Below are 280545 nucleotides of genomic sequence, written 5' to 3'. Positions count from 1 at the left end.
AGATACATACCTGTCCCTGGCACCTACAACTTCTTGACCAGGATTTCTTGACTTGGCTCTGCTTTGCCATCTGTCTGTAGGAAGGCAGAAACATGAGCAGCAGATCTTCTGGATTCAATACAGCAAGCAGCAGCTTTCAAAGATCAATGTTGCCAGGTCATGTATTTATTTTTAGCCTGAGGCTGTCCTTCAGGATTGCATAAAGATCTGCTTATAGACTTCCTGACAGTCTCTCCTGTGAAAGGGGTTTTCCAAGCTGAGTAGGATTTAAGGGGAGGCAAAGGGAGGGACTTGGAACCCTGGCTAATAACAACCACATAATTTTCTGCCAAGCTCTTCTACTTCAAAAATCTTTAGTAGACCACTTTGTCCCAACCTCTCAGAATATGGATAGGTCCTGTTGGTTTTAACAGCCAGATTTGGCAAGTTTGTTCATTTTTCCTTGTGTTGATTACTTCTGCCTTCAGATACGACATGCCAGGAGGGGAAAAAAAACAAAAAAGAGGCATTTCTCAAGCTTTTTTTAGCCTTCTCTTGCAGAAGAATGATGTAGGGTAGCCTTCCAATTCTCATGTCCCTGAAGACAACTAAAGTGTGTCCTCAAGATAACATTATCCATGAATAGAAAATTCTGAAGAAGTTCGTGTCATCAGTTTACTCATGGCAGAGCTATGCTAGTGGCAGAGTCCCTCAGTGGAAGCTAAACTAGCTACTGGCGCAGATACTAACTGAAATTCTGGACTAGCAGGACTGTGATTTGACTGTTTCTCATAATTTTCCATAAAAATAACTGACAATTCAACATTTAAGACCGAAGCTAAGCAATAACCTGTTAGTGAGAATCTCTTTTCTGTAGACATCCCTCTGTCTTGTTACCAGGAGTAAGAGAGGCAAAGGAACAAACTTGGTGCTCATGCCCTTCCCCATTCCAGTGGAAGTTTAATGCTGAAAGTCTCAGTAGCAAGAGTCAGAGTCACTAAACATTTCCAGCTCCCACAGCAGATGCAGCATGACAACTGGAGCCAGTGGCTGCATGACATCCCTGCAAATGTGGCACCTAGCAGTTTCTGAAGAACCATGAAGATACTAAATAACAGAGGAGTTTATTCATTAGTTTTATACTAGTTAACACAATTTTTTAGAAGTTTGGGGAGTGATTAGCTGGTGAAAAACTTGCTTACCTGCTGAAAAGCTATTATTCATGCTGATTTATTCTTTTAGGCCATTTCGGGCATGCATCAAGAGCATGTCACTGTGACAGCAAGTGGCAAAATGCTGTGGCTTGGACTGTTGTTTCCTTCCTGAGGAAGAAACTGAATAAAAGGCTTGGGCATTTCCCTCTTGAGAATCCTTTGGAATAATAGCAGTTGCAGATAAACAATACTTATTGTCTTCTGATTGTTTCAAATGAAGCAGTGTCATTTCTCAACAAACTGCATTGTTTTCTGGTAGTGCTGCTGCTTTAGAGGAAGCTCTGCTGTAGTAGGAAAAGCTTTGTGATGTAGGTATGTGCAGATATTTTTCAGTAGCTGGGCTAAGCTGTTTAGTACTTCCTGCTTCATATATTTAGAGTTCGTAATTAACATTCTGCTGCTGAAACCACTTTTTGGTTTAATTTAAAGCTTCTCAGCATTAAAACCCTGTTTTCATCATAAATGTTGTAAAGCTGTAGACATAAGACCATTGATAGGGGACCCAAGCTTCAGCTCCTGAATGGTTTACCTTTCATTTTGTGTTTCACTGAGTAGACACAGGTAGAATCATAGAATGGTTTTGATTGGGAGGGACCTTAAAGATCATCTAGTTCCAGCTATCCTGCTCTGGGTAGGGACTTCCACTAGACCAGGGTGCTCAGGGCCCCATCCAACATGGTCTTGAACACTCTAAGAATGGGGCACCCACAGCTTCTCTGGATGACCTGTTCCAGTGCTTCACTATCCTCATAATGAAGGGTTTATTCCTAATAGCTAATCTAAAACTGCCCTCTTTCAGTTTGAAGCCATTCCCCCTTGTCCTGTCACTACATGCCCTTGTAAAAAGTCTCTCTCCATCTTTCTTGTAGGCTTCCTACTTGTAGGATACTGAAGGGCCACAGTTAGGTCAGCCCAAAGCTGGTTTTTTTTCCAGATTGAACTAGAAAACCTTCACATTACAGTAAAAAAGTGAAATGACCATAGATGATCACTGCCTATAAATTGAAGATCTTGAGATGTATGGCTGACTGTATGTAAACAAGCCTCCAGCTGTATTTTGAAATTTTGAAATTGAGCATTTTCTAATTAGAAATTTCTAATTAGAAATGCTCAGCCCTCCTTGAACTTCAAGGAAGTACAGAGCCAAATCTCAACTTCATAGAAGCACACATCACTCAAAATGCCCAAAAGTAAAAACAGTTCTTGAAATTCCCTGTCTTTGTAATGTGTCTATCCTTCAGCAAAGCTTCAGCTGCCAAGAACAAACTGGAAAACATCCTCCTCTCACAGATGACAGCCACTCACACAACAACCAGTCATTAAGTAGTTTGCTGCCATGGGCCTGCTGCCCATTCTTCCTGCCTGGTAGAGCCTTCCAGAGCCAGTGTAATTGCCAGAGGAAGTCAAATGAGGAGGAGGGGTACCAAATTTACAAAATTGCTTCCAGCTAATGAGTTAGACAGTTACTGAGAACATTTCATTGGAAATTTTGGATTGCTTTCATTATTTTTGATACTTGTTCCCTGTTAAGATCCAATTAGTGGGAGATGCCTCTCCTGAATTAAGGTTCAAGAAAGAAGTCTGATGTTAATCATTTTTGCCTGATTTCCATGGTAAAATTCAGAGGTTGTTACCTCAAGCTGTGCTAGGGGAGATTCAAATTGGACATCAGAAAGAATTTCTTCACAGGAAGGGTTGTTAAGCATTGGAATGGACTGCCCAGGGGAGTGTTGGAGTCACCATCCCTGGAGGTGTTCAAGAAACAACTGGACTCAGTGCTATGGTATAGTTGACAAGCTGGTGATTGGCCAAAGGTTGGAGGTCTTTTCCAACCTAGGTGGATCTGGGTTCTTGATTCTGTGACCTTGGTCTTGGCTGTGGAGAAAAATGGGCTTACATAGGAACTCAGGAAATAAATTTGAAATTTGAAATCTGTAGGAGCTCCTGCCCTGGCTCAGAAGAGGGCCTGAAAGCTGCCAATTTACAGAGGCTACCTTTCTCTTCTTTTAAACATTTTCACTCAAAGCTATCTTTTTTCCAAGTTTATTAGCCTGCTCATCTCATTTGTGGGTTTTCTCCACTGCTCAGGATGACAGCAGACATCTAGGGAAGCTAATTACTCTTCTGTCAAGCCCTCAAAGGCTGCACGAGCCTTTTGGGAGAACATGTCATCTTTATCTCCAGCACAGATTTTGATGAAAATACCAGTTTAGCTCAGAAGCCAGCTTCCCAGGGGTCTTCCTCCCTGCAACAGAAGCAGGAAGCTGATCTCCCTGGCTTGCCAATCTGGGACCCATGCAGACCTATAGATAAGGGAGATGCCACAAGCAAGGAGACCCCTTGGACCAGCAATATTAGCCAAGGCAAGGAAAGCTGGGGACCCCAGTTCCTACATGGTTTACCAAAATTCTACCACTGGCTCATTTGTTTCAACTGTCCTTCTGCCCTGTAAAGCATGAAGCTGGCAGGAAACTAAGCCTGGCCTGTCATTCCGTGCAGAGGAGAAGTCAGGACTTTGGCACAGCAGAGACCTCCAGCTACCAAGAGAGATTTCTGACCTGCATGAGAGATATTTCTGGAGGGAAGCAATGAACTAACAGCGTTTTCTGAATGACAGCTTTAGACCTAAAAACCTAAAGTCTATCTGACATAGATCCTACTATTGGCTCTGAACCCATATCTTAAAGCAACAGCTTTGTCCTTCTCATTCTCCCATCCCATTCTCTCTACACTGTTTTGCACATTAAAGAAATACCTAATTTTCTTTACCTTTGAGCTCCAAAAAGTATTCTCATTTTTCCAAATCACATTACACCTGATCATTTTTAATTCTTTGACCTTTTTGCTATTTAACTTTGTCTACTCTTTGAATTACCCAGAGCTTCAGCATGTAAGAATGTCTACAATGCTTAGGCAAAATGAACAAGCTGCAGGCAAACACACACATGCATATGCAGAGAGACCTTTCCTTGGGGTTTTGCTTCATTTTCTCTCTTCTTTGTTCCAGATCACTTGTTAGAAATTCAGAAATCCCTTGAGCCAGTTTCTGAAGACTAGCTGTTCTCCTTGGGTGACATATGGCTGCCACATACGTGGCCCTCCTAAGGACTATTGCACTCAAATCTTAGTTCTGGGATGCAACAGGAACTGTGACAGCGTGCTTATTGTCCACAGATGACTGAATCTCTCCCATCAGGAATGTTTGGTACTAGCATTACAATTCCCGTTTTGCCCTCTGGTTGTAATCCCTGCTTTCACTCTGCTTTCACCATCTGTTGCAAACTCCAGCTGTTGCCTTTTAAAGAAACACTTTTGGAACATTAGTTGTGGCTCTGAAAAACCTTCTCTCCAGTTTTTTTTCTGTAAGAATTTGATGTCTTTAGTTAACAAACAAGTAATGCCCAAGACAAACTGCTGCTCTGAACTTCCTCCTGGTCTGTTTAATCAGCTTCTCTAGCTGGAACTAGCTGTGGTTTAGCTTCTGTTGTTTTTTCCTTTCCCTCATTATTTCACCAGGGAAAGCTGTCCTCACAGACTGCTGCCACTTCCTGTGCATCTCCTCCATCTCATTCCTTGAAACTGCTAATGAAAAAATGTTACCTGTGTATGCTTTCCACACTCTCAGAGCTTTCAGCCCTGATGGTGATCTCACCTCTTCAGCAGCCACTTGTCCAGTGGTTATCTCAGAGACACAGGCACCCCAAGACAATGTGGGCTTTTCCTGCAAACTCCATGCTGTTGTCATTACAGCATCTCCTGCAGACACACAAATGTCTGGCACTGCATTTCCCTGTTCTCATTTCAGGAAAACACAGCCAGCAAGGTCTAAATCAAACACAATCCAACAGAACGGAGGAGTCTGGGGATTCCTCAAAGTAAAACACCATCCCCTCAGCACAAGGTTTTCAGTACTGGAAGCTGAAAAATGACTGGCAGCAGAAGGCAGTTCTCATCCAAAGCACAACAATCCTTGTGTATCTTCCCATTTTGGCAATGAACTTTCAGATCAGACCCAAAAACAGCAGGGAAATTTTCACAGTAGTGTAATTGTGAAGTTGCAGCATAGATGGTAGTAAAGAGCCCTCAAATACCTGTTGAGGTATTTCAGTATGCCTCACTAAGGTAGTTCTGCCACTGCTAATTTTGTGCCTATATTTAACTGAGTCCTTGAACAGTCTGGGAGCTGCAGGTCATTAATTATCACAGCCACCCTCAGTGACAGGGTGGGTGAGAACACATGTCAGGGACAAGGCAAAGGGATGAGGCCAGGGAGCTGTGCCCTATCCCCAGGAAGGTCCCCACCTGGCTCCAAGCCAGCAGTTCACCCTAGGGAGCCCTGCAGGCATTCCTAATAGCATCTCCCTGCCAGCCATGCTCCAGGAGGAGGCTCAGCATCAGAAAAGTGGCAGACTGAGACTGTGCTGCACCTGCTCAGTTCAAGTCCTGGCAAGTCTGAACCTTACCACAAAAGTGTGGACAATCCCCTCTGAACTGGAGCAAATCACTTTTATTTACAATTTACTGTTGAAATATAAAGGAAAAAACCTCCAAACATCATGGTTCTCAAATCTCCATGACACATCCTGAAGATTGATCACACTGGAAAGGTGGTGGGAGAAAAGTGAGGAAATGTGACACCCCACCACTGCTGGGATTTTTCAACCAAGGGAATGCATTTCTGCCCTCAGTTCGTGTGTGTCTTCATCCCCTGTGATGACCTGAGGTGGCTTTGCTGGCCTGTAGGAAGATTGAGCAGCACAGTGTTTGGAAAGAGAGAAACAGGTAAAAATGTTCAGAGATGGTTTTATGCAAAGGACTATGTATGTGCCTGTTCATCACTACTTGGATTCATGCAAGGGTATCAAGGAGTTTCCTGAGTTTCTTGCTTTCTGATTAAAACAAAACTAAGCTTCTGGTGTCAGCTCAGGTGGTCAAGCTGGCTTGACAACTGACAATTAACCTGATTTCCTTTCACTCTTTTTTCCTTCTCTCTTCTAGCTTAACTGACTGCTGTAGATAGTGACATTGATGCCAGTGGTCTCTGCCTTTTCACTTCCATCTTACACCTCTGCTATTTGTGGAAAATGTGGTTTTCAGTTTTCTGGTCAAACTCATATATAATGGTTCAATGTCTTGCTGTTTGGTTTTTTCCCTCACTGAAATGCATGTCCTAAAATTCATATTTAATTGCAGAAAAAATGTCATTTGTCCAGAAAAAAAAAAAATAAAAAAAAAAAAAAAAAAAAAAAAAGATTAAGTACATCTATCACAAAAGGGAGAAAATTTGAAAATGAAATTACTTGATTTTGCCAACATTTTGTGAGACTCTTTTTTCCAACACTTCACTGAATGTGTCATGAACACATCACTGTGTTGTCCTAAAATATGATAATCCTACATTACCATAAGACTCCCATGCTTTTTCTAAAGCATTTATATGCCTGTGAGAGATTTTTGGTGTGGTTCCACCTTTACCTTTATAAGGTTTCTTCAAAGAACAGGTGAGCTGCTTCTCCTCTGTTTTTTTTCTTTCAGATTGTTGCTGAAAACATATAAGCTCTCAACAGGGGCTAGAGCACAATAGCATTAATCAGTGCCTCCTGCCAAATTCCTGCCAGTTCAAAACAGCACTTGGGGGATTATTTCTCAACCTCCATTCATAATCAGTGACCTCTTGCTTATTATTTTAACTGCAGGGACAGATTTGCTGGCTCAAGAGACTTCCCTATGTGTCCTCTGATTTGTAGCAGTTACATTTTAGTATTCCTGAATTCATATTTGGGTGCAGGGTTTTGCCCCACTCTAAGTCTCATCTTCTAATAGTTCTGCCCAGTGAATGAATGGTCCTTCTTTTTTCCCCTTTCTTTGCTTTGGTCTCCCTTTTTCTTACAGCCTCAGACAGAGGTAGCAGGGAAAAATCAGATCTTCGAGGACAAGCCTGAAACAGTAGTAGAAATTGAAATTAATCTCATAGACACATCTTCAGAGGGAAATGGAAAAATATCTTTTACTTTCCCAGCTGAAAAAAAAAAGTTAAGATTAACGGCTGTTGCCAGCTCTGTTAACAATGGCTTTTGCAGATTTGTCCAATCTTGGTATTATTTTCATGCACAGTGAATTATTAGCTATTGTCTCTGTCAAAAGCAAAAAAATTCCATTTCTTTAGCAATGTATTAAAACCTGAAAAAGAAAAATTGTGTTTCATAATTCCTGACAAGATTCCATTATGCTGAAAGGAAGAAGTTTTCTTCAATTTTACATACTCAAAAAATGATGTCTTAAAGGCTGTGATGCCTCTGTTACACAAAGAGTATTTTTCCATATTGGTACAGTTACTCTTGGACCACACATCCATTACTGCCCTCCAAGTCTTTATTTCATCAAATATGGGAGTGTGTTCTATGAAAGACATATGATGACTTCCATATCACATTAGAATTAATCAAAATATTACCATTTTTTTCTCAAAATCTTTAATCAATTCTGAACAGAAATCTGTGATTTATAATGAACAGATAAATCAACCATCTGAATGAACTACACAGTACTGTTTCATCATGTAAGTTTGCAACTCTTGGGTTTTACAGCAAAGATAGCTGGAGAAACCCATGACAACTGAAGATGAAATGGCAAAATCCTTCCCTAATAAAAATTCTTCTAATTTGATTAAAATGTAAAATGTAATTCAGCTAGCAAGTGTGTGTGCTTTATAGTTCTGTGAAAAAATTTTAAAAATACACATCTTTAAAAGATCTCTAGAAAAGTAACCTGTTCAGTCTGGCATTGTCCTTGTGTCAGATGAGCCCAAGTGTGATTGCTGAGAAGTGCCTGATCAATGGTGTGTCACTAGCAGAGCAGTTCAGTTGCCCACACACGTCTGGTGGCACTTGAGATGTTCCCGAGCATTGCCTCAGCCTCCAGGGGCTCTCAAAGGGGACAGGCTTCCCAGGCCTTGGGAGGTGTTGTGAGAGATCACAGACAGCCCTTGGGTATCTCAAACTGAACAACCTTCTTAAACTGGGACCATAATGGGAGCCTTACCTAAGCTCATATAAGTGCACTATATGTCCACAACATGTAAGGCTGATACACTTCTGAATGAAGGTCTTGAGTCACCCAAGAATTAGCCACCCTTCTAAAATAACTTAGTTATTTTTACCTACTCATAACTTTACAATCCAAGTGTTTTAAGTATGTTCTGGTACTACATGCTGCCACAAATTTATAGTCACTTGGCTTCAAAAGAGAAACTGTCCAGCAACTACAAATATAAATACAGTCTTTATTAGGTAGCATTTTGTTATTTTCAAATGTTTTTTCTCCTGAGATGACAGTGAATTAAAGTGGAATACTGACTAACTCTTTTCAAGGGCAAGGTCTCAGCATCTGAAGCTTTGTAGGGCAAAGCTTTCTGGTTCCTGGTGTGAGTGTGGACTTCATGGTGGCTTATGAGTTACTTCAAAGATTGGCAGCTCATTTCAGCTATTCAGATGCTGCCTCTGCTATGAGAGTTTATTTCATATGCCCATTTTTCAGTACAAGCCATCTATTAATGCTTTGAAGACCTGACAACTGAAGTTGCTGTTTATTGGCTTCCAAGTGATAACAGGCTTGAGTTTTTGAACTCCTGTTTTCTTCATTCATCTGTTGAATCAGAAGTAGACATCTCATCCTACACCTGCTTAAAAGTCTTATGTACTCCACACCTGCTTTGATGTGCCCCAGAGATCCACAAAAGGCATTTGGGCACCAAGCTTTGTCTATGCAGACCCTCCAGGTGCAATGCTTAGATAGACTGGAAATCTTTGCTTGGATTATTTCCAATTCTATCATAGAAGCATCTAGATTTAAAGGCTCAAACTCCTTAAATGTCATCTTTTGGACATGCAAATGCAGGTTCTGAGTTTAGCCCATACCTAAACTGCTGTGTCTTACAAGCCTGACACACAAACCATTGCATGAAAACACACCTGGGATGTGGTACCAGAGCAGACACCTGCCCTGTCCCAGGTGTAACATGAGTGAAACCAGCTTCCCAGGCAGCATGCCAGGTTTGCCAGCATGGTATATACAGCAGTGATCCCAAAGAAGGCTTTCTGACTGTTTTCAAAGAGATTGTCATTAGACAAAGAGGAGTCATTAGTCTATTTAATAAATAGTGCAAAGTGCATGTAGTCTACACAGGAAAAAACCCAACAAGCTAAAATATAAACAATTTTGTCTATATCTCCTATTCCAAATTTCTGTAATTTCTTATCTGATTTAATTTCGTTCTAGTATTTTTCTCAGAGAACTGATATCTTTGCTTTAGGACTTCATTTGCTCTCAGTAGTCATAATTTAGAAGCTAATAACCCTCTTCATGACATACACACTCACTGAAACCCATTATGCCAAGGACAAAGTATTACAGTCTCAGGCGTGGGGAGTAGGAATAACAAATGAGAGACAGCAACAGATGTAAATTAACTGCTAAAACCAAAGAATTGTATTGTACCCTTCCACAGGAAAACTCTGGGAGGAAGGCAAACAGCCCAGCAGGGCTTTCTGTACCCTAGGGATGCTTTCTAAAATCCCTCACCCATCGTTAGCAGCAAACGAATTGATCAGACTGAAGCCTCGCCTTCTCAAAGGAAATGTAGTGGGCTAACAAATGGCAGCTAAAACACAACGTTAAACACAGCCTAGCATTTAGTCTAACCAACTCATGGTCAGCCTTTGGTTGCTTTTAGTTCTAAGTAAAAGCATGGCTTTACTCCAATTCATAGTGTTATCTGTTTTCCTGCACAGCTTGAAATCATGCTCAGTAGTATTTACACAATTGTATTTTCTTGGATAATTTCTTAAGGATAGGTAGCACTGTGCACTGAGCTGGGCAGGAGTGCTAAAAATGATCAGGACATTTTGATAACTCCCAGGCTGATTCAGTGTCATGTTTAATGGTTTTGGCCAAAGGAATCCCACCTTTATTGAAAAACTGAATGCTTTTAATAGCATTACTATTACTAATAGTACTACAGTTGAGTGGTGGAAACAAGTTCAGGGACCACAGTGGCCACAAACATGGCTTTTATTCAAATAAGGGATTCCTCATGAGTGGTCACACCAGGTATAGATGGGAAAGGAAAGCAAATTGGAAGGGTGCAACACCAGGCTCAAATGTAAAGGGTCAAATAGCATTTGTCTTTTCACTGAAGGTTTCTGTTTCCAAATTTCAGATCAGGAATCACTTTTCCTAGGCAAAAAAAAAAAAAAAAAAAACAAAAAAAAAACCCTACAAAATAGTTCTGGTTTTTCAACATTTAAAGCTGCTGATTTCAACACAAAACCAGAAAGATTCTTAAGGTGGTTCCTTGTCTCCAGAAGTGGCTGCAAATGACTCACAGCATCCTCAGAAAAGTTCTTCCATGGGTTTGTCCTGAGTACATGCAAACTTTGGACATCCATGTCTGTGAGCAGGAGCTCACAGGGGAGACACCATGAGTGTGCTGTCAGCTGAACCTGTTTCCTACTACTTCCATCTGCCAGTTCCCCATTCCTCTAGCAGGAGTGTTCTGTCGATCTTCTCTTTCAATGCTTTTCATGCTTTCATTAACTTCTGTGCTGGCTCCCTTCTGTGCTATTTCATTGCCTCTTTTTCTGTTTTGCTCCCTTCCTCTTGTTGTTCCTCATACAGAAGCAGTTTCATACTTTTGATCATCCTTATCACCCTTTTCTGAAATTTTTCAGTGTCTCTACACCTTTTTGAGGAAGAAAGACCAGAACTGCATGCAGAACAGAAGAAATAAGAAATCATGGACATACGAAGTGCCATGATGATGTCCAGTTTTCTCTTTCCTTCTTTCCTGGCAGTTGTTAATACTTGCTTTTCCTCAGACTGCATACTGATAACAAGCATGAATGGTTTTCATGGCAATATCTGTCATAGCCCAGAGCTTTTTGCTGTTGAGGGAAGCAGTCAACCCATCTTTTTATACATGAAAACATGATTGGCTTTCCCCCACCTTCATAATTGTCTATATCAAATTTCATGTCATTTTATTGCCCTCTCAATCTAGCAGACTCCTTCTGCAAGTCTGCATAATAATTTATGCTGTCCAGAATAAATTATTAACTTCATATTCTCAGCAAATTTCACTCCTCACCCTGCTTCCATGTCCTGTATGACAGTGTTGAAAAGCACAAGTTCCAGTAAGAATTTCTTGCAGGACTCCCCTTACAATCTCACTTCACCATGAAGAATGACCATTTTCTCTCACCCTTTGGTTTGTTTCTTCTAATAAATGATTTATCCACAAATGAACTTTCCCTTTTGCCCCACAGCTGCTTTGCTTCCTTAAAAGCTTCTGGTGAAAGACCTTGCTGAAAGCCTTTTGGAAATTACAGTAGACAACACAGCCAGCTTTTTCTTATTCAATTGTTGCTGACATTTTCAAAGAACTGAAGGTCTGAGAAGGTGATGTTCTTCTATAAAAGCTATAACAATTATTCTCTAGCAAAAGGCAGTGCTGTTATTCGAGCCAAGAAAATTTCCTTGGTGAAATGACAATGCAGGGAATCTATCACTGAGGAAAGTAATGATTTTCCGTATGACTTATTATCCAGAACTCATTTCCAGAGGAAATCACCCACATCAAGAAGTCAGCAAGATTCCAAAGAAGGTTTGGCAACCACAACTGGAGTTCTTTTGCTTGTTTTCTACTAGTATAGGAAGGGATATTAACACTCATGGATGCAGTATCGGTATAAAAGATCAGGATGAAATCTAATCTGGTAGGTGATGCCATTAGTTCTGGATACTCTTCCTTTGAGCCTCATCTGACCAAGAGGAGCACAAAGCTCTCAGGGTGTGTTAGCAGGAGAATTGGCTGCTTCCTGGGCATGGAGCTGCAGGCTGTGGAGCTGAACAGAGGAATTGCTTCCTGCTGATCCCCTGGCTGCAGCACTGCTGGCTGGGCCTGCACACGAGGGTAAAGACTGACACTAGATTATCTGCAAATGTTTTCAACTGCTTATTGATCTTTGTTTTCATGCTGATGCTTGGGTTATAATGTAAGCTATCTGAGTGTCAAAATCTTCATTTAAATGACAAAATATCCAGTTTATAATCCTTGTAAAATTACTTGCAGCTCTCTAAATTCAGCCTCATGTTTGTGCTTTGCATGTTTTTCACATTAGTTTGCTCTTCCCTTCCTTTCTCTTCCCTTCCTAGCAATTTGCAGCAGGATGAGATTCTCACACTGTTCAAGTTGAATCTTGTGTTATTCAGTGTATTACAGTTAGTGCTACAGTTTTGTTTAATGATAAACACGAGCTGATCAGCACACTGGGAAATATTATGGAGTTCTGCAGCCATTTCAGTCTCTTGAGGTGGTTTCTTAGTTTATTGTTGCTTTATTCCACAGACCATTTGGTAAAATGTAGTATAGCAAATTGTGTTTCAGCTTCTTATCTTTTCCTGTGCAATGCTTTGTAACCAATGCAAATAACAAACAAACAAACAAAGTAAAATATTAACCCCCTAGATTCCATCTTGTTTCTTTTGTTTCTTGAAAACTTCTGGACATGATTTGTAGTGCATCTATGTGCCTGCAGGACTAAGCAAGCACAGACAGCTCTGGGTTAACTTTGCTCTAATCCAGGTAAATCTACTTTACAGCTGTTAGACAGAAATACCATAGCACAGTAAATTAGCATGCTCAGAGGGCTGTGATTTGAAAATTAATTTGGATAAATCTCCAATACGTATTCTGTCCACACATTTACTTCAGAAAGTAAAGCTCTGAAGTACAAAAAAAAAAAAAAAAGAATAGCACAGTATTTTTTCTTTATTCCCCTTTGATTTCCACATGCAGCCAGATACTCTTACAGATATAATTTTTGGTGCATATAATAAGCACAAAAGCAGTGCAGTAGCATTTATTAATTTTATGTGTGCAGTGATACACATCCTGTTGGTATTATGGCAGCAGGCAATCGATTAGTAAGGAGAATGACCTTCCTAAATTTCCAGCCTTCAGGAACACAATTCAGTTCCCATTTTCATAAATACTTCTGAACAGCTTCATTTTTGAGAGCAACCCCAATGAAGTTGCATTTTAGCCTGTATGTCTGCAATTATATCTGTCTGTGTTACTCTTTTGGCTGAATGTATTTAGCTAAAGCATACACTGCAAATTGTAAAGATAACACCAGAAAAGACTGAAGAAAAAAATTTCTCAGTTGCTATAAATAAGTGCAGGAAAACATGTCTGACAACAGATCATGAAAAGAGTAATTGAGATCCTCTTTTAAAGTAATTAAGCAACAAGGAGAGTTAACTCAATTGAAAGACAATATCCTTATTAAGGGAGAGCAAGATAAAGGAATATGTTGAAGTGGATGACACTTTCCAGAAAGAATAAGCTATTAAGTCCCAAAATTGAATTTCAATTGTTATCCATTTTCTTATCTAAGCCTGTGTATGTGTGCCTGGTATAAGTGCCTATATTTTGAACTCCATCCTCCCTTAATGTATACATTTCACCCCCACTGGGCTGTCTCCATAATATATTTGTACAGCAAATACACAGACAGCAGAGGTGCTCATTGAGAACAGCAGCACCTTCGTGTTTGGGGAAAAGAAGTACTCACTAATTGACCTACCAGCACTCACTAATTTTCATATCCTGTTGCACTTGTACCTTCCTGCTGCTTTCCACGGCACAGAAATCTGCTTCTGTAGTCACAACAGAGATCATTAACCCAGCAATTGATTCTTCTCTGGCTGTTTCCCGTGGTCAGTCTGGTCCTGCATATGGGCAAAGTCTGGGCAAGCATCTGGAGCTGGGAAGGAGGCAGTGATCTGTGGCAATGATCCAGGAGCCAGATGTTCTCTGGTGCCACAGAAGCCCTGGGTGAGTTTTTCTGAGCAAAGAGAAGCTGTCTTGATGCCACACTACACAGACAACGGGCTGGCTCCCCAGTGCTTGTATCTTTTTTCATCTGTACCTGAATGAATGAAGAAGGCACAAGCAAATTCCCGTGTCAGGAAGCTGGTCACAGATGCTGCTTCAGGCTAACGAGCCCGGGTAGCCAGGCACTTCCTGGCAGTACCAGGGAAAAACAGATTTTGCCAAAGATAGCTCTTGCAAGGGCTTCTCTGACCAAGCAAACTGGGGAGATGGTACCAAGTCAGGGTGTGGCAGCAGGAGGAGATTGCTGCTACCCTGTATTCAGCACCTCTCTCCTCCCTCTCATGGCCCCATACACAGCATCAAGGCACAGACAGGATAACTCCAGCAGACTGCAAGGATAGAGCCTTTACTGGGCTTTTTCTTCCCTCCCTCCCTCCGCTGCTGCAGGCCTGGGAGGCACAGTGTCCTGCCAGCCCATGGTGACAGCCTGCCTTGTCCAGGCTGGCAGGCTGCAGGACCTCACTGCTGAAAGGGACAAGCTCAGTGCAAGCAGGACATGGCTCTGCCCCTGTGACTGTCAACAGTAGGACCTACCCCAAATCCTTCCTCATCCAGAGCTGCCCCTAAACTCCCCTGAACTCAGCAAAGCCTCCTTTTCCATAAGGGGTTTAGAGAGGGGTCATCCAGAGGGCTACTAACTAAATTCAGTGAGATGCATGTGCAGGATTGAATCGAGAAAGAGGAATGTTAATAGGTGAAGGAAATTGTGTTCTTCTTTCCTGTGTTTTTTTCTTTTAAATGTCATTTTCCCTACATGTAATTGTTGCACTTTGAAGAAAAAGAGCACCATCAAATGCAGTCAGCTGTGGTTCAGGCACTCTGCCTTTCTTTGTAATCCAAAGCATTTACAAAATACTCACATACGAAAAACCTTCACTTTCTTCTGTAAGTTACTGATTTTGTTTTGCTACAGTCTATGTACAAGGTAACTCTGAACATTTTTTTACTAAAATTTCACTTGTATCAAATGTTTTTAATACAGAGAGTACATAAAAGATGGATTATTTATGTCTGGATATTCTTCAAATTGGCCCAATTGTATTTTGTTTTTTCTTTTAAATTTCACCAATTTTAGCTAAAGCATATACCTTGAAAAGCATTGCACCCCACAACCACATGGGGTATACTCCTAGTTAATACCACTCTTCCTCATTTCCTGTCATTGTAAATTGGTCATTTTGCATTATGCAAGGCAGACTGTGCTAAATGAATTCTCCAGTGCTTCTTTCTTTCCATGTAATTGCAGATGTTGACTTACTAGATTAAAGTAACCTGCTTACTAACATCTAAGGAGTTGGGTATAAGAAACAACATTATTAATTATCTTCACTGACATGCAGCCCATCAGTGCCAAGGACAGCTGGCAGTCAAGGATTTCCATGTGACTTGTGCTAGGAAGCCAAAGAGGAATACCTAAGCTCAGAAGTGGCTTATTTAAATTCAGTACAAAAGCATTTTTCTCTGCCCATGACCACTTTCATTAAATGAATCCTAATCTTTCAACAATGATGTGAATGCCATTATGCAAATAAGCAACTGCTTTTCAGCCTTGCAGAACGATGTCACTCACCTACACAAAGGTTTCTGAGGCTCTTTCATAGTGGCAGTCGCTGAACTTCACAAATACCAATTTGTAAGTATTGCATTCCATGATAATGATTTTTTCTGACTGCCCACTTCTAAAGCTGTATCTTGAAGCTGAGAACTAATGAAATGTTTAATAATCTGGAATAATTCACCTCTGTGCATCAGAATGTTGTAAAAAGGCTCCCATCTGATGACGCCTGCAGCTGGCACGGTATGCTCTGTATTTATCACAGTGCTCCAGATAATATTAGTATTTAATGACTGTGCACTGATAAGCTGAAACTGGATGAATAGATTGTCTTTCATCTCATTCTGGTTAAGGTGACATGAACTTTCATTTATGTCACAGCCACTTGCAGCTGTTCAGATGTACTCTAAAGACACTGAAAGGAATACTCTATCAATCCACAACTAAATGAATGACCATAAGAATGAGTCTGTTGTCTTACTGTCGTTGGATTGCTTTAATAAAAGCATTTGTATTCCAGGAAGGAGGCAAGAATATAATTAATCATTGACACAACTGAGTAGTCACATTGTGTAAGTGATTCATTAGGAAGCAATTTCAAGAATATTTATTTTGATGATATACATTTTATAATTCATTAGAAACATAATGAAGTGAATGCTCACTTCCTATTTTTATACCTTTGAATTAAATATAACTGTATCCTTGCTATCTGTGGATCTCTGCAAAGCTTTGTGTTTGAAGCAGAAAGTAAGGACAGTGACCATGATGGAGAGAGTTAATCACATGGGGAACCTGTTTACAGGCTTGGATTGTATTTGTACAAATGATTTGTATTGATGATCATGACTCATAGAACCATTGGAATACTCAGGTTGGAAAAGACCTTTAAGATTATTGAGTTCAGCCGTTCAGACCAGAAGTATGGAATTTGTGATGGAATTCATCCCCACATATCAGTATTACTGATAGTTACTTGGCAGGTAAAGTAACTAAACCAATGCAAGCACATGCAAGAACAGATATTTGCAATTTTTCCATACTCCAGCTTCACTTCAATGGGTCCAGATACAGGCAGAATTCTCCTTGTGCCATGTTCATTCTTTTGTACCTACATGGAACTTGGTATGCCACATGATTTTTCTCTCTTTGAATACTTCAAGATGGAAAGTTTTGTTTGAAGAGGAAGCTTTTTGATAAATATTTGGCAGCATTTCTTAAATTTTATAAGCATTCATGACAAGCCTGCCCACTGGGGCTCAGCTTGGTTCAGTGTGCTGCTAGGGCTCAGTGATGGATGTTACCCAGACTTTCCACCTGCAATTAATCTAACACATTTCTGTAGATGCACCCTCGTAACACAGTGCTACAATGGATGAACCAAGAGGTAAATGACATTGTATGTGTGTCAGCTTTTTCAATTGGTGCAACTCTAAGCTAGTCCACACTTGGTTTTAACAAGAACACAGGCTCCCCCAGGCAAACAGATCTCTTGCATTAGCACATCTGGCCATCTGGATCTTTCAAAATAAAGATAATAATTTATTTAAAAGATCTTTATCTATTGTTAATGACAGTGCTCGTGAAAGTAGCCTGACTGGTAAGGACTGAGGCAGTAGGCTTCTGGGAACAGATAAAGGAGGAGCCAGAAGAAGGTGAAAAAGCAAAATGAGCAGTGAGAGTATAGAGTTAAAAATAAAAGGTGTAGATCTAACAACCATTGAAAACTTTATGTAACTACTGAAATACTTGACAGGCAAGCTTAGGCTGGGAATTAAAGGTTTCCTTCCTTTTTCCAGCAACATCTAGTAGGAGGCTGATGACAGCTCAGAACTTCAGCAAGAGGGAGTATCAGATATTGCTAATAGAAATAATCTCTGCTCCTGAAGTCTTTAAATATTTGTGATGGAAAGCACCTGCTTTATTTGCCTGACTATAATATAACTTTTTCACAGTTGATATCTTCCACAGTTACATAATGCTTTGAACAGCTTTTAGGTTTACACTGTGTATTTTTAACTTTGCATTCTCACTTCTGAGCAGACACCTTACTCGGGGGATGAACTAAACTACAGCTCTGCAGTGGTGCCAACAAACATCAGCCCAGTGAAGCAGCTCATCTCACAGAGCCATGGTTCAGCCACATCCCCAACAGGCCCATGGTTAGAGCACCCATCCAAGCAGCTGGAAGTCTAGAACAATTCAAATCTAAATCCCTTTTCTACCATACAAGCACTTACTGTGCTCTATTTGCCAGCTCCTGAAGGCTCTACCCCTGCCCTGGACATTCCCAGGGTCTGTGGGGTGTGTCTGAATGAGGCAGCAATGCCATGGGACACTGGCTTTGGTACACAGTCCAGCCTCACTGGTAGCTTCCAGATTTGATTCTGTAACTTGGCATTTAACTATATTAGCTGCAAAGTGGAAACAATCTTTAAAAATTCCCACACTGAGTACTCTGAACACTGGGATTTCAACACATCCTTAGTTTTTGCACCTTTCTTTTTGTCCCCTGGAATTCTTAGGAATTCTTGTTCCTGTGTTTGCCACCAGATGAAATTTTTGCAGGGCTCTAGTTTCTGAGGGTGAGAGAAGCAGGCTCTGAGCCTGACCCTGGTTCTGCTGTGGTCCAGCCTAGCAAGGGCTGTGGGAAGTGCCCTGAGCAGAGTGACTCTGGCCACACACAGAAATCAGAGAGGACCTTTTACAAACATAAACCCAGAAAAGCACTCACTGATTGAATTTGAACATCTCCTCCAACAGCAGCCACTGACTGTGATTTATGTCTTTCTGTTACAGTACAGGGACTTCTTTCACCTCTTACAGCTTGTGGTGTTTGAAATGAGCCCAGGGTGGGAAAAGCCAGTTTCCAGAAGGAGAAATGTCTGTGGTCAGACTGTTTCAAGGCACGAGGCCACTTGGACAGCAAGCTATGTCTCCCACACCCTTCCTTATGGAAAACTGGGTGAAGAAGCAGCTAAGGCACTCCACCTTAACTCCACCTGAGGGTACAGAGACATTCAAGTCCAAGTCCATTATCTGAGACCCTTTACATGTGGAAAGATAAAAACTTACATGTACTATTTAGCATTTTATTTTACTGCTGTCTAAAAAAAGAAGAAAAAAAAAAAAAAAAAAAAAAAAAAAAAAAAAAAAAAAAAAAAGCCTTTTCCCTAAATTGAAAGTATATATTTATAAATTAAAACTTTTTTATCTTTACCTGGCAGGGAATGCTGTTAGTTGAATGACATTTTAAAAAAGGTTTTCAGTTTGAATTTTCTCAGTTCTGCAGGCTGGATATGATACAAATTACAGTACTACATGGTGTTATGACACGACTTGATGATGTCTTGCTTGTAAGTGTTAGCAACAAAAACTAGTTCACTATAAAAATGCAAATTTGATTCTATTTACTTTATTACTCACAAATAAAGGGAGGAGGAGTTTCATTAGACCTCAACTATACATAAGTCTGCTAAAACCTTTTCAAAGTACACAGAAAGTTTAATTCTCTTTCCAAAATAACTAAGAGCTCCTACAGAAGAGCCCTGTTATGACTACCTGGGAAGAACATTACATCCACAGTGGAAAAGAACATCGCTTCTTAAAGAGGTAATTCATCATGCCACCTGCTACCATGTCCTCATGCTTCATAACTTATTTTTATTGACCAAGGACAATGCAGGAAAAGAAAAATGCAGTAGGGCTGTATTAAACATTTTAAAAGTCTAAGAAAATAGAAAAAAATCTTCCCATTAAACAGTTATTGATAACTTCTCCTCTTAGAGGACAGCATGATGTAGGGAACACCATTACTTTCCTTCAGAGATAATGCAGAAGGCAGCCACCTGATGCTGTAAGTCAGTCCCTCCTTAAGCACTTGCTGAGGAAATGGATGGGCCTGTTTTCCAGACAGTGAAATCATAGACTGAGCTTTCTTTCTCCTCTCTCTGGGGGAAGCTGCCAGCATGCCCAAGGGAAGGTCTGGTGCCAGCTCTATGGGGACACTTTTTGATGCCTGCTTGGCTAATCCTGCCTTGGCTGCAACAACACTGCAAGAGACATCTGGAGACAGAGGAGAAGCCAACAGCAAGGCTTTCTGCATGTTTTATAGAGCTGCCAGGCTTCTCATAGGATGAATCATGTCCAGATATAGGTGTGTCTAAGGTCCAGAACTGCAATAGCAGGTGTGAGCAGAGGGAGATGTTTACAGCCAGAAGCTCATGATGCCCAGTTTCATGGCCAAGCAGTGGGACTGGCCCAAAGATGTCTGTTCAAGTGTTCAGGTTCCCATCCAGCCCAGCTGGACCTTGCCTTTCTGCTCTGGGTTCCAGCTGGCCCTTGAGGCCCCTTGGCCAGCTGCCTTCCCACTCTCTGTGCAGAGCACTGACCACAGCTGAGCCTCTCTCTTCATCCAGGGCCACAAAGTCTCCTACAGCTTCTTAAGTCCAATACTGGATTTCTGAGTCTTATCACAGGCTCCCTTGTGAGTCTACCTTTATATGACCTTTTTATTTTGCCATACTTCTGCAAAGAATAATATTGGTTATAAATTGGCTTTGCATTTACTAGATTGTCTGACCTTTTAGAAATAAACCTTTTATATAAATACAACCAGCAGATTAAAAAACATCAGGGTAGTCAAGTGGTTGGTCCAAAGCACACTGGGCAGAGCTACTCTCTTTGTAACATATGGCAGCTTTGCCATCTTATTGCCTCCCTTGGGTCTCTCATCCAGGTTTGATTTCCAAGGCTAAATTGAGAAGGTCATTTGAAGCCTCAGTCTTACAGCACTAGATAATATTGATGTGGAGATTGATTTAAAATCAAGAATATGATAGTGGTTCTTGTTTCTTGGTGATCCATATACCTCTGGAGGATTAGAATGGCCATTGCTGCCAGCTAAGTACAACTCAAAAAGTATCTTACAGATATGCCATCAGTATTTTCTTGCTTCTTTTATGGTGATTACAGGGAGCATATTTTAACTGGTCTTAGAGTGGTTTACTGGAATAATGTAATCTCAGTAGATATATAGATCAAACAAAACACTTTAGGATTCTTCTTTTATTATGTATTTCCTCATCCCTTTGTTATCATTCCAGTGAAGAGTAAATATAATGGGTGAATTTATCCCTAATGCAACTGGGTATAAATCTGAGTATGTGCTTTCAACTCCACCCAAGTATAAAGAATAAAATGGGAAAAAACAATGAATCAGTAGTGCCTCAGTTTTGCCAGTAGAGAAGTCTCTCAACTTATACTGCTAAAATTAAACTAGCTGTGAAATAGCATAAACTAGTTGTGAAAAAGGATGCCTGAAAGGTAAATATTGGAGCTGCACTGCAAACCTCTTTAAATGTTTCATTAACTACAAGAATCTTAATACATACTCTAAAAGATATATAAAAATACTCTTTTCCCTCAAAAATAATAAATATAAAATCAAGTTCTGCAATCAGATGATGAAGATTTGAATATATGTAACTCAGGACAGCTTAAAGTGCTCTGGCTTGTTGCTTTCCCAAGTTTTAAGAGAATAAATTACTCCAAAAATGTATGCATCTTCTTTAGCAAACGTGGGGCTTAAAATAAAAAATCTTTGAAAATGAATCTCCTCAGGAATGCACGTTCTCAGAAGTGTTGATCCCTTTCCCTAGAGCAGGAGAGGATGCTCTGTCCTTTACCTTCGAAAAGGGGCGGTCAGTGCCTTGCCGTGGGAACTCAGGGCTGGCCACCGGCACAACACATAGAGACTTCTCCACTCTTACTGCTCAGAACATGTTAGTGCTTTTGCTCCAGTGACTGACAAACAGCTTCTGTAGTAACAGGAGATGCACAGGCTGTGGTTTTCCTATCTTAACAATTTGTAAATCTGCCTCCTCCTCCCCCGTCAATAAACTCTCTCTCCCCGAGACACAAAGTGGTGTCCAGAGCAAGTGCGTAGCTGGCACACGGCAAGGCTCATGCACCTCTGTGTTCCTGGGGAGGCGTTCGCTCCTTCCCAAACGAACCGACTGAAAACCGCGCATCAATGGCGCGCCAGCCCTGCGATGGAGGCGCGCATCCCCCTTCGAAAGAAACACCTTGCTGGGGTGAGTAGGTGAAAGAGAAGATAACTGCAATTCCATTTATCCCAAAGCAGCAGCTGCAGACAGTTTAACCCCACTCAGCCGTGCCAGGAGCGGCAGGTTTTGCGTGCCCGTCCAGCCCGGCACCAGCCGCGGGAGGGGCTCTGGGGGGCGGGCGGCGGCTCTCCCGGGGATCCGCTGGATCTCTCCCGGGGATCCGCTGGATCTCTCCCGGGGCTCCCCCGGGGCTCCCCCGTCGCTGCCCCGCTCCCGGCCCGGTGCCGGCGGAGGCGCCTGCGCGCTGCGGCCGCTCGCTGCCGGCCCCGCTGGCGCCGCCCGCAGCTCCCGCGGCTCCTCTGCCTATTTTAGTCACGGCCGCGGCTCCGTGCCCGCCACGGGACCGCCAGCGGCGGAGAGCGGCAGCTCCAGCCCGTCCCGTCCGGGCGGCCGGGAAACTTTCCCGGGGCGCGGGGCAGGTAAGGGGCGCGGGCAGGGCGGGGGCCGAGCCGAACCGAGCCGGGGCGGGCAGAAGCCCGGGCGCTGCCTCCGCCCGCCCCCCGCCGGCGCTGTCCAGCCCGGCAGCGTTCGGAGCGCCGCCCGCTCCGCCCGGGCAGGGGGCGAGCGGAGCCTGCGGCACCCCGCGCTCCGGGACACCCGCCCGGGCCGGGGAGCGCTGCTCGCCCCGAGGGCTCGGCGCCGTGCTGAGCGCGGGTTACGAGGGGTCGCTGTCCCGGGAGGGAAGCCCTCCCTCCCTGCGTGCCCGGCAGGGGTAACCGGAGCTCCCGAGTCAGCCCGTTGGAAGTTGGAGAGCCGCCGTGTCCCCTCTAGAGAGGAGCCCGACGCGCTGCCCAGCGCTTCTCCCCGCCAGGGCTCTGCTGAAGTGGGAGCCTTGGTTGTGTGTCTCGGGTTAGGGTTTGTCCCTTCGGACAGCGGGGTTTCTGGTTCAGCCCGGTTGCTGCCGCTCACTGACAGAAGAGCTGGCTCGGGGAGTATCTCTGCTGTCACAAAACCACCTCGGGATCCGGGGATTTCTTCCTCCGGCTGGGGATTTGCCTCGTAGGCTGGCAGTGTTTGATTCTTCTCCCTCTCCATCAACTCATGGTAAGAGCAGATGAACCCTGAAATTGCATTTGCAGTTGCTCCTTTCCAAAGATAGAACGAGCAACACCAAGCACTTTTCTTCCCCAAACTACTTTTTTTTTTTTTTTTTGCCCAACACATTCTTCCAGATTCTAATATTTTATTGCATTTTCTTCATGTGTTCTATTAATCTTTGCGTGCCTTTAGACTGTCAATCATTTTATGTAGCAGATCTCTTATAACACTGAAACACGGAGTATGCACACTGACAGTGTTACAGAGATGTCATCGATGATACCTGGGTTCCAGAACTAGGGCTTCTTGCTAACTTTGTTGTTCAATGGGAATACGATTGTATACATACAAGTTAAAATGTCTTCGCTGACAGCAAAACAAGGGATGTTCTCCACTTCTGCAGAACTGGTCCTGTTTAGGCTTTCCACAAAGTTATGTGTGGTGCTAAATAACAAAGTAGCTTAAACTGTCGAGTTTTAAAGAAATGCCTTGTTTGCAAAACAGCAAGTACACTGCAAGTCCTCTAGTGAAACAAGAAAAAGGTAACTGTTCTCACTTGTGGTTCCTGACACACACTTTGCTTTCACAGATGTCTTAAAGCTTTTATGATAAAAGTTAAGAACAGACAGTTTATTATGGATTTAATAAAAGTGTTGTTAACTGAAGCTACATTTGATCTTTCTATTAAGTGTGTGGGTTCTTCAGAGAGGAGATTTTATTTTGTCATTTTAGGGTGTTGCCCTACTTTGCAAAGAAGAGCTCTGGTCAGTGTCTCCAGATGATGATAGGCAGCCTGTGTCTCTTTTTTGGGAAATAAAGTTCATGTCAGGTGGTTGATTTCATGGGAATACATTCCTATTGAAAGGCACTACTGTACCATACAAACTCATTTAAGTGGAATTCTGCAGAGTTCAGCTGTAGTTCATTGACCCACTCTTAAAGCACTTGTGAAATGTGCCTTGTGGTTGCTTTCTCCACTATTAATTTAAAAGTTGAACTGGAGAGAAACTCGAACTTGTACTTCTTTCAAGTTTTATTCCAAAACACAATAACACAGACTCAGAGTTGTTTTTTGGTAATGCTATTCAATTTTTAAGACCCTTGATCAAATCTATCCAAGTGCTGGCGATCTTAAAAAAAAAGTCTGACTGCCATTACATATTCATGTTTCTAGGAGCAAAAGAACTTAAAAAAAGAGAGGATTATACTTCTTAACTTGGTGGGAATAGTTCATTAATTCTGATTCAAATTGAAATGAATATGTATTTCTTTTTCATTTCAGATGCTGTCTAGGTGATATAATAGACAGCATCTTCAACATTGGCTTTGCAACCACAGAGGGTTGCATTGTATATTTTACAGTGATACATGAGGAATTGTTGAAGTACTGGAAGTTGTTTATAGTTAGCTGGTCTTTAAATAATTAAAGACTAAATAATACCAGCTTCACTGAATACAGGGCTCTTAATGAGCCTTAAACTGTTCTTTCTGTACTATTGTGGCGTTACTTTTTCTCCTTCCTAAAAATATTAGTAGAAATTTAAGCAAATTGTAGGCAAAATCAGGCTTTCCCAGCTGCACCCAAAGAAGTTCAATGAGTGGAAAGTCCCATGAAACATTGGGGTGTCTCCAGGCTTGGGCAGCAGCTGGCTGAAGGGGCTGCTTGGTTAAACAAACTTAAGCATGGTAGCCTAAATTCTGCCTGACCAGAGCAGGGAGGAAAGTCCTGCTTGGCTGGTGGTCGTGTCTCAGAGCTGTCCTGAAGGCAGTGAAGCACCACTGGTGGCTGGGCACGCCCCAGCTGCCTATTTGCAGCTCTGAGTGTTCCCAGAAGGATTGCTGTCTGGGGAGGTATCACATCACATGGGTGATCTCAGTGTGGTGGGTCCCATTTGGGAATTACAGCCCAGGCAGGTACTAGAAGGACTGGGAAGAGTGAGACACTTGACCTTCCATGTGCCTCTGCTCAGAGCACTGATCCAGGGGTGAGACAGTGATGAGACATGAATGGGACATGGGATGTCTGCCTCAACCCAAGGGATGCTAATCCATCTTCTCTTCTCCCATGAGTGTGCTCCCAGTGACTCATTTTGACTCCTGTGGGTGGGTCACTTGCTGCCCTTCTTGTTGCAGCTGTGATGTTGTGCAGAAGGGGCACAGAACTGCACTGCAATCCCTCCTCATTCTGCCATGAGGATGCTCACCCAGGGAGTGGGATCCTGAGGCTTGGTTGCCCAGGTTGCAGGCAGGCTCCATGATAAAGCACTCACATCCCTTTCTTTGAGAGCCATTCACAGGAAGGGATGCTGGCTCCACATGGATGATTTCGTCTATAATGTCTACAGAAGGAATAATTTTGGAGATATACCTGTTTTCCGTGTTTCCTGTTGTCTAAAGTAGTTCTTAGCTGGAATCTGGGGTAGGCCTCTGGATTTCTCTGGGAAGACCAACTCCAAAACTTTCTAAGTATAACAACGTTTTTATGTCAAGTAACTTAAGAAAAAAGTCCAGGAAACGTTGTGATCATCTAATATGATTTCCTGTAGCATGAAAAATAGAATTGTAGTAAATAACTTTTTGAATAATAGTATACCCAGATTTATTTTAGGGACCAGACAGCATCTTAACTTCTTTAATTCCTAGGAAAGGAAATCTCTAAAGCCATCCTACTAATTAATTACCTTTGCTCTGTATGCTTGTGTGTCTTTGAAATCTGAATATATCTAGTTTGATAGTGACTGATTATCTTGATGCTCTTGTCCTTTAGATTGGTCAGTCCTTTTCTTCCTCATCTTCCTCCCACCTTCCTGCAGGCTGTGTTTTGTTGGGGAAACCTTGTGTTTTCCAGTATTATAATTGCATCTTTCTCTAGGGTATAGTCTCAAGAAGTTTTAGGCAATGTAGCTCGTGTTGTTAGTTACTGTCCGTATTGCTGCATGCACGTTCCCAGCCTGAAGTGGGTCCAGGGAGAGTTTATCCCTGAAAACAGCTGGTTTACCTGCCCATACTTGCCTGGAGGCACGTGGCCATGGCTCTCTGTAGGTGCAAAGCTCCTGTGTGCCTGAGTTAGACACTGCTTTGCAATTAGGAGTTTGGTTCTCTTGGTCCCTGTGGGTATCCAGCCCCCCTGCAGAAGGAAAGTAGCTTGGGAAAGGTATAGAACTTAAACAGGGAGTGGGAGAGATAAGTGTCAGTGGGGGCCAGAGGGGATTCTAAAGATGCAGGGGCAGTGGAAGGAAGGGGTGTCTCAATTGATATTACATGTAAGTGCCTTTACATTGCATGTGAAACTACTCGATGAAATTAAGGAGCAGTTTCTTTTTACAATCTAAATTATTGCTAGTCCAGATGTAGTTTGTGAGCCTAGAGGAGGTGCTTGGAGCTCATTCCTCTGGAAGTGGGGGCTGTCTAGGCCAGGAGGACCCTCTCTGGCTGGAGGGACTGCCTTGCCCCTGATGTTGAGCCAGCCTGTCACTCCTAGCTCATGTACAAACATACACACTGTGCTAAGTCCATCATGATCTCATCTTGTGCAAAGAAGTGTATATGCTGTGAAGGAAAACCCTTCCTTTTGCTTCCAAACCTGTAGCAAACAATTCACCCAGGCTGCTTACAGGATTAGCATGTACAGCTCTGTAGCCTGTCAGCATGTACAGTGTGAAAGTGCTCAGGGCTTTCTTTCAGAGTACTTGGGATAAGGAAACTAAAGAATGGACTATTCAAATTCTGAATAGCTTCACTTTTGACTTAATTAAAAAAGAGCAAAGAGAGAACTGCTGTTGGCCTCAGGGCTTTTAGGGTTGCTTTTCTTTTTGCAGGAATTATTGTGATCCAGACACAGTCACTAACACTCAGAGCTTCTCAGAGTTGAATTTGAATAATCAGTGACAAAAATGGGGTAAAGTATATGGTTATTGAGGCAAATTAAAAATGTACATAATAGGCAATTCTTTGTGTGAACACTGCAAGGTGGGGGAAACACCCATTTGAGGAGGGGGAAAGTTGTAATGTGCATTTGTACAATGCAAATTCTTTCAGTTTTGACTGGTTTAATGTACTGTTTATATGAAATTTTAAGTTGCCAGCAGGTGTTTATTTGGTAGCATATAAGTGGAATACTCTGTTTTCTGCTTTGAAACTCCAGCAAACTCTGATTTTAACACTTTCTGATAACAACTTAATCTTCTCAGCACTGCTGTTCATTTTAAAGAAGTCCATGCCACCATATATTGCTCACATCTCTAGCCTGGGCTGATTTTTTGCATCACTTCATCAGCCCCTGCTGGAGAAGGTGGGATGTGATGTAGGGCAAGACACTCTGAAGCAGGTCTGTAATTCAGCCTGTGTTGGCAGGGCACATCTTCCCGAGCTGGGAGGACTCATCTTTCATGAAGCTCTGGTTTTGGCAGCCTGCAGATGCCAATGTGTGTCATTCTGATTGCAGCAGCCCCATGGCAGGGAGTGTGCTGTGCATGGTGCTCCTGCTCCATAGGCAGGGGATGGAGTAGAAAGTACTCAGTGTTTGCTTGGGAAGACACAGTTCTTCAGCTTTGTCAGCCAAGATGTGTTTTAAATGCCATTTCCTGCTTGCTGCATCACCACTATCAGATGAACTCTGGCAGTAACTGTTCACCACAGCCAGGGTGATGGAGCAGGACATCAAACAGAGCAGAATGCCAAAGCACCTCAGTGACAGGATGGTGTCCCCTCCAGGTGCTTACAGATGGTAATGTTGTGCTGCTATGGAGAATGACTCAGTTGGTATCACAGCTGTTTGGTTTTTTTTGGTTTGGGGGATTTTTTTCTCATCTCCCCCACCTTGCTTGCAGTAGATGAATGGCCTAATTAGAATGACTGTTCCAAAGCCCTCGAGAGTTTAAATTTTGGACTTGTAGGAACTATAAAGAAAACTGTCAAACTTTTCTAGCACTAAATACCTTTCAAAACTGGAAATCTTACTATACTTAGACTCATACCTATTATTGTCTCTGCTCTATTTACAATTGTCAACCATTTTTAGCTCCTAAATATTAGAAAAGTTTTTGTTACTTGAGAAGAGCTGCATCCTCCCTTTCTGCCTGTAGTTTGCTGGCAGCAAGTGTGCCTGCTCTTCACCATAACCCTGATAAACCAGTCCAATTTAGGAGTAGGTTTTGTCAGTATTTCCAGAGGATTTGGGTTTGCCTGCACACCTTGTGTAGCTCAGGAGAGTGTTGTGTTGGTAAGGCTGTGCTCTGGCCTCCCTCCTTTGCCCTTCCCCTTGCCTGGAAGGAGAGAGCCCCTCTCCAGTCTGGGAGATGCTGCAGCACAGTAAAAGTTCTCATTGTGTAGAACTAATGGAATAAGTGGGAGTTTTCCACACAGTGGTTTTGGAAGACAGGTCCCATTCTGAAAATGAACAACCACAAATGCAGAACAGTTCTCTCAGGACTTTGTTTTTGTGCATGGTGACCCTGTGTCTGTTTCCTAGTGGTGTGCTGTTCTTTCCAAGTTATTTTGGCCCATCTTGTCATGAATAGATGCCTTACAGAAACACCATGAGCTGTAGTGTTGCAGACTGAGAATGCAACAAGTAAATTAAAAATTGTACATACATTCTGTGAAATTGCTATTATGTCATGTCAAATTACTGCAATGTGTGACCTTGTATGAGGATAAGATGTTGGTCATGTAAATTACTGATCCACTGTGGTTTTGTTTGTGGCATGTAGTTTCCAGTGTATCTCCTCAGTCATGGTTCCCTTCAAAACACTGATTTTTATTATTTTCACTTAAAAATTAGGGTCTTCAGTAAAACTACATAGAGCAAAATGTTGGCAGGAGAGTAGAAGTATTAACAATAATCCAAAAACACTGTTATCAGTGATTCTGTTTTAAACAAACAATCAGTTTAACAAAAAGCTTCTGCCACTGATTTCTGACTGTGTAATGGAAATACTGACTGGATTCAGAGCACAAGGTCTGGCAACTGCATGCTCCAGTTTCATTTTCTTTAGATTCAAAAATCGTAAACCCCTTGATCACAGAAGTATCACCTAAAATTCCTCATGATCTTACCATACCTAGGTAATTTCTTTATAGCTGATGCAGTTTCCATCTCCCAGTCTCCACGGGATAAATCCTGCATCTGAGGGAAATCCTGTATCAGAGGAGAGTATTTGGATAAAGAAACAAACTGAAATGTTTATGGTTGTAAACTCCCTTATTTTGTAATAAGGTTGTTACACTGCAGGAGGATGTTGAGCATTGTAATTTGGAGAGATTTTGTGCTCCTTAGCTGTGGTATTTTTATGAGCCAATGACTTTACTACCACCACTCCCAGAGAGCAAGAGTCTCCTCCTAACTTCTTCTGAGCTCTGCCGCTCAGTTGTTTGGGATTTTATGTCTTTATTTAGCACCGGTGTTATTCAATCATAGAATTAATGTTGGGGTTTGAATAAACTTTAAAGAAGTAATGCTGCGGTGGCAAAGAAATATGATGCAAATTTTCTTTATTAATTTCTTAGACCTGTCACTGTAAAAGAAGCACCACTGAAAGCCCTGATGAATGATGTTGGATGCTTCACTGCAACAGCAATGCTTTTAAAGTATTGACTTCTGTGGCTCTTGTGAGGGGAAATAAAACCAAACTACTTTGATATTCTAGAGAATCTGATAATTTTGATAACAAGATAGTTCTTAGCTTCCTTGCTGTTTCACCAGGAAAATAACAAGACAGGCTTTGGAAGGTTTAAATTCTGATTACAGCACTAATTATTCTGGCTTTGCAATTTCTGCCATGTATCATCTCACATTCAAGTATTTATTTTTATTTTAAAAGACAGATGTGGAAAGCTGGTTTTGATTTTTTGTTTTTAGGTTTATTTTGGACTTTGTTTCATGCTTCTTGGTTCTGTGTTTTCCTTTAAAAACTCCTAGGAATACATGACCAAATTAAAATGAATAGCATGTTTCACATTTTACAGTGTTGTACAATAAAATTATGTGGTCCACAGCATGAAACTCTATGATGTAGAACTTTGAATGTTATAAAATTGCTCTGTAAATGTCCCTTGAGTCGTATTTTGCAGGACTACTTACTTCATGTTCTAATAACATAATCTCTGTCAAGATGCCTTTAAGCTTTGTAGTCTTCCTTATATATGACAGGAGGTTTTTTTTGCCTGTTATCCTTGGAGTAGAAAAGACCATCCCCTGTGACACTTGGGTTTCCCTTGTTGTGGTGTTTGGGGATGGAGTTTGTTGTCTCCAGGAACAGAGAGCAGCTTTGCTGAACCCATTAATGATTTGACCAAAATCCAGAGATATGGAGGAGGTGAACAAGGAAGAAGAGTTCACTGTCTCATCTTGTTAAAGAGCTGGGTAGAACATGTAAAAAGGCTCTCGGGGAGCAGGGTCTGGACCAACAAAGCCAACTGCCTTCTCAACAGTGAGGCTGTACAAAGGCTTGTCACAGGACACTGTGAGTGCAGCACCCAGCTCTACATGGATTCAGTGGCAGTTCCCTGGTTGCTACAGGGACCACAGATACAGAAAACGTGATCTTCAGCTGGATGAATATTAAAGTTTGATCCTGGAATCACAGAACTGCAAGGGTAATTGGATCATAATGCAGTCTGTGGTTTTAGGCAATAAAACTTTGATAAAATGTATTGATGAAAATAATGTTGTAAGTAATTCATCTTTTCTTCACTTGTCTAGATCAGATGAAGTTACAGATGACATGACCAAAGTCAAAACAATGGATGAACTGATGAGGAACAGCACTGAGAATGTTAGCTGCTTATTTGCTGGAAATCCTAAGTGCAACTTCACTACCAAGAGACCCTGATGTTATGTGATCATTCAGCAGAGTTTGCAATAATGGAAAACCAAAGGAAAACCAAAACTAGCTGCATCTCATAAACAAAAGTTTTCAAGGTTCAGGTGAATCAAAAAATTATTCCAGCCATGGGAGAAAATGCAAGTTTTTGGGAAAGTCTGATATTTGCACATCCTACGTGTACTACCTGGAAGCAAGAGGCAGAGGGATCTATCTACCATCTAGCCAGTATTTTCTTTGTTGTGGGCTTCATGGGTGGAAGTGGATTCTTTGGGCTCCTCTATGTCTTCAGCTTGCTTGGACTGGGCTTTCTCTGCTCTTCTGTTTGGGCTTGGCTGGATGTGTGTGCTGCTGATATATTCTCCTGGAATTTTGTGCTGTTCGCTATATGCTTCGTCCAGTTCGTTTATGTCACCTACCAAGTCCGGAGTGTTGCCTTTGACAGAGAATTCCAGGAACTCTACAGTGCTCTCTTCCAGCCTCTGGGAATTTCCTTGACTGTGTACAGGAAGATTGTCTTGTGCTGTGAAGCAGAAGTGATTACCCTGGAGAAGGAACATTGCTATGCCATGCAGGGCAAAACGCCCATTGACAAACTGTCCCTGCTTGTGTCAGGCAGGTTTGTATTGATTTGTTCAGGTTTTCTGCAAATATCTTTATTGTCCTCTCCTTATTGAAAATGAAAAGAAGAAAAATCCTGATTTTTGTATTGTTTGCTTATTTTCCAGTACAATAGATTAAATATTAATGCAAGTAATATAAATATTAATAGGTTAAATATATTTCTCTAGGATCGCACTAGCATAAAAACACTAAGCAGAGAATCTGTAATAGCATAAAAAAAAAAAGAAATTGAAGTCATTTTTTTCCAGGCTACTGTATCATAGCATTTATTAGCTTAGACAGACAAAGGGAATAAATGTGGATTTTCAGTGTTCAGGTTATGACTTGCCTAGCTGATGAGCATCTGCCCTGTTTCTCTTTACTAGTATAATCTGAAATGGGACAAAAAGTTAGTTACAAAACCAAATATACTGAGATAAACTCTGTTTAATAGAGATCTTGACTTTGATACAGATTGCATTTGGTTGCTTTTAAGGGGGTGGGAGAAAGGTATTGGTAAGAAAAAGACTTAAAAGCACCTTTCATTACAAGAGGATGTAGTTGAGCCTTATCAAGACTTGCAGAACTGGGTCTACAGTTACTCTATGCTGTGGCCCTGTGTCAGACCCTGGGGCAGTAAATCCACCTGCTTGTACTCTCTGCTTCCAGGAGAGCCTTCTGGCAGCTTTGCTGATGCTTTCCTGGAGGGAAGCACTGGTTTTTGTGCTGTATGCAAAGCAGGGTGCAGTCCCAGACCACTAGTGACACCCAGGGATGATGGACATGGACTGCCCTTGATGGGACACTTGGAGAGTGCTTTTTGAAACCTGCTGCATAGATAGATGGAACTTGTAGACAGCTGATTTAGGGCTACTTGCAATGAGCAATATGGGTTGTGGGCAGTTTCCCTTAGTTCAGAGCCTTCTTGGGAGCTCTCTAGGAAGTACCTCATGAAAGTTGCTTTTGGTCTTACCAAAGGAAGGGTGTCCATCCTTCTACATGCCAAGCCAGTCAGTGATCACCCAGAGTTCCTGCTACCCTTCACCATGTGGTACAGGGCTGCTTGTGTGCCTTCAAATTTATTTGTTAGTTAAAAATATTTTTTTTTAATAAAATTTAAATTTTATTTTTTAAATTTGTTATTTAAAAAGTAGCAAGGGAAGGAAATTTTTCTTTGGCATCTTCAGAAGGCCACAGCATTGACACAGAGATCCCATACCTCCAGGCTGTTCTTCTGGCTCCAGACATAATCTTGTGACCACGTAATTCCTGTTAAACATGGAGAGAGGGCTACCTGCCACATGCAGTGGGGCACTCCTGCTCCCACTCCCAGTTTTTGCAACTTTGTTCCCTCTAAAATGTGTACTTGCCAAAACCAGAAGTAAATCTGATGGTTTTCAAGGGAAGCAGGTCAATGCTGTTTTGGGCATTGGCCTTTCACCTCTCCAATGCATGATGTCCTTTTAATAGCAAAGCTTGTGCATCACTGCACAGACCTACCACAGAGAGAATAAGGCCTGGAAATATTTCCCTTTCAGTTGCATGATTGTCTGGTATTCTCTCTCAGCTGGCCTGAGCAAGTTGGGTTCAAAATTTGATCAGGATAATGTTGGCCATTGATTGCTTTTTCATGCTTTTAAAGCTATATTTAAATTCTTCAGATAGTAGAAATAGCACATTCTTGTAGTAGGCATTGCTGGTGTACAGCTAGTGCTAACAAATTAACACATCTTGTCTTGGTAGGATCAGAGTGACAGTTGATGGGGAATTTCTGCATTATATTTTCCCTCTTCAATTTCTGGACTCTCCTGAATGGGATTCACTGAGGCCCACAGAAGAGGGAATTTTCCAGGTAAAAGTTAAGGGGAGTTGCTTTTTTCTTTTTCTTTTTTTTTTTTCTAAGTGCTACAGGAAATTGTTCAAGTACTGTTTGTTTTGGAAATAAATTTATTCAGTTGTGGGTTCAGTTTGTGATACTGTACAAACAAGTGGCATCCCAGTAGTTTGAGAAGTCCTCTTTATCTGTTGTAGTGGTTTTGCTGTTTGTGTCTTGTTACTAGTCTGGGAGGCAGGCTGTTTGCATGCTTGGGCTGTGGATATTCAGCCTGAGAAGCCAGGTTTCCTCAGGCTGGGAAGAGGCTGGTGCTGAGGAGGTTTCCCAGTGGGAGGTGAGCCAGGGGAGGATGTGACACAGCTTGGCACAGGTTACAGCATGGGACACGGTGTCAGCCGGGGCTGCCCTGCGCTCTGAGAGCTCTGCTGTCACTTGACTGACACGCTGGCTGCTGTCTGTGCTGGATCTGATGTCTGCTGTCACGGGGACAAATGGCATTTGTTGGGAGCTTTCTTTAGACCTGCCTTTTCAGCTGGGGCTGCCAAGAGTGGAGCAGGGCTGAGGCAGGGCATCCGTGTGGCACCGAACCAGGCACGCCATATGGGCACGGGCACAGTGCCATTGAGGCTGACTAGCTGTGATGGCTCAGTCCATACCCAGTCACCTTTCTCGCTGTCTTTTGCCCGCAGTAACTCCCCAGAGCTCTCCGGCTCCGAGAAAAGGCTCTAATTGCAGTAGGCAGGTTCTGCTGGGAGAAGGGGTGCCTTCTGAGCAAGGGCAGCAGCAGCACCTTGTCCCCCGGCTGTTCAATCCTGTCTTCCCCAGGTCACACTCACAGCAGAGACAGATTGCCGCTACGTGGCCTGGAGGAGGAAGAAGCTGTACCTGCTGTTCGCTAAGCACCGCTTCATCTCCCGCCTGTTCTCCATTTTAATCGGCAGCGACATCGCCGAGAAACTGTACGCCCTGAACGACAGGGTGCACGTGGGGCAAGGCTTCAGGTACGACATCCGCCTGCCCAACTTCTACCACGTGGCGCTGCCCGAGAGCGGCCCGGCCCCGCCGCGCCAGCGCCCGGCCCGCCTGCAGCGCGGCTCGCCCCGCCGCCAGCCCCCGCATAGCGACCCTGCCGCGACACCCCAAGCGCACGGCGCGGCTCAGAGCCGAGACACGAAGCCAAATCTGACAGACAAGTGCCGCTTGTGTCAGCTGGAGTAGGCTGAAGTCTCTGTCTCAAGCCAGCGGATTGGCTTCTGCGTTTTCACCGTCTGGGAAATATGTTTACTTTCAGTTGACACTCCTGTTGATCTTCATCTCTTTCGTTTTGGAGGAGAGCAAATCATAAGGCTGAGGTCTTATTGTGATGGTCTCTGTGGTGATGTGTTGTTTTGTTATTGTTTTTATTTTAAAGCAAGCCCACTACATTTCCCCAAAAAAATTTTGCCACAATGAAGTATGGTCAGAATAGTCAATGAAAACAAGTAAGTGGTCTTGAAAATATAGCAACTTGCTTATAATGTTCTTTTTTGTGCCATGTGAACATTCTCTCAATTTACATGAATAATGTTGCAGAAAAAAGGCTAAGGAGCAATCGCATTGTGTTTGTTTCTTAAAGAAATGAAAGATTTTGAAATGCGCAGCAAGATTGTTAAAAACCCAAACAAAACAACAAATTCTGTCCCATGACTAATTGGTTTCTCTCTGACTGTCCTTAAGAGGTATTGAGTGAAAACAAACATAAGTGCCATTCATTGCTGGCATTAGAAAAATAAAAGAGCTGTAACTGCTGCAAATACAGCTTAGGGAAATGATTGTATAGCAATTCTGATAGAACGTGTTGCTATAGGACCTAGGCTTCTGCAGTGCCAGCACCCTTTGTGACATGTACAAGAAATAATATTAGTCAATCTACTGCCAAGCCATTGGAGTTCGTTGTATAATATTCTTTTTAGCTATGTTTGTTGGGAAGAGACTAAAACAGCTGCAGCAATAAATACAATTTTTAACTGGCACATTCTTGTTTAGCTTCCAGAGTCACTTTTCTGTGCCTATGAAATTCTTGATTTCAAAGACATTCTCTCCCTGGTTCTGTGGTGTTTTAATGGCGAGCCTCAGATTGTACTTCAGTAGGAGGGAGTTGGTTTCGACCCTCAGGGTCACTGTGCCTTTGAAGAGAAGTGTCTGAATGTCTGTGCTAACTCACCTTCCTGCTGCTCTGCCTGATGCCTGCCAGTAATCAAACAGTAAGAAGCATTACTATTTTATGAGAATGGATTGCTGCTTGATATGACTGGAAGTAGATATATTTTTAATATTTTAAAGTTGCTGGCTAGTTTGGTAGGATGACCCTTGTATGCTTCTCTGTCTGTGGGTATACACGTATACATGTAAGTTTAGATGTTGTGACTTGTTTCTGGAGGACTTGAAATGATGATACAATCTTACACTTGAATGACAATTATGCAGTATGTATAAAAAAGCTATTAGGAGTCATGTGAAACACTACTTGTCTGAAGGACATTTAGTGTAGAGCAGATAATATTGTACAAGTTTTGCTTTTAGCTTTATGTTGGTTCCTCAGAGAGGAAAACCAGCCAAACATAAATTACCCCAACGTGCAATGGGATAATCCCCAAATCATTCTCATTACCCTTTCAGGCAATGTATTCTGTATGTACTGCTTAGTGCATGAAGTCCCTGAGTCACAGAGCTACTTTGTCTTGGCCAAAAGAGAATTGGAAAAAAATGAAAACAGTTCACTGATGGCTTTTAAAGATCTGTTCAGATGATAGCTAAGGCACAAAATTAGAGGCTGGCAGCTTGTGACAGTCTACAAACATTAAAATATTTTAAATACATGAAAGAGATCTTATTCTAGATATGGGTGTAATATAAATAATTTATTAATGTTCTCCTTGGTTTTCTTGAATATTTGGATTTGGCCTATTTATTCAAGAAAACTTGTCTTTACTAAATTCTGCTCCTGCTAAAGTTAATTAGCTGCATCATCTTCACCTTCAAATAAGACCAAGGAGTCTTACTCACCCAATTTTTATATCCAGCTTTAAGCTATAGCATACTTAGAAAGATACTGGGGAATGATGGGTGCTTCATGACATACTTTGGTAATTTTTTTCTTTTTTTTGGTGACTGTTGTATTTGGTTTCTGTCACACACTTTCCAAACACAATCCTATGTGATGTTTTTCTCTGCTGGAATTGGTTGCTGTCAGAAATCTCTACCAGGACATGTCTGAGTCAATATCTGAACATACTCTTAGCTAATCTTGTTTAGGTGTTGCTACTGTGCTTTCTGGGCTTTGAGTCATTTTTTTTTTAATTGTTTCTAGTTTTCCAGCATCTGTTTGAGACGTGACTAGCAGAATATTTCAGCTGTAAAATTCAGCTGTAAATATCTAATATGGGTACACACAAAAGGGCTGGAAGCAAGACAGAAGTTCTCTCAACCTCTGTTTTTATTTTAATCTGGACAGTACTTCTAAAATATACAGTGAAATACACTCTACTCTCCAACTCATAAACCAGTGCTTTGGGAGGGCTGTATAATCTGCCTAAATGAAGACATACTCAGAATAATGTCAGTGAAATTAGACAAGTTTGTGAGATCATAAACACCCAGTCAACAGAGAGTTGGGGTCGCTCAGCCTGGAGAAGAGAAGGCTCCAGGTGACATTATATTGCAGCTTTTCACTACTTAAAAGGGGCCTGCACGAAAGATGAAGACAGACTTTTTATAGCAGGGCTTCTTGTGGTAGGAGAAGGGATAATGGTTTTAAATTCAAGGGTACATTTAGATATAATGAGAAATTTTATTATTATGAGCATGATGAAGCACTGAAACAGGCTGGCCAGAGAGATGGTGGATGCCTGGTCCCTTGGGAACATTCAAATTGGATGAAGCTCTGGGCAACTTGATCCATTTGAGGAGATCCTCACTTATTGAGGGGGGCTGGGCTAGATGGCCTTTAAAGGTCCCTTCCAACCCAGACCATCCTATGACTCCCTGATTATTTATAGGTTAATAAACATTTGGAGCTGGATGAAGTTCCATTGAGCACCATCCAATTTATGCCTGTGTAACTACTCAGAAATAACTGTTAGTGAGGTGATCAGATTCCTTCATAATTGGTTTAAACAAGTGGATACTTGATGCTATCAATGCATCCTTTTCTTGACCCTGCAGTGCTTCCCCTTTACTCACATTTTACATTTTTACCAGTTCCATAACCTTCTGTGGAATTATGTCTACATTTATGTGCAACTACAGGTGAGAGTGGCAGAATCTGTGCACATGATGATGTGCACATTCATCAGTTGATTTTCCTAAGTTTCTATAATTATGTGGACATCAGGTTGGAATTATTCTTGCAACCTGCAGAAGGGTTCAAATTTTGTACATAAGGTAAGAAACTGTATGGCTTATGACAGTTCAAGACAGAGGAGGAGGAGTAGAGGAAGAGAGAACTAAATACAAATTTTATCCAAGAGAGGTTTATTTGAAATTGAACTTTTGGCAAATTAATTTGTTGGGTGCAGCAATATGTAGTTAGAGTTTCAAAGCAAGTCTTGCCTACTTGGGAGCATGGGACTGACCCTGCAATTCTTTCATTATGTAGTATTTTTTTAACTAACAATAATGTAAGTAATCATGCAGTTCCACTCAAAACTACAGAAACTATGGAATAACCAGAGAGGATGCATCCCAATATACTGTTGTAACTAATACACTATGCAAGGCAAATTTTAAGCACTTAAAGAAAGAGCTTATTTTTTGCAACATAGTAAATTATACATATAGAGATATGGTCTCTCCTAGTATTAAACTGGGGAAGCTGAATACATACTAGGGTGATATTGCACAGATTTGCCATACCACAAAAAGGACATATGTTTGTAGTAATAAAATAGTATGTTGATGCTACATTTTCAGGAAAAAAGTGCTCTACAGATTTTGCTTGTTGTGAATAATAAATATAAGACATATTTGGTCTCAATGTACATGAAAAAGTAAAACAAAATATTGAGTTGCTCATATGAACAGATATTGCAAACCATGTGTTAAAAGTGAAACAAATCTGCAGCTCCTTATATATAAAAAAACTATTTAAATAGGAAAGTAAAAAATAATATCTATTTGTTGAATTCAAACATGACCAGATTAATATTTTTCTTTTTATTCTTGTAATAATTGAATGCATATTTTTCCTCCCTAGCTGTTACTGCATAAAAGATTTTTTTACTATACAACAAAATAAATACCATATTAAATTGATTTGTTAATCCCTCTTGAAAATGCATATTTACATTAATATGCATTAAAATATAATAGGCTCAGGGTTCCTAAGGAAAAACACCCTTTCTGTTTGTCTAATTCAGATTAGCTTTCCTTTCTTGTGGGTTTTTATCCTTTCCGTTTCTACTTGCTGTAATTCTGCTTCTGTGGGAATCAAAAGATGTATTGAACTTGACATGTAAATCAGGCCACCTCATGCTGATGAATCAAACCATGTAGGTGGAGCCTCATCAGCAGGAGTGTGTAGGAGAAAGGCAGCACAAGCATGTCATCACTCAGCTCTAGATTTGGGGTCATGTCCCATAGATGGGATATGGAGGGTCACTTGGTAGAGGGTTCTGCCAGCAAAGGGTTTGGACCCAAACCATCTTTCTGCAAGCTACCAACATTATTAAACCTTGCCCTGGAGTGGGAAAATTAAAAAAAAAAAATTAAAAATGAGATTTTCCCAAAACTTTGTGAGAGCAAGGATTTTGTAGCAGTTATTCTTCTGTTATGGATTCACAGGCAGTATTTTTAAGTTGCGAGTTGAACTGCAGGTCCTAATTTGAGGAATTGGTGGTGTATTGTAGAGACAGGACTATTTGATTACCTGAGTGGGGTTTTGAAGATAAATGGTGATAAAATATAGATGACCAAGAAATAAGAGATCAAAGTCATGTAAATAAAACAACTGCAATAATATAATTGTGATAAATAACTATTTCAGCAGTGAATCCCATACTTTTCATTGTATCCACTAGTTGAACCTGTCTAAATCTGGGAGATATAGTAATAATCTGACAGTAAAAGGGATATTAGGCCAAGAAAGATACTGTAGCAAAAAATCCCATTTAGTTAATTGAATTAATGAAATTAATTTTAAAATAAAAATAAAAATTAAATTAAATTAAATTTGATTGATTAATCAATTAATTAAATGTTCTAACCATGTAATTATATAGAAGTGGGCAGCACCATCCCCTTCTATAGGAACTGCACATCACAGGCAAGCAGCAAAGCATCTCAGATGTGTGAAAGGAGGTGAGCAGGTTCCTGTCCCCTGGCAGGGATTCTGTGGGGTGATCCCAAGCAGCCTGCGGGAGTCTGGGCTCAGTGGGGATGAAGCACACATATCTCTGTTACATTTCCCATGGGTTTTAGGAAGAGTGCAGGACAATCTAGACACCTAATGTTGGGCTTGGACTTCCCATGCCCAACTGTAGGACATGGGTACAAGGGTGAGATACTGAAGGTAAGGTTTGGGATGAGTTTAAAAGGGTATGACCCTGTATCTTCCCATATGTGTTCTCTTACACTGGGTAAATGAAAAACAACTCAATCCATAACAAAAGTGAGGCAAGCAGTTCACATCTGCCAGGATACCCAAGGGTGGGTATCAGCAGTTCCTATAAAACAGCTGTTGTGCTGGAATTCCTTGCTGTGCTTTGTTCATTTCTCTCACATTAAAATCTTCAAAGATTTATGGAATCCAGCTGGTGTAGCTATTCTATTTTACTATGAGATAAAATGTCTTGAATACTTACTTTAAATATGAAACAAAGTATGTCATCTCTTCATTTACAGAAAAGTTGAGTCTTCTCAAATGATACTTTTCAAGCAGATCTCACTAGTGAGGGGAATGAAGTGCTTTTTAAAAACAGTCAGATATCCAGCAATGTGGCCTATTTATCACTGGGTCTCCATTTTATTGTTTGGTTTTCAAAAATATAGTGTTCTTACAGGAAACACGTTCATTATTTAAAGAATTAATCAGTAAGTATTTGTAGGAAAAAATACCAGAAATACTGATATATAAAACATTTTTACATTGGTTTTGATTTTACAAACTATTAGTTTCTTTTTGTTAACTATATTGGTTGCCATTTTAGTTATGCAAGTGCTTTTTGCAGTGGTCTGTGTACTTCAGATACATGCAAAAGCAATAATCACATATATATGTATGTTCATTGGAGTCCCTATCCCTGCTTTTAACCCTATATAATAGGGGTTTGTTAGCTGCTTTTTTTTCTTTACAGAACAAAAAAAAATGTATAATAAAATAATTCAGAAGACTGGTCTTATTTATTCATTGAAATTAATTTTTTTTTAAGTCTCAGTTTGCCTTTACTCTTAAAGATCAGGGTAGCAAGGAGCAGCACACATTTTGACAGTCCTTTACAATATGCACAGTTTATTACATTTTTTAAAACTCTCTCCATTTCAAAGTTCTTCTGAGCTAATCTATTTACCTTTTCTTTCCCCTCACTGTGGACTATTTTCACTATCAAATCATGTATTCTTTCTCCGTCACTTGTCAAAAAAATTCCTTAGATTCATGTTCAGACTCCCTCTACTTCTTTTTTTGTCCTTGTTCCTCAAGTTTTTAAGTCAGATTTTTGATTTTTTTTTTCACTTCTGTCTGGAGATATTTAACACTTATTATTTAGTTCATTTTCATATCTTTGCATAAAATTCTAAATCCTTATCAATAACTTTTAAAATTCCTAGAAAGTGGTTGATAATGATGCAAATATACAATGTCCTGATGGTTTGATCCTGGCCTTTGCTTTTCAGTAAATATCAACATGCACTGCTAAAAATGGATTAATACTGCAGCAAAACATTGATTGTCACTGTCACCAACACCCAAAAGTAGTACATGCATTTGTACTCTGACAGTATCTGTGATTCTTTTGGTCTATACAGTCACACAGGCTCACACAAATTGGTGGGGATCTCTGCAGAGAGCACGTTGAGAGCTGCAGCTGAAATGCATTTACTTCAGGATTAGCACAGACATCTCTCCATGACCATTTTGAACTTGATTTGTGCGTGGAGGTAGTCCAAAAATGGAACAGAAAAAACACAGCCAGTTCACCCACTGCTGCCAAGTCTGCTGTAGTGGGGACCCCTAAAAATGGGCTGTCACCCGGGGAGGGGACAGATGCAATGCAAAAGCATGGCTCTATTACTTGTCTTCCAATTTTGTGTGCAGTAAGAGCTGCCTCACGTTAACAGAGAGCAATGTGTTGATAACTATTTGAGTTCCAGTCAGGCAATGCAGCCAGATTCCATATCTGGTATTCCTCTGCTTGCAGAAAGAAGCAAACCCCCTGGGACAGGTTCCCACTATTCCCCAATGCTGTTACTGAGCTGCCCTGGCAGGGCAGTGACAAAGCCTGCCATGGCTCTGCTTTAGGAAATCCAACCTGTTTTATATCTGCTCTACTGTTTTTGGGGGGGAATCATGTGATTTAGGTAGAGCAAGCACAGCAGGTCCTTCTATCAAGTCCCAGAAAAATCACTTGCAAGCAGTTCATAGAAATTGTTCACTGAGCAATTTCAAATAATGAACATACAAAATAAAGTGTCAGCAGGGAACTGCTCATGCATAATTTGGGAGCAGGGATAATTGCTCAGTGTGATTGAATAAATTGTTTACTGCATACGGTTTAGATAACTTTAATGGCAAACAATTTTACTCTGTTCTTATACCTCAGGATCATGTACCCTTTTGATAAACATCTACGTCAACCATCTGTTAAACTTTGAATACTTTGATTATTTTAGAAAAAAGTTGGCTCCTGGCTCTAAGCTGGCAACAATCTGTTACTATACTATTAGTCAGATACCTAGAAGCCCTGGTATGTGGTATTTTATATCTTGGACTCAAACAAAAAGATGGCCCTCCTTGCATTAACAGGAGACACCCTTCCTGCAGGTCTTGCATTGTAAGAATTGCCTGAAAGTGTCTGTCAGAGGGCCAAAGGTAAACATGCACTGGAATGCACAACTCCTGTTAAATAAACCTCCAGAATACTAAAGAGCTGAGAGGCGGTCATTCACAATCTCTTCCATGCAAACTTCCTTCCAATAAAGCATAATTCTTCAGGATGCTTTCAGGCAAAACCCATATAAATAAATTTTCTGTGGAAAATGGGTGTGATTTTTCAGTTATATGGCACAGAATTTCAGCAAGGGGAATGGGATTTGCTAGTGTACTTTGTCCCACTCCAGACAGTTGTCAAATACACACAGGACAAATTACTTTCCAAAGGAACCCACTTACAGAGCCTATGGAGGGAATTTAAAAGATCAGTTTAGAGTAGATGCTGAGTACGCTTCCTGAAACTATAAATGGAAACATTTCATAGATCTTGCCATTGTCTGAAAATAGCCCTGTGAGCCTGGCACATCTGGGATCCTGAATACAAAGCATTTGTTCTCTTTAGTGAAAACTTTGCCTAAAAAAGGCTGTGACACTGGGCTCTCATTTGGAAGAGGCAGAGTGCTTGCAGTTTCATGAAAAGTTTCTTCCTCATTTGCTTAATGAAGTTTTCCAGTGCCTGGCTGGGATAAACTGAGAAACAGAAGAGAGAGGGTCAGGTCTCATCTGTGCCTCTGAACGCCTGCCTGTCCTTTTCTGAAGTCCAACACTTTCCCATGTTATCAGCAGGATGACATTTTCCCTGGAATCCAGAAGAACAGACAGACACCAAGAGGTTAAGGTACACTGTTGAGGATCCTAAAGCTGGTTGCTGGAGATAAGGAACAAGGCTAAGCAATTTGCAACATCCATGTGACATTTTCTACTGTGGACTATTACTGGAAAAATAACTATATAATTGGAGAAAGGACTTAAGCTATCAAGAATCTAATAGCAGAAGAAAGAGAAGAAGCTTGCATCAATGAACAGCTGCAACAGCATTAGGCCTGTCTCTGCTAATGAAATGCATCAATTCAACACAAATCTCCAAAAATTGATCTGTCTGTCCAAAACCAATTCCTCATTCTGTGGAAATGCAAAGTTTTTCTTTCTTGCCTCTGTCAGATTAATTTATATTAGCAGACTTCAAAGAACTTGCAGCTTATTGACAAAGATCGGTTAAAGCAGTCTTTATAGTGATTTAACAGTAGGACATTAATTTAATTAAACCAGCCCATTCTTCTACAGTACACGAGACCATATTTTAAGGGGATAAATTCTACTTAGTACTTTTTACTTAGAGGATGTTTGTTATCTATATAAGTAATGTTATCTAGTGTTATCTGTAAAACTAAAGGCTAAATCTAAAGCTATTATATAAAATCAATGTCAGTGATTTTATTAGAGAATTTTTTTCTTCTATGCACAGGTGCACATCACAGCACAAGACTAGAGTCCATCAGAGCCATGTCTATGTGCTCCACCTGCTTATGGTCTTCCTGGAGACTCAGGATATAGGGGAATCTCTCAGATCCTCTCTCGTTTCCCTCTTCCTACTGACAGCTGCACTGGTAGATACCACCACCTCCTTGTAGTCTTGCTGCAGATGGGAAATGGCATTTAATCATGAATATCCTGAAATATGAAGATCCCAAGAGAGTAGCTACAATCAGGACAAAGCTCTACACTCTCACATGTCTGTAAATAGTTTTAGTTTGTTGCCAACCTTTCCTAAGAAATATTTTTTTTTCTTTTTATTTTTTTGCATTGGACTAAGCACACACTGTTTACCACCAAGGTTTCCCCCAAAATTAGAGAAGACCTACAGGGCAATGAGAGAGTACAAAGACTTTATAGAAGACATAACCAGTAGAACAAACTGTGTTTCTCCAAAGCATAACGTTCAGTAACATGCTAGAAAACGCTTGCACGTCAGTTTGGATTGGGATAGGAACTCTCTGACGGGTTGCTTTGTGCCGCTTTTGGAAGCTACTTGGCTTTGCTCCAGCAAGCGTTGCTGAATTCTATCAATCTCAAACACATGCTAGATGCTAGCACTCATGACCATTCCTGCAGCCATGCTATCCTGACTCCTTCCTACCCTTTTTCCAGCTCATTTACTCTGCGTATCTCGGGAGAGAGAAGGTACATCCATAAAAATGTCTGTCCAGTTGGAAGAAACATAGTGCCAAATCTAGTCCTTCATAATTATTTCGTAATATATTTGTGAAAATCAGAACTTATACGAGGGAGCAGGATTCATAAAATCCCCGTTCACATGGCACACATTGCTGAAGCGATCCTGATCTCTTGTCCAAGGTGCAAAACCAGGAATTACTGTGACAAAGGCAGAGTCTCCTCAGACGGATGTGTACATATATAAACTGTTGCTTCAAAACCAAGTTTGGATTCTGTATTCTTACAAAAAATATTTAAGAGTAATGCTGACCATATGCTCTCAGCTGCTGAAAACCTCACTTTGCAGCTAGCTCATCAGAATGTATTGAAAGGCTTTTCTGCCTTGGCAGTCCTCATTTATCACTGACAGTCAGGTTTTGAGATGGGCGGGAATGTCTTTCATCACTGAACGCTATTCGTCTGCCTCCTGGGGATGGAAGCGCTCTCGGTGACTGCTTCACCTGTCCTGTGAGACTGCCGGTGCCGGCGGAGGCTCGACAGCACACGGGCAGAGCCGATGGGGACATGCGGGGACAGGAGCGTCCCGCTTTGGAAGCGCGCTGTTCCTGGGAGCTGTCGAGCTGCCGCACGAGCAAACTTGGTGGCATCTCTTCGAACATCACGCTAGTGACCAAGCAACCACAGCAGGTGCCGAGTTGAGAGGAGCAGTTTTACAGAGGCACAGCATGTAGGGGCAATACTGCTGGCCACAGGTTTAGGGGAGAATTCGGCTCCTCTAATTTTAACCCCCCAACAGCTGGGCGAGCTCGGGGCTCTGGCTGCACCTCTGCGCGGTGGCTGTCCCCGGTGTGCTGGGCGCCTCGGCTGAGCGCTGCGGGGCGGCCCGGAGCCCGGGCGGGGCGGCGGTGGCGGGGCGATGCTCGGAGGGGCTCGGGGAGATCCGGAGCAGGGCTCAGCTCCCGCCCCTCCCGGCCCGGTGCCGGCGGAGGCGCCTGCGCGCTGCGGCCGCTCGCTGCCGGCCCCGCTGGCGCCGCCCGCAGCTCCCGCGGCTCCTCTGCCTATTTTAGTCACGGCCGCGGCTCCGTGCCCGCCACGGGACCGCCAGCGGCGGAGAGCGCTAGCCCCGGGCCTCGGCCGTCCTGTCGGGAAACTTTTCGGCGGGCGCGGGGCAGGTGAGGAGCGCTCCTCCCGCGGCACCGCGGGTGGGGGAGCGGCGGGAGCCGCCTCTGCCGGGTCCCTGGGTCCCTCCGCCGCCGGTCCCGCAGCCCCCGGGCCGGCGCTGCCGCTCCACCGGCGGCGGCAGGAGGGGAGGGCGCCGGGCTCCGCCGTGGAGCTGCCGGGCCAGCGGGGAGAACGCGCGGTCCCGTCCCCTTCTCCCGCTCCCTTCGGTCGCTCCCCGTGCTTGGGTGCGGGCGCAGCCGGGACCCGGTCTGTGCCCTGCCCGCGGGGAGGAGAGGCGGGTTGCGGCTTTCGGAGTGGTCCTTTTGGGGGAAAAGGGAGCCGCTGCTCGATTCTTTCCAGTATTTAAGGATTATGCTCCGGGTGGTTTTGTGCAAAGGGTGGGTTTGGCTCGCCCGTTGCGGGTTCTGGTGACCCCGGGCGCGCCCCGCGGGTCCTGCGCTGGGCGCTGCGCCGGGAGCTTTCCTCACCGTGTGGGTACTGTGTTGACTATGGAGAATGAACGTGTTGTTAAACTTTCTCTTGGTTGAAATGGCTAAGGAGAGTAGCAATTTTCTGTAGTTACTGTCGCATTTAATTGAATGAGACTTGCTGCATGGATCATATTGAAATACTTATTTTCTTAAACCATTTTCCTGTTGTTCCTACTGCATTGTGAAAGAGGAAATTGGTAACTTAAACTGTAATTAACTCAGCCATACTACCTCTAGTAGTTTGTCTTCAGCTCACAAAAGAATTATTGCCTAAAATCTCTATGCAACTTCTGTGATCTCAGAATGTAGAAAAGTAGTTTAAAGTTCTGCAGGTATAATTATTAATTTTTTTAATTGCACTGACTGTAAAGTTATAGAAACACACTCAAGTAAAGATTTAAGAAGATCTCTTGAACAATATTGACCAGTAAAGCTCTGGGATGTGAATAATCTCAATAAAGTGGGTAATTGCACTCCTGGGACACTCAGCACTGTCCCATATGAGCTTGGCTGACTGCTTCTCATAGTAGAACCAAATGCTTTACAATTTTCTGCTGTGTCTGTCTTCTGTGAGTGTTGTTTAGGTATCCATAAAATTCACAATTATTTCAAAGTCATCTTTGTGTCTGAATATTTGTAGACTAAATCTTTTGGGAATGCCTTTCAGAAGTTTGGTCTCTTGTATAAAGCTGTTGCTGAGTACAGCAAAATCCTAGAGAAAGATCACCTCGTTTGTATTCTGAGAATTAGTATTTTCTGACCTAAGACTACCATATATTACCTTAACTTTCTATTAAGGTCATGAGCAAAAAAAAATGTTAATAGCTTGTTTTTTGTTTTTTTTTTCTTTTAACTACGCTAATTTCTATTTGGTTCAATAATAGAGAGTCAGTAAGTTTTTCTTTTTTATATATATATCTTTTTCCCCTCCTGTTTGAACAACAAATCGACTTGAGTTCTCAGTCATCTGAGTTTTCAAGTTCTTCCTTTGGTAAATATAAATCCATATGGTGGATATATAATGAATATTAAAAAAATGCTCTTTTAATGATTTGTCTTATGCCCCATAAGGTTTTCATTTCAGTGGATGCTATTTTACCCCAACTTTCTAAAATTGTTTGACCGTGTTAGTTGTTTTCTTTAACTCCTTATATTATTAATACAGGTCTTTGCATTTAAGACTTAAGCATATGACTATATAGTCTGGTGATATATTGATCCTTAGTAGACATAAAGTTTTAAAGGCCTGAATCTGTACTTTCAAAATTAATTTTTGGCTTCCTAAGGTCACAGCAGGTAAAAAATGAAAATTGCTTGTTCTTTTGTGGAACTGCAGACTTTTCCCTCATTTTTCAGTATTATTTGGCAACAGTAGATGCTAGGACTAAAAAATTGGTCTGAAACTTACAGTGATGATGTTTTTTGCCATTTTGGATATTTGTCTTTCTGGTGTTACCTGTAAGCACACATTTAGGTCATGGCTTGTAGCTCTGCCTGTCTACCTTTCCTCCTGATCCTCAAAGCAGTCTCCTTAGTTGAAATTCAGAGCCCATGTCTAAGTCTGTCCTTATGTCATTTTGCAGATAGCATCAATCTATTTTTGTCAGCTTTTAAATACCAAAATGATGGAGAAGCTCTAGTTTCTGCTGTTTCCAGTATGTTAGGGGAGCTGTGATTATTGTTTGTGAGTAGTAAGTGAAGTTCAAATATATTCCTGTAAAGACAAAGCTGATAAAAAACTGGAGGTGGGCTGATTTAGGTTCCTCTAGTAGGTAAGCCTGACCTTCAAAAGTGTTGAACATCCTCTTACAACTTTGGATGCTTTAAATTGCTTGATCAACATTTGGAGAAACTCCTTCCCATTATTTCAGTTTATGGCTGATGATTTGTTGCATCAGTGTCTGTGAAGAGCAAGGGGAGCAGTGTTTTGGCTGGGCTGTGAGGAGAGTAAGATTGTCAGGTGTTGTGTATTTAATTTGGTTCATTGGCTTTCCAGTTTTCTATGTATGATGCTTTAGGGCTGAGTTGAAAGGGTAAGGTAACCTCTATTCCCACAGTGGAGCAGTACAAAATTTTGCTAATAAAAAATATCAAGCATCTGAAAGGCTGCTTTGATCTGTGTTCAGATGCAGCTGAAATTACTTCTTGCAGCCTCTTTTGATGTTAAATTGAAGGATTTATGGCTGGTTGTGTATCTGTGTGTGAGATTGGCTGTCTTTACTTGTTCTGGTGGCATTTTAAGTGGTGCCTCTATTGGCACATGACTGGGCAGTGAAAGGCTGAATATAGGTAGAAACTCAGCTGGTTTGTTTTTGTTTTGTTTTAACGATCTAGAGATGCCGCTGTTCCAGTGTAAAGAGTTTATATTGTTTGGAAACAACAGGAGCAGTGGATGAGCTGTGTGTAAGATGAGCACAGACATAGTTATCCAGTTAGCAATTCCCTCCTGTTTTATGAGCGTGTTAAAATGCCAGTCCTGCAGCCTCCACGGGCTCAGGCTTTGGCTCACTGTGTGAGTGGCTTTGTCAGGACAGTGAAAGTGCTCTAATGACTCTCTTGATGAACTCATGTCAAAGAGGTGAAAGAAAGTAGGAGTGTGTTTGGATAGGCCTGATGTTTGCTAACAGTTAAGTGTAGAGTTTGACAAACCCCCACATTTTAAATAATATTTGTGAGTAACTAATCTAAGAATGAAAAGAGGAAAGTGATATCTTAAGAAGTAAGTGAATTGTGTAATTTGGGTTAGATTAGATGATTAGGATTAGACTTTTTTTTCCTTGAAAATAATTTAAATCCAGATATAGATATACTACATCTGTGCTAGTGTTTGATCCTGCAGAATGCCTGCACATTCCATAGCATGCCTTAGCTGTGACAGGGCATAGGAGATGAACCTAAGAGAGGGTTGAGGATTTATTTTTTCCCACTGCTTTCAGAAGGGGTCTAAAACACTGATTAATTTTGAAAACTGTCCAGTTTGCTTATGCCCTGTTCACAGGTTGATCATGAGAGAATAACGAAAGGAAGGGATGAAGGAACTCAAATTTATTTCACAGGCCAAGAAACACTCTCAATTAGCAGAGTTGCTTCAGAGTATATTCAAGTCTGCAGGAAACAGAGTGTATTAACTGTGACCCAAAATTGTCTGCTGAGCAGATGAATTACATGGCATTTAGTGATGACACACATCAGGGACTTGAACTGTCTCCACAGAATTTAATTGAATGTAAATCCCACTGCACTGTATGTTGTGGAGCTTGTTTGCTGAGTGATGAAGTACATTAGTTCATTAAGGAGACTCAAGCCCATCTCCATATAGTTTTTACTGCTGTGGCAGGGAGAGACCATACCTGCCTTGCTGGAAGCAGGGTTCTCTTGTGTTTGACAGCAGACATGTCTAGGAGCAGTCGTGCTCCTTCAGCTGAGACCTGCTGTGGGTTAAGACCTTCTGTAGAGGTTGTGGCACTGGCTGTAGTTACCCAGAGAGAAAAGCTTTTAATATTCTAAACATAGTGTCTTGAATTCTTCCAGTTTTTCCCTGTAGTTTGTTTTAAAGAGTAATTTCTTTTTGTTTTGTATTGGGATTTGCCCACTGATTTTTTTTTTTTTTTTCCATTTAATTGAGGCAAAAGATATATGTGTTATACTTATTATTACAACAGTGAAAACATCCTATGTATATTTAGATTAGAAATGGTCTTTAGCTATCTCATTTTCTCCAGTAGTTCCACACACAGATAAGGGTCTTGCAATCTTGTTCAACTGTGTAGATAAAGTTTCCCTAATAGACTGGCAGCAGACTTAGCAGCCTCTCTGTTTTGGTAGCTGTGATTTAGGTGAAAGAGATGGCAAAGCACTATTGAACTATAAACCTAATTTACCCTTTTTTTTTTTTTTTCATGAATAATAATGGAAAATATATCCTGAGAAGAGAGAAAACTACCCGAAAATCCATGTGCATGTCTGCTAGGTTTCAGTTTAATGCATAGTGAATTTTTTTTCCTCTTTCCTTGCAGGAGTGTCCAAGATGAATGCTACAGCAATGAGCCCACTCACTGTTGCTCCACTGGATTTTGTTCCAGACTTAAAAAATTCCACCCCTGATCCTCTCAATGAGACTGCATGTGAAAACTGGAAGGAGATTCATCATCTTGTTTTCCACGTGGCAAACATTTGCTTTGCAGTTGGACTGGTTATTCCAACTACTTTGAATCTTCATATGATTCTTCTGCGAGGCCTGCTCACCATAGGTAGGATAATTATTCTGGACACAGAAATGTGGCTGAAATGGCTGGGTTTGACCATTATGGAGCTGGCCCCTGTGGCTTATGGTGAAATTACTGCCTCTGTTAATGGCCATTGTGCTCTAATGAAGGTGATTTTATTCTAAGACAGGATCTGTTATGACCTTGATGTACTAGAAAGATTATATAGCCCTTGGCTCTTAAAACTTCCTAGAACTGTAATTTGCAATTTCAGACCTATGAAGATGTCAGCTTGAAAACAAGAGGACATAATTTATGTCAGATGTAACTGGATGTTTAAAATCCACTTATTTCAAATCAGTTATGCCTGGCCATTAAGACCTTTATTTCAGATTTCAAGTACTGGGGCTGTGTATTGGCAGGTGCACTGGCTTAGTCTGTCTGAGGTTGGTGAGGTTTTCCTTGCTTGAAGTTTGCTGTGAGCCTGGGTTCTTTTAGTGTGGTTTCAAACATGTGGCATTTGTGGGTCACCAGCATTATTTTAGTTACTGATTTAGAAATTCAGCCTCTTGATGGTGAGTGTATTCTGCGTTCTGATATCAGTCGTGTTTCTTCTACCACTGTAGGAATCTTGTGACACCAGAGTCTGACTTGAGAGGAAAACCTAAATTTGGCATGCTAGAGACCGAGCAAATATGATTTGATTTATAACATTGCAGTCCCACAGCTATTTCAAAGCCTCTGTACCTTGTGTGGGACAAGATCCTTGTGATCAAAGAAGGAATAGTGACTCATTGCAATGTAAGAAGGATAAATCAAATCCAACAAGAGCATGCTGAAGTGTTTTTGAGTGAGTTCTTATTGGCATTATAGTGTGGGTCAATTTAATGATAGAACTGTTTGAATTTACAATGCTCTTGCATTTTCTATTTCATAGCTGCTATAGGGTAACTTCTTAAAACAGACTGCACGGGTGACCAAGGGTCTGAGCATTGCAAGACCTTTTATCTTGGTTTTAGAAGCAAAAGGTGCTCTGCACTTGCTGAGCTTGCCATTTTCATCTGTAGGTCTTGTAGTATTTTGGGCAGATAGGCAATCAGTTTTTCAAGCTGAGGTGGCAGCAGGAAGTTGATTTACTCAGGGGGCAGAATGAGTAATGAGGGCTGGTTCCTAGGGACCTGCTCCCTTTGCTTTGACCCTTCCCCACCTCTGTGCTGCACTTCAATACATCCAGACATTGTATCCTCCTGTGTCTTGCAGTCTAACTAATAAGCAGCTCTAGAGTCACTATATTTTGATTTTCCTAATCCATATGTAAGTGCTGCCTCATCAGTTAACAACCCAGACAGAATAGATAGTACCAAGCTCATTAAGTCAATGTCATCTTCAGGGGGAAAAGGGGTAAGAACACTCATTTAGCATTGTCTCCTTTTTGTCTTTGCAGGAAACTTAAGGGAAAAAATACCTGTTACCTCTCCAGCCATCTCTTTTAGATGATAGGCTCACAGCTATCTGGGAGAGGCTCACTAATACATAATCCATCATTTGATAAATACTGTCTCTGTAGGCTGAAAATGGAATCCCTAATAATACACAATGCCTTATCTGTAAAAGAAAGTGTCATTATTCAAAGTAAGGCAACTGAAAAAGGAGTAAGCATTTAGAAATTTTGTCTTTGATATAACACAGGAGAATTCAGGTTCCTGATATGACCTTGTCACATCAGCAATAATAGTTTCTTTTAATTTTCAAAAATATCTGCGTATGACTTTAGGAAGTTTTTGTACCACTCTTCCTTGCTAATTAGATGTGAATGTTCATTTCAAGGCCTTTTTTTGCCTAATTAATGCAGCACAAATTTTTGTGAGCTATGTAATTTTCCCCCATCTCTTTTCTACTTCATTTCAGTAACAAATCATCATGGGCTGTAACTTTCTGCTTGCCCCATCCTGGTCTGAATTACTGTCATTTCAGTATTGAAGTCCCATGTAATAGGACTGCAGATTGTCATCCTGCCCCCAGTTCCTGTGGGCAGCATTGCAGTGATTAGCTGTTGTTGCTTGCCTTCATCCAGAGAGCTTAACTGTATCAAAGTTTGTAGAATATATTGCTATTCAGGGTAATTATACAAAGTGGACATATTCTTGATGATTTTCTAGGAATGTGTATTTGGTGAAATTTAACTTCCTTCTTTTTTTTTTTTTTAATTTATTTTTACAGGATGTGCATTATTCATCATTTGGGCTACACTCTATCGTTGTGCCTTGGACATAATGATCTGGAATTCTGTGTTTTTGGTTGTCAACCTTTTGCATTTCATATACCTAGTGTATAAAAGAAGACCGGTATGTATTACAGCTAAATTTCACAAGCACTCTAGTAAGAAGCAAGGAAAAGGAAGTTTTGCCCATGTTTGCTGAGCAAACCAATGGATTAGTAGACATCTTCAGCAAAATACTTTTGTGTTTGGTCCAAAATCACACTCTGGACATACTTTGGAAGTGTGTAACAATTTGTTTGCAAGAAAAAAAAAGAAAACAAGACCTAACTGGAAATAAGCTCTTCACCAATTCAACACAGTGCAAGAAAGCAGCTAAGAAATGAGCTGGCAAGGCAGCATAAAGCTTGACTTCTGTCTTGCCTGGAAAGCAGCTTAAAACTAATTAGGCTGATCTGTCACTACGCATTTGCAGATGTGTAGTAAATATTTGTAGTTCAAATTGCTCTTGAAGAGTCTACTCTTAAGGAGTTTACTACTTAAAGGGTAACTTCCTTTTAGTTAGTACTGCTCTTTTTTCAGCCTATTAAATCCATTTGTGTCACCACTGAGATGCAGCACATGATGAAACTGCATTGTATTTCTGCCAGGTAGCCATGGCCACCCTGCCCAGCACACACACAAAACAGCAGCTGTGATAAAGGAGAGGCACAGACACCAGACTCTACCTACTCTGTAGGTGTCCACAGTTAAATATCCCATACAGGTACTCTGGTTTCTAACATGGGATGAACTCATTTGCAGTCTTTTGCCTCAATCAAATTAGCATGCTCTGCTTCTCTTCAACCCTCCCACCAATTAAGCCTTTTTAAGAAATCTTGAGGCTTTTAATCTTCTGTCAGATGAGACAGGAGTGGCTGCCAAAGTCAGAAATTATGGCAAAAGGCAGGAGTGCTCAGCTGATAGAAACCCATTTCCCTGAGACAACAAGCCTTTAAACTTAGCTGTATTTTAAAAGTGAATTGTGGCATGCTTAAACATAGGTAGTGGTCCTTGAGTATGTACCCATCTAACCCTTTTCAAAAATATAAATGAAAGGTTATTGGTGAGTGAAAAGCACCCTGGGAGGATGATGTGCTGGTTTGAGCTTGAGTAAAAAAAAAACCAAACAAAAAATCACCCTGCAATGTGTAAATCAATACTGAATGAAGAAAGAAATAAATTATTTTGTAATTACCGTTGTCTAGTAAAAGCTATATTGGCATAGATTGGGGTGCTTTGTGCATTGTGGTATAGATTTCATCCTATTGAAGAGGCAGCTATTTTCACTAAATCCTCTAGTAAATTTTTTAGCAGTATTATTTGTAGGAGTTAGGTTAAGTGGTAGAAGTGATTGAAGTATTCTGTAGGTGGATACAAAAAGAAGGAATTGTGTAAGAACATGGAACTCAACTGATAAATTCAGTCACCAAAGTTGGTAAAAAATTGCTTCTAAGAGGGAGGCCTGGAGCACCTGCCTTTAACTTTGCTTTCTCTTTCTGTGGCCCTTGCCCACTGTCAGTGTAACCAGAGCAGAAATGAGGTGCTTGGCACTCCCATAAGCTCTGCACTGCTCACACTCTGGCAGGCAACCACAGCATATAAAAGGAGCCTAGAGGTTAAATTGCATCTGTCTACAAGAAGTTGATAAATTGAGCACATGTGTTAAAAAAGGAAGAGGCTCTACCTACAGCAGTGTTCCTCCAATATGGAACACAGATTCACCCAAAGATTGCTGTCAACTGTGCTGTGTGACCTGAGCTACTTAAAAGCTTAGGCAAAAATTAGATCTGATGGAACAGCCAGGTAGTGCTGTTTCTTTGCATATTAAGGCTTAATTTCAATAGTCTTCTTTCCATTGAGAAAGTGCTGTTTTTATGAGCATTACATGGAAAATGTTATTTTCATTGTTGTAATGCATAATATTTTCAGAAATTATTAAAAAAATATATGAATCTTTGTTACAAACTATGATCAATAAGCATATTTAAAGTGGTGCCTGATAGTCATGCATATCTTTATAGCTGTCTAAGATGTTTATTGTGAACCCCAAGGCAGTTTTAAGTGTTTTTCTTACAGGAGGACAAAGAATAGGGAAAAAATTAAAACTCGCACTAACTAATTTTTAAATGAGATTTTCTCTCTGCAGCTACTATATTGCCCATCTCAATCAGTTTTGATAATTCTCACAAATGGTCTTTCCAATAAAAGAAAGGAATGGAAGAATAATTACAAGTTAGTCATATTACAAAATGAAAAATTGATATTTTCAGTTGTTAAATATTTATTTTATTAAATGGAGCATGCAAAATCACAGTGAGTTTCTTTTCTGACCAGAAGATTATTTCAGTGGTTTTGATTCCTTGGAGCTTTACAAATTTGGCTTTTTTAGTCAGAGTGGAATCAGAGTCTAATCAGTCTGACTCCAGGTTCTGGCAGCATCCCAGAATATTTCAACCCCTGCTGAACAAAACATTACACCTACCCATATGGCTTGTTTGGAATATGACCCAGGAGCATGACTGGAGGAGCAGTCAGCTGTGCCTGGGTAGGGGGAGTGGTTATGAGCCTTCTAAAGCACAGCTACAGCCTGCAATCTGATCGCTCTTTAAGAAAGTGGCTGCACCTGCTTTCCCCTCAAAGTATTACACACTAGAGGAAGATCATGAAACATGAGCCATGTGCTAGTTAAGGGATTGGATTAGCACTCCAGGGCCAAAATTTGCCCTCATGTCTGTGTGCCTGGTTTTGGGTTCAGGAGTCTTGAGAGCTATGTAAATTCCTTTTTCAGATAAATTTTTATTTCATTAAGTTGCAGCAGTCACGTATAGAAAGAGGTGCAAATGAAATTGGTACAGCTGTTAAAATGAAAGAGTTCCTGGAGAAGAACCTAGAAGAACCTAGTAAAACATTCATCTAGCTTTGTGGGTGTATGGAACATATTTTGAAATCAAACATCTCAGGACAATCCTTAACATAATACAATTTCTCTTGCTTGTTTGTTTTGTCTGTGTAGATGTCCTCTGAGGGATTAAAGATTGTGGCATAAGGAACATACAGGAAATTCAAAATCTGGATTTCATATGAGTGTAGTAGCTTGTGGAATATTTAACTAGTAATTAATTCAGTGTGAAACCAGTGTAACTTTAACTCAGGTGATGCACTGGACATAGTAAGTCCACAAGCCACAAGAGCTGATGTCGCTGCAAGACCATTTCTGATAGTCATGGAATAATGGTGGTGACTGAGAGAAGTGAGTGAGGAACAGAGGAAGCAGATGCCACTCCTTTTTTCAAAAGGGGTAAGAAGGAGAACCCAGACAGCTGCAGCCTGGTCAGCCTCAACCTGATCTCTGAAAAGAAGGAATAGATAATCCTGGAAAACATTTCTATGCCCCAAAAGGTAATCAGGAGTGGTCAGCAAGGATTTACCAAGGGGAACTTGCTTAACCAGCCTGGTAATAGGTAGATAAGAAACTGATTGAGTGGTCAGCTCCAGAGGGTCAAAGGTTCAGAGTCCTGATGGACATCAGTGACAAGTGATGTCCCTTTTGGGTCTGTATTGTGACCAGTGCTATTTACTGCCTTCATTAATGACATAGCCAAAGAGATTGAGTGCACCCTCAACAAGTTTGCAGATGGCACCAAGCTGAGTTGTTTGACACACCTGGAAAATGGAATACCATCCAGAGGGACTTGGATGAGCATGAAAAGTGGGCCAATGGAAATTAAATGCAACATGACCAAGTGCAAGGTGCTGCACCTGGGTTGGGGCAACCCTCAATACCAACACAGTCTGAGTGATGGACAGAAAGAGAGCAGCCCTACAGTGAAGGACTTGGGTGTGGATGAGAGGCTGGACTTGGCAATATGCACTCACAGCCACAGAAATCCAGTTTAGCCTGAGCTGCATCAAAGGCAGCGTGGCCAGCAGGGTGAGGGAAGTGACTGCTCTGTTGAGATCCCACCTGGAGTGTTCTGGGGTTCTGAGCACAGAGACAGAAAAGGGGCTGTAGGAGAAAAGGCTGAGAGAATTGGGATTGTTCAGCCTGGAAAAAAAAAGATTTTGGGGTGCCCTTCCAGTACTGGAAACTGCAAGAAGGGCAGAGAGGGACATTTTAGAAGGGCATGTAGTAACAGGATAAGGGGGAATGGTTTCAAACCGAGAGTAGGTTTAGATTAAATATTAGGAAGAAATTCTTTACTGTGAGGGGGCTGAGGCACTGGAACAGGTTGGCCAGAGAAGCTGTACATGCACAATCCCTAGAAGGGTTCAAGCTCAAGTTGAAGCTCTGATGCTACCTGGTCTTGTGGAAGATGCCCCTGCCCATGGCAGAGGGATTGGAGCTGGGTGATCTTTAAGGTCCTTTCCAACTCAAGCCATTCTATGATAACCTTCCACAATTAAATGGCTGGCCAGTTAGTTGAGAATGTCTTCAACCTTAATTTCAGTACTTTTCAGTGTTTTCAAAACTATATTGTATACAATCCTGGTAGAGAATCTGTTAAGTGTGGCCTGGATCCTCACACAGTGGGATGGATTGAAAGCTGGCTGAATGGCAGGGCAGAGGTTAGAAGTCTAGTTGGAGCTGTGTACTGCACGTACACTAATGTGTGGTGTGTAACCTCAGGGCCAGTGCTAGTCCCAGTGCTGTTTGACATCTTCATTTGTTATCTGGCTGGTGGGGCAGATGTGAACCCTGATGGCACAAAGCTGTGAGGAGTGGCTGATAAGCCAGAAGGTTGGGAAACCATCTGGAGGGGCCTCAGCAGGCTGGAGAAATGGACCAGCAGGAACCTCATGGAGTTCAACAGAAAGTGTGGAGTACTGCACTAGGGGAGGAATAACCCCATGCATCAGCACATGCCACTGACTGACAAGATGGAAAACAGCTTTGTAGAAAAGGACCTGCAGGTCCTGGAGGAAGAGTCAAACATGAGTCTCAAACTTGCCTCTTTCTCTTTTCTGCTGTTCTTTTTTGATTGTTTTTCCTTATTCTCTGTTCCATGTAGTTTTCTTTTTCATTATCTGATGCTTATTGTTCTAATTTGTCTTCCTCATGGCAAATATGAAGGCTTTATTCAGGCTGCCTCTGCTTTCAGGAAGGCTGTAATATTGTCTCAGCCCCTGCTCTCTTCATTCAGGGAAGACTTCCAGGCTTAGGATCTCAGCCAACATCCTTTCCCTCATTGCTGCTGCCTGAGTTTGGGTGGGCTCTTAGATGTGGGATGTTCAGCTGGCAATGTTTTTGGGTTTTTTTCCTCCCTCATCACATGTGGTTTCTATATAATTGGTTTGTTTTTCAGGACTTGATTTTCTACTGCAAGTAAGCCAAGAAGCTCAGGGATGAGAGGGGCTCCCAGGAGAGCCTGAGAGACAGCCAGCCTCAGTGATGTGTGCATGCAGTGTGAAAGACAACCTCATTTTTTTCTCTCTATAATTCTTCCCCATATCCTATTCACTGTTGCATCAACAGACATCTCAAGAGGCTCCTTGAGTGTGATTTAAAGTGCCACTAGGATGGAGCAGCATTCTAAAGCACCAGTGTGCCTTCCTGACTAATTTTAGATAAGGTTTTGGTCACCCTGCAATAGGTAGTGTTTGTGGATAGACATCACACATTTACCACTTCTTTCCTTGCTTAAGCACAATGAAGCCAAATATGTCCCTCAAGCTAAAGCATGTGTGCAGTCTTGCCCATTTTTAACCAATGCACCTCTGTTTATTGATATCTCTTGATTTTCCAATGTAGATCAAGATAGAGAAGGAGCTTAGCAGCCTCTACAAGAGAATGTTTGAACCTCTCCATGTGCCTCCAGAGCTCTTCCAAAGACTAACTGGACAATTCTGCAACATTCAGACTTTGAAGACAGGTCAAGCCTATGCAGCAGAAGATAAAACATCAGTTGATGATAGGCTAAGCATCCTGCTGAAGGGGAAGTAAGTTCTATAAAAGCTTGGGGACAGTGTGCTTTTTGTCATGGCTGAATAAATTAGAAAATTATTGATATTACAACTATTTGTGGTATGTTACAGTCTATAGTCAAATAGTCTACACTTATAGACTATTTTGTGACACCATTTTCAGGTGATAGTGATGTCTCTTATTGGGACCATATTGTGTATCCACTTCTGTGTGCAGCTGCATGGATTTTAGTGGGAATTATATTTGTATAATACCAAAGGCAGTAAAATACTGCTTAAAAACAAGCAAGAGATTTGTTTGAGTCTTAGATATCCTAGTTGTTTCCTCAGTCCACGTTCAGCTTTTAAGGTTAAAAAATATGGTGCATGAGGGAAGAAGTATCTCTGCACTAGGATTTAGAATAACAGGCCTTTGGAATTGCATCATTGCACTTGTAGAAGGGGCAGGTGCACTGCCCAGAGGCAGACAGAATCCAGGTGAGAAAGCATAAAATATATCCCCATGGCCAAGCTGTAATATTAAAACTCATACTAAATTCTGGCCGTTATTTTAATAAAGTTTCTGTTGACAGCAATAGTGATGTCAGGCTTCATTGGTTTTCTTACTCATTACCATGAAGCTCCTTATCTAAGGGAAGCCTGACTCTGATCTGGCTGTGTAACACGACCTTTCTCATATTGAATAAGTGTTTTGTGGATACATGCCATGTTCGTCAATTCTCTGTTTGTCTGGCAGCCTGTTCTGCTTGGAATCAGTTATGCAGAAAACAGGGTAGCTCTGGGAGTGATATTCCAGAAGATGAACATATTTATTCCTGTTACCTACTGCTTTACCATTGTCAGTAGTGCTACTCAATTTTTGATTAAATTAATCAGCCTCCATGATTTTAAAATGTTGTTTCATACATTTTTATTTCCAGAATGAAGGTGTCTTATCGAGGGCATTTTCTGCATAATATTTACCCCTGTGCCTTTATAGATTCCCCTGAATTTCGATCAACACAGATGAACCGGGGTGAGAAATTCCAGGTACACTTTGTTTTAAATGTCACTGGATATGAGCTGGTGAGACCATTAAAAATAGAATACAAATCTGATCAACAGTGAGCTATTTGACCTGCATCATTTTGCTGTCTTTCTAGTTTAAGTGTTTGAAAATGGACCATACCAAGAATAACTTTTAAATGCTGCAAAACAGTATTATAATGGTATATACTGAGCAGTCTGGCTTTTGCTGTTCTGTTCTTTTGTTATTCTGTTCTCTTTTACTGTTTCCAAGTTTATTTTGTGTTAAGACATTGTTCAGGGCAAATAATTTAAGAGGGAGTTTTGATGAAAAAAGATGATATGAACAGGTCTCATCACTGATTCAAAAAAAGAAAGGGGAAAAAGAACTACTGTAATAATGAAAGTCTAGAAGTTTAAGCAAGCACTAGTAATTCAAAATTGGTATTTAAAAAAGTGTATTAATACTCCTGTTTGCAATTTGTTAAAGCAACATAAGCTGAAAATTGTCTCAGTATTTGGAATGAAAGTATTCATATGGGGAACAATAAGGGTATATTTCTCTGGCCGTGTAATTATGCTGGTATATTAAATATATTATAGTTGGGGGTGGAATATTTTTAGAGAAGGGTGTTCTTTCTTACAGAAATGGCTGTTTTTCTGTCTCTTACTTGATGCTTTTTAGCTAGTTCTGTGTAATGATGACTGGACTGTGACTGACTGGTACATCCAGTGGCAGAAGGGGAGGGAGGCAGAGGGGAGCAGACTCTAAAATCAGGGATTGATGTCATATGTTCCAGTCAAACATCGGGCTTAGTGCCAAGGGAAGAAGAGACTTCTCCAGATGCATTCACTTCACAGCCTGGCTGCCCTCTTGGCATAGCCCCTTTCTCTTGGAAGCCACTAGATAGGAATTGGTCATTCTCAGGGGAAAAAGGTCATGCCTCAGCTGCTGGCTGCTGTGGGAGTTATTGTAATCTGGAGCAGTGTGCATCCTGTGTTCGTGGGCTCTGCTCGCTCTTTCGGGAGCGCAGGGATTCAGTCTTAAGGACCCCCCTGCTGGCAGTGCTGGCGAATTCCTCCTCAGCCTCTGGGCTTACATTACAGCCTGTGCAGTTAAAAATCCATGCATACATGACAGTTCTCCATTGTTTCTAGGACTTTGCGAGTTTTTAGGGTTTTTTTTCAGGATGTCATGTTATCTTGTAAACCTGATTTTGATTTATTCATAGCTGCCTGCCTCCCCCTTGCAGAACCTGTCCCTGGGTATGGCCGGTGTGGGTTTTGGTGTGGCATTGCCCTCTGCTGGCACAGGGGATGAACCTGGCAGGTCCATCCTCACATGAGAGAGGGCAAGCTCCCCTGTAACTACCCATAACTGGATCATCATAACTGAGCAAACAGAGCCTTGGCTCAGCTGCTACTAGACTGTACTTGGGGGATCAGCAGGGCTGGCAGTTACGAGAGGAAGACGGAAATTTTTTTTTTTTAATCACCAAAATCTCTTTGATGGAGCCCTTTGAGTGATACCAGTTATTCCTGTTTGGTGTCAGTGATGTAAAATAAGACCAAACTACACATAGGCCTACTGCAAGTACTTGTCATCATTATGGGACTGACTTCATACATAAATTTCCTCTTACATAAATGCTTTTATGATTTGGGAACTCATGAGAGATTTCCCCCCTGTTACAGTCTCCCAGGTTTTCTGTAAAACAAACTGGCTACACATATCAGTTAAAAATACAATGATATTAAATAGCTGAGAATTTTTACATTTGTAAATATCACATTCATAACAAATGGATACCAAAAAGCTTTATAGCTTTAAGAGTTATTTTAACTCTTAAATAGACTTACAAATAAATCACAAATAAAATAACGTGATCACAAATAAAATGCTATCACTTCTTTTAAAGCATGTGTAAGTGTGCTCACCTTAAAACATTTCTAAATGTGCTAATTCTGTATATTTTTTTTGAGGTCACTATTATTGCAGATGATAACTGCAAGTTCCTGTGCTGGTCCAGGGAACGGCTGACTTACTTTCTGGAGTCTGAGCCATTTCTGTATGAGATCTTTAAGTACCTTATTGGCAAAGATATTACAAATAAACTTTATTCATTGAATGATCCAACCTTAAATGACAAGGTAAGCAGCTTTAAGTTTTGTTTGGGATTTTTCCTCCCACCCACAAATGTGTTTTTACTTCAATTTTAAATGCTCTTAATGTAACTTATTTTAACCTGTTGCCATCAGCTGCGTAATGCACACTTGTGGCCTTTTATTGCCAGGGTGTGAGTCAGTGCAACATTTCTGTCAGAAGTAGTATTTGTTAAAGTTAGTACAGTAATGTACAAGAAAGAGGAGTAACTGAGTTTCAGGACTGATCACCTTGTGGAAACATTTCTAGCTAACTATTAGACATGATGGCCAGTAGCTAAAAAGATGCTTCTCACTAGTAAATGCCTTTGTAAAAAGAAGCTTCAGAGTTTTTTTCTTAAAACAAATTTCTTGCTGAGGGCAAACAATTTTGGAAAACTGATTGCTAGGAAGGATAATTTCAAAATGTCTTTGAGGGTTAAAAATGAAAAAACAAAACAAAAAAACCCCAAACAAAAACAAAACAAAAAACCAAACAAAAACAAACAAACAAACAAACAAAAAACAACAAAACCCCCCCCAAACATTATGTTGATATGATGCAATCATTAAATACATATAAAACATAAATAAATATAATTACATCTAAAACATTATGTGGTCTGAATATAACTCATTCTTTGCCTGTAGAGGGAGTGGTTTTTAGGTGCTCTGGTAAGTGGTCTGGGTGTACTCATAGATACATGAACTGTCTTGGTTTAGTTTCATTTTGTCTCCTTATTCTTATCATAATTTCAAAGAATTTAAAATCTCACAGATGTTGCCCCTCCTTTGACTTAACATCTGCACACTTTTACTTCAGTTTGTACTGTGTCTTTGTTTTTAGTTGCAATAGTCACATAAATTAAAGATCATTATAGCTGGCTTATTATAGTAAGTCTTGAAAATGTATATTGTAAACATTTAGTGAGCATTTGATAAATTTGTAGCATCTTTTCATTCTTCCTAAAATAAAAATTCTGTTTCATGAGCTCTTCCTACCTAACTTGGGTTGAGAACTGTCAAATAAATTCTTGATTTTCCCATTGCCAGCACACTATGTACGTACCACCTCTCACAAGCTTCACTTTCAAATATAAATATTATGGGTGTCTTTGTCTTTTAACGGGTGTCATTTAATCAGAAAATGTTGTGGCTGACTTTTGTATGTAGGGGACTATGGAAATAAATTGAGTATTGATTATTAATACTCAAGATGGTAGTAAGAAGGTAAAACTATCAAATAATTTTTTGTTGGAAACCAGAAAAGCAGTAGTTTATTTTGTAACAGAACTTGGGATTTTTTCCTACCTGAGACTTTCACTGGTGTTGGGAAACTTTCTGCATGAAATAGGACACTAGTTCCTGACTTTTAAAACTCAGTGAAGTGGAGTTATCCATTGTAGTCTTGTCATTGATTGCTGCCTTTCACATATACCTAAAATAGCATTCTGACTTGCAGTAATACCTAACAAGGTACAATGTATGGCTTCATGTAAGTGCTCTAGTATAAAGGCTTCTCAAGAAGGCTACTCAAAGCAAAATGGGAGCTCCTCAGACCATTTGATAGGGAGAGGATAATGTTCATTTGATGCATTTAGTCTGCAGTAGAATGAAGAGCGAAATGGTCATCTGCTGGGAAGGAGTGACATTCACCACTTCTCTAACATGATGAAATGAAAAGCCAGGAAAATGAACATGTTTCTGTTAAGGGATAAATTGGCTCTATATATAGCATGCTGTTTTGTTTAGCAAGGAGGAGCAGCCTCATCATAAAGACTACATTTAATTGCAAAGCATCATATTTAAATAATGAATTACCAGATAATAAACCCCAAGTTTTCTGTAAGAAAATAAATGAAAATTTCAGTACAGAAACAATTTGAAATTGAATAATTAATGTGCAATTTCATAATTGTTGATGTTCCAATTCCAGTATATTACTGGCATTTTCTATTGTCATTTAAATTTATTTACACTGCATAGAATCTTCTCCTATAGCAATTTTCTCATATAATCATGGCTGAGACCAGAGCATCTATTACAAGGGAAGAAGCAATTTTCCATTTTTATTTTAATTTGCTTGGTATCTTTTTTTTTAAAGAATATTTTATTTTCTTTTTCAGGCTTCGAAGAAGATTGATCGCCAGCCCAGCCTTTGCTCTCAGCTCTCGGTGATGCAGATGAGGAACAGCATGGCCAGTACCAGTGACAGTGAGGATGGCTTGCAGATGTTTCTTCGTGGGACTTCCTCTGCCTCCTCTCTTCGTGAGTGCTCAGCACAGTTTGAGCCAGTCTTGAACAAGGCTCAGGCTGACCATTAGAGACTATTGCAGAATTCCTGTTGCCCTCTGTGGGAGCAGACTGCAGCTTTTTGGGTGCTGCTGTACCAGCTAAATGAAGGGACCTAACTATAGGGCAGTCATTAGATGCATGAGGCTTCGAGTTCTAAATGAAGATACCTCATGTACATGCTGGAAAAAAAAATCAACAGGTGTAGTAAAGATCTTTGGCATAAAATTTATATTTAGACATAGTATGGAATGTTTAGGGCAATGGAACAAAACTGCAGGTACAGTGCACGTCACAGTAGTATGTCCTTTGGTCTGTCACTGATGCTTGTAGAAATTGAAATCCCAAACAAAACATTTTCCCTCAGCAACTTGGTGTTCTATTTTTCCTCCTGAGATAGTTTATATTGGCAGGATCTGGGGGAATATGGTATGCAACCAATATTTTGATGTTACCTGGATGATCTCCAAGTATCCTGTCAGGCTCTCCTCTGCTGTGCTTTGTATGACAGTAGTAGTAGAGAGCAGAGGAAGTGAGAGAAGAAACCATGTCTGACCTTTTTACTTCTATTTTTTAAATTTATTTCTTTATGAAAGCATTCTAAATTATTCTTTCTAGGTTTTTGCTGTCATTTGTTTTTAGTTCATCTGAATCTAAATGTCAATATTAGCCTGAATTCTGAAAGCAGTGTTTGAATAAAAAAGCCCCAGAGGGTGCTCAATTTTTGCATTTGGTATAAGTTGTTAGTTTAACAGCATTTAGAAGGATTATATAGGATTATTTATTTTGATTTTGGAGATATTATTTTTTAGTGATTAGAATTCAAATATATGAGGAAAAAGCCACTGCCAGTTATTTGTTATGGTTGAAGGCTCTGCCAAGAAGAGGAAATGTTTTGTAATATTTGCTTCTTTCTGTTTAATTATCTCTTTTCCATTGTGTTCCTCACAGTCCTTATCCAGTAAGACCTTCAGACTTGAAGGGCCTATCTGGTTTTACTCGTTAACACTGATGTAGTCTGCATGCCTAGATAGATGGAAGGAAAAGCCCTGCTAGTGCTTCACCCTGCTAGAACATCAACGGTGACACCTGGGATATAGTTTGATGAGAATTCCAGTATTGTTTTCTTTTTCTCCTCTGTTCTCTGTAAGGACATTCAGAATCACAGTACCTCTGAGGTAGCAGGAGACCTCTGGACATTATCAGATCCAGCCTCATGTGCAAAGCAAGGTCAGCTGGAGCAGGGCCATGTCCAGTCAAGCTCAGAATATTTCCAAGCTGGAAGATTTTCCAGCCTCCTTGGGCAACCTGGTCCAGGGACCTACCACCCTCACGGTGAAAAAATTTCCCTGATTGCAACTCATGCTTGTTTAGTGCATGCCCCTGAGAAGAGTCTGGCTCTCTCTGCTATGTTGCCTTCCATTAGGTAGCCAAAGACAGGAGTCAGATCCCCTGGGAGCCTGCTGTTCCTGAGGCTGAGCACACCCTCAGCCTCTCATCCCTGCTCCAGCCTCTGGCCATCTGGGCTGTGCTCCACTGCTCTCACTCCAGTATGCCCATGTCTTTCTTGTACAGGGAGGCACAAAACTGGATGCAGCACTCCAGATCCTGGCTCACAATTTCCAGATAGAGGGGATAGATCTCTTTCATTGACCTGCTGGCTATGCTCTTGCTTCTATGGCTCAATATATGCTGCTAATGTGGCCCAATGTATGGATGGCACACTTCACTGCAGGGGCACTCTGCTGATTCGTGTTCTATGAACTTTTAGTTTTTGTCATCTCTTCTCTCTTTTTCCAGTGGCCTGTCCAGACTCACTGCTCTATCCTTTGGCCTGTCAGCAGTTTCCCTCACTACCCGGCTCTTGTCTGGGAACTTGGCAGGAGTGCATTCCATCCCATCAACCAGGTCATTCATATCTTGAATATTATAGGCTTTGGTACTGGCCCTTGAGAACACTGCTGGTAACTGAACTACCTGACAGCTGGATTTTGTACTGCTGTTCATTGCCCTGTGAACTTGGCAGTGCAGCAAATTTTCCACTGAAGCTGTAGTCCATCTATCCAGTCTGCTTCTCACTCATTTGTCTGGAAGGACTCAGTGGCAGACTGTGGAGGGCCGTGCTACCTTCCATGTAAGCAACATCCACTGTACTCCATTCATACAAAGATCCCGTCATCGCACCACCAAAGGTGGAAGGTACCCAATGGTCAGATGCAATCAGCATCTGTGATGGCTTTCCCAGTCACCTTCCCATCCCTTGTGTGCTTGGACATGGCTTCCAGGAAACAAGCTCCATAATCTTCCTGGGAAATTAATTTAGCCTGCAAGGCCAGTAGCTCCCTGGGTGCTCCGTCTTCCCCTTCATTTCAACAGCTGTGATGTTGGCATTTCATTTGTCTCCCCTGACTGCAATCACCTTTCCAAGATGATAGAGGGGGCCTTGCAATTGTATCAGCCAGTGCTTGGCACCCTTGGATGCAGCCCATGTGGTTCCACAATTTTGTGTTCACCCTGTTGACTTAGCTTGTTCCTAACTCAGTCCAGGTTTTCTTCAGTCAAGCATCACTCTCTGTCTCTACCACTGGATGCAGAGCCATAGCAAGCCTCAGTATCTCAGATTTTTTCATGTTCCTGTGTCTTGTGCATCACTGAGCTCTGGCCTCACAGTTACTCTGGTCTTTCTTTTGTTGCTAATTTATTTGTAGATGCCTTTATTGTTGCCCTTCACTAGATCCAGGTCTAGCTGAGGTTTGGCTTCCCTCATTTCATCACCACATGCTTGGGCCATGGATCTGTATTTCCTCCAAGGAGCTCATTCCCACTTACACTTTGTGTGTGTCTGCTTGAGATCTGTCAGAACTTTCCTGTTCATCTATGCCAATGTGCTACCACACTTGCTCAGCTTTTCATGCACTGGAATGGGCTGACCTTGTGTTTTGAGGAAGGTGTCCTGGAAGATAACCATCTGTCCTTAGGCTCATTTGCAGGACATGTCCCACGAGCAAGCCAAGTCCCCTGTCCTGTAAGGTTATGACTCTACTTTTTGTCTTGCACACCACTCAGTATTTTAAACTCCACCATCTCCTGGGCACTGCAGCCAAGATTACCAGCAGCCTTCAGCTCCCTGATGAGTTCTTCCTTGTTCACCAGTGACAGGTCCAGCAGAGTGCCTTCCCTAGCTGACTCACCGACCACTCGCACGAAGAAATTGTCTGCTACGTTCCAGAAATCTCCTGGACTGCCTGCTCCCAGCCCTGTTGCCTTCCCACCAGATACTGGGGTGGTTAAAACTGCCCACCAGCACCAAGGCCAGTTGTTGAAAGAAGGCTTCCTTCTTTGATCTTCTTGATCAGGCAGCAGCCTGTAGCAGATTCCTGCCACCTGTGTTGGTCTGTCCTCTGGTCTTTACCTTGAAACCCTCGAGTGCTTTTCACCTGTTCCACACACAGCAAACTTCCATGAAATTGAAGCCACTCCTTTGCTTAGAGAGCCTTGGGGTGAATTTGCACTCTCGGAAAGAAATTGTAAAACTGTGTTTGTGTGATTAGTTGGAATTAAAATGTCTCTATCAGGCTTAACAGCAAAACTCTTACACCAGTATTTCAGCTTTGGGAGAAAGTAATTGAAATGCATGACAAGTTCAGTTGTAATTACATAAATCCCCAAGATGCATTTGTGCTTAGCACATGCTTGATAAATACACTTTTCTCTGTTGTACTTTTCCTTGGTTTGTGTACCCTTTTTTTGGTATACAGGGTGTGCTTTCCCCAAAAGAGGGGGGTTTATGTGTCTTTTATGTTCTGAAATACCTCAGCCCAGCTGAGGCAGTAGCCTCCCAAGTCCAATACTTCCCCTTACTTTTGGGGAGGCAGCGGGATTGCTCCTACACCAGTGCAACGCACACCTCAGGAACTATTGTTATTTATTTCTTCTTTGTATTTGGATTGTGAAATTTCTGACTTCTGTAAAAGGTTTGTTCATCTCCTTGAACTGTAATGCTTCCATCTTTGTTTTTGCCAAAAGAGCTTGTTAGTTATTCCTGGGTGCTCTCATTGCCAATGATGGGGCTACTATCAAGGTGAGCTCTGCTTAAAGATTTGTATTCAGTGTGGATTGTGGCCATGTATGCACTTTTTTTCAGATCACAGGGAAAACTGAAAAAAAAAAAAAATCTGCCATTTAAGTTGCCACTGCTGTGTTTTCAAAAATCTTCTGCTGGATGCTCTCAGTGTAACAGTTGGGGTATTTTTGAGTCTGTTTTTTTAAGATTTAATGCACATGCTGAGGGTTACAGTTCCAGTGGTTTTCCCTGGATCCTCCTTCTACAAGCATACATTTGTTTATTTAGAACAAACAAACACAATCCAAAATCCTCAAAAGATTTTGTGAGAAACATATGGAAATGATAAACTTTTTTTTTTTTTAATTAGAATAAAAAATTAATTAAAAGAACTTACTTGTACAGGAATTCTACACTAATATTATTTTGTCTTCGCTAGGTCATTGTGTGGACAAAAGCCTTTCACTACAACGATAATTTTTGACTACTTTAATGCAAATAGGTTTTCTACGTCTAATTTCTATATTCTTGAAAAAATGTATTTGTATTTGTATTTTTGTACAATCTCATCTAAAAAAAATTATCCTTTTATCAGTGCTATAAAGGATAAATTTTGACTAATTTTCTCAAAAAATTAATATTAATCCTCTTTCAAAGTGTTCAGTAATAAAAGGGTTAAGTTTACTAATTAGTAGGTCCCAAATTACAATTGCTAACAAAATAATGTTTTTAATTTAATTAATTAAGAAACCAAACTAACTGTTTGCTTTTATATTAAGGAAATAACCAACAAGAGTTCTATAATGCTTACGGAGTGAGTCGTTTGCAGCATGATGTTTTCTGTTGATAACATCACATTAACTCAGCAGGCATCCTCTAAAAGGTATTGAAGTGGGGTTTGTTTGTAATGTGACACTTGTGTTTGACATCCATGGTCCATCTATATGTAATTCATTAGTAAGTGAAATAGAGGTATCGCTTTTTCCAAAATTTGAGTTAAGCAAAAAACAGTTCAACCTGATCACAAGCCTATTTTCACCTGAATTTCAGTCCTTTAAATAATATTTTTATATTAGTTTCCATTCTGTAATTCTACTGCTTGACAGCTATTCACATACATTAGAGACACAGTCTCTTTTTCTGTGGTACTTATCTTAGATATCTCAGATTTGCTGGTCTATGCATCTGTATTTCTTAACTTCTAAGATGAGCAAGAATGCAAAGAGGTTTTGGTTTGGTGAGGTTTTTAGTGGTATTATCAAATTATATGCTCCTCACTTGTGGTTAAAGGCAGGATTGGATTTCACAGGAATTTTAATATGTATTTTGGTTTAGGCCCTCAAGAAAGGGAAACAAAATGCAGTGAAAGGAAGGTTTGACTCAGTCACTTGAACATCTGTCTAACACTGGGTAATGGCATCAGTAGACAAAATCTGTATAAGAGCATGTCTTTGAAACAAGCAAGCTGAGATAATTAGACCCTATATTGGATCCTTTTGTACAAACTTCTGGCTACTTCTGTTTTCTAGAGAGAATTAAGTGGTTTTAAACAGAAGAAAACCATTTAAAAAACAACAACAAACTACACTAAAACAAAGATCTAAAAAAAACCCACATACAAACTGGAACTGTAACTCAGCATTTTCAGGCACCCTTCAACGTTTGGCTGTCTCCCAGAAAAGGCCATTTTATATCCAAATGTACCCACAGACTTTGGGTGGGGCACATTAGCCAATTAATTGATCTAGTTAAACTTTGTTTAGGCCATAAAACACATCTGAGTGGGAAGAAATGTTTAACAATTTTGATATCTAAAGATGTGTTTGATTAACCCTGTATTGTGGCAGTTTAAGTAGGTTTTGAATCTCAAAAGAAAATACTAACACATTTTTAACATAAAAAGTTCTGAAAAGCCAATTCCAAACAGAGTCTTTGTGAATGTGACTTAAAAATGCAGTAGTATTGTAACTTGCCTGTGACTGTATGTTATTGTCTGTGTGTAACACATACAGTGCAAATGGGTCTTTCCTCATAACTGGGCTTCCTTAACACAGCACTTTACACTTATCAGTATATCTGATAAACTTTTTTTAAAAATAAGAATGTGTTGCGGCTATCAGTATTTTTTTCAAGAATATTTGAATCTTTAGCTTTTATGCAAAAATTCTGTTATGTCCTGCTGTTTTCTTCTCAAATGGGATTGAGAAGATTTCCATAATCTTTATGGTCATCATATACTAGCTGTTCAGAACCTCATACTGTTGGGGTGGTTTAACTCTAGAGAAGGTACAAGAGAAATACATGTGCATGTGTAGATTCGATTTCAGAATGAGCAATGGAAAATAGAACTGATAAGCTGATGTCAAAGGAGTTCTCTGGTTTGACCCTCATACTGAAAATTTAACTGCAATAGAGGTCATTTGCAGTGGTGACTTGCACAGAAACTCCATTTAATGTCTTGACATGATTGCTGTGGTGTGAGCTCTGCTCTGGCAGACAAGTTGCTGCCTTTCTAAAAGGTAGTATTGTTGCAGTGAAATCACTGTCAGTCAAAAGTTCTGTGGCCTTTGCCTGTAAATCTTGTTTTCTCTGTGGTTGTTTGGGGGTATAAATCTTGTGTAAGTTTTGCATTATCATGCTATGTAAAACTTACAAAGATGTGTCAGAGGAGGTTTAGGTCAGCCATTAGGATAAGGCTCTTCACCCAGGGGGAGGTTGGGTAGGCTCCCCAGGGAAGGGGCCACAGCACCAAGCTTGGCAGAGTTCAAGTGCTGTGTCTGGACAATGCTCTCAGGCACACAGTGTGACCCTTGGTGTCCTGTGCAGGGCCAGGAGCTGGACTCAATCCTGATTAATCCCTTCCAACTCAGCACATTCTATTCCTTTATGCTTTAAAGCCAGTTGTGGCTTTGATGATGTGCCCATCCAAAGTTTGCCCAGTGCACTTTCCTTTGCACCTTCCCCACAGCCAGGCAAGTGTGCTGGTGTGCACATCTTCTGTACTTGGGGCAGCCACTCATGTTGCTGTAATTGAATGGAGACAAGTCAGTGGGTAAGTGTAATGGTGAGAAATTGATCTCCAGGGAACAAGCAGTGGGCACCTCATGCAGTCAGAGCTTGGGGAGAATGCTGGGTCTGTGGTTAGCAACAGGCACTGCTGGTTCATAGCATGTGGCTGTTCCATGTCTGGAATTTCCTGGTGCCTGTGGCCAAATAACAAAGAAACCTTCACTTAGAAATCCTCTCATGGAGCAGCAAGGCCAGGATCATCAGATTGTGTCCACAAATAGGTCTATGTAGCAGGTAGATTGTTAATTGTTAAATTAACTGGTGATTTCTTTGTACCTGTGGCAGGCCCAGGCCGGACATCTCCTTACCTGAGAACTTCAGCAAAGATGAAGCCAATAGAAGAAAGTGTTGAAGATGATGTCTTTGAAGCACCCTCTGCTGATAAGCTTGAACTCCAGCGGCTGCCTTAAACTGCTGTGTCCTCAGGTGTGCCAGAGCTTGCACAAAGCTCCAGTGCAAAAAGAAGGAGCTAAATTTACGAGGAATCTGAAAGCTGAGCCCACCTCTCCATGTTTGAATTTACTGCAGCATATACAGTGGCTTCTAGATGTCATGTTTTATTTTACTTCTAAATAAAATTAAATAAATAAAAACTTGTTTGGGTTTTTTGTTGCTTTTTTTTGGTTGTTTTATTTCTACTTTTACTTTTGCCATTATAAATTTAGTATTGTGTTCCTGACTACCCAGAAATTTCTCGGCTTACTTGGTGAAGAAAATCCCTTAAAATAAAATTTCATTTACCTATGTTTCTTCAAAGTCTGTATCTTAGTTTTCAGTGGGAGTTTTTTAAACACTGTTTCCAAAGCTGTGTTGCTGTTACCAACCATAGTTGTGACAGTCTCTGTGAAAAACACACACAGTCTTCTGCTGTAATTTTTTTTTTTTTAAGGTATTTGCCTTTAGTGTTTTCCAATCTCACCACTTGACTCCACAATTGTAGTAATGGCTTCTGTTTTAGGTTTTCTTGGCCAAAGATTTAATGCTACCTTTCAATCTTAACTTTTTCTTCTTTAGGCAATTATGTTACACTGAGCTTCATTCATATACTGGGCCTTAGCCGTGGACTGACTGAGCTGTTCTAACCTTCCCCCAAAGAGACACACAAATGACACTTGATGTAGGAAATTCTGTTCAAACCCAATAACTGGGTAGCTGCAAGTTTAGTGAAGCCCAGTCTCATAAAAGGAGACATTGGGAAGCTTTTGTAAGAAGCACTTGTAGCAGTCCTGCCTGTGATATGTGGAGACATCTGGATGGTAGCTGTACTACTTAGCTTTGACAACTCCTGAAAATCATGGAACAAACAGTATTTTAGCTAAATATAACAGGAAACAGAAGTTAAAACAGACTGTAAACTGATTTTCCATATTGAATGAGGTACCCCTTTTTATTGCTGTTGCAGAAGGTGAGGAAAAGCATCGTGATCATTCAGATTTATAGGAGTGCTTATATACAGGGGTAGAAGATGTGCTGTAAACACATAGTTCACTCATTTCGAGGTAATACTAATTTCAATTAGTAAGTCAAACATAAAACACATATATTTTAAAATCAGAACATCATGTTCTGTTGGTCATAATGGTTACTAAGTAGTAGGTGTGAATTATAATAGCAAATTGTTGGCTTTACTAACCAGAATGAGGAAAAAATGAAAGGTACTTCATCTTTCTTTTTTTTTTCTTTTCTTTTTTTTTTTTTTTTTTTTTTTGGATAGTTCTGTGATTTCAATGAATTTGTATATATAAAAATGCATCTTGAGTACCACATATGTCAGGGAGACTGAACTAAAATATATCAGTTGGCTTTATCAAGGGTTGACATAGAGATACACTTTAGGCTCTGTCCCGTTCTCATAGCAAAGCACCATTTGTCTCAAATTTTGTGGAATGAGCTTCACGTGGAGCTGACTGAGCCTTAATTCTCATGCACAGGAGCCTGTGTGCTCTGACCCCAGGAGGTAAATCTGCTTTGGAGAAACTGGCCAAAGCTGGAAAAAATTAATTTGAGCATTTAGAGATTCTGAAAATCACCTGTAGCCCAGCACTCAGGAAGTCAGGTGTGTAGTGGCAGAACTGGTGAACCACTAGACCTCAATTCATATAAAGAAACATGGTAGCCATGATCCAAATGATGTTTTTAGAGGCTGAAAAACAGCTCTGTTTCTAGTCTGTGATGAATATTTCAGTAAATGGCAAGTGTAGAAAAGATTAATTCAACAACCAAAAGCCTTTCAATAATATGAATGTACTTTAGGTAACCCTTGTTTTGAAACAGTCATTTTACAGACAAGCCCAATGTATTGAAATTCAAAAAATTTGAACTGATATGCAAATTCTAAATGTCTTCTTTTTTTCCTCATACTATTTCCCTTCAAGAAATGAGGACAACAGAATTATAATCTCCTTATGGAAAATGGGCTACTTTACTTGATATATGCAGTAGTAAGCAAAACAAAGATCTAACAAAAGAAGTGATTTAGTTAAAATAAAATAGCACTACTGATATAATTAAAAGACAAGGGCTTGGCTCTTCAGTAAATTTTTTGCATCTAGGTAGAGCCTAATTGCAAAAGTACAGACTTGGAAAATACCTTTTCACATGGAAGGCAGCAATTTTTAAAGCAACATTGTGCATGACAGGCTAGTCACAGATTGTTTGGATGCCGTTTTGGGAAGTCAAATTGTAAAGACACATTTTAACCTTATTACTGGAATTACAACAACAGTTACTTTAATTATTCTCTCAGAAATGTTGTAGCAAGTGCTTCTCAGTAAAATGCTGGCTCTGCATCTCTGATGCCATGTTGGTCACAGCTGCTCCTGCTCAAAGGGGAATGGGTTTTCAGTACTTAGGGGATTAATAAGGGAAGACAAACCATCCTAGTTAATTAGCCCTGACATGTAAACTTCCTGAGAGCATGCTGATGATAATATGAAAGTCATTAGAGGGTGCAGAGATGCAATACAAAGCAAAAGTTGCGGGATCATTTGGTATTGATTGCAATATGCTCTCTGCACTGTTTTTTTAGTAAGGAGAGCAATATGGAGTGGCTCAACAACACTGCTAAGGTTGATGGGCTCTTTTTGGGCTATTGAACAGAACAAAATTTCAGTTTTCAGTTGATAAAGTTATTATGACTACAGGTAAAACAAAGCATTTTCAGTGTGCTTAAATATTAGCTGGATTTTAGTTAAGAAGAGTATTTACTTAATGTTTAATGCACATAAAATAAGTTACACATTTAAGTTTCAGTGCTGCCATGCCATGCCTGTTTGTTTGTTAAATACTTCTAGAAACCTTGAGAGCTTTTTTTCCCAGAGAACTCTTTAAGACCCCTAAGCCAGAGATAAAGTAGATATCAGGACTTTGCAGAGGGGTGAGTGCAAGTATTACTATAACCTCCAGTATTACACCTACTGTAGCTGAATACTGTTCAGTCACTGCAATTTACCGTGCTTGAATTATTCCTTAGCTTTCTCCTGGGGGATTAATATCTGTTACAGCCACATCCTGATTTCCTGTGCAAAGTGCTTTTGGGATAACAACTCCCTGTCATCCTTCATAGCAAAGAACAGATCAAAGGCAGTGCCTCTTGACATGTATCCACTTGTATGCTATTCCATCAACACTCTAGCATTCGCTGTCACTCAGTGCTCCATCCTGTTCCAGAAAACTAAGGAATTTAATAATAGTATAGACATTGTCTGCCAAAACACTGTGAAGAAATATGAATCTTCTAAGCTTTTAAATGCCTGTTCTCCTGCAGTTTTGTTTTTTTTAATAATTTCCCTGATCACACCACCTTCTGGAGTTTTACTTTGTAAATTTTTTAATCTTTCAGTGTACTTGGGCTTCTCTCCAAATATTTATGAAATTATTTTTCTGTAAAAATTTTTGTGGCCAAAAATTTCCAGGGTTTCATCATTCATGTCTGCAAGTACTTTGCTAGGCTTTCAGAGACACTTTATTAGGATTACAACTTACTTAGAAAAGCAAACAGCCATCTGTGTTTTTCTCTCTACTTCCCTGTTGTTTATTTTTTCAAAAGCTGCCGTGGGTCCATGAAGAGACAAGAGAAGAAGGAATCCTTTTCAAAAGGCTGCACATTTCATCTTCCAGTCAGGTCCACACCCTGGTTCCTCAGGCTCCTTCTCTGTGAGGTGTGCTTGGGAAAGCTGGCAGTGACACTGTTCTTTGGCTGGGTTGCTGGCTTCAGTCCTAAAAACAGCAGGTAACACACTTGCTCCTGGCTAAACTGGACTTTTCCTGACCTCTAAGGGCTTTGGGATGAGTGTGGAGCATGAGGCATGCAGTCACTTTCAGGGGAGAGAGACAGAATCTGGCTCAGAGGCAGGACTTCAGAGGCACCTTTTAAAATATTTTTTAATATTAAGGTCACAGCATAGCTGCTTTGTGGACATGTTCCCATCAGACCTCCACCACTTCCCTTTTCTGGAGCACACCCTGGGCTGTGCCAAAACACAGTCAGGACTGAGCTCTGAGGATTGGGGAAACAGGCTTCTATCTCAGCATTGGGATTTTGCTAGGACCAGTGGCAGCAGGGAAACCCAGTTGGAGACAGCTGGTTCATTTGGCTGGGTGTGAGAAAACAGGAGTGAGAGTCAGCAGGATAAAATCAGCATACAGATGTGTAAGAGATAATCTCTGCTTTCTTGGAGTCGAGTGAGATTGTTCTCTGTGGTTGGGAAAATCCAATGAATTTCTGGGATGTGCTTAAGCTGCTGCAGTGGTGCATGTGGGCTCATCTGCCAGCTGAGGAGAGGTAAGGGGTCTTGAGTGCAGGGCTGAGTCTGCACCTTACACCTCCACAGGGGTTTGTTCTTCTGAAAATTAAGGCAGGTTTAGTCTTGTGTTCCAGCTGGTGTTTCACCCCTGTGAAAATATGGAGGAATGACACAATTTTGTCCAGAATACAAAGGTGCTTGTGGCGAGGATGCAAAATAGGAATTGCTTTTCTGGAAATCCCATAGAGAAATGAGGCTCATACAAGAATTGTGGGGATTATTTGACTCCCTATGTCCTTCCTGCTGCCTTCCTTATTTCCTTCTTTGAACACATTTGGCAGTAGAGACAGTTATCAAAGGAAACTTCATTATGTTCATCTGTAGCTTTTATGTGCTCACCACTAAACTATACAATTAGCCACAAGGAAAAGACACTTGTACTGGCATAAATTATATTTTGAGTGCCTAATATATATAAGTGCCTAACAGATTACTGCTTCTTTGATTTAGAGTATTGAATAGAAAATGCTTTTTTATGTGCATGGGTTCTGCTGTAAAGCATCCTACAGAATGTGAAAGTTTAAATACAATTCCTTACTTAAATGTTAAAGGGAAAATTATAGTACTTATATAGAAAAGGAAACACAAGTAGAGTTTGTTAAAAAGTTGTAGATTTGCTTTGGAGGAAAGAAGATTCCTTTCCTGGTGTGCCTTGAATATTCTTTAATTGCTTCAACCTAGTACTATGAGATGTAGTTTGAAGAGAGTGGGACAAGTAAAAGGCCAAGAAAATACACTTTTAATGTGTGATTCCTGGAGAAATTTGAATTCTTAACACTGCAGCAAATGTTTGCTCCCTCTGCTGCTTTTCCCTGAAAAAGGGGATCTGAAATTTTGCAGGTGAAAAAACAAGAGCCAAATAAAAGCCCCTAAAATAACCAGTGATATAAAATCTGTAACAAAATTAATCATATTTGGTTCTGTGTTTTGTTTTAGTGGGCTGGGAACCGTGATTTTCTTTGCAGAACAAACAATATTTTGTGTTCATTTTACTTAGATACAAGCATTTTAGTTTTTATCCTAAATGGCACATGAACACTCAGGTGGTATCTATCCGTGGGTTATTACTATAGAATTTTTCTGTGACATTCATTTAAATCAGACTGTTGGAGCTAATTACAGTCTGTCCACAAGTTGCTTTCATTGCATTCAGCTCATACCAGCTTCTTTGTACATTGACTATCTTAATGGATGGAGCCTGCTTTTAAATTGTATCTCCACTCATCACAAACCTCTCAGAAAACTAATTGCTTTCTGAATGTTGCCTTAAAATCGGAAGCAGCAAAGAGAGCTGGATTGGTACCTTTTCTCTGCTGCAGTTACCTTGTCAGGGTCAGGGAAGGTGAAGTTGGGAGGCTGCATTGTGACCAAGCCTGTCCCTGAACTGCTTCTAGAGTGCACTCAGCCAGCACAAGGGTTTCTTCATAGCATGAGCACAGATGAGCTCTGATTGACTGTGAAATTTGCTTTGTGCAAGAGCACCCTGGAATTTGCGTTGTTTTGCTTATCAGAGGAGGAATCTTAAAAATTGCTCATGTTGGAAGATGAGAATGCGGACAAACAGCAGCCTCTGCTGGGGAGAAACTTTCTGTGCTTTTTGTAAATGCTGTCACTATCAGTGGGGAAGCCAAAAGGAAAAAAACCAAAAAAACCCAAACTCCACTTAATTGGAAAGACATGGATTTGTCAGAGACTGTGGTAGTGTATGCAAGCTTCAGGCTTGGGGATGAGCCAGATGAGCTTAGAGTATGTGTTCTGGTGCCAAAGTAAGCAATGGAGGCCACATTGCTTGAGGCTGGGCTGCTTAAGTATAGCTGTGATCACACACTTTTTTTAAGGTGAATAGAATTGTGCTGATATGTGGCAGATCTGTGAGCTGCCCCTGCACAACTTTCCCAGACAGATTTTCCTATTGTAATCCTTGTCTTCCTCTTGGAGATGCTTTCTCTGCCTCTCTGAGATAGGTGCAGTAGAGCCTACTGAGGAAAGACAAGGAGAAAAACAATCAATTGTGCACTAGCATAATCATGTCATGGAAAGAATGATCACTCAGCTGTTTGTGTCTTGAAGTGGCTGATCTGAGTTCTGCTCTTGTCCAGCACCATATTTATCATGCTACACAGTGCATTTACAAGAACTAAAAAGTGCTGACTGCTGAAATTGATGTAAATCCCCAATAGAGACAATCAGAATGAAAGGAAGATGCTGTATATAAATATTATGGGAAATATTTTAATGGGTTCTGCAGCGAGGAAAAAATTATTCTTCTTTTCCAAAGGGGGAAATGTTTTGGGAGAATATGCACTGTCATCTGGCACTTCCAAGCACTTCAGTTTGAAAAATCAAAGCCTCTTATGTGCTTTCTTATTCTCCTTTTGTTCTGCTTACCAGTTCTGTTGACTGAACGATATGTACCTCAGCTGTAATGCTGTAATATTCAAACCCAGCTCTGGGCTGTACTGTGAAAAGAAAATGTTAACATCTACTGAGCTGCTCTTAGAGAAAATTTTGACATCTGCAGTATAGCTCTTGCAGAGTGAATGGTACCCTCATGGCCAGGTAAATGGGGTATTTATCATCAAAATCTGCCTCATTAGGATTTTGTACATGGTGCAGTATAGCAGGAAGGAAGCAGATTCTGTTTTTGCAGCTGCTGCTGTGGCAGTCCTAAGGCATTTAGGATTCCAGTTAGCTCTTCTCTTCCCTGACAGCCCCTACCCTTTCAGAATGGGATAGGGAGAGATAAACCCCTTCTCCTGGTCTTGTCTGGCACAACCCAGGGTTCCCCTTTTGTAAGGTCAGAGAGGTGTATGTTCAGTGCTCACCTACTCCTGACCTGTTTAAAAGTGTTGTTAAAGGAAACTGGGTTTAGTGTTTTGGGCTCTTTTCCCTCTCCTTTGGACTTGGGGAACTGTTTGTTAATCCCTTTGAGCCCACCTTCCCTGTAAAAGGAAACTGCTAAAAGAGAGACATTTTCTTCTTTCAGCCTACCCCCACAGCTGTATTTTTTTACATTTATTGCTTGTATGAGAAGTTGTCACCTTATGGTGTGTAGTACCCTCAACTAGAGAAAGCGGCTCCATCTGGGTCCTTGGCCAGAACAGAGAAAATTCCTCCAGTTTTTGTTTTATGATGTTTTGATGTGTATCTTTTTAAACAAACAAAGAGTCACATGGCAATCACATTTTTTTCTCTAAGGCCTGGAAGATTTTACCTGTACAATTCATATGAGAGCTAGTACTTGGTATGCACAGAGCTGCCTAACAGCCCCTCTAACAACAGCAAAATTATACATTGAATTAAAAATAAATATACAAACAAGGCAGCTGAGCAGATCTGAAAATTCACAAGGCAAATACCTTGCTATGTAATCTGGAGAAACAGACCAGTGCACTATAAAGAGACTTGGGGTATGTTAAGTGTTTTCCTGAGAACCTGAGCAAACCAAGTGACAACCAGAGAATGAAGAGCAGGAGCAGGGATTTCCAGACCTGTGATCTCCTCACTCTTTGCAGGTGTGGTTCACCAAGCCCACTTTTTCAGAAGGGATTGGCACATTCTGGAAGCTGCTGAAGCTGCACTTAAGACATTTCAATCCTTTTCAGGGAAGCAGAGGCTTGTCCTCCGTGCTGACCTGTGCCCTGGCTGCCGGGGCCTTGCTGAGAGCCAGAGAATAGCAGACAGGGATGAGATGGAGTAATTACAGTGCGTGAATGGGGAAAAGAAAGATGGACCCCTTTCCTCTTTCATCTCAAACAGAGGAGCTAATTTAGGGAGCCTTTCTAACAAAAGCTCACGGTGACCCGAACCCTTCCCCCTCTGCCTCAGCGGGACAAAGGCAGGCTCGGGGCGCTGGGCCCAGCCGGGCTCGGGTGACACTGCAGCGCTTGGGACTGCCAGAGCCTCGGGCAGCCACGGGAAACCGGCCGAAAGGGACTCTCGACCTTCTTCATGCTTCCACCAGCCCTTTCTTCTTGGGTCCTGTCACTGCACTCGGGCTTTGTGCCGGTAGCGTTCCAGGAAATGGATGGTTTTGTTTGGATTTTGAGTGAGTGGAGCGTGTCCCTGTGTGACTCATGGGGGTTGCAAGGTTTTTATGGTAACTGCTTGTAGCTCTTAGCTGCAAGCTAATAAATAACCTTGTGCTACTTAGGGGCTCAAGATCTCTGCTGATGGGTGTATTTTCTTCCATTACATTCACTGCTCCTGTTGTGTCTGTGTCTCGCCACAGTGCTTCAAATCCATGTGGAAAGAAGCAGATGGGTTGTTTTCACTGAAAAAAATTCACCTGGAAATCAGTCCTAATTCCTGTCAGTGCTGTTGATTTGAAAAATTTCTTGATTTTTGAGAAAAATACTTGCTTTAAGCCTCAGAGATAGATCAGCATATTGTCATTCCCAGTCTCAAAAACCTACCAGTTGCCAGAGCACTCAGAAAATGTTTATCTTGCAGAAAAATTGTGAAGAGCCCTAGGTCCACCCTTGCCACTTAGTCAAGCTGAAGAGCAGGAAACCATGAGCAGACAAAATAAGGGAGGTTTTACACCACTGCCTGCAGAGATGATGCTGTCTGGTCAAACAGCTGGAACTTCAACCCCTCCCTTGCTGTTTCTGGGAAGCTGTGTGAGGTTTCTAGGAGCAGGTTCTTACCTTCCTCTTTGTGGTCCATGGCCTTTATCCAGCAGGACTGTGGTGACACTCATGCAGAGTGCTGCACCCAGAGGAAGGATGCTCTGCAGAGCTGCCTGTTTCTCAGTAGTACTGGCTCAAGGTGAAATACTCTCAGCCTCTCTTGACTTTGAGCAGTGTGGTCTGACCCAGCTAGATACCAGATGCCCACCAAAACTGCTCTATTACTCCCTCTTCAGCTGGACAGGGGAGAGAAAATGTAATGAAAGATTCATAGGTCGAGATAAGGACAGGGAGAGATTAATCTCTAGTCACTGTCATGGGCAAAACAGACTCGACTTGGGGAAATTGGTAATAAAATGGTAATTTATTACAAATCAAATCAGAGTATGGTAATGAGAAATCTAAAAACTTTCTTCCCTCCCCCCACCCCTTCTTTCTGGGCTTAGTTTTGTTCCCAAAATCTCTATCTCCTTCCTGCCAGCAGCACAGGGGAACAGGGAATGGGTGTGGTGGGTTCACCACAGGTTCTCTCTGCTCCTCAGGGAGAGGACTCCTCATACTCTTTCCCTGCTCCAGAGTGGTGTCCCTTTCATGGAAGACAGTCCTTCATAAACTTCTCAGTCCTTCCCATGGGCTGCAGTTGTTCATGAACTGCTCCAGAGTGGGGTCCCTTCCATAGGGTGCAGACCAGGAACAGAGTGCTCCAGTGTGGGTCCTCCATGGGCCACAAGTTCTGACAGCAAACCTGCTCCAGCATGGGCTTCTCATGGGGTCACAGCCTCCTCTGGGCATCCACCTGCTCCCCTATGAACTTCCATGGGCTGGAGGGGCACAGCTGCTTCACCATGGTCTGCACCAAGGGCCCCAGGAGGATCTCTGCTCCAGACCTGGAGAACCTCCCCCTCCTTCTACACTGATCCTGGTGTCTACTGAGCTCTTTCACAAGTTCTCACTTCTTTCTCCAACAGCAGTTGTGAAGAATATTTTCCTGTTCTTAAATCTGTTATCCCAGAGGTAACACCACCATCACTGCTGGGCTCAGCCCTGGCCAGCAGCAGATCTGCCTTGGAGCTGGCTGGCATTGTCTCTGTCAGACATGGGGGGAGCTTACAGCAGCTACTCACAGAAGACACCCCTGTAACCCCCCACTGCCCCCCACACCCCCAAACCCTGCCAGCAAACCCAATATGGGCAGAGGAACAGGCTGTAGCCTTTAGTATTCAGGCCAATTCAGAGCCATCACTTCTTCATGAGCCATCAGGAGAAACAACCCCAATCACTGATCTGAAAATGGAGCATTACTGAAACAGATGGAAGGGCACCTGAGCCTATTGCTGCTCTTTGAAGTCCCCTGATAGGCTGTCCCCAAACTCCTGGAGCTGCCACTAATCCTATTTTTTCCAGATTCTTTGGTCAGAGGAACTAGCAAACCTTGCCCTCTTTTTTTCCTTTTCTTTACTTTTTTTTTTTTTTTTTTTTTTTTTTTAATCACCTGGTGCTGAAACCATATGTCTGCTCCTGCAGTTCTTTTGCTTTAATTCCCCTTGGCTTTTGCTGACAGACAAACAGATCCTAGGGCTCAGGGACTGCAGGCATGGTGCTTGTGCCTGTCCCCTTCACCCTCCCACACCGCAGCAGCCGAGCAGAGGGTCTCTGTGGGGGCAGCCTCTGCTCCTCTCTGCACAGCTTTGTGCAAGACAGCTGCTTTTCAGAAACTCTCAGGCTTGAAACTCCGGAGAAGTTACGGTTCAGCAGGCTTGACTGTGACTTTTTGTCACAGCTGTCAGTGTAGGTCAAGGAGAGATGAAAGAAATGGGGGCTGAATGGAAACTTGCTGTTCTTCAAGCCCCCACCCTTGCTGTGCTGCCTTGGGGGAGAAATGGCATTGCTGCTTTCATAGGCAACTCCCAAAATACTTCCAAATGTAACTTATTTTACGTTATTCTAGTAACTTTCAGCCAGTATTTCCTGAAATATCTGATTGCCTCAAATATTTTGGATGCTCCAACTGAAGTGGGTTTGGTTGTTCATTGGGGGGTTTTTTATTATTTTTTTTAAATTTAGTTTTGGTGGGGCACTTCTAGCTAATTGCTTTAAAGAACCCAGTGCATGATAATCCAGCAGATTTCTAAAAGGGAAAGAAGACAAAAGAATCAGTTTTCTAGGACACTGAAGACCAACACTGGCAGCTCAACTCGGCTGATTTTAAAGCCACAGCTGCTAGGCTACCCCAGCATAGAAGTTAAAGGATTCTGAATGAGGCAAGTAGCAGGTTTCTCAAAATCATGATAAAGGAGGAGGCAAGTCTACATAAAAAAAAAAAAAAAAAAAAAAAAAAAAAGGAAAAAATACGGGATCTTGTCTGTCATTTCAAAAACTAAAAAAAGAGGGTTGAATGTCCTTATTGGTGCACATAGGACTCTTAACTATAGTGGACAAAGAGCTGGAAGTTGAAGCCAGTGGAACTGGAAATGAGGCACTACTTATTAGCAGCAGGTGATTAAAACAAGCTGTCATGGAGCAGAGCATCTCTTCTTTTTTTTTCTCAGAAGCATTCAGGCCTCATCTGAAGCCCAATTATGCTTGGAGCACCCAAGCAAACATGGCTCCAGTTAAAGCCAACTGCTAAAATTCAATGCTGTAGTAACTGCCCTGAATTTAACAGCCTGTGCAGTCCAGCAAGTCAAACTAGATAAACAACTGGTACTTCCTGGCCTGGAAGTCTGGATTATTTGGAAGTAAATGGGTTGTAGGAATCTAAACCTAGATTGATACCTATGCTCAGTGCTTGTCATTTCACTTTCTGTTTGGTTCACCTTCTCCTGGCTGGCCCAATATTAAGAACACCCCCAGTCCACCACTGTTGGTTTATGAACTGTTTGGCTGCTCCTGGATATCTAGGCTAAGAGCTGTGCAGCAAGTAATGCCCAGGGCCAAATATTGAACAGCCAGCAAACAAAAATTGACCATGCTGAGCATCAGCAGCCTGAAAAAGTGCCTGGGGCTCGATGGTAGCTACTCTGCAATCATGCAGTGGCCAATGACTGCAAAAAAATAATAACTGGTGCAGAGTAACTGCTCATTCTAGAGGTCAACAGCATTGCAGGCAGCAGACAACACTGGAAACAGCACAGCACTTTGCCAAAATGGTGCTTACATTAATTAATTGGACATCACCCAAATTATACTAATACTGGGAGGACGACATCCACAGAATGAATTCCCTCCTGTCCCCCACAGAGTGTCTTCCTGTGCAAGTATCCAGGAAGTGTGAGGGCTAGTTATGTTAACAGCTTGAAAGTACGTGAAATTACTTGCATCTGGGATATTTTTGTTATTGGGGAAAAGTTGACTGGTGTTGAAGGAAGGAGATAGGTATGCTGAGTCTACCATAAATTATGAGTAGTTTTGAAATGAATGGCTTGTGTAAACAGCTCTTGCTGCCAGCAGATTGTAAGAAAAATGCAATTCTTTCCAAAATGGCTACATTTGTTTTGGCACTTAGGGTTACATAAAGGCTGGAGATAGCTGGAATCATGTGTCCCAGGACCCAGAGAACAGGGAAGAAAATAAACAATCTACTTTTATCGTTATTTCAAAAGGCTTCTGTGATTTTGATGTTACTCTATTGACTAATTTAGAAGTTTCAACCCAGAGATTTCTTCTTGTTGGCACAGAGCAATGTTGCTGTTCAGGCTGTGTGGCAGTGATCACTTCTCTGCAAGGTTAGGATTGGGGCCTTGGCTTGCAGCAGTGGATTTAGGGACTGCTGATGATCTGTTAATGAGGGAATCTGTTAATGAGGTGAGGGGAAGTAAATGGAAGTTTTCTATGACTAGAAGAGTAGTAGATACTCACCCTTTCATGCAGGTGTTTGTACAAAGAGGAAAATAAATTTGCCTTGTATTAGCAGAAGTTGTTAAATTTTGCTATTGATCACCTGCATACATCACCTGTATTAAAACAGGCACTGGAGCTGACATATACAAGTCCTCAAATATTTCAATACAGAATGATGAACTAATGCTATCCAAGTCACTAATAACACTTTATGTAATTTAGGGAAGAAATTTAGAGGTAATGAAAAATCACAGCACTTTCTAAAAAGAAACCCTTCTTCAGTTTAAATTAGCATAAAATAGATAAATGCAAGCTTACAGATTATGGAAGAAGTAATAAAGATGGGATGAGGCTTAAATATCAGAAGCCTTTCAGCCCAGAGAATAACCTAAGTGTCTAAATGTCTGACAGCTTTAATGTCCAGTGTACTCTCACAGAGAGTAAGAACTAAAAGCTATAATCCTGCAGTTTAATTTCAAGAGCCAAATAGGTTTTTGGGGTACAATTTCTACAGCACCTCAAGTATGATTCAGGTATGAATTAATAATTTATTTCTCCCTCCCTCCTCCCAACAATGGCTTACATAACAATTTTTTTTCTGAAGGTAATATCCCAAAACTAAGCGAGCATTGGTGCAAAAGAAAATTCCTCAGTGATTTACAGTGTGTTTTTACCATGCAAATAAAGCAAATCTCAAAGCTTCACTGTAAATGTCAATGTTATATGTTTTATTTTTAATCAAGTAATTCTTTTAAACCTCACAATATCCATGACTGACAGGAAAAAAAGACATTAGGCATGAAATGCGAATATAAAATACACGATATGTAGAAAGGCAATCAGTGCTTTAGTCCCTCAAGACAGTAAACAGGTGAAATGACCTTCAAAACTTCAACTCAAGGCTTTTTTCTTACAACATAAAATTCAAGTGAATTTTCTTTTATTTCACCTTGTAAACAACATACAAGTCAAAATGGACAATGAGGTAATCTATACTACAGAAGATAATTTAAAAACACTAGATAAGACACAGTATTAAAGACATATAGAAATCAGTGTTCACTTTGGTCTCTAGTATGGTTATTGTTATTATTATCACAAGCAACACATACTAGTTAAAGCCAGCCTGGTGATATTTGTCAGACAGTTGTTGCTTAACTTAGTAATCCAAGAGGTAGTCAAAACCATTGTCCTTTGTAAAGATGTTCATACATTTGGTTCAATGACAATGGTAGCAAATACCTTGCTATTTTTCAACATTCTCAGAGAAATACTGCCACAGCTGCTGATACACAGCTCTGGTTTATTAAAAAAAAAAAAAAAAAAAAAAAAAAGAAGCATGTGTTCATAGATCAACCTCTTGTTATCAGTCAACGGTTGTAACAGGGGTAACACAACCACTGGATCTTAAAGAGGCTGTTGATAAACTAAGCAAAATAAGATCAATGCATTTAACAAGGCTCTCCTTGTTTCTAAAACAGTACTCAAATCTCATTAAGACTTCTAGGAAATTAAAATCAGTGCATCTGCACATGTACATATCTTCCCAATTACTTTTATATCTAGCACAGGGGAATACATATATATTTTTTTATGATAAACATTTCTTACAGATAAATTAATTAAATTAAATTTAAGACTCGATGCAAATTCCCATGTTCTTTTATAATTCTTCTTACAAAGAATGGTACAAGATCTATAAGCACTTTTTGTTAATGGGGTTCTATTAACAAAACTAAGTTAGCAGGAACCAAGCAGGAACTCCAAGATAACACTGGTGCAGAATAAAATGGCTGAAAAAGGTGGCCTGCAATGGGAAGAGGTAGGATCCAAATGTGGTGTTTGGCACTCCCTGAAAGCTGGCTAAAGGCGAAATATTGCAAATTGTATTACAATGCCAGATCTACCATTAACTGCAACAAAAAAGTTATTTGGCTCTTCCTCCAAATACAAGTCTTCCTCGTGGCCTATCTTTTGTAGCGTGTAATTAAATATCGTGACCTCTCCTTGGGGAAGAGTAAAAAATATCTCACAATGTCCCTTACAATTAAATCACATTGACTATTTTGGGATGGGGGAAGGGGAGGGAGAGAGACTCTTGCTTCAGGTTTAACCTTATCTCCACTATTGTTGGGAGAAAAATACATCTGTCTGAGCAGATATTTGAACCATTTCTACTCAAACGAGTTTTATTGTGGAGCGCTCTGGCAAGGACAGGCTGGTGAATAGGGGGAAATCTAGCCTGAGCGAATGCTGACGAATATTAATTTTGTCCTTAGACACAGAGGAAGAATCCCAAACTCACTCTGTGCTTCCTCCTTTGAAAGGTTCTTTGCATACTTGGAGCAGCCAACTGGAGGAGTATAACCAGATTATTTTTTTCCCTACTGCAGCCCAGTGTTAAGCAGTTCTCTGCTGCAGCTTACGCTGCTATATGTTTAACTTAGGCATGTACATTTTTGTCTTTTCTGAAGCTGTATTTATTCCCATGAACAGTGCCCATAATCCTTTGGACAGAAAAATAAAAACTTTCAAAGAAATGTTTGAAAAGGTCTCATCATTTCAAATGGATGTTTCATCTTAAACAAGTATTTACCATAATGTCTTCAGTGGTGAACTAACAGTTACATATTTAGTACAGGTAAAAAGTATGTACCATAGATCAACAGCCACCTTTAAGGCCACAGCAGCACAAAGGTGTGTTCATGCAGTAGATATGAGGTAGCCTTTTGCTGTAAACAGAATAATAATTTTATTGTCACCTATGTAAACAAAGTGGGCTTGATGCTTTTGTGTTTTTATTCTTCCCCCTACACCCCCATCCCCCATCCCTCCCCTCCTAGAAAAGCTAAGCACCAGTAACTCCGACCGGCAGTCAGTGGGAGCTGTGGTTGCCCAGCATCTCTGAAAACTCAGACCCTGTGAATGCAAAGACACAAATGCTCACATAAGCAACCAGTACAGAATACCACTTCATCATTTCACAGGAACTTATACAAAACGCTGAGATCTGATTATCAGAAACGTAGGTCTACGTCAACTCAGAGGTAGTTACTAATATCAGTACATAATACTTATATAGAGATAAAAAGGTCTAAGACTATTTGGTTTGTTCTGAGTAAGCAGGTCTGTAGACTATTCTGTAAAGAAAAAACATTACATGGTATATTCCCTGAGCAAAGTTCTTTGTCCTGAGTATGTTATGTAACAGTGATAACATTCTAATATATAAAAATAAAACCTTAAGCTTTCAACAATAACATAGGGTTTGGTATGTGCTCTTAGCAGTTCAGTCTGACTTTGGTGCACACGGTGATTTCAAACAGCACCAATAAAAATCCACACGTTGAAAACATTTCCTTATCTCAGCTCTGAACTTCTTACATATAAACAGGGAATGACCAGTTTTCCAATCCACAGTTGCCTATTTCTATAAGGAACTTTGGTTTAAATTTTCAAAGTGACCTAAGTTTTGCATCTTTGCCGTTTAACCTGGTTTTTACACCGACTAGAAGGTTAAGCAACGCCACTTTGATTTGTCTACATAATTTAAATAAGTTTACTATCCTTACGTAAGGCAAGGAAGTTCTCTATAGATATATCACATTCAATATCGTCAAAGGTAAGCTTTGCATTAGCATACTGAGAACTTCAGTACAAACCTTGAGATTCTTGCAAACACTGGCAAGGAATTCACACAAAATAATTCTCTCGGAATTGTGCCCTTCACTGAGGAGTTCGATGACCACCTGTTCACTGAAGCAGCAGCAGCAGCACCAGGAAAAGTCTCATGTGGCAGGACAAGTGGGAAGGGGAAGGCCAGGCACCGAGCCAGCTGCATACCTGCTGTACCCACCGGCTGCAGAGGAGCTGCCACGGTGAGACTCTGGCTCGCTGCAGCCTTTCGTGCAGGCTGGTTCCTTAGTTTGATTATCCGAGCTTAAACCTACCCGACACTTTCAAGCTTTAACAGCCTGTGTTTATTGCCAATGTTAAGGATTATACAGGTTTCTCTAATTAACTTACATCCACAATGGGATTTGTCAGAGTACGTTATCTTACGTATGACTTGGTAATTCAAAAGTTACAAATGGAAAGCGACTCGAAGTTTTGATAGGCTCCAACTCTATTAACCCCGAGCAAGGCCTGCAGCCCAGGGAGTCTCACTCTGAGGCCACCAATCTTTCTCCTCTTTCACACAGAAGTGTGTGGTCCTAGGGCACTCTGGACCAAGGCTGGTCAGCTGCAGCCCCCAGTTCACAAGTAGATGATGCCCAGGGCTTCTGGCAAATGTGCAGAAGTCCCTTCACTCAGGCTGGTCTGCACCCATGCTGTATCATCATCGAGGGAGGCTAGCTGAGCAACCCCAAGTACCCATCAACTTTCAGTCTTTAGAAACTACTTAGCCCAGGATCTCATTTGCTTTGCATTTTGTTTTCTTCAAAACCCAAACAGACAACAACAATAAAAATCCCTGGGGAGTTCTCTCCACGGTATTTCAACAGGAAGTAAGGGGGAAGACCCTTCAAACTGAGGGACACTACTTGGGACCAAGAGAAATTGCTGCTGCTGCGGCTACTACTGCCACCAAGGTACCCTAAATGTTCACAGTATACAAATGGCTAACCAGGGTGGCATCCTGACACCACTCAAAGGGGTCTGTTTGGTAACAACTTATACATTCTCCCCTACACAACAGACATCTAAATCACAGTAACAATCACATTAATTTAACAAAACGCTTTGAGAAACCATCACAGAAACTACACATTCATTGTCTTTTTCTGGAGCTTTACACTCCTCACCAACAAAGAAAGGGTGGTGGCAATGAGAGTTGTCTTGAGTCATGAAACTGCCCTGCACCAGCATGGGGAGGGGTTTTGGTACTTTGTGGAGATGAAAAAGGAAGTAATTCAAACTGATGGTACGGGGGATGTCTTAGTATCTTTAGTACCATATGGCAGCTTTAAAACATGAAAGTATCCTTTGGTTCACAAGAGAAGTAACAGTCTTGATCTCAGTTCTTTGTGTGGTTTATCAGGTTTGGTTTGTTTCGGAGTGAAATTTTAGAAAATTGGGTTTTCTTGTTTGCTATTTGAACACGTTTGGAAACAGGTTGTAGGAATGAGTTCAGAAACATTGGGTTACTGTGACTTTTGCTTCACAGTAATGTCTGGTGGGATCTGGAGAACGGTCTGATGGAAAAATATATATTTATAGATATGTACACATACACACACGCGCATGCACACCCATACATACACACAGAAAGTAAAACATAATGCACCCTGCTCAAATGTATTTCGTTTGGAGTGATTTGTCTATCAAAGGAAAAAAAAAACCCAAAAAACAAAAAACCAAAAAAAAACATTCACAGTTCCTCAACAGTAGTTAAAATTCCAGGTCAGCTACTGATAATGAATTATTTCCCCTGTACTTGCATGAGGTAGACATCCCGAGAGGGTAAAGAAAACGGAACATTATGAGAAATGCATTAAGTTTTTTTCCTTTTCTGGACAGAAGGCCCCTTTCTGTTTGGTTCTTCAGGCGACACAGACAACTTACTGGCCGCAGCCTCCTGCGGCGACCTGCCCGGGCGCTCGGCGGTGTCCGGCCTGCCTTCCTGAGGGTGCGACGGCGACGAGAAGCCGTGCGTGCCTCCCCCTTCCCTCGGGAAGGCAGAAGTGGAAGGCTGCGGCTCGGCTTCGTGTCTTCCCTGAGAGCCGGCGGGCTGCTGCTGCTGCTGCTGCGAGACAGTTTTATGGGGGCAGTTCGCCACCATGTGCGTGATGCTCTGACAGTAATGGCACTTCTTTGGCTGCGGAGGTAGGCTGCACTCCTTAGCGTGGTGGTCCAGGCCACCGCAGTTGTAGCATCTGAAAGCGAGCAGAGGCACAGATGGAGTTAGGGGATTAGCGGCGCACGGCTCCTGCTGCCGCTAGAGCGCAGCAGATCTCCAGCCACGGCCGGTCCCTGCCCGCCCCGGGAGATTCCCGGCGGGACACGGCCCGGGAACGGCGCCCACGGGCTCCCGACAAACTCACTGCAGCCCCGGCAGCAGTCACCGTGTGCTCCCTCTCCAAACTCCCAACCCGCGGGCACGTGGTTGTGACCGGGCGCCACTTCCCATGGGATGCCACTTCTACCCATGGGATGCCTCTTCCCATGGGATGCGCTGCCAGGAGCCACAGTGGGCAGAGAGCTCGCCAGCCGCACGGACGGGGCTTCTCCCACACTTCCCAGAAGTGGCCAGAAACCTCCTCTATTTAACCTTGTTGGCCAGGGGAGTCCTGAAGAACTCTCCAGCAATTCCTTAGCGAATCCTTTGTAACACACTCCAGGAACACCAGCTATTGGATTACATTATTCTAACATACGATACAAAGAAATAATTACACGCCCTTGGCATGGTGACCTTATGTGCACCACTGAGTTTTCTATTTTGGCTGCTTTTGTATGGTTTCTGTTTCTTTACTTTATAAAACTTGCACTGAATGCACAGACATTACATTTATAATAATCTAACTGTTACTGAAATAATCTAATGTTACTGGAAAGAATTGCACTGGGTTTTTTTGTTTGTTTGTTGTTTCCTTTTTCTCCCCCTTTCCCTTAACCACTTAACCACTTAAAAAAGAAAGAAAATAAAAAATCACAAATACTTAGGTCTGTGGAGTCAACTTAAAGACTAAAAAAAGCTTGCAATTATAACTATGTACAAAATACTGAGAAGTGTTCTGGATCAAGCCCACAAAAAGATATTTTACATTTTCAGATTCCTGGAAAGTAACAAAGTACCATTTGATTATTTCAGCTAGTATTCAGTAGTCCCCAGTAGTTTTTACAATATCCAGAAGTTTAGTCCATTCAAAGCTTATGTACAACTGGAATCTCACTTACTAAATTTGCTTTACCTTGCGAAGTAATGCTATTGATAAAAACTGTGTCATTTTTTAAAAAAGACTGCAAATACCAACATTTGTAATTCCACTCCAGGAAACAATCCCTGGCCCCTCCCACTTCACATCTCTTCATCAGAAAGATACCAACCATACTTTCACTTCCACAGACAAATGAATGAACAGCGTAAGTTGCTCATGGGATACTGCATGCTATCATGTCCTACAAGACTGGCCAATAACTTAAAGAAGTTAAATAATGAACAGAACTTCATTAACCTTTCAGAAATTATTGTGATTTATTGTTGTATCTTTCCTAAAAGTGAGTAAGAAGAAACCAAGCCCGGTACCATGAACTCTGCACTTCTACAATAATCGCAATAACATATTTTAGGTGAACTGGTTCTATTTTGATGTCACCACTGCACTGAAGTTTGATGTGATTTTTCAGTGGAATTTGAAGGCTATGCCAACACTACTCTGTCTGCATATACTACAGACAAAGCTTCCCTTGAATCACAAAGAAAATAACATGTACCAGCCCCATTATCACTTAGTATTGATTTCCCTAGCACAGGAAGGGAAATGACATACTAAGTACATTGTAAAATCTAAACATCCTGATCTAAGACCAAAACATCAAGCTTTTTTCTCCTATAGTTAAAAAAGTAACTTTCAAGTTATCAAACAGTATCCCTCTGACTACTTTTTGCCAAATCATTGCAGGTATTTCCAGATTAGCAACCCCCATTTGACAGTATGTTCAGCATTCAGTCTTCCTAACTGGCATTCAGCTATGTTTCCACCACAAGCTTTCTAAACACCCTCTGGAAAAAGTGATAAGGAAATAAGCCTTGCAATTAGAGAAATGAAACTACAGCAGAAAGTAAAAATCTAAGTGTTTTAATTTCTCTCTTTCCAATAAACACATCCAAGAATTCAGAGATATGGTACTGATTGCAATTTAAGTTATATTAGAGAACAGTGTTTATTATTACCTTTGTCATTGGTTTCTAGCAATGTACTTGTTCCTGGGATAAATGCATTGTAACACAGTATAGCATAGGAGAGTGCAGACATTCTGGAAATTACGGTTTTTATCTTAATTCAGAATATGGAATTTTATGGCTGTGAATGCATCAGCACATATCTCCCTTAATATCACATCTGTTTAGAATGGCTAAAAAAAGGGCAAAGTTTGAAAACAGAGTGAAGGGCTTCAGTAGCAGTGTAGGCAGTAGCCATGGACAAATCAATTCAATCAGTCACTATGGTATGCTCTGTGTTATTTAACTCAGTGGATCGTTTCACCTCACCAATTGGCAAAGAACCTGCTGTCAGGGCCCCTGCTTCCACTCCAGCAGCCTCTGTCACCCTTTGCATATATACTCAGGCAATACATCCTGTTTGCAAAATACTGTAACTCCTTGCATTTATTTAAATTGTCACTGAAATAGCAGTGTAAAAGAAAAACTCTATCAGAAGCAGTTGTGATAGAACTCTGACTTGGCTTTTTGGGGATGCTTTTTGTTACCAATCAATTCAAGCATCTGGGTAATTATCTATATATCTCTATATATATATATACACACACACATATATATGCCAGACCTACAGAGGAGGGTGGTATTTATTCAGTTCTTTTAACTATTTATTCATTCTTTGTCAATCACTCTTAACAGGAGAAGAGATCACACCTTGCTCTGCAGTGCCTTCCCTTTCCAAGGGATTTATCCCAAAATGGGAGTGATCAGCCACCTCAGAGCTCACAAATGATGCATGGCAGCATCCCCAAGCATTAAGGCATGGCATTAACCGTTTTGTCCTGAGTGCTTCAGCCCTTTGCTCCTCTCTGCTGCCTGTCCTTGTGTTACAACACCATGGAAGCAGACAGCAGGATGTGCACACGGGAGCTCACACATGCACATCTCTACCTACACACAGAGAGAACAATGCCCAAGCTGACTCCTGCCATGAAAACTGAACAATTCTCACTCGATTCTGCTCTCAGAAACCCTACATTAGTGCAACCATAGCAAGCTTCACTTCTGAAGCACCACGGAAAGAATGTATGTTAGTTTAAATACAAGTTTATGTGGAAATTCTACCACAAGATGAATAAAACACAAAAAGCCCTTAAACGTGCAATTATAATAGAATCAGCACTTACAAAGAACAAAAGTAAGAAGGATTTGTTAAAAAAGGATTGTCTTTCTCACAGTAGGCTTCCATGATTTGCTAGCTAGTTTCAGGCTCAAAAATATAAAGAGAGGGCAATTATCCTAACGGGAAATTCTCTCTTCTCTACAGCAGTGACAGGACAGTGAATCATGGTGATTTTTTTTTATATAAAAAAGATGAACATATTAATAGAGGAACACCTTGAGGAACTTGTCTAGCATTATATTTCAATAGTCTCACAAAAACTGTAACATTAATACCCACTAATGAAGAAAGAAGAGAGCATGTAGCAAGGTTAAAAAACCTCCTAAATTCTCATTCATTATGGATTTGTGTTTGCATAAAACTATACATATTAAAGGAAACATGAAGAATCAGAAGTGTACAGATTTGAACATAAACTATGCTGCATTCATTGCAAGAAGGTGATGACTGAAATTGATTAGAAGTACTCAATTTCACAACCAAATAATACCATCTAGTCTCCATCCAGCTTTTCTCCAGTCTTTAGCTTTTTTTCTTTGTTCCAGCAATCCAGCAACTCCTACTCATGAAGCATATACCTGAAATCCGAACTTTTTAAAACAAAACCCCTTGGCTTGCAAATATATTATCCACAGTAACAACTCAGATGGGTTAAGCAGCACTAGGTAAACACAACTTCTTGTTTCTTTAAGATGTTTTATAATATAATTTAGATGATAATCCAATACATATGACAAGCAGAGAATAACATGTAACCCCAGACTGTTATCTGTTGAGTGAAAAAACTGTAAAATTACCCTAGTGACTGGGGGGAGGGGGAGCAGGGAATAATGGGTTAACATCTAACAGGGATACGAAAGGGAGGGAAAGGGGTACAGTCAGAGGAAGACTAAAATAATTCACCAGGATATACCCCACACCAATTCCTCTTCTGTTCTTCCTTTCTGAATGCTATCAGACTACAAAAAAAAAAAAAAAAAAAAAATCTTAGTTAACAATACTCCATCTTGTTGCAACATTAATGCCTTGAAAAACAGCATGGAATTCAGCAGCATGTGCACGTGAGATGCTGTTACAATCATACCTAAATGTGCTGTCCTTTTCAACCATCACTTTCACAACATACCTAAAGAAGGGCAGACAGAACAGGTGGGAGATCAGCTGTTCTATTTTGTAAATGACTGTAAAGGGAAGTTAAACTACCCACATTCTAACAGAAAAATGGGTCTTAGACTAAGATGTTCACTGTTTAATGCTTCAGCGACTTGTCTTGAAAATAAGGCCATAGAACACTGCAAAGGGATGCTTCTCACTATCTAGATGTGACACAAAAGCTCAGGGTGGAGTGCTCAGGCACCACCTGGAACAAGTGACAAAGACCTCCAACACCTCAGCAGGACTGAAAGGATCTCCTGGACTATCGAGGATCTGCTAATTTCAAGTTTTCTTTGCTGCAGCTTGAAAAGCCAAGTTGGATGGGGCTCTGAGCAACCTGGTCTAGTGGAAGGTGTCCCTACCTATGGGAGGTTGAAACTGGATGGTCTTCAAGGCTCCTTTCAACCCAAAATGTTTTGGTGAGCTAACAAGACACGCTGAAGATGAGTGGAATGTACACTCTGCTCGTGCCCTCTGACAGACAAATGGATGGGATGTTTCTGCTCACATGTGCATTGCTGGGGTTTACACCATTCTGGTTATCAACCTTTAATTCTTAAGCCCTAGCTGAATGCAGGAAAGAATACAGCTAACTTTGAAAACTCTAAAAAGGTATTAGAATTTAAAGTAGTGAATACTGAAATACTACTGAAATAATAATAAGGTCAAGTGAATTTATCTTGCAAAATAAACTAGAGAAAAGAATATATACCATCTTCATCAGAGCATTTATGGTTTGTCCATCGAGCAGGCTTACAATGAGGCAGGAAACCTCACTAGCATCCTCATTTACCAATCCATGGGAAAAAAAAATCAGTTTAATTTTAAAACTGTAAGTATTTTTAATCAAGAATGTTGTAAAACAGCATATTACCAATGCAGAAAATGGCACACTGGTGCCACATTTAGGTTTGTGCTGGTCCTGTGAGTATTTGCTACCCTGAACTCCTCGTTCATGCAAAGCACTGTGCAGAGGCGACATGCTGAGAAAGTTAATTGCAGGCTGGCATTCTTCACTGAAATTCAGTTAGAAAATTTCCTGTGCTTTACTAGCTTTTTGAGATACATAACAGAAATATAATTAAAAAAATATATAGCCTCTTAAAGAAAAAAAAGATGAAATACAATAAAAATGCTCACCCATCTATCTGTCCTGTGAATCCTATGACTCATGATAATGTACCAGAGATCCAAGACTTTCAATTTTGTGAGAAAAACAAGGTCCCTCCATTTTTTTAAGCTTGCCTTCTTTCATCTTACAGATAGCCCCAGCACGCTGACACAAACCCACGCTGTCTGAGAGGCTTCCAATAACACAGGGTGGAATATTGATGATGTTTACTCTTGTTACAAATAAATAAATAAAAATGCTCTGTTGTAAACTCATCAGATCGACTAGTTTTCTGTGGTTAGTCCTAAATCAATCTATTTTCCCCAGTGTATCACAGAAGTAATATCAATAGGTTACCGTCTTTTGTTGCTCGGGTTTCCCCTCCCCCTTCCCCCCAACAAAGAAGCTGACAAAATACGTGGGGCATTTGCCTGATAAATCAGGCCTGTCAGAATGCAATTTAGCTTAAGTTCATGAGGAAATAAAATTGTTAAAAATCTCCTAATACAGTTTTACTGGAAGGTGATGAGGTTTGTTTTTTTTTCTTTTACAACCAAAAACGACAATGAAACAGAAGGGTGGTTCAAAATGCATCTTTTTCTCCACAAAAATGGAAAGGACTATAGAGACAGCAGATCTTAAAAAATAACTTCAATGATGTCGTTTCCATTCTTCCTTTCCATGGAACCTTATCTCTACTATCCACTCAGCCCCATTTAAAGGCATGGAGGAAAATCATTGTTCACACAATCACACAAAAAAATCCTTAGGAAATGCATTCTCATGGAGGAATGATTTGGATGCATTTTCATTTATTACAACAAAAGGATTTTCTTTATATTAGGAGCTAAAAAGTCCTGAAATAACAATTTACAAAGTGAAGTCTTTTTTCTAAATAACATGAAAGATGGTTTTACCCCTATAGTATCAATATAGGATGGAAAGAATGTGTATATTTTAATGGCTTTAACCCACGCAGATAAAGCAGATACAAAATCAGCGATGGCTTAAGGAAGTTATGTTTTAAACAGTCATATATCACACATTTCAAACATGAAATGTTATACCATGATTTCAAGTAAGTCTACTACTGTTAATCTTTTTGCACTATGAAACCACGCAGACAAACACTCTGAACCACAATTTTCCCTTGTAACCTTTAATTTCTGTGGGAATAATAAAAGAAACAGGTTTTTCAACAGGAACAGCTCGGTATGCAGCAATTTTTAAAAAATCAAGTATTTTCCAGAGCTCGTGCTGGTGGGAAGGCTGCCAGGCTCTGCTCTGGGCATTGCTGCTGTGTGTACCCCCATCTGCAGCCCTGTGGCAGAGCAGGGGTGGGCAGAGCTGAGCAGACCTCGTGTGCCTGTGTCTGAAAGGCTGCTCCGTGCCCCTGTTTGCAGAAGCTGAGCTCGGTAACACTAGAAGCCTTTCACAGTGGTGCCTTGAGCCTCCTGGCCATGTGGATAAGGATGCACGCTGCATAAAACCGGCTCAACTCTTTCTGGGTCAGTGAGGTGCTGGTCATGAGCTAAGAGGCCTGCCTGACCTTATCTGCCTCTCAGCAGAGCTGGTTCCAGGGTTTCCACATCCACTGATCAGTTAATCCACAGATGACATAAAAAGGCAGTAGGTAACTGGGAATCGGTTGTTAAAAATTGCCTTTTCCATTTTGCTCCGTATTTCATCCCTAACATTAGCAGCAAATACAGCAAATACAAGTGACACCAACTAACACCAGCAGGAAACAGCAAATGGCATCCTGGCAGTAGGCTGGAACACTGAAGCAAGCTGCAGTACAGAAAGAGGAGGAAGAAGGTTGCTCTGGAAGTAGTTCATAACCTACTCCTCCTCTTCCCCAAACAGCAGTTTAGACTTCAGGTACCTCATATAAATCATGCACAAAATTTCAGAAAGATCTGGTGACTGGAGTATGGACTGATTTAGCTCCTAGCCTTGAAAAGGATTCTCCTATTACATACACTGAATTTGATGACTTGCATGAATATAGGCTTCATGAATGTTGAGGACTGCAGGATTTGACCAGCAAAGAGATGGTTACTGTCTGACACACCCTCTATGAGGAGACCACCCCAGCTATCTCTACAGGGGATCTTTCCAGAGCTCATGGCACTGATAAGGTCATGTCACATGAATTACATGGAGGGCTTCCTATCCCAAATGTGGAACAAAAGGGCATCAAATAAGATGCTTGGTTTTGCTTGAAACAGCACCTGTAAATTCACACATTCAATACCCACAAGGACAATGAAATAGTTCAGATGCTCTATAGCCACACTTCAATAGTAAGGAAAATCTGCATCACTCTGACTGGACTGAGTGAGAAAGGAAGTAGTCACCCTATTCACTTTTCTGAATTTGCATCTTAAGATGTCTAAAATGGACTAGGCTTTGTACATTGACACTATTACTAAATGGCTAGACTGAGCATTTTCTGTAACACAGTCTTAAGAGGCTTTTAGTATCTTAAAGAAAAAAAATTATTTTGCAACTTTTCACATTAAAATGCGGAAGCAACACTAAAGCGTGAAAAGAGGATTTCGGCTGCGACAGGATTAAGCCTTATATGTTAAAGCTTTTAATTCCCACCTGAGGCAGGTATTCTTGTCCCACACTGCCTGATCCCTGAGTATTAAAAGAGAAATAATGCCATTTTCTACTATTCTGCCCTATATCAGCACCAGATTTATCCTCATTGTTAATTCTCGCTATTAATTGTGTACATAGGAATAAAAAGCGCATTTATGCATATAAAAATTATTGTTAATTCAGAATTTGGTGTTTCCTTTTCTTTGTTTGGCCTCAGGATGGCAAAATCTCATGAACACGTTTAATACTTATTTCTCTGAATTTTGTTAATTCTGTATCCAGTCAAAAATAATGGAAGATAAATAGTTTCTCTACATTACTTTACCCCTCTTGGTTGGGATTATGTAGATATCACTGCAGTAAAATTGTAACAATGAAGTTAATAAGTTTTCTTAAATGTTGCTAGTTTCCAGAACAAGAGCATCTTAATGGTCTTAGTGCTGATTTCAGCCACAAGGGTGTTGATCCAGAGCAATTTTGATGACTTCATTGAGCTTATTTTCTGTTATCTTTAATAATGTAACACAGAAAATTTCCCAGTGTGTATGAATTCTGAAAAGTTGCACTGCAGTAGCCAAGGCTGGTTGCAGAGGTCAGGTTGGTACAAGCTGTGAGGCCACGGAGCAATGCAGGCTGAAGCTCCTTCGTTCCACCTGTAAATCTGTGTTTGCTGATTGATGTAAAATTTGAAAGCAGAACACAGTATAAATCACAGAGTTTAAAAATGAAAACCAAAGAATTATGGGAAGAGTAGAGGAATGATGTGTCTTCTGCCCATTTTTGCTCAGCCTTTTAGCCTAAGAAAGAATGAATGATTTCAAAATTAAGGATGTTTCAAAATTAAGGCCAAGGATCAGTTTTTCTGGCAAGACTGATGAACTCTGTTTGAATTAGGAGATTTGATAAAGCAGGAACCCTAAACTTAAATATGTTTGAAAGCAAAGAACAATTCAGTTAAGAGTACCCCAGCTGTGATCATGGCAGGGGAAGAACAGATTAAAAGTTGGACATCGAGTAAACCTGCCACAGGAAAACATGATGGATATGCTCACTGAACACAGCACAACCACCTTCCTGTAGTTTTGATCAGAAATTCTTACTCAAGCCACAGCTTCAATTATGGAAGCCCTGAACTTACAATTTTGAAAGCAGCCACAAACGAGAGGAATGATTAATGCCAGCATCATGTCTGTGTCTTAACAATTCATTTATACTCTGAACCAAACAGCCCTTCAGTTATCCAGTAGCACTCACTGTGCAAGGCAGGAACACTGCACATTAAGGGTGGAAGTGCATGGAGGCAGAAAGGGCAACATGTTTTAATGCAAGCCCACAAGTTGCTAGTGATAAATCAAGACCTCTGGTTGGGGTGGAAGAAGGCAAGTGTGTCTCTTAGTGAAGTGTGCAAAGGCCACAGGAAGGGATTGGGGAATGGTTACAAGTTCTTCCAGTTTGGAAGGAAAATCCTGACTTCCAGTAAAATAAAGGATTACTCAGTTATGCTGGTAGCCTGTCTGCTCTCCTCAGATCCCAGGCTCTGGGGCACATTAGAAGACACAGAAAGGTGACTGTGACATACTGCAGGGGCTAGGAATGGAACATATAACATGTCAAATCCATAGGACTTCATTAGTCCTGACTGAAACTCAGTTTCTTCCTGCTTTAATGATTATTTACCATACTGCTACAAAGTTATGGAGACAATTCTTACTATTCACTGAGCAGTTAATTATTCTAGTGACAAATCTTCCACAGGAAAAATTAAGAGTATCCTTCAGCCACAAGACCTTAAAATATCACAGCTGGGGCAGAGGATTTGAACTCACAGCTAGACAGCAAACTGAATTTATTCTTTTCATTCTGGGTAGACACTCAGTGCTAGAGGGAGGAGGGAGTTCACTGGCAGGCAGTGTGAGAGAGCACAGCTTCTCGGTATCAGGCTGGAACAGGGTCCCTCCTATCCAGCCACTGTCCTTTTGCACAGATGCTCCTCAGGGCTGGTACATGGGTGCCACAATCCTTAGTGTGCATGATAATAAATTGTACTGGGTGTTGGTGTTGAATATCTGTATCACTGCACCATCATAAAAACCAAAGCACCCATCTCAGGAGCTGCTTTGTAGCTGAACTCTTCAGTCTCTGCACCTGATGGAACCCCAGAGCCTCCATCACTGCCTGTCCTCATCAGGTACAGTCCCCACAAATCCTTGTGCTGCTTCCATCACTGCTGTGATGCTCTTGCAACTGGTCACTGACCCTGGTTCCTCAGAGAGTGAAGATGAGAAACCCAGGTGTCTTACCTACAATCTAGTAATCGTCCTTCAAAAAGGTGAACACCCATCTGAAGATTACATCAGCCTCCTGATGGAGGGAAGATTTGCATCCAAACTTGTCTTTCACACTGGGGGAGGTACCTGGTGAACTCAGGGACCTTTTGAGTAGAAGTGTGCTTGCTGGCTTGGGCCATACAAGTGAAAAGGAGAACTCAGAAGCCAACCTGGTATTTCTTGAGGGACTCAGCTGCAAAAGCTAGAGCACAGAGTTGCTGCTGTCCAGTAAAAAACCCAGTTGACACAAGAAAGACAGCAAGTTAAATTTGGCATTTGAGTCTTTTGACAGCACCTAAACATCAAATCTAGGAACCAAATGCCTTTTCTGAGGTTGGAAATAGTCACACCTGAACAGTGTTAGCCATAGAAGACAAGGGACCAGACCTTTAGAAATCTGTCTCTTCCTACAATACTCCAGGATACTTCCAGGAACAAATCAATTGTTCATTAAACCAACCTCACTCTTGAAAATCTAAAAGGACAGAAAGCTTTCTTTCTAAATGAAGATCCCCTCAACTTTCCTCCTTACAAACCTTCTATTCAAAATACTCACAATTCCTGGAAATACACAATTCCACATAACCACAAAATGAAAGGAGACTGTAACTGCAATCCAGGACTCTAGATTTTAAGCACAGCCACAAACTTCCCTTATGAAAAGTCTCATCCTTCCCAGGCTTAGAAGCCAGTGGTAGAAACTTCTTTCTCTGTCACAGGCAGCCTGTGCAACACGGTTAGGTATAATCAAACATTTACAGGTATTTAAATGCCTAAGTCCCACTGACTTCAGAGGTAAGCAAGGTCCTCATAGCTTAGAAGATCTGAGCCTGTGCCCCTCAGGATTATATCTGGTACACCAAGGAAAGTAATGGTACAACAAAGTGCAACCATATGGTGATCAGGTCACAAACTAGCACAAGAATCAAGCACATCCTGAACAATGCATAAAATACCTGATTTTGAAAATGTTCTCTTTGTTACAGCTATTCCACCACATCCAACTATTACAATAAAAAGTCATAGACAAGTTGTGAAAAATAATTTCAATTACATTGGAAACATTACACAGAAAATGAGGGCTATCACGAGCTTAATTAGACTTCACATAAATGCTGAAATCCCCTCCACAAGTTTTTTACATTCCCTGCTGGCAGGCAGCACAAATTTGAGAATCAGATGAAGAAAGCACACATGTTCTAAATGATGAAAGAATCTGAAGTAGAATGTCCTCAATAAACTACTGTGCTTAGATTTCATTCCAGCTTCCTGCAAAGCTTTGCACAGCGAGTGCCACTGCTGCTTGCTGTCTTGGCAGCATCAGGAGCAGTTCCCAGGGTGCCCTTCTGTTTTCATACTCTGCACTGCAAAACAAGCCAGCAACAGTCTGCTGTGCCAGGCAGAATGCAGGGAGTGTCAGCGATCTCACTCCAAAGCTGCAAACCATCCAGAGCCACCAGCAAGAGACCAGGACTCCAGCTCAACTATTTTGTACAGCTTTTCCTTGGGTAATGTAAAAATATATGAAAGATAATTACTGAGTAAACAGCACAGCGCCCTTTCCAAGAAGAATGCTTCCAAAGGCATATGATCTGCTTTCAAAAATGCTAAGGATGAACCCTGTGATGATCCATGCAGTTACTAAAATGCTAGCCAGTTCTCAAAGGAAAAAATTTCAGTTAATTCACTTTTTTTTTCTCGATTTGTAGTGTTTATTTAGCTTGCTTCACATCACACCTCCAGTTTTGAGACAAAACCATAAATCATTGCATTGGCACAAGTGTGGATGTGATAAACACTGTCAGGAGGTGGGAGGGAGTAGATTAAGCAATGAAATTCCCCTTGTCCTCAAACACTCTTGCAGAGGAACTACAATGTGGAACGGGCACCCTGCCTGGGATTTACCCCTGGCCACAGTACAAACACGGCTGTCATACAAATCTTTACTGGATTTCTATCTGGATTCATGAATTTGTCATAATATTCCATCTGATCCCCACCAGTGGGTGTGTGTATGTGAATAGTGGATGAACGAACCACATACTCCAAGTCCAGGCAGAAGATTCAGATGTTCATTTCAGTTTTGTGTGGCTGCGGCTTAATTTCCTTTGAGTTAGAGACAATGAGCTGAAAATGAACTTAACTGACAAAAAATAGCTGAGCTGTGTGCTTTGAGTTAAATACACTCTAAATATAGCACAGAGAGATGCATAATACCCCTCCTATAAAGAAATAGGTTTTTACACCATTCTTTTATATATTCCCCATAAATCAACCAGCCCTGTTTCAGGCTAACTAATGCTTATTTTCTAATGAACTCCTCCTCCACTCATGCAGAGCATAGCTGGGGCATTTCCCATTTTGTGCTCAAGCAAGCTGCAGCTGGACATAAGCTTTTACTTGCAGCCAGACTATTTTCCTTCGACCCCTTCACAGGTTCTGCCTTGCTGTGTTATTATTCTTTCTTCATTTTCCTACCACTGCAAGGCTTCATGAGGAAGCATTGCACCTGTCACAGCTCAGCAAGAATAGTTCTTTATTTTCTTTTTGAGGCTATTGTTAAGGTAGGGCTTGAGTCAAAAGCTGTTGCTCATGGACAGACCAGCAGCAAAAAAGGGAGAGGAGAAGGGAATGTCAATGGTTTGTCACCAATTAGATGAGATGACTTCTCAGCTCAATTTATTTTGCCTGTAGTTACCTCAAATGCAGTGGGCAGGAAACCTTTGAGAGGATCTTGGCAACTTTGACATGCCTGTCAAATTTACAGTATTGCAAATTTGTAAAATTACTGCATTTTACAATAATCATGGTTATGATTACAGGACTAATGCATATAGTCAGAAACTCAAGTGTCATATTCACAGACATTTCTATCTTTGCAGGAGAGGTGAAAAGGTAGCACAGAGGGCCCATGTGAGAAATGGGTATGTGAGAAAGCTGAACAACAGAGTAAGTGGGATAAACAAGAAGAGGGTCATCCACACCAAGCCCCTTTTTAAAGGCATGGGAGGCTATTCATCAATGGCACTGTCTCACCTGCTGGAAAAGCCTGGAAGGCACAAAGCAACTGTTCAACCCTGGTGAGGCTGATGCCAACCTTTCAGCAGCATGCTCAAGAGAAAGTGCGTCCTGTCACAGCAGTACTGCACAGCTCACCAAGGAGGAAGCTCAGCATGAAGAGCTAAAGGCCTTCCTACGTGAGACTGCTGACACTGCCAGGGTAACTGCAAGCCAACAGTGTCCGCTGGTTTTATGGTATGCAAGTCTAATTGTTTAACTTCAGGAGCAGTATTAAGTTCTGTCCACTGCTGAATTAATGATCAAAGGCAGCCAAGATGGCCAGGTTTCTTGTAGTGTGCTCATTTGTCATCCAGGGCAACACTCGCTCCATTCTGCAGAATGCCTTGAACACTTCTGCAGCAGCCATAGATGTATCCTCACTCTGTAAATTACCTTAGGTCTTTACCACAGGTTTAACTGCTCAAATACTTGTCCTACAGGCAAAACAGCTTTGAAATTAAATTATCAACTTTGATACTCATCCAATAACAACTGATTTTTATTCAAGAATGGGCACCATAGAGGATGCTTGGGCTCCCTTAAACATGTCAAAGCTGAGACAAAGAACCTGATTTCCTCAAAATGCTGGGATAATTCCCATGCCTTATTATAGAAGTTAACAAGCCAATATACCCTGTTGACATACCACTGCCTCTCTAGAGCAGAAGTTTTTTGAAGTTTATTATCTGCCATAGTAAACTATGCTATCATCTAAGTACTTTGGTGGTTATGAAAGCAGAATGCTTTGCAACAAAATACATTTGTATGTATCAATATCTCTTTTAGCTTCAAAGTGTATTGAAGTTTTGAGGTTTTCATACCAGAAATGCTGGTGGCAACATTTCTAGGGCCTCTAATGATTTCTGCTGTTACTGAATCCAGCCTCTAATATCACCACGTCTGTAAATTACTTGGAGTAAACAATGTTTGACACAATTCTAGTTTGTTGATAGGATTTTTAAAAAATTATTTAGGAAAAAAATCACCACTTGGAAATAGTACTTAAAAACTATCCAAATGCTACCATTCTGTATCTCTGAAAGAGCATCAATACCAAATGTGCTTACCACCCATCTCAGGCAACTCTTGCCACGTGGGTTTAGAGTGGTGCTCCCTTCAGTCTGGCTCCAAAGTTAAAGCATCTGAAGTGTAAATTGTGTGTGACACAGCCAAGGAAACCCACTTTACTTTAACCTTGTTAATGGTGAGCCAGATGGAACTGCTGAGGCCACCCATTGTTCGGGTTTGCATTTTTGTGTAATGCCATGGTGTAGGTCCATAGGGCCTCATGAATTCCCCTCCTCTGAATATATACTGTGCTGTTAAAGGCACTGAAAGGATCAAGCTCTGCTCTGAGAGCAGCTGGCTTTGTATTTTTTAATGGTTGTTAGCAGCAGCAGCAGGTCCATTCTACTCCCCTATTCTTCCTCTGCCCTTCTTAAAATCCTGATCTGTCGGTTCTTGAGGGAAACCAAACCCTAACTCTGACCTATATAGCACATCATACATTACCTCAGGGTCATTACCCCAAATATTCATCAAAAGTCTCAGATTCTCCCTCCCTTGCAGCCTCAGACCCTGCCCCAGCAGTTCTTAATCACATAAGTAATCATCACTGACATCATCAACAGTCAGATTGTAATTTCTTTCCTACCAAACCCAGGTAACCTATGACTGCATCATTTTTGGTAATGACCATTGCCTTCTGAAAATGCGGTCAAATTTCCCTGTCTTGATCTCTTTTGTGCCTTTAAGATGAAAAAGGAATTAAGAGGAGTTTGAGCAAAGACAGCCCACACCCTGAGAAATAAGGGGATGTTTGCAAATTGTTGCACAGCAAGACCCGTTTGTGCAGCATTTGTGATGTGAAGATGATACCTCGCAGTGCCTGTGCAATGATGCAGAATTGTCAAACATTTGCTGATGAAAAGCTGCAACACATGACTTAACAGAGGTAATAGAAAACCCACAAGACTACAGCTGGCTGCCTAGCAGGTTTCCAGTTGCTGTGCAGGATAACATAATTTTGGGAGAGGGGAGTACTGTTCTCCCGGCCTACTCCAGCTGTGGCACATGCTGTTCTGCACAGGATGAGAAAAACACAAAGCCATCTCTCCAGCCCTTCCTCCCCAATGGGCCTGCCATCAGGAAAGCAAGCTGCATCTCAGGGAAAGGAGGCAGCAGCCAGGAATTACTGAATTGCACCACTGAGCACCAGACAATGCGTGTCCCTCTCTGCAGAGGACTTCAACAGTGCAGTTAGCACAACCTGTGAATGGCACTGGAGGGATGCTGCAAACAATTACCTGCTCTTACAGAAACTTGACAAAGGCTTTGGCAACAATGAGGCTGATCAGGCTATTAAAAGAGCTGAGAAACTATAATCAATACTTTAGAGCAAATTCCCTGATCTGTTCAAAGTGACTTGCTTTTGCACTACACTGGCAGAGTAAGGAAGGGAAGGAAATCCTACTACCTGATTCCCAGGTCAGTGACTCTTCTGGTATAGGAGACATGCTACTCATGGCAATATATTGTACCCCTGCCATTCCCAGTGAGTGTGTGTGCCTTTAGAAAAGGGAGCCAGGAGGCACCTGAAGCTCAGCAGAGCTTAGCCTGCTCTAGGCATGAACTGGAGTAAAGAATCAAGGACCTGATAGTTTATCTTCTTTTCCAAACTGCTCCAGATGCTGTCAAAAGAGCCGCTTCCACTGTTCTACATGCTCCCCAAAACCAGCAAAATTCCAGCCAACCTCTTTCCTAGGGCTCCTGTAACCTGACACAAAAACTTTGGGGAAGCCATGGCTGGCAGCCAAAAGGGAAGACCAATCTACCCCAAAGTTCCCCAGTGACCAAGGACAACCACAGGAGACACACCAGCAGGAAAGGCAGGACAGGCAGGACATGGTAACTTTTGCTTTCCCTCACAAATGTCAAGTTGAAATTCTGTCTCTTACCACTTTATCTTTTACATAAACAGTAGGGTGCAACTTAGGAAAGTTATTTTTAACTTGAATATTTCTTTAATATGGTTGTCCTTAAAGGCAATCTATACATGGTGGTGCTGGCATCAGTGGGAGATGCTGTACAAGGCAAAGAACTTTTATAATCACTGTGTTGTTAAAACAATTTCTAACTCTAAATAATAAATTATAGGGGAGCACAGGAGGTTCAAAGCCAAGTAAAGCTCAGTAAACTATTTTTCATCCATTTCAGAGTCCATGAATTGGACTTTCTTTTAACTGATAAATTTCCTTTGCACATTGTAACAGATTGTTTTTGAAAGCCAGGCTACCTTTAATACATTTCCATTATCTAGGAAAATTATCTAGGTAAGAGAATACAAACACCATATAAAGCAAATAAAAATAAGGCACAATTTGGAACTGATAAGCTAACATTACACTTCAACCACTTTTGCTAATTTTCCCATGTCTTCTCTATTAGCAGGATGCAAAGCTGTCATAAATATTTTGAGATTGGAGATGATTGATTGCCATTGCCTGCAGTCCTTATGTCCTTTTTTCATGAACATTCTTTAGTCCTAAGTCCATATCTCAAAGCAAAAGCTGCTAATAACCCTGGACTGATGTGATGCTCAGTACTTTAGCACCCTAGGATGGAGATTATGTGCCCCCCTTGATTTCAGCATGTTAAGCTTCCTTGAAGCTTTGTTTCCTTCAGAAGCAGCTGTCTGCATTTCCATACCTTACCCTGCCTCTTGCCACCAGAGCTTAAATCACATGCATATCAGCTAGAAAAAAGAGCTGCAGAATTATTTTTCCTATGAAGTCTTGCAGAATTAATTAGTTCAGCTGGTAACTTCCCTCTGTTGATGATGATGACAAGATGAAAACCATAAGCTGTCTTACAGAAAGGAAGTCATCAATAAATCAGGACTTTAGTTGCCAGTGCCACACTATTTGTAAAAAAGGAACTGTGAATAACATTAATATCACTCTAGAGCTTTACCATAAATTACTTCTTTTTTAATTAACTATTTGCTTGTTTGGAGCTTTTTAAAGACACCTGTTCAACTTTCTTAGTAACTGAGGGTGATTGAAAGATTCACAACAATGTTAGTTTAGCACCCCAACTTTGCAAATTAGCATTTTATAACTTACTTTTATACTTGAGCAGCATTTATGAATCCTTTGAAAACTCACTGATTCCTAGCAAAGACTAGGAAAATACTCATATCTGAAAATAGCAGGGAATATATATTTCCCTTATTTTGGAAGCCTGGAAAACACAACATCGAGTGAATGGTAGACTGAGTTTCAAAAAGTTACTGACACTTAGGTCTGCCTTTCAGCATTACAGTACTACAAACTTTAAATGCCTATTCTATATAATCTTTCCCATTTGGTGAGAAAACCTCCTCTGAGGATCTGTCATTAAGAAACCTGAAACATTAACTTCTTCTGTATGACAAACACTCTGTAATTGGTCCATGTGGTAAATCAGACTGAAAGAATATAGTTTCTGTTACTCTGTGTGAAATTTATGTTATTTTTCTCCTTGTCATGAAGAAGGCGGGCTATAATTTTAGTTCATTTAAGTTCCCCAGTGAAACTCTGAAACTGTAACACCCTTCGGAGAATATGATTGATGTGAAATAGCAGAACACTACAACAGGAAATGTTTGGTACATATCTCCAAATGTCTTCACATTGTTCACAGCACTTCAAACTAATGCAACAGAAGCAGAAAAAAACCTAAACAGATTGTTTAGGGGAAGTTGGCAGGGAAGGAAGAGCCATGATGATACCACACACTGGCTCCTCCAAACTGCTTGTGTTTTGCAAGTTTTGAGGAGCAGCTGCTAAAAGGCAGGAATGGAACTGAGAAATGACCACTGCATATGTACTGAAACCCCAGACTAGAAGTTAACAGTGAATTAAGTGAGCACTGCCGCTTTTAAAGGCTCTCTCCAGCCCCACAGGGATGTCAGGCACAGAGCTGAGGAATGCCGCTTACCTTCCCAGCCAGCTGCCAACTTCTGGCACTGTACAATTTCAGAGACGAGCTAATGGTGCAGTGGCACCAAAGCATCTAAAATAGGTAGGACTGCTTTTTGCATCCTCTTTTCATTCCCTGGCCAGGAAAACCACAAGCTGCATCCTGCTAAAAAGCATAGACCATTGCTCTTGTGGGGAGCCCTGTGCTGCAGGATCCACTGGCAGTCTGGCAGAGGAAGCTCAAACAGAAAAGACCTCGCCTGGGACACTCCCCAAACCCTCCGCGAGGTCTTGCTGATGCCTAATTATACCTCTGGCCTTTTGGAGGCCAAACCCAACTCCCTGCTGGGTTTTGTGTTCCTGACACTTTCCTCCCATGAACCCCGCTGGCTCTTAAATCACCACCTGCCACCAGTGAGGGCAGATTTCCTATCGCTCCTACTACAGAGGCCAAAAAGCTGCTGCCAGCAGGGAACGTCTCCTCTCCACGTTGAGCAGAGAGCACGTTTCATACAGAGCTGCCCGTAGGGTTTCCCACTCCACAGAAACCCACCGAGCGCGGAGCTGATACCGAGAGGCGTCCCCCCCTCTGCCACCTCTCCATCCCTTTGCTGCCTGGTGCCCTCTATTTCTGCAGGATTAGTTTTGTCTCAGTTATGCCCCTCGAAGTGGCTCCCTGAGGAATCAGATCAGCATGGGTGACCCTGCAGACAGAGGAGCACAAGGCTGGCTCTGGGTGCAGGGGGGCCACGGCAGCTGCCCCACCACGGTAATTTGAAACTGCACCCTGGCAGAGACCTGGCTTCAGAGTCAGGGGCAGCATCCCTCTCTTTTAAAGTCACAGTTCTCCTTCAGGGAAAAATAGTAAATAGGGATTCAATCTGTTAGCACAGTCCAGAACCTTGGAGATTCCAACTACTTCAGGTTGTATAGCGCAGTGCGGAAGAATCAGCAACAGTTAAAGAAACTTATATGTTTTATACTTAAAGAATCATTGCTTTCTGAAATTTACACTATTTTCAACTTAATGGTGTCCCTCTAGCAGTTCTGGCTGAAGAATTTTGCTGCAATTGTTGAGGAGAGTTTTGGCAAACTTAGATCAGACATAACTAAACACCAGCTGTGTGTCCCCAAGGAATGTCAAGATGTGATGAGGAGAGTCCCAAAACCCAGCTATGTATTAATGAACACAGGCATAAGATACAGAACCACTGGATGAAAGTTTACACTCTAGATATTCCATATATGTGATTTACAAGTACATGTAGTTGAAAAGAAACATCTCAGGATGTGCAGTGCCTACACTGACAATGACCTAGATATACTCAATCTACTGCACATTTAAGAACACTTACTGATGCAAGAAATTTTAAGTTAACTCCAACATCTGAAGGAATGTCTTGAATACCTCTGAAAAAGGGTATGGCCTAGAGTTGGGCCAAGGTCACCTGTGTAGCTTCCTCATTTTCATCTTTCTTTCTTTCTTTTCCCTTGTGGAAAGAGACTGTGTCATAATGCAGAATTATCTTACTGGCACATTTTGCCAAACGGGTTTCTAGGGCTGTGTCCATTACAGCATCCTCAGGAGAACTCTCCTGGCCACATTGCTTGACCATCTCAGCAGTCTCAACTTGTGTTTGAAGTGTCATGAGTGCTGTTTGTCTGCAAACCAAGAGGGGAAATTTTACAGTGTTTTGTCACAGAGAGCCCAGTGCAGCCCATCCCTTCCCAGGAGGGAGCACCCTGGGACTCCAGTCACTGCACACCCACGGGGAGCCTGGTTCTCATTGCCTCACCAGATTTCAGTGCAGCCACATACTTTCATTTGAGCTGGTTTTCAGCTACTGTATATCCCCATGCACAGAGTGTCTGGGGCTCCTGGGTGGCTGCGAGGGGGTGAGCCCCAGCCTGCCCCAGTTCTTCACACCCCCACCTTCACTTCCATCCTGATTCTGCTCCTAATAAGCACATTTAGCTTTTGGGATGAACCATTCCAGAGGGCATGGCTGGCTATTTCAAGGAAATAAGGTTTTTTAAACTGAAAAACTTGAACTATTAGTTTAACAAAGCAGTGTTTTTTAAAAACAGATTTGTTTCCATTAATTAATAATAACAATAATAGTAATAAAAAAACATAAACCTGCCCCTGTGTAACCCTTTTTTTTCCTTTGACTAAATGAGAATCTGCTTGAAGAAAGCATTTCCAAGCTAAATGAAAACAGATTTATGTGCCATACACAAACTGTAGTACTTCACAATATAACAAAATATGTAAGTTTAAGCAAATTTACCACCTGCTACCACATTAAGGGAACATGGTGGAATCCTGTTCACAACACAGCATCTCATTATTGCAGCCAGATGTTTCACTACAGTGTGCATAGAGTGTCACAATTCATTTCCAGTACTAATACCACCTTCATAGTTTTTCACTTACAGTCTCAACCAGAATCTGTAATTCAAGGATTTTTTGCAGGTTTGTGGAAACCCTCAGGTGACTCTCTTACATAGGCAAGACTGTAGATGATAAAAGGGCATGTGACATTTTTACTTCTGTTGTTACCTGGCCTAATGAGAGAAAGCTAACACAGCTACATTATTATAGTGTCATTCTGTCTGATACATTATAACTTATCTATATGTCATCTTTCTTTTGTCACCCACTTTCTTGAACGCAACTGAGGCAACCTTTCATAAGTCTACTGCATATCCTATATATGTGTGTACAACGTGTATACAACAGATTTAATAATTATTTTTTCCTCTCGACAATTAAAGTCAATCTTCTATAAAATTACTCTTACCATTACACTGATGTAAAGACTTATTCTGAAAAATTCAAAAATTTTCACATTTGACTAATTTGTATTTTATGCAAGAATTAAGCAAGAAATGTGGGTCATGAAGAAGATTTATTTATAACATCTTAGATTTATTACTATATACATCCAAAGATTTTATGGATAGCTATCACCTAAAGCATCTCATAGACATTCATGTTGTCCTGGCAGTTGGAAACAACTTCAGCCACTACTTAGAAACAAAATCAACATGCTTTCTTTTTGCTTTTTTGTCATTCAAATCAGCACCTAGAAAAAGGTGAAGAACACAAACCTCAATAGTCCTTTGAAAGAAAAGGCCACCAATAGCCCAGCTTTCTGAAATCCTCTGAACTCAACTGCATTTCTACAAAAGGTGTTTTCTGATGAGTTCTTGTTTTGAAAAGGAGGGGGGCAGTGCAGGCTAAACCCTAGAAAGCAAAGCAGAAGGAATAATCTCTTCATGGCAGTTCATGGCAAGGAAGTGACTCAGCTGAGGAAAATTACAGAGTCCATTTGGAGACACTGATTCCAAGAGCACTGGGGTCTGCAGTCAGGAATCTGGCACAGCTGCACTGCCAGAAATTTCCACCTTCACAAACACATAAACCTGAAAAATACTATTTGCAGTAATCCCAAACAGTTTTGTCTACCTCTACAGCATTTTTCGTTGTGAAAAGAAGATGTAAGAGAACTGAGAACATATTCTCCAGCTATTTCTCAGAAAGACCAAACAAAAACAAAGCAGAGTTTCATTATAAATAAGTCAAATTAATTTAAGTCATTCAAAAACTGTATTATAACTTCTTTGATTTTTGAATTACCCTTCCACAAACTCAGCAAGAAGTCTACTCTGCCCCAAAAACTATTGCATATCAAACTTGGAGGCAGGTCTTAGCACATTTAGAACTAATGCCACAATTACTAAGGGATAAAAAATCTGCACCACCTTGAGAGTGTGCAACAGAGTAGATTTCCATCTGCAAATCTCAGATATCTACAGATTACTTTTAAAGAGTAAGCAAAAGATAATAAGAAAAGCAAGCTTGCATTCAGGGTGCTTGAATCATCAAATGTCATGAAACAAGAAGCTACATACATCCAGCAAAAATCCTGAGGAGCAGGCCTTCCTGGTCCAAAAATGTGTATCAATGCTCACTAATAATTCAAATAGCCAAGAATAACAATTACTATTGTACTAAAAAACTACAGTGAATATATGGACTAAGATGGCATTGAAGAGTTCACTGGTAAACATACAGAACAGAAGGAAGGTACAGAAATGGCTTGGGCAAACAAAAAGTTATCTTAAGTCATGTCAGGCACACTATCTTTGTAGTTATCATTTTTTCTTTACTAATTAACAAATCCTCTGTTCCTGCACAAGGATTCATGAGTTCTCATAAGTGGATAACCAAAACCATTCTGCAAAACAGAATTAGCTCTCCAGCAATCAATTATTTAATCATTGCTGCCAAGCAAGAATCCCAAAATGCCTGATCAGAAGCTACCCCATTTTATCCCAAGAATTCAAACAGGGAACAGGTCTCAGAGATACAACATCCTTTAGGGTTGGTTCTGCTTCCCAAAGCCTGTGGCACTCCTAGGGATGCAGGCCAGAGCAGTGAGGATGCAGGAACATCCAGGAGCAGCAGCAGCTCCAGCCCTGGCCACCCCTGCAGCTGGCAGGGCTTCTCCAGCCAAGCCAGGGCAATGGCAGGAAGGAAACTGAGCAGTGCCTGCATCCCTGAGAGCAGTCCATGGGCTGCTGCAGTCCACAACAGCTCCTCCTGCTTTCTCTTCTTTTCCTGCCATGGAAGAACTAGAAATTATGGTAATAATTTTGTTCAATTTCCCCTCAGGTGCAAATCAGGGCTAAAAGCTGCAAAAAGAAGGTTTTCACAGTTAGAGGAAGACTTTGTTAACGTGCAAAGGGGTTTAAATCTTCTATCCTTCACTATCCAAAGAACAACAAAAACGTGGAGGTTTACAGATGGCTGTCTGCTTGAGTTTAACTGTATTATTGTACTTTAATTTAATTAGCAGCCACACCTGTAAGAGAAGTACCACAAAAGATATGCTGTTAGTCAGAGCCTGAGCTGAGAGGTAGCTGGAACTTTTGTTTTCTTTCCTGCTAGGTGGGTTTATTTGCTAGTCTGGCTTTTGCCTATGATACTGAAACCACTTTCATTTGCACTTTAAACAAGCAAGAAGAAAATGTGATTGCTTACACAAATCCTTGAACTTGCATAATTGTTCAGATGTGGGAAGGTGTCTTCTTCTAGATAATAACATTTTTGAAATCAATGCAGAGATGAAAGATGAAGTTGTCACTCTTCTAAAAACACACACTAATGAATTTTGAACTATGTCAGACAAGAACAAAGAGACAATGGTGTCTTTTCTTGTAAGTCAATTTATAATCTATAAAAGAACATGTCTTGGTCACAAATTTGTATGGGAAAGGAATTCACATTTCCAAAACTGAAGCAAGGAGAGATGCTTACAAACGACTTTAAGCATTGGAGTTAGAAAAAAATTAAGTATGGGAATAATTTTTCCTTTCTACTGAGAGCACCTGTATTCTCCAACAGCATCCAGGGGTCTTCAGCTGACTATAAGCAAGTTTCAGGTTCCACAACACTTACTATTGTTGTTTGTAAGCCATACTGCTAATTAAATGCACACAGAGTGTATGAGCAGATCCTGAATTATTATCTAAAAATGTTGCACGAAAGCATTTAGAATACAAAATACCTAGTGCATTTATACCAAAGAGGCATTATGTTTCTCCAATTAAAAAAAAAATAATTTTTTCAGTGTTAATGTTCTCAAATAATATAAATTGCTTGCATCAACAAACACAGTACAATTAGCTTGTTACCCTTAAACTGAGTTTAAAATAAGCAAATTGTTTGATGACTTTGATGTTTTCCACCCAAAATGTGCTGGCTAATTTTTCCATTCCAGTTCCCATTCCAATCTTTTAACTGCCTTAATCTCCTGCCCTCAGATGTTGACCTCCTAAGAACAGAGGTCATAGGTTAGCACAGACAGACCTCAAAAGATCTGGACTATCAATTTATGCCTGAAAGATTTCTCTTCCACAAAAGAACTACTAAAAAAGCAAATTCCAAAATCCAACTCCACAGGCTGCATAAAATGTAAACTTGTTGATAAGTTGCAATCATAAATATTCTAAAAAGATTGGATCTAAACAGTCCGAATTAATTTCTGTGGGATACAAAAATAAACCAATGGCATAGACATGGATAAATGACTGAACTTCAAAGATAAAAAAGGAAACCTCTAGACAGGGGAGAATTAAGAGGCGGCATCTTGAACCACAGATATGTGTGTTTTAAATGTTTCTAATCTCTACATTTGAAAGTATCATTTTTCCACACCAGCCATTTCTAAACACGATTTGTTTTCTTGTAAGGGTGAAAGTAGGAGATTAGCTGACTCAGAAAATGAAACAGCACCAGTTAATACAAATTTTAGTGATTATTAGTGAGACTACTACCTCATTTTCTTGCAATAATCAACCATACAACAGATTCCTTGCTGCTTGTTTGGTCAATGAGCGTACAGATCTCATTTAAAAAAAGCCAGATGTTTCTTTTCTAAGTGTAAGAAAAATGTATAAAATTGTAAGGAGAAAGATAACTTCAGGAGGCTCCAGGGAGTTAGAAATACAGAGATAATAAGAAAGAACCACTTGATAAAATTATTTCTGGGATCCAAGTAAAATTTACATGTTACACAATGAACATAAAGACAAATTCTAGAATTCCTCACTAGTGAAGTGACATTTAATAACACAAAATCACATTGAATTATTTACCAAGTAAATTAAATCCACTCTGAGGATTATTTTTTGACTTAGAAAACTAAAGTGCTTACACATTTAAAGTAATTATTACAAGGTAGTGTAGGCACATATTTCTAACAAGTATTATTTGACCAGCTAACCACAATTCTTCAAAAAAACCATATCAAAACACAAGAACTTGAAAAAATTAGTCTGATAAACAGGAAAGATTTTTCATTTACTTACTAGAAAGAAGTGATTTATAAAAACTAGGGAAAAAGAATGTAAATAAAACAAAACCTTTAAAAAGGCTAATTAATAGGCTTACATCTGAGCTACATACAATTGCCAATCCTATTGCAACTATTGATGGCTCCTTCTCATTGATGGAAGAAGCAAGACTGCATAATTCTGTAGTACAACTCATCTCAGGCAGACACACACTCTCTATTGTTTCATTTTACAATGTTAGTTTAGCCTAACAAAAAGGGAAAGATGCTAATTTGAAACACCAGCAAATCAGAAATTGAATTTGAAACATGGAACTATTTCAGCTTTTTATACTAGTGAGAATATATTAATTTATCATTAAAAGAAATCAAAGCATTCTGGTTAAACTTTGGTGCAAAGGCTGTTGCAACATTAATCGAGCAGCCTGTAGTTTACTGTTGTTTGCAGAGCTGTCTAAAGTAAATTAAATGTTTAGCATTTAAACTGTCCAACAGCTAAAAGGGTAAAATTCCAAGTGACTTCTAGTGTAGAGGCAGTCATTCAACACATGACCAGTACAATTTAAAGCAATTTTTGTACTTTCAGCTATTCATTGTAAAAGTTCTAGTGCCAGGAGACTCAACATTGTAAGATTATAAATTAATGGAGATCAAAGAAAAGGATTGTTTAGCTCACTCCCATATTTCATAGTGAACTTTCACAAGTCTCCTCCTTGAACATTCTGCTGTTACTGAGCAAACCCAGCTCCCTCTCCCCAATCAATAATGCCAAACTTAGCTCGCTGTTCCTCCAGCTTGGCCACAGCACCTTTTTTCTCTTGTGCAGTGCTCCACCTCCCCCCTGAAACTCTCTCCATCCTTGTCCTACAGTGCAAACCAAAACTAGACCAAATTCCCAAACCAGTGAGAGGAGTATGCAGGCTAATTTCTACAAATCCCATTATCTACCAACTCAGTATTTGAAAGAGAAGGAAACCATTTGCACTGCAGTAACAGCCTGTGAACCCACATGTGAGTTCTCTCCTATATGGCCTTTTCTCATTAGCTGCATGAAATACAAGTTACGGCATTCTTCCTCCTTAGCCTACTGAATTCAATGCTTGAATTCATCACTAAATCCAGCTAAATCACAAACACAAAAATACTGATTTTGAGGCTCTCACTAAGATCTCCCCATGCATTACAAACATTAATTACTTTGTAATGTCTCTACAAAATTGTGTGATTTATTCTGTCTCAGAGAAATGCACAAGATTCTGGAGCACAAGAAAAAAAAAAACCAAAATAATTTTTCAGAGGAGCATTATTCTAAGTGTCCAATTTGAAATACCAGTGCTCATGGAGCATGTACTGCTTAACAGCACCTGATGCATTCAAGGCAAAGCTCAAACTGAGCAACTGTGAGGGCTGCATTTGGTGGTTCTGCAAAACAGACTCCAGATGTGTTATGTTTTTCACCTGGTAAACAAGGAACACACAATAAGCAGAATATTGTAGAAAGTCCCATTTCAGGACAACCCTCCCAGACCCACTGGAATCACCATAGCTGTTGCAAGGCTGCAGAGCAGGAGCTCATATACCACCTATGCTCTTGACTTGCAGCAATCCTTCAAAATGGAGGAAAATTCAGTTGAATCCCTGATTGTGTCTGTGGGGAGATTGAGAGGTTTTTCTGTAGTCCCTGAAGAGCAGCAGAACTATCAGAAGTGAGGTAAGCATTTGGAGTTTGGAAAAGATCTGGGCTTCTCACATTGGCACTATTTTCAATGGTCTGTTCTCCCTTCCCTAAGTCCTTTCTCATTCCCCTCTTTCCTCATCTTCCCTGTGTTTGTTTTCCTATTTCTGCTCCTTCCTAACCTTCACCCTACCTTTTATCCTTGAAATATCTTCCTATGACCCTGCCTGAGGAATCATGGACATCATAGGAGAATTCTATTTGAGCTCCACTGTCTCTTCACTGAGCAGCTTGTCATAACCAGAACAAGCAACTGCAAAGTCCCACTCAGTCCTGCTACTTCTGGATGGAGGATGCCACACTGCTCTGCAGGGGTGGCTTCAACTGGAATGTTTTTCCCGAAATAAGCCTGCCTTTCCTTATGTAAATATGCCCTTAGAGGCTCATGCCTTCTTTCAGGACACAGCCTGTGTGCCATTACCTGCTTGATAAATGCTCTGGCACAGGTGCACTTTTGGAAGGGGGGGGATGCACAGTGGGGAGAGAAGCACTGTGCCTGCACCACCACTATAGAGATGACTACCTCTGTGACACATTCCTCTTACATAATGAGCTGCTGAGCTTCTTGGCAAAATAAGATATTGAAGTAAATTCACATTTTAAATTATTCATATTTAAGTAGGTTTGATCTTTAAGTGTCAAGGACAGAAACATGAAGCCACAGCTAATAAAAGAAACAGCTGTAGTCATTTGGAATTACATTACCGCAGAGTCTTTATTAATTTGAAGCTAAAGGGCTCCAGAACTTTTATTCCTTCTAAGGAGTGTCAGATTAATCCACAGTGATAAATCAGAGGCAATGTTTTGGAGATATCTGATTTAGCAGATCTGCTATAATTCATTTCTCTCAAGCTTTCAAGTTCTTGGTACCTTTTTCAACAGGCCAAACTATATGACAATTATTTCCATCATCTGGAATCACCATTATAATCTGTCCTTAGTGTTGTATACTTATTACATGTTTTGAGTATGTTTGCTAGGTGATGGTGGAGTGCAACATATATTAAAAAAAAAAAAAAAAAAAAAAAAAAAAAAAAAAGCAAAGAAATGCCATTGTTTTCCTAAAATAAAAGATTTTGGATTAAATTATTTGATTACACTGAATATTTTTTGTCATAAAATACAGCACAGGCAGTCTGCACCTTTTTAAAAGGTATCTTATCCTGTGAGCAGGTCTGTTCCCAGTTCATTGACAGCTACAGCATGTCACATGAGCAGAAAGCAGCACAGTCTGTAGTCACGATCAGATTCAACTTAAAACAGAAATTGTTACCATTGGGAAAGTATCGACAAATAATGCTCTGTTCCCTGCCACTTTCAAAGCACAAGATTAAGTATTTACTGGTTTGGCCCCTGAAAATGTATGCACTTTTTTTTTTATTATTATTTTTGTCTACTTGAAAATAGTGTAATAGTAAGAAATTAAACACTGAGAAACAAATTTGAATTGAAGAAGATGCCAGTTATATCAGGAAGATTTTTTAGAAACAAAATGATTGTTTGAAAATGATTTACTGACATATTTTTAACATATACTCTATTGGATTTATGCATAATGTCTGCTAAATTGAGCAAAGTTCTCAATTCTTTTGTGCTTCTAAATTCCTTCTGGTATGTGTAATCATTAGCACAGGTAAGAATGCAGTGGGATCATTAGGTGCAGGTAAAGGCCTGAATATATGCTAAGAGTTTACTGTAAGTAATAGAGAGCTCACCCCTTGATGAAAGGGAGTGGAATAGTCAGAAAACATGAGGCCTTGAGAAGACATCCGATTAAAGAAAAATATTCTGCATTCCAAAAACAGTGTATGTACTTAACAAACCCATCTGCTGTGCAGGGACAGCTTTACTCCACATGAGGCTGCATAAAAATGACACCTTCCTACTCACTTCATCTGTTCCTGGTACGTTTTCAGAATTAAATCTACTTACTTTAGCATCAAATTTGGATTTCTTATTATAAACACTGTGAAAAATTTGGAGCCTCGCTCTTCTTAACTGTACATGCATACAAACAGATACCAAAAAACTTTTTTCCAGGCTCTACTCTGTTCTTAATACAAGCTTCCAATGATGAAAATCACACTTGGATATTACTTGGTGGTATCATGGCTACCAGGTTTTAGGCTCTTCCCTTGGCACAGATATTTCCATTTACTTGAAGCACATGAAAAGCCCCACCAGAAGACACATGATGGAAAGGCAGCACGTATTGTTGCATGTTTTGATGATTTGTAGGCCTAAGTGCAAAGCCCAATTCCTGCTTGCACCCAAGTGAGCAGGCTGAAATACTGCACAGTCATGCACGTTCACCAGCAATGGTGGATTTGAAAAGAGATCTTACTTTAAGTGGCATTGTGATTAATTTGGTAGTTAAATTGTCTGAAACTGGAAAGTGGCCTTTCAAATGAATGAGGAGCTGCTTCTGTAACTACTCTGCACATTACAGTGTGCCAGGGTAACCCAAAATACCTAACTGACCTTGGATCAAATTAAGCTTTGTAGCCCTACCTATGGGCACTTAGCTTTGCAAATCTAACCATATTCTCTCAATTAAAATTTTTGAATGGGATTTCTTCCATGTCTTCTGAAAGAGAAAACCTTATATTCAAATATTATACATTCTGTTATGCACAACTGTAACCATTTCTACACTTTGCTCCAACACACAACAACTGATCTTTCAGATCTGCATCCTGGCTCCTGACTGAGCCACAGAATCATGGAAGAGAAATCCAGTATCTTCTGAGAAAGGCAGCTCCCAGTGCTGTATGATGGATCTGGGGGTAGAAGCTAGCCTAGCCATGGCTTGCTATCTTCCAAGAAGTGAGGTTTTCCTGCTTATGCTCTCACCCTGGAACACCTTCTCAGAGTTCTACACCAGCCATTTCAGGAAGACTGGTTTAATTACACCCTGTGCCAGAGAAGAAAACGCAACACACAGTGTGTGGTCCATAGGTATTGGGAGCTACACACACCAGGCAGTAGCAGTTGTTTCTCTTTTCTACCTTAAGCCACTTTCTTTTCATTTTTTTCATGCCAAAAATATTTGTTCTTGAAGATCTGATTCTGTTCTAATCAGACTGGACAGACCAAGTCCTGGAAGCACAGTGTGTGTTTGTTATTCAGGGGGGCTGTGACTGCTGAGCTCCCTTTAAACACAGATGGATGATGTAGATTTTAACAAGAGCTGTCTAATGAATATATGCAGTAACACTTTTCAGAGGCTTCTGACTTAAGACTTGGATGGGTCTGCACAAAGACGAGCAAAGATTAACCTCCTGCCCTAGAGATCCATTTCCAAGCCAGCTTTCAAGCCTCCAATCCACAGCACCAAGTGGCAGCTGTTTCTAAAAAGTTACCTATTTTTTAACCCTACCAACAAGGCCCTCTGCTTTTCTGGTTTTATCTCACTCCTGGAAAATCCAAAATGTTGCTAAAACTTCCAAAGAGTTGTCAGCCTGAGAAAAAGAGCAAGGATGAAAAACGTTGTCCCTAATGTTTGTTGCCCTGTGAAGATAAAACCTTCTTAAAGTACCCAGAGTATGGCAAAGCTCTAAAGGTGTTTTTTGTTGTTTTTGTTTGTTTGCTTTTTGTTTTTGTTTCATTTTAATTCAGCATTCTGCTGCTCCTGTTACAAGCAGTTCAAGGCAAGTTAGTGGCTTCTTATGGTACAGTCAGCAAATATCAATCCTAAAATTATGTAAGGAAACAAAACTCAGAGTGGTGTTTATCCCCATTCTAGCCTATTGTCTAAATATGTAAATTGTTAACTCTATAAAATTCTGCACAAAGAATATCAAGCTTAATTTGAGAATCCAAAAGGAAGCTACATCCAGCAAATTCAGGTGCTTAACACTTCATCTAATTCTCATTTGCAGATTAGTTGTCAATACTGAAGGAATGCTTAAGCCACTACTGCCAGAGATAGAAAGCTATACCTCCCTATTTTTTACAGTCTCCCCTTAAATATGTGCCCTTGTTGTAAAGATGAGAGTAGGCCAAAGGGACCTCATTTCACAAGGTAATTTTTACTTAAGAGCACAAAATGATGACTGAATTTCCATTCTAAGTTTAAAAGGTTGTCTCAGACATCACTGGAAAAAGCAATTAAACACCCAAAAAAATTATTATGAGGCAGGGGAAGAGCAAACAGTCAAGAAAATGCCCTATGCTTGAAAAATGGGAAAAGCAAGAATGAAAATTGGGATGAAGAGATTCTTGCCATCTAATACCTGGTGAAAGAGAGTCAGGGAGAAAGTGTTCATGTTCTAATTGCTGAAATATTGCCCTCAAATAAGGTCCTTTTGCAATGTCTTATTTCTAAGAAATGGGTGTAAACCACACAATTCTCGTGTTACTTGTGTGTCAACTTCCTCTTCAGAAAATGGCAGGACTGTGAATCCACACTGAAGAGGAGTAGGAAAATTTCACGTTTGACAGTAACATGCTGACACCACTTTGTGTCAAGGGCTACAGCTCCCTGAATTGTGATCCATTTCCCTGGCTGGATGACTCAGTTTGCCTGCTCCCCATTTCACCCCAGTGCTGTTCAACACCTGCCCACAGCAGGTCCCTGGGGCTGGACAAGTGGATGTATCCCCTTTGTCACAGCTGTGTGCAGTGACACCCAGCCTGTCCTTGCTTACCCTCAGGAGAAGGGGCTGACAGGCTCTCCCCACCCATCTGGTGAGCATGGGTTTTACATGCTTCTCCCACGTTGGTACTAGCTCAGGACTCTCCTGCCCATTCCATTCCCACTACTCATATCTTCTTCACAAAAATCTGCTCCATTCAAGCTGTAGGAGGCTTTTCTATGAGTTACATTATACACTTCAATCAGTAGAGATGGATATAATATCAAGTTTGAAATAACTTAGTATTATGTAACTTTGTTGTCCTAAACTAGCTTTCCTAGTCCAGTTAACTTTAATTCAAATGTTCTCCATGGCATGCCACCATGTGTCATCCCTGCCTGTATCACACCAGCTTAGTGGCTGTTTGTGCAGATCACGAGCTTTTAAAGAAGACCTTTAAGGTTTTCTTAATATAGTCTGACTTCAGATCATCCACAGAATGTCTTCAGATATTAAAACCATTTTCTGTCTGACTCAGACACAAAGTAGTTTTAAGTGACAGTTCATCAGGGGAGAAATATATTATTTAATTACAACCCTCCCTTCCCTAAGTGGCTGCATTTCCACCCTGTGGGTGATTTAGAATTATGTTTTTCTTTTTTGAAAATTATGGTTTTGGTCACAGTCAAGAGCTACTGGTGAACACCACTTATCACACCTTAACACAAAAATAGTTCTTTTCTAATTGTTCCTCCTTCATATTAATCTACATTGGAAGAAAAAAAATTTTCTAAGTGTTACATCCATGCTGCAGTACTCATTACTGTTTAGGCAACTGACTTACAATAGACAGCTGTTTCACCAGCCATATCCCAGGGTGTAATTTGGCATCAGCATTTATGCAGTGGCAATGGCTCCTTGAGATCCATCATTTTAAGCAGCTCCCAAATCCCTTCCTCACCATTTAGTTGCAGGACTGCACTATAAACCAAGCTAGTGAAATGTTTCATGTCAACCTCCAATCTCACAATGCAGTGCTTATCTATTACATGTTTAAACCTAAATCACTTACTGACACAGGTCACTGTACTAGAAAGTTTCCCTGCCATAAGTGTGATGTTAGCAAAAGGATTCAGAGGACTGAAATGATAAACTAGAACTGGGAGATGGAGTTATACCCTTAACGATTTCTTCCTTGTTCCTTTCTTCTTGCTTAATTTTATTGCTTCCATTTTGGTATAAAGACTTCAAAACCAAAAAACGAAAAAAAAAAAAAAAAATCCAAAGCTGTCAACCTCCCCATCTCCCCCAAAACACTCCACGCAAAGAAAGTGCCAAGCTTAGCAAATACAGCATAACAGACACTGCTGAAAAAGTATCCAAGTCTGAGCTCCTAGCAGGAATAATTAAAAACACTGGGTAATACCTCTAGGTCCCAAAGATAACTCTAGCTTCTAGTCCTGGAAGCATCATGCACCTTTATTAATAATGTCTCAAAGGCAGGTCTGTGTGTCAAATTATTTAAATGTACACTGCACTAAAGAATATTTTCCCATCTCTATAAATAATTGCAACTCATAAAATAGTTCCTTATAAGGTTTAATTTTAGGTGACATAGAAACACTGGGAGGGCTTGTCCAAAAAATATTAAAAGAAAGTAGCATAATTTTTTACTTCTTCCCTTTTTCCTCTCAACTTTACTCTGAGATGGCGGGTTAAGTTCTGATTTCATTTGTTTTACTCTAAATCACAGACTTGTCTACATATTATTAAGTACTTGATTAAGTGTGATTTCAGAGTACATTATCTTTTCTGCATCAGATCCCCACGGTCATTCCTAGAGAGCAGCATAGCATACTTTTGTGTCAGCTCACTGCCAAAACTGAGCAAAGCACACTGCTTGGTGTGTTACAATGCTACTCTCACAAATGCATCCCCTGGTTTAGCCAGGTGGGAAGAGAGCAGCCCCTCCACAGTGCCATAAAACATCACTTCTGAACCCAGAACTTGCCAGATGGAAATCCCAGCTGAGCTTAACTTAGAAACCTCCCCTTTAGCCCAGATTTCTCTAAATACTGTGAAAAAGTACATATACATATTATAATAGATAAAAGTCAGGTCTGAGAACCTGCAGGCTGCTCAGTCACAGCTTCATCCCACATGGACCACACATTTTCCCTCCCTCACACACGCATGTGCCAACATGCTGACTGAGAAAGAATGACCAAGTGGCCACTACCACTGGTGACAATTGCAAACAATTCCCACTTATGGTAGAACACTAATGTGGCCCACAGTAATGCTGAAGGGGAAATATTATCATAGCAAGGTCCACACAGCAACAATATTGCAAATTACAGGGACCCTGAGTCTATCACAGAAACCTCACAAAATCCACCAACATTGGTAGCCTCAGTGTCATGACTTTTTTCCTTCCTGTCTGCACATACTGCTGTTTTTCCCTTCCCCCCATCTCTGCTATCTCTAACTCCCCTCAGTAATTAGAGTAACAGAATCCATTCATATGGGATCCAGACAAAAAGATGCACTGAGGCTGGGCTCTCACACTCTTACATAGGTAACATAAAAAGAGATGAACACATGCAGTTGGAATTAGCTTTTGTAAATGGAGGCACTTCTCACCCACAGTACAACAACAATCTTCAAGAAACTTTTCACTAGATCACTAGACATGTTGGAGGTGCACCTTTTTCTTGTCTAGGCATTCAAAACTAATTTTCCTTCAAGCAAAGACACTGCTTTTCACTGAGTGATAATGTCAATGCTACTTCAAACATTTCAAATTTCAGCCTTTTTTGGTGTCTTATGACTTAAGTGTAAGAATTCTGAGACAGAAGTGGGTAGATGTTTTTGCCCACATTTTCACATTCAAATTAATTCAAATTAATTTTGAATTTTCCCTTTTTTTAAAGGCAGCTGAACATTAGAGAGTACGCTGTCTCATAGATCAGCCCCCCCCCCCCGCACTGTTTTTCAAGGTCTATCTGTTCAATTTTTTCAATGCTTCAGCTATGAAAAAACATGATTGAAAGCAGAATTAATCTCACTTCATTTCAGAGACTTGTAGGGAAGCATCTACAGGACTGGAGCTAGGATCCCTGGAAGAGGAGCAGCAGTAAGGCAAGATTCAGCCCCAACATTTTAGAAGCTCCTCTAGGATGAGATGAATTGCACCTGTAAAGTTCTGCTGCCCCCTGCATCTGCTACACTGTGCACCATAGGTTGTTCAAATCCCTGCCTCTTTCAATATGTAGTGCTCCCTGACTGCTTACAACCATTCCACCTAAATTTCAAGGTTTTTCAAGCAAGGGCTGTCTTCCTTCATATACATGTGCAACAAATAGGTCAACAGGATCTCACCAGCATGACTGTGGCCTTTTATTTGCTACTAAAGTATGAAACATCAAGAACAGTGGCAATGCTAATACCCTAAACAGATTAGCAATTACAATTAATGAAAAAAACCAATTATTTAAATAAGTGTAATACTGAAAGCCTATAGTGAAATAAAAAATTAAATAAAATAAAAACCCAAAAAAACAGAAAACCAAGCAACAAAAAAAACCCCAGCCATAGCATGCAACACGACTAAAAGGTGAGATACAGAGGGCAATCAAAAAGAAAGCCTTGTCCAGCTTACAAAATCTCTCCTTGTTGTGGTTGTGCACTCTGATCTGTTACAGCAGCAATAAATTTTGTTTATGGCCTTTAGCTTTTACAAAGAAGGGGAAAAAGGGACAAATATCATGTTGCCTCCAGTCCTTAAATTAAAAAAAAAAAAATTAAAAAGAGAAGGGGGGGACAAAAAAAGGGCCTTTTAACAGAGGTGAGAACAAGTGGAGTTCATCTGTAGCTAGTAAAGGTTTCTGATCCCAAAGTTCTCAAACCTGGGCTACCTTTCCAGGTGACCCTGTCTTTCCTAAGCTAGTGTTTGCAATGGAAGAGAGCCATCAACTCTCAGTCATGTCCTACTTTAAACACTGCAGGCAAAATTTGGCTGTTTGGATGTTCTTACTAGGATCCTCACAAAGTATGTAATCCCCCTGGCCTCGGTCATTACAGCTACTGGGCTGGGCAATAGCATGAGGAAAAAAGGGTGAATCCATCTAAATAAATCAATCAATCAATAAGCCTTTGAACAGGAATGCTGTCTTTGGTGAACTAGGCACAGGTGGCTTTGTAGTGAAGAGGATTTGGAATTTCTTCAAGCCATCAGAAGCAGAAAATAAAGTGCACCAGTGCAGTGCGAGTCCGACTGCTGCACATGTGTGGAGAGAAGTGTAGCAATCAAAATTAACCTGAAATTTGTAAAATACTATTAGAATAGTCCCTCAGACCACCAGAAAACAGGAAACCTTTGGAAACATCTTATACTTTGCTCACTAAGTAAAATTATAATTAACCAAGTGATATACATCTCAACCCCTACTGCAGCACCTACATTTTTTCCTATATGAAATTACTGATGCAGTTTAAAACTACACTGCACATGACAGTCTGTTTAGCATGCACAATTCTCACCTAAACATGACATTATTTCCCCTGCATTCAGACTGACCTCTCTCTTCAGTCTAATAGCAGTATCTTCAAAATAATATTATATTCTTCTGCAGGCTCCCTCTAATTTAATAAAACCTTCTCAAGTAAAACTAATCAGTGAGTGATTGATGCACTTGTATAGAAACAGCTTTAATTAAATTACTAAGTTACATGTAAAAGCCAAATTTGCATAGAAGGGTTTCCTTTCACAAACAAACAAATGCTGAAAACATAATTTCAAGAAAAATTTGCAAAGAAAAAAATAAAAGGGGGAATAGCAAAGTAAGGTAATTACCTATCTCCCTTTGGTTTTCTTTTTTGTATTGTCTTCCCTTTGGGTCGTCTTTCACTTCCTAAACAGGGGCTCCCACCAGGGCCTGTTACCCGTATTGATTCAAGGCCTTTGGAAGATTTCTTAAAAGTAAATTCCACAGGTTCTCCTTCTTTTAGGCTTCTAAATCCTTCCATGTAAAGCTTGCTCTGTAAATAGGAAAAATATTCTTGGTTACCATTGCCTTAAAAACAGTATTTACATTTATAATCAACAGGACAAATTATCCAGTCTACCCTCCTAGAACACATACAAGTTGAGTAACAGTTTCCTCTGTGTGAGCTGTAACAGATGACACTACAAATTATAGTCCTGGATACACTGAAAACCCCATTCAACACTAAACAAGTGAAAAGAACTTAGTTTCAGTATCAGCAAAACTGAAATAACATTTTCCTTTTCTGTGATGAATGCTATAGATGAAGCAGGAGAAATGCAGTAATCATAAAACCCTTAATTCTTAACAGGTCTCTGGAAGTGAAAAGATATGGAAGGAGAGCAAATGTTCACTTCAGAGCAAATTAATTTATGATCAAAGTTTTAATAATTTGCATTCTTTATATCTGACACATGGGTCTGCTACTCTGAAAATCAGAGATACAGCAAGCATGAGAAAGATGAGGAAGGCACTCTGAATAGTCTGCTGACATAGGCAATTCAAACATCCCTAATGAGGTTCTGAATTCTGTTGACTGCACCAAAAATCTTCTCTACCTGGCATGATTTATGTATGGGCTTGTATTTTCATTCACAGAAAAGGAAATTTTCATCATCAGGACAAGTAAAATAAATATTGATAAATACTTTAATATTACACTGCAATAGAAAAGTCTTGGACAAGCTGAAGTTAACAAGAGCTTACTGCTGATTCTGATACAATGAAAATTTTCATTACAATGCCAAACAAATTATGTGCAATAGTAAGCAAGCATTTCAGGACAAATCTGATTAATGAAACTCTTAAAATTATCAGTGAGTTACATGACAGTTAAATGAGTTAAATTTTGGAGGTGGTGGTGATGAAATGGCTGCAATACACTTTTATCTTAGAAATTACATGGTACATGAATGAAGTCAGTTGGACTCCCAGAGAATATTACAAAACACCTCAATTTACACATATTTAGAGGTCTTTCAGCAGAGTTGTAACACATATTTTTTTTCTTTGCTCAGAGGAAAGAGAAAAAAATTGTATCCTGACTGATTCTTAATTCATTCTCTAGCATACACTTGGCTGAACCACGGACTCAAGAAGGAGATCTTCACTGCAGGTGCCATCCCAAATCAGTCACATGTCAAAAAAAAGGCAAGTGACACACAGCTTACATCTGTTACTCGACAAATGCAAGCAGGAACATGCACAAATCAGATGGCAATCCCTGACATGGGCTCCCTGTAACCACTCATGGGAGGTCTGCAGCACCAAGACACTGTTTTAGCCCACACAGTTCACAGCACACAAAGATGCACAGAGAACAGGACCAAGAGTAAGAACAGTTCCCCCTGAGCTGCTACAGAGCAAACCAGTTTCAGACACAAGGAGAGACTGCTCAGTATAAAAAGAATTAAACAGAGAAGCCCAAAGTAATAGTTCCCCTTGCTGGAAATAGTTAAGGCTCATCTTACCAGGGCACTGAATAACCTAATCCAAGGCCCTGCTTTCAGCAAGATGTTCAACCAAAAGAAATCAAGAGGAGGCTTCCAACCTAGGCTTTCCTGTGATTCTGATATCCTAGCCCAGTGCTGGTGAGCCTGGAGAGCAGGATTACTGTTCCTGGTTCTGCAGCAGAGCTATCTTGAGGGACCTGTGTCACTAAACTTTTCCCTGTTCTTCTGAAGAGGGGTGCCACTGTAAAATCTATTTTTCACAGCACTAATAGACTAAATTATAAATTACAAAATAATTTATATTTGAATACTCATTTTAATGAATCCTGTGAAAGCACACAGGCCTCAGCTTCCTGAAACCCCAAGTTCTCAGTGTACCCAGCACAAGACAACCACTGCTGGTCTGACTGACTGGCTCAGGTGCTTATAATTTTTCCAGCAGACAAAAGTAACCAAGAACACAGCTTCACTCATTAGGACAAAGGCTGGTTTTTCTTAACCATTTGTGCAGTTCTGGTAGACTTGGCTACAGTAACAATGATGTAACAGTGTGAAACACAAGACAAATTGCTGATGTTGTAGGCTAGAGGTTGAGCACTTATTTAAAAGGTGGAAGGACTAGTATGGGAAAGCTGTGGGACACATGAAAGAAATATATAATATCTGTTCCCTGAATCATTACCTTGGCTTTTTTAAAAAGGGAAAATTTAGGCATTAAAAAAAAATGCAAATATTCCTACTAATGCAACTGGAGGACAATAATTATACACAAAGCAATGAAACAAACCACCCAGGAAGGCAGTATTATTTCAAGCAGGTTCTCCACGTTGAAATGTCTGTATAGCAATAAGAGGATCTTTGCCACAAAGAAGAAACATCCAAGTTCAGAATATGCCAAAAGAAGACACCACCACTCCTCCAGTGAAGCAACAGACCCTGCCTGTGGCATGAGTCCATCCACAACTCTTCAGTCTTCAGTGGCCACCAGGGAAATCTTGATGAAAGAACTGAACAATGTGTGCTCCACCCCAAAATAAGCACACAGTTGAATGTTCCAAAACTAGACAATCAGTACAACACAGATGGGTGCTAATCACAAGGGAACTTCAAAGGCATAAGCCCTTATTTTCCTGCAATACTGAACACAGCATGGATGCTTGTCTACTTGTTTAATTACAGCTTAATGAAGACACAGTTGAGTCTCAGTAAGAGTTACAATTTTTTTCTGAATTTCACCATTATTAAAAAATGCCTAAAGGTTAATAATGATACACATAACATTGTCTTCTACTTTACCTCAAAATAAATACTTGCTTAAAATGTAACAAAGCAGGGCATTATTAGTATTCTAGAATGCTTTTATTTTTCTCATTTCACTGTTAGCAACAGAACTTGATTTCTAAACAAAGCACTCTATTTACAAGAGTATTTAAAAGCCTACATACAGCAACAATCATACTTTCATCAATCACATGTTATGCAGGTGTACATTTTTTGCATGTTTTTTTCAAGCACTTTTAACAACAAAAAATGTTGAAGAAAACCACTTCAAATTACTTACACAGTTCTCTCCTTGAATAGATTTCAGCAGCTTTTCAATGTTAGAGATGGATTTGGTGCTGTCTTGACTTAGTGTGCAAATGTATAGCTCATGGTGAGATTCTCTAAGGGTGCAGTAACAATTCAAAGCCATTGTGAAAAAATGGCATTTGAAAACCTGAATCCCTCTTAACTTGTCTAAAGAGTTGGACAAAAAAATGTCTGTGAAGTTGATAATTTAATGTTGAGAGACCTAGCTCAGTATTTTCCTCACATTACTTAAACAAATAAAACTGACACAATTAAAAGCAGCCAGTTTCAAGTCAGTGAACTATTTCTAGAGCCCTGAATGGGGTGTATGGGCACACTGCCAACAAACAAAGAGAAAAACTTAAAAGCAACATGCTTTTCCCTGTTTCTCTCTTTCAGCTGTCAGAGACTTTACTGTTATTTTTACCAGCAGTCAATACAGTGGTTTCAGACTGGAGCTTTTTTTTCTCTTTTAAAATTTGACAGGACCATTTATGGTGGGTTTTTTTGTCTTTTGGGGGTTTTTGGTTTTTTTGGTGTTTTGTTTGTTTGTTTTTAAAAGACATCCTAATGTAAAATCTCACACATCACTGTTACAAGTAAGGGCTTGGTCCAAAATGCTGGCAATCTTGTAGTAATATTAGCAACAACAAATATCAATGGAAAACTCTATGACCACAAGTTTGTGGAAAGCATTTGCTACAAAACAAAAATCAAAACTTAAAAAGTACAAACTGTATTAGCAAAATGGTCCCCAAAGAAACACACCCATTCCTGGGCAGTGTCAGGGAGTGCTTACAGCTTTCACAAGGCTCTACAAAAGAAAGGAAGTTTGGAATTAAGGATCATTACAGGGGCCCAATCGCCTCAGATACGTGTGCATTACTTTTTGTAAGTGTGGGGAGTAAGTGCCTCATCATAACTTTGCCATTTCTAGTCAGGGCTGTGAACAACTGCTGTTGCAGACATTAAACCCTTTAGAGGGATGAGGGGGAAAAGGTATTTGGTGGCATTCTGCTTACTTCATTTATTTTCTGTATCTCTCATTTCTGCCTCTTTTTATCTAGTGATTGAGTGATTGCTTATTACAATGACCAGACACCACCAGTATGCTGAGTTTCCCAAAGTTAGAAAACTGTTTTCCCTCCAAAATTATCTACAATTAAATCCAGACATGAAGGAAAGCATATTCTAAATCCCAACCACTATAAAGATTGCAAGAAAATCTCTCCAAAACAAGCTCGTACAGTTTCATCAAGAGCCATCAACCTTTGAGTAAAGCAAGAGTACACAGTGAGAGGACCCAGAAGTAAAACAATTTACACTGAATGCATACTAGAGCTCTTCTCTGCATTAGGTCAAAACCCATGCAGAAAAGTTGCATGATACAAGTCCTGGTACAAAGACTCTTGCTGTTGACCAAAAGTTCATTATTGGAGGTTTGTGAAGACCATGCATTTTTGCAGGCAGAACACTAAAGCAAACACAAAATTAACTACTCTGAACAACAGCCCCTCCAAGGACAATGTGCAGCTCTGCTGCACTAACACAGGATTTGAAGACTGGGCACTCACAAAACACCTCAACTCTGCTCCTGCTGACCCTCAAGGGCTTGTTCCTGCTCCTAGAGGCTTATCTTGCACCAAATCTGGCACTTCTTTTGGTCCTCCCCATAAGTCAATTTAACTCACTAATCTGACAGGAAACAAACTCAGTTTAAAAAGAAGGGGGGAGGATGAGAGGAAGAGGAAACAGATAGATTTTTGTTTTTCCAGTGAGCTAAATCTATTCACAGAAAATTTCAACGAGCTCCAGGGTATACACAGTGGAAACAGCAACTTTTTGAGACGAGAATGTTCTCTTTAATATTTTATGTAAAAAAGCAAATTCTACAGCATTACAGTTTTTTGGTTTTTTGTTTTGTTTTTTTTTTAAAGCCCAACATAACACAAAGTAACTTCTAAAAAGCTACAAAGCTACTACACTATTTCTCAAAGATTTGCAATTCAGCTGAAAGACAAGGAAGAGCCATATACAAACGATTTATGAGAAAGGTTGAGCTATTGAAAGTAATTTTACAGCAGGGAAAGAACTGGTAGGCAGGCAGTTACCACATGCAGCTGGTACACTGCAATTTCACACCTTTATTTACTTGGAATTTGTTTCTGTCTTGAATTTCCACCATGACCGTAGTCATGTTCATAACCTTGTTTCCATTCATCATCCTGTCGCTGTCCCAAACTGTTGTTTTTCTTACTGAGAAGTGTGCAAAGGTATTTATTTAACTTTTGAACAAAAGGCTCTCTCTAATTCTAAACCACCCTCCCTATACAACAGAAGTATTTTTTCTTTCTCAATTTATGTATCTAAAGAAAATTCTATTAACTGCTTTAACTTTCAAGAAGTTTAAATGAATTCAACTCAGCTTAATACTTTCAGTTCTTGTTCTATCACAACTTCCAAGAAGTGATTTCTTTTGAAAATCTATTTCTTTATTGCACTACACCTTTTCTCAACCCAATATCCTTCCCAAGAAAAGGGTCTCTAGGGTCTGCTAGAATGATTAGGTAATTTGCCACAATTCTCCTTTTCCTTTACTTGGGATTCAACTTGAACCATTGCTCTATTTCTCTCCAGTACTTCAGCTCACCTGTGTTTACTAAACAGTTCTCTTAAATTTAACACATGTTCATCTTAAAAAAATTACCAACTTTTTGTCATCTCATTTAACTTAAACCAAGCAAGCACAATTCATGTTTTATCTTCATTTTTTAAACAGTCATGTCTTCTGTAGAGTTAGCAATTAATTTAAAGCCCAAAATAACACAATTTCTATTCTGAATTACTCTTTCAGTAAGAAAACTATTGATGGTTGTGTACAGAAAAAACACATCATTATATAATGATACTAGGCATGTTGGCAGTATATAAACCCAAGCTAGAGATCTACATGTCTCTCATAATTCCTTCACAAAGTTGTTTTGGCCAAATAGATTCTACTCTGTCCATGCTACTCTCTGTTTCCAAGGTGCCAACTTCACTGACGAAGCCTTACCAACTTTCTGCCTAATTGTAGGTATTTGTGTTCCAGCCATGAATACCATTTGACCATGTTCTCACTGTCTCTGTATTTGGTTACACATCCAGCAGCACCTGCTCTGATTCTGTATACTAATAAAAAGAGCCTGGATAATAAACATATCTTTTGCTTCTCCTCCCTGACCTGACTCTCTTTTCTTGCTATACAGTAAGTGCATTATTTGTTAGTGTAGCATCTATGTAACTCGTGTTCTGCTAGTAATTTTCACCCTTTTCTACTTTGCATAGACCATTTATGTTACTGCATATGCAATATTTACCCAATTTTCCTTGTTCAGTGCTTTAATACCAGGCATGAAAATCAAACCAGTCTCTTCTCTCATTTCTTAGTGTAAGTATTTTCTCATCAGTCACACTAGGCTCAAGAGAGAATTGAGTCACTTCAGTCACTTTCAAAAGGGAAGCTCCTCTTTCCCCACCAAAGTCTCACATTGACTCAGGAAGAAAACTATTTAGCTCTTCTTGGTAATGCCAGATTTCTGCTTTGTTTCTGCTCCCAAAATCACTTCTATACAGTCAAAAACTCACCAGCACACCTCAAAAGAAGCCTTGTGAATGTGCAGCCATGGCAGGTAAGGCTGTCCAGTGCAGCACCTTACTTACACTTACCAACACTTACAATTGCCTCAGCAATCTCCTGACACCATACTATTAATCTCAGATAGTTTAATCTCACACTAGAAATCCCAGGCCCTCAAAAGTTCTCCCACTGGGAAGCATCTTCTTCTCTTGATGATCTCCCAAATGGTCAAATACCTCCAAGCTCCCTCCCCACAAGTGTTCCCTTGCTACCAGCTGACTGCACTGCTTTTGGGAGCCCCACAGACCCCCAGGCTGGGGGCCCTTTCCTTCCTCCCCTCACCACTGAGCTATTCCACCCTCAGGCAAGTGCAGTCACTCATGCAACTGAAACCACCTCATTCTCTGTTCCAAATACTCATCTGCTGTAATGCAGTTTTGCAGAAACCCGAAGGCTTTTTTCTACAAAGATTAGGAACAAACAAACATGACCTTTTATGCAATCAATAAGGAAGGCAGATTATCCTCTTTCTATTTTCATTAGGATGAGGCTCTTCCTTCCCCCCCACTCCCATTTCTTATTCTTCCAGGATATGAGGCCCTGATGTCCAGCTGACCAGACTCTCCAAGGCATCCTGATATTCAATCCATTTTAGTGATGCTTCCAAGTGGAAAACTTCCCAAGAGGGAAGAAAACCATCTCAGACTGCTTGGTATATCTCTTCCTCTGACAATGTACAATAACCTGAAAAATTCATGAGCTGCATACTTCTGTAGTGTCCACCTAGGCATAGTATTTTTCAAAACTCCTCTCTGTTAAAAACACAAACTTCCAAGGCACAGTCAAAAGAAGCCACTCCTGCAGCTCATCTATCACATGAACAAAGGAGGCAACACACAGAATCCAAGACCTTTTCCCTTTATCTTCTGAGGAAAAGAAAAAAAAAAAAACAAAAACAAAAAAAAAAAAAAAAAAAAAAAAAAAAAAAAACAACCCAAAAAAACCCCCCAAAAAAAACCAAAGAAGAAAGAGTGGGCCACCAGAAAATCCATAAATAACACCAAGTCCACTTCTCTCATTTCTTCCACAATGGATACAAATACAGCGAAACCTGCTAGATGGATTTGGCTAAACTGTCTCCTGTCAGGTGTCTCTCCTATAAGTTTAATGGTGAGGACAGAACACAGCATGGCTATGCTTGGCTCATTTTAAAAAGCATGCTGAATATACTGAAACACAGTTCTCTCCTAGCAGATCTAAAAATTAGCCAGCTTCAATGTACACCATTCCACAGAGGTGGCAATCAAAAGCACAGGAAGGTGCAATGTACAACTCACAGTCTGCTGCATTTTTCCAGTACCGAAAACGTACCCTGGTAGAAAGCAGACAGTCAATGGCAGAGTTATGTCACCTAAACCACAGCTTCCTCCACACATACTACACCTTTCTGGTGTCGTTAACCACATCTCCAGAATCAACTGCAGCACCTCTATTTTCCATGCCTGTCCTACGATGTCTGTGAACTTCATTTCTGTGCTCCTCTATACACCCCCATGCATGAGAATGACAACTCTGTGTCAAGAGATGTTTAAGCTATATAAAGGTTTCTTATCCACCTCCCTCACCACCTCCCACCATCCCAAGACACTGCATATAATTAAAAATGAATTGGGCCCAGATTGTGATCTGCTAATTCAGATGTAGCAGGCTGTCTCTCTGCACATGCACCTTTCCTTTCCTCCACATAAAAGTGGCCTGAGAGTCGTGTTTTCTTACTATAGACATTTAACATCCACCTCTGAGGAAGCTGTTCTTAACTTTTAAATTGCATACCAGCTCCATAATAGTACCAGGAAAATTCTGAGAATGCAGTTCATCCACCTTTTTGTAACTTCTCACATGAGAAAATTAAGTGGTTCACACTTCACTGGTAAACAGAAGAATGGCTAACACTGTGGGCAGCTACAGGAGCCACAGGCTGACAGTAAAAATCCCTTACTTTTTAAACAAATGAATCAGCAAATCAGCATACATACAGAGTCCTGAACCTGTTCATCTCACCCTATTCTCATGGCAAAACATATCCCAATTATCCCAACCTGCCTCTTTTTTTCCTGAATTGTGGTGTAACAGGTAGCCACCAACAATTCTGCCATCCAAAAGGGAAATAGATATTTAGGATGAGGATAGCAGGGTTATGTTTGTAGATACAGGCTAATAACCAGGACAAAAAGAATCTAACTTGTGAGCAGTAAATTGAAGTAGGACTCTGGGGTGGTAAGGATGGAGGTAAGAGAGTGGATGATTGTTGGGTCCTGATGGAATGTAGCAATTGGACTTTCTCAATAGGCCAGGACATGGTGGTGGAAGGTCTGGGTAATGCCAACAAAACAGAGCTGGTACCTACCAAGGAATGGGCTAGGACAATGGTCTGGCTGAGGACTGAAGCCAAAACCAAGCTGTGAAAAAGAAGTAGTGGATATTTACAGCATCTACAGGTTCTCAAAGCCCCAGCCAAGCCAACTGCCCCCTCTTCCCAGCCAAGTACTGGGAGCAGAACAAAGGTTTACAGGCCAGTCCTGATTTGGGCCATGCCGGCAGTCCACCCCTGCCCCTACCTCCTTCTTCTTCCTCCTCCCCAGCTACCTATGGGCTGGAGTCTGAAAAGCTGTCCTCACATCACTTCCACCCTCCTCTCCAGGCCCTGGGCTGAGAGCTGGAGCTGCCAGCCCAGCACAGCACCCTGACTGCAACTTCACCTCAGAAACCCGAGATCATGCTGCAGAGAATGTTTTCTGAAAACTACCATCAGCTGCTCTAGTGCAAAGCTCCTCCATTCTTCAATGGCCTCTTCTAATTCTTCAGAGAAAATGCTCTCTGCTTGAAAGCTCCTTTGAGTCAGGGAGCGAGGGAGTAAGAGAACATGCTTGGTATTTTAGCCAACTGAGAGTACCCATACCCTAAGCAATTCCAAAATAAAAATCCATTATCTTGTAAACAGACACCTCTCTTGAACTATTCACCAGCTTTTGGGCAAATACAGTTCTTACTTTTATGGTACAGGTGTCCTTGTTTCCCACCAAGGACTCACGTTGCACTGTGCCAGGTGACAAAAGAAGCCATCCACAGGCAATACATCACTGCTGCTAAACCATTTGGGGGTCAGAACCTGTATTTACCATCCATTTTTTAATTCCATTTACTTAATATGCCAATATACAAGCAAAACACAAAAATAAAATACTGGTTAGAATGCTTGTTTTCTAAAACCAAAGCTCTTTTGCACACAAGAATAAAACAAGATTATCTGACAAAATTGGTGGGGTTCAAATGTGGTTGCTTATGAAACAAGCAATAAATAGGCTGAAATTCTTTTCACAACATTATCTGTGCTGTAGAATAAAAACCTTTTTCCCTTTAAAATAAAAGCAAAATTAAGAGCAACATTTACACTATATTAACAATTCCTAACTTATGATTCAAGGTCCCTAGTACTTCTATGATTCCTTAATTATGCCTTCCTTAGCTATTCCTGTACAGCAAGTTATACACATTTACTCAATTTTAAATTCTTTTTTTAAGAATGAGACAATCTAGCATGACATCAGTTCTACCAACTTATAGGCAGCTATATTTTCATTTGACAGAATTTTATCAGAATTACAAGTATCTATTAGGTATTCAGATATCTGAACAAAAGAACCCATTTGGTTTGGATGAAGAATAAGCACAAGGGTATTTTATACTTCAAACCTAAATCACCTTTTTTTTTTTTGAGGGAAGGGAGTGGCAGATGATCTAAATACATGACAATCAAGGTACTAGATAGCAGTGAAACTAGTCATAAATGTCTAATTGAATGTAAAAGGAAATGAGTGGCTGACTTCAAATTAAACTGGTTTTTAGCAGTGGGAGGAGATAGCATTGAGGATTCAAAAAGTAACTTGCACGTAGCAGCACTTTTAACTAAGTATTTGGGAGAATACTTGATTTTTTACTTTACTGTGAACAAGTTCCCTGAACAGCTGCATTTTAAAAACTGACAGAAATTGTTGGTTTGGAACCACTTCTGTAATCAAATCTATATTCTGTTACAAAAGACATAATCTATGTTTCAATGAAACACCTCTGAATTTACAGTGATAAAAATGAGAAAAAAGCATTTAAGGCAAAACCCTTCTTAACTAAATAGAAGGCAGATTAAACTGATTTTTTTATGGAAGAGGGCTAAGGATTTTAATTATAAAAAATAGATTGCTAAATGTTAGCATAGATACTGGAGGGGTACTAAGAAATGCTTCAAAAACTTTACTTTTAAAACACTGTTTTATTACTATGATTATGTTTATTTAGATAGGAAGTAATTGTGAAATTGAAATATCATGCATATAACTGCATCAATCAAATGACAATAATGTTGGCTTCAGCTCAGATTGCAGATAATACAAGACTACTTAAATATTATTTAAGACTCTATTACTGAATCTGTCATTTTTATGTCCTAATTTTAGCATGCTCTGCCAAAGAATGTAAATGTTTTCTGAGGCCTCTTAAAAGAGGGTCAGACCAGCTGCAGCAGGAAGACACAAAGGGGTTCCTTAAGGACAAGTCCTTCCTCCTGCAATGTGCTGACACAGCTCCCATCAACACTCATGGAGGAGAGCAGACCCAGAAGTATCAGCCTGCTAATTCTGAATGTGTTTGCTTTGTGGGTTGGTTACACCTCAGACACGCCAGACACATCTCATTATGAGAGCCAGGCAGATGACTAGTTCTGATGCAGTTGTAAGGCAAACAATCCACAGGAGAAATCCTTCCAAACAGACACTTATGGTTTATCTACCTCACCTAGTAACATCCTTCCAGTCTGTCCTTCTTTCAACACTAGAAGCCTGTTGTTTCACAGGGCACTGGTGGCATGTATGGCACACTCAGGTTTCCCCTGCCTGACAGGGGCACAGATCCTGGCTGACAAAGGGAGCACAAACAATGATTGAGTTTATTCTCTTCCAGATACCCTTTCCAGGCCACAGGATGACAAGACCAGACAAGTATTTACATTTTCTTAATTTCCAAAAGATTGATTTCTATTGTATCCATCTGTAGTAAGATCAATCACTCATAATTATATCATTCCTCTTAGTTCTGGCTGAAGACTTTCCTTCCTCATAACATTACACTCCACATGTGAGAAAAAAACCCCAGAACTATAAGAAATTGCATTTTTTCCACTACAACATATTTATGTTTCCATTCAGTTATTTTTCTGCAATAGTGTAATGGTCTGTTCTCACATCCAGCCATAACATCAGTGAAAGCATTGAGCCCTCCCCTTTCCTAACCACAGCAGCATCTCAGTACCCCCAAAAACCTGAAATTCATAATAAACAAAATGCAGCCTGAAATCTCTACCATCTATATTATGCCTTTACAGGTCCAATAAAAGTGGCCTGCTTCCCAAGCTGTTTGCTTTTAATATCAGAAGTAAACAAATTCCAGGCTTCATTTTTTTTCTTAGACTGAAAGAAAAAAAGCTTCCAAAGGCTAAAATCAGAGCTACATCATATAGCAACTATAATGCAAGAAACCCAGCCAAGTTGTAGAAAACAATAAATTCTGTGCATTATTTCTTCTTCTAGACTCCTTTCAGTAACTTATAACCACAGAACATTTTTTCTGGCTATTATGTAAGATGCAGCCATTTATAACTGAAAGCACAACACATTATAAAATGGAAGAGGGCAGGTAGTAAGTGACCATAAAAATCAAGTGAGTACAAATTAAAGTAGGAGAAATAAAAAAGGTTAGACTTGTTAAGTGTGTGACTTCAGCTTCAGTATCATCTGTGTGCTCCTCCTTGACTGTAGAAACTCAGCATTCCCTTATCACAGTTCATATACACGTGCATGAGCATGTGAAAGCACACTTGTAATTTAAAGCCAACTCTACAATCTGGCTTCATCAAATCAATCAACCAAATTCAACACTAGGCCACACAAAGTGCCCATTACAAAGTATAATAAAGGTTAGCCAGGAAGCTCCTGCTGGCAGAAAAAGTGATTTGTCAGTAACTTGAGTTCTGCAGGTGACTCTTGCACATACTACACTATGGCAGAACAGGTATGTTGCAGTATTTAACCACAAAGGCTTTTTTAAATCCAGGCAGTACCTATACCAGATGCATGCACCCGGTAGTTCTTGCAGCAGCAGCTCCTACAGAAGTATCTATTGGGAGAGCAAGCAAGCAGGATCAGGAGGATCTTTTCTTGTAAGACAAGAAAGACTTCTAACCGAGATTTCTGCTCAAGCACTCATTAAATTAACTCTAATGATTATCAGCAGATTCACCTGAGCATGGGCCAACACCCATTTGGGCAGTCTTTGACGCTGAGTTATAACTATAAATAGCTGTGAAGATGCAGGGAAGTAAATTAGGAAAAATCACTTATATGTGGGAGTGATTCAGGCTTTGATAAAAGATGGTAGGTGAAATTGTTATGTGAAGTAGCTGTGCTCTATTTCCACCAGGTGTGGATAGCTGGAGAGCACAGTTTTTAATCTGAGTCAGATTTTGCACACTCAGTCAAAAGTTATATCCACCTTCAGGTAAAGCTACAGGTAAGAAACAGGATGATCAGGATATAAAAAGTGGTTGGTTCATCCAGCTCCATGCAATAAGAAGGAAGAAGTACAGATTCTGACTGTAGGTCCCCCTCCTGCAGTGCAAAAGGAGACCTGACAGCCACAGGGTTGTACAGAGGGTGCACAGGGATGAGCTGTGAGCAGATCTGCCTGCCTTGGCCAGATGGGAACATGAACAACAGAAAGTCTCATTTGCTCTTATAGAGCACAAAAGGCATAAACAGATGAGCAGATAAGAATTTCACTAATCAAAACCAATGAAAATATCAATGTAATGCTATGATCTCCTCTGGAAAAATGTTTCAGCAATTTTGAATAACACAATAAATATGTCTAATTAGACAGGTACAGCCTAAGAAAATATTCTGTGGTGGAGCTCTTGCAAAAAAATAATGCATTAGTAAATGCTAACATACTGCAATTCTGTTCACTATGCTGACAAATTTAACCAAATAAATCTGGTTTTTAGCAGATTTTTAGGTGTTTCAAAGGCTAAAAAAATACATTACTAATGCCTGTATCCACAAAGAAATAGTGCATTAATTCCAGAAGCTGACAACCACCTCACACAGCAGGAAGAAGATGACAAAGCTTTGTGCTACCTCTTCTGTGTCAGAGAACAGAATGATTCTCCAAGAGTGGGTATCAGGCTGCATGAAGAGCTGGCAGGCTGTGCTGCAATGTACCCACAGGCACTGTGACACAGCACAGCTGGCCAGCAGACTGCACACCACAGCCATGAAGTGCACTTGGAATGTGTTTCCACAGCCTGGCAAAAAAACTAGCACAGGAAAGGAACCACAGACAACCTCCAAGAACAGCAAGTGTCATGGGCTACAGGACTGTGCAGGCTTGGTTATCATTCTACTCATGAGCAAAATGTACAGAGGAGAAAAAACCCAAACCAACAAACAAAACAACACAAACAAAATTCATGGTAGTGACTAATTTTGACACCAGTCTGACATAATTTATTTCACTTTCCTAAACAGTTCAATTCAACAGACCTTAAGGACAAACTAGCAAACCAGCTTTTTGTCTTTATAGGTACATGGTACTTTTGCACATCTCAGATGTGCAAACTTAGGTGCAACTGCTATTTCATGTGAATAGTTATTTTAAGAAAGCAAGGAAATCATAAGATTATATTCATGATTAGTCACCTGTCAGGTTTCTGCAGTTCATACAGTACGTGGGATTTCTTATGGCTGGCTTTGTTCTGTAAACATGGGAATATTTTTCAGAGTATCCAGGTGCATAAACGTCTGTTATATATTTTTTATGGCAAGATGGGTTTTGAGATAAGAAATTGGAAAAAAAAAGTTTACAAGAAAATAGAAAGTCAAGACTACAAAATTTTAAAGCCTTGACTGTTATTTTTTTAATATAGCAAATACATATTAACTTGATTAATCACATTCAAGTATTTCCAGAGAAATAAGTCCTTGAAGCTAACAACAAACATGGGAAACTTAAAAGTGAGAGAGGGGCAGCTCCTGGCAGTGAGAGCATTTAAATACATTGAGGAGAGACATCATAAAAATAGATGCAGAGCTGGAATATACATGATTTTCACATACTTGAGACCTCAGACTTCCCTCCTGTAAGCAAATAAAATTAGGAATATCTGAAGATGCAAGAATTTTTCCCATATCAGTAAAATATTTGTATTTTCAATTCAGCTGTTTAGAATAGAGTTAAAGAAGTAAAAATCATCAAAGTGTTACCACAGTACAGCTTTAAGACCTGGTATTTTTTCTCAAATGACATAACCTCATGTGAATGAGAAGCTTCCTTAGAGAGTAAAAAGGGGGATTAACTGTTTTCCCATTGATGCAGCTTTCAAAAACTAAAAATCTTGCTGTCCTGCCTAACAAAGGGTGCAGAAGAAAAACAGACATCCATAAACTTTTCTTTCTCGTCAAAGAAAACATACTGTGAATATACTCACAGAGTTAAGTCACAGGTATCTCTCCTGGGAAATAACACTCTTATCCAATCCATTTCTCATTGCCTGATATGATAGAGAATGAAGGCTTATCATATATAAAATCAAAACCACTAGCAAAGCCATTTGTTGTCTGGTGAAAAGACACAGAACTGGCCATGTATGATCAGCCAAGTAAGCACAGAGCCTGGACAGTGACAGACAGCTCTCCAGCAGAGCTCTCATAAGAACAGCAAAGAAACATGAAATAACTGGGACAAATCCTAGGAACCTGGATAACGTGGATCTTATAGCTGAAAAAGTACAAACTAACACTGAAGAATGAGATAGGTCATTCTGAAAGGAAAGTAGAAAGATGGACTAGCCCAAAGAGACACCATTGCACCCATCTAGAGAAAATGGGTGTTACTTAGCCCTGGAAATTACACAGCACTGCCCTTCAGTCACATGCTCTGCAGCTTGTGATCTTAAGATGCTTTTCCCTCTGTTGCTTTTAGTTCTATAAAAATTATACTTCTGTTTGAAGGTAATTTCTGGTCACTGATTAACACATCACTGCTCTTAAGGGAAAAAATGGCAGCTATGAGCCCAGTTGCACTTGCTGAACAGGAACATCACAGGGTCCTTTTACAAGAAGACAGGATGACTCAGTGCCAGGAAGCAGCTGGGTCATGGATTCAGCCTGGTCTAGGCTGGTCAGGTTAACAATTCACCTGCCTCAATGCTTGCTAATATATAATGCTTCCCTGTTTAGGGAGCAAAAATTTTGCTGAAGGGACAGGCTCTTAGGCATTGTTAGAAGTTTCTGTAAATACAGAGCCCAGAGGTTGCCTACTGAAGGTCTGGATTGCTTGCACTTCAAATGTCACTAGTTTATTTCAACACAGAGAGTCCCTTTCCCAAGACTGGTGTCTTTGGTTTTCTGCCTTCGTGCCCCAGCAGGACATAAAGGCAGAAACATTGGTTTTGTTTATACAAAGATTCACACAGGGCTTGGTTTCAATTACAGTTAATGGTGTTTGAACAACTATTCAAGCCCTTAAATTAATAGAAATAGGTATCTTTTTGTCTGGTCAGAATGGCTCCATGCTTCAAACCAAGATAAAACTCAAAGGAGACAACAGGAGCATCACTCACCAAATCTGGGAGTGTAAACTATCACTACTAAATAGATGGCCATCAATGGTGTTTTTCTGAAATCTGAAGGACTCTCACCCACCAGAATGCGTTATTAATGACCTGATATATATATAAAAAAAATATTTGCTGCACCTGTTTTGTGTTTTTCTACATCAAACAGTAGCACTGCATCATTTCTTATGCAGCCTACTCCCAAGTAAAACCTTCTGACTCAATCATCTAAACACCAAGACTATTTTTAACTTGCTTAACAGGCTTCAACTTCAGGGCTTAACTGGAATTTTTAATAAAGAAATGTTAATATGCTTAATAACATGCTCAGATTTATAAGATATACTAACTGTATCTTATGCTGTAACAACCTGCAATCATAACTCTATGGAATATTGTGGGTTAGTCCCTGATATTTTTCTACTCCATTATGTAAGAAGCAATCCAGTCAAGTTTTTTTGCCAAATATGACATTTCAATTCTTAAAAACAAACCAACCATCCAATTGCAAATTAACTGATCACAAAATAAAAATAGTTAGCACTTTAAACAGCAGCCTGAATCTCTAATATCTTACAAAATTTCATCAGTATGTGTAGACAAAGACAGAGATATGGATATCTATGTGTAGATACATACAGAGTACCCTATTTTCAGAATATCCTGTTTTCAGAAACTATTTCTGAAATGACAACACAACTAAAATGATATAAACTCAGTAACATAATTTTTAATTTAAACAGTGGCCTTGTCAGGAAAAAGGAGAAGCTCCCTTCTGCTCTTCCCTGATGGAGATGAAGATTCTTTCCTCCACCCACTGTACCAGGTTTGGCAATCATCTGAGTCATCACTGACTTAGGTAGCAATGTCCACACAAATTTAATTAAAAACAAACAAACAAACAAAAAAAGGTGAGGTAGTGTGTGCTTTGTTTTCAAAACAAGTTTAGCTTGCTGAACTGCTTGATGCTGTTCATCACAGAAAGAGCAAAGAATGACTTCTCCTGATGCAGCGAATCTAAATGTGCTAAACTATGTCAAATCAGACACTAAGAGTATCAGTTAAATTTAGCTTTAAAAGATAAATAAAGATTAGTATTTAAAAGCAATTTTGAAATATTTTTCTTTGTGTAATGTTTTGTTTAGGTATTCATACACTGTGGTCAGAACTCAGAGGGACACAGATGAATTCTTCATGAAAAATTTCGAATTTGTCACAAAGCCTTTCTATCAATAATTATAAAGACCAGTTCAGGACCTCTTAAAAAAGAAATTCAAAATTTACTTTGAACTTCACTGGGAAGCAAATTTGTTTGTATTAACATAATATACTGAATCTACACAATTAAGATCTTGTAAACTTAGTAAATGATGAGCCAATAAAGACACTAATCTTTTCAACCCATTTCTCATACATCTTCACACTTCTATTGCCTCTAAAAATCATGGATTAGTAAGTGCTAACATACTGAACTAGAGGTGGCAAGTACTGTTGCATTAAGTCAGAGGAACGAGGTGAGCTTCTTAGCAGCTAGGAACTAATATAAAGCAGGAATGAAAAACATTTTTGAGAAAATATCAACTTTGTGGAGTAGTGACCACAGGGCTTTAAAAATTATTGCCAAGAGATCCCCCCAAAAGAAATCCTCCTTCAGCATCAGAAACCAGCCTATACAGCAGCTGATAAATAAAATGGTGCTGAGCCCACTGTGCTGATTCCTCCTGCTCTGCAAAAGGTTATTATCAATAACTCACACAGTATTTGGAAAATACATGCAAGAAAACAAAAACTACCATCCTAAGTTCCACTCAGACTGTGGATGGGGCTAAAGTTTAGCACATTCTTCATTCACTATATTATGAAGAAAAATTTCAGCCTCCTGCAAGAAACAGTAAACCTGACAATCAAATATGTACTCACATTTTAGACTGTAACTGTGGGCTCATCTTCACTACTGTTAAATCAATTGTACTTAACTCAATTACAGTGAGGTAATTACATTAACATGAGTCAGTGCATCCACACATGGCATTTGCACGTGTGCTGAGCAAATTGCTGTTACCTCCCACATGGCACAAGCACTTTGCTCAATCACATTAAACAGGACACAGCTCAGGACACTTTCACCTGCAGTTCAAGCCACAACTCTGCTGTCAAATGCCTCTATCCCACCTTTTAACCAGGTACAGATTAACCCCTGTGTGGGTTAACCTACCCACTGTGGTATCTTTCATCTTCCAAAATTTACTCTGTCCGAGTCCTTTTGGAAAGGGAACAAAAATACCCATCTTTGCAATCTGTTATTATTAAACTTAAAGGCAAGGAGAACATTAACAGTGATAAATAAATTATAACAAATCAATGAACATGTGTGAGTTACAAAGATGTTACCATTCCCACAAACATGGTGATTCACTGGCTCCTGGCAGCATCTGCTGGCAGAAACATGTGCACCCATCTCAAGTCCCTGCAGTCTCAGGCTGCATACATGCCTCTAATTAACAGCTTGGGCATCATTCCCTGGTTCTGAAGCAAGGTGGCACAGCCGAATTTAACATTCATCTGGCAACATCCTTTCCTTCTCCACTTCTGCCCCATTCCCAAAAGAGAGGGTGGCTCTGCTCTGACTGCTGATGGGAGCAATGCCCTCCTCTGTGTGCCAAATTCCCTATAAGCTGCTGTGGGGAGGGGAGAAAGCCAACAGAGGGAACAACAATGTGCAAGCTCTCACATGATGATGCAGGATCACACTGCATTGCCTCAGCCTGCTCCTGACCCAGGGTTATTTATCACTAGATGCAGTCTTAAAGCCCACAGAGTGAGGAATACTGGTGTGTTAACTGGAAGAGTTTCTGTTACTGGTTGGGCAAGTGCTTACAGAAATTACATATTGCTGGCCCATGCCTTAATTTAAGCAAGAACCTGTACCCTGGTATCTGTGAGCACAGTTCAGCAGCGTGCCTCGCTCATCTCTGGATCCTGAGAGAAATCTCGACACTACTTTAATATAACTAACAACTAATCAGTTGCCAAGAAACTGAATCTGTAGTCAGACATGTAAAAATCAGACCCACAGGTACAGCAAAAAAAAGTAATGCAACATGTCCTTTCATCTGACAAGACTTGCCCAAAGCCACTGAACACAGTATTAAGGAAATTCTGTTATCAGATATTCACAAACTTGTGAATGTCTCTCCTCACTGTGAATAGAGAATCATGACTGATAAACATGGAAATGAAACACCAACTGCAGAACACGTTCCCTGGTGTCCAGGTGTAGGACAAGGCTAACAAATGGTAGTGTTAAAATCCTATCAAAGGGAAGATGTGAATCAAACTAAAGATGGGTATGACTTTGGAGACATAAGGACAACAGAAATGAAAGTTTCTTATTCTTGTCTCAAAAGGCACTTTCTAAACACTTTTGAAGAGATTCATCATATATTCACTAGGCAGGAATAAGCACACTTCATCACAAACATACAAGTACTGTATTTGGACACACTAGTCTACAAAACATGGAACCTAAAATACTAATGCCAATAAATAGGTTAAATATATTATTATAAGGTTCTAAAATGTTCACCCCTGTTCATCATTACAAAATACTAAGTTAAGGTCAATTTCTGAATAAAAAGCATATTTATACACAGATCAGAGATTATATATCTCAGGAATAAATAAAAGGTATTATTTTGTAATTAATATTTAAATTTTGTCACATAATTTTCAAAGGTTTATCTTGGGGAAACTTGTTTGCAATTCAAAAATATAAAGAAAATAATCCTTCTCTTTGATGCTTGCTTTGTCTTTTTAGACTGGGTGCTTATTCTCATTTCTCTAGTCTTATTTTTTCTGAGTTGTAATAACAAATCACAAGAGAAAAAACAGATCTCAACGAAATCTATTTAGGGATTTTTCACAAATAGCTGTGCTATCTTTCAAAATCAAATGTCAAACAATCTGTACAAAACTCAAGCCCTGTTTTAAGACTACTGCATTATTTTATAGAAAAAATATCTGCAGAACTCCACTTTCCTCCTGCTGTCTTTGCAGCCTCTCTCCTGACTTGTGTGCTCTTGTTTTAATCCAACGGTTCTGTTTTCTGATCTTGCCAGTGTCCTGTGTGGCTACAAGCTCACACAGTGAGGTCAAGAGAGAGCACAACCAGAAAACGTGTGAAAAAGGAAAACAAAATGGAGGAGGGGCACCCGCAGGAGATGAAGGGAAGCCAGCAGAAATGCCTACAGTGTGCAACAGCATTTTTCTAGCACTCATGAAATAGCATGTCCTTATCACTACCTGAGAACTTAAAAAAAATATATATTAAAGAAAAGCTCTTCCTTGGCCAACCTTCACAAATTTCCACTGACAATTTGGAAATTTATTTATTGTGGGTTATATGCTATTTGCAAAGAAATCTAGAGTTTATTGCAAAATGCTGACTCCCAAATGCTAAGCTGATGGGACAGAAAATAAGTTTATACACCTTCCTCTTACAATTAGTGATTTATATATGTTTGCTCAGAAAGGGCAGATATTGCTTAATTTTGTTAAATAAAAAACTCTGTGCTATGCAAATACCTTCAAATGGAAAATAAATTTATATTTCATAGTAGTTTTTCAAATATTACTTTCACAACTGGTACTAATTTTAAAAATGTTTCTCACACATAGCTTATTCTTTCTTACTTTAAATTTTCCATTTGTTTGCAACATACCCTCCCCCAAGCCCTGGGAAAAAAAATCTTACTTTTCATGGCAGTGTTGTAACTTATTATAACTATCTGAAATTTGGTAATCAATAATGATTCAAAGAACAACTTACAAATAAAGATAAATGGTATTTTGTTTACTTAACTCACTCTTTGCTAGAACCATTTTCCAAATAATTTAATTTGTTACAATATGCCCAATATCGATATTCTCCTGATTCTTATCTGTGTAGCAGAAACATCCATATTTACTTTGGTCAGCCTTATATTAAGGCATCTTGTGATCAGCTTAGACTGCTCATGAAATATCAGTGCACAAGCCACACAGATTATTGTCTGCAAGAGAAAATGCCAAATTACTTCAATGAAACATTAATCCACACAATAAATGAAGGTTATTGAAAAGTGTAATGATCTTCTCAGTTACATGTTGCACTTGAACTGAATTTTTTTAGTTTGGCAGTTTTTCTTTCTAAAATAAATACCTAGGTGCATTTATCAAAAAAGTAGCTATGAATTCAAACCATCTGAAATTTTATGGATGAAAGACAACCTCATTGTGAGGATCCTGATCAAATGTGATTACACAGAGATTTGCTACTGGACAGGCTCCATTCATCAGTGGCAATCTCTCTCTGTAGAAGAGAAATAGTTCCTAAAATGACAGAACATACATTTTACTTAGTTAAAAACAGCTCCTACGCTACCCATCCCAGCTGCCTGATGCCACTCACTTTGACAGAAATTACATATATATATAGATATAAACCACACACACACAACAGAGAATATATGTATATAAATAAAGGCTCCTTCAATTTATGTACATCTGTATTAGCTCCTCACCAACCTCCTTGGGGACAGGGGTGAACATTAACATCCAGCAAGTAGAAGGATGCTCTGTCTGTAGTACAGTGCACCTCAGCCAGTCACAGCACAACTTGTGTCAACAAACAATCTCAAGATAACCATTCTTGCTGTTTGTTAAATACAACATCCTTCTGACTTCATATTACATTAGCAACAAGCAGAACTCAATGTTTTAATGGATCTACTAAGTTTGTCCACATTATGTGTATGCAGCACCCAGCATAATTTCACTGTCCCTGTACAGACAAAACTCAGTTCCACTTGCTCTCAGACAAACTGAGGACCCATCCTGCAATTTGTCATGCAAGGGAGTCCTGCACAGAGCTCTGTTACAGACTTCACTCATCAGCAGCCAAATCCAATGAAATCCATGTGACTTTGTGTGGCACAGTGCTTTGCAGCATTGAACTTATACCGTGAATGACAAATGTGCATGCACAATAAGTATTTCTTTAAAAACATTATTAAGTTCATTCAGGAGAATTCAGGGGTTTGTTTCAGTGAAAATATTTTTCCAATGTCCTTACAAGAAAAATGAAAATTACTGCTACAGTTTGGTTTGAAGCAGTTTGGATATCAGGAGAGAAGCTGTTCATGGCTGAGCTTTAGTGGAAGTAGCCACTGAGATCAGTTAATAAACATCACATTGAGTCTCCTAAGGAAGTTCAAATAATGAAAACACTTTCAAGGAACTTAACATGATCCTCCTGTACTGTTAAGGAAAAGCTGTGCCCAGTAGAGCAGACAGCAACAGTACACTTTCTAGTTATACACCACAAGGGCACTCACAAATTAAATGATGCCAACACGAAACTTGCTCTATTTTTAAAAAAGTTACAGAAACAGACACTCTGCTATTGGCAGGACTGGACTCTTAGCATCTCTTTCTGAGGAATGAGTGCCAGACCAAGCCCAGCCCTGATACAATGTGCAGTCACGGTGAGCACACATCAACAGAGGTGGCAGCTCTGTGAGATGCAAAGTCCCGCTCTGCCATTTTTCTCCTGGCATGTTAAATCAATGAGAGTAACAAGAAGTTTGGAAAACAAGACCTCTCATTTTATTTTGGCTCAGTTCCTCAAAAATTACACTCCACCACTGCACTGATACCAAATGGAATCGTGCATTCTGCATTTCCTCAGGCTGCATGCCTTTATTGCTTTCCTCAAGTTAGCTCAATTTTTGACGGAGCAAAGCCAGAATCCTATGAGTTTCATGATATAGATTAAACCCAAAGATGGAAAATAGTTTTCAGCTTAAGGAGCAAAGTATTGTAACTCCTGCAGCTACAAAGCAGAGGGATTGACACGGGAGTCTGGGTGGGAACATGAGGCCAGGGTGGAGAAGGGGTGAGAAGGATTGCCTCTCCTAGCAGAAGGCAGTAATGAAACTGCAGGGTTGTAACAAGCAAGGATTTCATCCAGGAGAAGAAAAAACAAAAACAAACCCCAAACCAAACAAGCCAGCACAAAAACAGCAACAAAAAAGTAATTTAACCAAACCAAACAATCACAAAAGCCTAGCACAGATCATATCTTCAGCAGTTTTTTCTTTAAGATTAATAGAGATGCTTGCTTAATTTAAAAATAACCATGCAGAATAATTCAAGGGCTCACAGCAACAGCAATTAAAAGTTTAACATCTATCAACCAAATGTAATTATGCACTGTTGTATAGAATGACAATTACTGGGCTCTCCAAGATTTGAGATTTGTGAAAAGCATTTCTCCCATTTGGCATTGCAAAAGCAATATGTAACATTAACAGACATGTTAAAAACAGACAAAGAATTTTACATAGAAAGGTTAAAATAAGTAGCTAACTCCATACAAATCATCATTTAAATATTCCAATTATCCAATGTGTATATTTAAAAAACTGTACCTTTTGTAAAACAACCCCATGTTTAGCTGAAAATATGTAATTATAAGGCACACATGGGCTAATTAAAACTACAGAAAACCAACATACTTTGTATTGGAAATACTAAATACTTTTGCTTGAAAAACACTTACAAAACACACATGCCACCTATTTGAAGGCAGCAATTTAATCCCTGTACTATTTTGAAACAACCAAAGCAACCTTAAGTAAAAACTCCTTTCACAACATGCACCTAAAAAAATAGTTTCCAAGTAAAAAATGTTATCAGAAAAAAAACCCATGAGATTCCAGCAAGTGGGATGCTGATGGGGGAGGAAAGAGCAACTGACACAAATGTATCACAGTCAATGGCACTATACCAAGCTCATCCCATAGGAAAGACTGTCCCAGAGGGGTGAATCATTAAATACTGCTGACAGCCTGGAGTACATTTAATATATAGGAATGTAAAAAATACTGGTTTTAATTATGCTGTTATAAACTACAGCCATAAAACTTGTAAAAGCTTTGTGCAACTCACCCACAGAGACCAAAAAATCAACATATTGTGACCTGCATTGGGAAAGGTTGCTTGACTTTATTTCCATTAGAAAAGTGTTGTTGTGAAGAAATACATGTATTTTGTCTATAGTATATATAGTATGTATATGCACTACTTTTTGAGTTTTTTACCAATAAAAAATCTAGACAGTATCAAGTCTTTCTTCAAAAAAGCATTTTAAGCAGTAAAGCTATAGTCATAACACAAGGAAAAAATATCCCATCAAGTCCATGTGGAACTTCACCCAATGACAGACTAAAGCAGAAGACCATTTAGTTATAAAAGCTGCAAATTTAAGGTCCTAATCTTGAAACCTTTATTTACACAAACAGGTCTTACTTTAAAGAACAAGTGTTTGCAAGATTGGAATCCAGCAATCATTAATCTTGTTGAAAGACTTGTTAGCATGAAGGACTTTGCTGTCCTTCCAAATAAACAAAAGCAGATAATTCGGCTGAATATTTTTCAAAAGTCTTGTCTTGTCACATTATGGCACCCAGAAGTTTAAAAGAAATTGTAAAATATGAAGCAGAACACCACTGAAAAGTTCTAACAATTAAAGAAGAAAAATTAGTTACTAAAAATTTATTCCTTTTAAAATATTTCTGTAAATAGGACTGCTTCAAGGTGGTGTGTTATTTAGTTGTATGATTTGCTTGATCAGTAGGAGGGGAAGCCCAAGAGGTCATGGAAAATTGTGATTTGCCCAATTTTTTATCATCCGTGCTGAGCTGGTCAGAGCACGGTGATGATAAGAGCAAAGGTTGTGGGTTTGATCCCCGTTTGGGCCATCACTGAAGAGCTGGACTCGATGATACCTGTGGGTCCCTTCTGACTCAGAGTACTCTGTGACTACCCAAGTTTAATTCTTTCTCCAAGCATCAATGAAGCAAAACAAATGGCTCCTTTAAGGGAGCCCCAACTCGGCTTCTTCCACATCCCAGCACGGACAGTGCTGCCACAAATGATGGCAAAGCTCCAGGGAAATGTGTTTGCTTCACATTTTATTCACATTGCCCGTGTATCAGTTTGCCCTCTGGCTGATGGCAGACTGGCCACGGCTGATGTAATACCATCCCTGATCCAGAGATCAGTGGCACTGATCTCTTCTCTCTGGCAGCCAGGGACAGGACCTGATGGAATGGCCTGAAGTTGTGCCAGGAGAGGTTTAGGTTAGATTTTAGAAAAAGGTTCTTCACCCAGAGGGTGGCTGGGCAATGGAACAGGCTCCCCAGGGAAGTGGTCACAGCACCAAGCCTGACAGAGTTCAGAAGTGTTTGAACAAGGCTCTTGGGCACATGGCTTGTCTCTTAGGGATGTCCTGCGCAAGGCTAAAAGTTGGACTCAACCCCTGTGCATCCCTTCCAACTCAGACTATTCTGTGATTGTGTAATCCTGGTCCTTCAGCACGGGGAGCTGTGATTGTCCCTGCTTGTCCCACGCCAGCAGCCCAGTGCAGGGCAGGGCTGTGTGTTACTGCTGGGGAGATGGGGCACACGCAGCACTGAACCCATCAGCTCCAGCAGTGCTGCCCTTCAGACAGTTTTGATCTAGCATCATTTTGATCCTCGAAGATATTAATCAGCATTTCCAGCTCTGCATTGCGCGCCAAATTAACTTTAAAAAAAAAAAATAAATAAACGGAACATTTACACCGTATTCAGAGAGTAACAAAATCTTTGAATCTCTCGTATCAATCACTTCCTTGGACCACAGTCAGCTGCCCGGGGAGGGCCAGGTTATAAATGGCCCGAGGAAGCGATAGGCAATGAATAGCCCTGACCCTCGCCTCCCCGGTTCGGTCGGGGCTTGCAACCTGAGCCGGGAAGGGGCGAATTCCTGCCGCTGCCGCCGGGCCGGGCCGGGCAGGGAGCGCGGGCGCCGCAAGGGAGGCCCGGCCCCTCCTCGGCGCCGCCGGGCCCAGCACCCTGCCCGCACAAACTGCGGCCCCTCCCGCAGTGCCCCGTCCCATGCCATGCCCGGACAGCCTCCGCAGCACGCAGCCTGCCCTGCCGGCAGCGGTGCCGGCTGACGGCGCGATGAGCGCAGCACCCGGAGCAGCTCCATCCCCGCCACACCGCGCTCCTCCGCCGCCCGCGCCAGCGCGGCAGATCTGGCCAGCGAGCACACACATTAAGGCCCGGAATGTTTTCCTTCGGCCCCTTCCAGATGCCGCTGCGCTGATGCAGAAGGGAACTGGCAAATACAGAACCCGCGGTTCAAGCCTGCATCACTCCCCGCCATCCCTCCGCGCAGCAGAGCCCAAACTGACCTACATTGTTAAAAATGCTTCCTGAAATACGCAGGAACGCCGTACAAGATGAAAACAAGGCTTGTACGCAGATATCGCGGGGATCTTGTATTTCCTAGAATAGCATCCATCCATAATGAGTATTTCATTGCGGGTTTTTTTGCATAATTTCTAAATTAATTTTTCTGATTTGATTCCTTAATGCTTGAACGCAGCTTTTTAATAGTAATATTTTAATAGCAACATTGCTACCAGAAAGCGTTTCATAAAATTTGTCAATTTAATGGAAACTTGACATTTCAAAATCCTATCAGCTGCTTTTGGCACAAAAGTATTTTATTTAGTAAATGTGTAAAACTTTGTAAAGATGTTACAATCATCTAATCAGTATTTTTCAACAAACCAATTATTAAAGGAAGAAAGGATTAATGTCTTTCTTCTGTATTAAGCATGTCCCTCATTGTTTGATAATTTACTTCCACAAAGATTTAATAAAAGGAAGCAATTTTCTTTTTTGTCCATCATCCTTAAAATTTTGGCAGTGAGATGTTACTGTGCCCAGAACAATGTGCTCATAAAACATACAAATTGAGATTAACTTTGTTAAATCTCTGGAATTAACCAGTAACAAAAAACAAAACAAAACAAAACAAAACCCAACCAACCAAACAAAAAACCTGTACTGAATTTTCCACATGTTCCCTTAAGTGGAGAAAATCGCTCATCAGTACACATTTTTCTTTTCTTACATACTATCAATAAATAATTATCTGCCAACTCCTCTTTCAGATCTGAAATGCCAGGAATTTCAAACTTGTCCACAAAGTGGCACAGCTACATTTAAATTAATGAATCCTGCTGAATGTGCTGCAGGAAATTCAGCTGAACATTCGTGCATGATAAGTTCATACAAACAATACTGTTATATAATTAGTTTTGGGGGCACTTTAAAGACTGCAAAGCTGTCACAAAGATAGCAAAAAACAAGTCCACTAAATGATAGTCTATACACACAAAAAACCCCTTTGATTTATTTAATCAAGCTTTTTTTGGTTTAAGCATCTAAGATCCCAAATTAAACTATCAGAAAAAAAGTCATTGAGAAAAACTGTGCATATGCAATGAAACTTCTTGACAACTATTTCACTGACTTCACCTGGCTCAACATTTCATCTCTTAGTAACATGTGATCCTTGAAATATACATAAAACATCCTGCACTTTCAAAATGCACATCAGATAGAGGGAGAAAGCAGAAAGTAAGGTTTACCTGTTTTTAAGTATTTAACAAATAGATTATATTTATCATCCTAAAACCAGAAATACTGCAACAAAAATCAACCATTTTATGCCATTAGCTCATTCAAGAAAATATAATATACTGTAGGTGCATTTCATGACACCTATTGTGGTCAGCAGTGCCCTAGATCCCTTGTAATTCAGATAACAACCAGACATAAAGACAAAAGGAAATCAAATTATAACTATGAAAACATAATAGCATTTTATATATTTTTAATATACTGATTAATATATTTTTTTAAAAATATTAATATGTGGATCACAGCAAATCTTTAACATTGATTATACTATCTAGTAATGAACACTCAAAATAATTCATCTTTCACCAAATGCTCCAGCTGTAGCCACTTCAGCAGTCTGATCTTAGTCCATTTACAGCTGTCACCAATTAAAGAATGATCATCCAAAGAAGTACTGTGTGAAGATTAACGATAAACCCACACAAGCACGGAATAGGCTATCATTTCCCAATAAACTACTGATGGTTATTGTCAGTAAAAAAGAAACTGTACTACACAAATAAATTAATCTGCCATTTGAAAAAAAATTGTAATTGCTCAATTAAAATAAATTAATGAACACTAACGTGAAAATTCTTCAGGGAATCTAGATCTACCAATTATATTATTAAACATACAGAGATGTTGCTCAAAGCAGACTGCAGATTAATTTTAAAAGCATCTTTGTTCTTGAAAAATATAGTTATTAAATGTAAATACAAATAAAATCGAATATGAATTTTTATTTTTTATAAAACTCTTTAATAATTTCTACTGAAGACAATGTAGGCACAGATCAAATTTAAAGGAACCTTTCCAATCAGTGTCTTGAATTTATTTAATTTTAAACATTTTCAAATATAATAGATCGTATTTTGGAATATTGTTAACTTTTTAATTTTTATGGAAGAGAAGGCATTGCTAAGAGGAGAATCTGATAGCCTACTTTCTTAGTGTAGATAATAGACTATAGTCCAGGATAATTAAGCACTCCGTAGAGAAAGATGTGGTAATTACTGCTCCATTAAGTGTTTGCAAAAGCAGGAACTAACACTACCAAAATCCTATTCCTGCAAGTCTAAGCAAACATTTTATCTTCAGATGTATTATATTTCTGCCTAAAAATATTGAATATTGTTTTCATCTTAATAATGCACCTTTAAAATCTTTTGCTCTCTTATCAACTACAGTTCAATTCCACAGTCCTCTCTTTGTGACTAGTGCTATAAAGTCAATGGTGACATGTTCTCTACAGCATCAGAAATGAAGAGTTTCTTAGTTGATTAATGCATCTGCTTCACATCCAGATCAATCACCCTCAAATAACATCTGTCTTTAACAATTATCACTTATTCCTGAAGCCAGTTAAACACACTTGTAAAAATTATTTTATCCTTTCTTTTTTTTTTTTTTCCAGGTTGCAGTAGTTTCTAAACCAGAATCACACACAACAAACAGGATGCCCTAAGATCAGGCTGCATGCTAGAGCCACGCAGACCCCCACACCAGAAACCACACACTCCTTACAGGGTTCACTTCCACCCTACATTTCCCATCCAATAAACCATTTCTGTGAAACATGCTACATGGAAACATTGAACAAATGTGATTTATGTAAAACAGCTATGACAGATGTAAAGTGATTTCTTTAATTAACACACACAGAGGCTCACAAACCTCCAAAACAAAACAACAAAGCAGGCAAACAAAGCAGATTCGGCAGAGCCAAACGAGAATGTATTCACTGCAGTGGAGACCACTGAGCACTGTGGTGAAATTAAAACTTTTTGACTAACTGCATTTACAAATATTTGAGGACTGTACTATGCCTCCAAATCGGTGAATCGTCTACCTGCTCCTGCCTGAGCAGAAGGTTCAGCTACTTCTGCTCCCCACCAGTCAGTGCTCTCCCTTGTCTCAGCAGTATCTACATCCCTAACACCAGGGCCTGGGAAGAAGACAGATCCTGAAGGATCCAGCCAGTAGGACTCCAAACAACACAGATATGCAATACTGCACGTTACAAGGTTTTAAAAAAAATTACCAATACCTACTGCATCCCATCAGCCCTGCCAGAAATGAAAGGCCCTGCACAGGGCTCAGCAACTGTTCAACACCCCAAAGGCTCTTCCAGTGCAAGGGTGAGCTACATTCACTTCCAACAGAACCTGCCTGTGCCCACAGTGAGAGTTCTTTCCCATACTTCTCCCACTTTCTCCTACTGTGAGCAATTTTTCAACAGGAAGATGGAAAAAAACCACATTATCAGCCTGATACTTCAGCATCAGAACAGACTGGTAGATGAGTGGCCAGGTGAATTTAGGAAAGGTATTAAATATTCTACATTCACGGAAGGAAAAAAGTAACATACTGTGAAAAGTATATACAAATTACATACATAATATAATATGTATGCATGAACTTGACAAGTTGTATCACTTTCAGTCAACTTCAAATTAAGCAACAGTGACCCAACCCCTTGTTTACTACCCCACATTCTAGGCGCTGTACAGGGAACAGCTCAGATCGGTTTTGAGCACAAAATGCACACTTACAGCCTTATGAAAACAAAAGCCTGTGAACCACATAGTTTCAGTAAAAACACTCATGTAAGAGTCTTAACATCCACTTCTGAGTTTCACAGGTCAGTAGGACCACTTCACGTGGGAATACGGAGCAGAATTTGGACCACCAGGTCTGTAGTCAACAAGAAGGGAAGGGGTGCCATAATTGCATTGCATTAAGGGACAGGTTTTGTTCACTGTTGAAACAATCCTTGAATTTACATTCACTTGATGTACTATTGTGTTTAATACCTGAGGTAGAGGGCAACAAACAAGTTTGTGAATAATTCTTGGATCTTGTTCCATTTCAGTGTCAAAAATGGCTGATTCTCAGGACTTATAATCTGTGTGTCTTAGACCAGGTAATTAAACTGATATATATTTCAAATACAGATGTAGTTAGGGATCAAATCCAGTATCTACAGAAGCCAGCTTGGGTCTATTAGGTATGTTCAATACTACTACTACTTTTATATATTTCTAGTATTTCCAGTACAACGAGTCAGAATATTCAGAAATTACTACACATGGTCAGCAGAGGCTTTTTAAACCCCCTTATTTCCCCTAAGATTGTATTATTACAAATGGCTCATAAAACTCACCAAGATTTTGATTACTACCTTGCAAAACACAGTTGTAAAACAAAATAAAATATTTTTAAATTATAGCACATGTGCACAATTAAGGGATTTTAAAGATACCTGTACTTCAAAAAATATATAAAGTGATGCTTATTCTGGTCTCCTTAAAGTACACAATGGCTATCAGTTTTACTCTCAGTTTCAGACCAGGGTTTATTTTGGTCTGTGCATTTATATGACCATAAACAGAGAGTTGTAACACAAATGTTAAAGTGGCCTCACGTGGCACTATAATAAAAACAACCAAGAAAAATAAATTCTCTCAACAGTGCCTACTGATAAATTAACATGACTAATTAAAAGAGGGTCTCTCTGGGAACAGATTATCTTTGATGGGAAATCCACTATCAGCTAAAGTGATGAGAATTACACATTTGTGAATGTAATAACAACATCAGCATTTTCTGACAGTGCACAAGATCTGCTATAGTAATGAAATACTACTTGGATTTTGTAGATAAATTCATACACTCCAAATATTGATTACATATGTCTTTACCCAGATTTTAAGTGCTAAACAATTTTAACCAGTGAAAATACTAACTTACGATGTTAAAAAATTAATCCAAACTTTTCAGTCTTTCTCCTTCCAAAAAATGCAATTCTAGTGCAGATAAGAATTTTGGAATAGAAATTGTGTGATCTTCTTGGCTCCTGCAATGATAATAGAATAAGAATATTCTACAAACTCTCAGACAAATAATCTCAAATACTTTGACACATTTAATTTTCAAAGTTGAAATTCCATACATATGGAATAATTAAGGAGCTATACTTTCCAGATTATCAACTAATTTCACTAAGACCTCACCTATCTGCTAAAAAGATCTATCCAAATTATTATGAACATGTCCTGTAAATATGCTTATTTCCATTCTGTAGAAGAAAAAGCCCACATATTATTTATATTAATCAAAATTTCCCTGATTATACTTTTTGTCTGCCTTATAAATAGTGCTTTTTAAAAACTGCAACCAATATATTTCAGTGCCACCACTGAACTGTAGTTGCTAAACAAGAAAAAGAGAAACTGGAAGACTGAAGTGTGACACAAAGATTCCTGAAATATTTCACTTCCAGAGAGAGCTCAGATGCTTGTACTCATGCCCTTTTCCTTGAAAAGACATTACCACTTTCATTGTTTCTCCATCCCCAGCTGAAGGTGGCAACATGAGAACTCTGCTATTTTGCACCAGGAGACTGCAGTTTCATTCATCACATTTCTGTGTCAACAGCTTTCACCTCTTTCTCCAACACCTTTCACCTCACCATGGCTGCTGCTCGCTTGCACCCTTGGCCACCCTTCCATGGTGCCAACACTGCCCACTCTTATTTGTCGGGATCATGGGGATTCTCTATGAAAAATTGCACAAAAATCGAACACTTCCCCAGCTGAGTTTGCAGTGCAGCCCCACAAGCATTTACCATAGTCCAACACCAAGAGTCATACAAAAACTCTTGCAACTTACTGAGGCAGCAGCACTGCTGCCAAATGTAAAAGTCAAGTCATCTCCACGGGATTCCCACTGAGAAGGGTGGCTGTAGGAGTTTAAGGCTCCACCTATTCACCCCATACTGCTACTGCAAAGCCTTATTTGGCTGCTTGCACAGCAGCTGCTGAACTGCTGCATGTTACAGCTTTGCATGTTTGGAAAAAAATCAAATTCAGTGCCAGTTTTCCATAATACAGCAGACTGTGAAGCTTGCAGCAAGGTCCACAGCTGCTCCTCAAGCAGCCAAGCCATCTCTGGAGTGAGGATCTGGAATTCCCTTTAGCCATCTCCCAAGCAGTTAACACCCCCCTCCATTTTACATCAAAACCAGCCTAACTAATCTGAGGAAAAGCATGGACACCAATTTCTTCAACTGAATAGGCTTAAGCAGTCAGAAGCACTTCCCCACCTTCCATGCAGAGGTGTTTAGTGATACTCTGCTGATGTAAAAGCAATTTAAGGATTCACTGCTTTTACAAGTGCTACCCATTAGGCAAAAGCCACTCCAAATCTGTCCTGAATAAAGAGCCAAGCATCACATAATACCTCTCTAACAGTCCTGGTTACTGTCAGCTGATTTTTAAAAGGGCAAAAAATGTACTCCTACATACAGGGAATTAAAAATTTAAACAGTATCTCCTTATTTATTTGTGTTGATTTTAAAAAGCATCATAAATGGTCTTTACCCTCTAGTTTCTAGTTCCTAGGATCATTCTTAAATTACTCTTTTACAGTCACTTTTATACACCTTTGTAGAAACTGGTGGGCCTAATTTTGCTTCTGTTGCTAATAAGTGGGGAAATATAGCAGACTTCCTTTACTGCAATGAGTTACTTAAAGAAGATGAATTAAACAATATTTACATGGGAGTATACTTTGTGAAACAAAACTCTAGATGGTTCTAAATGTACCTACTACCTCAGTAATGTAGTTGCAAACCAGAACAAGCAACAATAACAACATTTTTCCCAATGTGACAATTGATTTCCTTTTAGCTTTGGTTCATATATCTGCTTTGATATCTTATGTTTGTGCCCCAGACAAAATATCCTCTTCCTTCCAGTATCCCAAGCCCTGTGCACAACTTCCTCAGTCTTGGAGAAAAGGAGGATAGCATGCTCTGGAAAGGGTGCACTTACTGCTCTGCCAAAGAGGGAAATACCTCTTAAGACAAAGTTATCCCACTGCAGCCCTCTGCAATTGGGCCACTTGTCAACATGCAAGGTTTAAAACTCTTCAATGCAGTCTGATCTGATTCACCACCACTTAATGGTGTTGCCATTGACTTAAACAATATATAGGTTTACTAATGATAATTTACTACAGTGTTTGGGTTAGATATAAGTAGATGAAATATGGAAAGCTAAGAAGATGGCAGCTCTATAACTCAAATAACCAATTACAAGTTTCTTCAGACAACCATCTTAAACCATCAAGCTGTCAGTGAAGTATTTTGCCATCTGTGCGTCTGTATCCATACACTATGCTAATTTAGACACTAATTAGTAGCCAAAAGTAACTTAGAAATTAAAAAAAACAAAAACCTGAAAGCTGCAGCACTCCACACCCTAATCTGTGGTCCCCATTATTTCTCTGCACTCTGCAGCACAGCTGGTGAGTGCCAGAGCTTGGCTCTGGGTCTCCAGCAGCTCCATCCCGTTAGGGATGCCACAGGGCTGAGGCTGCAGAGGAGTTTGACACCCGTGCCTGATCCCTGCCAGATCTTCCACACACATGCTCACTGCACACACACGTTCATTCCCCACTCCCCACTCGCTTCCTTCCTCAGCCTCCCTCCCTAAATCCTGCTAGCCACTTTTGTTTTGATTAGGACTGGGCTTGCCCGGTCCCCAGCAGAAGTCAAAGGCGACAAATCTGTAACAGTGTTCTCTGCATAGGGACCTCTGCACTCCCAACAGGCATTCCTACATCATATCAAACATAAGGAGCAATGAAATACTGATCACACTTGCTTGCCCAGGACTTCAGTTATCCTGAGCAATTAAGTAGTTTCTAAAGGCTCCCAATAAAACAAAAATGAAAAAGTTGTGCTAGATGAAAGAATGAATGGATCCTTGAAAAAGCACAGCGTGTGTGCTCACAATATAAGAAATTCAGCATTGAATGTATGCCATCCCCTACCCTGTCATAGAAAAGGTAGTTCAGCTGTGCCTAAAAACTAGGATTTCAAAGAACAGGTATCTGATTCATCATTGAAAAGTATAGTTGGTCACATTAATGGAAAAGACTGTTCAGATGCTGCTTATATATCTCATTTTCCATTTATTCTTCTATTTACAGTCAAAATAGTCTCAATAACGTTTCCTCCTTCTTTTGTTATAGGTACTTGGAACAGTAAGAGCTATCTTTATAATACACAAATGATAGTGCAGTGCAGAAGCACTCAATGCAAGAAAACAGGGTGTTTTCCATTTTTATCAAATTTTGTAACAGTAACACTAAGAAAGTTCAGATGAAAGTGAAAAATTTCAAGCCAACTATGTTCCTTTTAATGAGAAGACAAAATACACCAGCTCCTACATGCTGCTCCTCCCTTCCTTCCTCTCCCCATCTCATAAAAGAGGATCCCAAAGAATGATTGTGCTTAAGGTCCCAGTTCAGAAATCTTGTATCAATCCCTTATTGTGGCAAGAATTTTGGACTACAGAGCCAGGTAGCCAGGTCCCAGCAAACTCCCTCTAAAAGAAACAATCCACCCTATCCTGAAAAAAACACATTGTTTAGAAACAGACAAATTTTTAACCCTCCATGCTCACAAACACACATTTAATTGCATCTGTTAACATTCAGTACCCTACAGTTCATTATCATCTTTAGCATCTGCACTTCACCCTAAGCAAAGGAAAAGTCACTTGTTTCTAACTTAGGCTGTACAAAGTGTGCATGAAAAAGAACATACAGCATTTATTCCTTACTGCCAAAAGTAGTACATATTTGTGTCTAATTTTGAATGTGCAAAAAAAATTTAACAAGCATCATTCTTTTCTGATTCTATGAGAACTTCAGCTCTTCTGAGCTCTTTGCACTGAAGACCTTTATTCATGTGCACCACAAAAGGTTTCCCTCACTTCACCTCTCCAGTGTGCTTTACCCTTTGACAAATAGATTTCTTATAAAATTTAATAAGAGCCACTCACAAATAACTAGGTCTAGAATTCACATCACAATAGCGAAACAAGCAGTATTATTCATTCCATGGTAACTTATTAAGAGAACATATGACAATATTGAGCTAAATTCAGTGAGGTGCACATTCCTTGGATTTAAAAATGTTACAAAGGACTATCATTCATACTCTTCCATTTTCTTTTTCAGAAGAAACAGACTTGACTTGGCACATTGCTGCACTGAGCATGGCTTCTGTTCAAAAAAATCAAATAGCTTTTAGGACTCATAATTTTTATATGACCCTGAATGACTCAAACACAAGTCTTAAAGATACAAGTTGTATCAGAATAGAGCTACAAAGGGAGAGACTGTGGACGTGTGTAAGTGTACCAAATTACACTGTAGACACACAGATGCACATATATAATGGCTGACGTGTTTCTACCTTAAATAATGCATCCAGCTCTAGGTACTTCATTACCAGAAGGGTAACAACAGTCTGAAGGTAGTTCAGAGGAGATCAATCAAAATGATTAACACCAAAGGAGGGACTTAAAAGGCAGGGTTAAAAACTCAATACTGCAGCTGTTGCGTGAACAGGACTTTCATTGGGTGAAGCGGAAGAAAAGTCCAAACAAAAGCATGGTCCTCTAAAAATGTATCAATGTATACAATCAGCAAAGCACTGACTTCAGAAAAATGTGACTATAATCCACACATAGCTAAGGGGGAACTCCAAGAAGAAAGCAAAATTATTTATTGCAAGCTCAAAAGTTTAGGTATAATGAACTTAAACTATTACAGGAATTTTGACTTGACATACAGTAAGTTTTTGCTCATAGCACAATCTCATAAACTGGGCATAACCTCATCAAGAAAGGGTAAGATATGAAAGTAAAAATGCCATTGCAGTGATCAAGCTAGCTTTGACAGGACTTTGACTAAGTAAACTAGAAGCTTCTCTCTCCTGCTCAGACTACCTAATTCTAAAAAATTATACTGGTGTCTAGAAATACTGCAGAATGAGTGAATAAATGCATGCAACAATACCTGCACACACTTAAATGATGAAGTATTTTCTAAGCAGTTTTGAACAGTAGCATTTTGTTTCAACAGATTAAGAAACTAACATCTTTCCTTGAAAAGGAAGCTTCCTATGACAATTTTTTTCAAATTAATGAAACTAACAGGAATAGGGTCCAATCACTTCTCAGCTGCACAAGCAGCAGTGCTAAATAACATTACAGATTTAAAGACATTTTTATGCTCTGGCTGCTACTGCTAGAACTGATCAGCCAATTAGGTAACAAAGCATTCTAAGTGGCAATATGAATTATCTAAACTGTACTCTGAAACACAATAGATATTAGCTCTCCCTGTTACATTACACAGAAAACTGATCAAAAGAAGATTCATGTCACCATGGAGTTTATATATATACACCTTAGATTTCATCAGAATGAAAACTATGAGAAATGTACATTCTTTGCTGCAAGAGCAAATTCACTGCATAATACTAATAATAACTTCACTTAGTAAGACATACCTCTAAATAAACTCAGAATGACTGAGGCACAGAGCTAACATGCAATGAAACATGGCATTTTTCACTGCATTTTACACTGTGATTGTCTTAGAAACCCAAGGGTATGGATAAATTGTAGATTATTAAACTGTAATAAACAAACTTGCCTAACATTTCCTTCTCTTCCCCTCCTTTAGGAGACACAATTCAATAGAGACTTCCAAATTTACTACTACTTTATTATTTTCTATGACTACTTTCCATTATGAAACCAAAAACCTTGTCTAGTATTACTTAAATGTATCAGGTTATCACACAGTTCAATACTTCTCTATTTCCACAGCTCTAAGAATATCTTTGTTTCCAAATGTGTTTTTTATTAACAGCACCGCTACATTTCAAATATTTGTCTTCTACTATTCAGGAAGCAAAAAAATTACATACATTAACACAAAATTACATTAAGAAAGAGGGGGTTTTATCTTTAAAGTAAATTTATAAAACTGTAAAGAGCAACTTTGTGACTGAAGATATAAAGAAGGGAAGAAAAGGGAAAAGGAGGAAGACTGCTCCTTCTTTGATAAGTGTTTCATTCATTCAATTCTAAAGAGAAAAAGCAGCAGCAAAGAGGGGGTAGCTTATATGCCAGTACAAAGCAGGAAGTGTAGGAATTTAGTGAGTTCACTACTGGATTCTATGCCCTGTACATAATTCCAAGTGCAAGCAGCTCCACTGAAGTGCAGGCCCTGAGGTGCAAGGGCTCATGTAAGGCAGCAAGACCAGAAATCCACCCCACTCTGCAAGGTAACAGGCCACAGAAACAATTTCTTCAGAAGTTTCAGCCACCTTTTTACTAATCTAATCAAAGGTACATGCTTTTAAAAAGCCTGATTAAATTACTGCAGAATAAAGCCGGGCCACCAAGAGCAACTTTAAAAGGCAGTCACTATGCAGTCATGGAACACCCCCTTCACCGTCATTGCAAACGTCATAGAAAACGGACAGCCACGTAAAAAGATGCCTTTTGCCTCCCTAACATGGCCCTAGCCAACCCCAAAATGGTCTCTTTACCTGATACCTCTCTTCTCTGCTCTGATCACAGAAGAGATGGGTGAAATTCAAAATAGCACTGTTGCGACTGGAAACTTACAGAAGGACCAGAGAAGGTCTCTTTCACAAAACCACAGATCTCGAAAAAGGTTCTCTAATGATTTTGTACCTATTTTGCATCTGTAACACTTTTACATGAAGGCATTCATATCAGTTTCCACATTCAAAACGCAAAACTATCAACACTCCTGTGCTTAAAATTAAAACCATGGACCATACAGCCTTAGTCTCCCCAACAGCCTTACAGAGACACTGCTTTTGGTCTGAATACTTAATCGTTACTTTTTTTTTCTCCCTAGAAAGGAATAATTAAAAATCAACGACCAAACCACATACACGCTTCAGAGTATCACCACAGGGACACTCTCAGGTCTGAATTACTGCAAAATAACACTATAATTATGTCTTAATTTCACTAACTAATCTCAGATGAGCTTTTAAAGAGTAATTCGAGGTTTACAAGTAAACCGTTTAAAACTGTACTCAAATGTTATCTGAATGAAACCCGACATTTATTTATCCTTTTCCCAGCTTAATTTTAAACAATTTCCAAGGAAAGGCATATCTGCTCCTGATCAGTCTGGGGACAAATGATAAACCTTGTTAAAAAGTGTGACATTTGAAAATAAATAAAAACCACAGGAGACTTTTCTAACCAAGGAGGAAGATACGAAGAAACATTATACCCTTGCACAAATCACCAGCCACAGAGACTAAGCACAATCTAACGACCTTATTTACTCAAATTGTACACTGCCAACAAAACCACTACCTAAGGCAACTCTTTAACTACAGATGTACTTAAATACCTAGAAAAAAATTGGTTACTTCTCTTCAAATAAAACCGGAGTCCCACTGAGCTCAACCAAATGTGGCAGGCTGAGATAGAAGACAAAAACGGGTCTTACTTGGTGTACAAAGACATCAACTGGAGACTCCAAGGGGCTTCCCTCTCGGTTGCTCATGGAGATGAACCCGAATCCCATTCTCACATTGAACCATTTGCAATGGCCGGTTCCGTGCAAAACCTGGGATTCCTCTTCTTCTTCCTGCTCCGGCAACTTCCCGGGTTCGTCTCCACCTTTACTCGCCCCTGCTGAGGAAGAGGGAAAGGCGGGGGGTGTGGGGGTGTGGGGGGGAAGGGGGGAGAAAAAGAAGGAAGAGAGGGACAAGATGCAAAGCAAAGAGTTAAATTCTGGTAACATCCTTTTGCTGCTGTATAAAGGAGTTACTAAAAAACGGAACAGGGGGAAAAAAAAAGGGGGCGAACAAAACAAAATCAAAAAGCAAACGGTGAAAAGTGCGTATTTTTCCTAAATCCTAAAATAAACAACCTTCTCCCCAAAATACGTAGAAAAATAAAATCACCGGAGGTTACAGAGAGGAAACACTGCGCACGGAGGCTCTCCCTCTCTCCGAGCCCAGGGCAGCCCACGTTTCTGTACATACGTGTATTTTTCCATTTAACTCCATCTTTCAGCCACATTACAGCACGGAACGCGATACTTTACTTGAATATTGCTGGTTTAAGACCGATCCCATTTCTCAACAGAAATTCTCAGCCCAATTAGTCTCTCCTCGCAAGGCGCAGGACCGGGGGGGCGAGGGGGGAGGCCGGCCGAGAAGGGGTGGAGGAGAGAGAATAAGCAAAATTGGGTAGATTGCACAACTGGTTATTGCACATGCAGCGCCGAAACCACTATTTTCCAACGTGTATCCATCCCTCCCTGGAATAAACTTTCGATTAAAGTTGGGACAGGTGTACGGCCGTTTTCTCATCCCACCACTGCAACTGTGCTTAATCAAACAGGAACAATTCAAACAATAGCCCCCTGAAAGCTTTTCAAGTTGTGAATCGGTGTGGGCGGTACGGAACAGTTTCTGAGCTGGGTAACAATGGGTTTGGAGAAAGCCCCCTTGCGCGAGCTGCTAAAAAAGGGTAATGCATAGTTGGGTTAAAAAGGGGTGGGGGGAGGGGGGAGAGGGGGAGAGAGCGAGCGAGCGAGCGAAAATCATAGTAAAACAATAGAAAAAGAAAATTAACCTTCGGCCATGTTGCCCCACGGGCCCTCTGCTCCAAACTCGTGAGATGAAAACTTTCCCTGTGGATCGAAGTGGTCTTCTGCATTAATCTAACATCCTGATTTTGAACGATCGCAAATTTAGCTCGCATGGTCTAATGTGCTTTCCCTCTTTTGATTTTTCCCCGTCTCTCTCGCTCCGTTTCTGGCCCCCTGCGCACACGTGACTCGGTCAATTACATGCTTTCTTGCTACTAATTTCGCATCGGATCCTTAAGGGGTTGGCAGGAGGCAGGAGCAGCCAATCGCCATTTCAAGTAGCCTGACACACCAAAATAATTTATGAATGAACAAGAAATTTCCAACACGGCGCTTTTTTTTTTTTTTTTTTTTTTTTTTTTTTTTTTTTTTTTTTTCACCCCTTCCTTTTCGGACAGCTAATCTGCACGCTTCTTTACGGGAAATCGAGATGACGTATTATTCTGGGGTTTCTGCCCTCCCGTGCATGCAGAAATCCGTGTGTTCCTAGATACAGCCCGCTGAACAACAGCTGCACGCAGGGGCGGCCGTGCGGAGGAGATTATGGGGGTATCTGTGCCCACCGCAGGCACACCGGGGGGAGATGCTCCTGGACGGGGGACACACGTGTGAGCACACACGGACGGGGGGCACACGGACACACGTGTGTGCAGACACGCCGGGAAGCGTCCGTGGCACGCTCTGCGCACAACGCGGGCAGATGCGCGGCTGGATCGTTACTAATTTCGCATTCAAATTAAAAGCGCGCCGGAAACGCGGTATCACCTTAATATGCCCCAGAATGTGCGGAGATCTAGCGATTCACAACATTTCTGGAGGGGGGATGGGGCGAGGAATTGTACTTCACAGGTTTCTCCGCCATCTCTTTCCGGGGGAGGGGATGTGATTAATGACTTCCTAAATAAGAGCCCAGTTTTCAAGCCGAGAATTGGAGTGAACCTCAACCAGCAGTTGGGAGAGGAATGACAGAGAGGGGGATTTGCTGGAGAAGAGGGCGGAAGAAAAAAAAAAAAAAAAAAAAAAAAAGCCTCCGGGGAAGAGGACAAAGAGGGGAGAAATAACAGCGCCCGGGGACTGCTGTTTTAAGTCTTCACTGCCAGCGGGAGGGGGGATCCAATTCGCAGAAGAAATGTGTGATGTGTAACGGGCTTGGTAGCAGCTCCTTTGGAAGGCACTCCCCTTCCGCGCTCACAGGTACACAGCTATAGCCCTGCCCTCCTGCCCTTCCCGCTGCTCCGCGCACGGCCAAACGCTTTTAAAGTAATACTTTATAAACGTGAAAAACAAACAATTAGGGGAGAATTAGTTTTATTTACCATCTGCCCATCTCCTTTAGCATAAAGTTACAGGTTAAAATATTCTGTCCTCATCACTACCTACTCGCATTAACCTGTCTTTCCATGCGGTATTTATAATATATATATTTATACACACACACACACACATATATATATATATCTACACGCATATGTGTGCTTTAAAGGTTGCCCATATCTTGTAAAAACCAGGACTCTGACTTTCTTTTTAACCTCCCCCCTCCTCCCCCAGCATCCTCTCTTATCCCAAGGACACACAAACAAAAGCCAAGGCAACAAACTGATCCGTGCAGAACCTGAATGCAAGGGGCTTATGCATTTGCAAAGCACTTGCTGTTGTTTGGGAAGTGGCGTCGATCAGTCTGCCCAATTAAGGGGAACGCCTTTGCCCCCATGGGCCTGTTTACTCCTTTTGTTGCCTTCCAGGAAAGCGTCAATTCCCTTGCTAGTGCCTCATTTCTCTGTGAAACACCAACGTGGAGGCTCCATGTGATCGTTTGCAAGAAAGAGGCGAGGGTGGGCAAGGGTGTACAAATACAAGCACCATGGCAAGTGGAGCAGAAGCTTTAAATCCTGAAATTCCTTTGCAGTCTTCAACCGTAAATTTCCTATAGGTTATTTCAACAGTCAAGTCGACTTCCTACACTGACCTACCTTACGCATTCGTGCAACATACCACTGCTTTTGGTTCATAACCTTATTTTTCCGCTTACAGTAGCGATTATTTTACAATATTAAATCTCCAGTAATTTTATATGCTTGGATCTTGTGACCTGGGCGATATCTAATATATAATAAATGTACGAGATTTTGATACACGTAAAACCTCAGTTATGAACAAGAAATTAAGGTTACCGGAAGAAAACAATCCTTACACCTCTTATTTGAACTGCCCAAGACCACATATCTTGTGGCGGAATGGCACATTTATAAAATACAAGATTCATCTGCCACCCCTTGAAAGACAGAAAATACCCGTTTTATAAAGTTTTTTAAGTTTTTATTTTAAAATATGGATTCATTTTACCGGTATTCGGTATTTAAAAGCTCATTAGAGGCTAGAATATTGGTTAAACAGACACAAATTTTATTGAAGTTCATTGAGTTCATTAAATGGACAAAATGTCTTGTTAGCGAATTTCAGTGAAAAAAATCACTATATGTTCTTCGATTAATAAATCGAAGACTACAAAACCATGTAAATAAATGAATGTAAATATATTGGTTGCAAAGTTTTTCCTTGGTTGGAAAATAAGTACAGATTTTATAAAATGGAGGGGGGGATTTGCAATGTGTCTTTACTGAGATTTTCAGGCCTCCAGTATTAGTGGAATTAAGGTTGGGGTCACTGGACTGGTCACTGGTGTCAGATGTTATCGACTCATTCATTTCCTGCAAGGGACATCAGCCTTTCAAGTTTTGTGGAAGGTAAAGAGCTGTTGCCAGCTGGGAACTCTCCGGGTAAAAGAAAAAAAAAATTAAAAAGAAAAAAAAAGGAACCCAAACCAACACCCTTCAAAATTAATTCTGAAAGGAGGGGGGAAGAGGTAAAAGAAACAAACAAACAAACAAATAAACAAACTTCGGAACAAGACAGTTCGTGTAAAAATTAGTTTAATGGTAATGGTTTGCATACTTTTTTCAAGAAATACATTTCTCTCGTTCACTAAACAGATGCTAATTTTGGTAAAGACAATTATAGGAAGCTGGAATCATTGTCTTTCTACATGCACAGCAAGAGCTCTCTTGAAACTATGTAACCAAAACCAGTGGTGTTGGATTTCCTATTTGTCACCTTCCTAAAGCTTTTAAAGTCATAAGTTCGGTATCTTCTATTCCCAAAAACAAAAACAAAACAAGACAAAAACCGCACAGCTTCCCCCCCCCCCATCCAAATACACTAATCGCCCTCTCAAAAAAGACCCCCGTCTCAAAAACAAAAAAGCGAAACAAAACAAAAATAAACAGAGAAAAAAACCAAAGCACAAAAATCCAAACAAACGACTGATTGAAAGAACAAAAATCCAAACAAACGCGTGCATTTGAAACAAAACGCGTGTTTTACACTTGAAAGCGGAGCTCGGGGTGCTGCTCCCACCTCCCCAGCCAAATATCGGGCAGCGCTGCTGGCCGGGCAGCAGGAGGGGCAGGCACGGCGCCGCGGCGCCCCGGCCCCTCTGCTGCGCTGCCCGGGCGGGCTGCTCGGCGCCGCCCCGCCGCTGCTGCACCGAGCGGGATGCCCGTCGTGTTTTTCTGCACGGTCTCCAGCGAAACCGGCTCTTCCTAGATGTGTGGTCCGAGGGGGACCTTTCCCGCCGCTCCTGCGGCCGGGAGGCTGTGCCGGTGCGGAGCTGTTCCCGCCAAAATCCTCTCACCTACATTTTGGGCGCCAAAGCCGCTTTCCCTTTCCGCCGCCGCGCAGCGCCCGGGTCGAGGGCGGGGGTGGCCAGCGGCCCGGCGGGGGTGGCCAGTCCCGCTCTGGGGGGGAACAGAGGCCGCTTTCCACCGCTGCGCGTCCGCAGCCCGTCCAGCAGCCGCGCTTTGTCAGGGCCGGGGGAGCGGCGGGTCTGTCCCCGCAAGCCTGCCCTAAATCCGGGCTTTGCCCCTGGGCATTTATTTGAACAGTTCCCAAAAAATGCGGCTCCTTCCCAGCGGGGACGTGGCGCGGCGCCTTTGGGAGAGAGGGGTCGGACGCGCTCAGGACACCGTCAGCTCCCCTGGCCCCGCTTGTTAACCTCGCTTTAAATCGCCAGCATCAATAGTAGAAAATAAGCAATTTGTAATTTTTATTTATTTAGTTAGTTTTTAAACTGCGCGCTGTCACGGCTCGGATCGAGCAGGGACGGGATTTGCCCGACGTGCGACTGCGGGCTCTGAAGTTCCAGGCTTTATAGAGGCGCATTCGCACGGCGCCCGTCCCGAGCTGTGGCTCCTTTCGGGAAATGCAGTTTAAGGACTCTCTCCCCTCATTCCCGCCCGCGCAGGAGCTCGGTTTTTCAGCCTCCCCGCCGGTCCTCAGCCGTCACACCCAAGGCGGGCGCTCCCGGATGCCCGGAGCCCGCCCCTGCTCCCTCCGGGAACGGGGCAACCCTCGCCGAGATTCGCAGGCGCCGCTGCTCGAGCTGGGGTCGGAGCCCGGTTTGAGGCATGAGCTTTGCGAACACTTTGTGTTGAAACAGCCCGCCCTGCCGTCCGTGCACCTCTGCTGGCCGTGCCGGGGCACTCGGAAAAGTGCTGGCACCGGCATTCCACGCGGGATCCGCGGGCAGGAGGACGCGGCAGGCACTGACTCGGAGAGCTCCGCCGCAGGATGTGGTCTCACGTACACTAACCGTCTCTCAGCTGCGGATTTGCAACTGATAGCGGCCGCTGCCCCGGGGGATTTAAGGAGGCTCTGGAAGTCGTCGCGGGCGACCATCTGACAGGGCAAACGCCCCGCAGGGAAAATCGGCCCTCGCAGAGGAAACGGCTGCACAGCCCGGTGCCAGCGCCTCACCTCCCGCTCGGCAGGCTTAGGACGGTGAGCGAGCGGACCCGCGCCTCGGGGCTGGAGCGGGACAGCCGCACAGTCCCAGCAGGAGCTCATCCTCCCCGACGGGCAAGCGCCCAGGCGCTCTGGCCTGCGGCAGCCCGGCGGCAACACGGACAGCTCCTCCCGCCCCAGCACACAAACACCCGGCGCCGGCCACCGTCCGCCCACGGCCGCACGGAGCGCGTCCTGCGGTGCGGGCGGCTCACGGGGGTCCCCGGGACGCGCGTCCCTACCCCGGGGGCGCAGCGCCGCTCCGCGGGGAACTCCGCGCCCCGGCTGCACGGAGGGCACCCGGGAGAGCAGGGGGCTGGACGGGCGGGCAGAGGGAATGGGCAGAGGGGCTGGACGGGCGGGCAGAGGGGCTGGACGGGCGGGCAGAGGGAATGGGCAGGGGGGCTGGACGGGCGGGCAGGGGGACTGGACGGGCGGACAGAGGGAATGGGCAGGGGGGCTGGACAGGCGGGCAGGGGGACTGGACGGGCGGACAGAGGGGCTGGGCATGGGGGCTGGACAGGCGGGCAGAGGAGCTGGGCAGGGGGCTGGACGGACCGGCAGAGGGGCTGGGCAGGGGGCTGGACGGGGGGAACTGCTGAGGCGTGGCGATCGGAGGAGGTGCGTGGCTGTATTGTGACAGCGGCACGGAAATAAGTCTACGAATGTGAATTTTAGTTAGTGATTGGTCTGCCGGGGTGGTGGTCCCGCAGAGCTCATACAAAACCCGTGGGCTCCCATTATTTGCGACAGGTATGTGACATGGGGTTATTGTAAATAAATTTTCCTTACGTAATTGTTTATTTTTCTTACAGAAGCAGAACAAGAACTCTGAAGCCTGTGCACAAAATTTTCGATTCTTCCCCATCCCACCCAATGATTACGTTCATGAGAGTCAGCGGGACAAAAGCGCTGAAGTACCCCAGTTTCACAGACACACAGTCAGCCACGTAAGACGCTGTAGAGAAGACTGACCTGAGCCTGAGGAGACCTTCTTGAATGACCTCATCGTCTTCTGAGGAACCTAAAATCAGAGAGCTGGAGTCAGTACCGAGTACACTGTCCCAGAGCACCGTATTTAATTACCTCATCTCCTGTTTAACGGCTCATTAGGAGCCCATAAAATGCCAGGGCACGGACTCTATGAAGTGACCTGTAAACCTAGTGTTTGAGACTTACCTAGCTCATCAGAACCACAGTGAGACAACCAAGGCATAAGAGAAAAAAAATCAAGTGCTGGTTTTCCCCTTCCTCCCAGTACCAGTAAAACCATCGCCCCTTTCTAATGAAAGCTACACAGTTGATGACAACGGGGGGAAAAAGACACAGATTTGCAGAATATTGGAAGGTGGATTTTTCCTTTATCAATATTTAATTGCAGTAGGTAACCTAAGAACTAGTGAGTTGTCTTTACTATGCTTAAATTGTACATATTAAACAATCAAGTAATACCTTGTATATGATTTAAGAAAAGCCAATAAAAATAATTACCCAGGATTCTTTCACGGTCAAAACAGTAACTCAATGCCAACTTATGAGTATCAACAGAAAAATGCTTTTAGTTATGACTGATAAAACTGCAGAGCATAGTATGTAATGCTACTAAATTCTAGGTCTCAATCTAAACAAAATCTGTCATACAAATACAGATGTATGACTTGAAACTTTCATGAAACTTCATAAAAGGTGTACATTTGCTCTAGTTGAAAAAGGCCTGGCTTATTTTGTATATCGTACAAAAATATCACAGAAAAAAACCTGCTGCAGATGGCATGAAGCATTAAGAAAAGTACTTTGGTTTTGGAGTATTCTTATTACTTAGGTTGTCCAGTTTGCTTAACAAATGAAGGATGATTAGATAGGAGCATGCACAAACTCACCTGCCACAAGCCTGTCCTCTTGTCACTCTCTACTTTCTTTTTGAATAATCTATCTTAACTAAAAGTCATAAAAAATAAACAAGAAATTGTGGTATCAACCTGTTTAAGAGAAATCTGAGTTTTGTCTTTTTTTCTGATTTTAAGAGAACACATGGACAGATCTCCTGCTCTTTTACTAAAATAAAAAATAAAATTTGCTATCCTAATAGAAGTAAGCAAAATCAGAAGAATGAACAAAGTCAAGTAAGAACCAATTTTCTCTTTTTTTTTTTCTTTTCCCTTACAGTCAAATATCCCGAATCCTTTCCAGAAACTGGAAAAGGGGGTGGTACAATCTTTCTTTTCAGCCCAACAACACTCTCAAGCTGATGCAGTTCCTCTTCTTTTGTAGTAACTAAGTTTTCCACTGGGATTGTGTGGACTTTTGTCTAGTTTTAAACCTAACTCTGCTTTTACACCTTCAAGCACTGAAGCCCAATCTCTTGTATCTGCTTCTTTGTTCTGCCAACCTGTGGCTGTGTGGCTTTTGTGCCTTTCAGATTTACCTGCATTATTTATGCAACATAATGAAATATGCAAGCATAGAGTAAAAGATCCGTTCTTGGCTTTGGAATGTAGCCTGCTTCAGTTTATGAAGGGATTAAAAATAAGTATTTGGGGGAGTGGTGTTGGGATTCAAAGGAGGAAGGTACAGTTCTTAAAAACTGTAGCAGAAAACAGCACAAGTTTTTCTTGTTTCCAGTATTGTAGTTTTGTACCACATTTTTAAGCATCACATATTCTAGAGGGTCACATAGTAGATTATTAAGCAGAAAAAAATGATATCTAATTTTTTATAGTTATTACAAAAACCTTCCTGATACAATACCTAAAGCTTGGTAAGCTGTAGGTATTTCAATTCTATAAACTCATTTAAATAGACAGTTTAAATGAGAAACTATTCTGGCATGTATTTTAGTATATCCTACTGAAAGACACACAAAATCAGCCTCTGATTTAAATGGAAGCAGGTTTGGGCTCTGAAATGGCTCATGGTGAACTCTCCTGGGCTTGCTTAAGATGCACAAAACAAAAAAGTATTTTGGTATTTTATTTCTGAAACTATCTTGACATTTACATGAACTTTGTAACTGCAAGTAAGTAAATAAATGCTGAGGAACTGCAATAGACAGCAAGAACTTTTCAGAGAAAAAGTCACTACCTTTGAAAACAATCCTTATTTTAACTAGGCATTCATAGCACATGGAAGGATACTGTAACAGTAAGCATGAAAAATAACATAAGAGAACAACTTATGGAATTATTGCTGGATAGGAAATATAATGAAAAGTAAAGTATCCACTGACAGACACCCAACAAAGGTAATTCACTTTCCCTTACAAGTAGCACATTCTGAAATTCAACTGACTTAACAGCTTATGTAGTCTATTTTTTGATAACTTACTGAGCAGTAAAAAATAATAGCAAGTTTTTATCTATTTAAAAGGAGTTCTCTGAAATATGCATTGTTTTGAATTCATTAGCTTAAATAAGTTTGCTGCCAAAGGACTTAGAAAGTAAAGCAGACATAGTTACTCCACCTAAATAAGATATATGCTGTCCTCCAAAAGTAATTTGAAAAGAAAAATTAGTATGTTAAACTTGTTTCTTTCACAGCAGTAGCCAGGGGACTGTTTTCTTCCAGAGAAAAGCCAGCAGTATTTTTGTAAAGAATACTGGGTAGTATTAATATGATTAGAGAATAGAAGAACTAGAAAGCAAAACCCAGCAATCCTTTATTTTATAACAAACAAGGAAAATGGTGTTGCAAAGGAATAGGGGAAAATATTCCAGTGTTGAAAATATCTTCTTTTAGTTAACACATCAGAATTGTAGTCTTAAATAGATGAATGCTGCAAACCATACATATTTTAACTCTTTGGACAGAACTCAAGCACAGTAAGAGCATAAAACATGAGCTTTTAAAATGTATTTATATATATATACACATACACCAGTCAGATAAATTAACAAACTTTGCTGTCATTTGAACTAGTCAGTAAAAATTGACCATATTTACTGTTCTTCACTGCTGATAGAAGCATTATGCACACTGTACTTTGATTTCAAACATCACAAATGAGAGTTGTCTGACACTCCGAATTTATTTGTTTTACTTGAGATTCCTCAATGTGCTGTTCTAAATAATGGATTTCCTCCTCATCTGTTTTCATTGTTTAAACTCTTTTTTTTTTTTCATTTTCATTTCATTCAGTTTCCCTTTCATTTCATTCATTTAATATAGATACTTTGAAATGCATAAATAAGAGAAAGTAAGATTTCCTGAAAAGGTACACTCAATTGTTAATGCCCTTATGTAATTACAGGGTGGATAAAGTTAAAAGCTCTCACAATTTTGTTATTTGTTTAGCCATAATTTTCTTTGCTTTTCCTCCATACTTTGTACATCATTACACTGTTTTTCTAGCATGTGAAGATGAAAGCAAGCATATGTGAGATATTTTAAAATATTTTTACAATGCTGACTTAAGAAGATTAATTGAACCACTAGCAAATTAAAACTTAATCTTTCTTTGCTAATTTCACTTTCTTTTATCACTGATCTGAGGGAGGGTACAGTTTCAAGTAAATAACACAGCTAGGCAGTAGCCCAGATATGCTTTATTCCTGATATAAAATAGGCTAAGCATTCCTTCGTTTTTAGGAAATGAAGTTTTTAGAGCAAGCATCCAGTTATGCAACTTTTAATTTTGTGTAAGAATGTCATTTGATTATGGTGAGAACAGGAATAAACAAAGTTAAAATGTGCTTCCACCATTGTTAGGAATCTGATTCCTTTGGGCAATAAAAAAGGTAATGAACTCCAAAATGTCAGAATGGGAATCAATGAAAGTTTGACAACTCCAGGATCAGAGTTTCTCCACAAAATTAAATGCTACTACTATCCTGGCAACTGTTTAAGTAATAAAAACTATTTAGCATTTATTTTGTTCGAAACATTGATAATATATAACAAGGGAATATGCTGAACAAGGCTATTTTAGTTTAAAGGATTGAAATTAATTATATACAATTCTCATATTTTGTGCATGTGATTTAGCAAAATCTGCAATTTCTTATGGTCTGCATTCGAATATATATATACTAAACAATGATCATAATAAAAAAATGTAAACCAGGTATATGTTTCAAACAAGATTTTGTGATTCAAAGATGATTTTTTTAAACCCACAATTTTGAAAATGGACCACTGCTGTTCTACTTCCTACATATTTAGAGTATCTTGTTGTTGGTTTACTGTTAGTAAGAGCATTTGATTTGCAAGCACATTGATTTGCTACACAGCAAATGGAACAATGAGAAAACTACCTTGTGATCTTATTACATGTTTTCAGATGGATTTTTCTTTTTACTTCTTAAATTACTACATAGCAGAACTTTGTAAGGAAAATAACTTTAAAAGCCCTAGTTCTCAAATCATAGGTAACATTTTTTCAGAGCTTGATCATTGAGTTATTTTGTTGTCTGTTTCTGTGAGAAACTACATATAGAGCATAAGATTTTATTTTCCCTGCTTGATAACTATTTGCAAACAAAACAATGCCAAATGAAGTATTGAAAAAAATACATGCTAAAAGTCAAATTAAGAATGAAGCTGAATTCAGTATTTGTATAACTTACAAATAACCTTTATAAAATACTGCAGCCAAGTAGGATTTTAATATCATCCCCTCAAAAGTGATGGCACTACAAGTTTTATTTTTAAAAATGAATAATTTTTATTTACTTTTATAACAACTTTATTATGGTTTGTTCAGACCTTCTTTCTGAAATGTTTTACATTAACACTTCTTTTGATGAAATTGACACACTTCACATATCTTTTCCTTTGCACAGAACTTTTGTCTTATTTGTACGTGCTATTTACCTACAAGCCACAGAATCTTCTTTCTTCACTTTTGTTGGGTTTTTTAATCACTGAATTATTACTTGAGAGCACTACTAATGACGGATTTTATCATAATTTGTATTTTTAATATGCTTATCAAGTACTGATATGGGTATTGTCCATTAAAATAATCAAATCAAACATTGTAGAAGTTAAAGAGGAATGTCTGTATTTTAAAACCAATATTCACTTTCCTAGAAGAGTGGATAGTATAAGGCACATCTTTTCCATTTCAAGTGGAGTGGACATCATGTCAATGGCTTCTGACTGAGTCATTGTTTAAGACAACCGAACAAATAAAGTAATGCAATGGTAATTTTTATAAACTTTAGTGGAGATAGGTTATTAATTCAAACCAGAAAAAAAAAGTAAACAAGAACATTGGTGATATATAACTAAAAGGTCACAATCTAAAATAAAATATGAAAATATGAAAAACAATGCACACCCCAGTAGCTGAAGTAGGTACAGGACATACAGTATCTAAAAGAAAAGCAAAACCCTATATGTGATCCAAAATTATTAGTGAATGAGTACATAAATTTTAACAGTTGAATTTCTAGTAGTTTCCTTAGGTGTTGCATTACTGCATATGGTCAGCCTATAGAATATATACAAAATGCCTTCAGAATATTTATGAAAGCTTGATTTAGTCCAAATGTGATATTATTGATATAAAAAGTGAACCAATACATTCAAATTCTTAGAATGCTGAATCCTGGTTCATATAATAAAAATCACATAAACAGTATTAGGGCTGTCTAATCATTGTGTATGGACATATAGAATGCTGCAGACTGGAAGTATGATTTTGGGGAAGTGGTTTGCTAGAAATAGTAAGCATGTGCATGAATGCCAAAATGAACGGACCTGCAATCTAACTTTATTGAAACAATAGCATGAGAGGGATTTTTTTTTTCTAAAATCACTGAAAAAGCAGAAAATGACTACACAACACTTTCATCTCTGAAGCAGTAATATTAAGTACAAATGGTGGATTATTAAATGTTAACTTAAGAAATATATTTAAATATTTTAATTTAAGACAAGACCCATTTTTTTCATCAGTAACAGTACAAATAATTCCCTAATAGAACTACATTCAAGAAAACAGGGAATTGTGTAAAAATACCTTTATTTCTCTGTTAGAATTGACTAATTAAATATTACAGTCCATACTCTTCTGTATAATTAAGCTTTTGTTCAACTATGAAAAAACTAGAAACTGCTTGAAAATGAGCTACATGACCTTTGTCCTGGTTTGTCACCTCTGACCTTTAATTTGAAGGTCAATTCATTCTGCATATCAATTCATTCTATTTTTAGAAGCAGAATGAATTTTTTAAATTGTTATCCTCCCATGTGAAACACATCATGTTGGTTTTGTCTTTTTTTTCAGCCTCTACACATCACACCAGAGGATCATATTTACTTTTTCTTGTTCAACTGTATTCGAAACACCCAGTGTGCAATTACAGAAAATGAATGTTTGTCTCAGTGATTAAAAAGGTTTTGATTTTTTTTTTCATGTATTAGAGATGTTGCAGCATATTAAAGTGAATTTGAAAAAAAATATCTGCTAGACAGCACACCTTTCTAAATTTGTCTTTTTAAAGACAGGAAAAAAGGAAAAAAAAACCATGCCTGTGTCTGCATTGCTGCTAATGGATACCTGCTTTTTCCTGAACCTTTCCTGTGCCATGAGCGATTATTTCATTCTCACTGATGACACCGCTGTTTTGATATTCACTTTCAGAATGTCCTTTCATAAAGTGAACCTTTGTTTAAAAACAGCGAACACCAAGTTCTTGTCTAGTTGCTGGTTTCATCCGCACACTTCCATTCCATATAGGTAACGTTAAGCTTCCCAAGCTGGCCACAAAAAAAAAAAAAAAAAAAAAATCTGCGTTGGTGGGAGAGCTCGTGCTCCGAAGCGCTGTAGTATTCGCCACTGATTTTGCTGTCAGCACCCGACACAGCGATACAGTGTATTTATTACATGAAGGCCGTGGGTGAGCACTCCCCTGCCGTGACCCCTGCGCTAAGCGGCCGAGAGCCGCCGGGGCAGCTCGCCCGGGGCACCGCGGCACGGCACGGCACGGGACGGGTAACATGGCAGCGGCGATCAGCACCGCGGACAGCGCCGCGCTCACCGGCGGGGCCGCGCACACCGAGCGGGGCCGCGCCCCGCGGGTCACCGCGCTGCCGCTCCGCTGGCCACGGGCGATGCGCGGCTGCCCGCCCAGGGGAAGGGCTCCTTCAGAGGCGGGCTGCCCGCCCAGGGAAAAGGGCTCCTTCGGAAGCGGGCTCCCCGCCCAGGGAAAAGGGCTCCTTCGGGTGTCGGCTGCCGGCCCAGCGCCCCGCTCGGAGCGACGCGCGGTGCCGCGTTCCTCCGCCCGAGGATCGTGCTGCGCGCCCCGGGCTTCAGCTGCCGCGCAAACAAAACGCTGCCATGGGGTTACAGAGCAGAAAAAGAGGAGGAACAAATGGCTTAACCGTTTGGGCTTTAAAATCCACTTCTCTGCTCCGGGATGCAATGTGAAACACTGCGTGCGACCTACCACAGCATCCTGCAAATGGCCTAGACTGCAGCTGTTCAGGCCTAGGAGGGAGAGCATGTGCGCTTTCCTTCTTCATTTACGTATCACTGTCTTCCCTCTCGTGAAATTCTCAGTGCATGCCAGCTCATACATTTCCAGATTAATTAAAATAAAAACGTTTTGATAAAAGTGAGACAGCAGCACATGTCCTTTACAGAATGTATTTTAAAAGATCAGAGCCGAAGACAGTTACTTTTGTCATAAACACACAGGCAGGCTTTTTAGTACTGCTGCGTTTTTGTAACTACTGAAAAGGACAAACACCAGATATAATCATTACCTTGGCCATTACACACATGATCCATTTGACTACAGCAAAGGAAACTTGACTTCCTGGTGTATTAATAATTTAGGTCATAATTTAATTCAACATTGATTCTTACTACTCTTATACCAAAGGGGAAAATAAATCATCATCCTTTGAAGAATATGGCTTGGTTGCATATCTTACAAATAATTTTCCAAACAAGTGTGTCTATATTATCACCTCTGAAGCTTTAAGGTTTTGGCTTATATATATATTTTTTTTTTTTAAGTGGGGGTGGGGGCGGTCAGTAGTGTGCTTTTAAAAATAAATGACTTGTAGTTTTGCAAAGCAGAGCATACAGGTATCAGTCTAAAAGGTAACATGCACTACTGCACTTCAGTTCAATGTTACATCCAGATATGACTAAAAGCACATGCAACTATGTTTAAATTCACTATGACCAAATTTAGCTGTAACTATTTTCTTAGTGTCTGATGATTTGTCAATGACAGGACACTTCTCCATACTTGCAATTTTTATGCAAGATTGGAAATTCTAAAACACGTGGGAAAAACCCCAGAGCTCTGTGAACGGCCTATTTAAAAAAACAGCAAGACCAGTTACATAAGCAAAAGGAGTCAAGTTTGTAAACAAATCGGTGTAGCGTGCACTGCTGTTTTGTCCCATCACTGGGAGACCATCGTACATAATTCACTCACCATCACTAAGAAGCTAACGACTGGTAAGAGGGAAACAAGTAAATTACTCAAATCTCTTTCCGTAATATGTTTATCAGATAAAAATGGGAAATTCCTTCGTGTTAAAGCTAAAAGATACTTAAAATTAACTTAAGAGGTTTCAAATCCATTTAGATACGCCAATCGCATATTTTATTACAGCTCGGACAAAATGCGTGCGTTGCTGCTGTATACATATTTTCAGAGTAATGTTCTCATCCGGCAGCTGGTTATCTGACCCGCTCCATGGTGTACTACAATAACACGGCAGCCGAGTGGAGCTGCCGGCGCGCAGGCACGGCCGCTGCCCGCGGAGCCCGGAGAAGCCGCGGCCGTACCCGCACGGCGCAGGGACCCGCCGCGGGGACCCGCCAAGGAGGAGCGAGGCGTGTTGGAGGCATTTCGGCACTTTTATTTGTTCTCCCCCGCACCGCGTCCCGCACCGTGCCGGGCTGGCACCTCAGAGCCAGCGGCGGGGCTAGGTGTCACAGCGCCCGGGACAGCCGCCCGGCCCTCGCCGGCGGGACGCGCCCCCGGCCCCCGCGCTGTCCCCGCAGCCCCCGCGCGGTCCCCGCAGCCCCGGCGGGGGCGGGCAGCGCCCGGCCGCGACCCCGCGCCGCGGCGGGAGCTATCCAAGATGGCGGCCCCGCCGCCACTCGCGTTAAACCCCCCGCACCGCGCACACGGCGCCGCGCGTGACACGGGCCCCCGCCCGCCCCGCCGCTGGTTACCGCAGGGCGGCCGAGCCCCGCACCCTTCGGCCGCGCCGCCTCCGCCCCATCCTCCGCTCCCCGGCCGCCTCGCAGCGGACGCGTCGCCCGGCGAGTCCCGTCCCGCCGTCAGTCCGCTCTCCTCTCCCGGCCTTTCCTTCCGCCGGGCCGCGGGCGCCCCGCGCCGGTCCCTGCCCGCCCCGCCCGGCCGCGGCCGCTCGCCGGGCGGTCACCGCCATCCGGCGGCGTCTGTCGGCGGGGCGCGGGCCGCCCCCTGGCGTCGGGCTGCCGCACCGTCCCCGCGGCCGGTCCCTCGGCCCCCGCCGCCAGCGGCTCCCGGCGGGGCGCTGCGCCCGGCGCCCCGCTCGGCGCGGGGGGCGGCTGCATCCCTTCGCCCTTTACCGCGGCTGCCGTCGCCGTCCGCGTTTGACGGGCGGCGCGGCCCCGCGGCCCCTTGCCCCGCGCCGGCGGCGCGGGCAGCCGGGGCCGGACCGGGCGGGCTCGGGGGCAGCGGCGGCCGGCGGAGGAGGGGGCGCGGCGGCGGCGGCGAAGGGAGAAAGGTGCGAACCCGGAAGTACACCCGCCCCGCCGCCGCCCGCAGGGAACACCGCGCCCGCACACACAACAATGCGACGCCGCTCCGCCTCCGCCCAGCGCAACTTTTCCTCCGGCACCGGAGAAACCCGCCGGCCGTCCCCTCCCCGCGGCCGCCCACCAGCGCCCCGGCAGGTGCTGCGCCGGCGGGAGGGCGAGACCCGCCAAGGGAGAGGTGAAGGGAACTCGCTTACCTCCCGCACGCCATGGTGGCCGGGCTGAGCGGGGCTGTGCCGGCGGCTGCCGCGGTGGCGAGGCGAGCGCGGGGGCTGGGGGGCACGCACCCACCGACGGGCGCCCCCGGCGGGGGGCTCTGCCTTCCCGAGCCACTGGGAGGACGGAGCGGAGGAGGAGAAGGCGAGCTGCGGCACAGAGGGAAGCGGTGCTGCCGGCGGGAAGGCGGCGGCAGCAGCAGCCAGCGAGGAGGGGCGGCGGCGGCGGGCGGACGCGGCCCCGGCGCTGGCTCACGCCGCCGCAGCCGCCGCGCACCTGCCCCGCCGCCCTCCCCGCGGGCGGGCGGGCGGCACCGGCGGCTGCGCGCGGGGGCGCTCCAGGGCAGCGGGAGCGGCGCGCGGGGCGGGGCGGCCGCGCCTCCGGGAGCCGCCCGACGGCCCCGCCGGAGCGCGCATCGCCCCCGGCGGGGCCGCTTTCTCCTGGGGCCAGCCCGGAGGGCCCCGCTCGCCCCATCCGGCCAACGACATCCTCCCCCAGGCGCTCCGTGTCTGCGCATCATGGAGGCCATTCGCACCTGTGGTTGTGTGCGGTTCCGCTGTCCCGAGGACTGGACTCTCCAGCTGTCCTCTTGCGCTGCCGCGCACCCACCCCCAAATCTGCCGCTGGCAGGTGGCGGGGGCATCGCTCCTGTGTGGACGACCTCGCACGTCTTAACAGTGTGTTAACCAGCTGCAGCCACCACCTGCTGGTGTGCAGTCCACATTCACAAAGCAGGCAGGATTCCCACTGTACAACTGGCTCGTCCAGAACTTGTCCGTTTCCAGTAGTCTTGCACCATGATTGGTTTCCTTTACTGGCATATGATAAATGGCATTATAAATGCCAAAGTTTTATTTTTCTAGCTTGTCCTGACTTACCCGTGGAATACCCCAGTGGTAGTTTACATATGGCCAGCACCAATTTTACCCAAGGGTTCATTGTTCTAAAAATAGAAGGGTTAACAAAGTTTGGCCCCCTATGTTACCAATGTTTCACATACTTTTCCTAACAATCCACTCTATACAGGCTCCAGTAGTCACCACTTTCCACATGCACTAGCAAAATGGAGATGGTTCTCAGTAGTGTGGTTCCTCACCAGGCACATCTGCTGAGGATTAGCCAACTGGTGAGTCAAACAATAGGCAACTGGTGAAGTCACACCGTCTTCCATCTGGACAGGACACCAATTAGCAGTCTCATTTTCCTGACTGCTGGCTTTCGTCATGACAGGTAGTATTTCTGGGTCCTTTACGTTGAATTGGGCTAAAACTGTGAAAAGGGTTCAACATTTGCCTGAGAACATAGAGATGGGTAGAAAATGCAATTCCATTTCCTCAAGAGAACGAGATAAAAATGTGGTTTATCGTGAGCCCAGTTCACATGTATTTTCCATCATGAAGCATTAGTATGCTTGCCTTGAACTTCCCACTCTTGGGCTTTCCTTTGTAGATTTAATTTTTTGAGGGTACAGTAAGGCTTTCAAGAATTCATTAGCATTTTTTGGTGTAAGCACAAAGTCAGCACTAAAATACTTATCATACACTGCTTTATAACTTTCTTTCAAAAGAAAAAGCATTACACAGAATTTTGCTCTGTGATCTTAGCCTGTGATTAAAGCAGCTGTGGAACATCTCTAGCCTTCAAATACCTTGCCTTACTTAGCTCAAAAAGGTTTTGTGTGGAACAGAGAGATATTTCCAAGGCTCAGGAGAGAGTTCTCTGTTGACCAAATGACCAAAGTGTTTCACTTCAGCTTATCTAGGCACAGTCGTAGAAAACTGTGTCATGTTTCACAGATGAGATTTTTAAGTACCCACATTTATTTAGAGTCCTAATATTTGACTCTATTACCTAAAAGTTGGTGCACACTCTGTGTGTATAAATATATATATCTAGCCCAGCACAAAGCTGTATTACCTTAACACAACTTTAGCTGTGTTTGGCTAATAGTTTGAGACTACTCAATCTTTTCTGAAAAAATAAACAAACAAAACCAAACCATGGTCTGAAGTTGGTTTTTCACTTAATTTTTGTTTATTTCTTATAGATGGGGAAGAGTTCCTTCCGGTACCTGTATTGTATAAAAAATTATATATGGAACATAAGCAGAATTGAACTCCTTCAATAAATCACAGCAAATAGGCTATGAAAACACTGCACTTTTTTTCCCCTATCACTTTGTCTTTTTTTCAGCCTTTTCCACTGGTCTTGTTCATAGGGTTTCCTTGAGAACTTGCTTAAAAATTTGTTTCATTCTATGCAGATTAAAGAGTCCTAGACATTTTCATGAGCCATGGCATTTCTTCCTAAACTGACCTGCCATCCCAATCCACATTTTGCAGGCATGCTTCTAAATATTTTCTTCCTCCTCCACTGCATTCCCAGACCCTTTTCCTTCTTTTAGCCTATCTTATTTGCCCACTAACTTCCCATGCTTTCCTTGTGGTTTTCTAATCAGCCTCCCCTGTCCTTGCCCCTCACAACTAACAGGAGAGATGCTGCTGCTTCCTGAAGATATGTGTGACAGCTCTTCCAGCCAACAGTAGTGCTAATCTTCATTAACTCATTTTCACTAGCTGTGGACTAAGCTATGCTGGCCAATGAATACCCTGATATGACAGAGCTGTCTTGGCAGCGAGTCTCTGTCTCTGCTCCCCAGTTTCCAGACTCAGCTTTTTGCCCCTAGGAACAGCTCTGATCTCAGAAGACTCCTTCTTTTAATCTATGGGGTTTTTTTCTCGTTCTGGTCTTGCATTTGTCTTTTTTCCATTTGATTAACAGATTCATTTCTTTAAAACCACATCAAGTGTACTATAAAACTCAACCAGAAGAAATTGCTGCAGTTTTAAAGCTAAATGTTCTCTGCATGCTGGCAGCAGAACTGATATGAAATGTGCTGTAGAAGGATGCTGGTGAGAGTCTTGTTTTCTTTCCCCCAGAAATGCTCATGGTTCAGACAGTTTCTTAGCTGTCGATGGCTGTGTGTGACAGAACTATCTCTGTCCTCTTTTTAGCCATTAGTCTCCTTCTTTGCCCTTGGGCTTGTTTTAATTTTTTTAATGATCCAATGAAAATGTTAGTAGCAGAGAAGTTTCCTATTTTCCATGTATCTTCCTCCTCTTTTATTTGCATTTTCCAGTGGGGCCAAAGAAAGGACGTGATTTCTTTAGAAGTTTGTTTGAAAAAGCTGTTCCAAAATATGCTGTTCTGCTTTATTTTGTGGCCTTATGAAAATTATGCAGCATTTTATGAAGCTTTAAATTTTAATGTGTGATTCTCGAGAATGTTCCGTTTGCAAACCTAGGCAGATATCTAAGCACATGAGCGTTCAATATGGTAATCAGAGAAAATTATTTTATCAAAAATGTCTTTTTAAGCATTTATTTAGTTGCTGCAAAGTCAATTTATTACACAGGCACACTCAGAGTGCTCTGCCAAGTCAAGCCTTAACTGTTACTTCTCCACACCTTTTCTAAGCCAGTACTTACCACCTTTACAAGTCTGCACTTAATTCTAAGCCAGGAGATATTTGGCCTTTTTCAAATGCTCAGTCATTTCTGTCCTTGTTCAGGGGCTCAGATACACTAATTTGAAAGCTGATGTTTTCTTCTTGTTTAAACTGGTGTAGAAATTGAGCTGTGTCCATCCAGAAACTTGCCATGGCATCCACTGGAGACAGATTCATCAGGAAGATGAAACCAAAAAGGAAGCTATGAACCCCCACAGTGAACGCAGATTCTGCTTTCTGCTTTTGAGGCCAAGGCCACATATGCAGCTCCAAAAAAATAGTTGGCTTGAGCTTTCCTGTGAATGGGAATGATCATGACATGTATGTGTCACAAATGTATTGGTTTTACATCAAGGAAGAAGACAAATATTTTGGCCCTACCAAACCTAGTATAAGGGACTACTGTTCTCAGTTTATCTGTTTCCCCTATCATGTTTTGTTTCATGGATGGAAAATCCTGTGCCCAGGTCCTCACTACTGGCTTGCTTGCTCAGGGATATGGAAACTCTCTGGCCACATCTGATTTAGCAAAATAAACAGGGCCAAAGCAAATGTCAGAGCTCTGGTTGTGCCTAGTCCATTAAGTGGCTTAGTGCCAACCAGGCTTCACCAAAACAATAGGTGCCAGGCTGTGGCTGAGGAACTAGCACAGGATAAACTCAAGCCCTAATATGCAGATTCCTATTGGCCTTAGGTCTCCTTGTGTCCAACTGACTACCCAAAGTGGTAGTTTTGAGCAAGATTTAAATGTTTGTTCTATTTCTGATCCCAGGATTTGGGACCAATTCATACAGAAAGGTTTTAGCATGCTCCTCTTCAGAATAATTAACAGAGTGGAGGTTATGGCATTTTTTAAAAAGGAGAAGTATTATGGAGCTTTTCATATAACGCTCGTCAACAGCAACACCAAAGAGTCTGAGGCAGGATGAGGGATTTATGGTGAAGCTGAATTAGAGCACAAGATTCTTCACACATAAACAATTACTTCAAAATTACAACAGTCATGTTCAAGTACTATTTTAGGAATTCAGGAACATACACTTGGTTAACCATTAATATTTAATGCTTTTTAAATCAATATGTGTAACCTTTAAGCGTAATGATCATAAGAAAATGTTAGCTTAACATTAGGAATAAATTTTACCTTATGACTGAGGCTGGTCTGTGGGTTTTATTGCATTACACTGGATGTGGTTTTCATCAGCTGAAATTGTCTGGCTCCTTATAGCAGCTTGATTTAAGGAGTTTGAACTAGTTTCCTTTGGGAACGGCAGGCTCAAAAAATTGAATTGTTAGCTGATAGAAAAAAATTACAGAACACTTTTCAAAGTGTACAGTGGTGAAGAAAGGAAATGATTACTTGGAGTTGGGGGCGTAGAGAGAAAGTGCCTGCCTCATGCATCTGTGGGTGGAAAGCCACAGTTGGCTTATACATTTACTTTGTTTCTTCATCTACCATTGCTCCCCAATCACAAGAACTAATTACAGTCAGTTAGGTCAGCACTTCCCTATTCTATTGAATATTGAAAAACCAAGCAGAGAAGTTAACATGATTTAGAAAGGGCTTCTCTGCATTTCCACTGGACTAGAATAACATGCAACTAGAATAATAATGTCCAATCCTTCATTTACAGCATCACTCTTATTGTTACTCATGAATTTTAGGAATGAAACATTAATTGATAAGCAAGGCTTAAACTACTTGAAAATATTGTCTCAAAAGATTTTGTTTTACTCCTGGCTTACCTCTGCCACTTCAGTTTCAGTCAATCAGATTTCACCCATAGGTTAATTGCAGAAATAAACCACATTGCTAAAGGGTGAACTGATTGAAAGTGACACTGATTCAAATGGAGAGTGCTTTGATACAGGAGAGTCTTCCTTCATATTTCCCATACCCTTTAAAATAAATAAATAAATAAGACAATGGAAATAGAAGCATGGCTTTTTAATAAATTATGAGGGTTTTTTCCTGACTAAAAGTCAGCATAGTTTTAGTCCCGTTGTACTTGCTACCAGAAGAAATTTGGAAAATTTCAATTAGGCAGAATCCAAGTTAAAATGTGAGTGGGGAAGGAAGCATTGAAGGGAGATCCTTACAAATCCTACTTATTTTTTCTTGTAGAAAAGCAAGAAATTAAAAAAAAAAATAGGCAACAGATAACAGATGGAAATAAAAATTGTAGAATGAAAGGACAAAAAGAAGGGCTCCTTGGCCAAAGCAAAAGATGAGCTAGGAAGTGAAGAATCAGCTTTCTGTGTAAACAGAAAGATCTCACAACTTTTCCCAACAGATTCTGCAGTATAAATAACAAAGGCATGTCTGAGGCTCAAAATAAAGGGAACAAATTGGTTTGCTACAGAATGGCGGCAGAGGCAAAGATTCTCCATGCAATGAAGGAAGAAATACTGATGATGAAAAGGAGGGCAGAGAAACTGGAGCGTCAAAAATTTGACAGTCACTGAAGGACCAACTGTGTGAGTAGCAGTAATATTTGGTGGTTAATGAAGCCGCTGAAGAGGAGACTGCATTTTAGAGCTGGGTGGATGTGGCAGAAGAAGGGAGGCAGGACTGACATCGAGCAGCTGAAAAGTTCAGTGATGAACTGTGAATATATCAAAAACATCTAGGTGTTTGACATTTTTCTCTCTCGGGACCAGAATGTTGGCATAAGCTGACTGAGACTCTGAAGTTATTAGGCTTAGTGATATTGGCTAGATCCATTGGTAGAAAAACTCCACTGCAGGCACTGGAGGTATCAAGAAAATTATTCTGGACCTCCAGTGTGACAGTTTATATAGACCAATACATAATTAAGTAGCCAAACATTTAGTTTTAAATACTGTCTTTTTCCCAAGCAGTTTATCTGTACTTCAGCAATATATCCTTAATGTAGCTGAAAGTCGCCTTTTTCGTGTGTTTCATTAAGTACCATGCTTCAGTTTTCATGTGATAAAGTATCCCTTTCCTAATCCTAGTTCATTATTTTTTCAAAACATATGGGCCTAAGTGTCCTGTTCTTCTCTTATTACTAAAAGATGAAAATGGAAGTGACATAAATCAGTGGGGAGAATTTCCCACCCTTACATATAAGATTGATTTTTCATACTGGGAAATTTTACTCAATGAGTACAAGTGGAAGAATCAAAATGTGAGTCATTCTGAGGCAGCACATTCGTATATAATTTTCAGGTTATTTGTTAGCTGTGTCTTCTTGTGACTCTAACTAAAGTGAGAGTTGCAGGTCACCCAACAGAACTGGAAGAATGATCATTTCCTGTAGCCTAGTTTAATGAATGCATTATCTTTAAACCAAGATTTCTGCATTGGGAACAATAACATACCAATGCTGTCTAATGAAATCAGCCTCAATTGTCATGACCTTTCGTTTACTTAACCTTTTGCTTCCATCGTTAATTATACGTGTTTTATAGTTAGTGTAGAGGGCATGATCATTAGCAAAACCTATCAAGCTTGCTTTCTTCAGAAGAAAGAGGAAAAGCTAACAAACAAGCCTGGAAAGAAGTAAAGGGATAAAGCATTCATGAGAGAGGTGAAAGCTGAACTCTCTTCAGTGGCAGCATACAAAGCAAGTAGTGGGCAAGGCATTCTTGGAAAAAGGAGAAGATATTTGCCAGCATATACATGGTCTGTAGTTGTTTTGGTTTTTGCCTTGCATAATCAAGGGTTACACCAATAAAAGATTATAAGCTGACAATCCTCTGAAATTAAGTGACACTCATCTGGTCTAACTGCGTATTTTAAATATGTGACCTGGTTTAGAGCTTGCTGTTCTTACTCTTTCAAGAATCTTCCACATACAGAAATTAAGGATTTTGCCTTTTCCAGCTTCTCTTCAAACATTGTTTCTAGAAAAAAAGTAAAAACCACTGCAAATAAGTCTTCCAAAGTCCTGATCTCTACCAAATTCCTTTGAACCTGCAGAACTTTATTTAAAGATTCAATTTTACTTTTGAAAGAGTATGAAGGGCAATGAAGGATCCTTGAAGGCAGATTCATTGCTTGCAACAATCTTGTTCAAAGAACAGTCCATTCTAGGAGTGTATCTCATGATTGACAGGAGTTGTAAACTTGAGATGTATTCTACAAAAGGGGACAGACGTGAAGAAAAATATCCAACAAAAATATCCCTTTTCTCTTTAAAAGTCATGGTTGCTTTTGTGTGGATTTTTACAGGGAAGAGAATTGAGTTGCTCTACACTTTCTATGAGACAAAACCCAGAAAGAACCTGCAAAAAGACTAGCAGGCGTCTTAGAGAAATGAGAGGCTCTTTAAGATGAATTTCCTAAATGAGTAATAAAATAAATTTTCTGCTCAAGTGCAAAACTGCAAGGAGTGATTGATAGATCAGTCAGTCACAGTGCCATTCAGTGGGACTTGGATGGGCTGCAGCAATGGGTTGAAAGGCATCCTCTAAGTTCAACCAGGAGAAAAGATAAGTTTTCCACCTAGGGAAGAGAAATTCCATGGACCAGCAAATGTTGGAAGCTGCCTAGCTGGAAAGCATCATGGCAGTAAATGAGATGGGGGTTCTGGCTGACATCAAACTGAACAGGAAGAAGATGCTGGAGTGAGTCCTTAATGTGCTACACAGATGATTAAGGGCTTAGAGCATCTGCCGTGTGAGAAGAGGCTGAGAGAGCTGGGACTGTTTTGCCTGTAGAACAGAAGGCTCAGAGGGAACCTGATCAATGTGTATAACAAACACCTAATGGGGAGAAGGAGAGAAGACAGAGCCAAGTTCTTGGTGATGTTCAATGAAAACACAAGAGGCAGTCAACAAAAGCAGAAATATTGGACACCCTTTGAAGATCAGCAAATGTTGACATAGGTTCTTCAGAGAGGTTATGGAATCTCCATACTTAGGATAATTAACTTTTGACTGGACCCAGCCCTGAACCCTGTTATAGAAGACCTTATTTTGAGCAGAGAGGGATTGGATGATCTCCAGAGGTTCCTTTCTCAGTGGCTCTTTGATTCTGTGACCTGTGAAATAAGGCAAGCCATGTAAAAGATATCACATTAGTTGTGGTAAAAAATGCTAACCTAGGTGAAACCTATATCTGCAATTCAGCTGGAGCTGCATGGGCTCACTTGGGTGCAACAGCTTTCAAGATCAGTGCTCAGGTAAGGCTGCGTCAAAATTAAAGAAATTGAAAAAACTCCAGCTCATCTTAACTTAGGACATGAACTCACCTGGTCAAATATTTGGGTAATTCCAAGTAGTGTTTGTTATAGTGGAATATGATATGAGAAGTGCATTGTGCAAATTGGAGCTGGTCAACTAAGAAATAAATTGCCTGCTGAATCCAGACAATGGTTTTAGACACGTGTCTTAAATGTATTTTTGAGAGCAGAGGCAACCAGTGTGGCATCTGGTTCTCTGTCTCTCAATTAAAAAATAAAGGAAAACTGGGAAATCCTTCGTCTTCTGAGTACCTGCAATGTGCAAACCAGAGGGTTTTCAAAAAAGTGATTGTTATGGAATGAGAAATGTTTTCTTCCTCTAATCTGCTCACATAAAACAGTAACATACTGTGTATCATGGCATGCAGATCTGATTTTATCACCAGGTAATGTACTCATCAGCTATGGCACAGGTAAAGTGCATCTAAGGACTAATTGGCTCCATGTCTTTCTCTGCCTCTTGACTTGGGATAGCCAAGGTTGGTATTATTAAACTCTCTAAATTTCAAAGAGGGGCCAGGTCACCCTCATAATTGGAAATGGTGCCTCCTTTGTCTAACTTGTGAGTTGTGCTCTATATTGCTGAGAAAAAACTAATTGGTTCAATGTTTATGCAGATGAGTAAGTTCCTGTGTTCAGACCCATCTTTTGTCACTGTTTAGTTTACTACTGTGTGTGCATCTGCACGTTTTTCATCCCAGATCTGAAAGCCTCATAGCCATTAATGAATTATATTTCTTTTGACAACCATGAAAGAAATAGAAGTGTTCTAATTTTATAGATAGGCAGCATAGACTAAAATAATTTATTTTCTTGTTATTGCTGATGGCTATATGATTGAGTTGAAAAGAAATATGCTATTACTTTAATTTCAGCTTAGTAGCCTATTCATTAGACTATTTTTCTTATAAAGTAAAACCTTAAAATATAAGTAAATTGAATTAGATTATACAAACATAGAGGTTAATCAGGTTATTAGAACAGCTGAAACAACTGAACTTTTAAAGATTTGGTATAGATCATAGAGATCTGAGTAAATAAAACATCAACTTTGAAAGCTTCTCTGAGAAAACATCTGAAAATATCACGTGTAGAATTTTACATTTAAGGAAGTATTCAGCTTTGCATTAAGTCAAAAGGAATCACAGATCTGACCTGATAAAATAAGCACAAGTTTCCGCAGCTTTCATCACCTTTCAGTTTAAAAAAACGTGTGTACATATGTTTACATATTTTGTTGTAACTTCTACATCACTGATTTACTAAGTCAACATACAGTAGCTATTTGAGATACTCTCAGATTATGATATGATTTGAGGTAAATCCCCGTAACCATACAATATAAATTTAAAAGAATTTTAAAACTTACAATGCACTAAACACAAATATATCAAACACAAGATGTTTTACTAGAACCGGAATGAACAGCACCGTAATTACATGAAATAAATATCCTACATCAAGGAAATTGGAGCAAATATTCAACCCCTTTTGAAGTAAAATATAATTTTGTAAAAAAGAAGGTATTCCAAAGATATAATTAGGCATAATATAATAGATACATATATACTTACTAAAAGTAAGTAAATTCAATGCCCTAAATTCATCTCAAATAAGTGTTCATTTGGAGTGTTTCATGACAGCAATTCAAGAGTCTTTGAATGACTGAAGAGTTTTTTGATGGCTTAAGAAATTCTTTTCTATTTATTGGTTACTGGTCGAAGATTATAATCAGGTAAGATCAGTGCTCCCCTAATTGTACATGTTACACAATGTATAAGTGCTTCTTCTCACTTAGCATACTCCCAGTGAGTTATTTTTGGTGCTTACAAAAATATTAACCTCACTCTAAGGATACAGAAATTAAGACTAAATTGTAAAATGGAATTTGGGAAATCTAATCTAAAAATTATGCTAAAAATTCTCTCTGATGGGAATAAGATTCCCTCACTTTCCTTTTTTTACAGCACAAGAATGAAAACATCTCTTAATGAAAGACTTTAGAGAAAAGAATTTTCCACAAAATTTGTTAACCACAACTCTCACTGCCTTTCTAAAAAAATAACTACCAATCTGAGGAAGAGTCAGAAAGCCTAGACAACTCTCCATCAGCGTGCCATTTCCTTAATACAGGTGACAAACAATGGTATTCATGCACTTCAGTTTGGTGACATGCTACATGTGTTACTTAACAGTTAATAGTGGAATCTTCAGAGGTAAATTAAATGGAAACCAAACCACAACAAGGAATTTTCTGTAACTCCTTATTATAGATATAGATACAGATATAGATAGAGATATTAGATATTCATACAGAACACTTCCTTATAGCCTTCATTATAGCCTTTTCTGGGTTTGAATGACTAACTCTCCTTAAAAATCCCTGTGCCACTTAACTATAAACTGACACTTAATGAGTGGAGACAAGCCTCATTCAGCTCTGTAGAACCATCCTATTGTGCTTAACCAGACCTGGGAACATGTAAATAAACAGATACGCTAACACAGCTGGAAGTCTGAAGTAAAAAGAATTCTTCTTTTCTTTTTTCTTTCTTTCTTTTTTTTTGAAGAATCAGTCAGCAACTTTGAGGGGGTAAATAGCAGGAATGAGGAATGCAGGAGATAAGTCATTTACCCCTTCATTATCTCTATGGTGAGGGAAAAAAAAAGATTGTTAAAAACAGAAGGGAATTTCAACTGAACCTGCATCATCCTATGCGGATTCACCCTCCAGGCTCTGTCTGTGAAAGCTGAACTGTAGCCATGCAAGTATACAACTTTTTTTTATTGGAAGGGACCTAGAATTTAAAAAGTGAGTGAAGCAAACAGGCAACAGGTGAATTAGATTATGTGGGGTGAATTATTTTTCTTGCTTGCTTTTTTCTTACCTGACATATATTTTTTTTTTTAAGGATTCATGCAAATAGAGAGGAAAAAAATCTTTAATTAAAGAGCTTGCAATTCAAAATAAGAATGAAGATTGATAAGAAGGTATCAGAAGTCAATGAGTTAACAGTAATTACAGCATACCAGTAATCTAACTCTAACTGTTGTTATTTTCTGCAAGAATTATGGAAGAAATATAAACAACTTACTTGAAAAAGGATAATGGAATATCCTGGCACTTGAGAGCTTTTAATAAGCGCAAGGAACAGCACAGGAAGGATCACAAAGTTGTGGTTTTGTTTCATTTTAATGATTTTAACAAATAGACTGATTGGAGACAGGAACTGACATCTTGCTAACAAATGATTTCATCACCACAAATTGAGTTCAGTGGGCAGCGGTATGCGGAATGTCAGTCGGAGATGTGGCAGCACTGCCCCCTCCCAGAGCTGGCTGTCCTGTCACCTGCTCTCTCCTGCATGAATGCTCCTGCTGAATCCCTGTTGACACAGAAGAAAGTAGACAAAAATCCTGTAAATGAAGCTGTTCTTTCGTTCCTCTTTGCTCCCCCATTCCAAGGCACTCCTGACATCGTCCAAATTTTGTGTAAAGTTCATTGTCCCTTCTCTTGAGAGACTCCATTGAACAATGCTGCTATTCTCTCCACCTTCCAACATGTGTAACCCAGGACTCAAAAAGGCAAGTAAAAAGCCATCCTTCAATATGCTTTGAAGAAATTAAATAATCTTTTATCCCTTTCCTACTTATATTTTGTTTTAAATGAACTTGGACACTCCTTCTACCAACTTGCACTGGTACCAAGCAAATAAATCTGTTCTTTAAAAAACCAGAAGGCCACTATGTAAGTGATATGCAAACTACATAGAAGCTGCTAATAAATTAATTTTGTCCAAAAAATTTTACCTAACCAGGAGAGATTTAGCAGCAGACCAATACTTCTGTCCTTTTGGAACCTCAAACAAAATCATAATAGAACATAAAGTAAACGAAACTTGGGACATACATATTTACTATATGTATGAAAGACAACAAAGTAGTTAGAGACAAACTTTCAGAGAGCAAAGTACCACTGTTCAGCTGACTTCATGTGGCAAATGTGACCTATATTGCAGATTATGTCCTGACCTTTAGAGTAGCACCACAGCTGAGCCCTTGGACAGTTCTACGCTCCAGCTGAAGTAAATAAGGAAGGGCTGGGGACTCTACTTTCTCTGTCAGAAAAAGACAGAGATAGAGCAAGCTTCCAGAGAAGAGGATGGTCTGGAGTAAAAAATGCCATCAGCCCTTCTCTCTAAAGAAGTTCCATTTATTACACTGAGCAAAGTGAACACCAATTATTTTTACTTCATAGGGAGTGTTAAAGAATTTCCTTGTCTTGCTGTTGCCTAAGAACTGTTTTATCTATCCATAAAATACTGCAGGAATTAGGCTTTCCAACTACCAAATTGCCAATGTCAACAGGAAAGGAGTTGGTGACCAAAAATCTGTTTCATAACTGTGAAATTGCATTCTCATCCTTTCTACAGCATTACGTTTTACTCTTGGAACTGGTCATCAGCTCCTCTTCATAAAAAACAAATGAAAAACCTGTCCTCAATACTTTTATTTTTAACATTAGGAGAGAAGGCTGGAGATTTGGTGAAATTTGCTGATTTTTTTTTCTTTTGGTGTGGAATGTCACTTTCAAATTCACATAATCAAAACTCCCAAGTATTCTGCTTGCATCTTTCCCTGCATCTTTCCCTGCATTACACCAGAAACTGGGCTTGTACAGTTGGTCAGTTACACTTTTATAAATGGAACTGGATGAGAAGCAAGTTATAAAAGTCAGACAGAAAAGAAAAAAAAAATCACCCTGTGTTATCTCCAAACTTAAACCTATCAATTAGCTGGTCTTACGTGGGAAAGTGCTGAAAAACAAGTCTTATATACCAAGAATAGGATGAGTTTTCTTCCTCAGTTGAATTGTGTCTCACCTGAATCCCCCTCCAAGAAACTCATATATCCACAAGGCACCACTTGGAAGGCTTCTTTCCTTGGTCTTTGAGGTACAAAAAGGACATGAAAACCTATTCACAGGCAGCCCTTTCCTGACTGTGTGTTTGGGAGGATTCAGCTGTGCTGTTGAGCTCATCACAAGTCTGTAGTGATGGATACTGATTTGTGCAGCACAGACCATAAATGGAGGAGGAAATATCACGTGCTCAAGGGAGATGAGAAGGAATTGAAAATTCAAGGTCTTTAGGATGTCAAGGCAATATGCTTAGAAATCGGCACTTTTGCAAGATGGTGCTTGTCTTGCTGCCCTTTTGTATCTGTTAGTTTTCCTCTCAGGCAGTGATGCCAGTTGCTCTGTTTTCTACACTGATAGTAAATAGCATTGTCCTCAGCACCGGTGGACACAAAATTTGGCACAAACATACATTTCTGATATGATTATTTAAGGTATTAATATATAAATGAGCTCAAGAACGGAATAAACTGCAGGACTAGCTTCCAGCATTCTAAGGACAGGCTTTTTGCCATATTTGGAAATCAGAATTTCATAGGAGTGTATTTAGGATGCTCTTTTTCCCCTTTAACAAGATTATTTTTTCCATCAAGGTATCTGCTACTAATGTACATTGTAATGCAGTATAGCTGGATGTTCCCTTGTGGGCTGAGGGATCAGTAATTTTAAGTATTTTTTCAAAAGAAAGTTGAGACCATAAATACTAGCTGACCAAGAGCTGGTGTAGACCATTAACTAAGTCTGTGGTTGTGCTGACAGCAATATTAATTTAAAGTTATATCCTACAGAGACAAAAATATGTAAAAAATTCAGATCTGCACAAGCTCATTTGCCAAATTCTTATGAGGCTAATAAGCTAAAATCCACGCCTTTCACATGTATAGCTTTTCATAGTGTAGTGTTTTTCTTGTCTTGTCAGGCTCAAAAACATATCTACTTTGCCAGAGTTTGGAGGAAAGAAGGAAAAATATGGAGAAAAAGGAAGATAATGAACAGATGGAAAAAAACAGGGCAAATTTTTTTCTCACAGCTCAGCTTAAATATCTGTCAGGATATTAAGTAAAATTTTTGTGAATTTCTATACCTAGAACTTGCTATATTGATGCTCATTTTCCCCATAATTCTCTTATTAAGGGTGTTGTTTAGCAGAAATGTGGTCCAGAGCTACATGATGTCAAACGTTTTTCAGTGTTGTTACTGAAGAGAATTATGAGTTTAGTCGGCCTGACTTCATTAATTTCTGAGGTGTGGCTGTGAGTAGAGACTTTGTTAGAGTATCTCTTCCTGTGAGACGCTAATCTCCAGAGTCAGAACTCACCTTACACAGCTGCTGAAGCTATTTTTGTACATCCAAAGTTAATCCAGCTCTGAGCTATAGTAATGGTAACATATCCGTTTAACAACAAGAGTAGAAACTTTGTTCTTTTAAAACTAACCCTAGCACGTGTTCAATTGCACATCTTGGATATCTGGCAGGCCAGTATCTGAGGAGCTGCTATCATTCTTCCTCAAAGATATTTCACTTTAAATAGGCCAAAGATCCAAACAAAGAGGTTTTTAGATAAGACCAATTTTGAGTTTTCATTAATGCTTAAATGCTAATTAAAGAACATTAATTGACTAGGCTGATTATAAAATAGACTGGACAGAAAATAAGAAATATTTTAGTAATTTGGATGCAAAGCCCAGCATCCCAGTCTCAAGCAATGATCAATGTGATTTGCAAAAGCTAATGTAAAGCACATAGTGATGCTTGGTATAGTCTCCTAGTCTACTGACATTTTAGAGACAAAGTAGTATCCAGGCCTTGGTGTTTAACAGCCTTTGATGAACTTCTCTTTCCAGGAACTTGTTCAGCTTCTCTTCTAACTCATTAGTGCTTTGGGCTACTACAGTAATCCTTTCTTTTGTTTATATTGAAAATGCTGCCTGGAAATTTCACTGATCCTCATAATCACTTGGTGTGCACCGTTTCTGTGCTATTCCTGACTTTATGGAGATCTATTATGCATTCTTCCTCACCCCCAGTTCTGTTTTGAGTGTTTAGAAACTCCTCAGATAGGAGCAGTTTCATAACTTTGACTGTCCCTGACATACTTTTTCACTCTTTCTGAGCTGGGTGAGGAGGCAGAACTGCCTACAGTGTTCAGTGCTGCAATGGCATTTTCTATTTACTCTTTATTCTCCACTGATTTACCAAGGAAGATGGATCATTCTTCTATGTGAATACCATGAAAGAGGTGATGCCTGCATGGAGGGAACACTTTGTGGGAGACTTGATATTCCTTCTACCATACCTAGTGTGGAATATCTGCTAGGAGCTGCAATCAGCTCCTCAAAATAAAATGAACTCACATTTAATCCATGAAGGAATTGTTTTATGAGTCAATTAATTAGCAAACTAGTTAACTGACACAACAGCCAGCAGTGGCCCTTGTTTCTAAATGAGGGTGGCCAAATGCATGCCCTATTGGAAATGATTCCTGGCCTTGGGCAGCTCCTTAGCTATGACTGGGAATTGTTTGGGAGTGGTGTGCCTGGGTGAGACTTTTTCAGGGACTCCTTTAACAATTTATCAGTACAGACACTTTGGTTCCAACGAGCAGCAACAGTCCTAGGCACAGATTTACTTGTAAAGAGAGAAGCACGGGGTGGATAAGATTGGCACTGTGATGTACGTGCTGAGTGGGTGCAAGTCCTCTCAAATCTCTGACGTTGCTTCCCTGTGTGTTTGTGCTGTATTTGGAGCAGAAGAAAAGTGTTCAAAAATTAGATGAGACTGGCTCTTTGTTGGTCTTCTACAGTATACCCAGAATACCTAGGAGACATAATAGCATAAGAGAGTGATGCTAGGAGTAAGCAGTGCTGGAGACCTATTTATCTAAAATATATATTTAAAAAAGGAGATTATTCATGTTAATAAGCAATTAAGTATTTATAAGTTAATCCAGGAATCAAGATCAGGTGTTGCAGAGGAGAGTAGAGGATTTTCTCTGATTTAAGATTAGGAATAATCAGGATTAGATACAGACATTAAACCTTTGGAGCACATAAGTTCTGCTGAGTTAGCATATCCAGAAATCAGATTTGCAAAGTAGCAGGTTAAATAATTTTTAACATACATACCCATACATAAATCAGGCCTTGCATGGGGATAGATACCTCCCTAAAACTTCATTTAAATATTACATAAGGGTATAATTTGTATGTAAGTAGATCAATATTGGATTTTGATTCTTCTGTTCACAAGGAATCAGATATTCTGGCTGTATGTAGAAAACTGGCCAAAATATTATTCAACCCCTGTTCCAGTTTTATTGAGGGTATTTTTTTGAAATACAGAGACAAAAATATACTATTTCTCCTGTGTGTTTATATATAGTTGAGTGTAGTTTTGTAGATTAATATGTTTAGATAATAACTTTTGTTCCTTGATTAATTATTTAGATGCAGTACAAAACCCAAAGTTTCAGGTTAAAATAGCTATTGTCTGCTTTTATGAATAGCCAGAAACTAGGTCATTGCAAGAACTGGAAACATCCCAGTGGTCTGTCAAATTCTATATTTTTATGTGTAGGTAATACAGTATATTGTTAATGTGAGATCTGGCATGTCTTATTCTAGAACACCCTAATTTGTGTCAGCTGTGAAACTTGCCAAGGGAGGTAGAAACCAAGCACAGTCTGTGGGTGCTAGGCTGTCTTAGCAACTTTTATGTGACATCTCAGAAGTCTCTTGACCTCATGACCTAAACATCCTTGCGTATGAACACAAAAGTTTTCAAACTCTAGGTTTCTGCTTTGTACGTCTGCGTGAGCTCCACAGTGCATGGTCTTGGTGCTCCATGCAGCCCTACGAATAATCCAGGATGGGTGGCCCGAACATGGGGCTCTGCTACTAGAGTCTATTTCATGGGAAACTCCTTCCAGCCCCTGGAAGACCATGGCAATAAACTAAACTCCTCAGCATTATTTATCTCCCTGCAGCCTTGTGCTGCTGCTGTTTCCTGGGCATTCCTGCCTGCTTGTCTCACGAGGCTGCCAGCACCCTGGGTAGGGTGCCCTTGCTCCCTGCTGCCAGGTGCCCTCGCTGGCACCCCACGCATGTTACAGGTAGCAGAGTGCCGGAGGGTGTCACTTTCCCTGGCTTCTGTAACTCAAGTTACAAAGAAACAACGTACGAGTAAACTTCACCCAACAGTCAGTGGCTGTGTGCCACTTTTTGGCTATGGCTGTGTTTTCTAGCACTTTGTAATAGCTGTTTTGATCACGGCTTCATTTTCTACAAGTTAATCTTTTGATACATACATTGTCTTCAGAAAAGCTGAGCTATAATTATGGAGGGTTTGTCCAAAGCATACAAAATAGACAATTCATCTCATGATTTCTCTGAGGTGGCCCCAAAGAGCTCGGGGAGGGAAGTGAGTAACAGCCTAAGATAATAGTTCAGAGTGATGTAAACAATTCTGCTTCTTGTCCTGCATATCCTTTCCTTTCTTCCCAGGCTTCACACTCCCTTCTTGCTCCAAGGAAGTTATGCAGATGATGATATAAGCAAGTGTGACAAGACAGGCTATTCTATGCAGTTATTTTTCCCAACTGTATATATGCTTTAGATGGTTGACTCTTCACTTATAAAGCTGCTCTCAATTATGGACTTGAATTCTTTGGCAACAGGCACAAACCAGTGACAAACTTCTCTGAAAAATAATAGATATTATAAGAAATAAAAAATACTATAATAAGAAAAAGTAATAGTGTTGTTATTTATTATCTTTATATGCTTGTGTTTTAGTGTGCTCAAAGTTTGTCAGGTGTTTTGAAAGTAACAGAGCAGAAATTACCTTCCCTCTCAAAGGTGGATATGTCAAATCACCCTTTAAAACTGGCATTTGTTTCACTATCTCCTGGCCCATGTTCCCAACCATGGTACCAAACAAAGAGCTACTTGCACGATATATCCCCAAACTAAACTGCATCTATTTTGTGGATCCAGAATCCCACAGGCTAGGTGCAGGTACAAACCCAAGTGATCAGTTCCGTGTGGCAGGGAGGACAAGGGAGGCCACAAGGTTCAGGAGCACCCAGAGGTACATGCTGTAAAACAGGCTCCCAAGATACAGTTTTGCCCCTCAGCAGGTCCCTTGTTGCACAGGAACCTTGCCATATGTCCAAATTCTGGGAGAAAAAAGGTGAGTGACAAAGATGCTGAGAGGTCTGAAAACTTCAAAATCCAAATATGAGTTTCATGCAGTACAGGAAAACACAAACACACACACACACACACACACACACACACACACACACACACACACACACAGAGAGAGACAAATTCTGGAAAATAATCTTTTTAGTAAGTTTTTTTGGAAGCTAAACTGTGAATAACACCCTCAATCCTATCCTTCCATAGCCTTGCCACAAGCTTTTAAAAAGACACCTTATCTTAAGGTACACAACATTCCCATTTGCTTGGCTGGCTCTTTAGGAACAGTCCTTAGCCCCATCCTGCCCTCTGGAAAATGCTCTAGTGCAAGAAGAAAAATGAGGCAGAAGACTGGTAACACTCATCAAGTCTGTGTTGGTTTGTTTTCTGCCTGTGTGTGTTTGGGAGGTCCCATGAGATAGTGGAAGCTGACACAGAGTAGGTGGATAATGGTAGTGGTTATGGGTGGGCAGGTTTTTAAAATAAAAGTGGCAGAATAGAAGATAAGGGATGTGATGGGCAATCTTAGGAATGCAAGGCAGGAAATGCATTCTGAATTAGTGTCTTGCCATGGGGGAAGGTATACATAATCTATCATCATCACTGTCAGTGGTTAAAACTGATGCTGAAAGAAACATCAATCTATGACTGTCGTGGTTTAATCCCTGCCAGCAATCATGCTCCACGCAGCTGCTCGCTCACTCCCCACCCGTGAGACTGGGGAGAATTGGAAGGGGGAAAGCAGAGAACTCGGGGGTTGAGATGAAGACAGTCTAATAGGGAAAGCAAAAGCCAAGCACACAAGCAAAGAAAAGGAACTAATTCATTGCTACTCATGGGCAGGCAGATGTTCAGCCATTTCCAGAAGAGCAGGGCCCCATCGTATGTAATAGTGACTTAGGAAGATAAAAATGCCACCACTCCAAACATCCTCCCCCACTTCCCCTTTCTTCCTTCCACTTTACATACTGAGTAGATATCATAGGATCATTATCTCTTTGGCCATTTGGGGTCACCTGTCCTGGCTGTGTCTCCTCTCAACCTTCAATGCACCCCCCAACTTTCTTTCCAGCTGACAGCATGAAAAGCAGAAAAGACCTTGGTTCTGTTCAAACCCTGCTCAGCAATAACAAAAACATCTCCACATTATCAACCCTGTGTTCAACACAAATCTGAAACACGGTCCCATACCAGTAAGAAAATAAGCTCTATCTGTGCTGAAACCAGTATATTCCATACCACTTACATCATACTCAGGTCCTACACTATTCAATGCAATACCATTAACCACCATTCCCCTTCTAATTCTTTGACACAAAGATATTGTTCCCTTAGACTATGAACCACCCCTGCAAAATGTCCACACAAAGTCCCAACATGTGTGTTGAATGTATGTAGTCCACGACTTTGGGCTGCATCTGTTGTGGTCACTCAGGACAGGAGAGGTTGTGCATGTGGGGAGTTACTGGGCACCAAAGCCAGCTCAGCTCAGCTCAGGTCACTACTGCACTGCAACTGCCTCTTGTAAGGCTTCTCCTCCATTGGGCTGGGTGGTTGCTGTTACAGTAATTCCTGAAACATCAACTCAAATCATAGCTTACAACAGTTTAAAGGCACATCCATTACAATCTCCACCCCAGTCCCCTGCAGAGTCACAAGTCTGACCAGCAAACCAGCATGGGCTTCTCAGAGGGTCACATCACATCCTCCTTCAGGTATCCACCTCCTCCAGCATGGGGTCCTCCACGGACTACCCGTGTATCTCTGGGACTGCATGTGTATCTCTGCTCTCCTGTGGACTCACTCACCCATCACATTCCCTTCAACTCAAGTTCATGCTGGAGCTCCAGCCTGTCCAGCTCAGCAGCACAGAACACAGCAGCAGTGCCTGGCCACCTGCCCGCCCAGGCACATCGCCATGGCTGTTATCAAAATGTTCCCAGGCACAATAGAGTGAGGTGATAAGCAGAACAGCAGCATCAAAAGTGAAAAGCAGCCAATAACGAGCACAATACAGCCAGGCAGGCAAGACCCATGGAAGCAAAGAAGCTTGCACATTGCTAGCTAAACAGCACTAAAAATTCAATTGGCCACATCCCAATAAAATCTATCATTATTTCAAAGTCTTTGAACCCCATATTGTGTGTCAAAAGAGGACAGACACTGTTTAACTTCAGCCAGCAATCAAGTCTCATGCAGCCTCACTCACTCCCCCACCAGAGAGATCGGGGAGAGAATTTGAAGGGTAAAAGCCAGAGAACTCATGGGTTGAGATAAAGACAATTTAATAGCGAAAGCAAAAGCCAAGCACACAAGTGAAGGAAAACAAGGAGCTAATTCACTGTTCCCCATGGGCAGGTATGTTCAGACATTTCCAGAGGAGCAGGGCCCCATCTCACCTAACAGCGACTTGGGAAGACAAATGCCATCACTTCAAAGTTCCCCTTCCTCCTTCCTCCTTCCACTTTGTATACTGAGCATGATGTCAGTATGGTCTGGAATATCCTTTTGGTCACTTTGGGTCACCTGTTCTGTCTGTGTCTCCTCCCAATCTCCATGCACATGTATGCATGCCAGTATGGAAACCAGAACATGTCTTGGCTCTGTGCAAGCCCTACTCAGCAGTAACAGGAACATTTCTGTATTATGAACCCTGTATTCTGCACATATCCAAACCACAGCCCCATAAGAGCCACAGTGAAGGAAATTAACTCTGCCCCAGCTGAAAAAAAAGTACAATAACTTTGTCTTAAAATGGTAAAACTAGAAAAGCACATACTGAGAAGAGGTGAGCAAGAGAATAACACTTAAGAAGCCAATTAAGCATCAGGCAAGGAAAGAAAACTCTCTTTTAATGGAATACAGTAACTCTATTAGCTGTCTTCAATGAAACTTGAGCTTGGGTTGTACTGACTAATGTAAAGATACCCATGAAACCAAGTGCTTTGTGTGCTTCTAGTGTAAGAGCTGGGGTTGCTACACTACTTAGTCTTGTGATATAAACAAGGTCTTTAAATGGCAAATTCTAATAGAGTGTGTTTATAGGTGTTGAAAAATAGAAATATTATCTGAGTGATCTGAATATTGATTTTTTTTTCTGTTGGAAGCATTGGACTTTGCAGAAATTATCCATGTCAGATATATTTTTAGATAAGTTCTGGAATTTCATTGTCTTGCTGACATTTTGCATTGCTCCAGTGGTACTCATTATAAAATAATTGATGAGCACTAAATCAATGTGAGTTAACTCCCAAGCCTATGATTCTGCATCCCTTGTGACTGTGTTAGTGGCCAGTATGTCTAGTTGCTTCCCAGAACAGAAAGTACACAGGAACAAACTGATAATGTACCAAAAACCAGACAAGATATTCCAGGCAAATGACAAGACAGAAGTTGAGAGAAAAAAGAAAAAAGCAGATTTTCATCCTTTACCTTTATACTTCTAATATTTGTAAACGCTTATTGTAAGTAAAGGATACTTATAAAAAATTATGTATAAGGAAAAAGCTTTAACATCCCAAAACATTTTCCCTCCTAAATTTTGAAATATCCTACATCCTAGACCATTTGTTTTATAAAGCACAGAACAGATCTCAGCAGAACATGAGTCATCTTTCAATCAGACACACAACCTATGTTTGCAGCCATGCTTTTCCCAGATGGCAGGAGACTTTCAGCCATGGGATACAGGTTCAAACTACTCCACGAGTGTATCATCTTTATTCTTTCCCTGTAGGAGTGCATTTTATGTTTTGGCAATAGTATTAGGCAGTTCCAGAGTGGTGTCTCTGCTCTCTGTCATCTTCTTACCACTGAGAAGACCAGAGCCAAGACCCACAGCACCTTTAATCTGCATATTAGGATGCCTGCTCCTGTCAGAAAATGAAAAAAAAAAAAAGCCCCAAGGGAGAGTTGCAACCATCAAATAGCATATTATGAAACCTGAAGATAGCGAAGGTGAATTAAATTTTAATAAAGTAACTTTAGTAAAATTGCTTTCAGTTAATAGCTGAATGCCAAGAGTTGGTCAGCTTCAGTTAAGTGGTTTGTAAGGCTGGAGATGTGAGGTGCAGGGGAGGCTGACAGCCTCTGTGAGGATCCCAAAAGATGGCCTGTCTGCAGCGAGCCAGTGAAGGAACCAAAGATTCAGAGTTTAATTTCCTGGTAAGTGTTGTGGTGCCTTGGGATATTTCAGCAACATGATGATTTGTAAGGGGTTTAATTGTGTTTTGGGCAACCTATCTGTGATTGCTGAGGAAGTAAATGCTGCAGCTTGTCACTGGATCTCACAGTAAAGGAAGTAAAAGCAAATCTGGGTCAAAGCATATTTCAGTGTTTTATCTGTATTTTTCAGAATCTGGAAAAGATCCTGCTGGAAAATTGCCTTTTTTCACAAGGTTCCTTTACAGATCCTGGATATCACTTCAACTTTTCCAGCACAACTGAAAGATTGCAGAAATAGAGGTTTGAGCAGAGCACAGAAGCAAACTGAAGTTTTGCTGCAGATCAGAGCAGACCAAAGCAGCACAGTGTGAACATCCAGCAGAAACAACAACAGGAAGTTGTGACTGCTGGCAGTAGCTAGTGGTAAACCTGGTGAGCAAACAGGTAGGAAATATAAGAACAGTGCTGGTGTGAGTAGCAAGAGGTAAACAGAGTGTCCCTCAAAAAAAGCAGTGTAGAGCACAGCTCTTTTGTCAGGGCTCAAACGGTGAACTATGAGGGAATGGATAGTAAAGTATCCCAGGAACAATGATCAATACCTGTCACTTGGATGTCTCTAAACCTGGACTGGAAATGGAAATTGGACTTTCTTATTATTTTACAAACATTGAGAAATGTAGGATTAGAACATGGTCAAGACAATTAAGAAAATAAAAATAGCTTTACAGAAAAAAAGCACAAAGTCTATATAGTCTGATATTTCAACTCAGATGGAAGATGCTTAGAGAAAATGTGTGGAAAAGGGCAAAGGGGGAGGGACAAATCCATGCTATGTTCTTCCTGTGAGTCCCTAGCAGAAGGGTTAAATCTTCTTAAAAAACAAATATGCACAGGGGCTATATTTGGATCTGATCGTTCATTTTCATGCATATGTTTAGGACTAGCAATATTATTCCTAGATCACTTTCTGCACAAATATTTAAACATAATCAATAGTTTTCCGATGCCTAGTTATTTATCAGAAAGGAGCCAATCAGAATAATCTACTGTAATTCATTAAGACTGACATCTTGTGGCTGCTTTTCGTATGACACCTTCTGCCCAGACTTGGGAAAGACTGAATTCAGATTCTCTCTATGTTACTGAGGCTGAAAATTATTCAGTAACCCCACCAGGGAGCTGAGAAAATAATTAATGCTGTATCAAAATTTAATTCTCTTTTTTATTTTCCCTGCAGGGCTTTATGGTGTTGAATTGTTAATGCACAAAAGCATTCTTAATACTGCAATCACAGTCTCTTTAATTGTGTCTCTGCATAATAATATTTATCTTCTTGAATATTTTAAAAACTGTTAGTAATCCTATCTTAGAACATTATGCAAACTTCAGGGTGTTGGCTAGAGTAACAAAGGAGTCTCCTTTGGTTTGAAAGTCTCTTTAATCATGTTCTGTGTTTTGTGAGTTAAAAGTTAGCATGTTCAGCAGAATGTGCCTTTTGCAAGAATCGAGATAGTTACTGGGACTCAGCTGTACTCCCCAAGGTTTCATCATATATTTTAGTTGTGTGCACCTTCTATCTCTGCAAAATCTGATAAATTTCAGAGAATACTATTTTTTCCAGCCCAAAGACTTTAGAAATTGCCAAATTATTTTTTTAATCTCAGGTATTGTGTTAAGAGGCTCTATATTCACATTCTCCAAAATTTTAAAGTAGAAGTTTCTTTCTTAGACACATGTTTACAACTAAAAATGTGTTGATACAAAACTAGAAAGTAATTGGGATGTTTATCTGAAACTCTTCCATCTTCTATTGGTACTTGATTAGTTGTTCATAGGCAACAGCAATGTCTGCAGGAATGATTTACATGAGGTCTGGGATATCAAGGGAAGTCCACATGTGCAGCATCAGCAGCAAGTAACAGAGGAACAGCAGGACAAGTATCTTCAGTTGCTTTATCAAGTGTGGATAGATCAACCCTGTGTATGTAACTAATTACTTTATTTATTTGCCTGAGAAAAGAAAGGAGATTACCTTCCTTTGAACTTTTCTGACTGACAAAATGCTTCCTTGTCTCCCAACAACTAAAAATAGCCCAGTTTTAATATATACTCCCAAGATTAAAATGAGTTGATTAGCTGATTAATAGATTTTGCTTGTCCTTCAAAACAGAATCAGTTCTAGAATGACAGCAAATAATGTCAACCTGAATGCAATTTTTACAGAATTAATAAGGACCTGAAACACGGAGAGATAGTGAAAACAGCAGGATATCATATATGCAAAATTTGCAGCAAATGGAGCAAAATAATGGTTACATTGTTCATTCAACATTTTTAGGCTGTTGTTCAGGATGTAACATAGTATTTCAGCATTTTTCACCTTGTAGGTTTCCCTTTTTTTGATCTCTGAGTATGGTGATGATCAGTTACAGGACCTTAAGTCATGTTTATTTTTGCAGAATTGTAAATATGCCTGTTCTAGAAACATGAGAGAATATAAAGAAATGGCCATTATCTGGAGAAAAAGCTTCCCTAACATCTGTAGAGAGCTCCTTCTGCACAGAATAAAGGTGCAAACACAACTAACCAGAGAAGTGGGAGGAAAAGCATGACAGCCAGAAATAATCTCACAAGAACAACATCACCAGAGTCAGAGAGACAAGGACAGAATCGTTATTGATTTCTTCTTGACCAAGCACGTGTTGGATCTTCCCTGATTCCACCTAGGCTAATACTGACAGAAGCATAATGATTAGCAGAAAAAACCCCTTATGTTTATATCTTTCTTGCTCTTTTGCTTTGTGCAGAAGAGTATTGATATTTTTTTAATATGAGACATAGTCGTAAGCTTTTCAAACTGCAGTAAAGACAATGCAAACTTAAGGACTATGACATAATGAAAATAGTTCAAAGTATCTCCACTCTAATCCTTGAGCACTTTGGATTTGTTTTGAGGCACATTAAAGCTTCCTTTTGAAAAAATAATGCAAGGGAGACATAGCACAAATACAGCAGAAATAGAACTGCCAGGAGCTGCTTCAGACTAGGAGCCTAGGTGAATTAGGCAAAGAGGAAGTTTAAAAATATATCTTCAAGCCTGGATGTAGTATTTTTGAGACATTTCAGCAAACCAGTTTTAAGGAAATGTAGGTAGGCGTCGTGTAGCATTAACTGCTCCACAGAGAATAGCAATGGATGCTGCATAAGCTGTAATTGATGGTCCTTTAGTTTAGAAATTTTGACGGTCAATGTAAATCATGTGGGTCATAAAAATAGACAATAACATTTTAAACCTTATTTAAAAAAAAAAAATATATATATATATCTCTTTTGCAGCAGTACCATACTTCCAGAAAGAGAAACCAGGACTTAGTATAGTTCTTACAGCAAAGCAGCAAAGAAATAAAAGGCAAGATAGTTCAACAAGGCAGATAAAATAAAACCAGAAAAAGTGATGGGGAGTTTTTGTGATGTCCTGACCTATCATTGTTGACCTGTCAGTTGGCAGAATCAATGAGGCTGTGGTGCTTTCAGGGCCCTCTCTGAGCAATTTTCCCTCCTTGATGAATTTCTTCATCTTAAAATGAAAAGAAACCCAGTCAAAGTATACAGAGTTTGTACTTTTCTAGAGCATAGTTTTCAGTGTTATCTAGGGAACTAAATTTGCCCTCTAAAATAATATATTAAAATTATTTCAAGAAATGCCATTAAGTGATTATAAAGCCAGCACCTTTTATACATAGGATCATATTACTCAAAAATAACACAAAGCATAGAAATAGTAGATCTTATTTTGTGAGGATAATAATAATAATAATAATAATAATAATAATAATAATAATAATAATAATAATAATAATAATAACAATAATAATAATAATAATAATAATAATAATAATAATTCATTATTGCTATGATAATGAAATGTAAAAACATTATTTTTATTATTAATAATTAATGCAGCCTTTATTAGTATTGCTTTGGCATCTATAGCACAAAAAACGAGGGTCAGGAATCAAATCTGAATTCAGCCAAGTTCCCATTTCTTTTGACAGTAGAAATAAAAGTAGAGATAATCCATATTATTATTATTGACTTTTAACCCCATTGACAAAATGTGGTGTTGCATTGATTGTTTTTAAGACATATATGCAAATTAAAAATTGACTTCCAGTAGAAATAACACATAAAAGTGAAACAATTTAAAGCTACATTTTCTTGCCCTCAATACTAACGATAACAAGGTGAAACAGATTTTGGAAACCAAAAAATCTCTGGAAAAACACAGATTCACATATACATATATAAATCTTATCTATCCAATGGCCAAAGATGTTGCTTGAAGTTTCACTGTGGTAGCATTTTACATGGCCAAAGAGACAAAACCACAGCTGCATGAATTAGTGTTTAGGACAGACATGCAGCTGTGTTAGTACTGGGATTCTTGTAGATATGTACAGATCCTCTATTACTGTTTTCATTGGGATTAGGCACAGTTGTCTGACTGCAGTGCCTTGATCTAATTTTCTCAATCCCAAAGAGCCCAACAATAAGAATGGATCATTTACAGGATCACTGAATGGATCACAGGGCTGGAACACCTCTCCTATGAACACAGACTGAGAGAGTTGGAGCTCTTTGTCTTGGAGAAGGGTCAAGGGAGATCTTTTGTGGCCTTGCAGCACCTAAAGGGTGCTTGCAAGAAGGCTGGAGAGGGACTTTGCACAAGGGTATGTTGTGATAGGACAAGGGGGAGTGGCCTTAAGATGAAAGAGGGCAGGTTTAGAATAGCAGAGGAAAAACTTCTTTACTGTGATGATGGTGAGGCACTGGAACAGAGAAGCTGTGGATGTCCCATTCCTGGAGGAGTTCAAAAGCAGGCTGGATGGGGCTCTAAGAGCCTTGGTCCAGTGGAAAGTGTCCCTGACCATGACAGGGTGTTGGAGCTAGATGACTTTTATGGCCTCATCTAGTCCAAGCCACACTTTGATTGCATGAAAACAAACCTCCTCAAGAGCAGAGGGAAAGCACCATGCACAGGTTGCCCGTGAATATCTTATGTTCTTTGATGGTAATATGGAGAGGAGGAAGGTAGTTGAATATCTCTGTGAATTAAGTTGACCTCTACTACAATTCTGCAAAGGTCCTCAGTTATATAGCTTCATCTTCATTGCAGGCAAGTCTCAGCGCAGTATATGCGGGCAGTTTTCAACCTTAGTCTGCTGGCATGTCCAGAAGAAGCTGACTCAGCCCACAAGGAGCACATGGCTGTTGGGAAAAAATGGCTCCAAGCCACACTCCAAAGATGTGCTGACTCCTAACACTGCAATGCAGTGGAGAAGAAAATCTATGCTGGCAGAGCTGCTTCCAGGAAGAGCTCAGATTACACTTGGAGTTCACTGCTAGGGAATGGAATCAAGGCAAATGGAATTGCAGGTGGGAAAACATTTAGCTCATGCCTGTCTATTTGGAGTATCCCATAAAAATATCATACTCTTTTCAGATTTTTAGTTCATTCCTTGACGAAACATGGACTACCATGTTATCTTGGTTTGTATCAGAAACAGTACAGCCAGCAGGACCAGGGCAATGATCATACTCTTGTACTCATCAATGGTGAGGCTGCACTTTGAATCCTGTGTTCAGTTTCAGGCTACAAGAAGGACACTGAGGTGCTGGAACAAGTCCAGGGAGTGGCAACAAAGTGGGCTAAGGGTCTGGAGTACAGTCTTACAAGGAATGGCTTAGGGACCTGGTTTGTTTAGGCTGGGGAGAAGGAGGCTTGGGGGGATCTTGTTGCTCCATGCAATTGCCTGACAGGAGTAGGTCAGGCAGGGGTTGGTCTCATCTCCCATATAACAAGAGATAGCATAGGAAGAAACAGATTCAAGCTGAATCAGAGGAGGTTTAGATGAGATATTAGGAGAAATTTCTTCACCTAAAGGGTTGTCAATCAGTGGAACACGCTGCCCAGGGAAGTGGTTGTCACCATTCCTGGAGGTATTTAAAAGTTGTGCAGTATTGGTACTTGGGGACATGGTTTAGTGCTGGTCATAGCAGAGCTGGGTTAATGGTTGGACTTAATGATCCTAGAGTTCTTTGCAGGCAAAATAAAAAATTATGCTCTTTTTTTTTTTATTTCTAAATATTTAATGATATTTTTCCTTTCTGCAGAGGTTTAGTATTTTTTCAAAGTAGTCCTGTCTCATAGTTTTCCTGTAAATCAATAGGGTCTTTTGGACTGAATCTCAGTAGAAACCCTTTTATTTTTGGTAAAAGGGGACAACTAACACATATTGAATTTATTTCCATATTTTGGTGTTCTGTGATGAAAAAAGGTCCAGTTTTGGACTGGATGCTTGGGCTCAGAACTGTCCAGAGAAGACTCTTTCTTAATAACTAGAAATCTAATGACAGAAAAAGTGTGGAAAAAACCTGAGATCCCAAGCTTACTAAGTCTTTTTGCCACAAATTTCCCTTGGCATTTAAACTTGGAAAAATCAATATAAATTCTTCACTTCTATGCTGTAGGCTAACTAGCATAAAGTTTTTCTAATTTTGTGTGTCTTTGTGAAGAATGTATAGAAGAAAAAACAGAGTGAAAGAGCTGAATGTTTTTAGTTTTACATAGTACTGCATTCCATTTCTGACAATAATCTGCATTCCTCCCAATCCTTACAACAAAATAATTTGTATCTATGAAGAAAACTTATTTTGCAGAAAAATAAATGCCATGAACACCACCAGAGTTTTAACTGTTAAGGATGGTAAGGACAGTGTCTCTTTCACAGGGCTGATAATTGCTTTGATTTAATTCACTGTGACAGACAAGTTTGACCAATCTCTCATAGGCAGTTGGACATGACATCTTCAGATATGTAAATGCAAGGGACAGATATGTTGAGGTCCCTTATCTCATTATTGAAGGGAACTCTGCTGACTGCACTTATTGGCCAAATGACTTAATGCATAAGGTGATAAGTTGGGAACCTTAATCTTTCCTTGAGATGTGAATTTTTTCCTTGACATCAAGAAAATTAATACAATTTGGAATTATTGTTATAGTGTAAACAAACTAAGCTAATTTTTAAAATTACTTTCAGCTAATTTTACTCTCTTAAAAGTTCTCCATTTAAGACTTAGTTTTCTAAATTAGACAGAATTAATTACCATGCAGAGGTGCATAATTCTCCACAGCAGTCAATATAGGCATGGACAGCTGCAATACCACTGGAAAAGCACACTATTCAAGTAGAAATTTCCTGGAACATACTAAAAGCTCACAGAAACTTTTTTTGAATGATGAAGTCTCCTACAAAGTAGTCTACTAAAAAGAGAAACCTTAGCCATATATGCAGCCCTCACACCAACTGGGTGGAACTGGAATTAAATCAGCCTCTGAAAGGGATACTGAATGTTGTGACCATTGACACTGACCACTAAGATCATGTCACCCCTAGCTGGATTGCTTTCTGGCTTCCATTGGATTTTCCTTCCTTGAAGTTTCATACAGTCATCAACTAAAGCAGTTGTTGAACATTGTAGACTTCTTCCTGCTGTAGTGGAAAGAATAAGGCTACAAAGCTGCAAATACCCATCCATGTCCTATGTGTTTGGGAATGTTTTGGCAAGTAGAATGAGTTTGTACAAGAAAACCTGAAATAGGGTCCAAAATGGAGGGAGAGAAAGCAGGAACATTTGGAGTGATGTCGTTTGTCCTCCCAAGTCATTGCTGCATGTGTTGGAGCCCTGCTTTCCTTGACATGACTGAACACCTGCCTGCCCACAGGAAATTGTGAACAGACTCTTTGTTTTGTTTTGCTTGTGTGTGCAGATTTTGTTTCACCTTTTAAATTGTCTCAACACATGAGTTTTCTCACTTTTACCCTTCCTATTCCCTTCTCCATCCCACTGGGAGGCAGTAAATGAGCAGCTGGGAGGGGCTGAGCTGCTGGCTGTGGCTAAACCACAACAAAGACCCCAGGAGACAGAGAGTAGAAGAACCTGTATTTAGGTCAAGGAAGACCTTGTGTTTAGGTTTGGGAGACTGTGTAGCTTATTGCTGTAGAAATGAGTCAGTTAGTATGTATGCTCATTCCCTTCATTCCTGGGCAGTTTGTGATAGTATGGAAGATAATAACCACCAAGATTTTATCCATTCTCTTTCCCAAGAAGAACTAAGAAGAATTTAAACCACAATCAAGCAAGGCTGTATTGTATACAAGAACTTGCATTATCTCTTCACTGTCTACTAATAGCATTTCCTCCCTGCTGACTGCAGATCACAGTAAAACACTCAAAATTTAAAACGAAATTTACTAAAGATTTTGTACTGCTGTATCAATCCTTTAACTTTTGAGGATGTATCCTGAATATATTTTGTGTTTAACACTGAATTAGAAGTTAAATGCATTAAAAAATTAGAACATTTTGTGACTTATTTCATACTACTAATGTTATTGTTTCAGCCCATTATTTTGGTGCTTTTAAAGAATGCCACCAAATTTGTCTTGTGGCAGTGTTGCACTGAAGAATACTACTGTACTCTACACTAGTGAGAACATTTAGAAATTGTAATAAACTCTAATGTCAGTCCCTAGAAACTTGGAATAAAAGGAAACAGCTCTCTAAGGGCCTGTGCAGAGGGGAACCTGTGCTGCAGCAGATTTGCTGGCAGGAGTTGTGACCCTGTGGGGACCCACACTGGAGCAGCCTGTTGCTGAAGGTCTGCCCTCGTGGAAGGGACTCATGCTGGAGCAGCTCATGAAGAACTGTAGCCTGTGGAAGGGCTATATACTGGAGATGTTTGTGGAGGACTGACTTCTGTGGGAGTGACTACACACTGGAACAGAGGAAGAGTGTGATGTTCTCCCTCTGGGGAAGAAGGAAAAGAATAGCGAGTGTGTGATGAATTTACCACACCCCTGTCCCCTGTGCTGCTGGTGGGAGAAGGTGGAGAATTTAGGCATGAAGCTGAGGAAGAAGGAAGTTGTGGGGGAGAAAGTGTTTTTTTGAAATTTGTTTTTCGTTTCTCACAAGCCTACTCCGTTTTGATTGGTAATAAATTAAATTAATTTTCCCCCCAGGTCATATCTTCATTACATTCATTATTTTTCCACTTCTACTTTGTCCTCTACAGTGTTTCTTTTCCAGATAGCAGAATTCCAAGTCATTTCTCACTTACATGGAAGCCAATTCACAGGGTCTTTTGCAATAGAAGAAGGGATCATGGTTTTAAACTTAAGGAGGGTTGATTTAGAACAGATAAAAGAAAAAATATTTTTACAATCAGAGTAGTGAAACACTGGAACAGGTTGCCCAAAGACGTGGATGCCCCAAACCTGCAAATGTACAAGGTCAGGTTGGACAGTGCTTTGAGTGACCTGATCTAGTTGAAGATGTCCCTGTTCATTACAGAGGGGTTGGAATGGGTGACCTCTAAAAGCCTATTCCAATTTAAACTATCTCATGGATCTATGATTCTCGATGGTCCTTGTTGTCCTTCCTGAACCTTTTTCAAATCTTAGATAGCTTTTCTTCATTTTATCAAGGCAAAGTCATTGGAGCATTTTACAGAATGAAACAATAAAAGCATAACACAGAACCAGATCACAACAGATCCCCACAGAGTCCTATATACTTTCTTGCATTTGGATGTTGATCCTGAATAAAATCTTGTGGGAGTATGTTTTCTTTACATTCAATTTTTACATAGTTTTTTCAATCTAACTACACAGCGTTGTCATGCAGCCCATACTCCCCTGGTTTACCAAGATTGCATCAATACCTGAAGCATCATTAAAGCCAAATACCCAACACTGAATGCTCCTTGATGCTGGACAGCATGTACTATGAAATGAATTGACAGGCTCATGCTGGTAGTTGTTTCCTTGCACAAGGAAATACAGACTTGTTCCAAGTGTCTGTAGTTTTTGTGCTGGCACTAGAAGGACAATGAGGGTGAGGGGTTTGGAGCACGAGTCCTGTGGGGAGCAGAGAGGGATCTGGGGTGTTTATCCCGGAGAAATGGAGGCTCGGGGCTCGGGTTTATCACCGAAAGGAGGGTGGGGCGGTCTCTGCTCCCAGGCGAACAGCGCCAGGACGAGAGGACACACAGCGTTAGGCTGCACCGGGGGCTTAGGCTGGACATTAGGAACAAGTTCTTCGCAAAAAGGATGATGAGGCACTGGAATGGGCTGCCCAAGGAGTGGTGTTCGGTCACGGGTTGGTCTGGATTGTTTCAGATGTCTTTTCCAACCTGATCGATTCTCTGTTTCTGTCCCGCTCCAGGTGCCTTTGCAGCCCCATTTCCTTCCGTGGTTCCGGGGAAAGGAGCCTGCACGGTCACGATCATTTGGCAGGGGCGGCTTCAAGAGGCAGCACTTTTTTATTTTCCTTTGTAACAACAGACGTTTACAGCTCTATTTTCTACGAAGCTTGAAAACCGACCCGCACCACCCCTTTGGCTCCTCCGGGAGCAAAGCAAGCTGAGGGAGCGGGCCCCGCCCCCGGCCCCGCCCCGCGCGTGCGCGCAGCCTGCGGGTGCCGGCGGCCTGGGCCGCCCGCGCCGCGATGGGCTGAGGGCCGGCGGCGGCAGCGAGGTGTCCGCGGCTCCGGGCTGGGCGCTCCGAGGATGGAGAGAGCCATGGAGCAGCTCAACCGGCTGACGAGGTCCCTGCGCCGCGCCCGCACCGTGGAGCTTCCGGACGGTAGGAGCGGGGCCCTGGCGTAGCGGTCGGTCCCGGCGGCCTCCTCGCCCGGGCCGGCGGGATGAGCTGAGGCGGCTGGGGAGAGTGGGAGCGCGTTTCTCTCTCCGCTGCTGACGGGCTCCGTGTGTTTGTCGTGCTGACGGCGGCAGCGGTGTCTCCCCTGCCTTCCGCCGCGGGGCGCGGGGCGTCCGTGCCGGCCGGGACCCTGAGCCCGGGCCGGGGTGCCGGGCACCGGCCGTACTCGCTTTTACATCCTTCCTCCGCGATGACAGAGCAGTGATAACAAGTCTTTATAGTTTTTTTTATGTTTATTTTTGTTTTGATTTTTTGTTGTTTGTTTTGTAGTGGTGCTGAATTTTGTTTGAAAAGGTATTGTAAGTTACTGTCACCCGTCACAGCCCAATTTTTCTGGCTCTAAACCACGGCACATGGATGCTGGTCCCCCATGTCAGGATGGATTTGAAAACAGAGCTTCAGGCTCTTACGACAAGCTGTGTTCCAGCCAGGTCCAGTTTTTGGGAGGACTAACTGTAAAACTCTTGGATATTGCTTTGCATATCTTCTTGTGAGTCATATGCTGTCACTGTTCTTTCTTCACTGTTTACTTTTATGGATGAATCTTTGGCTGCCTGTCTGCCAGCTTTCATCTCCAGTGGTGGAGGAGGGGGAATAATATTCTGTTTTCTCTGTCTGGGCTTCCTGATGTCCTCCTGTACTGTCCTACTACACCCTTCACTTTTTCCATTTTTATTATGTCACAGTTCCAGTGTCTTCCAGTGCAGTTGCTCATAAATTTCATTTGACAGGCAAGTTTCAGGCAGATTTCCCTGCTGCTTGTAAGTCTTTGACTGGCAGCAGTGAAAATTGGCATAATTCTATTAATTTAAGCTTAGACTTTCAGAAATAATGGAGTAGCACCAGTTTAACTAACTGAAGATGGTAATATGAATAATGCTTTGCACAGCCTGTGTCAGTTGGAGCTGCTTTAAATTCACTCCGGGACTAATGTAGGGAAATCAGTTCTGAATTTCTGTCTGTGAATGTCTGTTTTCTTCACATCTTGGGCATTTTTCTTACTCTTCAGATATGTGGAATGGCAGTGCAAGTGCAAGCCTGGAGACCTTTGAAACAAATATTTCTATCACCTTGTAGTGCAAGTGCAAGCCCTGAGACCTTTGGAACAAGTACTTCTATCACTCTGTAGTGCAGAAGGAATGGGAGTTCTTGCATTTCCTAGGAATTGCATGAAACGAATCAGTGGGACTGATATAAGATAAATGAGTTTTAACACTGAAGTCTCAAATTATATTCCAAGAAGGTCTCCTTTCAATGGCTATCCATCTCTGGGTGCATCTTAACTCATTAGGTATCCTCTTTCTTGACCTTGGTGTTTCTTAGGTTCATGCAGGTCTGTCCAAACTGTTCTTGAGGAGCTGGTTTGGCTTGTAGCATGTTGTTCCAAACATGTGCTGACAGGATCAGCTTGGAATATTCCACCCTGGTCTAGGATAATATGTAGTTTGGTGGCTTCTTTGCTGTGTCTGGCCTCTTGAATTATGATTCCCCCCCATCTCCTTTCCCCATCACATTTGAATAACTTTAATTTGACATTTAATTTGAAAGGTATGTAGTTTACCCCTCCATCCTTAAAGTGAGAGTCACAGGAAATGGACATGTATGTTTGAATTTACTTAGCCTGAAGAAGGCAATAAATCCAGGTATTGAACTTCCATTTTATGTGCCATAGCCATTAAGATATTATGTGGGCAGTGTTGACACTTCTTTAAGATTGTGATCTCTGCTAACTTCAGGACAGTCTCTCTGAGGAAACAAAGTAGTAAGGGCAGGATTCTAAATGATGAATTTCAAGTGTTTTTTTTTTAAAGCAAGTCGTAACACCTGAGTCCAGTGCCAGTGAATGCCATGAGCTTGCAAGTAGAACTTTTTTTTTTTTAATCACTCTCCCAAAGTATCCTTCAGCAGTTGTTTTCTGGACACTTGAAAGCTTGACACAATTTTCTTGATGCTGCTGTTAAGGCTCAGTGCCTGAAAACTAGGTCTTGCTGCTAACACTGCATTTGATGTTCCTTTTTTTTGTCTTTGTATAATCAAGATTTGAAATGCAAACAAGTTAGATAGCAAATAAATTTGGTGAGTCCATGAGGTGTATAATGCTTTTTCTCTACCTGCTGTCATTTAGTTTATGTCAAGTTTATTGGAGTTTTTTAAATCACTAGAGAAAATGATCACATAAGATAGGCATAATAGCTCCTTGGTCCTGCACCCTTTTAGTTAATTCTATACAGAACAACTCTGGGAAAATCTGCATGTGCTCCACAGTGTGGTTTCTGTTAATAAAATACCAAAAGGTATAGTTTTGTAACTGTACCATAAAATCCATTCCAAATTATGGCCCAGCTACACTCATATTTGACTGTTGTCTTTTTCTGGATCACTATACTTGCAATATAGTTAAACTTAATTAGAATCAGTATTAAGCATTTCAGTTAAGCATGCTGATTTATTTAAAAGCTTTTGACACCTCTTTTTTTGGTGTCTTGCATAGGGTCTGATTTTGGAAATATATAAGGATACCATGTTTACATTTAGTTGATGTTCTTAATTTTTTTTTTTTTTTATTCCAAAAGTTTTGCCTTGCTGCCTAGAGCTCTGTGAAATGGAGCTCAAGATTTTTTTCTTTTTTTTTTTAGGTTTGTGTATACTGGGAGCTAATAATGGATAGATTTAAAACAAGTGCTCAAGTATTTTTCTCAATTGATATTTATTTAGCATCTATGTAATTTTATTTCAGGGCTCTTTCTGTGTCCCCTCCCTCCCAGTTTGTTCTTTGCACAGCAGTCAAATTCTAGGGGTGTGTATTGGAGGTGGAGTTATCTGATGCTCACAGGACTCTGTCATAAGCAATAATTTGTAGAGAGTTCAAACTTGACCTTGGTGATTGTTGGTGACTCTCTGCAATGTTTGGTTATCATTTGGTGTTTTGAGAGGCTTGTGTCTCTTGCACCATGTGTTTACTATAAACAATGTTGATTTTTTAAAAAATTTGTTTAAAAAATTTTATAGCTGGCAAAATGTGATTTGAATTTGACTTCTCTCTGTTCAGTGTTCAAAGACAATAATAGATTAGCATTGCTTCTTTCTTTTGTTAGCTAGGGACACACAACTTCAAACAGCTGATAGCAGCAGTAATCTTGGAGCACTGTAGAACCACAATAACAACAAATAGCACAGCTGCAGCATGATAGTTTCTTGGATTCCACTTCATAATTCTGAAGAATCTTTATTTAATCTTCAGTTAATGTCACTTTGCTGACTTAGTGGAAGTAGTGAATGTGTAGAGGCATGGTATGTAAAAGACACGAAATGCTATGCTTGTTTGGGACTGTTTTAATTCTTCCTATTCTGATTGCTTTGTGACTTTGGATCAGTGAAGGTGATGAGGAAAAACTTGAAAATACAGATTTTGTGAGAACAATCCTGTATTTGCATATCCTGAAACCATATACCTGAGTTCTCAGAAAGCATGTCATAAGTTGATATCCATATGAACAATCTGTGAAAATTGTACTCTCAAAAATGGATAACTTGTTGAAGGGAAAATTGATAGTAATTGTCTGTAATAAAATAAAAATTATTGCACATTAATATTATTTATAATTGTTATATGTTAAAATATTTTAGGTTTTGTCAAGTTAATCTTCTAAAAATAGTATTAAGTGACCAAACAGGCTCATCACACCCATGCATGTGCAGGCATTTGCAGCAGAAGTGATGACAGAGAATGTATGGCTGAATGTCAGTGTGTTCCCACCACTGATGGGGTTTTCTGTGTTCTGGCCTTTCTTCATTACCTTCAAATGTGAAATAAAAAATTGATTAGAGATTAAAAATTAGAATGAAGCTTACCTCACTCAGGTATTCAAGTATAGAGACAAGATGGGATGGTTATGAAGTAATTTAAAGAAGTCAATGCTACAGAATCATAGTTTCAGGACTATGGAAGTCATCTTGAAAGACAGGAAACTTCCTTCTTTTTAAAATTAAATTGTTAAGTATTTTTGTTTTATTTGGGTTTTTAAAATGCACATTTCTTTAAAACTTCGATTTAATTAACAGAATTTTCAATTCAAAGAAATTGATGCTCCACTGAAAATTCTGTAATTTTACTTAGTAAAAGAAGCCACATTGAGATTTCATGTATTACAATTCTGTTTTCTCATTTATCTAAGTATGATGACTTTTTCTTATAATGAAACTTTGTGTGTATAGAATCTGTGTAAAAAGAATAATCTATTGAACAGTGGACACTTGGAAAGGTTAATAAGTGTTGCTAGATACATTTATTTTATGTAAAAGAGGTCTTTATGGTAATGGAGTAATTTAATTTCTTCCCAGATAATGAAACTGCTGTCTATACACTGATGCCAATGGTTATGGCTGACCAGCACAGGTGAGAGCATCTTTAAATTACCTTTTTTTTTTTTTGTGTTTTGTTTTTGTTCTTTTTAGTTTGGTTTTTTTTTTTTAGATCTGAGAAGCACAGCATGTTTACTGAAGTTGTAGCTCATAAAGTGCTCTCAGAAGTCCTGCTGCTGAACTGCTGAGTTATGTTCTAATTTGGAGTTAGTCATTGACTGTGTGCATCCCAGCATACTTTTCTTTTTCCTGTTGATTTATTCCATTTATGTTGATTTGTTCTCTTGAAGCACACAGGAAAATTTGTCCTCTGATAAGAACAAAAGTGTTATTTGGTAACTGTGTCTTAGCTCTGAGTGTGTATTTATGGATGACACAGAAGCTCTCAGTCTCATTAGACATCTCAGAAAGACATAGAATAAGAGTTGGCCAGTGAGATTGATACTTCTGAAATCCCTCAGATGAGCAGCTGTTTTTTTACTGAGTTGTCCTCAAAGTGCTTGGAATCTGGAGGCTTGTATCCTTCTACTTCATCATTATGATTTACATACTGATCTTCCCTCTGAATTTTGCCTGTGTTTGGGAAAACTTTTGGATATGTGATTGGGGTAATTTTGAGGGAGGAAAACAGGAATTTATGTTTTGTTTAAACCAAAGGTGTTGAAATGTTTGTTTTGCATATTTGTAAAGGAGTGATTTGGTTGTTTGGTCTAATTCTTACTAGTTTACATTTGAAACAGTTTCCCAGTGCCATAGTTCATTTTTTATGTACAGTAAGAAGTCGAAAGGTATTGTTAATCAGCAAATACTTAAAAACTGATTTCTTAGTAATCAGTTGAAGGGAAAAGAAATAGTGATTAAATAAGAAACAGAGTACTTGTGTACAACTTAGTGTAAACTTTGCTTGGATACTGTGAGTTATTTTTAAAATTAAAAAATTATTTTTCTATTTGAAGGTCTGTGTCAGAGCTACTGTCAAATTCAAAATTTGATGTGAATTATGCCTTTGGACGTGTGAAGAGAAGTTTGCTTCATATTGCAGCAAAGTAAGACTTACTTGAGTCCAGTCCAGAAGTTAACAATGAAAATGTTGCCACAAATCTAAGGCACCAATGTAAGCAGGAAAACTCTGTAGTGTCAGTTAACATTTTGTTTTCACACTTTTTGTGTCTTGTTTGTTCTTGGTAATGTACCTGCTTCATAAAGAGGACAGATTCTACACATGGTATCAAGTGGCTTTCCAAATTCCAGTGAAGGAGGTCTGGCTAGATACTTTTTTGCCTTTCTGTGAAATACCAGGTCTTTAAAAAACGCAGCCATGATGTCCATCCTGTATAGCTGGGTTACTCTTGCTTTTGTAGAGGTGGAGAACTCTCATTTGCAGGTGCTGATTGTTTTTGAGATATTCTAGAACAGTGGGAATCATTTGGATATTAGTTGGGAAGTAGTTGTTCCAAAATACTTGATGTGACCATAACTGAGGGGAATATAACTGGAGCACTCACTTCTAATAAGTTTTGTGTCCTGGATAGAGGGCTTAAGTACAAATTTTGATCTATATTATTTATTGTTTGTATAGCTCTTGAATGGGGATAACTATTTTATATGTAACTCCGCCCATAAACAGACAGTTTAACATCATATAAATAGAAATGAACCAGATAGTTCTTGACATGACCTTCCAGGAAACTAAACTGATGAATGAATGCTCTGTGTTTGGCTCCCTTTTAAATATCCTGAAAGTTCTTACATTTAAACTGTTAAAAAAAGGCAAAAAAAAAAAAAAAAAAAAAAAAAAGAAATAGTAGTAGTATTGCATATATACATAGCATTATTTGGTCACAAACATGGAAATTCCACCTTCTAAAAAAAACTTCTTGAAATAGCTGTTTCCCAATGATTTAATCTGAGAAGTACATATTACTTATATAAAATTTACTTAAGGAAGTACTTACAAAAATGCAAGCAAATTTTAGCATACACTTTAGAAGTATATTTGAAAATACACTGTATACTTACTGATTCAGAAGATACAAGAAGTTGTGTTACACACAGGTATTCTTTGCTATAAGTTATATTTGGTCACTTCTCACTGCATTAAGTGACTTTCCTTTGGCTTTGTGTAGCCTGAATTATGAGGTGTAAAACATTTTATATAAAGATGTTCTAGTGAGTGTAATCTATACATAATATTGCTGTTGTCTTCATGCCAATCCAGATTTGTAAATGTCCTTGTTACATTTTTTTCCTTTCTTATTTTCTTCTTAGCTGTGGATCAGTTGAATGCTTGGTTCTTTTACTAAAAAAAGGAGCTAATCCAAACTATCAGGACATCTCAGGATGTACTCCTCTCCATTTAGCAGCAAGGAATGGGTAAGTTTTTAAAATGCTTAAACTCTTAAAAAATTTTGTTCATAATGTGCTTGAACTGGCATGTTCCATAATATTTTTGCATAGTTCAAAAAAATCCTTTTGGTTTCACTTTTGAAAATAGAAGACATGGAGTTTAAAATCCTTACTTGGAGTATTCATAGAATAACTTTTTTATAAATAATAAGTCATGTCTGAAATACCAATTCCAGTGCCAGTCGTTTTAGTGCTTTCTGTTAATCTGGGGTATAATGATTCTTACAAGAGTAATTGAACAAAGCATACATTGACCTTCCAGTTAGCTGAGAAAGAAAAGGTTTTGGAGGGCTTGGAGGGGATCAGAGACTTCTGATTTTTCTGGGATAGTATCTCTAAGATAATTTTCCCTGTAAGGAAAGGAATACAAAGTTGGCCTGCACAGTGTTAGGGAGAGGGACGGAGAAAAAAGTCCAAATGAGCAAGCAAGTACCTTAAGATCCTACTTCTTGAATTGTGATATGTGAAAACATGCAGCTGTAAAGGTAATGTTGTCTTTTTCTTTTTAGAACATGTATGTGATAAAATAACTGAATTGTATCACAGCTGGTACTTCACCTGAAGAGGTGATAGTGTTTAGTGACTTCTGGGCATGTGTGAAGTTTGTTTGTAGGAGAGGAAAGAAGCTGCCAAGTGGTTTATGAAGAAGTGCAGAAATACACACAGGAGACAGTTATGTGGAAATGAGGTATAAGAAAGGTGTAAAAGGTGCCAAATAAAAAGGAAAAGCAAAACAAATTTACAAAGGTGAAGCACTTAGAGCATTAAAAAATGTTACAAAACATGAAATAGGAAATAATACCTCTACTTTTATTCAGACAGTACTTGTACTCACTGAAGATTTGCATAGTTTTACAGTGACTGTCTCATTAAGTAGTGATTTTGTGGTGTACTGTAAACATGTTCCCTGCCACATACAGGGGACAGTGAACTTCATGAGCTTCTATTAGCTGAACTCTGGCTTTTTGTCTTGAAATGGTAGTTCTTGCAGAGCTGAAGCTGTTAGAGTAGGGGTTAGGTGTTTCTGCACTTTCCACAAAAACAGCTATGATTTTAGCCCAGTGTTGTTGTTTGCTACCCTTGCACTGTCTGAATCTGTGAAGATTGCTTTTTCACATGCTCAGTACTATACTCCTTATAAATTGGAACCACCTTCTGTACTTAGAACAATGATAAATTAGAGTGAGTGAAGCTCTAAGAAGATATTTAATCTTTGTAAGAGATTTTCCCTGACTGAATTTTAATGTATTTTTTTGCTTATAGCCAGAAAAAATGTATGAGCAAGCTGCTGGAATACAGTGCAGATGTCAACATTTGTAATAATGAAGGCTTGACTGCAGTAAGTGCAATTAATTATCATGATGTTCTTAAATTGAATGAAGAACATGGAGATTCTTGGTTTTTTAAGCATTTGCCATCTTACATGTAAAGCAAAACTGCTGTGTGTCAAGTGCCATCAAGAATCAAAAGATCAAAATACCCAAGCATGTGATTGTATTGTGTATTTTTCAAAGCTTCTCTTTGTGAAAGTGTTGACAATAATGCAACCAGGTTTAAAATCAATTTTATGGGATATATATATATAATTGCTGAAGGAAATGTATCATGATTTTGTAATCATAATTCTGTACTTAGATTCATTGGTTGGCTGTTAATGGACGAACAGAATTGCTTCATGATCTTGTTCAGCATGTCAGTAATGTAGATGTTGAAGATGCCATGGGACAGACAGCCCTTCATGTAGCTTGTCAAAATGGACACAAGACAGTAAGTTTCTAAATTGCATGATCACAATTGATTTGTGAAGAACTTGGTAATGTTTCAAAGCTGCTGTGTTTTTTTATAAACTTCAGAGTAGTAATGTACAATGATGATGGCTTCAAGTGTGAAGAATGCTGTTGTGTGTTTTAGTATTGACTGCAAGTACTTCCATGGGAACAACTTACTTATTCTTTTGGAAGTGATTGATCTCAGTGCTTATGGGAATTTAGGTGATTGTATAATGTTCAGCTCTTCTGTAGTGCTATTATTGGCTTGTTAATATCAAGTTTTTATATAATATTAAATATTTGAAAATATTTTTCCTTATTTTTCAGAGTGTGTTTAATTCATAATTGTGCAAGCTATTATATGATTTTGAAATCTGAAATATTAATTTACTGTGAGTAAAAAATGAAAACAGGGTTGGGTTAGTTGCAGTTTTAACTCTAGATATAAACAAATTAATATAAATTCTTCTGTTATCGATATGTGTAAATAATTTTTATGCCTGGCCTTGAGTTAGGACTGACTATTTATACTCAGAGTATAAGTCTGGATGCTTTACTTGAACTGCATTACAGCTCCATAGAGTTGCATAGATTGCCACCATAACTATTTACTGCTAAAAAGAATAAATTGTAATTCTACATCTTTACAGATCCATTCTGTTCTTGTCAGTGCTGGATATTGGAAGGCCAAATTCTGAAAAGTTGTTACCTATAAATGTAGCAAATTTATGCAACTAAAATGTAACAAAAGTTGTTTGAGAGTCTGCTCAGTGTTTTCATATTTTAGACGTGCACTGACTAGTAGCAAGCCAATAGGGTTTTCCAGTGCTCTTTTCTAAAGCTGGTGTTCTGTTCTCTTGCAGACGGTGCAGTGTTTGCTGGACAGCGGTGCAGATATAAACAGGCCGAACGTTTCTGGGGCTACTCCACTTTATTTTGCTTGCAGGTTACATACCTTTAACTTCTGAATGCTGGCCTAAAAGGGAAATATTTTTTCCCTTTTTGATATAACTGATTATATATTACAAAATATAGGAAATATAAAAGCTGGCTGGTATTTAATCTTGGCTAATTTTTGAGTGTAGTTTGGTGTCTTATCTAAATACTTAGGTTAGTACTGCAGCCTTTCTAACAGACCTGTTAAACACATACCTGTGCATGTTCTAGCATGAGTCATAAATTGATGACTGCTTAACCTTTTTCTGAAAAATTGAGTTCTGCCAACTTAGATAATTTTGAGTACACTAAAACCAGAGCCTTTTATAAGGCAAGTTCCTAATGTACAGTGTGGTATTACAGTATACATGAAATGTGCGTATGTATGTTAGTTACATTGTTGAATTGAAATTACATTGTTGCTTTGATCAGTGCTTTCTTCAAAGTTTAGTTCTATTTCAAAATTAATCACATATGATAAATGATCTTTTGTTTTAATTAGAACATTTCTGTGATTGTTTTAGAGTATTTACAATTTTTGCAATCCCTGTGCTTTGGTTACAGGTTGGATAGTTCACCTGAGATTAATTATTGCTATAAGCAAAAATAGAAATGGACTGACCTGCTGGCCTGTTAAGAGTTATGTTCTGGGAGCTGTGGTTTCTGGGGATAGTTTATATTGACTTGTGGCAGCTGAGAAGAAGAGAAGTGGACAATAAATAGCTGCTAGTTTTGGTCCTTGTATTAGGGACAGGTATTCGTACACACTTTAAAAGAAGTAAGCAGTTTGTCTTGGCTTGGAGGATTTTCATAAGAAAGGAATGAGGCAAGTATAGGACTGATATTCTTTAGAAATTATCAACTGGAGCAGCTGGCAGGGTAGAATGAACAGGATGTCTACTACTGCAAAGCTGGAAAGAAAGGTTGTAGGTCCCTGGTGATGGGGAGGGCAGGATGTGTTAGCAGTGGCATGTGATAGCTGCAGAAATGGTATCAGTATTCCAAGTCTGAGTCTCAAACACCTGTTCTGTCAATGTGTTGGGTTGTACACTTAGTCTAGAGAATTACAGTGAAGGGGCTGCAAGTAGGCCATTAGTCTTAGCTGCTTTCTGACCCTTAATGTTTGTTTGCTTTGGGACAAAGTCTGGTATATTGGATTAACCTGTTGGCTTCCTGGGCTGGAAGAACAGGACTCAGGAGACCTAATTTAGGAGTTACTGAGAGATCAGTGAAGCTACCTCTTGCCCCTCAGCTGTTAGTTGTCACTTTGCCTGTGCCCTTTCTGAACTATCAGGCTGACAATGCTTATATGTTCCAGGATGCCAAATACTCATATTCATTGATGTAAAGGGTGTGCTGCAAACTAGCTTGAGAAATAAAACTTCACTGAAAAAACTTGTAACCTTTATAGCTATGTCTTTTTTTATCAGTCTTTCATTTCACCCTTTAGATGCTTCTCTGTTATGTTTGACAGTATATGCACTTAATGGTGGTGAAGGCAATATTTAAGTAATCATTCCATGTGTTCTTAATGAAGTAAACCTCTGATCACTGTACTCAAATTTCTCTTTTTTTTTCAGAAGAAAAGGTTTAGGAAAGTGTTGAGAGGTATAAATAGTTGGTTTTCTCTTTTCTAGGCAATGCTGGCATGTTGGGAAATTTTTAACTCAAGGGAACTAAGGGTCCTATACAACCTATAAGCAGATGAGTGAATAAGCTGTGAAATAGACTTTTAATGCAAAAGTAAAACTCACCACTTCTAGAGGCTATGCAAGACCTTTATATATAGAAATTAGAACCGTTTGAGTGATGTATTTATCTCTTGTGCAAAAAAAAGAATTATCAATAAAAATATCTTGCTAATAATTTATTGATGGTTAAAGCACAATTAGATTGTTTTTTCCCCAAATATGGTAGAAGTGAGCAAAGAACTTGGCAAAGAGAACTTCCTCTGTGAAGTAAATTTGGATATAAATTGAGAAAGAGCTCTCTTTTTGCAGGAAATGCAGCTCATAAATATTTGAGGCGAGGCTAAGATGAATAATTTCTGAGTGATGAGGGTGACTCTGACTTTATAAATGGCCTGAATTTTGCACTGCTCTTTTGCAGTAACTATTTTCTTTTAGCTTATGTTGGTTTGGTTGATTAGATGCAATAAAGAAAGATTTATGACTCATAATAGACCATCAGTCTTGTATTAACTGCCTTTCTTCTCTTCTTTTGAATAGCCATGGTCAGAGAGACACTGCACAAATTCTTTTGATGAGAGGAGCCAAATATTTACCAGACAAGAATGGTGTTACTCCACTGGATCTCTGTGTACAGGTATTAAGATAGCCACACTTTTTCTGTGAATTTCTGTGACTTTCTTAAGTGTCACCTGATCATTATTGCATTTTATATTCTTAAGGCCTCTGTAAGATGGTAGTACTTTGGCAGAACAAGTGCAAAACATAATTTTTTTATCATTAAATTGATCCTACAGGCAGGTTTGGAATTGACCTCAAGAGAAAGAAGTTCCATTTGACTAGAAAGTTTGGGAATCTTTGGTATAATGATAGTAGACAATTTAGCTGTTTATCTGTAAACAAGTAGGAGGTAAAGGCATGCAGAAAGAAGTGTTTTTGGTTTTTTTTGTGTCAAATAATAGATTTTCTTTTCTCTTGAGGAGATGTTGCTGTTAAAATCAAGCAAAGCTTACATGGTGATGACTCTTACTTTGCAAATATATTTCTATATTTGCATGAGGAGCAAAATTCTTACATATTTTCAACTAGCACATCATTTTCAACTTCAAAACAGTTGATACCAAGTACTGCTTGTGCTGCTTGCTGAAGTGAATTTTTTTTTGTGAACACTTACACTTTTTTCTGTCAGATCAGCTGAAGATCAGTGTGTAAATAACATGACTGAATGGAAGCTTTTGAACCTCTGCTAATAATCAGATTAGAAAACTGAACTGAAAGCTGAAAAAACCATATCACTGGAATGAGTGGATATCACACTGCCTTTATGCATGTCATTAGTTTGTTGGGATAATGTTGAAACTTTGTATTTTTTTTTCTGTATTTTCAAATTATTTAAACCTCAAGTTATTTAATTTCTGAGGTGTCCTCACTTGCCTAAGACTTGCACTTGAAATAGTTGTGTATGTGCAGTAGTGCTGCCTCCAGTACCTATGGGATATTTTTTGAATGTTTAACTCTGAAAGCTTTATTTTTCATACTATCTATGGAAGACCTTGATCCAGTTAGGTTACTTACAGAATTTTCTTTCTTTTTGGATATAAGAAACCAAGTCTTCAGCTCTGGTCACTGAGAAGTGCCAGATCACTATGTTTTCTCACTGCTGACTTGATTGTGAAACTCAGAGTTTTTTTTCTTTGCTATGGCAGAATTACCACTGCATAAAGCCACAGGGAGTGTGGTCAGTTTCAAAATCTTCTGTACCCATAGACCTGTAAGACAGTATATGGCAGGAGAGGTTTAGATTAGATATTAGGAATAATTTCTTCATGGAAAGGGCTGTAAAGCATTGAAGTCTGCCCAGGGAAGTGGTAGAGTCTCCACCCCTGAAAGTTTTCAAAAAATTGTGGATATGGCACTTGAGGTTTAGTAGCATACATAGAGGTGCTGCTAGGCTGATGTTTGGATTTGATCTTAAAGGTATTTTCCAACCCAAATGATTCTGTGATTCTATAACACTGTGTGCTTAATAGTACAGTTATTATTTTTTATGATGAATGTTTTGAGTTGCTGTGTCAGTCTCCAGTTTTGCAATCCCTAGGGCACCTCTTTGCACATAAAAGTTCTATTAACTTTTTTAGGTGCAAGTAGTGACACCTGGTGTTTGTTTTGTAGTGAAGATTTTACTGTGTTCGAGATCATGCAGTATACAAGTTCATGGTGCAAAATAAGAATGGAGAAAACAGTGTGTTTTCCTTCTTTTTACATTGAGGGTTTTATTCTATACTTACAGGTTTGTTTTTCAAAGTTGATACATATTATTAGAAGACTGAAATTATAGATTCATATACTTCTTGCCAACATTACCTTGATCTTGAAGATTTGACTTTCATTAATTCTTACAGATTCTGGGTGGGTTAATTTTTAATACTTAATTTCTTGGTACCAGAAAATTAGATTAATTTTTTTAATTTATGGTTTTTACTGAGGTAATGTCAACTGTCATTCAAAGAGGAATCCTTGGAGTTCTAGCAATTAACACATGTGGAGGTTCATGCATGGTGTTAGGTGTCTGCTTAAAAATGCAGCTGTGTGAAATAAGATTTGATACAAATAACCCAAAAAATCCAAGTTCTGTTCTTTCCAGGAAACATTTTTTACTCTGAGGGGTCTGAAGTTTGTCTAAGGCACAAGGGGAATCATACTTGTGTATTGATTTTAAAGTTAAATATGGGTTTATTGTATTTCTTCCTGTAACAAGTCAGATATGTGTCCTATGAGACTTTAGAAAATGTTTTGAAGGATTAGATTATGGGTTTTATTAAGTAGATATCAGCAAAAGGAAGAGAAATGAAGTAATGATCTGTTTTTGAACTCTGGTAGTTGTTGGCTGAAGTGCTGTTCAGCTGTACCTTTAGTTTGGTAAGCAGGAAAAGTTTTGAAAACCAGAAAAACTAAAGTGGATATATGTGGGCTAGTATACTGAAAAAAAAATTGATTCTGTCTTCTCCCAAACATTTTAGGATACATAACTTTGCTACATTTTTGAATTTCAATTTATTTTAGAATAGGATTTCTTCAACTTTAAAAAAATAGTGCAATCCTTAGTAGATGTTATTGCCTGTAGTAGTCCAACAATTCACAGTAGTCACAATTCTAATGTTTTTTTTAACTAAAACATTTTCTTAGGGTGGTTATGGAGAGACTTGTGAAGTCTTAATACAGTACCATCCTCGGCTTTTCCAGACAATAATCCAAATGACACAGAATGAAGATCTGCGGGAAAACATGGTAATATGAAATTCTGTGTTATTTCTCTGTGTGTGTTGGAAAGCTGAGCTCTTAATATGAATGACAATCAGTACCACAGTAGCTGATCATGGGTATCTTTCTTTCCTCATGGAAAATGTACATTCTTCACATAATTTTAAACACAAGAATTTGGAATTAATTGTAGGATCTGTTTTCATTTCATTGCACATTTGGCAAAGTGATCTAGACAGTTTAAAGAGCAGACATTGCAAGCTTCAATACAAAGGTGCTGGTAGACCATCCTATATATACAATTATTTAGTGTAACAGAGCCTATTTTCCTTCATTTAGTCATTATCTGCAGACCTCCATTCTAGGATGTGTCTTGAGGCTGAAGCATCCAGAATTAACTTACGAGTTTGTGGTATGAGCACTCATCTGTGTGAAGTTGCTTTGTACAATTAGAGTGTAAATGATTGCAGTCACCATTTAATTTGATTATTATTTCTGTAGATGAAACTATTTCTTTTTTAATGGTTCTCTTATACTTTGCTTCTTTGGTTATTGCAGGGTAGTACAATCTAAAGCAAAGAAAAATGTTTCTTGATTGTGTGAGGGGAAAGAAACATGGGATGCCTTTTCCCCCTTATAAATCTAGCTCGCTGTGGGTTTTTAATACATTATTTGTTTTAAAGTAAGTGCAAATGACCTTACAGACTGCAAAAAAAGAATTTAGTGAGGTGCTGGCTGCCAGTTTACTTAATTTAATTTGCTAGATTTTTGACGTTTTCATTTTCCTTGACTCCATTACTTCTACTGTAACAGTGAGGATTTCTAAGTCAGTGTTTAGATTTCTGCGACAGGATTAAGTTTTACAGAGTGAAGTGACGCAGGTGAGAATTCTCAAAGTGAATGTTAGATGCAAGGGGAGATGCTATAGATAATTTAAATTAAAAGAGAAAGAGCTAAAGCCATGGAACAAAGAGACCTTTTGTGTATTGTAGAAGTGAAGAAAGTAAGTGAGAAATTTTTCATGTGTCTGAGTAATGGTGGAGCTGTGTGCAAAAACAAGATCTTAATGGAAGTGTATACAAAATATATTAGCTAATACGTGTTACAATTCTGCTTCATTGCTGAAATATAATCATATATTGAAAATTATTTTCTATAGCCAAATCTGAGCTGTTCTACTTAGTCTTGGGTAATGACCAGTTCATATTATCTGGAAGTGGTGACATAAGGAAACTGGGTATGTGTTACAAGTCAGGAGTTATATTTTAAATGTCATAAGTTGTTTTTATGAATTAATAATACAGGGTTGAGCATTCAGTGTTTGCAACATTCTGTAATGTTAAGTACCCTGTAGTGCATGCATTGACACTAGAATGTGTACCTTTGCATTAATCTTTGTAAATGATAATGACATGTTAACTGAGGTTAGATTAAAGGTTGTACAGCATAGATGTGCATTATTGTTGCTAGATATTAAGGTTTGGGTGATAGTGTTCTATATAATTGATAAATTATTGTTGATCTGATGCTCCTTGACACTGTGCAATTGCTTTTGTTTTAATCCTTCAGTTGCGGCAAGTTCTGGAGCACTTGTCTCAGCAGAGTGAAAGCCAGTATCTTAAAATCTTGACAAGTCTTGCTGAAGTTGCTACAACAAATGGTCACAAATTGCTCAGGTAAGGTCACAAGTTGATACACTACCTAACAGTTAGTGCCACTTAATAGTTTTGTTAGGCCAAATTATCTCATGCTCAGCACATGCTGGAGTAGATGGATCTCAAATGTGATTTATATGATAATGTCTGTTTAGATCACTGTCTTCACAAAGACTTCAAGAGAAAAAGTTGGTATCCATGTATAGCTGCTGGTATCTAGAAGCTTGAGTTGCACAGAAGTGTATTTTTGGTTTGGTTAATTTGGCTATGTCACCCCTAGGAAGGAAAGCTGCTTAGACAACTCTAAAATGTTTTTTTTTTTTTGTCGACACCCTTCTCACTTTTTCTTCTCTTCCACATTTTAATTTTTTTACATGCTTCCTTAGTATGCTTGAGGAGAGTTTTGTTACTTCTGAGACCTGTCTTATGTTTGCTGGCTCTGGTTGCCTTACATGGCTACTAATATATATGAGATAAAAAATTTTGTCTACCGGTGTGCTGTCTTAGCACCACAAGCAGCAGTAACTTGGGGAGATGCATGACATAGGCAAGCATCTTTACATGGTATGCTTACCTGCTTTTGTGGCATCTGTTTGAGTTTGTGCAAAACACTTTGTCTGCTATTGGAACATTTTACTGTTTTCAGCACCTAACAGATTTTGGTGTAATCTTCGTGCTTTACTAGAAAATCTTTACTGAAGGAGTCAAGGGTCTGAAAACATGAGTGAAATTCCTTGTTAACATGTTTTAGATGGGATTTTTTCAAAGAGAGTTTTGAGAGTGGTCTGTAATCAGAGCAACCTGTCAGCATAGGTTGTAGAGGATTATGACATGGGAAACTTCTTTTGAACTTGGGCTAGGGTCCAAGGAGCCCATCAGTAAGATGGAAAATAAATAGTATATTCTTACACCCAGATGCCTCTTTTTTCTCTTCCCCATTAATAATGTTTTTAAATGGAGCTTGTAGATAGCAGGTCAGAACTCCTGGATAATGTTAGGAAATTAATTTCATTGCATCATTAATAAATCTTATTCTGGTAGGTGTTCACTTCGATGATGTAAAGGTCTGAATCCCTTTAAAATTTGGGGTTAAAGTGTATAGACATTAATGAAATTTTGTTGCTGCAAAGGTAACTTTTTGAACAATTTCTACTGTTGCTGAGTTTCAGTATGTATTAGCTTAACTTGTAACATATACATTTTTGTCTCCAGATTTCCTTAGAGCTGATAGATCTCCCACAAATAAATTGGGATAAAGTGTAAAACCATAGTGCAGGAAAGGGTTTCAAACTTGCTCTGCACAGGGACATTATTGGAAGTTGTAGTAGCTGGATTACATCATATGTAGCATTTCTTTCTGTTTCAGTGTCTTCAGAGGTAAATTAAACTGATTGTTGCTTAGAATTGATTTGTTACTGTTACTGCTCTTCTGATTTGAGTAATGCTCTCAGTGTGGCTGTAGAAACAGTAGCTCTGTGCCTGTACTGTCTCTGAGTTTGAGTTGCTGTGTGCTCCTGTGTTGTTTGGGTGGGCTAGTGGAGGCTGAAGACAGATGGAAGAGTTTCATTGCATTGGATGAGGACTCATTTCTAGGGATGCCAGTACTTGAACTGTCCTGTGAACTCTTAGTGGCCAGCTTCTCTTTGGTATTTGTAATATGTCACAACAGAAATGTGAGAGCAAAAGAAAACAATTCCAAGACAGTTTCAAAGAAGCAGTTTTGCAAAAACTGTGTCTTTCTTCTCTCCAGCTTGGTTTCTTGGCAGGAGCAATGAATTTCTACTTCAAGAAATATTTCTTATAAACACAATGAGGATTAAGGTAGTACTTGGTGAATAATCTGAGCTTGGGCTACTTTCCTCTCCTTCTTCCAACAAAAGCATGTAAAATGTACTTCATACACAAAAACCTCCAATAATGATATTCTTACATGGCTGGACTTATATTACCTCTCTTAGTTTCCCGGGTACTAACCCACTTGCTTTTTGGTTGTTTAGTTCAAAAGTATCTAAAATTGTTTCTTGTAATGCTTCCAGCAAGCATCCAGGAATGCCACTAAACTTGTGCCTGAAGACTTCTGCCTTGAGTATGAGCAAGGATCCTGTTTCACTTAGAATTATCTTCACCATGTATTCCCTTTTTCCAAGAAAATAATTGAAATGTGATATGATTTGGTCTTGCTGGTGCAGGTTGGGCATAGCTAAATGTTTACAAACATTCCAGTAGAAGTTTCAGTAAAGTATTAAAAGCCCTCCAAGGTTTTTCTATATATGTGGGTCCTTATCTTGGGATACCAGGAAATTTCACCAGAAAATACCACTGCTGAGACATGATAAAACTCAGTTGAAATGTTAATAATTTATCTTTTTTCTTTTTTTTTTTTTTTTTTTTTTTTTTTTGGATAGTTAACTTCTTGAGTTAGCTTCTTGTATTCATAGATTCTTTTGGTATATAAGCAAAGATTTTACAAATGCTAATTTTTAGCTGTGAGGAGAGCTTCTGGTAACACGACTGCAGACTGCCAGTCAGGGGATTTTCTTTACCTGGTTAAAAACTTAACATTCCTACTGTAGCACTGTTTACTTTTTCTGTTCCTTTCTTATATTAATTTACTGAAAACTTACTTGGTTAAAGTATACATTGTCACAAAAAAGTCATACTTTGTATGGTAGTTTGGCAAAATAGTGCCTTGCTTTTTAAAGTTAACTCTCAGTCATTAAAATGTAGTGCTGAAAACAAATAGGTTCTTTGCTGATGACATAGGGTGAATGAGATCATAATAAAGCTATGCTAGCTGTTTACAACAATTGTGTTTCAGGTTTGTGAATTAACAGGTTATTAATTTCATCAGATGTTTACAGCACCCTGTAAGATGTCAGTTTTCTGGTGTTTACTGGTCTTCTGGCTGGGAAGCATGCTTTTAAATTGCAAGTACTTTAAAGATAGAACTGAGTATGTGCTCACTTCTGTAATATTTGTAAATTAGTGGGTTTTGATAGGAAAGAATTAATTTCTAGCAGTTTGTTATGCATTCAAGACAGAAGCATTCTTACCACTTAGGTTTTAAGAAAACCAAGTTGGGTTTGGTGGAGAATGTTCTGCTTGGGTATGAAGTCGTGAATATGTAATGTTTTGCACTGTTTGGTACAGAGTTCAGTGTTTGTCAGCTCAATTAAGGAAACATAAAACTTTCATTGTATTTGTTGGATAAATAAATAACATAGTGGTGGTTTTGTTTAGTATCTTTTGGATTGTGTTTTTCTTGATAGTGGCATCCTTACCATCCCGATCCCTTGTCTGGTTGAGGTAATTATTGGGCATCTAGAATAATAGCTGGTGAGAATGAGCTGTAGCAGCATATCTGATCAGTCAGTAGACTTTTAACATCGGATGCTCTCTTTCCTAGGTTGAAAAACTTTTTCATCTGGATATTCCAATTTGCTTCATGCACTGAGATTGTTTCTGTAGGAAGTTGAATTTCCTCCCAGGGGTTCATAAGAAGTGCATTAAAAGAAAAAAAAAAGGAAGTATTTTGAAATTGCATGTATGTGTTAGTAAAACCATAATGCTTATATTGGACTTCTGGGGCTGATGCAGGAAATGAAAGTTAAGATGTTCTAGGGTTTGAAGCTTAAGGGTTTTTTTTAGCATATGTGTCAGGCCCTACCACTAGATTGCTTACTCCTTATTATACTAAATTGTTTCGTCTAGGAAAAGAAACTTAAACATTGCATTTTTTTCCCCCCAGCTTGTCAAGTAATTACGAAGCTCAAATGAAGAGTCTCTTAAGGATCGTGAGGATATTTTGCCATGTCTTTCGCATTGGCCCATCCTCTCCCAGTAATGGAAATGACATGGGCTACAATGGAAATAAAACTCCAAGAAGTCAGGTGTTCAAGGTCAGAAAAGTATATGATGTTGTTAGGAAGATAGACGTTAAAGAGATGAATGTCACAAAGCATGCATTCATTAATCAGACATCTCATGAACAGGAAGTAAGTTTGGTTGATGTCCCTATTCCTTTTTAAGTTAAACCTACCTCTCTCCTTCTGCTGTATTTTTTTTCCCTCTGAATTAATTTACCCACTGATGCACATCTCATGTTATGATTTCTGTTTATTTCTTATTTAATAGATTGTGTATTAGTTGTTGAAGGTTTAGGTACCCAGCTGACTTTGGTAACTTTTGTTTTTATTTCTGTTAAGAATTTATTAGTCTCAAACTATGATATTAATATAATAGATTATATTAATGTAATTTCAAAATGGTAGTTGGAGGTACACAGATGGAGTGCTGATCAGTAAGCTTTATCCAGCTTCACAAGACAAATGGAAACAATTAAATTCTTGATCTGCATGTTATTCTCACTGTGATCATGAAATCTTTTCCCAAGTTGTTATTGGATTTTATAATTATGTGGCTTGAAACATATCAGCTTACTACTACGCTTTCAAGGTTATTGATTTATAGCTGCTTTCAAACACATGCTTTAGGTGGTTGCCATTTAGGGTTTAGTTCCTGAAGGTGTTTGGTATTTTTATATTTGTTTGTTAAGGAATCCCTCTGTAGAAAGTCACAGATTACCTTTTTGTAAAGAAGCCCCAGTTTTATGTGTGCCAGTCAGTCTTCATTGGATATACCATACTTTTAGAGCACCTACTAAAAAAGAACTACAATGGGTTCTCCCATTTTACTCCATACTCTTAAACAGCACAGCTTGTATCAAGAAATTTAGATGTCAATAATTACTTGAGGATTTTTCTTAACCTTTGCATTTCTTCCACTGTGTTATGAAAAGATTATTTTGAAATTACTGCAATTATTTGATGATATATGTTCATTGTGTTGGGTTACTTTGAAGGGCTTTTAAGACCGAGCTATATTGATAAGATTATGGAAAATGATACTCTTAATTCCAGTTAATTTAGTGAAGTATCTCAGTTTTTGTTTAAATTTCTTCTCTTGGAAAGAAGAAAAGCATTAGACTGTTAAAAAAAACCCCAAAAAACATGCAAGCACAAATGTTTGTTTGTCTGGTAGCACAATAGTTTTAAGAACAAATTGATTTATATAATGAATATAAAGCTAGTGCTTGAGTCTGAATAATACTGTGTGCAAAATGTAATGCATTGTACAATGTACAATGTAATAATTGTTCTTTGGAGTTGTTCATCAAAATAGGGCAATAATGTGGTTTTAACCAGAATTCTATTTTTAAAAAACAAAGTCCTACCCAAATCACAAGAATTATTTTATTAAAGGCAGCACTTTTTAACAGTTTTAATGAAAATTACTCCCAGTTTACGAGATTAAATAACAGAAAGATGTTAAACAGACTTCATATAAGAACTCTCTCCAGTGAGGTATTCTGCTGCCAAGCCCAAAAAGGAAAAAAAGGAAGGTTTCCTGCTTTTCACCTCCACACAATTTCAGAACTTGGCATAAAATAAACAAAAACATTCCATTTCAATTTGCAAAGTAAGTGGTATATCACTGTGCCCAAAGGACTTTGTATGATGAAAGAATTGTTTCTTAATTTACTGTGCATATAAGTCTTGTGCAGTAACTTATATTAAACAACTGCCACGGCTGTCCCAGAAAATATCAGTAATTCTTGCTTATGGGAAAATAACATGTATGTTTTTAACGAGTAAGCAAATGTATTCTACTGTTGCATTACTTAACAAAACAAAATTTTCAGGATGATTTAAAAATTATTATTGCAATTATTGTAATTTATTTAAGAGTTTTATGAGTGAGGCGACCATGCAGTAGAGCCACTGTTGTGTCCATGGAATTTTAAAGATTGATTTAAAATTCAAACTCAGAAATATAAAACTGCTGATGAGAACTTACTGTTGTTTGGGAATGGGCATGCAGGTCTGGCAAGCTAAGTTAATCTACAGTTGTGGTTAGTTTAGTCTGGGCTTTCCTGAATTTACAGTAGACTGGGTAGTGGGAGATTAGATATAGTATTGAGTGAATTGGGCGACTTCCAGTTTTCTCTTAGTCCTACCTTTTTTTCTGCTTTTTTGTCCTTTCTTTGAAAATATCCTTGTGATGGTCTTTTTCACCTTTTGGGAAGAGATAAAAAAGACCTGACTTATCATAATGCTTCATTAAATTTTTCTTTATCAATGTACTGATTGAACATATTTTGTAGAATTGTCACTGTAATGTAGCTGGGAAGGGATTAAAAATGTGAATATTCTTGATGTGAGCCTACTGAGGAATGTTACTGTTTGACAAGGTCAAGAAAATCACAGGACTGTCTGTGCTTTTGTGGAATTCCCTGTATGTGATTCAGGCCTATCCAGATGTTTTAAAGTGGAAGCACTAGCTAGTGATAACACATCCTTGTACTGGTCCTATTTGATATGGAAGAATCATTGAATTTTGTCTCCCAAGCTTGAAACAAGCTGCTAACTCAAATGAGATCTTACCAGTGAGAAACTTAGAGTTGTAATTTTGACCAGGTTTGCACTCATTACTTTTCCATGTATTGCTCTTCCAGTTACTGTTCAGTGTGATCACCTATCTGGGACACTTGCTGCAAAATTTCTCTGTAATTGAAAAAGATTGGGAAGTGTTTAATGTTTTTTCCTTGTTTCAGATACTGTTCTTTTCTAGAATTGAGGTAACTTCTCTGCTGTAACAAAGTCACTTCATGGATTAGTGATCTCCTGCACCCTGTGTCTTAAAAAGCTATCTGACCTCTGGCAAAAGATTTTGCTTCAGTGTTGCAGTTTGAATATGGATTTGGTTACTGGTCTTGCTTTCTAGATGAGTAAAGAGGAAGGCATTGCATAGGTAAATTCTTGCATTTGGGAGGTAAGGTGTGCAGCTGTAAAAGCTTGGTACTCCATCAGGCTCAGCTGTATAGTTCTAGAAAAACTTTTCTGCACTGTGAAATATGACAACTCAAGTTTGAGTGGGTGTCTTTGTTTAATATGAGGTTCATAGTGAGAATTGACTGAAGAGTGCTGACTAGTAGTTTGAAAAAAACATTGCTGGTGGTTTGATTGAATATGTCTATATGACTCTTGAAAAGGCCTGGTCATGGATGCCAACATAAAATGCTGACAGTCATGTACATGGAGGTGATGGGCAATATTTAGAAGTGTTTTTTATCCTGAAGTTGGACTAGAAAGAAATAAAATGAAATATTAAAGCTGCTGTGCTTGACTAGACTTTGAAATGAGGTTATGATCAGAAGCTGTGAAGAACTAGCTTTGGAATAACAAATTGGGTGGAAAAGTTCAGAAAGATGTGCTAAATCTATGGGAAATAAAAGATCAAACACAAGATATCGGGGGAATATGGTGTCTGGCAAGCTAAACATTATAAAGTTTGAGGGGAAAAAAGGTAGATTTTAATATTCTAGTAGTATCTAGTTTCCTTCTGAGTTATAGGTTAAGAGCATAGCTACATTTTGATTCTCCTGTGTATTCAATTAATCATATTTTCCATTTGAAAGTTTTTTACATTATGTTTTGTGGTAAAGTTCTGCCAGATGGGTCTTGGAAGGATAACTTGATCCTGTATAGCAGACATTTATAGAAAATGCTACCTGTGCTGGAGATACTCAGATCACCTTCTAGAGAAATATGTGGTCACTTGGAGCACAAGCATTAAGTGAGTGACATACAAAGTATTGAGCAAAGCCTACCAGTATTAGAGATCAGGCTGGCTTTCCTCCATGCTCCTGTTGGGAAAAATGGAAGTGTAGTGGTAAAGTTTTAAATGGTGAATTTCAGCAGAATCTTTTAATACACAGCTCTTATGAGAAGTAATTTATTGTGTCAAATATGAGGAGCAACAATCAGTATTCCAGATATGTACAGATGCTGTGAGCAGCTCTGTATTTTCAAAAGCAACCTGAGAATATGAGAACATAAGTTTCTGTGTTTGCTAAGTTTTTGAATGTTTTCTCTGGTGAAAAATGTTGATGCAACAGTAATGTATGGAAAAAGGAATCCATTTAGAAGTTCACTCTTACTTTTGGAACACTGTGAAGTACTTGAGATGGTTACCTCCCTGTAGGATTCATATCCCTTTGCTCACTAGACTGTAGGCTTGTGAAACAAGCCCTAAACACCATTAAGGGACAACACAGTTACCCCTTGTGGATTTTTTTATGCTCATGAGAAAGCCCTCTTTTCCTCCTTCATAGTAAGCCTGCAGCTCAGAGTAAATGTGCAATGAGGGAATTGTACTGGATTTCATTTATATTGGCTTTATAGCAGGTGGTAGTGAAAAAAGTATTTCTTTGTTCAAGTAAAATAAAATGTATAGCCTTATAATTTGATATGGGATTCTGCTGATGCTTGTTTCTATTTTTTAAAGCTAAGTGTTAGTGACCCTGATTCTGAAACATCTGAGGTACTATCAAAATGAGCTGTATGAGCTCATTATGCATAAAGCACATTCTTACTAGAAATGTGCATGAACCTGAATCTCAGTGGTGTTGTCTGGGGTTTCCTCCATCCTCTTGGTAGAGGAAGCTCCTTTGACAAGGTTCTTCAAAAAGAACTGGCACTCTCTTACTCTAGAAACTCAGCCTGTATGTTCTGTTTCCCTGGTTGGCTGCAGTGGTTAGGCAGTAGTGTGCTGTGTGAAGCCAAACTTTTGTCATATAGTTCAGTTCTGTAGTTCTTTTGTAGTTCTTTTGAAATGAGTTTATCTTTCTTCCATCAGCTGCTTGATTTTCCTTCTTTGTGAAATTCTCTCTTTGTGCTGTTTGGCTACAAATGCAGAATTTTTTATGGCTATTTGCCTGTTATCTCTAACATGACCTCTAAAGGATCATTTAAAGCTTTAAAATGTGCATGATATTTATTTGCCTTAAGAGGATTATCACATTATTATCTTATGTCAGCATGTTCATTTTTGTCTGTTTTTTCATGTGTTTATTTCAGCCACTGGAACTGCTCTGGCATTCTCTGGATGAATGGCTTGTTCTGATAGCCACAGAGCTGATGAAAAACAAAAGGGACTCTGCCAACATTACTTCTATTTTATTGAAGCAAAAAGGACCAGATCACCAAGATGCTACTCCTGCGCCTCCTTTTGCCACTGCAGGAACTGAGGGAAGAAAAGAGCTGTCCACTGATGCTGTCGAGTTAAAAGCATATGATGTTGCTGGGAAGCAGGAAGCTTGTGCTGATTGTCAGGATGTTATCTCCATGACAGCAAATAGACTAAGTGCTGTTATTCAAGCCTTCTATATGTGCTGCTCCTGTCAGATGCCTCAAGGGTAAGGAGATGATTCATTTTTCTTACCCAAACTATTACCATTTTAAAATCATACTTATTTTCTTGGAAGATGTTGATACTGACCATATTTTATTAGTGACAAGCAAGGCTAGGCTGTTTAATGTTTTCACTAGTTCAGTTATTTGAATGGTTTATTTTTTAATTTTTTTTTCCTAGTGGTCCTAAAGCCACCAAACAGCACTGCAAGCTTTCCATTGTACTGCTGCTATAAATGAGCTGCACTAGGGCACATTTTGTATTGAGTGCTCAATGGCCCTTTGTAATCATGTAGTAAACTTGTAGGTAGTAGAATTTTGATATTTTGAAACTTAGCTGTATTTGTTGATAGTTTTTAATGTGAAATTAACACTGAATTTAATGTGATTATCCAACAAGAAGATCTGTAAGCTCAGAAAAACAAAAAGTTATCTTTGTGTATGAAAATGATGTCTGGAGCAAAACTTATTTGACTGTATTACATATAACAAGGAGAGTTCTGTCTCAAAGTAATGCTCAATTGGAATCCTGTCCCAGGCTGACAAAAATGTTGTTTTGTGTGGAACATCCAGTGCAACTTAGGCCTGGTTTAAAAGGAAAGAAGTGTGGCCACTTGTAACTGAGATCATAATCTGTCCAAGATTGTTATGGATTATATTTGTGATTTTAGCCCTCATGAGTAGAGGATTAAGCAAGTATGATGATACTACAAGCTCCCTGAGGAATCTAGAAGCAAGGGTCCAACTCTTGGTTATTCCTAATCACCATAAGGGTTTTACTTTCCATGCCAAACTGAGTTGAATAAAAGCTTTCAAATAGGCCAGTAATATTTGTCTGAGGCATAGTTCTCTGTGGATGTTCTGGAAGATTGGTTATTGACATTTTTGCCTTTTCTGTTAGTTTGTTGTGAGATCTTAATGCTATTGAATATTTAGTTTCATGATGACTAGTTAAACAGCATCAGTTTCTATTTGTGTAATATTTATTTAAAAAGCAAACAAACAAACAAAAATTTACGTAATTCAAATTAGTTTTGATTGCACTAACCAAAAACATCTTATGATTTTTGAACAGGATGACGTCACCTCGTTTTATAGAATTTGTTTGTAAACATGATGATGTCCTTAAGTGTTTTGTTAACCGGTAAGCTTCAACAAATATGGACTTTGTAATCCACTCCTCTGTTCCTCCCTGACAATAATTCATTTCTTTTCTTCTTACTGAGTTGTATTTTTAGATTGTTGCTGTGATATATGAACAATATGCAATTTAATGGTCTTGTTTGAACTCGAGGGAGTGTAGATTGATGATTCAGAGCTCAGACTTACATGAGCTCTTCTGCATATTTAAGTGATCTGTTTGTAAGATTCGTGAACAAAATCTATTTCACAGAGCAACAGAGTAATTTAATGAATGGATTCTTTCCTAATATTTGTTCCAAATAAGGCCTTCCCTTTTAAGGTAGATGAAAACTTTCATTCTTCCTCAAATATGTGATGACTTAAAGGAGTGTAAACCATCTTCGTACAGTTGGCTGTTTCCAGAGTTTCTCTGGGACTGCCAGGTTTATAACCTTCCTTCTGTGTGGGAAGCTGCTTCTAATCCTTCCAATCATTCCATGTTTAACAGATGAGGTAGTGTAAGTTGTTTGGAAACAAGAGTGAGGAAACAGTGATAAAATAGAAGAATCTCTTAAAACTTGTCTATATGATTAATTGCATTGTTTCTTTATTCAGACTATTTCACATCATGAAGCATTGATATTAATTCTCTAATAGCTCCTAACCTATTTTTCTTTCAGAAATCCCAAAATAATTTTTGATCACTTTCATTTTCTTCTGGAGTGTCCTGAACTAATGTCCAGATTTATGCACATCATAAAAGCTCAGGTAAATGTCAGGAGGTGCTTAGTTACAACTTACATGAATATACAAAGGGTTAAAAAAAAAATTAAAGAAAATCTATTTGGGGAAGATGAAAGAACTAAACATGGCCTATAGTGCTTCGGAATCTGTAATGCGGAAAGATAGTATGAAACAGACATGGCAGCCAGATTTCTGTATTCATAATTCTCTAAAATATATGGTGAGTCCATTTGAGATAACCAATGCTGGATATGTCTTACAATTTCAACTTTCAATTAAAGAGTGAAATTTTTGTTTTTAAATCTTTTTGTGTATATCTAATAGATTGAACTTTAAAATGCTTTTCCTTCCCCTGAATGGCTTACAATTTGAGATAAACCAGAGGATAAATACTTCACTATTACTTGATTTAGTTATAGTTAGTGGCAGCTCCTTTAGTGAAACTTCATGTCATCTTGTTGTCTGTTTTGATAGCTTTATTTCCTTAGTTGTGAACCATAACTGTGCTTTTATTTTTAAAGATAAATTGCTTTTATTAATCCAGTTCCATTTTTGAGACGTGGTGTAGGTGTATTGTTTATTCATTCTTTTGCTGAAATGTGTGTTTTTGAAACTCACTACCTATGAATAATGAGGAGACCCTGAGAACTGATACCCTGTTTTTTAGATCAACTCATGTATGTGCTGTGAATTTTAGGGGATGAGAACAGCCATACTTGTGTCATATCTGTCTTGAAAGAGCTGCAGAATGTCAATATAAACATTGAGTCAAACAGGTTAGAACCTTCTCACCTAGGAACTACTTTATAAGGTTTCTGATTCCCTTGGGCTGTTTTATATTGCCACTGAACCCTTATTGCAAATAGGGCTGGTTTGCATCACATGTGCTTCTGTGCTCAACTGTGGTTATCAGTTTTACAGAAGCCATTGACTCATTACTTATCTGAGTTCCTTCATTCCCTACTTTAACCTGTAAGAAATTTAATGATATTTTTCTCTTCTGTGGAAAACTTTAATAGCTATTTCTGGATAGCTGGTGGTCCAGTCTTTCTGCAGACCCAACTTCATCAAACACTCAGGCACATCTCTAGTCCTTTCTTCTTCCCAAAATACTGCATATTAGAGCAATTCTGCACACCTCAAAATTTAATTGAGAATTATGCATAGCCATCTGCTTATGGGAGAGGAATTATTCAAGGGAATGGATGTGTATAATATGGTTTGCACCTTATTTTGTAGCCATTTAAAGATCGCTGTGAATGGTTCTATGAACATCTGCACGCTGGGCAGCCAGATTCAGACATGGTGCACAGGCCTGTCAATGAAAATGACATACTTCTGGTTCACAGAGGTATTGTGTTCTAAATGGAATCAGTGTGTCTTTGAAAGATAATGAATAAAGATGAAAAAATTAATTGGTATTTTGTCTTTAGATTCTATTTTTAGGAGTAGCTGTGAAGTTGTGTCCAAAGCAAACTGTGCAAAATTAAAGCAGGGGATTGCTGTGAGATTTCATGGAGAAGAAGGCATGGTGGGTAAAAGTGCATGGTTTTCTTTTATGGAATTTTCATATGGAAATATTAATTCTCATTCACAAATGGTTTTGAACTAAAGCCTATTTTAAAATTACTTTAGAAGAAATACTTGGTTACTCTGCATAACTATTGAGTGAAAGTTTTGTGTACTAATATGTTTTGTTCTCTTGACATGCAGGGACAGGGTGTAGTGCGTGAATGGTTTGATATCTTATCCAGTGAAATAGTTAACCCAGATTATGCCTTGTTTACCCAGTCAGCTGATGGTATGTCTCTGCCGTTTCTTATTTTTTTTCCCCCCTAAGTTATGGGTGTCATTTTTTATAAAAGCATTTTTGTAATCAAAGTATCTGTGTAGAGGCATAGATTATTTCATCAAAGCTAAAAGGAGAGGTTCAGGTCTGCTGTTCAAAGTAGTCTTCTCCAAGGAGGCTAGGACTGGACTGTCTTCTGCCTGTATTTGGGTTGGTACAGATAAAAGGGAGTAGTTATATTCTCATCCATCCTTTAAGCACATTTACATGTTGATAGAAGCAAAGCCAATTACAATGAGTAAAACATGTATATAGCAGTATAGTAAGATGGAGGACTAAATTGAGCAGTTGGTAATTACCTTTTTGTTGATGATTATTTCAGAACAGTACCTTGAAGAGAGGCTAAGCAGTATCGTTGTATTAAGGTGTCATTAGATTCTAAGACATTTCTTTCTGACATCGTTTTTGTGTAAACAAAAAATGCCAAATAGACCTTCAAAACCCCGAGATAAAACTCTTGCAGTATTTTCAGATGCTTAGTGTGTTTGATAAATAAAAGCTTAATTAAAAAAGAAATATAGTACAACATGATAATATTTTTGCTTTATAGGAACAACTTTCCAGCCGAACAGCAACTCTTCTGTAAATCCAGATCATTTGAACTACTTCCGTTTTGCAGGCCAGATCCTGGGTCTGGCTCTGAATCACAGGCAGCTGGTGAACATCTACTTCACAAGGTCATTCTACAAACATATTCTTGGTATGGTTTTATTAAAGTTCTGCTTATTAGTCATAACAGCTGTCTCAGTAGTAAGCCTTCCCCATTTTTACTTTTGTGTATGTCTTAAAAGTGAGAAAGCTTTGGAAATTCATGTCTTGCTAGTCTTCTGTGTACATCAGAGTCACAACAATTCTTTGCATCTCAGTTGTGACATTTTTTGTTGTTCTGAGTAGTGTTATTCTTGAGAAATGAAAATAGTTGTTCCCTAGTTAACTTAAGACAAAGTTGAGAATGTTTGTGAACTCTGACAAAAATCTATCAGGCATTCTTGATCATGTCTGAAATTCTTCACTTGTGCAGTGAAGTGAAATGTGAGACCCTGCTGTTGGAAACCTCTCTGTCTACCTATTCCACCAAATACTACTTTTTCCCAGAGTAGGGTTTCAGAACTAATGCGGGTTCATCCTGTCTTCTTAATGAGAGAAGTTAATTCCTATGCTTTTACTGTAGCATCCAGGAGGATGGGACAGATATTTTTGTAGAAATGTAACTTTTTTAGTAGGGGATATGCTCTGTTTGCTAGTGGTATCTGTGGTCTAGGGCTCTTCTCTGCTCTTCAAGAACCTTTGTGCCTCTTGATTGCTGAACAAAATGCCCCTCTTCTGCATTGTCACGAAAAAACTTCTCTTGAAAGGAGATTCCTAGTGCATTCTTGTTACTCCTCCAAGTACATAAATTTATTTGCTGTTATGTGCAGAATTTCCTTTGTGTTTAATTGTTAATCTTTGGAAGTCTAAATTACCTTGATGGTTTTCTGTAATCATTTTGTCTACCTATGGTCTCCATGTGATGTTCACTGAGTTCCAGGACAGATTAACTCTTAACTTCAAGTTTAGTGTTTATCTTCCCTGAAACTGTACAGAGAACACTTGCAGTTCATCGAAGGTGCAGGCTCAGTCATCTTTGTCAAGATCTTCACAGAGGAGTGTATTTTACTTCTCTCCCCTAGTACTGCTTTCTGTGGCAGGAGAGTGACTATGCTGGGCAGGGGCCAGTGGAGCACTCACTGCCAGTCTGCAGCAGCATCATGTTGGCAGTGCTTCATCAGGCTCTCTTAGTCACTGATCTTCACGCAGGAAAGTCTAATGCATCATGGCATGCCACAGTTTGGTGCTGACTTAAGCCTCAACATCAAGAGTGAGTAGAAGAATCATGAGTGATTTGGGATCTCAGATACCTTGGGCAGGGACACCTTCCTCTAGACCATGTTGCTCAAAGCCCTCTACAGCTTGGTCTTGGAACACTTCCAGGGATGGGGCATCCACAGCTTCTCTGGGTAACTTATTCCAGTGCCTCATCACTCCCACAGTAAAGAAATTCTTTGTAATATCTAATCTGAATTTATTGTCTTTCAGATTTAAACCATTCCCACTTGTCCTGTCGCTACTTGCCTGTGTAAAAAGTTCCTCTCCCGCTCTATTGTAGGCCACCTTTTGGTACTGGTAGGCTGCTTGAAGGTCTCCCTGGAGGTTTATTTTCTCCAGGCTGAAACAAATCCAACTGTCTCAGCCTTCAGTCTTCATAGGAGAGGTGCTCCAGCCATCTAATCATCATTGTAGCCTCATCTGGACTTGCTCTAACAGGTCTGTGCCCTTATGTTGAGCAGTACTCCAGATGGGGTCTCATGAGTGTGAGGTAGCGGGGCAGAATCATCACCTTTGACCTTCTGGCCGTGCTGCTTTCATTGCTGTGAATAGCACTCATGGGCTAATTCCCTATTGATGTATTCACAAAAAAGAAAATCTTATTTTTCTGCTGTTCAGTGTTATGTTGGGAATAGTGAAATGCTGTTCTTGTTACCTCTTTTGGAAATGACTGCAGATGATTTTAGGTTTTCTACTGGTTTTGGCTTGTGATAATATGCTTGATTTGTTTGGTTTCTGAATTGAGAAGATGACCTATTACTTATAGAATAACTATTCAAACCAAGCAGCTGTCATTAGTCTCTGTTAATAAGGTCTAACTGTTCTTAGTAAGGTCTTGTCATTCTAACATTCTGTTTTACAGGCATCCTGGAACTTTCCAGAGGTTTATACACATTCAACTTGTTTTAGGTCAAAAATCTTTTTTAATCGCTTCTTATTACTTATCAGAGACAAAGAACTAGAAAAATTATGCTTCCACTTCTCCAAGTAGTTGCTTATTCTGCCTCAATCACTATGATTTATTTAAATCTTTCCGAGGTCTTTTCCATCAGCTTTGCACATTTCCTATCTTCTTGTTCAAGGAATCAGAGTTTCACAGCAGTGGGTGCTCCTAAGCGGATTTGTTTTATTTTTTGCTAGCTCTTGTTCATGCCAAATGCAAGTTATTTGGTTACAGTCATAGAAATTCCCTTCAGCTACTTGTCAGGCCTCAAGCAAAGGAGTATGAAACCTCTTGTTTCCATTCCTTTGATTTTCACCTTGTGCTGAGATCCTTGTTTCCTGTAGAGAAAGTATATCCATCTGTTGATGCCACTGAAACCACCAGTTGTGTGTGAAGCCCTTCTGTATCTGAGGAACACTGTGAATCTCTTTCAGAGAGGAACTCCTCTTTTTAGTCAGCAGACATGGTGTGTAAATGCCTTAATTAGAAGCTGAAATTTGTATGAACATTTGTTCATACATTTCTTTGAGCCTCAGGTGAGTGCATTATCTTTTTCCACTGTGGTGAGTTGAAATCTTCCTGCAATAATATTTGATGAGGAAAGGTGAGGAAAGACCATCAACTTATGTGATGACTCAGCCAACAAACAACTTATATACTTTATAAGATCTTAGATATGCGGTGTGCATGATTTTTTGTGTGTGTGTGTGTGTGTGCTGTGAAACCAAACATTGTTCCATAGGTATGCATGTTTATTAAGGTTGCACTCTATTCCAGATGTAGCACAGGGAGAAGTACAGTCAGAAGTCAGTAAGACCTCTTAGGTTTATTTCTTTCACACTTCTTATCCTTCTGCTTAAGCAGGGGAGGAGGAGATGGTTTCTCAAATGTTTTCCAGTTACTTTGTATTTCTTTATGGGTACAATTACTTTCCATTTTGTAAAAGAAAACTTCTACCTCCAGCTTACAAAGATAGGGGACAAATTCTTAACTGTTCTATCTACTCTTACATTTTACTCTATAATAGAAAGTAGTCCTTAAAATTGTGTAAACAAAAGTGAAAATTAATTTCTGGGTCAGTGTATTTTGAACTGGAGGCCTTAAAACCTTAAATAATTAATGAGCTTGTCTCAGAGGTTATCTGTAGTATCTCTTTGAAGTTCTGTGTTGCACAGAAATACCTGCTTCTCACAATTATGCTAAGATAGATTTCTCTTCTTTTTCAAACTACAGGGACCTCAAAGGTATACATGAGAAAGATACATAGTATTTTATGGGATTCAAATTTTGTCATGATAAATAGGATGGAATTTTTTTATAACTGCTTGAGTCTATTCATTGGTAAAATATCTGTCAACCAAATGACTGAGCTTAGTGCTTTGGTCTCACAACATGCTGACTATGAAAGTATTCTCAACACTTGTTGAGTTTCTTCTCTAAAGGAGTCTCTGATTCCTACTTTTTCACACATTTTGCATATATCCCTCAGAGACATCATTATTCCCACGTTTTGTGTATCAAATGCACATATGCTTCCTAGTTGACAAAAGTGAAAGTCCTCTGGAAACTACCAGACAGCTGTTAGATTTTTTGTTTTGAGAGAGAAGACAGTGATAGTTAATTAGTAAGCTGTCTATCCCTCTCTTAAGCTGGAGTGTTGTTTGATTTTGTTTGAAAAACAATGCCTTACAGCTGTGTGCACACCATTTCAGCACTTGTCAGCTCTTCCAGGGAAATGCGATAACATTTTTTACACTTGGATATTTTGCAGTGGCTGCTGACCTTTGAATTTTGTGTTTCTCTGCATCCACAATCCATAGTGTGCTAAGACTTCTACTAATGGGCACTCTTATGGCACTGCACAATGCATGGAAGATGGTGAAGCAAGGACAGTGCTTCCCAATAACTTGCTTTTCTCTAAAGTTACTGCTCCCCTCATCTCCTGCCCTCCTGGGAAGATCCTTTTCCCAGTTATTGTATCTGTCTTGGTGCAGTTGAAGCATCTGTCATGCCAGAATTAAAATAATTGAGGTCTGCTTTCCTGTGAAGAGGGTAGCTCCCTTGCCTAAACTAGGTTCACTTTGTTCTAGGCCCATTTGCTCAAATGTTCTTGAGTGCCATGCCTCTGAAAGGGCTTGTAAATAGGCACTTTCTGTACCTGGATAGAAGTCAGACTTCTAGCAACTCTCCCTTTAATGATCATAAATTACTTGCAAGTTCACTTTGAAATGTAAAATTCCTATAATAATAATAATAATTTCTCTCCTGCCCTCTAAGTAATGCTCTGGGGGAAAAGATACTTTTATAGAGAAATACTGTATTTGTGTTTCTAAAATTTAGGTAGAAAACTTTAATATTTTGTAGGAAACCTTTAACATTTTGTGTTCAGAATGAGTGCATGCTTTTACTGAAATCCATTAGTGAACTGAAATAGTGCAAATTGGTTTTGCCTGAGTGGTATGTCATTTGCTTCTCTAGGAGGAAAAACATACAGAGGAAACTTGATTCTGTAGTATTTAAAAATACAGCATATACAGTTCTGCTGTAGTTAGCAACAGTGCCTCTCACTCTCCCTTTTCCTATTACTGCATTACTCTGGTTTCTCTCTAGAGGGCAATCTTCTACCATGTATTAAGTCAGAATCCTTTTTGCTTTATCCTGTTTATTTGAGCAGTGTTGTCTTTTTGTTTGTGTTTTTTTTTTTCCTAGGCATACCTGTAAATTATCAGGATGTAGCATCCATTGATCCAGAGTATGCAAAGAACTTGCAGTGGATTTTAGATAATGATATCAGTGATCTGGGTTTAGAGCTGACATTCTCTGTTGAGACTGATGTGTTTGGAGCAATGGAAGAAGTGCCATTGAAGCCAGGGGGTGCAAGTATACTTGTTACACAGGAAAACAAGGTGAGTATACAGGTTTATTCAGAAGATGGTAGTATAGGAAAAACCATCCTCCATCTCCCTTTCTGAATAACTGGAAGGATGAATGGTATACCTGTTTTGAAGAAAATGCAAAAAATTACAGTTGCCAGCACTTTCCCCCTTTTCTCAATTAGCATGTTACATAAATAGTACTATTTAAAATGTTTAAAAGAGTTCAAGATAGAGGTTCTTCTTTCTGATAGACCTGTGGAAGTGAAATAGGATCAATTTAAATGAAGGATTTATTTTAAAGGTAACAAATAGTCCTAAAATTATGTCTTGGGTATAAAAACCAAGAATGTAGAACAGTAGCAATTTCTAAACATAAAATTATAGGTAATGTTGCAAAGTGTGCTGCCTGCTAGGCCAGTCTATAACACTGGATTGCTCTAATTAACATGCAGATAATGTACAGAATAAAACTCTGCAGGAAACTTTTTTAGCATTTGCAAGTCACTTGATATGTATGGGAAATAATCTACTTTTAAAATTTACTTTAATAGTAACAGGTTGAAAAGCCCCTGCTTCTTCTGCAGCATTAATTAAAAAAAAAAAAGAGAAATATGGAAAAACAGCCAGATTTTAAAGTCGTCTAGAAATTATAATAAACATTGAATCTAAGTGAATCCTGCAGTTACTGACTAAACAGTTCTGAGTAACTGCAGGAGTGCCACAGGTAGACCTGCAGTTTTTTGTGATGTTGAGTCTTGGTCCTGCTGCTTTCTGATTTTTATTTGTGTTGGGCTGGCCGAGCCTGTTCTCTGTGCTCAGTGAGTATTTGGCTTCAGGAGTGGTGTCTGCAGCTGCTGCACTGGGCAACAGCCACTTGGTGTCAGCCTTTGCTGCAAGGATATTGCAGTTTGTGTAGGAGCAATTGGCACTGGATTCTTGTAGCCTTAATCCTCATTGTCATTAAGGCAGAGTGTCATTCCAGTAGCAGGAATAGGTATTATTAGCTTGGTTCTGCACTGATTCTTACAATACAGTCGTTTGTGAAAGAATACAGGTTGCAAAACAAGTCTGATTGTGAAGGTAGTGGATGCTTAATTTCTTTATTGTTGGTAGAGAAAGCAAGGGTGTTGATTCTTGTATCTGGTCAGTCTTAGCTTCTCAGTATATAAAAAAGATGCATTTAACATAAATTGTAGTTTCATAATAACTATTTAAGACTATTTTCTATAAATAAAATTTTAGCATAAAATTAGATGTTTGCCCACATGGGGGTATGACCCAGTAGCAGCTTAATTTGCTCTCTTAACTTGACAGTTGGGGCACAGTCTAAAAAGAGTGATTGAAAATGTGTAGAGGAGAAGCCTCTATCTCATCAAGTTTTCGTCATCATGGCAGGAGGGGACTAGAGTTTGTGTAGCTTTAATTTGAAAGATGATAAGAAAGAGGTGACTCTGGTGGTAGCTTTGAAACCATTAATATTAATGCATTATTTGCATTTGAAGTTGCAAAATGTGAACTCAAAAAACATCTCTAAGATGGCACTGTTTTGTTCACTGGCAAAGTTGTTGGCAGTGGCCAAGTTGTTGAAAAGTGGAGATGTGTGTGTTAGTGGTTTTGGGGGATTTTTTTTCGTTTTTTGTTTAATGTGACATAGTTTTGCAGTATGTTTTAGCTTAGCTGTTCTGTCAGTTTAAATGGGAATGTGTCTACTTCATTTAAAAAAAATCTCTTTTTCTCCTGCAAGTGATATTTTTTTTCCTACCTTTACACAAGGAATAATAGATCACTGTTTAAAACTCACTGTATTTATTAGAGCTCTGGAAGAAGAAAATTCAGCTTCTAAAAGAATTTGCAGTGTATGCACACTAGCAGAAACCTGTTAAAATTAAATTATGAATGAATCTTTATCCCTTAAAAAACCCAAACAACAAACACATATGCAAAAAAATTTCCTGTGCCAAAACCAAACACAGCCTTGCCCCTCCCTGCACAGGAACCACCCAAACAGTCCCTTTCTCTTATTGAAAACTGAAATAGAGTAAATGCACTAGTAGTAAAAGCCATTAGTAAAATGTATTTTCTCAGAATGGGGTAGTTTTCTTTTTTTATATCGACTGTGTAGTAGGTGAATGGTTGTGGGACAATTAGATGATGCAAATATTCATGTCTTGCAATTGCTGTGTCCATGTAACCCAGCTGAAATACAGTTATAGCTTGGTTCAAATGCCTTTTGTCATGGTAATGGAGAGACTTCAAAGGGAAAAGTCAGGCTTTGTCCTGAATTTATCTTTGCTCTTTGCTGTGTACTATTTTGCAGCTTTCTACTTTCTAGGAAAAAAATAAAATTAGGCGTAGTCAGAGTTTGACTATTTTTGTATAAAAGAATGGAGCAGGTCTCCACAATCCTATAGCTTTCTTTGTCCTCCCAGAACCTGTCTGTGAGCTGGCCATTCTATCTGGCAGTAAAATAGTAGGGTTTTTTTTTTCCCAGGCAGCTTTAAAATGGAGCTGCTCTCTGAATCTGAAAATCATCATAACCATTGGTCCTTGTCTCACAATATATGAGATTGTGAAATCGAGGAAGCATGATCTCTGTTTTATTTACCTCAAAGTAAAATACAGAACAACCCCTGACCCAAACTAGGCTTTGTCATTATATTTGTGATGCCTGTCTAATGTGTATTCAATCAAATCTCCCTTCCTTAAAGAAGGCTGCATCATAACTTTGTGCTATATAGGAATGCATATGTAGATCTCAAGTGATGTAGGTATTTCTGGTTTGTAATGTGCTCCTAAGGCTTCAGAGGGGAATAAAATGTAAATGAAGTGCACAGAAAGCAAAACAAATTGATCAGGTTGTTTACTGACATGTATTATGTAAATTCTGTGCTACAGGTCTTTCATCATGTGCCTGTGCTGATAGCCAGGATGCCTGGTAGTTCCAGGCTATTTTAAACATTTCTTGTTGCACCTAAAGTACAGCAGATGCTTTCTCTCACAATTAAAGTGTTCAATGTAGTATTTTGTCATGCATAAAATAAGTAATTATTTTTTAATCGATTTTTGAAAATAAGGTTGTGAAGTTTTCTTTCCACAGCACTGTTTTTCTGAGTAGCCTAAATTACATAAGAACAGTTTAAGAGATTAAAACATGCATTTCTGATCATTGTAGACAGCCAGTATTTTGAATCCTGATATTGCAAAAATTTCTGATTTCTTCTGTATTCACAGACTGTCTTTTGTCTAGTGCACTTAATCTTCTTTGGCTGCCTCTCAGTCCTCAGAGAAGGGAGGTATCTTCAGCTCCACTGATAACAGAAGCAACCTGGGGAGATTACTAGACTGAGACTAGGTTTTTGGAAGCAGTACTGCAATTGAAGATACTATTAGGTCACATTCCTCTTCTTCAGAATGCTTCACAAATTAATTGTTCTCTCAATCCTATAAAATGGTGAAAATGCATTTATAAGTATCTTTCAACTGCAAAGCAAACAACCCCTCTGTACAGCTTTGAATTAAGGAACTGCCTTAAAAAATATCCTTCTGTTTTGAAATGTTTCATACTTCAATGTGTTTTTCTGAAAGGGAGAAAAGAAGAAATGCTTGGTTGCTTTTCTGTGGGTTCAGAACCTAAAAGTTTAGTTTGAAGTATTTTTAAATTAAAAATCAAAGTAGTATTTTTATAAGATTTTTTTTTTTTTGAAGGAAGCTATAGTTGAGATGGTTTAATTGGGAGATACATTTCATGATTTTCTTATCAAAAGTCATGATTGTAAAGTCAAAGCATTTCTTAAAAAGAGTACTTTAAATAATCTAGGAATAAATTTTGTTTTCATGTAGAAAACTAGTAAAGAAACTTCATTAAACTTGTGTAATTTGGTCGGGGTAGATGAGACATGTTTATAGAATTTAAATGTAGGCACTTTTCCCTTCTAAAAGGCACTTGTCTCCTTCTAAAAGCTTTCTTCCATTAACACCTCCTAGGCTTTTGTGTTCTCAACAAAAGCAAAGTTCTGGTGGATTCCTTTTCTGACTGGCATCTTTTAAAGGGAATGGAGCCCCCATGTCTTTAAAGCCTGTTAAAGTCTTTTCTCTGGCTATGGTAGAAATTGTTTTCAGGTGTTTTTCTTTTTTAAAAACTAAGGAGATTTTTCAAGACTTTCTTAAAAAAAATTGAAATTCTTGTTAAGACTAATTACCGCTGCAGGCTTTATTTTGTATTATTTTAGGATTCCAGAGAGGGGGGGAAAGCAAGGAAGCTTTTTGGCTCACAAATATTCCTTCAGAAGTTAGCCCTTTTTTCTGAGTAATGTCAGGTTGCTTAAATAGAGTGTTTTTGCTTACAAACATTGTTTATTCCATTAGTTGAGTTTAATGGAGGTTGTATTAGATGTGGGCATAACAAATTAAATTTTATTTACTTCCTTTATCTTAGTCTGAATCCCTGTTTTTTGACTGGTTCATGTAACAATTCAAACACTTCTGTTTTGAAATTGTCTTAGGAAGGAAGGTGGAAGAGCAGAAGGGGCTTATTTTGAGTTGCTTCCATATGAAAAATGCAAAGGGACTCTTACTGCCTTACAGTGGAAGAGATTTGTGATGCAGTGAGGACTGCATTTGTGTTTGAGTTTGTTTGAGCACTGTGTGGTTTTTCTGGGATCCATCTAAATATTGTTTTCTACATTGCAGGCTGAGTATGTCCAGCTTGTGACAGAGCTCAGAATGACAAGAGCCATTCAGCCTCAGATAAATGCCTTTTTACAAGGCTTCCATATGTTCATTCCACCATCTTTGATCCAACTTTTTGATGAGTATGAACTGGTAAGCAGAAATGCATATGTATTTTTATACACTTTTTCTCAGCATACTTCATCAGCAGTGTAAATTATGTAGAAGTGAAGCTCAGTAACCACAAAACAAAGATTTTGTAGCTTTCACATGGGCTTTGCTTCCTGGGCATCTAACAGTGAGGATCTCATGATGTGTATTCCTGCTTTTTCTAATTATTCAGGATTACCATCTTCCTGAAACTTGACATAGCAGAAATATATATGCCTTAAATTGTAATTTCAGTATGGAATCAATGTGTTGTGGCCTTTAAGTCTTTGCATATTTTCCTTGAGGAGGACAGAAATCCTTTAAGAGTAAGGAGTTGCTATCTATTGTCTGCTTTTTTTGAGTCACAAAGTGAGATTCTGTTAAATTTTTGTTGGTGGTTTGAGCTTCTGTAATCAACAAATCTCTCTGAAGTTATGTCAAGATTCAGAGATTTATTCTTTTAGATTCTTTGGCAATAATTATTCTCTCTTGCTAGTGCATACTTAAACAGATTATGTGAAGTTACCTGAATTCATGAATCTTCATGTAATAAAATTTAGTCGTGGGATGTATAAGGTTGCAATAAACTGAAAAAGCACTGTAAACTTTATACTTCTTAAAATATTAGTTCTTAAATCTTGAAATAAGTGGTTAGGCAGGAGAACTAATCATAAGCTGTGTGCTTCTTCTGAAGGAGCTTTTGTTGTCTGGCATGCCAGAAATTGATGTGAATGACTGGTTAAAAAATACAGAATATACCAGTGGCTATGAGAGAGGGGACCAAGTTATTCAGGTAAAATTAATTATTTGGTTTTCTTTTGTTTTTTTTTCTTTAAATGTAGCGCATTTAATCCAAAAGATGTGATTTTGTTTTTGTCATATTCTGTGTGTGTTTGTGAAAGCTTATTTTGGCTGAAATTTGTGGAGGTTTTTTAATACTGTATTTCTACATTAAATTACTTAAATATGCATGAATTTGGTACAAAAAATTCCTATTTTAAGTAGCAAACTCAGATATTTGTTGTTTCATCAGCATATTTTCAAATGCTACAAGTGTTTAATGGAAAATACAAACTAACTTTTTTGTCATTTAGTGGTTCTGGGACGTGGTGGAAGAGCTATCTCAGGAAGAGAGAGTGCTACTATTACAGTTTGTTACTGGCAGGTGAGAGACTTCTGTAAGAACAAATACATTGTCTAGATACTATGAAACAAGACAAGAGACTTGAGAGACCATAAAAGATCATCTAGAAACTGTTTTGCATACTGGTTGTTCTATATGTTGATCAAAGTAGAGGAAGTGTGTGTTAATACTTCTGCTGTCTGTGCTGCCTGCAAAGTGATTGATTATGTATTTATTATACTTGAGCACTTTGCAAGAGGCCTTTGTTGCTGTCCAGGCTGTTCTTGACAAAGCCATAGTGAATTTAACTGAGCTTTATATTCTTGTTCCTGTTGCATATTTATGTGACTCTTGGCTTTTCCAATAATCAGGTGAGGCTGTAATGTAGAAGATAAGTAGGTATCGCTTCAGTCAGTGTACACAGAATATCCTTCTCCTCAAGATGAGTTGAATTTAATATTAGTGTAGTGTGTCAAGAGAAGTAAAGATGTAACTTTATGGAAGCCTATCTGCTTTATAAAGGTTTTCTGTCCTAAATCTATTAGTTCTCTAGGGAAAGCCACTTTTATTTCCCTTATGGTTTGGGAGCAGTGAGGGAATGTTGTAGCAATAAAATGTCCCTGTGAGCTGGGTGAGTTGCTGAGCTTGTGGGTACAGACATTTCACAAAGTCATAAATGTGACACCTGAGTTGTGCAATCCAGTCTTTTTCTGGTAGCAGGCAGAGATTTCACCATCTTCTTAGTTTCATGTTCCCTTAATATTCTAGGATTAGTAGAGTAGTTAACCTTTTGTGTATAAGTTTGGTGGTTAAGCAGTGGTAAAGTACAAATTAGTATCATCAAAACTATCTTTTGTATTAAGGAATTTCACAGTAACGGATGTATCATCAAATGGCCTGGTCTCCAAATTCTATTAGTTTCACTTGATTTATTATGAATTTCCTTGGTTTTAGGGATCATGGATGATGTAAGAATCTAATTGTATGCATGTTGATCTTTTAGTCCTCTGAAGAAATGATTCCTGAAGTTGTAACTGCACATGTGTGGCATGCCAACTGCTGGTCTTTCATTTTTAGTGAACTGGTCTATTTCTAAATCTAGACAGCAAATAAGGATCTTTAAAATGTAAGGTCATGCTTCAAATGCTTCTTAAAACATTCCAAATGATACTGAAGTGGAATTCAGTGTTTTCACAGTATTTGAGCTAATCTACTGGGTTCTAAGAGAGGCTTTCTATCAAGTAAAGAGTTACAGTGTCTGATTAATGCATGCATCAGCACCATTGGTTTTGGTCACAAATCACCTACTGCCTTGTTCTTACCCATTTTCTTGTTAGTAGGAAGGAAAATTTTGGTGTGGCTTTAAGAACTCTGGTCTGGAATTTAAAACCAATCTGCTCAGGATTATTTTTCTTCTGTATCAGCTAGGAGTAGCCCTTTGTTTTTTCTTCAGTGTTTGAAATGCAATAGATATATTTTTCCATAAATATTTAACTTTTGAAAGTTACCTGTAATAGTAACCTCTAATAGTGATAGAGTAATAGTTACCTCTAATAGTGATATGTAGCTGGCATTTTTGCACATAAGTCCGCAGGCAGTCCTACTTTTTTTTAAATGGAAGATTCAGATGCTGACTTTTCTGTGAGCCTAGTACAGTAGTCAGACTGGTATCTTAAGTAAAATTTTACATTAAAAGTATACCTGATTTCAAACAATGATATTTTTCTTGCCTTAGTGAAGAATTTGTTTCTATGGGTATTGGTTGCTTGGCTACATTTAAAAGTATTTTTTTTCTCTCCATTTCTCTTTAATCTCTTCTGTACATTCACTTACTTGATTTTCTTTGTGTGTGTGTGTGAAGTGGAACTATTCTTTCTTTCCAATCAAAGACTGTGAAATTAATCTAGTGAATTAAATAAGATACTTAGATTTATGATTATGTCTTCAGTGTTTCTTTGACATCTCTAAATATTTTTTAGACTTTACCTTTTGTCTTCTCTTTCTGTTTTTCTCTTACGAAGTTTTGCTCTGGTAGTTTCAGTGGAAATGGTATTAATGACAAATGCAATGCTAATTTTGAGACTTTTTTAATAGTAATTGTCATGAGCAAAGTTTGAACATATTTGAAGGTCTTAGCACACTCAAGAAAATGCCTAAATTTTTTTGTGTTGGGGGTCTGAAAGTTCACTTACGATGCCATTTATTCTTTCTCAGCTAACAGCTGCTCAAAATGATATTGCCAATTCTAGCTTTTATTTTTCTCCCTCTTGATCTCTTTGATATTTATAATAGTATTTGGCTAATTTATTGTTAATTCTCCACTGGCAACTTCTGATGGGTTTTTTAGTGAACAGTTAGAAGGAAGTGTTGACAGCTTGATGGATTTTAAATTATAAATTCTACTTTATTTGTATTTTACAGCTGCAAAGATTGTATAGAACTTCAGTTTTGGTTGAGCAATAAGCAATATGCTTATGCTCATTTAAGAAAAATTCAGCATTGCTGTTAAATATGAAAGATTTATGTGTCTACTGTCACATAAGAAAAAGGAAACAAGCTTAAAAATCACTTCTGCAGTGTTTTCATTCTAAGGAAATTTATTCAAAACTTGTCAGTGGAAAAATATGTAGAAAAGTCACAATTCAGATGTAAATGTAGAAATTTCCAAAACTATGAAATTTTGTTGTTGCTCTTACTCACAGCTATTGTGATATTTTTTGCATCTATTCAAAAGGTTTTCTTTACTATATTGGCAGTGGTTTGCTTAGAGAGAAAACTCATTCTTGGAGGTACAAGTTGGCAGCAATCTCTTTCTTTAAATGTTCAAAGCCTTGACCATGATTAACAATTTTGTCTTGTTATATGGAAAATATTATAATAAGGTACATTGAAAAAAAATTGAAAAACATTGAAAGAAATTTTTAGCAGTTAGGTCTCTGTTTTCTTGCTGATTTGAGTGTGGGATGTTTATCAGAGGGGAGAAAAGTTGTTGCAGGGGACGCAGGATTGTATTGGGATGTGAGCCAAAATTGTGGTATAAAAGTACTGATGTACTATCTTTTACTGTTGTTCTGAAATGTTGCTGTAAGCACAATTCTATTTGTGTCAGAAATTATATGCTGCAAATAATCAGCACTTCTCTCCATAGTGGTTACTTTGTGTAGCAGTGTTAGAACTATATGTTCAATATTGCTGTTGTTAAGCTAGGTAATACAGATTTATGTGTTGCATACTACAGCTAGTTCTAAAAGGTATGTTTAAAAGGTGTTACTGTGAGTTGTGTCCCAGCTCCTTCACATTCAGCAGCAGTAACCATCATGCTTTTGCATTTTTGCCAGGTAGTTTCACTGTGAGTGGAAACATTACTTCTGTTACACTTGCTTCTGGCTTTTACAGTCACTTGATTTGGTGAATATGGGAGCACTGCTTTTAGTATAGGTACCTGTAATCCCAAATTCTAACAGCTGTTACATATTTTTGGAAGATTTATTTTGTTTTATCAGATTCTTTCTTTGCTAGGTACAAAAATCACAGAATAGCTGAGACTGAAAGGGACCTCTTGAGATTAACTTTCACAGAATATTCTTGAGTTGAAAGAGGTGCACAAGGATTATCAGATCCAACTCAAGTGAATGGCTCATACAGGGATCAACCTTGGCATTATTAGTACCATGCTCTAACCAACTGAAGCAATCTCATTGTCTCATCCAATATGGTATTCAGAGCAGGGCCAGCTACAGCTGGATGCTCTGATTTTGACTGTCTCCTGGAATGCTGACCTCTTCTCAACTTGTACTTGAGGTGTTTGACCACCTCAGAGTATAAAAGTGTTCCTTATGTTTAAATGGAAATTTCCTAGACTTCAATTTGTGCCCATTGTCTCTTATACTGTAACTGGAGACCACTGCTTCATTTTATTTATCTCTTCCTTCAGGTATTTATACACATTGATCAGATAGTTCTAAGCTTTCACTTCTCCAGCCTGAACAGTCTCAGCTCACTTTTGTCTTGTGTCAGGTGTTCCAATCCTTTACAATCTTTGTGGGCCTTCACTCAGCTTGCTGGATTATGTCCGTGTCACTCTTATAGTGGGGGGTTGGGAGCTGGATATTTTTCCCCAAGTGCAGAGAAAGGATAATCATCCTCTCCCTACTGGTGGCATTGTTCCTAATGCATTCAACTTCCTTTATCCTTTCATTATAGTGGAGTTGGAGGGGGACGATTTGAGGTTTTTTGGATGCAAGGGCTGTGCTAGCAAGATGTTACCTTGTAGTGTATGTCAGCTTAAATTGATATTATGAAAATATCTGTATATCTGAATTTTTTTTATTTGTTAGTTTAGAATGACAAAGAAGGTGTCTGAACAATGAGCTATTGCCCATTTACACCTGGAGTAATCTTTAAATAGTATGTTGGTAAATCAAAAAGAAAGAGTAATATGATTAAGTGAGATTGCAGTTTGCAATCAGAGATTGAAGATGCTAGTGATTTTTTTTTAGTGCATTCTAGTTTTGCTACAGTTTGTCACTGGGCTATAGTGTGACTGATGTAATGTTTTTATTAGTTACTTGAAATATTTGGTCTGAGGTAGTAAATGCACAGACATGTCAAGGACACTTTGGTCATTTGTCCCACAGATAGTAATCAGAGAATAAACTGTTTTGTGATGTAGCTTAAACTTTTAACACAAATAGACATGTTTGTCTTAACTGAGATAATGTCACACTATAAGAAGGATATAAATCTGTTAGAAAGCATTCAGAGGCAGTAAGGATGGTGAAGGGCCTTGAGGAGAAGCTGTATGAGGAGTGGCTGGGGTCACTTAGTCTGTTCAGGCTGCAGAAGAGGAGTCTGAAGGGGGACCTTGGAAACCTCATTTCAGTCTACAGCTTCCTCAGGAGGGGAAGAGGAGCAGCAGGCACTGATCTCTTCACTGGTCACCAGAGGCAGGACCCAAGGGAATGATGTGAAGCCGTGTCAGGGAGGTTTAGGTTGGATGTTAGGGAAAGGCTCTTCCCCCAGAAGGTGGTTGGGCACTGGAACAGGCTGCCCAGGGAAATGGTCACAGTACCAGCCTGACAGAGTTCAGGAAGGGTTTGGACAATGCTCTCAGGCAAGTGGTGTGATCTCTGCAGTGTTAGGAGTCAGATTTCAATCCTGGTGGGTCCTTACCAACTCAGAATATTCTGATTCTGTGAACATTCTGCTACAAAAACTGGTTATAGAAATGAGTCCTTCTTGCAGGCAGAATTATCTTGAATGTCAGTCAAACAATATGGTGCATATCCTAAGTGGACTGATGTGTTATTCAGTCTAGTAATTAAAAGCTTTTAAACAACAAGAATTTTGATATCAGCAAGAAAAAGGGAACTTGGATAATAGTATTAGTAACTGTCAAATTATCCTAAGTAAGAGATATTTTCAGTGTAAAGATTACATGTTTTTTTCCTTTTAGCAAAATCACACTGCTCTAATTTCTGTACATTTTCTCAGTTCCAGGGTGCCTCATGGTGGCTTTGCCCACATAATGGGTGGCAGCGGATTGCAAAATTTTACTATTGCTGCTGTACCATATACTGCAAATCTTTTACCAACATCAAGCACATGGTATGTTAACTATTCTCATTAAAATATCTTAAAACCAGGGCTTTTTCATGGCAGTCACTGTCAAAAGTGTAGTTCTTTAGAATATTAAAAGGTCCAAAAAGTTTTAAACAGTTTCTGCAATATTCACTCTCCAACATGAAAGTGGTGGGTTTTGTCCCAAATGATGTTACATTGTTTGCTCATTGTATGCAACTCAAATTTGTCTCATAAAAGGTAATTAAATTAATAAAGGAATATTAAAGTTAAATATTGTATTAGAACTTACTGAAGTGAAAAAGCAACTTAATTTCCTACAATATATTCAAATGCTCAGTGGCACTATATGTCTGCACAGGCTTGTTTTCTTCCATACATGTGATCTCTTCAGAGGTTTTAATCAAATGTTTAATATTGAGTTTTTTACTGAACTGTGGTGTCCTTTTTTTTTTTTTTTTCCAGTATCAACATGCTCAAGTTACCTGAATATCCAAGTAAAGAAATCCTGAAAGACAGGCTTCTTGTGGCATTGCACTGTGGAAGCTATGGTTATACAATGGCATAATGAAGTCTAGAAAACCCATCTGACTGTTAATGTGCAATTTTGAGTGGCAGAAGTAATTTTGGAAACTGTCAATAGGAAAGCATCTTAGATGCTGCAGCCCTTTGGCAGGGATGGACTTCAGAACTGGCATAGCATCATCAGCTTTTCCTTTATTATTGTCTTGTCAAGGTAGCTCTGATACCATCATAACAAACTTTTCAGTATGCTGTATTTTCATTTTTTAAAATTACAGATCTGTATGGAAATCAGTTTACATGCTTTTCATTATTACTTCAATCTGAGAAAGTTTTTCAGAATCTCTTTCCACAGTTTACATTCGATTTCCAGCTATGTGGTTGAATGACATTTGCATTGCAGTTTACTTTGCACTCAGATGGAATACTGCAAATGAAAAGAGTTGTACTTTATGCCTTGTTGCATGTGAAAGTGCCATTTATTTTTGCAGACCACTACAGAAAGTTCAATTGGAATATTGTACAGTAAGAGCTGATGTATTTTCCATTTCTTTGCATAGCAACAGAAATAAAATTTTATAACTTTTTAGTATTCTAATGTGTATAAAATGTAAAGATTAGACTGTTATGACTGGAAAAAACCTACAGATTGAGTTTATCTAGTTTATATTAAAATTTACACTATATTCTACTAAATATTTAAAGTATTTGTGACTTTTTAGTCAACTTGCAGTTTAGAATTTGTAAATATTGTTTAAGATCTATATCCATTGTTTGAATGACTTTACTCTTCCCTTGACATAATTGTATGTTCAAAGGTATTAATTAAATTTTAATATTTTAACCAAAATTGGAATGTATGTGTCTCTGTGAGCAGATTATTCTGTTTTCTACTAGGTTTATTATTAATCTTTCTATAATTTAAATTGTCATGGAACCAGTATTTGAGGAGTCATAGTCAAAGTGTATGGATGGACATAAAAAAATACACAAGGAAGTAAACTGAGCTTAGGAGGTTAACTGACTAAACTATGATAGAATCTCATGTCAAAATTTATATAGAATTAGAATGTGTTACACTTATCCAAAAATACACAGCAAGAGCTCAGCACATTTGGTAAGTAGCTGCACATGTTTGGGTTGATGATGCTGTTGCATAACTGCTTTTCTAGGGACCCTGGGGTCCCTACATTATTGTTTTGGTTCAGTCTGGGAATGTTTTTTTGTTGTTGGTATGTTTTCTCAGTTGTGGGTATGTTTTTTTTCTTTGTGAATTATTCCAGTCATCCCTGCTTGTCATGCTTTTGCCTTAAAGAATGCAAATTGGATTCTGTCCAGATGAAATTAGACAGAAAAAATTGATCCAAAAATGTACCAAATGCTAATGGATGAACATCAAATTTATGTCTGCAAGGCTTAAATGATATGAAGAATATCACGGAAGAATAGTACAGATCTGAAGAGTTCACAAATTAACTTGGTCACAGCAAACCCACCAAACAGGCAAATTTTGAGGTTCAGGTCCACAGCAGAAACTGTTTCCTACTGATCCCTTGATACTTTCCTATACCAAGTGCTAATACATGTGTAGCCTGAATTCACTAGCTGATTTAGGCTGCTTACTTAGTGCTGGTTTTTTTTCATATTTTATTTATTCTAATCTAAAGCATACATAATCTCTCTGGGGGAGTGAGAGAGAAATCCATGGACCATCTTGCCATGGTAATTTTCCTCTGAACTAAGCTTTATATATGAACTTATTAGCTTCACTTCCTTTTAGGTTCTGTTTGTGCACATGTTGTATAAATGTTGATTTAAATTCTGAGGCAGAGTCTGTGGCTGCAACATGAGGAGAATACCAGTTTTAGTTACTGGAAAGAGCAGACTCTTCCAGCAGGACAATCCAGGAAAAGTTGCTTGGTTATTGCTTTCAGGAAAGGGTGAAAGGGTATGAAATCTTAAAATCAGAGAGCAAAGTCTAACAAATGCTCTGGAAAGGAAATATGATAAACATTTTTTTTTTTCAAGTGCAATTGAAGAAAAGCAGAAAATTTGGAAATAGAGTGACTACAACCAAATAGACTGAGATTAAATGAGGCACAGTGAAAAGGACCAAAACTTGCCAAAATTACTCCAACTAAAATGATGAAATCAGGGAAAAAAGGTGAACAGAGAGGAGAAGGAACTAAAGAAATGAAATGTTAACAAAAAAAGAGCAATATTCCGAAACCAAGTGAAAACGTTAAAAGTGAATGGGGTGACAAGAAGTGCAGGGAATGAACCAAAGCTTGCCCAAATAATCCTCACTGAAATCAGAAGGTTTCATTCCTTTTCCTGAAAGGAAATGAGCAGGTGCTGTTATTCTCTGGCATGCTTGAGGAAGCTTAGGCTACCTGAATAGGTTACATGTCTGAGGATGTGTGGGGTTTAATATTAAATCCCAGTTGCCCTGAATCCTTCAGTTCAGGAAAAGTACTTTGCTTTCTTGCACAACTGGGCTGTGCTTGGTTTCCTGGTTCTATTGCTTATTTTACCATGTGCTTCTACAAAATAGATTGATAGGAGGACAGTGTGTTGAGCAATACAGTTTTATTAGGCATTGGCTATTTGTTTTCTTTATGTAAATTGGGATTTTTGTCTTTATCTAAGGTTTTACCATAAATAATGTTCTTTAACTGCTATGCAGTCTGTGATTTTTTTCCCTTTCACATGTTTTATTTACAGAAATATACAGCAGTTTCCAAGAAGCCAGAACATTGCATACTCCTGCAGTGTTCCAAGTGGGTCATACTGCAAGGCTGAATGAAGACAAAAAAGAAATTTTTTTTCCTCTTCTATATTGTACTGTAGGTGTCAACAAACAGTTTGGTCTCAAACAGTTCACCTAACATGCTTGGCAGCTGGTTTTGAAATGTAAAGGAGGGCAGAGTTTTAATGTTCTCAGCAGCTTCCTATGGCAGATCTCCCTGTTAACAGCCTCACAATGGTAAAGCAGATTATTCTTGTTGCCTCTGTGCCCCATGTTAGTCATGTCCCTTATGATGTATCTTGTAGGATTTCTTGAAATGTTTGCACTACTTAGCTCCCCAAAGAGATCAGAATGAAATTTCTCTAAAATCCTCCTGTAATAACAAAGCATGATGTAAAGATGTAGAAAATGGGAGGAGAGCTATTGATACTGGACTCTTGGTATAACATCAACCTTGTTAGCACTTGTTTTGAACAGGGTTTTTTCCTGCTGAAACCAAACAATGCTGTTGACTGCAGCTGACCATGTGAAATTAGCAGGATTTAATTACTGCATTGAAAGACTGTTTTTAGGACACCTGTGCCCTATTAGCAACAGGGTATGAAAAGCCTGTTGAGAAACTATAACTTAATATAGCTTATAGTTTAGAATGGTTAATTGGTTTATATTTGTTCTTTCCCACTGTGCCACTACAAGGCAGGGTGAGTCTTTTTATCTTGGAAAGAACAGAACAGATGTCTTGTCAGATCATAGATCATGAGTGCTCATTACATTTTATTATCTTTATGAAATGTTAGATAGCAAAGCCTAGTCTTTGATGCTTGAAAATGTGTTGTGCATCTCATGTTGCAAAACCATTAAAACCATAAACTGTGAAATGCGGCTTAATGACTCCTACTGTATGTTCCATAGTCAAATAAGATTGAAAATGGAATGAGAACAAGATGGTGGTTGGCCTGAATTTTCCAGTCACTTGGAGACTTTCACGTGCACAGTAGGAAAAAATATTAGGATCACCTGTGCTTTAGAAATTATGGGCAAGTCAGTAGTTTATGCAGCTATTATTGCTGAGAATTTCTATCATGTCTATAGAAGAGCATTTGTCTAGTTAAGAAGTAAAATCAGCAAACTCATAAACTGATGCTAAGAACCAAAGCTTTAAATCAACTAGATTAAACCTCCTCAGGGATTCTTGAGTTGTAAAGATAAGTGCTTTTCAAGTCAGAACATCTGTTTTTATCCACACTTACTATAGGTAATCATACAGACAAGAGGCAAGATAGATAGACAAGAGAGTGTGATACATGTTTTACGGACATACTTGTCAATTCAACAACATTTTTACACTCCAAGGACACTAACAAAATTAAATTATTTCTGTGGATCTAGCTGTTGTTTAGAGGCAGTAGGAATCACACCACATAAGGAATCCTAGTGTAAGGTTACTGACTTAGGTTAATTACTGGCTAGTTTCATTTGAAAATAGCTCTGTGCAGTTAGGTATATTGAAACATTTCTAATTGTGTGTGTAAAGCAATATTTCTAATTTCAGTTTTACAAATCTGCATATAATTCAAACGAATAGAATATATTAATAAAAATGGAAAAGATTGCACCTTTAGTTTGAGTTTAAAAATGGCATTATCTTTCCATAAATGGCATATAATTTAGTTGGAGAAGATTGTTTGAAATGCAGAAATACATTGTTTGAAATACAGATTAGGCTCAAAACACCACTAAGAAGGTGATCCACTGAAATATTTCCTCTGAAATCAATACCATTTGTGTGGCAATCACTTGTGTGTTAAAAAGTCTCTCATCAGAAGCACTTTGGTCTTCTTATTTTATTAACTACTTTACATCAATAGATTTTGTCTTATATCAGACCCCTCCCAGATTTTTCCTGATCTTTTTCTCTGAATGTTACATATAACCATTGGTAGGAATAGCAAATAACATCCCTAAATATGTGTTGTGTTTTTCTAGTGGGAAATTGTTTTTAAAAAATAAAATACACTAATATGGTTGGAAACTGGTTGATGCCAAAAGAACAGAAGTTGAGCAGGAGTACAAACACTATGAAGGGAAGTGTCCTTGAGCTCACTGTTTGTAGCTGCATATACTTGCTGCATTGAGTGCTTGTGACATTCTGTGCCAAGAGTTCAACTATTCAGTTTCATACAGGGCCAAGTGATTCATTGGGATTATTAGGATACTCCTGGGATAGCTTCGCCATACTGATTGCCTCTGACATACCAGTTTGCTTAGATTAAAAAGCAATTGTTGCTGTCTAGTCAAATTTATAACCCCTGCTAAAAGGAAACTGAACCCTAGTGCTGTCCAGTATATAAAAACACCTTTGGTCTACAAATTACATGGATTGGAAAGAAAACTGAACGCTTGAAAGAATGATACTAGGTAGCATGCATAGGGCAAAGATTTCACAGGTGTCTAATAGACAGCTTTTCTGTGCTGGTAAGTTTATTCTGATGTATTTAGGTCAATGTATAAACACTATTTTCGATTAATTCTTCTAATTGCTCTCTTTATTTATACAAAGTGATGCAGCTATTGATTGGTATGTGGATGCCTGTGGATGTTACGACAGCTTGGCTTTTTGGTGTATGTCAGCTAAAAGATGGGATTGTACTATGGGGGATCTAAATTTTGTATTAGATTAGGTTTGGAGAGGTGGCCTGAAGACAACTACTGTGCTTTGCCCCTGATTTGTGGGACATATTAGTGATGCTCTTAGGTGTAGGACCATAAGCAAGAAAAAAGAGGAAATAAATGGTAGAGGCACACTTGTGAAAGTGAAGAGTATCATCAGGAAAGAGGTGAGTCGTGTCCTGAGTATAAATGTGGAGTAATGGGTGTTTTGTGAACAGATACGTCACTCAGCTGGCAGATGGGAAAAGTGCCTGGGCCTTGTAGAGGTATGATCCTTTTTTCTTCCCTGCCTGGTCTGAAGGCTGCAGTCTGCTGCCACTGAGACTGGGAAGGCTGGTTGGGCACAGCCAGGAGGGTTGCTGGAGCATGGTAGATTTTCTTTGTGTTTGCTGCTATCTCAGAATAAGCCTACTGCTGGTTTGTTTTGGTATATCCCTCCCACCCCATGCCTTAAGGCAGATTTTTTGGCGGTGTTTGCCTAAAGCAAGTTAAGCTTCTGCTGAAAGGGCACTACTTCAAATTGTATGTGAGAGGGAGCTCCCTTCTATGGATGTGAGATGCTCCCCCTTAAGCACAGTGGCATGAATAACTGCTGAAATGTGTCTCTGGTCTAGGAAAATTCTAAATGTAAAATCCATGGGCAGGACACGTGGGGGTCAATAGTCATATCTGTGCTTTTGGTCCTTAGTGCCTTGACATAATTTTAAAATACACCTTATTTATGTTGTGTGTTTATTTGTTTTGGAAATAGTCTCTGTGTTTCTCTGCTTAGGTTGTAGCTCTTTGTGGAAATGGGTTTTTTTAGCATATTTAGAATCTCCATCTTCAGTATTGACTACATTGTGGCAATTTAGGCAAATATACTTTCAGTCTTTGTTCTTCATTAGTTTCTGTACAATTCTGTACAATTGTACATTCTGCAACAATTTCCTGTGTCTTCAGTGGTAATGCTACTAGAGGAATGGACAAAAATAATAGAAATGCATGAGTGAACAACGGTGATAATCTTTAATGTAAAGCTGTGCTTTTTATAAGGTGCATTAATACTTTGATTTAAAATATCTAAAAGTCCCAGTAGCGTGTAATTACAGCTCATAGCAATGTGCACTTTGTGTGTGTGCTTGAAGAAAAGGTTTTTCTTACTGTCTTTTACAGAAAAAAGCAACAAATAAAAAACCCTTTTACCATGTCTTGCCCTGCTGGCCTGTAGGTTTTGTTTCTGCTTGTCTCTCTGTCTTGTTTCCAGTACCAAGCTTCTCGGTTACTCAGTCCTGACTGGTTTGATGTGAGTTCACCAGGGTCTTTTGCTCTGTCATGTCTCTTTGTAGCTAACAGACAGCAGAGTTCAATGGACAGGCAGATGACAGGGAGGCTGCTGCGGCTCGTGTTTGATGTCTGCGCCTGCCTCTGACCCCCTTTGCAACCTGGGTGAATCCCTTTGTGTCCCTGTACGTAGGCTGTGCTACTGCAGTTACACTGTAAACTTCTGAGGGACCAGACAGCCTCTGTGCCTGCGTGACACCACGCAAGCCCCTGCGTTTGGCAGGGATATGTGGGACAATCCAGGCACAGTGTCTGTGTTTTCACCCAGGGTTTACTTCTGTTCCTTGGGGACTGCCCTTGAGTGGGGTCTCAGGAGTGTACTTGCTCTTCTGTCTCACCCATCCTGCTGAGCCCTTCTGGCAGCTGGTGCAAACCACAGCAGATGGTTGTCATAAACTTGTGCTCAGGAAACCTCAGTATCTTGAAAATGCTGTTTAGTGCTTGCCAGTCACAGATTTTGAAAATGGTAATAGATGGGCTTGGGATCAACCAAACTCTCTCCAAGACTTGCTTCTGCATCAGTGTCTAGTCCTGCCCTGTCACCATGACCATATGCTTGGTAAAATGTGGGGGAATACGTTTGTTTCTGCGCTCTGTCTGGAAAGCAGTGATGTCTGATAACCAGTGAACTGGCAGGGATGTTCCATAAAAGTGTGACTCGGGTGTTTTGATTTGCCCTGGAAGCACCATCTTGTCAAGAACCTTTGTAGGCTTTTACACCCAGACACTGATGGTCTGAATGGAGAGGTGCTTCTGATAAGGTGGGAAATCCCCATGGTTTAATGCTGATTCCTTGGTGTTCAGATAAATAAGAATCTAAGTGTTGCTTTCCAGTTTGTCACAAAGTTGAAAAGTTGCTTTTAAGCAGTAGGAGTTATCCTACGGCAGGCAAATATTTCTCCTTAAAGCAGAAGTGAATTTAATTTTCAGAAGCCTTCATACTCCTCTTACTTGGGTCTGTTCCTGTATCCATTCAGCCTCACCTGGAAACTTCTGTCCCAAGACTAACTGCCTAAAGTTGAACCCATGCTGCAAGTCCATCTGATGTCAATCCTATCTTTTTTCTATTTGTACAAGCTCCCACTGGTGTAATCTATAGAGTCTGCATTTTTGTTTTTGTTATGTACAGACTCTAAATCTAATCTGGACCTTCAGTATGCATTTGCAATGAATGTGATTTTTGGTTTAATAAAATAAAACTCAGTGCACTTGTGTCATTTTAAGAAGAACAGTTACATACACGAAAAGACTTTTGGTCTGTGTTTGAAGGGGATGGCACTTAAAAAACTCAACAATTTGGGAGCAAGGTTGGGGAGTTTCTTGATTTTTCCAGAAATGTGCTGATCTCTTCATCCAGGGTGCTATCCTTCACCTCTACAGAGGTGCTGCTTTTTTAAAGCATACCTTGTTTTTCCTATGATTGTGGAATATCAGATCTTTCAATTTCATGCAATTTCCCTCCCCTTCAGGCAAATCAAATTTCACAGCATCAGGAAGGCTTCTGAGGAGGATGGAAGACAGGATGGAAAGCAGTAAACCAGCAAAGAATCTGCAGAGTTTGAAGGTCTCTAATTTTGAAGGTGACACATAGTTATGTGGTGATTTATGCCAAACATCAACTCCTACTGTCCCTCAAAAAAGGAGTGCCAAGTATATAAAATATTTCCACTGATTTTGCTGCCTTAGGACAAAATACTCTGATCCTGAACCATAAAGCTGTACTAGTTTAGTATGTCTGAACCTGCTTAAGTAAGGGAACTTAGCTATTTTGACATTTTTATCTGATTTCAGTCTTTGTAGGATACCAGTTCTTCCAGCTGCCAAAGACCAAACTAAATGTGGGATATCCTGTTCATCAGACTTATGTAAATTGGTGGGTAATGGAAGGTCCTTATTCAGAAACCTTTGCTGAGATTCCAAAATCTTTTAACTTTTGGGCAGAAACATAATTTTTATCAATTACTTGTTTAAGAAATGGTCTCTTGCTTAGAAATCAGTATAAGTTGCTGGAATGGGAGGATCACACAGTATGCCTCTAATGAATAGTATTTAATACAGAGTTAATTAGTCCAATTCCTCTTTCCTCTAATGAATTTAGTGTTTTGTATGTTAGCCTTTTTTTTTGTAGACAGCTCCCTGTGGGAGGTGTGAATTTGACCTTCGAATAATATGCCTCGTCATTTCCTCCCATTTTTGATTTCTTTTTATTGCCAAACTGCTAAATTTATGTTCTGAGTCTTGATTTATCTAAATCTGTACTGAATCCAGGTAACACAAATCAGGACACTTACCTTTGAGGAGCCTTTTACTGTCTTTAGATTCTTTCTCCATGTATAAGACCAGCTTGAAATATGAAAGATAACATCTGCCATCTGTATCTTCATATGTAGTCTTGAGCAGTTCTTAAAATTCTGAATTTTGGAGGAACATGTGTTTCTGCTTACGTTGTCCTAAGACCATATTTCCTCTTTTTTGCTGGATCTCAAAGACTGTGGTAGGAAAAGACTGATCAGTAGTCTCCAGAGAAAGCATCAATGTCTTGATAAGGCATTTCCTCTGCTACATATCACAGGGTACCTAGGGCAAACTGGGGAAGAAGTTTCCACAGAAATGTGGTGTGCACAGGCTGCTGAATACATCATCTCTTTGTTTCAGAGCTCAGGCTGCAAATATTGTCCAAATGTGTCAGTAAAACAGCTTTACTTAAAAGAGGATAAAATTAATGCCTTGAAGGAGAAGCCTGATGGGCAAACAAAGGGACTATAAAAACTGAGGAGGCCCCTTTGGATGCATGGACAAGAACAGACTCCTATCTCTCTTCTAATTGTTTGCAGAAACTGCAGGAGGGCTGTTGCAATGATCACCTGAGACTTGTCAGCTCTGGGATCTTCTCCCCGTTTCTCTCCAGCCCTGGTGACTACAACTGCCCTTCTCTCTCTTGCTTCTTTTTTCTCTCTCCTCCCTCTCTCATCTTTCTTCTCTTGATGGGGGAATTATCCTTCCATTAGTCATAAAGAAAGCAGGTTAGAAAGAAAGAACTCTGTTTTGTGGAAACACTTTAACTGTATTTTTTGCTCTGCATTGAATGTTATTTAATTCATGCCACCAGATGGACCAGCAGTCTGAGATGTTCTCCACTGTGGCCCCCTCAGCTGACTCCTATTGTGGTTTTGTGTGTGGATGAGTCTCTCTCCTTGCACATACACCAAGCACATGCTTGTGCCAGCCTTGAAAAATGTTAACAATAAATTTTCCTTTAGCTTTCACAGCTATTTCCAGTTTTCATTAGCAGCTCTGATTATTAGGGCAGATGCTTTAAAGGTTGGCACATATTAGAAAATGCAGTGAGGAAGATCATGGTGATGTCAGAGGAGACTCTGAGACCCTTGTCATAGGAATGAAAACAAAAAAGTTTAGTACAAGTCAACTCTGAATAGTTAATGAAGGTCAGCTAAAATTAAACTTGAGGCAGCTGTCCCTTAAAATGCTTCTTGCTCCAATCTTGCTGTGCTCTGGGTGGTGTTCAATCCTTACACCGTATGTCCCAGCTGAACTTAAAAGGTAACACTATCCTTCCTACCCCACAGCCTCTCCCAAAGAAACCACTTTGTGGTGTTTTGACTTTCATTTTTTTTAGAAATATCTAATTACTACAGGGAGAGAATGAATCCGCAGCAAGCATGGATGTTTTTTTTGGTTTCATGTTCTTGTGTTTATTTTTTTAATGTAAATTTCATCTAAGTGAAATTGAATCCATTTTACCTGAAACCTGATAAGTCAAGGTGATTCCTTTTGCTACCTGGATTTCAGTTTGACTGCAAAGCTGATATCAGTCGAGTGTTGGTGTCCTGCCCTGTGGCCTTGAACACTCTGTCTGATGCAAATCCTGTTATGCTGGTGTGTAAGAGCTCTCTGTATTTACTGCTGTGTGGCCATGCAGGCAGTATTTCTGATCTAAGCACTGACCAGTGCTCTTTGTTGCACTTGGTGAGATGGTAATGGTCAGCAGTAGATAAGATTCAAATAACCCAGTGGGACAGGTCTATCTAAACCTTACAGAGACTGTGGAGCTCTTCTTGGAAAGCAAAGGCCATAAAATTTATTGATGCTGCAGCTACATTCTGGTGTCTCCTGCCACTACCCACCCTGCAGCACTATTGCTGGCTATAAAATCAAGTTATTTTTTCCCCTATGGTTATTAATTTTAACTTAAGCATTGTAAATTCAATGCAGAGATATTTACTTACTGTAAATTTGTCTCCCATGAAACAAAGGGGCACTAACTTTGCAGACTTATGTACAAGGTATCTGTTTCTGTTAAAAATAATGGAAACTGCAGGTTAGGACATCTTGTAGAGTAAGTGTACATACTAAGAATCAATAAGTGTTTTATTAGTGCCTGGAAATAGTTTGACTATAAAAGATTTAAAAAAAAAAAACCCAATTGCTATAAAAAGATAAAATTAACCTTCTGCTTTACTTTCATTTAAAAACTTGTGTTTCTTTTTTGTAGGTAACAATTTCTTTTTTCTTCCTGTAATGTTTGGACTTGGAAGAAAATGGCTTTAAATTATGACTTTTATTTATTCAAATGCATGGTTGGCATCATAGGTTTTACAGTTCCTATTAGAAGTTTGAAAAATATTTATTGCTACATTGAAAGAGAACAAAATTCAATTTAGAAGTATAATTTCCTAGCACTAAGACACTTGATAACTTGGGAGAGATTAATCGAGCCTTATGACAGAGACTTGATTTAAAGCAGGAGATTAACACTGTTTTATGGGCCCATACCACAAGTGAATTAGCTCAAGAAATCTGTTTGAAGCTGCTGAGTTGTCTGTTAGAAAAAGGTCTCTGGATATTTATTTGTTCACTGCTGAGTACTTGCTATAGGTTTGTCCCTCTGGCAACACAGGAACAAACTTCACACTAGCCGTGCTTATTTCACAGTACAATGTTTTATTTCATTCTTTGTTATCCCACAGGATGCTGGAGTGCTTTGGAGATCAGCTATTGGTTCAGGGGGATAAATAGTAATAAATAAAATAAACAAAGTCAAAATTATCAAACAGAATTACAGTGGTGTTCTGATTTCATTGATATTGAGGACAAAAAAAAAAAAAAAAAAAAGAAAAGCTTAAGTAGTGTTTTAATTGGAAAGGTTCTTTCCCTACACTTCTTGTAAATATTTTTTTTTTATCAGCAAAAAAACCTAATTTCCTGTCCTACATATAAAAGTGTTTATCTTTGGAGCACATTAAAGGTGCTCAGAAGTTGGGCCATCAGGCTGGTAGATACAGGATGTACACAAGTAGCAGAGGGAACTGGGAGCTGATGTGCCAGGGCTGCAGCTGACTGCTGATCCATGTTGGCACTCGGGCTCTGCTTCTGATATAAACTATATCAGCACCAAATGAGAAAAAAACTCTGTGGCACTCAATCCATTTCTGTCATTTGGCAGCTGTGCTCTATATCTGAAGATAAGAGACACCAAATTAACTGGTAGTCCTTAAGATCCCATATGCTTTATTTGGAGTAAAGGAGAAATCATGTCAGGTGTATAAATAAATATAATGAATGTGCCTGTGTGTATACACAAGATATGCATGTATGCACACAAATTCTTTATCCTCCAGTACCTTTCAACTCTTTTGGAAAAAAGTTTGAAGCAGCTGCTCTTGTAAGTTCAGTTAGTCCAAAATGAGGTCGGCATGATTTTGCGTAATTTTTAGTTTTTATTTGTCCTAGATTTGTAGCATCCGGGGTTTTAGTTCTAAAGCTCTTTCTTCTGGCTATGCAAATGAGTCTGAAGAATTGTCCTTCTAACATATAGATTGGATGATTGTCATAATGATATGATTTTAACACCAAGTTTGTGTTACCTGCAATAAGATAATATATAGAGGCACATTATCAAATGCTGCACTGCAGAGGTAAATGCAAAGACTAGCAGTTTGTATGCACTAGGTATGCAATGACAAATGCTTAAAAAGTGCCTTTTCTGGGTATGTCAAGCAGCATCCTGTTTCTTTGGTACACGTAAAAATTGACAAGTCTGGTAAGGTGTGTACATTTTGCTGGTGTGAATATCTGCATTTCATACAGCCAAAACAATGTATGGTGTGCAGACAGAAGTGTGGGTGGGAGAGCAGCATTTATGTGCAAACAGCTTGAAGCCTGTTTGGGAGACTTAGGGAAAAGGGAAAGGGAATATTCTGTCTTCATCCTCCAGGCGGAGCAACAGCCTTTGCCCCATGCCTGCAGCATGGGCATGAAATTCTGCTCATCATGTGAAATACCAAACCAATACCATGATCTGCAGCTTGGGGGTCAGGACAGCAACCTGGTTAAAAGGGGCTGACTCAGACAGCAACAGAAGAGAGCTAAAAAAGCATTGCTGAGTGTAAGCAAGTGTTCAGAGACATAAGACCTGAATAATAAAGGACAGGTACCTGAGGAAAATACAGTTCTTATTTGTTTTTGCTTTAGGATTTCTCCAAACTTTTATGATTCCCTTCAGCAAAGGCTTGAACTACCTGAATGAGCTTGGCTGAAGTAAGCCACAGTCTCTGAATGCTGCAAGCAGCAGGTGACAGCTCTGTCCATCTTGACAAGGTTTCCACATCTGTGCCTCTTGATGAGCTCACACACAGCCACAAAGCTCACACAGGTTTACCCCCGTGTAAAGGGCAAAGAGACAAAGCCCTGTTACCTCAGGAAAGTTACAGTCAGTGGAGGTGTTATCTTGTGAACTCCCCAGGTTTCCTCTGAGCTCAGTTTCGAGGGGCTTCCCTTCCCCTGTGTGCCATCAAGGAAAGCAGTTGCCATCTGGTCCAGAGTGTTTGTAAAGTTCATCGCTGCAATAAATGTCATTCTACAGGAATATAAACAGGCTGCTGCTCTACTGCATGACTGGGTATTCACTCCAGTATGCCAAAAACTTGGAATTTATTAATGCCAGTAAAATTAAAATGGATATTTTCCAGTAGAAATTGCCTTGGTAGAACACTGGCTGTGATGCTGCTGGGGACACCACTGACTTGCTGTGGTGCCCCATTTTTTTTTCTTTTCTTACAACTTGCATGTAACTTAAGTTTACTTGGCTTCAACTGATGCTGGAAACTTGACCATTCAATTAAATATTCCTTCTGTAAGGTGTCCTTTCCATGTCCATGACACTCAGACACCATGGCCAAACCTTTCTTGCTTCTAATTAATTCTTGAGTCTTTTAAGTACTTTGAACTCTGTGCTTAGTATTATGAAATACTCTTCAGTACTGGAAAGGCGTATCAATTTCCAAGCTTCCAATTCTACATCCCTACCTTCTTCCTATCTTTCCCATAACACTCTCCTCAGACTTTATATCACAATTTGCAGTTTATCTGGGTTTGAGGGTTTTTTTGTTTTTGTTTTTGTTTTTTGTTTTCAGACTATGGACAGGGGAGTTACAGTTACTGTCAGATTGAATTTATGTAATCCATACCTAGGAAGATTTTAACTTACTATTCCAGTTTTTAAATAGCCAAGAACTGTGATAGCATTTATATGAATATAGATAAACAGAAATTCCAATGAGAAGCATGAAAGAAGGAGAACTTTTTTATTTATTTTCTGCAAAGCCAGACTCTCAATCAAGTCTTTGTGCAGACACATACACAGCACGGAAAAAAAATAGAAGGAATTTGAAGTCCACATGCAGCTGCAGACCTCTGTCACTGGAATAGCAGAAATGTGCTGAGGTAGTTTGCATGACTGGATCTAGAGAAGGGCTCTGCATCCAGTGATATGCTGGGAGAGTGATGCTTGACTCACAGGGAAGCTGGACTGAATTAGGAAAAACTGAAGTCAACAGGGCAAATGCCAGACTGTGGAATCACATGAGCTGCACCCAAGGGTGCCAAGCACTGTCTGATTGCAAAAATTGCAAAATCCTTCTCTGTCATCTTGAAAATTTGATTACTCTCAGGGAACAGAACAAAGGCAAATGCCTTTTAATCCCATTTTAATGAAAGTTAGGAGGAGAATCTGGGGAACTTTTGAACCTATCAGCCTAACCTCAGTTCTCAGGCAGGTTATGGAGCTTGTTTTCCTGGATACATGTCCAAGTGTGGGAAGGATGGGAAGGTGACTGGCAACAGCCATTGTGGGTGTACCATGGCAAATTGTGCCTGACCAGTCTGACCAGATGTTCATGCAGTGGTGAGCAGATGAAAGGATTGTGGTGTGGGATGTTTATGCTCTAGTACCCTTCTGTGAGGTGCAGAGGGAAAGAATGGCAGAGGCCAGAGGCTAACTGCAACAAGGGCAATTCCAAGTAGATATTAGAAATTGTTTTCCACCATGAGGGTGGCCAAACACTGTAAGAGCCTGGCCAGAATGCTTTTGTGTCTGTTCTGTAAGAGCCTGGCCAGAGAGTTTTTTGGGTGTCTGTTCTTGAAGACATTCAGAGCTAAAACATGGCTATGAGCAACCTGATCTAGTTGATCTGCTTGAGAAAGGAGGTCAATCTACTTGATATGCTGAGGTCCTTTACATCCATATCTGGGATTTGAGAAAGATGTAAGTCTCTGGCTTGCTTATCTGATGGTGGCATCTCAGATGTGGATCTTTTCAAGTGACTGTCCTAACTAATGGAATCATGACATTTTCTTAATGAGAAATGTTGGCCAAACCTAGCTTTCTTTTCATACAAGTTCTGGAGGAGGTGGAAATGACAACTCTTGAGAGTTACCTTTTCCTATGCCCTGCTTCATCCAAACCCAGTTTATTCTTGAACAGATAAAATTGGTTAACAGCACTACATAATTTATTCTTTGTTAATATATTTTTTGTGTTGTAGTGGAAACAAATAGTTTTTGGGAAAATTTCTTTTACAGCATTTGACATCAGCCAGAAAAACAATTTTCATGACAGAAAGCAAGAAACAAATAGGACTTGCCTTGTGATTAAAGAGTGTGATTTTGTCATTCATATTGCAAAGTACATGCAAGTTTCTCTGATAGAACTAGGAAATCTTCAAGGTTGAGTTTCACGAGAAGGTGTCATTTTGTTTGAGCCATTCCCTTTTCATTTGGAGAATATGTTTTCAATAAGAGGCTGAAGTCTGCTGGTTCTTGCAGTCATGCAGGTGCATTACTGTGTTATCCAGACAGAATGAATTCTGCTTTTCCCCTCAGCCATTTGAAAATTTATTCCAGTGTGGTGATAGGCACCACCCTCTTCCCTTCATGTCCCTCCTACCCCAAGACTAGACAAACTATTCCTGTGGCCAGAGAGGCCTCTTCCAGTGCAAAGGACTAGAGAAGGTCTCTGAGCAGGAGTGAGTGGGTGTCTGCATTGCTCCCTCTCTCATGGTGCTGCTGGCTCCTGCAGTGCCTCCAGGTCTGGCAACAGGGAAAGCCATCATGCTGCTGCTCCTCCTACTGGAATACACTCTGTTCCTTAAAGCCTAGAGACGTGACAATCTCCACATGGTTAAAATTTTGCTTGGGGAATATTTTGCAGATGATTCTAAGTGTATTTCTGCAGCCTGTCTTCCACTGTCCATCTGGGATTTGTAAAGGGCCTGCAACACCTCCAGAAATGAAGACCACCTTCTACTGACTTCCTGGGCAGCAGAATTTGTGTGACTGGAATCTGGAAACATTGTCCTTGCACACTCACCAGTTGTCAGAGACTTCATGCCATTCACAGCCACAAATTTTAAAAGGTGGGGAGGAAAAAAAGAGTGGAAGAGCTTCAGAATTAGGTTAGAGATATATCATCTTTTGAGACATTAACTTAAACAGTTGAGATAGGGATGTGATTTTCATCACTCACCTTCACTTCTATTTAATGTGCAAATCAAATGGCAGGTGCAAGGGTTTGTTTGTGAGGTCCCCTAGAACAGGGGCTGCCTACACAAAACCCAGTGCTTGAGGAATTCAGAGGCTTCTGAAACAGGATGCCTTAATGTGGAGTCATTCACTCAGCTGGGGATGTTCAAAATTGTGAGTGAAACTTTTAATTTTGGGGGCCAGTTAATTTCCTTAGGGGCCATGAAGCCATCTGAACCTTTAGGCAAAATTTCAGGAATCAAAAAATGCATCTTCCTATTGTAAAAAAGGGACTGTTGTTCAGCACAAGGAACAGGTTTATGTGAGTTGTATTTCAACTATTCTTTTTTGTCATTTTGTTCTTAGATCTCTGAGCTGTCTATAAGAGTAAAAAAGTTATTGCTAGAGAAATTGGAAACTGGTAGTTGATAAGTAGTGCTACATCACTCTGCAAAGAATAGTTGATGAATGCTACCATTGTACATGAAATGTTTCTTTTCCCCCCTCTTTAATAGCAACATTTTAAACTACATTGTCCCACACAGGGG

General features: G+C 39.7%; 4 protein-coding genes across 11 annotated transcripts; 3 read left to right on the top strand and 1 right to left on the bottom strand.

The window, feature by feature from the left end:
• The first annotated feature begins 22136 nt into the window (after window positions 1-22136).
• POPDC3 (popeye domain cAMP effector 3) lies at window positions 22137-35140 on the top strand. Of its 2 annotated transcripts, none has more exons than XM_079297833.1 (4): window positions 22137-22250; window positions 30572-31311; window positions 33039-33147; window positions 33955-35140. In XM_079297833.1, exons 2-4 carry the CDS (start codon window positions 30821-30823, stop codon window positions 34345-34347), a joined length of 993 nt encoding a protein of 330 aa, XP_079153959.1. In that variant the 5' UTR covers window positions 22137-22250; window positions 30572-30820; the 3' UTR covers window positions 34348-35140. The 2 variants fall into 2 exon arrangements, with proteins under 2 accessions (XP_079153959.1, XP_079153960.1); XM_079297834.1 differs by lacking the exon at window positions 22137-22250 and adding an exon at window positions 22686-22875.
• Window positions 22158-71484, top strand: POPDC1 (popeye domain cAMP effector 1). 2 transcript variants are annotated; one of them, XM_079297836.1, is made up of 9 exons: window positions 22158-22233; window positions 45424-45441; window positions 49938-50171; window positions 52347-52471; window positions 58136-58323; window positions 59229-59337; window positions 61297-61464; window positions 63582-63723; window positions 71165-71484. In XM_079297836.1, the coding sequence occupies exons 3-9, from the start codon at window positions 49949-49951 to the stop codon at window positions 71287-71289; spliced, it is 1080 nt and encodes a 359-aa protein (XP_079153962.1). In that variant the 5' UTR covers window positions 22158-22233; window positions 45424-45441; window positions 49938-49948; the 3' UTR covers window positions 71290-71484. The 2 variants fall into 2 exon arrangements, with proteins under 2 accessions (XP_079153962.1, XP_079153961.1); XM_079297835.1 differs by lacking the exon at window positions 22158-22233 and having other exon boundaries at window positions 45286-45441.
• An 18076-nt stretch (window positions 71485-89560) lies between these two features.
• LIN28B (lin-28 homolog B) lies at window positions 89561-182984 on the bottom strand. Of its 2 annotated transcripts, XM_079326222.1 has the most exons (5): window positions 182861-182984; window positions 172925-172973; window positions 165959-166143; window positions 126475-126659; window positions 89561-90031 (listed from the first exon to the last, which is right to left on the bottom strand). In XM_079326222.1, the coding sequence occupies exons 2-5, from the start codon at window positions 172956-172958 to the stop codon at window positions 89650-89652; spliced, it is 786 nt and encodes a 261-aa protein (XP_079182348.1). In that variant the 5' UTR covers window positions 172959-172973; window positions 182861-182984; the 3' UTR covers window positions 89561-89649. The 2 variants fall into 2 exon arrangements, with proteins under 2 accessions (XP_079182348.1, XP_079182349.1); XM_079326223.1 differs by lacking the exons at window positions 172925-172973; window positions 182861-182984 and adding an exon at window positions 167095-167206.
• A 33420-nt stretch (window positions 182985-216404) lies between these two features.
• On the top strand, window positions 216405-265447 carry HACE1 (HECT domain and ankyrin repeat containing E3 ubiquitin protein ligase 1). 5 transcript variants are annotated; one of them, XM_079326175.1, is made up of 24 exons: window positions 216405-216590; window positions 221007-221061; window positions 221984-222073; window positions 223296-223400; window positions 224697-224772; window positions 225069-225200; window positions 226066-226148; window positions 228367-228463; window positions 231013-231114; window positions 232657-232763; window positions 236491-236641; window positions 241661-241998; window positions 243069-243137; window positions 243796-243883; window positions 245099-245210; window positions 245293-245390; window positions 245573-245660; window positions 246259-246408; window positions 251227-251423; window positions 256083-256214; window positions 256906-257004; window positions 257306-257376; window positions 262828-262941; window positions 263380-265447. In XM_079326175.1, the coding sequence occupies exons 1-24, from the start codon at window positions 216515-216517 to the stop codon at window positions 263480-263482; spliced, it is 2733 nt and encodes a 910-aa protein (XP_079182301.1). In that variant the 5' UTR covers window positions 216405-216514; the 3' UTR covers window positions 263483-265447. The 5 variants fall into 5 exon arrangements, with proteins under 5 accessions (XP_079182301.1, XP_079182300.1, XP_079182303.1 ...); XM_079326174.1 differs by having other exon boundaries at window positions 236491-236737; XM_079326177.1 differs by having other exon boundaries at window positions 216408-216590; window positions 221984-222141; window positions 236491-236737.
• The last annotated feature ends 15098 nt before the right edge of the window (window positions 265448-280545 follow it).

This window comes from Erithacus rubecula (genome assembly GCF_903797595.1).
Source record: "Erithacus rubecula genome assembly, chromosome: 2".
Taxonomy (NCBI): domain Eukaryota; kingdom Metazoa; phylum Chordata; class Aves; order Passeriformes; family Muscicapidae; genus Erithacus; species Erithacus rubecula.
Note: the sequence above shows the minus strand (reverse complement) of the source record. Positions and strands in the feature narration are given on the sequence as shown.

Bases quoted from the DNA above. Each gene is read 5' to 3' on its own strand.
- POPDC3 (XM_079297833.1), top strand. From the start codon at position 30,821: ATGGGAGAAAATGCAAGTTTTTGGGAAAGTCTGATATTTGCACATCCT. The intron at 31,312-33,038 runs GTTTGTATTGAT...TTGTCTTGGTAG, and splicing joins TCCCTGCTTGTGTCAGGCAG to GATCAGAGTGACAGTTGATG. The intron at 33,148-33,954 runs GTAAAAGTTAAG...TGTCTTCCCCAG, and splicing joins CAGAAGAGGGAATTTTCCAG to GTCACACTCACAGCAGAGAC.
- HACE1 (XM_079326174.1), top strand. From the start codon at position 216,515: ATGGAGAGAGCCATGGAGCAGCTCAACCGGCTGACGAGGTCCCTGCGC. The intron at 245,391-245,572 runs GTGGGTAAAAGT...CTTGACATGCAG, and splicing joins TTCATGGAGAAGAAGGCATG to GGACAGGGTGTAGTGCGTGA. The intron at 257,377-262,827 runs GTGAGAGACTTC...ACATTTTCTCAG, and splicing joins TTACAGTTTGTTACTGGCAG to TTCCAGGGTGCCTCATGGTG.
- LIN28B (XM_079326222.1), bottom strand. From the start codon at position 172,958: ATGAGGTCATTCAAGAAGGTCTCCTCAGGCTCAG. The intron at 166,144-172,924 runs GTCAGTCTTCTC...CTTCCTCAGCAG, and splicing joins GAAGGTCTCCTCAGGCTCAG to GGGCGAGTAAAGGTGGAGAC. The intron at 90,032-126,474 runs GTAATTACCTTA...GCTCGCTTTCAG, and splicing joins AGAAAACCAAAGGGAGATAG to ATGCTACAACTGCGGTGGCC.
- POPDC1 (XM_079297836.1), top strand. From the start codon at position 49,949: ATGAATGCTACAGCAATGAGCCCACTCACTGTTGCTCCACTGGATTTT. The intron at 58,324-59,228 runs GTAAGTTCTATA...TTTTATTTCCAG, and splicing joins AGCATCCTGCTGAAGGGGAA to AATGAAGGTGTCTTATCGAG. The intron at 59,338-61,296 runs GTACACTTTGTT...ATTTTTTTTGAG, and splicing joins ACCGGGGTGAGAAATTCCAG to GTCACTATTATTGCAGATGA.